At 42.0% G+C, this 288,358-nt stretch overlaps 1 protein-coding gene, 2 long non-coding RNA genes, 1 other non-coding gene and 4 pseudogenes across 7 annotated transcripts, besides 19 other annotated features; 4 read left to right on the top strand and 4 right to left on the bottom strand.

Moving 5' to 3' along the window:
- Positions 7,797-7,973: a silencer, noted in NCBI's record as "fragment chr16:48562077-48562253 (GRCh37/hg19 assembly coordinates)". NCBI's record gives its function as "represses an EF-1alpha promoter that drives an FKBP-Casp9 reporter gene in an ReSE screen in HepG2 liver carcinoma cells {active_cell/tissue: HepG2}" and the evidence as "EXISTENCE:reporter gene assay evidence [ECO:0000049][PMID:32094911]".
- Positions 15,966-16,335: an enhancer, noted in NCBI's record as "active region_10795". NCBI's record gives its function as "activates an Ori minimal core promoter by ATAC-STARR-seq in GM12878 lymphoblastoid cells {active_cell/tissue: GM12878}" and the evidence as "EXISTENCE:reporter gene assay evidence [ECO:0000049][PMID:35858748]".
- Positions 16,366-16,435: an enhancer, noted in NCBI's record as "active region_10796". NCBI's record gives its function as "activates an Ori minimal core promoter by ATAC-STARR-seq in GM12878 lymphoblastoid cells {active_cell/tissue: GM12878}" and the evidence as "EXISTENCE:reporter gene assay evidence [ECO:0000049][PMID:35858748]".
- Positions 17,196-17,265: an enhancer, noted in NCBI's record as "active region_10797". NCBI's record gives its function as "activates an Ori minimal core promoter by ATAC-STARR-seq in GM12878 lymphoblastoid cells {active_cell/tissue: GM12878}" and the evidence as "EXISTENCE:reporter gene assay evidence [ECO:0000049][PMID:35858748]".
- Positions 18,205-18,704: an enhancer, noted in NCBI's record as "H3K4me1 hESC enhancer chr16:48572485-48572984 (GRCh37/hg19 assembly coordinates)". NCBI's record gives its function as "activates a minimal SCP1, AML or CMV promoter by ChIP-STARR-seq in primed H9 embryonic stem cells {active_cell/tissue: H9 hESC(primed)}" and the evidence as "EXISTENCE:reporter gene assay evidence [ECO:0000049][PMID:30033119]".
- N4BP1 (NEDD4 binding protein 1) lies at positions 18,357-89,811 on the bottom strand. 3 transcript variants are annotated; one of them, NM_153029.4, is made up of 7 exons: positions 89,406-89,811; positions 40,385-42,075; positions 33,170-33,300; positions 31,017-31,113; positions 27,638-27,745; positions 25,778-25,885; positions 18,357-22,892 (listed from the first exon to the last, which is right to left on the bottom strand). In NM_153029.4, exons 1-7 carry the CDS (start codon positions 89,601-89,603, stop codon positions 22,535-22,537), a joined length of 2,691 nt encoding a protein of 896 aa, NP_694574.3. In that variant the 5' UTR covers positions 89,604-89,811; the 3' UTR covers positions 18,357-22,534. The 3 variants fall into 3 exon arrangements, 2 of the variants coding, with proteins under 2 accessions (NP_694574.3, XP_011521784.1); XM_011523482.2 differs by lacking the exon at positions 25,778-25,885; XR_007064930.1 differs by lacking the exons at positions 18,357-22,892; positions 31,017-31,113 and having other exon boundaries at positions 25,733-25,885.
- Positions 21,252-21,752: an enhancer, noted in NCBI's record as "H3K4me1 hESC enhancer chr16:48575532-48576032 (GRCh37/hg19 assembly coordinates)". NCBI's record gives its function as "activates a minimal SCP1, AML or CMV promoter by ChIP-STARR-seq in naive H9 embryonic stem cells {active_cell/tissue: H9 hESC(naive)}" and the evidence as "EXISTENCE:reporter gene assay evidence [ECO:0000049][PMID:30033119]".
- Positions 21,753-22,253: an enhancer, noted in NCBI's record as "H3K4me1 hESC enhancer chr16:48576033-48576533 (GRCh37/hg19 assembly coordinates)". NCBI's record gives its function as "activates a minimal SCP1, AML or CMV promoter by ChIP-STARR-seq in naive H9 embryonic stem cells {active_cell/tissue: H9 hESC(naive)}" and the evidence as "EXISTENCE:reporter gene assay evidence [ECO:0000049][PMID:30033119]".
- Positions 36,749-37,043: a silencer, noted in NCBI's record as "tiled region #9701; HepG2 Repressive non-DNase unmatched - State 14:Gen5'". NCBI's record gives its function as "represses a minimal TATA promoter and a strong SV40 promoter by Sharpr-MPRA in HepG2 cells {active_cell/tissue: HepG2}" and the evidence as "EXISTENCE:reporter gene assay evidence [ECO:0000049][PMID:27701403]".
- Positions 57,115-58,023, bottom strand: RPS2P44 (ribosomal protein S2 pseudogene 44; annotated as a pseudogene).
- LOC105371239 (probable ribosome biogenesis protein RLP24) lies at positions 79,794-80,462 on the top strand (annotated as a pseudogene).
- Positions 88,942-88,991: an enhancer, noted in NCBI's record as "active region_10798". NCBI's record gives its function as "activates an Ori minimal core promoter by ATAC-STARR-seq in GM12878 lymphoblastoid cells {active_cell/tissue: GM12878}" and the evidence as "EXISTENCE:reporter gene assay evidence [ECO:0000049][PMID:35858748]".
- Positions 89,302-89,901: a silencer, noted in NCBI's record as "silent region_7457". NCBI's record gives its function as "represses an Ori minimal core promoter by ATAC-STARR-seq in GM12878 lymphoblastoid cells {active_cell/tissue: GM12878}" and the evidence as "EXISTENCE:reporter gene assay evidence [ECO:0000049][PMID:35858748]".
- Positions 89,941-90,844, top strand: LOC124903687 (uncharacterized). The gene is made up of 2 exons (XR_007065063.1): positions 89,941-90,149; positions 90,286-90,844. It is a non-coding gene; the product is annotated as an uncharacterized LOC124903687 (long non-coding RNA).
- Positions 89,942-89,991: an enhancer, noted in NCBI's record as "active region_10799". NCBI's record gives its function as "activates an Ori minimal core promoter by ATAC-STARR-seq in GM12878 lymphoblastoid cells {active_cell/tissue: GM12878}" and the evidence as "EXISTENCE:reporter gene assay evidence [ECO:0000049][PMID:35858748]".
- Positions 90,002-90,081: an enhancer, noted in NCBI's record as "active region_10800". NCBI's record gives its function as "activates an Ori minimal core promoter by ATAC-STARR-seq in GM12878 lymphoblastoid cells {active_cell/tissue: GM12878}" and the evidence as "EXISTENCE:reporter gene assay evidence [ECO:0000049][PMID:35858748]".
- Positions 91,274-91,353: an enhancer, noted in NCBI's record as "active region_10801". NCBI's record gives its function as "activates an Ori minimal core promoter by ATAC-STARR-seq in GM12878 lymphoblastoid cells {active_cell/tissue: GM12878}" and the evidence as "EXISTENCE:reporter gene assay evidence [ECO:0000049][PMID:35858748]".
- Positions 97,329-97,623: a silencer, noted in NCBI's record as "tiled region #15629; HepG2 Repressive non-DNase unmatched - State 22:ReprW". NCBI's record gives its function as "represses a minimal TATA promoter and a strong SV40 promoter by Sharpr-MPRA in HepG2 cells {active_cell/tissue: HepG2}" and the evidence as "EXISTENCE:reporter gene assay evidence [ECO:0000049][PMID:27701403]".
- LOC105371240 (uncharacterized) lies at positions 103,068-227,961 on the top strand. 2 transcript variants are annotated; one of them, NR_188470.1, is made up of 4 exons: positions 103,068-103,234; positions 220,914-221,033; positions 223,878-223,960; positions 224,098-227,961. It is a non-coding gene; the product is annotated as an uncharacterized LOC105371240 (long non-coding RNA). The 2 variants fall into 2 exon arrangements; NR_188477.1 differs by lacking the exons at positions 220,914-221,033; positions 223,878-223,960; positions 224,098-227,961 and adding exons at positions 151,492-151,664; positions 156,025-156,603.
- Positions 108,907-109,408: an enhancer, noted in NCBI's record as "H3K4me1 hESC enhancer chr16:48663187-48663688 (GRCh37/hg19 assembly coordinates)". NCBI's record gives its function as "activates a minimal SCP1, AML or CMV promoter by ChIP-STARR-seq in naive H9 embryonic stem cells {active_cell/tissue: H9 hESC(naive)}" and the evidence as "EXISTENCE:reporter gene assay evidence [ECO:0000049][PMID:30033119]".
- Positions 109,409-109,908: an enhancer, noted in NCBI's record as "H3K4me1 hESC enhancer chr16:48663689-48664188 (GRCh37/hg19 assembly coordinates)". NCBI's record gives its function as "activates a minimal SCP1, AML or CMV promoter by ChIP-STARR-seq in naive H9 embryonic stem cells {active_cell/tissue: H9 hESC(naive)}" and the evidence as "EXISTENCE:reporter gene assay evidence [ECO:0000049][PMID:30033119]".
- LOC124903794 (small nucleolar RNA U13) lies at positions 138,012-138,117 on the bottom strand. The gene has a single exon (XR_007065239.1). It is a non-coding gene; the product is annotated as a small nucleolar RNA U13 (small nucleolar RNA).
- Positions 167,152-167,271: a silencer, noted in NCBI's record as "silent region_7458". NCBI's record gives its function as "represses an Ori minimal core promoter by ATAC-STARR-seq in GM12878 lymphoblastoid cells {active_cell/tissue: GM12878}" and the evidence as "EXISTENCE:reporter gene assay evidence [ECO:0000049][PMID:35858748]".
- Positions 197,444-212,041, top strand: KLF8P1 (Kruppel like factor 8 pseudogene 1; annotated as a pseudogene).
- Positions 199,926-200,126: a silencer, noted in NCBI's record as "peak2581 fragment used in MPRA reporter construct". NCBI's record gives its function as "represses an SCP1 promoter by STARR-seq MPRAs in K562 erythroleukemia cells {active_cell/tissue: K562}" and the evidence as "EXISTENCE:reporter gene assay evidence [ECO:0000049][PMID:32103011]".
- RNU6-257P (RNA, U6 small nuclear 257, pseudogene) lies at positions 211,335-211,432 on the bottom strand (annotated as a pseudogene).
- Positions 253,396-253,984: an enhancer, noted in NCBI's record as "NANOG-H3K27ac-H3K4me1 hESC enhancer chr16:48807676-48808264 (GRCh37/hg19 assembly coordinates)". NCBI's record gives its function as "activates a minimal SCP1, AML or CMV promoter by ChIP-STARR-seq in naive H9 embryonic stem cells {active_cell/tissue: H9 hESC(naive)}" and the evidence as "EXISTENCE:reporter gene assay evidence [ECO:0000049][PMID:30033119]".

Genomic DNA, 288,358 nt, shown 5'->3' on the forward strand with positions numbered 1-288,358 from the left:
CTGGTTGTACCTTACAGTCACAGGAGGAGATTTAAAATTGTCCCTGCCCAGGCCATACTCCAGACAGCTGAATCAGAATCTCTGGGGGTGGTAGCCGGGCACAGTGGCTCATGTCTGTAATCCCAGCACTTTGGGAGGCCGAGGCAGCCAGATCACTTGAGCTCAGGAGTTTGAGACCAGCCTGGCCAACATGGTGAAACCCCGTCTCTACTAAAATTACAAAAATTAGCTGGGCATGGTGGTGCACACTGGTAGTCCCAGCTACTCGAGAGGCTGAGGTGGGAGGATTGCTTGAGCCCAGTGGGCAGCGGTTTCAGTGGGCCAAGATTGCACCACTGCACTCCAACCTGAGCAACAGAGTGAGACTCCATTTAAAAAAAAAAGCTGATTTAAAGTTCCTCCAGTGAGAAAGACTGACTGGGGGAGAAACAGAGCTATGAACAAGCAGATACAACCCACGGAAGAGTTCCTCAGGTGACATCGCTGAGGGCTGGTAACGTGGCCTGGGAGCTACGGAGAAGCTGTTCTGGAGAAAGTGATTTAAAGGAGGAGTCGGAGCATGTCAAGCAAAGCAGGTGGAGTGGAGAGATGTCCCTGCAGAGGGGACAACAGGTACCTAGGCCAGGAGGAACAGGGAGGGCCTATAGTCTACACTAAGGAATTTGGACTCTACCCCAGGTAAACGGGGAGCCATTGGAGGCTTTTATTTATTTATTTTTTTCCTTTGAGATGGAGTTTCACTCTTGTTGCCCAGGCTGCAGTGCAATGGCGCGATCTCTGCTCACTGCAACCTCTGCCTCCCGGGTTCAAGTGATTCTCTGCCTCAGCCTTCCGAGTAGCTGGGATTGCAGGCTTGCACCACCACCATGCCCAGCTAATTTTGTATTTCAAATAGAGACGAGGTTTCACAATGTTGGTCAGGCTGGTCTCAAACTCCTGACCTCGGGTGATCCACCTGCCTTGGCCCCCCCAAAGTGCTGGGATTACAGGCATGAGCCACCATGCCCAGCCCATTGAGGGGCTTTAAGCAGAGGAAGAATGTGGCCCACTAGGGAGCATGTTGGAGACTGGCTTGCAGAGGCCAGGCTGGGAACCTCGAACTTTAGGCTTGGAACCAGCTCTTCGAACTTGGAGCTTGGAACCAGCTCATTCCTCCATTGATTGCTTGTTTCCAAACTTAACTGAAATGTTGCAGGCAGGACCATCGGTGTCCCTTGGCAAATAGTACGTGCTCAGTAACCATTTCATCGTTGATGTTATTTGTCGACCAAGTCAATGCGATGCACAAAAATGTCCTAGTGGAAACAGGAAAGGGAGTACTAGAGAGGATGGGACTCAGTGCCTGATTCTTCCTGTCTTCACGTACCAGTCAGGCCCTGTGGAGCCACCATGGGTGACTCTGAGACCATCTTCCAAAGGTTGGGAGAGGGAATTTGGAGAGGACAGAGTGGTGAGGCAAGGGGGTCCCAGGTGGAAATCTGTACTCCCAGGAGTCAACCCCACCTACTATGGGGCTGGCTTATTCCCAGGAATTGACAGTTTTCTAGGGGCTAAGGTGGGAGACTCACCTAGGGGGGACCCCAATTTCCAGTCCTGCAGAAGGGAAGTGAGGAGCAGAGGTTGCTGGGAGTTTCTCGATCCACAGCGGGTAAAGTGGGGCCCAATTTCCCCACCAACAGCTTTACCCAGGGGCAGATGGGTGGGGTGCAGCGTTCAGAGGGAACCAGGCTGCTCTATGGAAAAGCCACCTGGAAAGCCCCAGCCCAGGCTTTGGGGTTGGGGGCCATCTGGCTGAGACAGCTCTCGAGGGAGGCCTGTCCTGACCCACAGGATGTGCTGTTTTCCCGGAAGAAGGCGCCTACCAACCCAAATAGACCAAGGGGCGGGGTGGGGAGCGAAGCAGTGCAGGCTGGGGTTGGGGGTGGTGGGGCAGGAAAAGATGTGTGGAGAGAAGGTGTATGGGCCTGCGTTGAATCCTGGGCCTGGACTGACTCCTTGGTGAGGTGGGGACTCAGCAGGACTTACGTGGATGTCACCTTGTTCAACAGGCACATGGCAGGTGGTGGAGCCATTGATAAGTGGGAAGCTTTTATTTGGCCCCAAGACAGAGTCTGAGTTTGTTGGCATTGCCCTGGAAACCCAGAGCATGCCCAGGATCCGGTGAGAAGATGCCCTGACTCCAGGCACAGCACTGAGGGGAGAGGATGACTTTCGGCTGAGGGTGGAGTGGCAGACACAGACACGAAAAAGTAAAAGGACAATGGAGAGGTCAGAAGGAGAGAGGAGTCTTGGGCTCCAAATGTAGAGGGCACTCAGGGGCAGGCCAGAGCCCTTCCCACTGGTGAGGCTTGGATGGAAGTCTAGAGCTGAATTCTAGCTCAGGGCCCAGAGTGCTAAAGACAGGCTCACCAGGGACTGGGCTGCCTAGGCTCCCAGCTCTAGGCTGAGCTTCCCCCATCTTGTGCAAGGGAAGAGCGAGGTGGCCCTGCCACCAAACTTCACCCAAGATGGAGCCACCAAAGACCTTAAAATCCACTCCCTGGCTGGGTGTGTTGGCTCACACCTTCAATCCCAAACACTTCGGGAGGTCAAGCCTGGACAATCCCTTGAGGCCAGGAGTTTGAGACCAGCCTGGTCAAGAAAGTAAGACTCCTATCTTTAGAAAAATTTAAAAAGAAAAAAAAAATGATCCAGGCAGAGTGGCCCACGCCTGTAGTCCCTGCTACTCAGGAGGCTGAGGTGGGAGGATTGCTCACCCTCCCCAGCCCAGGATTTTGAGACTCCAGTGAGCTATGACCTTGCCACTGTACTCCAGCCTGGGTGACAGCATGAGACCCTGTCTCTGAAAAAAATAATAATAAAAACAAGCCCCCTGCCTCCATGCTCCAGAGCAGGCCTTGGCTCCTGGATTCAGGTCCGCCAGGATCCCTAAGGGCTCCAGGGAAGGTGTCCTCATCTGGCATCCAGAGGGGCAACTTGCAGGGGCAACCAGACAGCTGGAAAGAGCGTGTTGGGTTTTGTTTTGGAAGGGTATATGGGAAGACAAGAAAAGGCCGCCTTTGTTTAGGAGGCTGGCCCTGGCTGGTGAGGCGTGCTCTCACTGGGCAGTGGCTGTCTGCCTTTTTGGGAGCAGCTGATGGACTGTCTGCAGGTGCTGCCCACCAGGCCTGGGGCGAGCTCTCCCCTCCCTGCTAATGCTTCCTAGGACTCCAATCACTCGGTATTTCAGCACAGTTAGGCCAGTCCTTCTCTTCACTGTTGGGGAAACTGAGGTACCACCACAATGTCACCAAGGGGATGCGACGGGATGAGTTGCTTATACATGTGATCAGGGCCTGATTTCCACTACTACCAACACTGCACAGAGGTCAGTGCGTCCCCACGGAATGCGGAGGTCAGGCCTGTGACCTTCCTTAGGAGCATGGGGTAAAATGAGGGGCTTTGTGTTTTCCAGGCAGAACTCTTCAGAGAGGCTTTGGCTTAAGAGGTGGGGAGAGGATGGACCCCACCCAAGGAGCTGAATTCCAGGAAGGTGGCAATTCTCCCCTTGGTGGAGACCCGGGACCCCTCACACCCAGCACCCGAGAGTGGCTGGGCCAGGGCGGCAGTGGTGTGACATCCCATGTCAACCTCAACACCCCTGTGGCAGCCCTAAGCACAGAGACATTTGTCTTCAAATGAACCATTAGTCTAACCAGGAGTCCCCGGAGGGGGACAGTCCAGAGGGGCCTGGCCCTGGAGAGCCTGCATGGAAAAGTCCTGGAGCCCTTGCAAGCCTTAGCATGGGGAAGGGGGCAAAATGTGGCTGGCACTGGTGTCTCTGCAACTTTGGCAAATGGGGGTTCCAAACAGATTTAATTTGATTTAGAAGATCAAGAAATGTGATTTAGAAATGCCAAGAAAACCACATTTTCACCTGGAGTGCCTCAGGTGGACTTGTGCCTATTGTAGGTATTTGACAAGGTTTCTTCTCTAGGTCAAGTAGTTTATCTCAGCCAGGCCTTGGCTCACATTGGCTCGTGCCCCCGAATGCCTCTCCCTCTGCTCCCAGCTCCACCCTGCCAGTCCTACCCAGCTTCCTCTGGGAGCCTTCCTTGCACCCTCAGATGGGATGGGTCCTCTTCCCAGGCATGTGGGTTCTCAGACGCAGGCAGAGCTGGTGCATCTGTCTTCATTCCTCTAAAGTACCCTTCACACCTCAGGGCTGTCCCACAGGCAATTCCCTCTGCCCTTGTGGAACTTATGAGACATCACTCAAATGCACATGTAAACAGCATGATGTCAATGTGATCACTGCAAAGAGGAAACCTCCACTCTTGCCCCATCCAAAGTACACTCCACACCTCAGAGCTGTCCCACCGGCAATTCCCTCTGCCCGGAATGCACCTTCCCAGAACTGGCTAACGCCAGCTCTGATGGCCCCAGCCAGGCCCCTAGGGAGTGAATGATCTTTCGGGTCATCCCAGCACCCAGCACCCAGCCTTCAAGTCTCTATCTGAGTCCTCAGATATCATGAAGTAGAGACAGGCCAGACTCAGTGTCCTTTTTACATTTCCGACCCACAGTAACGTGGAAGATAATAAACATTGTTGAAGCCACTGCTCTTGGGCGTAATTTGTTACACAGCAGTAGATGTGAGGGCCGACTCCCCACTCCTGCCCCTCCCTCTGTGAGATGCTCACAGCACCCTACTGGTTTCCTCTTTGCACTGACCACATTGTCACCATGCCTGTTTGCATGCATATTTGAGTGACGTCTCATTAGCTCCACGAGGGCAGGAACCTTGGCTGCTGTGCCCACTGTTTTGTCCCTAGCAGTGAGCACAGCATGGTGCCTGGCTCTGTGTTCAAAACATGAACCTTGAATGAATGAATGAATGAAGCTGGTAAGAGGCAGGAGCCTGTCTCAGTGACCTGGAGGTGGAATTTGAATCCTTCCTAGAACGTCCTGTCTCCTCCTTCTGGGAACCGGCAGGTGACAGTGAGTGAGGTGGTATAGGGGGCTGGAGGGGGAGAGAGTAGTAGGTGGCAGCCAAGGGTAGATCCCCACGGCCACCAGTGCAGGGAGGATTTCAGACTCTGATCCACTGGCAGCACTTCCTCCTCTTTGTCTCCTTTGGCCTCTTCTCATTGTTTTGGACACACCAGCTGCTTCCTGTGGCACACCTGGAGGATGGGCAGTGCTGTCCCTTGGCACCCTCCCACAGGCTGTGCTCTCACATCTTTCATGCCCACTCCCACAGGGCCCACATGTTTCTCCTCCAAGGAGACTCCCAGGTTACCCTGAGGCTCAGGCACCTGTTGGTTCCTGTTACTGCCCCAGGGCCCCTCATCAGCACTAGGGAAGCAGGCAGCGTGACGTCTTCAGGTCACTGGAAGTGAATATAAGTTGACTAAGACTCAAAACAACAAAATACGCAAACAACCCCCACCCCAAACTGCTTCCCTCTACCCATACCTTAGCAACCATCATCTGACAAGTAACAGACACGTTAGGTGACCCAGGAGGCACCTTTGCCGCCATCTCTCCTTGGAGGCGGTACCCTCCCAGGAGGCTCCCACCCAATTCCCTTGTCTTCTTGTCTCTGAGGCTTTTTCTGAGGTCAGGGGAGGGGGCGTCCTCCCCTCTACCCAGCATAACTTGGTTGGGTGCTGTGGCATGGACCTTGCTTGGGGTAAGGGAGTGCCCTGTGCCCTCCTGCCATCCCTAGTTCCAGGTTTCCTTTATTCTAATTTTCTAGCTTGATGAAAACGTTGGCATGTTTATAGGACCACGAATAAAATGCAGTGAAATTTACCTTTTGCATTCCCTGAAACAGTCAGCCTGTTTCCTGAAACAAGTTTCCTTGACCTTTGGACATTCCAGGAGTCACATTTCCCACCCCACGCTGCCCCCACCCACTGGCTAGCTGATCCTTCCACTGTGCTGGGCTAAGGCTATGCTTACGTTGACATCACTGAAACCCTACGTGCCAAGCTGTGCATAGAGGAAGGCAAAGTGTTCTAGGAAGCAACGGAATACAGGTGGTCCCTGGCGGCTCGGTCTGCAGGTGAAAAAATGCAGGTGGGGGTTGTTTTTTAGGGCTGTGTAGGGACTGATCTGGGAATCAGCCAAGGGAGCATAAAACCTGACACCACCTCCCATAATCTGGGTGCCCAGCACCCTCCATTTAACTCTGGCTTGGTGGAACCCCCTTGCACTTCCCTCCACAAGTGCCACTTGGGTCACAAGCCGCCATTCTGTTCATTCACCTGACAGTGCGCCCTTCTCCTGGTCCCTGCACCTCTGACACACACAGATGATGGTGAGTTGACTCCACCTGGTGGCTCCTTGGCCCAGGTTATCAGTGATGACTCAAGGCTGAGCTGCCTATTTCCTGGGAGGCGCTTCTTAGAAAGGAATAGGCCCTGTCACTTCCCAGGTAGCTTTCAGCAGCCCCTACCACCTCTCCCACCTACCTTCGACAGAGTTGCTTGCCAGCCTTCTCAGCTGGGGCTTCCTGGCAACTACACCTTGCCAGGGCTTGCAGCCCAGCAGCATGGCAGGGGCTAATGGCCACAGGGTTGTCATGGGAAGCACCAGAGGGCCACAGGATCCCTAGCCTGGGCCTGTCTCTAGGTAACCTCAGAATGCAGGCATGGAAGAGGATCAACCCCTTGTCGGGCAGCAGAGGAGACTGAGGCAAAGAGAAGAAACCTTTCTGATGTGCTCCTCCTCACTGGACCTTTCTTGTCCAGCTTCCCTTCCATGGCCCACACCAGGAGGCAGCAACTGGCTGGCTGTGCACAAGGATGGAAATGGATTACACCAGGGTGTGCACTGACCCAGGGACCATGCGTCCAAATGCTGGTAAGCCACCTATGAAGGATGCCCATGGGGTGGCATCAACTAAGCCAACCAGATTGGGACCAGACTAAAGAATATATGGGGACTAGGGGCTAGAAGCGAGAGGAGACAAGAGGGACCAGAGAGCCTGGAGCCAAGGCTGTTGCTGCCCCCAAACCACCTCAGGCACTGTGGACTGCCAAGTCCTGATGGGCCCCCAAACCACCTCAGGCACTGTAGACCCCAAGCCCTTACGGGCCCCCAAACCACCTCAGGCACTGTGGACCCCAAGTCCTTATGGGCCCCCAAACCACCTCAGGCACTGTAGACCCCAAGTCCTGATGGGCCTCAACCAGGCTCTCCCTGCGTCACTCTCACCCTCATCAGGGCTCCTATGTTGGCTACCCCCTGTCCAAATATATCTACCCACATTCGGTGTTTTCATTTTTTTTTCTGTAAGCTTTATAGTTTTACATTTAGACATGATCCACTTTTTTTTGTTTATTTGACACAGAGCCTTGCTCTGTCACCTAGGCTGGAGTGGATCTTTGCTCACTGCAACCTCCACCTCCTGGGTTCAGGTGATTCTTGTGCCTCAGCCTCCTGAGTAGCTGGGATTACAGACAGCTGGGTGGCTGTACTACCATGCCCAGCTAATTTTTGTATTTTTAGTAGAGATGGGGTTTTGCCATGTTGGCCAGGCTGGTCTTAAACTGCTGGCCTCATGTAATCCGCCACCTTGGCCTCCCAAAGTGCTGGGATTACAGGCGTGAGCCACTGCACCTGGCCATTATCCATTTCTATTTAATTTTTGTATATGATATGAATATAGGTGGAGGTTCATTTTTGGTTTATGGATTATATTAGTTTTCTGTGCTGCATAAGGACCACAAACTTAGCAGCTTAAAGCAATACACATTTATTTTATCACAGCTTCTGTGGGGCCAGGAGTCTCTGCACAGTTTGGCTGCATCCTCTTCTTAGAATCTCCCCAGGCTGCAATCAGGGTGTCCCTGGGCTTTGTTCTCATCTGGAGGCTTGACTGGGGAGAATCTGTTCTAAGCTCATTCAGATTGTTGGTGGGATTCATTTCCTTGCAGCTGGAGTACTGAGGGCTCCAGCTCCCTGCTGGTCACTCACAGCTCCTAGAGGTCTCCTACAAGTCCCTGTCACATGGACTTCCCAAACACAACTGCTTACTTAATCAAGCCAGCAAGGAGAGTCTGGAGTAGTCAGCTAGCAAGATGGAATCTTATATAATGTAACATAATCATGAAAATGACCTCCTGTAGCTTGTCAGGCTCTATTGATTAGAAGCAAATCACAGGTCCCACCCATACTCAAGGGGAGGGGTTCCACTAAGGTGTGAACACCAAAAGGCAAGGGACCCTGGGAGCCATCTAAAAGTGAGCCTGCCCACCATGTGGACACATTATTTGCTAAAAAGAATATCCGTTCTCCATTGAATTGTCATCACAGTGGGATTTCTTTGTTTGTTTTTGTTTTTTGAGACAGAGTCTCGCTCTGTGTCACCCAGGCTGGAGTGCAGTTGCACGATCTCAGGTCACTGCAACTCCCACCTCCCAGGCTCAAGCAATTCTCATGCCTCAGCCTCCCGAGTAGCTGGGATTATAGGTGTGAGCCACCATGCCCAGCTAATTATTTTGTATTTTTTAGTAGAGACAGAGTTTCACCATATTGGCCGGGCTGGTCTGCAACTCTGGCCTGAAGTGATCCGCCCGCCTCGGCCTCCCAAAGTGCTAGGATTACAGTCATGAGCTACTGTGCCCAGCCCACAGTGTTTTAAAAGAACCAGTCAATCATATTTGTGTGAGCCTATTTCTGGACACTGCCATCTATTCCATTGATCTTTGTGTCCATCCTTTTGCCAATAACATTATGTCCTAGGTGGGGTGCAGTGGCTCTTGCCTATAATCCCAGCACTTTGGGAGGCCAAAGCTAGAGGATTGCTTGAGGCCAGGAGCTCAAGACCAGCCTGGGCAACATAATGAGACTCCATCTCTACAAAAACAAACAAGCCCATAACATATTGTAGCTTTATAATAAATCTAGAAATCAGGCAGTGTGAGTTCTCCAACTTGGTTGTTCTTTTTCAAAATTATTTTTGGATATTTTATGTCCTTTGCCCTTCCATATACACTTTACAATCAGTTTGCAAATTTTCATCCAAAGAAGCCTGCTGGAATTTTTATTGGGATTGCTTTGAATCTATAAAAGTAATCAAAAAATTTGAGTCAAGATTTAAAAATTGATATGAGTTGACATGTTAACAACTTCAGATTTCTCATTTTTCTGGAAAATGGGAAGAGGGGGCACCACCAGGCCTGCAATCCTACAGGAAAACAACCAACTCCCCTCCTCCCTCCATGGCCACATGCTCAGTGCACCTGCGCTTCCCCCTCCCCTCCACCATGGGGACTCACACTCTCCTCTTCACACTTTGTTGCTGGCCTGGCCCTCTTAGACACTGGAGTTGGTGGCTCCTGTGTTAGCTTCTCTTGGCTCTGACTTTTGGTGGGGGGCTGGATGCTCTCCCTCCCACTCTTGGCCTGGCTAATGTCTTCTCATCCTTCAGAACTCAGGGCTCCAGGAGACCTTCCCATACCCAAGTGAGGTGAGGACTCCAGGCTTGTGATCTTGGAGCTCCCTGTGCTTATCCTCAGTCCTTGCCCCAGGGGTGAGGTGCTTGTTGGGGTGATCAGTAACTCAATGTCTGTCTCTCCCAGCAAGCTCCCTGAGGCCAGGAACCATGTCTTTCGGTCACTGCTGTATCTCCAGTGCCCACCATAATGTCTGGCTCATAGTACATGCTCAATAAATGTTCACAGGATAAATGAGCCCTTCTCCTAGGCTGTGGCTGATATCCTAGAAGAGTTCCTTCTGTCCTCCTAGCTCCCCACCTCACTCCCTTGGTCCTCTAGTTTGACGATGTTCCTGTGAAAAATGACCAAGTAGGACTCTCACGTTCCTGGCCTGGAAACTGCTAACTTCTAACAAGATAGATAAGCTCTTCAGCACCTAGGGCAGGCCCTGGCTGGACATGCAGGACACAGCCCCATGTGTTGCTCTGAGGGCTCTAGCTTCTTTTCTGGTCGCAATCATTTTAAGAAATTAAAGCATTATTTACATACATTAAAATGCACAGACCCTAATTGTTCGATGTTTTGACAGTTGTATACACCCATATAACCACCATGCAAAACAAGATATAGGACATTTCCACAATCCCAGAAAGTCCCTTCACGTGCTTCCCCTCCCCCCCACTCTCTGGCTGCCGTTCCCATGTAGTTTTGCCTGTTCTTGAAATTTATATAAATGGAGTCATCCAGTGTGTACTCTTTGTGCCTGGCTTCTTAAACACAACATAATGCCTGGGAGATTCATCCACCTTGCTGCATCTGCCTGTGCAGTCTGCATATACTGTATGTACTAGTCTGCGTATCTGTTGCATAGTATTCCATTGTATGGGTGTTCCACAGTTACATGATGCATTCACTTACCTGTTGCACACTTGGGTTGTTTCCAGCTTTGGCTATTAGGAACAAGAAGGCTGCTATTCACATTCTTGTGCAAGTCTTGTGTGTGTGTGTGGACATATGGTTCATGCTCTTAGGTAAATACCTAGGAATGGCACTCCTGGGTCATAGGGTAGATAGGTATGCCATTTTGTTTTCTAAGGCAGCCTTGGCTTATTCTTCCTACTGTTGACCTCCTCTCCTCTGGATGGAAGAGGAGATTCCAAGAATCAGGGCAGGTTGGAACTGTAAGAGCCTTCAGAGGTCAGCCCCCAGCTCTCATCCTGATATGGGGATCTAGGCTTATGAGGGCATGGCTCATCCACGATGCGCAGAGCCAGACCTGATAGGGCCAGAATGGCAACTGGGCCTAGACTCTGGCCCAGCAGAGATGGAGAGGGTGTCTGGATAGCAGTGACGGCAGTGGTGCCAGGCCTGGCTTCTGCAGATGTTGTCGGTGTTCCTGATACATTTGCTTCTGGCGTCAGCCAGGTTGGGAGGGTGTTTGTTCTTGCAAGTAAAAGTTTCTTGATGGAAACATGTAGAAGTTCAAGGTGCAGACCCTGCTCACTGCCCTGTACCCCAACCTAGTGGGAGTAATGGGAGATGCCAGCCAGCTGAGTGATTGAAGCCACAGCTGCACAAGGGCAGAAGCCATGCCGAGTTGCTCACAGCCATGTGCTTCCTGTGCCTGACTGAACACAGAAGCTGCCCAAAAAATGACAGCTGCACGGAGGGACAGTACAAGCTGCCAGAGGCTGATGTACTCAGGTGGGGCTCCACGGGAGACTTCCTGGAAGAGGGGGCCTGGAGCTGATGCTGAAGCACCGCCTCTCCCAAATCTCACAGTGCTCTCCTAGTCCTCCATGGGTTCACAGCCGCCCCATCCAGCAGCCGGGTGGGGACTCTCACGTATGTTCGCGCACTTGGACCCTGACACCCAGAGAAGGGAAGGGGCAAGCCCAAGGGAGTCCACAGCAGAGCTGGAACCAGAACTGGGCTGTGCTTGACTGAGAGGAGATGGCTGTGGGTGACACGGGGAGGGACATCCGCCCTCACTGCCCTATAACGACCCTCCAGAGAGCAGCGGTGCCTGGGCCTGGAAGTGTGAGTTTCCACTCTGAACAGATGGTTGCAATTACCAAGTGCAGGACGGGCAGGCGAGGAGCACACTCCCATAGAGGGAGCGGAGCAGAGGGCTGCAGAGACATCCCGAGCACAGGCCAGCTGGCCGCGATTCCTCCAGCACTCCAACTTCAAACATGAAACTGCCTTCTTTTTGCTACTTCTCTCCACCACCTGGGCATATGATTCTGACAATTTCATACAATTTTTAAAGAAAAGAAAAAAGCTCTATTTTTCTTGGAAAGCTGTGCCCAGTTGGTTTTCTATAGATTTGCTCTCTGGAGGTTCCCCTTGGCAGGAGGTCAAAGCCTTAGGGGAGGCAGGGTCCCCCCAGCTCTCGGGCTTGGCAATTCTGAACATGACAAAGGCTGTGGGCAATGATTTCTCCTCGGCCATGGAAATCAGGTGTTCCAATGCACAGGAGCCCTGGCCCTGCCTTTCCACACTCTCTCTCCACTCCACGCCTCTCACCCCCCACCCCCGTCTCTGTCTCTCTTTCTCTCCCTGCTCTTTAAAAAGGGTCCTTGGCTGGCCCAGTTGCTCATGCCTGTAATCCCAGTGCTTTAGGAGGTTGAAGCAGGAGGATCGCTTGAGGCCAGAGTTAGAGACCAGTGTAGGTAGCTCGATGCCATCTCTAAAGATACATAAATAACTAAAAATAACAAAATACAATGAAAAGGGTCCTGTTCTGTCCTGTACAGGAGGAAGATGAGTGAAGCCGTTTATTTTCCTTTGAGATGGAGTCTCGCTCTGTTGCTCAGGCTGGAGTGCAATGGCACGATCTCGGCTCACTTCAACCTCCGCCTCCCAGGTTCAGGTAATTCTCCTGCCTCAGCCTCCTGAGTAACTGGGATTACAGGCACATGCCACCATGCCCAGCTAATTTTTTTTGTATTTTTAGTAGAGATGGGGTTTCACCATATTGGTCAGTCTGGTCTTGAACTCCTGACCTCAGGTGATCCGCCTGCCTTGGCCTCCCAAAGTGCTGGGATTACAGGCATAAGCCACCATGCCTGGCCAACCTTTTTTTTTTTTTTTTTTCCAAATTTAACTTTTAAGTTCAGGGGTACCTGTACAGGTTTGTTATATAAGGGAACTTGTGTCATGGGGGTTTGTCGTGCATTATTTTTCCTAATCTTCTCCTTCCTCCCATCCTCCACCCTCCAATAGACTCCAGTGTCTGTTGTTCCCCTCTTTGTGTCCATGAGTTTTCTCATTTATTAATAACTCCCACCTATAAATGAGAACATGAGGTATTTGGTATTCTATTCCCATGTTAGTTTGCTAAGGATAATGGCCTCCAGCTACATCTATGTTTCTACAAAATACATGATCTCATTCTTTTCTGTGGCTGCACAGTATTCCAGAGTGAAGCCTTTTAAAAATTCATACAAAGTTGATTGAGGTTGTGGCTTGGTGCGATGGCTCACAGGTGGGCGGGTCACCTGAGGTCAGGAGTTCAAGACCAGACTGGCCAACATGGTGAAACCCTGTCTCTACTAAAAAGTACAAAAATTAGCCGGGCGTGGTGGCAGGCACCTGTAATCCCAGCTACTTGAGAGGCTGACGCAGGAGAATTGCTTGAACCCGGGAGGCAGAGGTTGCAGTGAGCTGAGATTGTGCCACTGCACTCCAGCCTGGATGACACAGCAGAACTTCGCCTCAAAAAATAAATAAATAAATAAAAATAAAAATAAAAAAGTTGACTAAAGGAAAAAGAACTACCCCAACCCTGGTTATGTAGGGCTTGCTGGATGTAAATGGACAATGGTATTCGCTTGCAAACCAGGGTGACCAAGTGTACAGGCAGGGGTCACTGAGACTCCAGGCAGTTAAGGGATCCTCTTGAGTAGAAGTTACATACGTTAAGTCATGATTAGGAATGACTGTGCTCCATTAAAAAAAACAAAACAAAACAAAAAACAAAAAGAAAAACCAACTTGATTTTTTTTCCCCAAAGAGGAACCAGATGCATTTTCCTGCTGCCAGAGAAGGCTGTGAACTGTGCAGTCTTGGGCAGCAGGGCTAACTTTCCCCTGGGTCCTGGCCCTTCAAGGAGGGTGCACATGGAGGCCAGAGGTGCAGACAGACTGTGGGTTCTGCAGAGGAGCTGGCTCATCTCAGTGGTCTTGGGAAGACTGAGCCCCATCATCTGGTACCAGGACCTTTGGGCCATCTCGTGCTACTGACAGGCTGAGCCCTCCAGAACAGACATTGGAAGCAGCTGAACAGTGAGTCCTCCATACATCGAAGGCCCCCATCTCGACCCCGCCATCCCCTTAATACGCCCCAGGAATAGAGCTAGGTTAACTGGTTGCCCTCTTGTTACAAGAGTCAGTGAAGGCTGGAGCCAGAGTTGTCTCCAAGGTGCAGAAACGCAGGCTTGGGTAGGGTTTTCCAGAGGAGAGTGTGCACCCAGCTGGCCTTCCACGCTGGGGAGAGGAGGCAGAATACATCTCTTAGGATATAGCCAGACCCTCTTCCCTGACTTCTCCAGCTCCAAGATACTTACAAGTTCCTCTAAAGCTCCCCCACGGAATCTTCTTTTCCATTTTCTGTTTCCCTGTGCGAGCGCTCTCCCATCCGCAGCACCCCTCCCCAGCCCAGTTAGCTCCCTTCCACCCCATCTATACTTCCAGGCTCTGACTTCCCTGCCCTGTGAGGCTGTCAGCCTCCACAGTGGCCCATCCCAGCAGACATTTAGAATGCAGAAGCTATAAACAGAGGATGGTAGACATCAAGGCATGAATGAATGGCCATCTTCCTTGTGGTCCCTGTGATACCGGGATTCCAAGCCCCAAAGGGGTGGTTTGGGCTGGGGATAGTAATTCTGATAAGCTGGAGTGCTCGAAGGTCTGGGATGGACGCCACCTCCGCAGAGGCCAAATGGTGGACGAGGGCCTCTTCCAGCTATGCCTCGTGCCTTCTTAGAGCCAGAGTTCTCGGAGGGAGGGACCAGGTGACTGGCAGTCCCGCTCCACCGTCCCCACCTCTACGGGTGTGAGATGCTCTGGGTGGTCCTCAAAGCCAGAGTTCCTGGGCTGGGGAGGTGGGGGTTTATTAAAGCTGGGAGTGTCAGACAACTAGAAAAGGCTCACAGGGAAAAGAAACTCATCTTCAGGGGAGGCAGTGGAAAGAACAAATGTGGGAATAAGACCTGGACTCAGTCCTGCCTTACCGAACAGCTGATGGCCATGGGCAACCCAAGCTAGCTGGGCCTCTGTCCACACTGCAACTGTGAAACGAGGGCTCTCCACTGGGTGGCCTCCTCCTTCCCTTCTCAGCGGTGTGGCTGGCCCTGCTGGGCTCTCAGGTCCCTGGTGCCTGTGGGATGGTGACCAGGGTTTGCAGGGAGTGCACAGTGGGGAGGATGAAGGCGCTGCTTTGTGGAAAGAAGCTTGCAAGCTCAATGGGTACCAGCTGCTCTCCTCCCTCTTGTGCAGAAATTGTCCCCACATGTAATTAAGCCAGCTTCTGTCAGGAGGTGAGGACACACAGTGGGGCCAGGTCGGGAGAAACACCTGATGCCAATGCCAGCCCCACTGGTACTCAGGAACCAGGAGGGAGCCGGAGGGGTCCTGGCCTCCCCTGCTCCGTGCCCCACTCTGTGTCCTGCCTCTGTAGGGCCTGGGATTTGAAAACCACCAAAGGTCAGATGAGGCCCTGAGGGACCCTCGCTGGAGCCACATGTATTCTAGGGAACACTCACCGGCCTGGGTGCAAAGGTGCCTTCCTCACCGTGGGACTCAGGATGGGAAGGACTCTCCCAGGAGCCAGGCCCGTTTCTTAGGATTCAGTCCTGGTTGCAACCATTGCAACTACTCTTTAGTAGGGAGGTGTTTCTCAACCATGAGGGCACGCCGGGTCACTTGGGATTACCAGAAAACGTGGATGTCAGATTCTGATCTCTAGGGTCTGGGGTGTGGCCTGGGCAGCGCTGCCCCTGGGGATCCCAGTGCACAGCCAGGGTCACAGACCACCAGCTCTGAGGGCAGCAGCACTAGCCCTTGACAGATGAGGGCCCGAGGCCTTGAGAGGCTGCGTAACTTTCTCAAGGTCACGGAGAATAAGTGCAGGAGCAGGTGATGCCCTCACTCCACGGGCTGGCTGGGCATGAGGCCTTCAGAAGAAGGGCCATTCTGGTTGTTCTCTCCCTTCCCTGGCACTGTCCCCTGCATGAAGTGGCTGCTCAAGACCAGGGATGGAGGAACCCTGGAGGGGCTGGGAAGGTGCAGCATCCGGAGGGGATGAGGGGTTTGGGCCCCACCCCTCACCGGCTGGGCCTCATGTCCCTTAGCCACACAGTGGGAAGAAGTAAGGGTTCCCAGCCCTTCTCAGAGTGGAGGTGTGACATGCCAGGGATCCTGAGGGGCTGGCAAGGGGAGAGGGTCCTGCTGGCATTGAGAGACACCCTGGTTTGGGGGAAGTCCCCTGAGCAAGCCCACGTGCGCAGCTGCTAGGGGCAGGCTGCGGGAGGCCCTCTTCTTCCTGCTGCCTGTTTTGGTGGCTGAAACTTTAGACTGATCCAGGAGCCAGACAGGCGGGCAGACAAGCGCATTCTTTTTGGGGGAGGCCGCCGCCTCCTCTTCTCGCTAGAAGCAGGGAGGAGGGGAGGACAGGGCCTGCCCAGGCCTGACCCCAGACTGGGTTTCAGGCTGTGGGGCCAAGCAGGGCTCCCTGGGGACTCGGGGCTGGGGAAGGAAAGCCCCAAAGGCTGGAGTCTGCGGTTTGGAGTCCTGTGACTCTGGGAGCTGAAGCCACCAGGCAGGAGGGGGTGAAAGGGGGCTGGTTTAAGAAGCCCTAAGCCTCTGGGCTTTTGGCTCCAGCACTGGCTGTGGGTACTTCTGCTCTGTTTCTGGGCAAATCCCTGCCTGCCCAGTCCATTTCCCCAGTGAATGCCCCCAGCCCTGGCATCCTCGGTGTGTAGGGGATTGGAACCTGAGCCGGGAAAAAGGCCACGTACAGTTTCCAATCAACATCAACTCATCTGTGTTTCCCGAAATGAAGTGCAAGGTGGCTCTGATGCATACATGGGCTCACTCCTGACACAGCTTCTGCAGAACTGGTCAACTTCTTTAAAAAAATATGCTCTTGGCATCCTCTCGCAGGAACAGGGCTGGATACGGGCCCACCAAGCAGGAAGTGGGGAGGCAGCTTCCTTCCGCAGCCTCCCTGTGCCCTGAAGACTGACAGCCTTGACCCAGGTCTGTCATGGGCCCTCAATTCTTTTCCTTGAAGGGTGGAGGTATCTTAGGTGCCATACCAGCTGCTGAGTCACCTCTGGTGCAGCTTTGCCTTTCAGGGAGGTGGGATGGCCCATTGGAATTCAAATCCTAAATCCTGGACATCTTAGCTTGAAGAAATGGAAGTTCCTGAGCATCTCTGTACCTCAGTTTCCTCCTCTGCAAAATGGAGATAATAACAGCAGCACTTTAGGAGTGAGGTGAGGATTAAAGGAGACAGAAGCTTGCCGGGCACATGGGTGGTGAGGGCACGACACTGGTTGCCGGCCTCAGCTTTCTCAGCACCCTGCAGGCAGGCAGTGGCTGTGCTCACTTCCTCCGGGTGCTCTCTCTGGTGACGGCACCCGAGGGACTCTCCCAAGTGCCTGCCTTGTTCAAGGAACAATGCCCTCTCTAGAACAGCTGGACTTCCCATGGCCCTGCTGAGGCACTGAAAGAAATGTAGGCCCTAACCTAAGCACCCTCATCATTGGACCACAGGGATAAAGGAGTGCGTTCAGAACCTGGAGGATGACGGCTTAGCACTTGGAGATAAGACCTGGCTGGTGGGGGTGTGGGATGACCTGGAAGGGTGGCGAATAGTTAGGTAGGTGTCCGCAGGGCTGCTGATCAGAGCCCCAGTAGCAGTCACTGAGCGGGGCTCTGGGTTGGGCACAGTTCTAAGCACCACGTTTATTCCTCATGTCACCCTTGAAGTAGAAAGCATTATTATGCCTATTTTACAGGTGAGGAAATCCTCATCTGTAAAATAGGCATAATAAAATAATGCTTAGTTACAGTTCTGAAGTATACAGAAAGTCAAACTCCAAATGAACAGTGCTGGCATTTGCCCAACTAGGGAACTGGGGAAAAGAACTGCCGTCAGGGGACTGAAGAGGCAGTGGGATGGGCACAGAGCCACGGCAGCAGGGAACAGCTCGAGAGCCAGGCCGAGTTCTCTGCTGAGGGGCACCAGGCCTGAGTTTCAAGTTACTCAACTCCGAAATAGTTGGCCCCTTCCAGCATTTTCTGACTGGGGTGGATACTCCTGAAGCCCTGTTTGTGCAGGTCTTTGGACCTTTCTAAACAATCTGCAAATCCTTGCTAAAGACAGTAACACGTGTTACTCAAGACTCGATTTCAAAGGACGTAAATCCAACTGGAATGACCAGCTTAAGCAAAAAGTGTGTTAGAATACTGGGGTGTGGTGACGTCCGAGGAAGGGCTTTCCTGACAACAGGAACCCAAGGCTCATGCTGCCAGGAACCTCTCTCACGTCGCCGCTTCTTTCCTGCCACAGGTCGACTTCCCCCAGGGTGGAAAATGGCTTCTGACAGACCTGGGCCTGGCATCCCACGATTCCCACCACCACAGAGGAACTCCCCAGGAGTGACTTGGACTGGCATAGGTTGGGCCGGCTGTCGGCCCTGGCCAGGAAGCCTGAGTGCATCTAGTATGCAGCCTGCGCCAGGTACCCCTCCCCGGACCTGTGTGCCCAGGATGCCATGTGCTGGAGCCTGGCAGGGGAGGGAGAAGGGAGTGGAGTGACCCCAGCCCCACCCCACTGTCCCACTGCAGGGCAGTGGATTCCCGGCCTCTTACTGGTCCTGCTGCCAGATGCCGCAGTCAAGAAGGCACTGTCCTCCAGTTCAGTTGAGCAGACATTTATTAAGCACCTATCAAGTGCAAGGCACTGTGCTAGGCGCCGTGGGAAATACAGAGAACACAGGCGGTCCCTGCCCACGAGGAGCTCACAGTCTAGAAAGGGCAGCAAGACAGTACACAATCAGTGGCAGCAGCACCAGCCAGAGTGGCAAGTGCTCAAAGCGAGACACAAAGTGCTGTGCGGTCACAACATCATGGGGATGCTTCTGGCAGAAGCACTGGAAAGGAGACGAGGACTCAGGCTGGGCCTTCCAGGAGGGAAGCCATTTGGGAGAAGGGCATCTCTAGCGGAGAGAGGTCCATCTGCAGAGCCCACAGGTCATGGGAAACATGTGGCTGCAGGGAGAGTTTGGGGACAGTCAAGTATGGCTGGGAGGTGGACAGCCACGGACACTAAGCTCAGGAGATGTGAACTTTGTGGTCTGGTCAAACAGCCACTGCAGATCACTTCGCAGGAGGAGGGGTGACTAGAAGTATGTTACTGGAAGGTAAATCTGGCCACACTGCAGCATCTGGACGGCAGAGGGCAGCGCTGGGAGGGGCCAGCCAGTTAGGGCCCACCACCCCTGGGTGTCTGAGAGTGGGAGTAGCGGGCAGGGGCCAGCAAAGCACGAGGGCAGAGCAGGGGACCATACGGAGGGTGGGTGTGGAAGAAGGGAGGGGCCCCATGCAAGCTGCAGGTCTGGGGAGCCTGAGGATGTCATAGGGCTTCCTGGTAGAGTGGAAAGTGCACTCCTGAAGGTCAGGGCCAGTCACTACAGAGAGGGGACAGCGAGGAGAGGGACGGTGTGGCCCTAAGGGTGACTGCAGTTTCTCAACATGTGGTCCGTGGATCACCTGCATGGGAACTGCCTGGGGAATGCGCTCATTTGCAGATTCCCGGGCCTTCCTCCAGAACTACTGGGCAAGCATCTGCCGGGTCATGCCCGGTAACCTACATTCTTAACACCAGCTGCCCTCTCCACCACCACGAGCCCCAAAGGTGGGGAAAAGTCTGCAAGCCACCTGCAGAGGAAGAATAGGGTGTTAAGGACTGGCTTTAGGCAAAAAGAAGAGACAAAAAGAATGAGGGAGGTCTGGGAGTGAGGGAAGTGGTGGGAAGCAGGGAAAGTCCGGTCAAGCCATGTGCACCAAGACAGAGCCCCAGCGCGGCCTTGCAGCCAGGCACCGGGCCGTCCCCAAGGGCTGCTCTCAGTCCGCTTTCACTTGGTGGGCGAAAGCCACATTTGCAAACTGGGAAGTGGAGAGTGGGAGGTGAGGGGAAGCACTAGCAATGAATGAAGAGGATTCTTCCGGGAATCAGGCTGTTTCAATCTAAAACATCCAAGATAAGTGGAAACACTGGGGAGGAAGGTGATGAACAGACGGAGGTGAGCCAGAGACACCTCCTGGGCAAGTCGGCCAGGAGGCGGGAGGCGTGGGTCAGAGACACTGCAGGAACTGGGTGAGGACAAGGAGGTGCGAGGAAAGGGGTTGGGGGATGGTCCCACAGGCAGCCACACCTGAGGCGTGGGAGGCAGGTAGGAGCTGGGGGAGGGCGGGGAGAAGAGGGGTTTCTGTGTGTAGATCTGAGTCCTCCCTCACATCCCAGCCGTGCCACAAGCCGCATCGGCATGAGGCCGGCTCTCCCTTCTTCACTGGTCTCAAAAGCCACCCAGGCCCAAGTCCCGGCCAGACAGCCGAGCCTGCCTAGCAACGCTGACCGGCCGCCCAGGATGGCCCAGACACCTTCTGTCTCCTGAATGCAGCCTACAGGGGTTCAAACAGACTGCTTGCATTAAGGTCAGACAAGGCTCTTTTACTTCCAGAGACAGCGGCCTGGAGCCTCGGGAAGAATGTAGGCCCAGGAATCACCCAGCCCCTCAGGACAACCTCTCTGAGCAACAGACATCCTCCCTGTTGAATGAGAGTGACATCTCTGCCCTGCCACCTACTTTACATGGATGCCACGAAGTGGGAGAGCCTGAGCAGTAGACAGGGAAGAGGCGAGCGGCCCCACTGCAGGAGGTAGACAGGCTACAGATACTTATGCAGCAGCCACACTGAGGCTAGTACTGGAGGAGGCTGAGAACCAGTAATGAGTTCTTAATGGTTTGATAATTTGGGTTTTTAAATATTAAATATTAAATATCAGGGGTTTCGGAAGGAATGATGAATTCCGTCTCATGCTGTAACTGATGAAGGCAACCAATGAGCAATCCTTCCTTCCCATAGCCGAGAAAGGGAAAGGGGACAGGCCAATCCCTCTGAAGCAGTAAGTCAGAACACGAAGACTTACAGAACTCAAACATCAAAGGTCAAGTAGCTTCTAGCCAGGAAAAGTGGTGGCCCCCTCAGCCTAGCCAGCACCAACCAGCATGGGTGGAGACTCAGCCTGGCAGTAAGGGCATTTCCTGGGTTTCCTCTGAAGCAGAGGAGAAATAGTGGGTCAGCCAGGCTGCTGGACTGAACCATGAGCCAGAAGGCCAGAATCACTGCAAGACAGCTCCAGCCCGCACACCTCAGTTGTGCTTTTGAAAACAGGTACAAAGCTGAGGCATGGGAGCTGTGACTGAAGTCGCCCTCCTGGCTGGCCTCGTCTTCTACCTCTGCTTCCACAGCTGGGTGACTTGGCCATAGGCCCAAACAATGGACAACCAGTTCCACATTAGGAGGCATCACGGACGCATCTGAGAGGAAACATGATTGAAGGACAAGCTTGGCCTCATGGAGGGCTCTGGATTCATCCCTTGAAGAACGCAGTGATCAAACAAAACCAAGAAGCAGGCCTGGAGGGAGCACTCTGGGATGCCCCCAAGTCCCCTCACCATTTACAAACCAGCACTGAGTTCTCAGCCTCCGCTCCTCAGGACTAGGAGACAAGATCCGGACAGGCAGGACAGGCAGCAAGCCGACTGTGAGCAGCCTGGGGGCGCAGGTGTAAAATACAAAGCCCTTTGAAGGTCCAGACAATAAGAGTAAAGATGTTAAGATTGCCCAGGAAAAGAACTTCACTGACACTGAATTTGGGCAACACCTAGAACAGACAATATTAAGATATCAATTCTGAGAAAGACTCACAGGAAAGGCTGTTTAGGAGGACACTAGAGACAAACACAGGGAAAATAAATACAGGGGCTCTGGGATCCCCCCACAGAAGCTACTAATGCTATTTATTGGCTTGGGTCACTTTTGAGAATAGAAAACCATTTTTTGGCAAAGCTGTACAAACTCCACATCAGGGCGTCTCCTGCAGTTGGGGACACAAGATGGCCACAGTGACCGGGCTCTTCATTAAACTTCCTCATAACCCGCTACGGTGTTCAGAAGCTAAGACGTGACTTCCAGAGCCAGGCCAGGCATGTGGAGGCCCCTGACTGTGGGCGTGTCAAGCCCTGGCTGGGGAGCCTGCTGCCTGCCCGGCCACTCCTCAGCTGTGGCTGTGGCTGTGGGCATGGCCGGACGGCGTGCACACTGGGCCGTCCCCTTTTGCGCAGGGTGGAAGGGGGAAGGAGGGTGGGACTCCATGGGCTCCACGATGTCTTCTAGCCCTGGTATTCTGTGAGACTAACTTCGCCCTGGTCATTCACCATGGCTAGGCACCAAGTGCCATCTAGTGGCACCGCGGGTCCACTTTCACAACACTCCAACCAAAGACTGCAGAACAAACCAACTCTTACCCACTTTAACTCCGGGGGTGAGGGCAGAGGAGGCTGGAAGGGTGAGCACACTTCATGGTAGTGATGGGACATACTCATCTCAAGAAAATATACTTTAAGACGTCTTGCTTTCCTTAAGAAAGCAACACTTTTTTTTTTATTTATTTATAAAGGCTAACCATATCCATTTGTCAATATTTTCGGCTTTAAGGAAAATAGTTTAAAAAACATAAAAAGGTAAATACACTCAAGAGTAACTGCTATTAAACAGTTCTGAACAGGCAGAAAATGTAGACTTTCCTTTAACAGAAAATGTTAAATCTGTAATAGCAGCATAATTTATATATAGAAAAAAGCTGGTTTTGAAAACCCAGATTTATACCCAAAACATTTTTTTTCTGTACAACTGCGTTTACACTGGGAAATAAGTTTCTTCACATTATGTTCATTCCCATCAGGTACAGGTGTGAGCTTGAGTTTGATCAGCCAGCCCTGAGCGCAAGCTCAGCGCTCAGCACAATCTTCAATCCAACACCATGGCAGAAAGCGCATTTAGATCTTTCATGTATGGGTGGGCCACCAAGATCTGGTCTATTTTCAGTCTTTGCTCTGAGTCAGGGAAGATCTTCAGAAGGGCTTCCCTCAGCTCGTTGGTTTCTGCAGAAGATCTCTGAGCTGGCATGGGCAGGTTCTGCTGGAGACTGGGGAGGGCTGGCAGCAGTGGGAAGTGGGGCTGCTGAGGGAGCCAGTGGCTTGAAGGGGCTCCCTGAATCCGGGTCGGAGGCTGGTGGCTGGTGCTGGCTGCCTGGGTGCCAGGGACTCTGAAGCTGGGGTCAAACATGCCCACATTTGGCAGGGCACTGAGTAGGGGCTGCATATCTCTGTGAATGGAAGTGAGTCCTGGTGAGTTGGGTTATAAGTAAACAAAAAATCATAGAGCTATTTTAGAAGGTACCTGCGGCAGGCCTTGAGGCTCAGGATGCCGCTCCCTGGCTTCCAAAGGCAGGATGCAAGACTGAGGTGGAGATGGTGCCATGAGACACCCACAGAGGAGCCTGCGGGGATTTCACTGACATCACCTCAAGGCGTGCCAGGGAATCAATGCGCTCTATGAGGGAGCACCACCCTCCCAGGTCTTCTGCTGTGAGGACTGACCCCATCCAGCTGTTTGGCTCTAACCAGGGTACCCTTGGGAGCTTTCAAAAGGTTTAACAGTGTCTTACTCTTCTGAAGATTTTGATTTTGTGCAGGACCCTGATTAATAGAAATTAGAAGAGACTCCTTTTGGGGAGAGTGGCAGTCCCCACCGACTCAGTCTAGATGAGGTGTGGGTGGGTGCCCACACTTGTATGCACATGGGTATGTGCGAGTATGTGTGTACAGGGAGGGCATCTGTATCGCTCAAAAGCCTCCCACTGGACTCGGCCTGCAGGCGAGAAATGAGGCTAGCTGAAGTTTCCCCAACTTCAAAAGCTCAACTAACTTCAACAGCCCCTCTGTGATGGAAGTGATTCCCAACTTCTTAACCGATTTCTGAGCCGCTCCACAAAGAGCCACCAAGTGAGAGTGAAAAGGCAGGCAGGACAGACCCCGTGCCAGGTTGCTCAAGGAGCAGGAGCAAGCAGAGGACTCTCCTTCTGGTAACTCTGACCCGCGGACCTGATTGATGCTCTGACACAGGCCTCGGGCCTGAAGCCCAGCAGGGGATTTCCAAGTTCAGATGTGGGGAAGCAAAATGAGATGGACTGATGAGCACAGCAGGTGTGGAAAATGGCTGCCATTCTCTTCATGTGGGTAGAAAAGCATGGCATTTGGGAATTAAGTCCTCGTCTGTGTCATAAAACCCAAAGGCTCAAAAGAGAAATGATTCACAAGACCAGGGAGTTGAAATTGTAGTGGTCTCCTAGGTAGAAGAGACCACCATGTAAAAAAAGAAACCCATCACCACCTACCACTGAATCCAAACCTACAGCTCCCAGTGGTTCCTGTTGCAAATGGAAAAGATCAGCTGGAAAGTGTGACTGCCTAAAAATGCTGAGAGAGCTGTGTGTCTTCCTCTCAGCTTAGACCCCCCATCACACCCCCATGCAAATACCAGCTGGGAATGCACAGAAGTGCAGCCTGGTTTAGTTTTTAAAAAGAGTAAACATCAGTCATGGGGTCATATGATCTCCCTGTTAGGTTCACAGGAATCTTTAGTTAATGTCTGTTACCTAAGAATTATGAAAACAGAAACAACCACTAACAAGGTGTCCTAAAAACAAAACAAACCCCAACTACAACAAAGAAAACCTAAACTACCAAATCATTTTCAGATAAATATTGAATACTGGCTTTTCCATTCAGTGAAGGTAGAAAGTAATGGTCAGTTCCCCCAGGCAGTGATTCCTAAGCAGTAAGGAAATTAATATAAGCATAACATGTTCAAAGCAAATGACTTTAGAAAGTGAATGTAAAAAGACACTCACACATACAAAATGACCCCATCAGGCACTCGTGATTCAGAGGGAGAGCTCTCACACATACATGATGAACCTAAGTAGTATTCGCCAGTAAGTGACCACCAGCTTGGAAAACTAGCTTTGTTTTTTTGTTTGTTTTTGAGACAGAGTCTTGCTCTGTAACCCAGGCTGGAGTGTAGTGGCACGATCTCGGCTCACTGCAACCTCCGCCTCCCAGGTTCAAGTGATTCTCCTGCCTCAGCCTCCCAAGCAGCTGGGATTACAGGCACGCACCACCACACCCAGCTAATTTTTGCATTTTTAGTAGAGCCAGGGTTTCACCATGTTGGCCAGGATGGTCTCGAACTCCTGACCTCAAGTTATCTACCTGCCTCGGCCTCACAAAGTGCTGGGATTACAGGCGTGAGCCACCAAACCCGGCTTTGTCTTTTTAAACCTACAAAAAGGCTGGGCGCAGTGGCTCACGCCTGTAATCCCAGCACTTTAGGAGGCCGAAGCGGGTGGATCACCTGAGGTCAGGAGTTCGAGACCAGCCTGGCTAACATGGCAAAATCCCGTTTCTGCTAAAAAAAAAAAATACAAAAAATTAGCCAGGCATGGTGGCGTGCACCTGTAATCCCAGCTACTTGGGAGGCTGAGGCAGGAGAATTACTTGAACCTGGGAGGCGGAGGTTGCAGTGAGCCAAGATCGCGCCATTGTACTCCAACCTGGGCAACAAGAGTGAAATTCCATCTCAAAAAAAATAAATCAATAAAAATAAACCCACAAAAAAAGTTTGGCTCCTGTCTTTTCCTAGGATGAAAACTGAAAGGACTATAGTTGAAAATCCGGGATGCTTGCTACATTAGCTTCCAAATATATGAAACCAGCACTAAATTTAAGGCTTAAAAAAAAAATTTTGGCCAGGCATGGTGGCTCATGCCTATAATCCCAACACTTTGGGAGGCTGAGGAAGGCGGATTCCTTGAGCTCAGGAGTTTCAGACCAGCCTGGGCAACATGGTAAGACCCTGTCTCTACTAAAAATACAAAAAAAGAGCTGGGCATGGTGGTATGCGCCTGTGGTCCCAGCTCCTCGGGAGGCTAAGGTGGGAGGATCGCTGAAGCCCAGTGGGGCAAAGGTTGCAGTGAGCCGAAATCACGCCACTGCATTCCAGCCTCGGTGACAGAGGAAGACCTTGTCTCAAAAAAAAAAAAAATAATTTTTTTAATGTCATTTTTAGTCTATAAAGACAGCACTTGCACTAAAGCACAAAGAATTGAAATAGAAGTTTTAATACAAGACAATCTGAAAAAGGAAATACCTAAGACAGACTTCCTTCTGAAGAAACTCCTCTAATCGAGGTCCACTTCTTCCCAGAGGATCATCGGGAACCATAAATATGTCCCCCACGAACGTGTACTGCAGCAGCCTACAACACAGAACACCATGAGGCTGAGAGACAGGGTCCTCACTGCCCAGGGCCTGCGTAAGGATCCCAAAGCAGCCACCTGATGCCAAAGCAACGGTCAGGTCAGCCTACAAATCCTAAGACTGCTCAACTGCCTAAAAGCGGGGAAAACACCCAAGTCAAACCCTTTTAATTTCTGTTTTGGACACAAAAACAATAGTCAGAACGTTTTATCAGCTGGCCCTCAAATTTCTCATTAAGACTTGCAGATTTGTACTGGGCTTAGGAAGCCGCTTCTTCTTCTAATATAACTTTCAATATAACTTTGAAAAATAAGATTTAAAGACTGTCAGCTTAGGACACAAATGCTGAACAAATGTTTAATTTTTGAATAAAACTGGTAATAAATGTGTCCATAAGCAAATCCACTGAAAATAATATTTTTAAAAAGGAAAACCATATATGAATAAAGGAAATCTGAGGTCTTTAGACCACTATTTATCATATCAGGGGAAAACAGAAAATAAAATAATTTTTAAAAGTCCAAGTGCCTGTGCTTGTTGTCCAGGTCTCCTTTCTACCTTGTTTTTGTGAATGCTGAAAGCAACAGCTTGGCTGGAGAACACCAGTCTTGACTGCATTTAAACCCTCCATGCATACATGGATGAGTGTCAATAAATACTGACAATGAGCCCAGGCAGAGGTCCAACAGAAACATGCCCTACAAGATTAGTAGCTCATTAACTGTGCCCAGAAGGTCAAAGACCAATTCTTGGTTCAGCTATCAACAACAGCTTTTTAACAGCATAGGTGTCAAAATGCATACAGTAATTAACTCTCACCTGGGCATTCATAACACAGAATCTTTTTCTAAAATCTTCTAATAATTTAGGAAAATATAAATAACAGGCAAGGTGCAACTGTGAAATCCCAACAGGGATAAATATCTAGTTATGCTAACTATATTGCAAGTTTTACTATATATTAGTTATACTTAGTGTGGGGCATGCTTACTTTATGTTTTAAGATTTCTGGTCTATATCACTTGTCCCTGGCACTATCAGACTCTTGCTTTCTATTTTAAATAACTGGTCAGGTGATACTGGTTAACCAAAAGTCCTAGAAGCCAGTGCCCACTGATCTTAGGGCATTTTTCAGCAGTGGACACATTCATAGTATTATTACAAATGAAAAACAGCAGTGAATGCTAAACTCTTGACATAACTTTGTTTTATTTTGGATGATATCTAAAGATGTTTTCAATATAGATTATTAAACTATGACTGTAAAAACCTCCAGAAAAGCATCAGATATTAAAAAGTGGAAATATTCTCTCCAGACCATGAAGAAGTGAAAGCCCAGTCAGCACACATTGCTTTCGGTCCTTTCCTCTTGCTGGAATCCCAGTTGTCATCAAGTTCACCCTTTCACTTCACAGCTGAGTAAAATAGGAGGCCGTTTGTGCTCCATCACACTTAACTGTACCTCCTGCTTCATGCAACAAAACTCTGATGCCCTAGAAGACTGCAGTGACAGCAGAGCATGCCCACACTCATCACTGCCAGCTCTGCTGCTCTGTGCTGGGCCCCCGCTTACCTGGAGGGGCCAGCCACCTATGAAGTGGGAGTGCAGCACAGTCTTATGATACTTTGGTCCCCTATATTGCCTTCTGTGGAGCCAAGGAATATAGAAAACAAAACGAACAAAATGCACACAGAAACAAACAATTAAAAACAAAACTTTTCTGACCAAAGACAAAGAAGAAAATATTACCTTTTTGTAATAATTTCTCTCCAAGAGACTGACTCATTCACAAATTCTCTGAAATTATCATTTGTCACAATTATGCCACCAGTTTTGTCCGCTAAGTGTAGTAGAAACCTATGGTAATATAAGAGAGTTTAAAATCAGCAACAGGCATCCTTGGCTCAGAGAAGCCATGTTATAAGAAGAGAATATTTCCTCTTCATAGGAAAACCATCAAAGAATTTAACCAAGGCTAGGCCACAGAAAAGTTTAGCCCCTATCAACTGAAGATCAATCAGAATGGTGAATATCTCTAAAATTATTAGCGTGATTACAAAATAGATTGTCTTTCATACAATTTCTTTTGTTAAATGATCTCAACTATAATTTATTCAAAAGTTGTATTATCAATAAACAGTGTTAATAAGAATGCATGAAGACCAGAGCAGAGAATGAGAGCTGACAAGCCTGTGAAATCATTATTCAGATTTAAGTTACTGAGCAACAGTATTTTGGTTCTAAGATTAGCTGTTTAGTACAATCAGCCTTACAATTCTTTTTCCTTTTTAAAAATTCATAGGTTCAAGCCGAGTGTGGTGGCTCACGCCTGTAATCCCAACACTTTGGGAGGTTGAGGTGGGCGGATCATTCAAGCCCAGGAGTTTGAGACCAGTCTGGGCAACATGGTGAAACCCCGTCTCTACAAAAAAATACAAAAAATTAGCCGGGTGTTCCCTGTAGTCCCAGCTACTCAGGAGGCTGAGGTGGAGGATCAGCTGAGCCCAGGCAGGTGGAGGGTGCAGTGAGCCAAGATCGTGCCACTACATTCCAGCCTGGACAACAGAACGAGACTGCTTCAAAAAAAAAAAAAAAAAAAAATTCATAGGTTCACACTGCTCTGATTTAAAAAGAGGTATCTAGAATTGCCATTTTGTTTAGACTAAGTTATAGATTCACTCAAATGGAAGATATGACAGGATACATGGTGATAAAAAAGGGAAAGGATGAAGCAGTAAAGAAGACTTCCATTTCACTGCTGATTATTCATGCTTAGACCCTCTTAATAAGAAATCTGTGAGGATGTGAATTTTATCCCTTAAATTAGGGTGACCACATTTGTCTAAGGCAATGTAGACAAAGATAATAAAAAATAAATTAAGGGACTCACTGGAATTAAAGGTAAAGACAACTGCTTTTACTAGCAGTGATGAGTACTTAATGGGGATTTAAAAAACCTCATTAGTTTCAGAGATCTTAGAAAACCTTGGAAAATAAATATGATTTAGTTCTTTGGCTTTATTAAATAACATTTTACAAATGATTTCTAACTGGTGTGAGTTGTAAGTGGTAATGTTTGCCCAGAAGTATTAACAAAAATAGGCAGTAAGGCTTCTGAGTTCATGTACCATGAATGAGAACATATATGCATGTTCTCTAAAAACCCAAAAAGCCGTATCAGCCAAGCAAGAGCTTAGTCTGCATACTTGTACGTGTGTTCCAACGCTGCTGGTGTTAGAATGAAGCTGCTGTGTTAAAGGACCTGAGCCCTGCAGGGTCCCTGCCCGTGTCACAGAGCTGAGCAGAAGTGTCCTTCCATTCCGCCTTCTAGTACTTCTCACCTATCCCCCCCGGCACCCACATATGGTATCCTCTTTCGGCTCTTCCATGCCACCTGAGTCTCACCCATCAGATCTGGTCTTGCATACCAGCCTGGTGCAGGGCAAGGGACTGTCAATGAGAAGGCCCTTTTGGTGAATGAATATATGTCTGCTGTGGTCCCAAGCCCCCCATCCCTCTGCCCAGGCCCTCTTTTCATCTCTTACCCATTTGACTATCATTCACTAGCTTGGGTCACAAGCTAAACACTATCTTCAATGGAGTGGTGTTTTGGTGGAACACAGGCGAAAACACCAGGGTTGTTGTTAGTGCTATAAGCCAGATGAAAATAAACAGGGCAAATGCAGGGGAGAAAAGAATAAACAGCTACCACTAGGCTACCAAATACTAGTAGACTTGCTACTAATTTCATACCATGAGGAGGATTTTAAAAACTGGTCCTATTTCCATTGGTTAAGTTTAGAACCTTCTCTTATTCAACCACAGCAAAACTCCCTTCTGTTACTTATGCACACGTCTTCTCAAAATTCTTTAGGGCAGAAGGTGCATCTGAATCATGCATGTCCCCAGAACCTACCTCGGTGTATCAGATTTGGTTAGTGCTCAATAAAGTTTTTAGAAAAAATTTAAAAAGGGCCAGGTGCAGTGACTCATGCCTGTAATCCCAGCACTTTGGGAGGCCGAGACGGGTGGATCATCTGAGGTCAGGAGTTTGAGACCAGCCTTACCAACATAGTGAAACCCTATCTCTACTAAAAATACAAAAATTAGCCAGGCCTGTGGTGGTACATGCCTGTAATCCCAGCTACTTGGGAAGCTGAGACAGGAGAACGGCTAGAACCTGAGAGGCGGAGGTTGCAATGAGCCAAGATTGTACCATTGCACTCCAGCCTGGGTGACACAGTGAAACTCTATCTCAAAAACAAAACAAAATATTTAAAAGGTACAGACTAAATCTTGGTGACTCAGATGCACTAGTACCTGCTTCCTGAGTTATATGCCAAGCTAAGAAATGCAGGCTTATAGGCCGGGTGTGGTGGCTCACACCTGTAATCTCAGCACTTTGGGAGGCCAAGGTGGGCAGATCACCTGAGGTCAGGAGTTCAAGACCACCCTGGCCAACATGGAAAAACCCCGTCTCACTGCAACCTGCTAAACTAAAAATACAAAAATTAGCCGGGCATGGTGGTGCTTGCCTGTAATCCCAGCTACTTGGGAGGCTGAGGCAGGAGAATCGCTTGAACCCAGGAGGCAGAGGTTGCAGTGAGCTGAGATTGCGCCACTGCACTCCAGTCTGCGTTGACAGAGTAAGACTCCATCTCAAGAAAAAAAAAAAAGAAAGAAAAGAAATGCAGCTTACTCCTATCACAGTAGGGTCAGTTCAGACACTTCTATTATGTAGAAGAAACCCTGAGGACCCAGGCATTACAATAACAGGCTAAGTCACTGACCAAAAGTAGACTGAGAGGAGATAATATTTGAAACCATTTTCAAGCCTGCCACACTAAGACAAGACAAACATTACTTTTAGCACCTACCAACCAGACTACAATATCTGCTTTTACTTATAGATTTTCAGCCATGTTTTACTAAAACACAAAGAGTTTCTTCTGTGGTGTTTCTAAAAACTATGTAGCAAATATCACTGAGCATATCACCTTAATGACCATAAATATTAAACCCACTGCATCAAGCAGGTCCTCTAAAAGTGTGGACCTGTCCAGCAGAGCAGGTGGCTGGCTCCTCACCACCCCACTCCAACCTTAGGAAGGAGAATGGCCTTTCATACCTGTCATCATGAGAAGCAATTCTTTCTCCAAAGACCATCCGGGCAGGAGTTAAAGATAATATTCCGAGCTCCTGGAGCTGGGTTAAGAAGTGCTGTTCTGTTCATGGAATAAGTTGAATATACATTCAGAAAAGGGCTATCTTCCCAAATGTATCAAGAAATGAAAGTACACTCAAATGTTTCACTTGGAGAGCTGTAGAAAACCTTTTTTCTATTGACTCAATTTTACTAACTCACTAGGAATTAAAAAAAAAACAAGCAAGACCCATACTAAGGCAAAAACAACATATGAACTAACTTCAGTTATTTTTTAAACATAAGATTAAACTCATTTGCTTCTCAAGAATAGTAGGCCAGGCACAGTGGCTCACGCCTGTAATCCCAGCACTTTGGGAGGCTGAGGCAGGTGGATTACTTAAGGTCAGGAGTTCAAGACCAGACTGGCCAACATGATGAAACCCTGTCTCTACTAAAAATACAAAATTAGCCAGGTGTGGTGGCGCGTGCCTGTAATCCCAGTTACTCAGGAGGCTGAGGCAGGAGAATCGCTTGAACCCAGGAGGCAGAGGTTGCAGAGAGCTGAGACGGCACTGCTGCACTCCAGCCTGGGTATTTAATGAAGCCTACCATCAAAAACTCTTTCAGAGCTATACTACAAGAAGTAGAGGACAAAGAGAGGGATGATAAGAGACCCTGAGAGAGGGTAGGGGTGAGGCTAGGGCAGATCTAGGGATAGGAGGGGCAAATGGTTCTACCACAAGAAAGATCCCTATGCCAAGAGTCTGTTGAAGCCTCCTCCTACTGGCCTCCTATCTAAATTCTCAAAGGTGTCCATACAAATATTTGCCAGTTTTCATGGGGGTGGGTGATGACAGTGGAGAATGGAGGGTCAAAGCTACATTTTAGAAAACCAGTAATGGGAAAAAGCAGCTAAAAGCTCAGGGCCTGAGATTCCCACACCTGCATTCCCTACAATGGTACTCACCACTGACTTAAGCAATGCAGAGCACATAAGCACTAAGAGACTCCTTCGGCAGGGCGTGGTGGCTCCTGCCTGTAATCCCAGCACTTTGGGAGGGTGAGGTGGGTGGATAACAAGGTCAGGAGTTCGAGACCAGCCTGGTCAATATGATGAAACCCCGTTTCTACTAAAAATACAAAAATTAGCCGGGCGTGGTGGTGCGTGCCTGCAGTCCCAGCTACTCGGGAGGCTGAAGCAGAAGAATCACTTGAACCCAGGAGGCAGAGGTTGCAGTGAGCCGAGATCATGCCGCTGCACTCCAGCCTGAGCGACAGAGCGAGACTCCGTCTCAGAAAAAAAAAAAAAAAAAAAAAAAAAAAAAAAAAAAAAAAGACTCCTTCAGGGATCCAATTGCAAAAATAACAAAATGAGTGTATCTGCTTCATTCCTTATGTACCCTCTGTTAAGATGAATATGCTCTTCAAAATGGGGGAAGTTGGGAATACTTGGGAACTGTGTGGTTTGACCATTTCTGCCCCACTAGTGACTAAACTTCACTTCCTGTTTAATGTGCTGGGCAAGTCCTGTACTGACCCTCCTTCCCCACAATCTACTTTATTTTTCCAGGCCCTCTGATGTGTTAAGTTGCCTGGCACAGCCCCTTCACCTATCTTCCTATCATGACCTATGACACAAACAACCTGAAGTTTCTCTAGAACATTTCATGATTCATAATAAGTTCAAATCTTTCGTGTGTGGCCTGCAAGTCAGCCAGAGTACTTTATGGTTAACGGAAATGATTTATATTAAGCCTTAAATAGACTGTTAAAAAGACGTAACTTGAAGGGGCCAAATTTATGAAGTGACTTCAAAAATACTATCTAAACAGTCAGAAATCCAGCCTAATAAAAAGACATTTTTTAGAAAGTAAAAAGAAAACGTGATATATAATGAACTCTTAATATAACTTCCTGTATAAATAACTATGTTAACTTTCCATCCTACCTCCTAGTATTTGTGATGCTGTGGCACTCTCTTCAATTGATGTTTTGCTAGGTGCAGTAGATTTACAATTTTATTTTTAAAGCCGCTGCCTATGGCACACAGCTCTATTCTAAATAGCATGTGTTGCAATTATAAGCCAACTCATTAAACATTTCACTAGAAATCTGAAAAAATCAGTTTGCCTCACCTGTGACATTAGGATCACGCCTTGTTCTCCACTGAGGGACAAATACAGTGATGTTTCTGTTGCCAAGCTTCCAAAAATATTCAACTGCAATTGCAATTCCACGACAAGAAAAGAACTTTTTCAGACCATGGCTAGAAATTACAAAGTAAAGAAAATAAGTAAAGTTTATTTCTGTTTAAAGCACAGTAAGTTTCACCATGAAAAGTTAACATACACATACAACAAACAGTAAGAACAAAGTTTCCTTTAATATTCTTACATTTTTGGCATTTAGTTGCACAAAGTTAGGATGGAACCCACTGTAGGGGACAGAACTCTTAATAGTGTCTTAGGATTTTTCTCACATTTTGTTAATCTAACTGGGTGTGTTGTTATGATAGAAAGCAGTGAGCTCCATGGTAATACTTGTTCCCTGTGACAGAAGAAAGGGACAAAGATGTGACATGGTCATAACCCCTGCAACCTCCGAAGATGCTGCTGTGTCCTGTCCCAGGAGGGCTCCACTCTTTTTAGGGAATGGCTATATTTACCCAGTTTACAGCTTACGAGAAACACGTTGAGGGCAAGACTCAAATGAAACTAATGGGGGGCCGTGAAAGGCTATTTTAAGAATGCAGAAAGCAGGGAAAAAAGGTAAAAAAAAAAAAAAATTAAAAGAACAGCAACAACAACAACAACAATGAACAGTAGAGAACACAGGTTAGCACACTTTTTCTGTTAAGAGCCACACAGTCTCTGTCATACCACCCAACTCTGAATGTGAAAACAGCCACAGATAACTGTAAGTGAATGTGTGCGGCTATGTTCCACATTTACAAAAACAGGTGGGCGGGCCTGATTTGGCCCATAGTTTACAATCCTTGGTATAGAGGATTAAAAAATGCCCACCCCTCCATCCATAACACATTTCAACGGAAAGGAAGAAAGTACTTAAATTTTACTCTCCAGCAGTTAATTAAACGTGGAGATAAAAAAGTGTTAAAAGTTTAAAATTCTGCAGGTGGTAATTTGTCTACTCATGGGTATTAGAAAGAAAAAAAGACTAAAATCTCAAACTGTGATGCTGTAGTTTATGAGATTAGCATAATCTATGTTCACTGCTTCAATGGTCACTTAGATTCCAGCGACAATACTCCCTGCATCTTCAGTCCTATCTTCTCTCCATGTCTAATGCTGCATGCCAAAACTGCTCTGTAGAAATACTTCACTTGAAAGTCCTGCCATGATGGGCATATGTGTCCCGAGTTAAACCCAGGCTCTCCTAATTCCAACCTACCCTGCAAATTCCAGTGAAACTAACTTTTAAATGCAGCCCAAGGCCTTTGATTCTGCTCAGGGCCTTCAAAGGCACTGTCCTACACTAATCCTGCCTGGCTTCCAGGACCCCTCCTCGTCTGACTCGTCAGAAAGGATCTGGCCAAGTGACCCTCCCACTACCATGAGACAACCCTCTTGGTTTTGGCCAGGTCTTGCTATCTCACCCCTCCCGGTCTCTGAGCCTTTCCTTATGTTGCTTTCTATATGTGTGATGCTCTTGCACCTTTCCTTGCTCCTTCTTCAAATGCCCTCAGGACTGAATGGGCTGAATTCTGGCCCGTCTTCTTCTATGAAGTTATTTCTAGACACAGGGCCTCTCTCAGCCTCCTTCCTCTTCTGAGTTCCAATCCTGTATGGTGCACGAGAATCACAGAGATAGAATGGCATTATGCCTGTTAGAAAAAGGAGTCACTAGGGAAAGAGCAGCCTGCCTGGGTTGCAGAGCCAGGGGGATGAGCTGGATCATACTCCGGCTTCCTCACGCCTGCCCTTTCCACGACCCCACAGTGGGACTGTCACCCCACCTGCATGTGCGTTCCTTGAGAGCAGGAAGAGGCTGGACACTTCACGAACATCTAATGCTCTGTGAGATTCACAAGAGCTACGCACAGACTCCTCTTTTTAAAGGCTATTTCTTTTTCAGTGAACCATAAATAAGATATTTCAGAGGCTCTTACCCCAGAAAATATATGTAAATAAACACACGCAATCTTGATAATTCAGGAGTGCTTTGTTTATCTAAAGGCATTCAAATATGGCAAGAAGGTAACAAAGTGACATTTTTAACTAGAAAAAAGACTGGGGGTGGTTCTTTAAAGGGGGCCTCTTTTAATCTTCCAAAAACAATAAATCATCCATCACTCTAATTGCTTAACAGCAGGGACATGCCCAGAGTTAACATCAACCACAGCCCTAATTTGAAAATCCACAACAGAACAACCTGCTGGTTCTTAGAAAAACCAAGAAATATGTATATTTAGTCCTCAAAAGGATAACCCTTGAGATAACTGCACTGAAAAGGTTTTTAAGGTGGCTCCCTGATTACTTTGACAGATACAAATGTGTGCTACCTACTCTCCCTCTTTTCCTTAAAGCTTCTAGTGATGGCAAGAGGAGGAACTGGATAGAGGAGGAGTACCCAGTTCAATTCCACTGGGTCACTATGTAACAAGGAAGGAAATGCAGACCGATGAATTCTGCTGCCCTGGACTCCTTACAAGTCTAGAGGGGGAACAGATGGAGGTTCTAGAAACATCAGCTCTCAACTAAATTCCAAAGTGTTATTCTCAGTAATAAGATCATATCACTTTTGATACTCTAAAAAAATCTCAGGAATGGAATTAAAATAGAGGTTCAAAATTCTGGTGGAGAACATACAAATTTACCCAAAAAATAAAACTACAATGACAAAAAATTAAGTGAAGCCAAATTATTGTCCTCAAAATAATACAGAGGGTCGATTAAGGACCCTTCTTCCTACTTCAAGTCCTATACCCTGAGCAGGCAGACATGTGCTTACTCATCACTGTCTCCTAGCCTCTCTGCAATCAAACCAGAGTAGCATGTTGACAGGTAAACCCAGACCAAAGGTCTATTTCGACCCAAAGTATATATATAATAACACCTTGCTACTTATGGGAAGGCCAAAGCTCTGGGGCTCCCAGTTCCAAATGCAGAATGAACAGTTATCAAGTCTGGGAGGCCAGGTGTCCAGGCCCTCAAGACATTTAAATGCCTGCTTCCATATAATTGGTTAAAGGTTATATCATCTGGTTGTTTGCCATATTATAGAATGCTGGCAACTAAAAGAAAGTGTCCAAAGTGGAGGAGAGATGGGTGACACACAGCTGATAAAAACTCATGGCAGCCATAGCACCAGACAGGGCAGTGTGGGGACAATGGAAAGTCCTTTCTGAGTTACCCAGGAAAAAGCGATTTCTTTTTATGGAACCCTAATATGGAAAAGACTAGTATGGAAAAAAAAATGGCTAAAATACTTAATTCTGGCAAGGGAAGGGGCAAACCCCATCTACATGGAAAACTATCACCCCATATGTCAGGGGCTCTCATGCTGAAGTTTCAGGCTGACAGAGCCCAAATGTTTCTTGGCCACTACTGTGCTGTCTAGCCATACACCACAAACAATTTCCACTTACTCATCATTTGACTCATTCATGGTGACAAGGGGGCAAGAACAAGGTATACAAAATTGGCAGCATTAAACAGGGTACTGTGGAGGTTTTCATGGTGGTATGGGCTGCAGACCTCATTCTGGATAGGCAAATGAACAAAGGCTTTACAAAAATACATCGAAGGGTGGGCCTAGGCTGCTTTAGGGTGGGGCTCACACCAACAGATCCTATTGCTTAAGGACCAAATAAGTACTTCCCCAACTACTTGGGTCAAATCAGTGAGCTTTAGTCAGCAGTGCTATGCAACCCAAGACTTAAGTATCCAATGATGCGTTGGCCTGAAAATTCCAACCTTAACTTCTGCTGGAGGAGAGAGGGTATACAGCAGCTCTGGGGAAAGACATTATGGGCCCAAATCTCTATCCATGTAACCCTGGAAAACATTTTTAAGCCACTTCATGTTGTATAAATTATAACTTTTGACTCACAATTGGTGTGAAGGTTGCATTTTTAAAAATACAGTGCCTGACACATAATAATGGGTGATTCGGCTTTAAAATCTCAAATATTTGTTGCATTAAATATATGGCCTCAGTTAAAAATCTAAACTGGCCACTGGAATAGTAACCATGAAGTTACAAATAGGTAGTAAAAAGCCACTAAAAAAATCCTAAACTGGGCATGGTAAGGCATGCCTATAGCCTCAGCTACTAGGAAAGATTGCCTGAGCCCAAAAGTTTGAGTCCAGCCTGGGCAAAATAGTGAGACTTTACCTCTTAAAAAAAGAAAAATTCTAATTTGCCTTTAATTCATCAACAAGTTTTTACTGAGCTCCTACTATGTGTCAGGGACTATGGGTATTAGAGGTAGTTCACTGAACAGAAGAAACACAAATCAGTTTCTTCATGGAATCTAGTCAAAGTTTATTCACACTTAACATTGAAGCAACTGATTTAAAATAAGGGCTGATTTTTTTCCAACTTCCAAAAAAAATTGAGGTAAAATTCACACGACTAAAATAATCAATTCAATGGCATTTACTACGTTCGCAATGCCGTGCAACCACCACTTACATCTAGTTCCAAAATGTTTGTCACTCCAAAATAAAACTCTATACCCATTACGCAGTTTCTTCCTAGAATATGGGTAAATCTTAATTACTGATATTTTCAGATCAATTTACATCAAATTAAGTACAAGTCTGTCTTCTTAAAGTAACACATTCTCTTGTAAAAGTATTGCCTTTAAACAGAGACATCTGTGAATCCAAAGAAAATGTAAATCCTCCCAAAACAATCAGTTTTCCAAAAAAAAAAAAAAAAGAAGAAATAAAAAAAGAAAGCTTGCAGCTTTCCCTTAGTGTAATAATTGGTGGTTTTCAAAAGAGATGATACTGTACTCAGGGCATTAGGAAATATGTAGGAGTGTGTTTGAGGTGTCACAACGACTGGGGAAGGATATTATAAGCAAAGTGGGAGGGACTAGATTTGCAAAACATCCTGTCACGGATAGGCAGCACCACTCTAAATTCCAACAGTGACCCTGCTGAGAAATATGCCTGTTAACTACCCCAAAAGGTTTATAAAAAGCATCAGGATCGCTGCTCATTCTACGTTAACCTTGCATTTCTTATTTGGAAAATCCTTCCACATATAGAAAAGTGAAAGAGGATGAGAATTGCTCACAATTGTGACCTAAATTTTGTGTCACGAGTTGGCTCAAGAAATCGTAACAATGAAGAACTTGTTCCGGGCTTGGGGTGTGGGTGACTGAAGTGACATTTTTGCTTAGATATCGCTATGCAGCTGCGGATCATTTGCTGGGTTTCCCCTAACAGGGCTGCCAAAAAAACCAAAGTGAAATGACAATAAACAGTATTATTTGGAAATGAAGATAAGCATATTGCATATTTTTGCTGCCTGTCTTCAAACTTTAACATCTGAAATGATGACATTTTCTTTTTGACAGCAAAACACAGCTTCGATAATTCATTCAAATAATAAAAAGCAGAAGAATCCTTATATTTTAAAAAATACATATTAAAATATTTATGACCATATATCTGAGATTTCCTTCAAAATAATAGGGGTGGAAAGAAGAAGTAAGGGCTAGGATGAAACAAGACTGATCACGAGCTGGTAATTGTTGAAGGTGGGTGATGAACCCCTGGGAATTCATTATCTTATCTTATGTATTTGAAAATCCTAATAAAAAATTTACAAAACAAAAAATTACAAATATACTATAAACATATATTTCAAAAATAACATTTATTTTTCAATCCTAATAGGTATTCTTAAAAACTCAGGGCATTTACTGATCTTTCAGAACTCCTAAAAAAGAAGTTACACAAACATTCAGCAATTCAGAAAAGTATTTTTAAGATTTGGCAACTTCTCTCTCATTCCATGTCCAGGTGTCCTGTTTCTTGAATTGCGGCTACTTAAAATGCCAGACCTTGAATATTTCTTCAAAAATCAATGGTGTTAAATTAAATTAAATTTGGCCTAAAGGTGCCTCCATACATAGTGACCTGCAACCTTAGTATGTGAACAAATGGCAACCTAAGAGTATTCTTGTAAAAAAAAATGGCTGAGTCTCAGCCAATCACAGCAGCCAAGCTTCAGCCAATCACAGGCTGCCAATTGTTCAGACCACTTCTACATAAGGCAAATGCCTCATCACAGGATGCCTGGATAAGGCAAATGCCAACCCGTAGGTAATCAAGCTGTTTCTGCAGGGCAATTCCCTTTTCTGCCTATAAATACTGCCAGCCCTCATTGCTGGGTGAAGCTCTCTGAACCTCTCCTGGTTCAGGGTGCTGCCAGATTCGTAAATCATTGTTCGTGCAGATCAACTCTGCTAAATGTAATTTGCCCTAAGTTTTTCTTTTAACAATGGGGTGACTGGTTTTGAAAACTGAAGGCAGACTTTACATAGTTGTTGAAATGATATGGTAAAGATGTCCTTAAGGACAGGTCAGAAGGCAACAGATTGCAGCAACTGAAACTCCGAACAGTTAAGTGACCTGCCCCAAATCAAACAGCTGGTCCACAGTGCAGGGAGGCTCTTGACCCTCACACTCTCCTTAGCCACGATCTTAAACTGCCCCTTAGAAAAAAAACCCAAGCGTACAGGTTTCAAATCAGAGGATTTTCAACTAAGAGGAGTTCCAAGACAGGCTAACTAGAAACAACAGGTTCATTAAATGATGTCTTTTACTAAAAACAAATATTATAAACTTTTAGTAAGAGCAGAGGCCCACAGTGAAGCTCAAAGTGACTACTTTTGAAAGGAAATTGCCATTGCTCTATCCACAGAAATACATCACACCTGTTACCACTGCACACTCTTGGCTAGAGATCAGGCATACTCCAGCATAATAAGATAAAAAAAAATCCTTTTGCTTTAAGCTGTGTTCTCTTATTTAGATTAGAACATAATGGTACTCACAATATTAAGAATTTAATGACTTAAAAGTCACTATACTACATATCACTGAGCAATGCAACGTGAAAAGATAATTTTCTATCCTCTCTTGCCCTTAGAAATTAAGTTCAGCAGGGTGAAGTAAAGTTCATGAATCCAGAAGATGGACTGACAAAACCTTTCCAACCAGTTGGTTCCCATTCCCCTCCACCATCCGACCCTAAGGCTACAGATCAACTATATACAACATGTATGTATAGTTCCCATATACATGTGATTCTGAGACACCATTTAGAGCCCTATTTAAAATAAAATAATCTGCAGAGAATGGACTTACGTAATTGCAACATTGCTCCCATCTATAACAATGTGTTTCAAATCCGTTCTCCCTGGTTCATTTTTTAATTCCAGCTTGTAGGGTATTTTTAGAGTATCTCGAAACCTTTGAACCCCAGTAACTGAGGAATCAATATGATCAGAAGGTCCTGCCGACCTTGCATCAGTAACCGAAGGTAACAGCTGGGGCAGTGGCATTGGTGGAGAAAGGGTTGAGCAATTTGGCTTAGAATGAGGAGAACTACAACATCCTAAACGTTTTTCACAGGCAGATTTCATATTATTTGGAAGCAAGGGTTCTGGCTGCTGGTGTAAACCATTTTCAGGAAAAAGTGGAACTCTGGGCTGGTGACTTGAAGCTCCCCTTGAAACAAAATTGACTTCTTTGGGACTTGGAGAGGCAACAGAAGGTGAAAGGCCATCAGTTTCAGGGTCTGTGTTACAAATGTAGTTCTGGTTTGAACCCCAGACTTCATGTTTCTGTTCTATTGGCACTGTTCTGAAAGTATTAATTCTACAATTTGAGGTACATGGTTTAGCTTCCACTTTGAATGGTAACTGAGAAAATTTTTCTACCATATTTTGCTGTGTGTGAGCCTGTGTTTTCTTTGGAGTGGAATCAGTTGTAAGCTCATTTGTGCTGCTATAAACACCTTTATTTTTGGTTTTGTTGGTCTCTGGATACACTGTACCAGCTGAAAATTCTCTGTCTTCTTGGAATCTTTTATTTTCTTTTTCAATTTCCTCTAAGAGCAATAATGGTTCAGTAGATGGTCCATACACCTTAATGACCTTTTCAACAATTTCTTGGGAGTAGCCCATGGTTTTAAAAAAGTTTACGAGGATGTTGTATTCCATTTCCTCAGTAGTTTCTTTTATATCTGGACTTAAATTTTCAGAATCAGCAGAAGAATCAGATAGGTCAGCTATTACATTTCCAGCCAATGTCTTAGCATCGTGTAAAATCTCCCCCTCCTGAACATTTTCCAAAGAAAACTGCTTCTTCGTATGCCTTTCTTCAGAATCAGAAAATCTCCTTTTCTGACAAATTCTCTCATTGGAAAGTGCCTCTTCATCTGGGGTTAGACCATTTATTGGATCAAAAAGCACATCTGGTGAGCTAGAAAGGACTGTGTCCATTTGTTTTGTAAGCTCAGAAACAGGAGTCCCAGCTTTATTTCTTGCCTCTTCCTGCAAAACAGTTTCATCTCTAGAAATATTCAGCCCTGTGGCAGCATTCTGTGTAAACTCTGTTTGTTGAGAATCTCTCATTTCAATAACCTCATCATCTCCTGTTTCAAAGAGATTCTCCTCACCTTGTGTGAGTGTCAAAAGTTCTTTTTTCAAGGAAGTGGGCAAAATCAACAAATCCATTGTGTAATTGTCTGCATGGGCTTCAACAAATTGTTTGAATTCCCTTTTCACCTCTGATTCTTTCTGACTACTGGGTAGGTTCTCTTTATTTTCAAAGAGCTTTACAAATTGTTGAATGTGACTCCTAGCCATGACCACAGCCTCAGCACTTCCTCTGATGCCAAGAAGGCCAATGTCCAGAATGCAGAGGTCAGCACAAGTATCCTGAATCAAGCTTTTCAGAAACAGGCTCTCTGCCCCAACAAAAATGCAGTGCATGTCCTTGGGGTAACATTCTCTTTCTTCTAGTTCAGGTTCACAGATTCCTTTAATATATTCCTGTAAAGAGAAAATAAGAAATTAGGTCAATTTACAAAAGTTCCTTATAGCACATAATAAATTACCATGTAACTACAAATGTCAGGCCGATTTTATAAAAATCACAAGCATGTTTGTAATTTTGAACAAAATGTCATGTTTTAAATAAAACATTGAAAATAACAGATATAACTTGCTTAAACCATCTTTAGAGGAACTGAAAACTCTGCATCCAAATCTAAAAGGTGGGTATTTTGTAACATTTTATGCAATGTGATCTTAGGGATTTGCTGAGCTACACAGTGAATAATCCCAAGGCTGGATTTATTTACATCTCTAATGAAAAGACATCTTTGCTTGCTACCAGTAATTTATTACTTCCATGACATAATCAAGAGATAAGATAATCAAATCAAGTGATTGACTACAGAACAAATCTTGACTTTTGCTACTATTACCCTTGGTTTCCAGATTTCTTGAAGGTATAAAAGAATAACATTAATTTTTTTTTTCAAAGCAAAAGCAAGTTTATTAAGAAGCAAGAATAACATTAATAAAAAATTTTTTTCCAGCTGGTTGAAACAATCTATATCCTGTATGATTTTCTGTCTGTTTTCTAAAGAAAACCAGACTGTTAAATTAAATGCAGATCTAACAGAACAAGTGAATGCTGGACAGTATTGGTGTTCTCAGATGTTGGTATTGAAATAAAAAATTTAAAAAAAAAAGTTTTCTTTTAATTTAGCCTGGGCAACATGGTGAAACCCCATTTCTACAAAAAATAAGCTGGGAATGGTGGTGTGTGCCTATAGTTCCAGCTACTTGGGAGGCTGAGATGGGAGGATCGCTTCAGCCCAGGAGACTGAGGCTGCAGTAAGCTGAGATCATGTCACTGCATTCCAGCCTGGGCCAAAGAGCGGGACCCTATCTCTAAAAAAAAATTTTTTAAATTTTTAATTGACAAATAATGATTGTATATATATATATAATTTTTTTTTTTTGAGATGGAGTTTTGTTCTAGTCACCCAGGCTGGAGTGGAATGGCGCGATCTCCCAGGTTCAAGCGACTCTTCTGCCTCAGCCTCCCAAGTAGCTGGGATTACAGGCATGTGCCACGACACCTGGCTAATTTTGTACGCTAGATGGGGTTTCACCATGTTGGCCAAGCTGGTCTTGAACTCCTGACCTCAGGTGATCCCCCTGCCTCCACCTCCCAAATTGCTGGGATTACAATTAGTTGCTACTGATTGAAACAGTCTATATCCTATGATTTTTTTGTCTGTTTTCTAAAGAAAATCAGACTGTTAAATTAAATGCAGATCTAATAGAACAAGTGAATGCTGGCGTGAGCCACTGTGCCTGGCTGATTGTATATATTCATGGGTTACACAGGGAAGTCTCAATACATATAATAATGTATAGTGATCAGAACAGGGTAATTAGCATATCCATTTCAAACATTTAGCATTTCTCTGTGTTGGGAGCACTCTATATCCTCCTTCTAGCTATTTGAAACTATATATTATTGTTAACTGTAGTCATTCTACAGTGATATGGAACACTAGAATTTATTCTCCCCAGGGAGCTGTAATTTTGTATCTATTAACAAATCTCTCCCTATCCTTCCTAGTCTCTAGTAGCCTTCTATTTTCTAATTGTTTTTTTACTGTTGAGTTTTGAGAGCTCTTTATATATCCTAAGAGTCTTTTGTCAAATATGTGGCTTGCAGATATTTTCTCCTGGTCTGTAGTTTGTCTTCCCATCCTCTTAACAGGGTGTTTTGTGACAGCAAGTTTTTACTTTTAAGGAAGTTCGGTTTTTAGATTTTATTCTTCACCAAGCCTGGGGTACTGAAGACCTCTCCAATGTTATCGTCTAAGTTTTACATTTAAACCTATGATCCATTTTTAGTACATTTTAAAAGAAGGTGTGAGGGTTAGCTTGAGCTTCACATTTTTGCCTATAGGTATAATATTGCTCTAGCACCATTTCTTGAAAAGGCTATTCTTTCACTACTGAATTGCACTTTTGTCAAAAAATCACTTTGCCATACTTGTGTGGAACTACTTGTGAGTTCCCTATTCTGTTCCAATCTGTGTAAATCTATCCCTTCATCAAGACCACACCGTTTTGATTACTGTAACTCTATAATTTCTTAAAATTGGGTAATGATTTGCTCCCTCTTTATAATTTTTAAAATTGCTTTAATTATTCCAGTTCCTTTGTCTTCCCATACACATTTTAGAATAATTTTGTCTGTGTCTGCAAAATATCTTGCTGGAATTTTATCAGCAATTGTGCTGACAATTATGTGTCAGCAAGTGACATGAATCTGAGCATAACTGACATCTGCTGAGTCTCCTGATCCATGAACCTGGTATTTCTCTCCATTTATTTAGATTTCATTTGCTTTCTTTCATTAGCCTTTTGAGTTTTGAGAATACAAATCCTGTACATGTTTTGCTAGATTTCACGTTTTAAGAATTTTATTTTTCTGAGTGATTGTACAGTGTTGTACTTTAAATTTTGGTTTCTATGTGTCCACTGTTAGTATATACAAATATAATTGATTTCTGTATGTTAATCATGTATCTTGAAACCTTCCTGAACTCACTTATTCCTATTGAAAGTTCAAGGATCTGTGTGTATGTGTAGTTTCCTGGGGAATTCCTACACAGACAATTGTATCATCTACAAATATTTCTTCTTTTCTGATTTATATGCCGTTTATTTTCTTGCCTTATTGCAGTGGCTAGAAGTACAGCACTATGTTGGCGAGCAGTGGTGAGACTGGGTATGCTTGCCTTGTTAATGATCTACAGGGAAGCACTCAATCTTTCTCACCATTAAGAATGATGTAACAGGGAAAGTTTTTACCAACGTTCTTTATCACATTGAGGAAGTTACCTATTCTCTAGGATCATGAATATGGATGGGTGTTGAAATTTGTCAAATGCTTTACTCCATCAATTGATATAATCCTGTGATTATTTTTCTTCCTAAGCCTGTTAATATGGTTGGTTACATTGACTTCTGAATACTGAACCAGCCTTGCATCCCTGGAATAACCCCTACATGATTATGGTGTATAATTCTTTCACATATTGCTGAATTATATTTGCAAATATTTTGTTAAGAATCTATACGGACTCTGGTCTACAGTTTTCCTTTTTGGTACTGTTTTTGTCTGCGTTTACCATCAGAGTAATACAGGCTATACATGAGTTAGAAAGTGTTCTCTCCTCTTGCAGTTCTTGGAAGAGACTGTGTAGAATTGATGTTCATTCTTTTTTAGACATTTTGTAGAATTCTCCAGTGAAACAACCTGGGCCTGGAGATTTCTTTTATAGGGGTTCAAAAATTATCAATTCGATTTCCTTAATAGACAATTTTGAATAGCCTTATAGCTATTTCATATGAAGTGAGTCATGGCAGTTTGTGCCTTTTGAGGAATTGGTCCATTTCAACTAAGTCATCAAATTTATGTATGTAGAGTTGTTTGTAGTTTTCTTATCTTTTTGATGTCTGCAAAGACACCCTGGTTTCATTCCTGATATTAGTAGTTTGCAGCTTCTCTCATCTTTGTTAGTGTTGCTAAGAGACTTGTTGATTTTATTGATCTTTTCAAAGAACAAGCTTTCATTTCACTGATTTTCTCTATTGTCAGTGTTTTCAACTTCATTAATTTCTGCTCTTTATTATATTTTCCTTCTGCTTGCTTTGGGCTTATTCTGCTCTTCTTTTTCTAGTTCCTTGAACCTTAAATTATCAAGACTTTTCTTTTCTTTCTTTTATTATTATTATAGAGGCAAGATCTTGCTATGTTGTCAAGGTTAGTCTCAAACTCTGGGGCTCCAGCAATCCTCCCACCTTGGCCTCCCAAAGTGTTGGGATTTCAGGCATGAGCCACTGGGCCCAGCCTCTTCTTTTCTAATGTAAGCATTTAAGTGGCAGAAGTTTCCCTTTCAGCACCGCTTTAGTGGCATCCTGAAACTTTGATATGCTGCATTTTCATTTAGTTCAATATATTTTTCAAAATTTCCCTTTGACTCGTAAATTTAGAAGTGTTACTTAGTTTTTAAGTTTTTGAAGATTTCCTGCTATCCTTCTGTTGGTGATTTTTAGTTGGATCTCTTTGTGGTCAAAACACTGTATGATTTCAATTATTTTAAATTTATTGAGCACTGTTTTGTAGCCCAGGATAAGGTCTATCTTGATAGTTCTATGGGTGCTCATAAAGAATGTGTACTCTGATGTTGTTGAGTGGGATGTTTTATAGATGTGTATTAGAACCTGGCTGGTTGATGGTGGTGCTGAGTTCCTCTAGATCCTCATTTATTTTCTGTTTAATGGTTCCATCAACTGTTGAGAGAAGGGTGTTGAAGTCTCCAACTGTAACTGTGGATTTATCAAGTTCTCCTTTCAGTTCTGCCAGTTTTTGGTTCACATATTTTGCAGCTCTACTGATAGGAATATAAAGATTTAGCACTGTTACATAATGTCTTCTTGAATTGACCCTCTTGCCATTATGTAGTGTCTCTCTTAATCTCTGGTAACTTTCTTTGCTCTGAAGGCTACTGATAGTAATATTGACAATCCAGCTTTCTTTTAAATAATGTTTGCATGGCACATGTCTTTCCTCCTCCTTTTACATTTTACTTACCTGTAATATTTGAATTCAGTTTCTTGAAGACACCAGATAATTTCATTATATGTTTTTAATCCACTGACGGTGCCTGTCTTTTAATTGGAGTGTTGATTTACATTTAATGTAATTATTGGCAAATCTGTCTACCATTTTACTTGTTTTCTGCTTGCTTCCTATATTTGATTCCTGTTCTATCTTGCCTTCTTTTGCATTATACAAACACTTAGTATAATAATTTACCTACTGCATTTTTTTCTTTGTGAGACAGAGTCTTGCTCTGTTGCCCAGGCTTGAGTGCAGTGGCACGCAGATCTTGGCTCACTGCAACCTCCATCTCCTAGGTTCAAGCGATTCTTGTACCTCAGCCTCCTGAGTAGCTGGGATTACAGGTGCACACCACCACACCTGGTTAATTTTTTGTATTTTTAGTAGAAACGGGGTTTTGCTATGTTTGCCAGGCTGGTCTCGAACTTCTGGGCTCAACTGATCCACCCACCTCAGCCTCCCAAAGTGCTGGGATTACAGGTGAGAGCCACCATGCTCGGCCCCTACTGCATTTTTATCTATATCTCTTCATATAGTTTTTAAGTGGTGATGCCACTGATTACAACATTCTTTTCACAGCCTACTTATCATCAATATTCTATCATTTCATAAAACTATACCACTTATATTAATCATGTTTCTTATTTTCTATATGATGTTTTGACATCTTGGGGGACCTTTCAGACCATGAGAGAGGCTGCCCCTTCCAGAGCCAGCTAATTCCTAGGGGTGGTCCCCAGCTTGTCTGGAGAATGCCTTTTAGGTGTAGACTGCTTGACCCAATGCTATGCTCCCTCTCATCTCTTAAACTCTCACATACCAAGCCAATATTTCCCCTGCACTAAATCAACCTAAGGCCAGGTACCAGACAACCAGAGACAGTCCCTACAGAGCCTATGAGAATTATTCAAACTATCTAATCCTAAACTGTTTACCTCACCCTGCCTTCCCTTTCCCACAGAAGCCCCAATAAAGTCTCTGGCTTAGGCTTTCCTCTGGCCTGCTTCTGCCTCCTGACCAAACCCTGATGCTTTCCCTGTGGTCCTGCATGGCATGGCATGTCCCCTTCTCTCAGCAAATGTAAGTAGTAAATTCTTTCACTGGCACTGACCCGTGTTGTCACCTCCATAAATTCAAATCCCGTTGGTAAAAATTTTAGGACACCAGCATACTAGTTTCTTTATTCCTGGGTTCCTTTCCTCTCTCCCAATGTTAGGTTACAGTGATCTCATACATTATATTTACATGCATTTGAAACCCCATCAGACAACATTATAATTTTTCTTTCAATGTATGAAACTCATTTTAAAGAAATCAAGAGGAGAAAGTAACCTATTACATTTACCCAGATATTTACCATTTATATCTGAAGAACTTTCCTTAGGAGAATACCTAAGGAATAGACTGTTCAGTGTAGACTATGGGCAATAATTTATCTTTAGTTTTTCTTCAACTGAGAATGCTTTATTTCATTTTCATTCTTGAAGGATAATTTCACTGGATAGAGAATTCTGGGTTAACATTTTTTTCTTCCCCAGCAAACTGAGAATAGAAGAAAATGGGTTAACATTTCTTGTCTTTCATCACTTAAAAAATATTGTGCCACTTTCTTCTGTCCTTCGCAGTTTCTGATAAGTCACAGTCATTTGAATTGTTGTTCCTCCACATGTGGTATGCTTTTCTCTGGATGCTTGCATGATTTTTACGTTCTCAGTTTTCAGCAGTGTGCTTTCGATGTGTCTGGGTGTGCAAATCTTTGGGTTTATTCTGGTTGTGTTCCGTGAGCTTCTTGAATCATCATGTTTATATCTTTTGCCAAACTTGAAATGTCTTCAGCAGTTATTTCTTCAAATACTTTTTCAGCATCACATGCTTTTGCCATTTGGTTCCTCTATCTTCTATTTCTTTGCTGAAACTTACTTTTTCTAATGGTTTTAAGAGTATTTGGGATTGCCTGTGGAGTGTTTTCAGTTGCCGGTTGAATATTTCAGTCTTTTGTCAAATAATTGCAACATCTATGTCATCTCAGCACTGCTGTCTTTTCCTATAAGAGTTGAGATTTTCCTACCCCTTTATATGCCAATTTTGAATTATATCCATTTTGAACAATGCAAAATTACGTTTTGAAACCTTCAATCTTGTTTAAATCTTACAAATACTGAAACTTTTGTTTTAGCAGATAGTTGACGTAATTAGATTCAGGCTGCAAGCTGCAACCTGTCTTCTGAGCTGTGGTTCCAATATCAGTTCAGTTTTCAAAGCCCTGCAATGCTATTATTTAATTTTTATTTTTGAGACAGGGTCTTGCTCTTGTCACCTAGGCTGGAGTGCAGTGGTGCCATCATAGCTCACTGCAGCCTCAACCTACTGGTTCAAGTGATCCACCCTCCTCAGCCTCCCAAGTAGCTGAGAACACAGGCACATGCCACCACGCCTGGCTAATTTTTGTATTTTTTGAAGAGATAGGGTTTCTCCATGTTGCCCAGGCTGGCCTTGAACTCACCGCTGGGCTCAAGCAATCCACCTGCCTTGGCCTCTCAAAGTGCTGGGATTATAGGCATGAGCCACCATGCCTGGCCTGCAATGCTATATATCTATCCCACATGTATGCCACTGTGTAGCCATTCTGGGACTTGGATGGTGGTCTTTTTGTTAATTCAATTCTCAAAAGCCTTTCTTATGCTGATGAGGAACAGATCCATGCACGTGTACCTTGGGGATGAGCCAAGGGGATCATGAACAACTTCGTGGCTCACTTTCCTGAACTCCTCCCTCTCTGCCATCTACCTGGTGCTTTCTGGTTTCCTGGGGCTCTCCCTTTGGTCCTCCACCTAGAAAGATGGGGCTTTTAATTAACCCACTGCCTTGTACCTCTGCAACTGGGCTTGGATCCAGCTAGGACACACAGAGAGAAAAATCAATGGAGACCACAACTCCAATTAGAGAGAAAGGTTCTCCTACGTTGGAATTTTGGTTCCTGCAAGCTTCGATTGCCACCACATGATTACTTGGGGCTGGGTTACATGAGAATAAAGAAGAAAAAAAAGGGGTGGGGGTGGGCTCACTCTCGGTTTTAGATGTTTCCTTTTCTGTCCCTTGGGCTGAAACCAGAAGGCTTTTCCTGGTGTGTCCTGGTGCCCATTTCCACTTCCAGGTGGAGCTGTGTTGTGTTCATGCTGGAGGATTAATGAGGGGAACAAATGGTAAACTCACTGCTGGTTTGGTGATACTTTTTCTTTTCTTTTTTGAGACGGAGTCTCACTCTGTAGCCCAAGCTGGAGTGCAGTGGCATGATCTCGGCTCACTGCAAACTCTGCCTCTGGGACTCAAGAAAATTCTCATGCCACAGCCTCCTGGGTAGCTGGGACTACAGGCACGTGCCACCATGCCCAGCTAATGTTTTGTATTTTAGTAGAGATGGGGTTTCACCATATTGCCCAGGGTGGTCTGGAACTCCTGAGCTCAGGTGATCCACCCATTTCGGCCTCCCAAAGCGCTGGGATTACAGGCATACGCCACTGCGCCCAGCTGGTGGTACTTTAAATTCTGGTCTTTGTTCTAAATCTGCCTGCTATTATTTATTTTTCAGGGCCCTCAAATAGTTGCTGTATGCATTCTGCCCGGGTTTTACTGCTGTATTCAGTAGGACTGACAGGGTGGAGTATGCTTACTCTTTTTTTTAAATTGATATAATATTCAGCAATCTTGCTAAACTTTTTTTGAGATAAGAGTCTCACTCTGTCACCCAGCCTGGAGTGCAGTGGCACTGAGTTCAAGTGATTCTCCTGTCTTGGCCTCCCGAATAGCTGGGATTACAGGTGTGTGCCACCTCACGTGGCTAATTTTTCTATTTTTAGTAGAGACAGCGTTTCACCATGTTGGCCAGGCTGGTCTAGAACTCCTGGTTTCAAGGGATCCTTCTGCCTCGGCCTCCCAAAGTGCCGGTATTAAAGGCGTGAGCCACTGTGCCTGGGCAGCTTACTCTATCTTATCCAGAACTGGAAACTTCTTGCCTGTTAATGTAAGTGATGCTGCCCATCCAACATGAGTAAGTGAATAGATGAATTCACATGGGTCAAATACTATTGAGATTACTGTGCAGACACTTGGATAAGGAAAAGTTGATCATATCTCCTCCGTGGGCCACCAGCAACAACCAGCCAAGCTGAAGAGGAGAGATTTATTCTCCAGATGAAAGACCCTCAAAACAAATGCTCCCTCAAAAGGGGCTATTGCTATATCTGACCCAAGATAGAGCCCACCTAATGACAGATTCTGCCCAGATACAGAGCTTCCATTTCAGATTTAGTGTCAAACATCAAAAGCACCCACGCTGGAACAAAGGCCTGAATACAAAAGATGGAAACCAATTAAGCAGATCACATGGAGAACTGCAGGAAACTAGGTAATGCAGGTCACAAAAGAAAACCTTCACAAAATTTTAGTAAGTGGTTTCAAACAGATATAAGATGAGACTGAACCCACAGAACAGGAATCAGGATGCTAAAAGAAGGGAAAGGAAGGAAGAAAAAGAAGAGGAAAAGGAAAGAAATCAGAATAGAAATGTGGGCAAATTAAGAATATGATGGCAAAAATAAGAATCAATAGAAAAACTGAAAGACAAAGGGGAAGAAACCTTTCTAAAAGTACCATGAAAACAAAGAAACGGGAAAAATAAGGAAAGAGGCCTTAAAGGTCCACCTAGGATATCCCAAATCCAAATAACTAGCATTTCAAAAAGAGAATGGCAATTAATACAGAAGTAACATAAAATCATTTCCCAGAACCAGAATACACAGGAAGCCTGGGTGAGGTCACGAGCCTCTAATCCCATCACTTTTGGAGGCTGAGGTAGGTGGATCACTTGAGGCCAGGAGTTTTGAGACCAGCCTGGGCAACATGGAGAAACCCCATCTCTATAAAAAACACAAAAATTAGCCAGGCATGGTGGCATGTGCCTGTAGTCCCAGCCACCCGGAGACTGAGGTGAGTGGGTCACTTGAGCCCAGGAAGTCGAGGCTGCAGTGAGCCATGTTTGCACCACTGCACCCCAGCCAAGGTGATAGGGTGAGACCCTGTCTCTAAATAAATAAATAAAATACATAAGAACTCAAGCATAATTAGTGGAACAATTACAACTTTCTTGGAACGAAAGGACAGAAACATCTTGAAAGGGAAAACAAAATACCTAGGCATGATTATTTTCAAAAGTCCCACAAGAAAAATCCTGGGAGCAGGGTGGGAACAGGACATACAAAAGAATGACAGTAAGAATGTCACAAATTATCAAAAGCAATTCTGGATGATGGGGGAGGGGGGACAGGCAGGCAGTAATGTATCCAAAATTCTAAGGGAAGATGATTTTCAATCTATAATTCTATACCTATCCACATTACATATCGCATACAATATAGAATAAAGACCCATAAAATTACTCCTATGGATTCTTTTCTTAGCAAACAGGTATCTGACAATGAAATTCACCAAAATAAGGGAGATGAAATAATTAGTTATACAATCCAAGAGTGGCAACTAGAAGTCCAAACATCATAGCTATGCAGCAGACAAGCCGAGGAACCAGTGGATTGGAGGAGGGAAGAGGATTTTAGAGTTGTTCTCCTCAAAAGGATGCTAAATAGAGATATAAATAAATACTTATAAAGTATTAAGGGTAGATATAAAACACATTTCACAAGTGGATGAAAACAGGGCAGATACAAATTTCAGGAAAGGCTTGGGCGTGGTGGCTCACATCTATAATTCCAGCACTTTGGGAGGCTGAGGTGGGAGAATCACTTGAGCTCAGGAGTTTGAGGCCAGCCTGGGCAATACAAAAAGTTAAAAAATTAGCCGAGCATGGTGGTGCATGTCTGTAGTAGCAGCTACTCAGGAAGCTGAGGTGGGAGGACTTGCCTGAGCCTGGGTACAGGCTGCAGTGACCCGAGATGTGCCACTGCACTCTAGCCTGGGCAACAGAGCAAGACCTTGTCTCAAAAAAAAAAAAAAAGAAAAAAGAAAATTCAGGAAAAAATTAAAAGTTGTACCAAAAAACCCCCATAAATGTAGTACAGTACTTGGCGCTGCACTGGGTAACTAAAAAACATAACTATATTGGAAAAACTGGGATAGTTTTTGTCTCATTTATCTTAAAGAAAGTGAATAATGCCTACAATTGATAAGAAATAGCAGTACAGGCTGGGCACAGTGGCTCACACCTATAAAACCAGCACTTTGGGAGGCCAAGGCAGGCGGATTGTTTGAGGTCAGGAGTTCAAGACCAGCCTGGCCAACATGGTGAAACCCCATCTCTACTAAAAAATACAAAAATTAGTCGGGCATTGTGGCACACAACTGTAGTCCCAGCTACTCAGGAGGCTGAGGCAGGAGAATCACTTGAACCTGGGAGGCGGAGGTTGCAGTGAGCTGAGATCATGCAACTGAACTCCAGCCTGGGTAACAGAGTGAGACTTTGTCTCAAAACAAAAAACAAACAAACAAAAAAAACCCCAGCAATATAGTTGACCCCCAAACAATACAGATAAGGGGTACCGACACTCCCCCAACACAATTGAAAATTCATGTATAACTTTTCGACTCCCTCAAAATTAACTACAAATAGCTTACTGTTGATTAGAGGCCTCACCAATAACAGAAACAGTCAATTAATATAATTTTGTATGTTGAATGTATTATATACTGTATTCATAATAAAGTAAGCTAGAGAAAAGAAAATGTCATTAAGAAATTCATAAGGAAGAGAAAATGTGTTTACTATTCATTAAGTGGAAGTGGATCTTCATGAAGGCCTTCATCCTTACCTTCACTTTGAATAAGCTGAGGAGGAGGGGGATTGGTCTTGCTATTTCAGAGGTGGAAAAAAATCTGCATATAAGCAGACCAGTGCAGTTCAAACCCACGTTGTTCAAGGGTCAACTGCTTATGATTTATAATTCTTTAGGTAACCATCAGAACAAACAGCTAAAAACAATAAAAAATAGTTGCCTCTAGGAAGTTAGGGAGGCTTAGAAGCAAGGAACTGCTGCTGTACACATAAATCTTTTAGTACTACTTGATTTTCTGTTTTAAACCATGCGTATATATTATTTTGGTACACTTCCCACCTTCTACTTTTAATAAAAAAATTTTCAAGTGGATGCATAACATGCTATGATGTGTCGCTGATAGTTTTGGCCCTAATTTTAAGTTTTGCTTGTTTCTTATCTGACATTTGAGATAAGGAATGTCAGCAGTTATGAAATATTGAGTAATTCATCCACAAAACAAACATTTTCTATTACCTCCCTGTTACTTTTCTGGATTAGTTTAATTGAATATTATTATGCAAGAATAGCTGCTTGAAAATGTTAAATCTATAACTAATTGTATGACTTCAAATGTTCTCCATACTATACAACCAAAATAAAACGTAAAATTAAACTGGAGGTTGAGACAGATAACTGCAGAAAGACCAGTGAACAACCTTAATTTTTTGTCATTTTTTAAATGACAATCACAAAACTCCCGACATTTTAATCAACTTAAGTCAGTATTATATATTTGAACTTACAGAAATTTCATACTAGAAAATACTCAATCTGAGGTATTATTTACCAACAAATCCATTGATTTCTCATAGCATATACAACAATCTTTTCACAGAAAGTGATATTCAGGGGAATATGTTCAGACATTGTTTGGGTTACAAAATTAAGTAAGAGTCAGATCCTCTGAAAGCATCACAGAGGGCCAGAGGAGAGCTCCTGGGTCTCCTGTGCTGGAAGTGTGGAAGTACTGGCAAGACTGGCAGAGAAAGGCTGACCACAGACAGAGTTGTCTGACAGTATTCCTCATATAACTAAAACTAGTATTACAAGATGAACTGCATAGTTTTGGGAAAGAGCTGTGCAAAATGCTTATGACTGCTTCACATGCACAAACCCATTTTTTTTGGTGTCCCCAAAACAATTATCCCCTAAGATTCAGATTTCAATAACAACTTACTCTTCTGAAGTACTGAGTAGCAACAACGGATTATTATATTCGAGTTCAGAAGTGAACAATAAAGTATACAGCATTATTAAGTTTGAGATGTTTGGCCACTACTTACACTCATAAGAAAGATAATGCAGTCCAAATATCCATCATTTGAATTGGCTGTACTTGGTATCTGGACATTTTTAATGTTAGTTAAAAATATCTCCCCCATCCTACAATGTTCTTATTCTGTTTTACTTTACTCAGGCTTTTAAGAAAAAAGGGGGAGGGGCATGATATACATGATATATAAGTTAACTTTCTTTTATGTGGTACATGGAATTTGTATTATTCTACCTTTTATAAACTCAGTTTTTCTCAACTCTATCATAACATTTCACAAATCCAGAGAGGAGTTCCCGGCAACTTCTACCATTCAAAACACAGCTAAAACCAGAAATGACCAAAGCAGGGGCTCAAGAGTATGCAGGTTTGACCTGGGGAAATGTTTCTTCACACCACTACTCAGCATCTTGTACTTTTTAGTATTGGCATACACTAAAGGGGCTCGGCCAGCTTCACCCAGGCTGCATATTCTCAGAAGCAGCTGACTCTTAAGTGTAGAAGGGGCAGCACTGAGTGCTACCTGAAGAGCACACGAGAGCAAATGGCAATGGACAAACAGAGCGAAAAACAAATTCAAGGCAGACACAACGGTTAAAAACCACAGCAGCCCAAGACCAGCTACCATGGGGGTAGGTATGACATACTTGCCAGCTGCAAGGAGCATCACTCCACCATGGCACAACATAAGATGTTCAAGTCAACCACAAGTCACTGGGAAAAGAGAAACTACACATGCAAGGAAACTCAAAATATTAAGGAGGGATTTCTAAAATGGTTCAGACCAGTAGTTCTCAATGCTGGATGCACACTTTAGTATGCTATTTTTTTTTTTTAGGAGACTCTTTCATAAGAGGTGTTCTGTATTATCTCTAAGAGAAAAGGAGAATATGACTTTCAGACATTAACGTGAGTCCTACAGCATAAACATGAATTAGAAGTACCACAAAAGCCTCAGAAAAAAAACAAATTTTTAATCATTAATCTGTAAGTCTATAACAGGTCTATTTTAGGTCTCTAGCCATCTATATTAGTAAGATTGCTATCAAATTAATAATGCCTTTATTAGCCATTTTCCCCCAATATAATTTCAACATTTGCTGTCTGTTCCATCTTTTTCTTTAACCTCATCTCTAAAATGTCTATGAAGTTCATTCCTGGAAGGGTGCTTATCTGCCCCATAGGAAAGGACTTCCCTGCATGGTCATACTGAGTGTACTCCTAGAGACAGGACCAGCTGCCATACTGTGTCTACTCTAGACGCTATCCCTACTACATCTGTAAATCTCCACAATTTGACAGCTTCAAAAACTTCCAGCTCTCCTGATTTTTTCTTCACTCTTATCCAAAGAACCTCTTCAAGTTCCCAAATCTCATGTCTGTTGTCATTCTTCTCATTCTTAATAAAAAGTATATTTGATCAGAGCCCAGAAGTCAGTATGTGTGAATCCCTTTGACTTCTCCTCCATTTCATCTAAAAATTCTACCTTTCATGACTTCCTTCTCCTTCCTACTTTTTCAAAGTCATGTCTTTGCATTCTGCCTTATCTCAGGCTTCATCACTTCTCTGTTTACCCACTGCTGCCCCTCTGCCTACAAACACGCTTGGATTTCCCACATCCTACAGAAAGCTTCCTTCAAATCCACTGCTGATGCGTGGAACTACCCCATTTCTGTCCTTTCATCTTCACACTTTTATTTTAGAGACAGGGTTTTGCTCTGCTGACCAGGTTAGAGTGCAGAGGTGTGATCACAGCTCACTGCAGCCTCAAACTCCTGGCCTCAAGCAATCCTCCTGCCTCAGCCTCTCAAAGTGCTATGATTAAAGGTGTAAGCCACTAGGCCTGGCTTCACACTTTTTGAAAAAGGTAGCCCAAGCCCCATTTCACTGGCAATCCCTTGCCTTCCTCATCTGCCCCCATTCAAACCAAAACCACTTTGTTGAATGCCAACAATGATGACTAATGCCAAGCCCAAAGTCTCCTCCTTTGTATTCATTCTGCTTGGACTGTATGTAACATGACCAACTTCCCCATGACAAGTTCTTTCCTCTCCACTCTTCTGAGATACTTCCTACCTTTGACTAGTGCCCCCAGTTTTTGTTTTTTTTGTGTTTTTTGCTTTCTTTCTCTATTGCTCCTTAAATTTCCCAAAATTCTTTCCTGGTCCTCTCCCTCAACTATACTTTCATAGACTCTTCAAGCTGCAATCCTAAATTTTACTGTTCTGGTGATAACTCCAAATCTCCACCTTTAACCTCTAACATTTCTTAACAGGCATAATTCACTTTATTTTTCTTGTATAAAACCCCTATGTTGCAGCCACAGCTGCAGCCTGGGTCCTTTGCATGGAGACTCTGGTGTGGGTCTTGACGAGGTGGTCAGTGAATTCCTCATAGGGAGACTTGGTGAACACAGTCTTCTTCCAGAGGTCGGGGGTCAGGCAGCTGTAGGTCTTGGAGATGGCATCAAAGGTGGTCTTGGCAAAGTTGCCCAGGGTGGCAGTGCAGCTCCTGGCTGAGGTGTAGCAATCATCAATACCAGCCACCAGCAGCAGCTTCTTGGGTACCGGGGCCGAGATGACACCAGTGCCCCTGGGCGCAGGGATGAGGCGCACAAGCACAGAGCTGCAGTGGCCTGTCACCTTGCAAGGGATGGTGTGGGGCTTGCTGATCTTGTTCCCCCAGTAACCTCTGTGCACGGGAACAATGAAAAGCTTGGCCAGAATGATGGCCCCTCGGACGGCATCTCCTTGGAACACTTAACACCCACACTAGACGTGACCGTTCTAGTCCCTGAAGGCAACAAATGCCTTGAACCTGATGTGCTGGCTGATGCACGTGTGCTTCTGCATTGGCATAATCTTCAAAACCTCATCCTTGAGAGAGCCCCCAGTTAAAAGTCAATGATCTTAGACTCCTTGATGGGCAGGGAGAAGAGATGGATTTCCTCCAGGGACTTGATCTTCATGTTCTTGACCAGGTGGCCCAGCTTGGTAATGGGCATATATTTCTTGTCCTTGGCTGAGGCCCTAGCCCCAGATGCCAATGCGGAAGCCTCTGCAGTTCCTCATCCCAGGACCCCCAGGGGCTCTGGGTCGCACTCCTGCACCCCTTGCCCCCTCACCAGCCCTAGCTACACTGGCGTCATCCGCCATTTGATGTTTTCTCAAAGAAGAAGCAACTATTAACATTTTTTTAGGCTGCAAGACTACTCCCTGAGCACTTCCGCCTGGTTATCCCACACGTGCCTCAAACTTAACAGTTCTGAATCAGAGCTCACAGCTCTCTTCCACTCCATCCTTGGCCCAAGTTGCCTTTCAGTGATGTGGGCACTGAGTCTTGTGAACATGGCAACTAATTCTAAACTCTTCTTCCTACTGTCAGTTTTACCACACTCCACTCCTCTGTTACAGTACCAAAGTTCTGAAAACGTACCAATTTCACTTCCTTGCTCAAAAACTTTCTAAAGCTCTTCATCGTGTAGGATTAATGTTCAAGATTCTGAGAACAATATTCAAAGTCCCTGCAGTCTAGACTTTAATGTGCTTATTTCTATAACCTAGTTTAAACTTTTCTTCCTTCCACTCTAATCCAAAAGTACCTTCTAAGAAATCCAAAGTGTATTAATCTCTGCTTTCTATACGTAACAGTATCTTATTATTTAAACTATAGCATTTATCACAGCTCTATTAGATTGTAAATGTATTATATTAAGAGTGGGGACTGGCCTTGGTCATTTAACTATGGTTCTCAGCTAGGTGAGATTTTGCCCTTCCTTGGGGCATTTGACAATGCCAAGAGACATTTGACAATGCCAAGAGACATTGCTGGTTGTCACAACCAAGAGGATGCTCTTGGCAACTAGAGGGTAGAGGCCAGAAAAGCTACTAAATATCCTACAATACACAGTACAGCCCCCACAACAATGATCTGTCCAAAATGTCAGATGAGAAACCCTGAACTAATCAATAAATGTCTAACAAGAACATGTCAGAACAGGAATTAGGAGGTTCAGGAACACAGGCTGACATCCAGCCTAGTTATCAATGATGTGGTTAACATTGTTTAAGAGGGAAAGAATGGCCAAAAAGGGGGGAAGGGAGTTTCATTTTAGTAGTTTGAATAAAGTTAAATAAAATTATCAAATACTTCTAAATAAGGGAAAAGAATGGCCTTTCAAATATAAGGGAGTACTCTCTTAGGCCTACTCAAAGATTATTTAATTCTCTAGGAAATACACCTTTGCCTAACACATTATTCATTATTGGTTAGGGTCTAGACTGTGAAGCTATGCATTCAAATGTAGATTTCTGTCCAGTAGAGATGCCAACTATCTCAGTCTGCTAGAAAAATAACCCAAAAGGTTACAATGTTGTTGCTCTGTAAGATATTAGCCAATCTGTATCTAACCAAGCAACTGTATTCCAATAATAACCTTGAATATAAATAGAAAAAGAAAAATGACAAAAAAAAAAAAAGATCCAAGTATATGCTGCCTGCAAGAGACTCACTTCACCAGTAGGGTCACACAGACTGAAGGTGAAGGGATGGAAAAAGGTATTTCATGTGAATGGAAAACCAAAAGAAAGCAGGCGTAGCTATACTTATATCAGATAAAATAAACTGTAAGTCAAAAACTATTAGAAGAAACAAAGTCATTATAAAATATTAAAGGGGTCAATTCAGCATGACAGTATAACAACTATACATACATATATATATATATGTACACACTCAAATACATAAGGCAAATATTAATAGATTTGAAGGGATAGACTATAATACAATAACTGTAAGGAACATCAACACACCACTTTCAGTTCAAGACCAGCCTGGGCAACATGGCAAAATCCAGATGGAAATTAAGATTAGATTAGAAATAAATGAAAGATTAGAGCAGAAATAAATGAAACAGAGACTATAAAAATAGAAAATATTAATAAAATGAGTTGTTTATGAAAAGGTTTTAAAAATTCATAACCCTTTAGCTAGACTAAGAAAAAAGAGGAGACAAAATCAGAAATGAAAAAGTAGATATGACAACTGATACTGCAGATTTACAGAAGATCACAAAAAACTATTATGAACAATTATACACGAACAAATTGGATAACTCAGAAGAAATGGATAAATTCCTTGACACATACAACCTACCAAGATTGAATTAGGAATAGAAAACCTGAAGAGACTAATAATGAGTGAGACTAAATCAGTAATAAGAAGTCTCCTATCAAAGAAAAGCCCAGGAACTGATGGCTTGCTTCACTGCTGAATTCTACCAAACATTTAAAGAAGAACTAATGTCAATTCTTCTCAAACTCTTCCAAAAAACTGAAGAGGAGGAAATACTTCCAAATTCATTTTTGAGGCCAGCATTACCCTGGTACCAAAACCAGATGAGGATAAAACAAAAAAAGAAAACTGCAGGCCAATATCCCTGATGAACACAGATACAAAAACCTTCAACAAAATATAGTTGGCCTTCTCTATCTGTGGTTTCCGCATCCATGGATTCAACCAACCACAGATTGAAAATACTCAGAAAAAAAATTACATTTGTCCTGGACATGTACAGACTTTTTTCCTGTCATTATTCCCTAAAGAATACAATATAACTATTTATATCACATTTACATTGTATAAGGCATTATAAGTAGGTCAAGGAGGTCAAATCATCTCAAGATGATTTAAGTATACAGGAAAATATACATAGATTATACGCAAACACTATACCATTTTATACCAGGGACCTGAGTAGCTGCAGATTTTCATATCCGTGAGAGATCCTGGAACCAATCACCCACAAATGACAAGAGACTACTGTAATAGCAAAGAGAATTCAATAACACATTAAAAAGATCATTCACTATAATCAAGTAGGATTCATCCAAGGAATGCAAGGATGGCTGAACAAATACAAATGCAAATGAAAAAACAGGATACATTACATTAACAGAATGAAAAACAAAAGCCATATGATCAGTTCAATGAATGCCAAAAAAGCATTTGATAAAATCCCATGCCTTTTCATGATAAAAAAAAAAAAATCCCAACACTTCAACACAATAAATGCCACATATGATAAATCTGCAACTCATAACATACTCAGTGAAGAAAAATTTAAGGCTCTTCCTGTAAGATCTGGAACAAGACAAAGAAGCCCGCTCTTTCAATATGGTATTCAAAGTTTTAGAGCAATTAGGCAAGAGAAATATAAGACATCCACACTAGAAAGAAAAAAGTTAAACTGTTCCCAGATGACATGATTTTACTATATAGGAAACCCCTAACAGTCCACCAAAAAAACCCCCAGAATTATTGAATTCCATAAAGTTGCAGAATACAAAATCAACACAAAAATCAGTAGTGTTTCTAAACTAACAGTGAACTACTTAGGAATAAATTTAACCAAGGAGTTCAAAAATCTTTACACAGAAAACGAAAACACTGACAAAAGAAATTGAAGACACAAATAAATGGAATGATATCCCAGGACAATCTCTTCAATAAATATATTGGGAAAAGTATACAACCACATGCAAAAGAATGATATTAGATCCTTATCTCGCATCATATACAATAATCAACTAAAGATGGATTAAAGACTTAAAGGTTAAGACTCCAAACTATGAAACTACTAGATGAAAACATAGAGGAAAAGCTTCACGACATTGGTCTGGACAATGATTTTTTTAAAATACAACCACAAAAGCAGAGGCTACAAAAACAAAAATAGACTAACAGAATTACATCAAATAAAAACCTCTGGACAAGCAAGAAGCCAATCAACAGAGATTACCTACAGAATGAGAGAAAATATTTGCAAACTATACACATAAGAGGTTAATATCCAAAAATATAAAAGGAACTCAAAACAACAAGAGCAAGACAACAATCCAATTAAAAAATGAGCAAAAGATTTGAATAGACACATTTATCAAAAGAAGATATACAAATGGCCAACAGGTACAGTAGTGAGTCCCCCCTTATGTGTGGTTTCAGTTACCCTTGGTCAAGCATGTTATGAAAATATTAAATAGAAAACTCCAGAAATAAGCAATTCATAAAAATTTTTAATTGTGCCCTCTAAGCAGTGCAGTGAAATCTTCCGCTATCCAGTATTGGAATCATTCCTCTGTCTGGTATATCCACGCTGTATATACTACCTGCCCAACAGACAGTAGCTGCCTTGGTTATCAGATCGACTGTAGCAGTATCTAGGTGGCCATCTTCAAGTTGCCCTTATTTTACTTAATAACGATCCCAAAATACAAGAGTAGTAACGTTGGCAATTTGGACACGCCAAAGAGAAGCAATAAATTGCTTCCTTTAAATGCATAGATGAAAGTTCTCCACTTAATAAGAAACTAACTTTTATTAGAGTATACTGTTATAATTTTTCTATTATTAGTAATTGTCGTTAATCCTTTATTGTGCCTAATGTATAATTTAATCTTTATCATGGGTATCTACGTATAGGAAAAAAAACGTTGTATATATAGGACTCGGTACCATCCAAGGTTTTAGGTATCTACTGGGGGTCTTGGAACGTATCCCCAGCAGATAAGGGGGACCACTGTACATGAAAAAAATTACTGGCTGAGGGCAGTGGCTCATGCCTGTAATCCTAGCACTTGGGGAGGCCAGGAGTTTGAGCTCAGGAATTTGAGAACAGGCTGAGCAACATAGGGAGACCTCATCTCTATAACCAATTTAAAAAGTAGGTGGGCATGATGGTAAACTCGCCTGTGGTCCCATCTACTCAGGAAGCTGAGGTGGGGGAACTGCTTGAGCCCAGTAATTTGAGGCTGCAGTTAACTATGACCACATCACTGCACTCTAGCCTGGGCGACAGAGTGAGGCCCTGTCTCAATAAATAAATAAATAAATAAAATAATAAAAGAGAAAATGTTATATATAGTCATCCCTTGGTGTCCGCAGGGGATTGATTCCAGGACCCTTTTGCAAATACCAAAATATGGTAAATATAAACAATGGAATGCTTATCAGCCATAAAAAATAAAAAAAGGAAATCCTGGTATTTGCAACATCATAGATAAACCTGAAAACATGAGGTTAAGTGAAATAAGCCAGGCATGGAAAGACAAATGATGTATGTGGAATCTAAAAAAGTTGGTCTCCTACAAACAGAGAGAAGAATGGTGGTTATCCAAGGCTGGCACAGTTTGGGGAAGGGATTCTGGAGATGTTGGTCAAAGGACACAAGATTACAGTTAGATAGGAGGAATAAATTCAAGAGAACTATTGTACAGCATGGTGACTATAGTTAATGACAATATATTGTGGTCATGAAAAATACTAACAGAATAGATATGTGTCCTCACCACAAAAATCACATCTATGTGAGGCATGTTAATTAGCTAGCTTTAACCATTCCACATTGTTATGTACTTCAAAACATCATGGATACATAATAAATACAATTTTATCTGTCAATTTAAAAAATAAATAAATTTGAAAACTTCAAGTGCTCTCTGAACCATTTCTACATTCCTGCTGGTCCCTCATTTATGAGTTACCTGTCTGAAAGTCATGCTTACATAACTTCAAAAAAATTTTTACACTTTGGCAGTAGAGTAGTACCCACTCAGATGCCCGAAGGGACTCTCATCTGCTTGAGCTACTAAACTGAGTGTCCCCAGAAGGGCACTTCATCAGCTCCTTAAACCCAAGCATGTCTCATTTTGGCTCCCAGAGTACCAAGAGAATACCAAGCAGCCAGAGAATGTTACTTCTGCTGTTTCTCTGTTGTCTCCTTTTCTTCTGATAATGTGTTTTCGTTTGATGATTCTTAGCCACATGTCCCTGTCCACACTGGCCCAGAGACCAGTGGATACAAATCACTAGGCCAGTTTCAACTGCACCCTCTGTATACATGAATCTGGTCTATGCATGGCTGATAACTGATCTTGGCTAGGAATCTGATTTTATGGTCTGACCATATGGTGATCTGTCCGGTAGACAATAGGGATCTATTTTCTGTCAGATGAGACACCTCAAGAAAATCTGGTTTTAGTCTTTTCTGTGTTGTTGTTAGTGCAAGATCACGTTTCGGGACCAATGAAAGAACTGTCTTTTTGAAATCTGGACCAGTTATGTGTTTCTCAATTATTTTTACCTGTGATTCAGACTGTTGAAGCTGAAAGTTCTTGTGCACTTGTGACTATAAGAAAAGCCTCATTTTTCACGGTATGAATGAGAAATATCCCCAGGGCTATTAATACATTAGATTATAAAGTTTCTCAAACAATCTCTACTCTAGTTGGTTGACAGATAATTACAAGAACTTCCTTAACTCTATCTATATTTCTAGAATTCCTCCAACATAATGAAACTAAACATGTAATACTTTAAACATGTTAGCCTTTTAAGGACAAAAAAAAACAAACCCAGGCTGGGTGTAGTGATACATGCCTGTATTCCCAGCGACTTGGGAGGGTGAGGCAGGAGGATCATTTGAGCCCAGGAGTTCTGAGTCCAGCTAATAACACACTGCGAGATTACCATCTCTTAAAAAATAACAACAAATAGAAAAACTCCAAAACTCAAAGAAACCAATAGGTCAAAAACACTGTTAAGAATCCAAATTTGTGTAATCAAAATAATTCTCACGCAAATCAGTATTATTTTATTATTTTAATACTAATTTAAAAATAGATGTCCTTTCCCTGATTTTACCAGTGTAGAATATAATAAATCTATACTTTTTTCTTTGAGATAGAGTCTCGCTTTGTCACTTAGGCTGGAGTGAAGTGGCATGATTTCGGCTCACTGCAACCTCTGCCTCCTGGGTTAAAGTGATTCTCCTGCCTCAGCCTCCCAAGTAGCTGAGATTACAGGCACCTGCCACCATGCCTGGCTAATTTTTTTGTACTTTTAGTAGAGATGGGGTTTCACCATGTTGGTCAGGCTGGTCTTGAACTCCTGACCTCATATGATCCACCCACTCAGCCTCCCAAAGTGCTAGGATTACAGGCGTGAGTCACGTCACTCGGCCTACACATTTTTTTTTTAAATGTTTTTCTCACAGAGATTAAACTTCCTATACTTTACTGGCTTACTGATTAGGTAAGCTAATATTACTCATATATATTTATGATTATGAAAAATATAAAATTTGGCCCAGTGTGGTGGCTCACATCTGTAATCCCAGCAATTTGGGAGGCTAAGGCAGGAGGATTGCTTGAGCCCAGGAGCTCAAGACCAGCCTGGGCAACATGGTGAGACCCTGTCTCTATTTAAAAAAAAAATAAATGATTATATAAAATTATATGTTCAACTAAATAAAATTATAATAGTAACGAACTTTTTTTTTTTTTTTGAGATGGAGTCTCACTCTGTTGCCCAGACTGGAGTGCAGTGGTGTGATCTCGGCTCACTGCAACCTCCACCTCCTGGGTTCAAGTGATTCTCCAGCCCTATCCTCCCAAGTAGCTGGGATTACAGGCATGTGCCATCATGCCTGGCTTTTTTTTTTTGAGACAAAGTCTCACCCTGTTGCCCAAGCTGGCGTGCAGTGGCATGATCTTGGCTCACTGCAACCTCCAACTCCTGGGTTCAAGCAATTATCCTGCCTCAGCCTCCAGAGTAGCTGGGACTACAGGCAGACACCACCATGCCCAGCTAATTTTTGTATTTTTAGTAGAGATGAGGTTTCATCACGTTGGCCAGGCTGGTCTCCAACTCCTGATCTCAAGTGATCCGCCCGCCTCGGCCTCCCAAAGTGCTGGGATTACGGGTGTGAGCCACTGCGCCCGGCCAAACTTTTTGATACCAGAAGTTGGATGTTGCTCAGTTGTCAGTATAAGCATAACTTCCAAGATCATTAATTAACTTCAAGACTTTGGCTAGACTGATATTAATTAATGGTTACTCTTTAGAATATGTGATTAATTTCCAAGTAAGACAGACACAGAATTTTTCACTTTTGTTTAGAGATGGGTCTATGTTGTCCAGGTGGTGTGCATTCATAGGTGTGAACACAGTACACTGCAGCCTCAGAATGCTGGCCTCAAACCATCTTCACACCTCAACCTTCCAAGCAGCTGGCACCACAGGTGCACACCACCATGCTTAACTACCGAGTATATAATTTTACCACATACATACACATGCTCTTTTTAATATAACCACAATGTCATTACTGCACCCAGCAAAACACTTTCTTAATCTAATACCCAGTCTGTGTTTAATGTCTTTTTCCAGTTGTTTTCTCCTAATTACTCTGATTTTTTTTTCACCGTAACTACACGATTAGTTTACCCTTGTCTATAACGTAACAAGAGCAGAATTACAACAGTATATATACTCTTTTAGTAAGGCTCTTAAATGCAGCATAATAGTTTTGAGATTAATCCACATCGTTACATGTATCAGCCAGTAATTTATCCTTTTCCATTGCTAAGTAGTATGCAACTCTGTTTTTTACATCTAAACTATCTCTGGAGGTTCCTAAAGGTCCCTGGGAAATCACAAAGATTTGTTTTTATCACCTTATAACAAGAAGGATGTTAAAACTAATTTCTTTGGAGTATTCTGTGTTTCTTAAATAGCTCAACATGATTAGTTTCTGTCAAATCAAAGAGGAAGCATGGTCTTCTCTGGATACTTTTGTACAGATAAAAACTTTTAACATTTTTTTTTTTAGAGACTACACACTTTACAAGATAGAATGGAAGGCCTTAGCGCCTTGTCAATGCCCACAATATGTTCTTAGCTTTCAAATAAACACTGCTCCAATCTTAAGAAACAGTTATGTACTGTACCTCAATAGATTTTAACTCTCCTCCATCCTGATTTTGTTGGTTACTGTATAAACTGACCATGGTTATCCAGTCTTGTCATTAACAAGTGGTTTCTTCTTTCCTCTCTTCCTTGTGCTATACCTCTGCTACTGACTACAGCATAGAAAGTGGGTCTACAACAAAGGATGACAGTCCGAGAGTCTTGCAGAAGAGACTATGCCAGACACTCTTGACTACTGATACCTCAAGAAACTGACTCATGGACACAAACTTTGGAGTATAAGCGACATCCCTTAAGCAACAGGCTAGACTACACCAAAGGATTCAGTCGAGATTTCTGGGACCCTTTGTGAAGCAGACAACCCAAGATCTAGTGGAACACAATGTAATGACTGAATGAATTAATGAAAGAAATCTAACTCTAGTTATATGAAATATAGTTGATTTTTTACAATGTTCTATTTTCTCTCAGGTATAGGAAGAAGCCCCTTTTCATTAATTTTTAACCTTCTACTTAGCAAGCTATGCTTTTACAAATGGAAAGAAAACACTTTCAAAATGTTATCTTGTTTTCCTTGACACTCAAAATTCAGGAATTAAAAATACTTTCACTGGCTCTCTTCACTTTTCATGATATGCAGCTGCTTGCATAAGATCATTAAGAATTTGGCCCCCTTTTTACCAGAAGAGAATCAGACAAACTGATTGTGCAACCCAGGCCATATCTGGAATTACATAAGAATTTTATTTAATAAGGTATAGAATGGCCACTATTAAAGAACAAGAACTGTAGTTCATGTGTTGAACTCATGCTCAGGAAACTGGCCTGGTGCCTATCCTATGGTGCAGGATCTCAGCCTTCTGTTCTGTATTAAGGTCAATTCCTGGAAAGTCAGAAATTTTAGCAGATTTTGGGAATTCTGAAGAGAGAGGAATTCATCTAGATGTACAGACACTACAGGTGAAATATGTAGAGATAGTTTTCTTGATTTTTTTTTTTTGAGGTTGGTTTCCAAGCTTTAGAAGAGCCAATAAGAACAGATAAAAACAAAAAATAAGCAAAAATCTCACCTGGCTATTTAAAATGCAATATAAGATTTCTTATGAAATTTCCTGAGGATAATTCTCTACCCTCACTAGCTACTAATACATCTTACCATCACCCAAATACAAAGACGCTACTGTGTGGGTGTGATATCAAGAATAATCTCCAGATGTTATATAGAAGGGGACGCAATGAACAAAAATTACAAAAATCCTGAAAATAAGGTAAAAAAAATGGCAGCATGTTCTTTCAATGTCATACTATGTTTTCTTTTTTTTTTTTTTTTGGAGATGAAGTTTCATTCTTGTCGCCCAGGCTGGGGTGCAATGGCAGGATCTTGGCTCATGGCAACCTTCGCCTCTCAGGTTCAAGTGATTCTCCTGCCTCAGCCTCCCAAGTAGTTGGGATTACAGGCACCCGCCACCATGCCTGGCTAATTTTTGTATTTTTAGTAGAGACGGGGTTTCACCATATTGGCCAGGCTGGTCTCGAACTCCTGACCTCAAGTGATCCACCTGCCTCGACCTCCCAATGTGTTGGGATTGCAGGTGTGAGTCACTGTGCCCAGCCTCAATATCACACTATTCTCTAGCAGGCCCAATCAAGGATTACTTAATACTTTAGGGCAGCACTGTCCAAAAGAACTTCTGCAATGATGGAAATGTCCTACAGCTGTACTATCCAAATTGGTGGCCACTAGTTACATGTGACCACTAGCACTTAATTTCACTGAAGCAATTTAGACAGCCACATGGGGTAGTGGCTACCATACTGGTTTGTGCAAATCCAGCCCTTGGACCATTTTGTATATACAACCCCTGAGGTAAAAATAGTTTTTACATTTTTAAAGGGCTGTAAAAACCAAAACAAAAAGGAATATAAAACAAAGACTTTGTGGTCCACAAAGTCTACAATATTTATCATTTGGCTCTTTAGAGAAAAAGTTTGCCAATGTACATCCTAGGAGAATGTATTTTTTTGCTTGACATATTTACATTAAATAACATCCAGAATCTGTGAAATTACATTATAACTTGTAGATTTTTGTCCAGTATAGATACAGATGATTTCTGTCTGGCATAAAAGACAATCCCAAAGATCATGGTTTCATTATCTTGTAAGACTGTAATACTGTGAAATATGTATTTCCTGGCATACAACTTTTAAAATTTTTAGAATTTGAAAGTGATAGTCTTTTCATATCCTAATGAGTTCAACTATGACTGGCATCCATAGGTAGTAGCTTCAGGATGGGGTTGGTCAGCAGAGACCAAAGTAGGATGACAGGGTCTCAACCCTACTTCCAACCTCTCGGGAAGGGAGAGGGGCTGAAGGTTAGTTTGATCATCAGTGCCAATGATTTAATCAATCACGCCTATGTAATGAGGCTTCCATAAAAACCCAAATGGACTGGCTTTGGAGAGTTTCAGGATAGCTAATACCTATCCTGAAGGGTGTTGTTCCTGGAGAGGGTATGGAAGCTCTAAGCCCTTTCCCTCATACCTTGCCCTATGCATCGCTTCATCTATAACCTTTGTAACAGCCTTTACAATTAACCAGTAAGTGTCTTGCCCAGAGTTCTCTGAGCTGCTTAGCTAATTAACAAAACCCATGGAGTGAGTTGTGAGAAAATCGATTTATAGCCCATCAGTCATAATCACAAAACAACCTGGGAAACTTTTCCCTAGATCCCTACAAGGGTATAGAACCTGCCAAAGGAATTCACTTTGTAGACTGGTGAAACCACCTTTGCAAAAATTATAACTGAGGAAATTATGACAGTGAAAGAGATCAGACCTAATTGACTCCATCTTGTATCTAACCTTTGGGCTGTTCTTGTTCATTGCTGGGTGTAGGTCGAAATAACCTTGGGAAGGAATTCAGTTTACGGTTTGACTCTGAAACAAAACTGGTAACAGCCCTTTCTCGGAAAGACCCCCTTCTTGCTTGGGGACCAGTCTGCCTTTGAAGGACTAACAAATTAGCTACAAGATTAGAAATGATGGTTTAGGAGTCATATAGCTTCTGGCTCCAAGAGTCTGAACCTCCCCAAATTGCTCCTGGGGATAACATCACTATTGTAAAACCTAAAATTAGTGGTTGAAATATTTTGCAGACTCTGCACTCAATGAATCAGCTGACACCACCCAGATCCATATTCTGGCTCAACCAATTCTGCCATCCCACCCAGGAACAGAAGACAGCAAGAAAACCTCACTTTGACCCCCATGATTCCATCTCCAACCTGACCAATCAGCACTCCCCACTTCCCAAGCCCCTACCTGCCAAATTATCTTTAAAAACTGATCCCTGAACGCTGGGGGAGAGGGTTTTGAGTAATAATAAAACTCTAGTCTCCCACACAGCCAGCTGTGTGTGAATTACTCTTTCTCCACTGCAGTTCCCCTGTCTTGATAAATTGGCTCTGTCTAGGCAGAGGGCAAGGTGAACCTGTTGGTTGGTTACAAATTTGGAGGCTTGTCCAGGATTGCTCTTGTGGCTACCTGCCTGTGGTTTGGTAGCACCCCTCTGGCAATGGATCCAGAGGCCAGCCCAAGCGGCTGCCTAGTTCTCTTGGATTGGTGGCTGACTCTGACACTGTCTCTACCGACAGGGCACTGCCAACCCAATGTGCATGAATTTAATTGCAATGGAGAAACAATCCTGGGCAGATGTCCAATAACTGTTCCCCTATCACAGGGTGTCTGGCTCAGTGAGTATCCTAGGCGCTGCCACAGCTCCTTCCTTCTCCCAAATGGTTCCATAGCCCCATGGTGTGGTATGTGTCTGCAGCTCCATCACCGAGTGTCTGTCTTGGTTCGGCTCCTTTGGGGTCTCAGTTGGCTCTCCTTAATTAGTAGGAAGAGTCTTAGTTAGGAAGACTTCTCCTCAATCCAGAAGATTTAGGGGAGATTTCTCAGGCAGAGAATAGGAGGATAGTTTGGAAGGGGTACTCTGAAATTATTGGTTAGGGATCTTGATTTGGAAGCTCTTCTGTCTGTCTTGTCTTTGTGTGTTTCTGTATATGGTGGGGATCTCTGAAGGAACTGCTGACAAAAGTCAAAAATTATCTTGAGCAATTAAAAGCCTTTGCAAGCTTGAAATTGGCTCCTCTAAGCACCTTCTGGGAAGAGCAATAGAACCTGCTGAATGTTGTAACTCAGTAGACAAGGCTTTTTGTCTTTTGACAGTGGCAGCCCAGGTTGAATTCTTGGCTTCGGAAATGATTCCTTTCTGGTTTGTTACTTAACTTTCCCACTTTTTGAGGGTCCCACCCCCACCCCAATGGCTAGCTTCCGATTTCCTGTCTTGAATTTTTCTTTCTCCAAACTGCCCTTGGGAAGATTCTAAATCTTGTAAAAAGAAGCTGCTTACCATCTCTTTGAAACACCTTATGGGTCCATGGTTAAGCTGTAACCTTAGCTAAAACTTATTAATTTCACATGGGAAGTTACCTGTGGCAAAGTTCAAAAGCCAGAAATATTGACTGTCCTGGCTAGAGTCTGATAATAAGAGATTTTTAAAAAAAAATTTAAAAAGAGCTCTATGGTTAAAATCAACTTAATTAAAAATGGATATCCAAGCTCTATTATTTTAAAAGGCCTTGGTTTTTTTTTTTTTTTTCTTCTTGGATATTGGTTGTTTTTGTGAAAAAGTTTTTGTTTTTCTTCTCAGTCAACTGAATTATTTCTCTACTTTGCCCTCCTGATGCCCACATGAGAGAACTTAAGATAATTTCTAACAGCTTCCACTTTGGAAAAAAAAAAAACCTGTTTTCCTCATGGAACCCCAGGAGTTGAAAGTGGATAGATCGCTCTCAAAATCTAAGGCTCTGTTCAGCTTTACATTATGTTACCTGACGTTTTTTTTTTTTTCCAAGTTTTGGGGGTATCAGAAATTACTCTGCATTATGGGAGAGCTGTTAGCCTTGGTGTGCAAAAATTAGGTACAAAATGTACTTTAAGGGATGGCTAATAACAGTTACAGAGGGATACTTGGCTCACTGCACGCTTTAATCAAAGAAGCATGCTCTTGGCCACCTGGAAGGTAAGGAGGAAAAATCCCCACACTCTACTGAGAGATGAGATTCCCATGGGGGATGGGCTAATTACAAAATGGGCTGATTGCCAGGAGGTGGAGGTTGCAATGAGCCAAGGTCACACCACTGCAATCTAGCCTGGGTGACAGGGCAAGATTCCATCCCCCCAGAACAGAAACAAAAACAAAATCGGCTGACTGGGTTTGGGTTGCCAGGCAATTAAATGCATGGTAAAAGCATTGCACCGTTTTCTCCAACAGCATTTCCCTTTTGAAAATCCAGGATGCAATATAAAAATGGGACCCTTAATTTTGAGAATGTCTTTGCTTTCCAGCTGTGCCTGCTTTTTAGGCCCTAGTAACTGCATGCTTTCCTAGCCTTGTTTCGTGAAGGGCTCTGCCCTGAAGCCAGTAATCCAACTTAAGAAACTGGCAAATGAAAAATGTTACAACTACTGGATATTCTGTCTGTGTATGTGTTGTGTGTGATGTTTATATAAAAGAGCTCTAATTAACTAGCTTAAAGAAAAATAAGCACTTAAATCAGATATTTTGTCAGAAAAACTAAAACTAATGAGCTAGTTTAGTTCATATAACTTTCGTAATCTTTTGGTAATAAACAGTTTTAAAGATTACTGGTAAATAAAAATATCTTCCAAATTTAGACATTTCATCTAAATTAGGTCAAATATTAGGTTTGCTAAATGCTCTAAGGTCATAAACTGCTTCTTTAACTTTTGAAAATTCTTCAATATACCTCCCTTGGAGCCATTACATTCTAGGTAAGGTCTGGGGACATGTGAAATTAGCCCCCATAAAGAAAATATTTTATACAAAAGAATCTTGTATGGTAAATTCTTGTCCTAAAGTAAAAAGACTGGTTGTTTAAAGAGAGGGGTGGTTAGGACAAGTCAGAAAGTCCAAGCATGTCATAGATGGTCTAAGTCATGAAAGGATTCATGAAAGGAAATTTATGCAAGAAATGTTATACAATTTAAAGATTATTAGGTCCCCTAAATATTTCATAAACTGCCACTATGACTTCACAACCTGCCTGCTTTACAGCTAGGTAAGGCCTGGGGACATGTGGAGTCAGCCAAGTCCCCTGGCTATGCTGGAAAGTCAGACCTTATCTGCACTTCTGACTGGTGTCTGTTCTAGGCTCCACACCTGGTACATAATTACAATTGCTTACTAACCAGGTTTTTCACCGAAAGTAAAAGTTGCTAAGAGTTAACAGTGTAACATGTATTTGAGACTACTGAAGAAACAGTTCTACACACAAAGTGTGTAAGGAAAGCAGAATGTACTTTTGGTAAAAGATTTTAAGAAGGCATGGGAATATGAATTTCTCACCTAAGTTTAGAGGGTTAAAGGATTGTGTTAAGTGAGGAAGGAAAAAATCTAAAGGTTTAAACAAGTTGTGAAAGGTTTATAAAAAATTAATGTGTGCAAACATATTGGCTAAAGTTAAAGAGGTATTATTCTGTTTTTCCATAAATTGAACATTGGAATAAAAGTGCAACAGAGTTTTCCTAAATCATTGTTCTGCTCTTTAACAAAAAAAATATTGTAAAGGGTTATAAAAGGTTTATAAGAATCTTACCTTATGGTCAAACTAACTAAAACTGAATAGATTTGTAAAATGCTATTAAACTAAATTTAGGCTGGACGTGGTGGCTCACACCTGTAATTCCAGCACTTTGGGAAGCCGAGGCAGGCGGATCACCTGAGGTTAGGAGTTTGAGACTAGCCTGACCAATATGGTGAAATAGTGTCTCTACTAAAAATTAGCCGGGTGTGTTGGCGGGTGCCTGTAGTGCCAGCTACTCAGGAGGCTGAGACAAAAGAGTTGCTTGAAACCAGTAGGCGGAGGTTGCAGTGAGCCGAGATCATGCCACTGCACTCCAGCCTGGGTGCCAGAGCAAGACTCCGTCTCAAAAAAAAAAAAAAAAACAAAAAAAAAACCACCTAGCTTTAGCATTTTAAAGATGCACTAATGCAAACATTAAATTTGGTTTTCTCTTTTGAAAAGAATTTTCATGTAATATTAAAAGATAACGAAAGGTTTTCATTTGCCTTTTAAGTAAACTACAAAAAAGGTGGCGGAGGGGGTGGTGTTGAGAGAAAAGACAAATCAGTTGGCATCATGCTATCTTCACTGGATCTTGTTGTTTGGAAAGCTGAGTCTCCTTTCTACCACAGTAAAGGTTTTTCCTGTTTTAAAATTTGTGGGTTATCATTTTGGTTAAATGAATGACTTATGGTGACCTGGGATTCTACTTTGTGAATATCCAGTGTTGCTTTTTTGAGACAAGGTCTTGCTCTGTTGCCCAGGCTGGAGTGCAGTGGCACAATCTTGGCTCACTGCAACCTCTGCCTCATGAGTTCAAGCAAGTCTCATGCCTCAGCTTCCCAAGTGGCTGGGATTATAGGTGTACGCCACTACACCCAGCTAATTTTTGTATTTTTTGGTAGAGACGGGGTTTCACCATGTTGGCCAGCCTGGTCTTGAACTCCTGGCCTCAAGTGATCTGCCCACCTCGACCTCCCAAAGTGCTGGGATTATAGGTGTGAGCCACTGTGCCCGTCTGATATCCAGTGTTTTCAACAAAGGAAACACTGTCAAATATAAAATGGTATTTAATTCTCTTTCGGTTACATTCATATAAATAGGTTATTAGTATGTGTTACAAAATTGTATGAGATTCCTATAATTCTAATATGCCTCACTATATGTTATCAATAATAATTGTTATGTTAAATTATTGTGTGCCACAGAGGTAACAAATTTTCTTGTCAATTGTGTCTTTGACTGTGGCTGCCCTAAAATGTTTTTTCATCCACAGACAACTGTCTTGTTTTGATCCTCTTTAGAAGATGGTTTTATAATTAGCTATAAAACTTTGACAGGTGCTCCTGAATGCAAGTTTCTAATAACACTGGAGATTGTGGCATTAGAATAAAAAAAACTTTCAGGACTCCCAGGGATAGCTAAAATGTTCATGAATATCAAGCAGAACAGGAGTTAACTGAATGGACCGAACAGAAAACTGAAGTAATCTTTTTCTTTACTTTTTTTGCTTAAAATGTTGCTGATCCTTTTCGTTTTTTCAAAGCCAAATGTGGTGGCTCACGCCTGTAATCCCAGCACTTTGGGAGGCTGAGGCGGGTGGATCATTTGAGGCCAGGAGTTCGAGACCAGCCTGGCCAACATGGCAAAAACCCCATCTCTACTAAAGGTTCAAAAATTAGCCAGGCATGGTAGCGCACACCTGTAATTCCAGCTACTAGGGAGGCAGGAGAATTGCTTGAACCCAGGGGGCAGAGGTTGTAGTGAGCCGAGATCACACCACTGCACTCAAGCCTGGGCAATAGAGTGAGACTCTGTCTCAAAAAAAAAAAAAAAAAAAAAAAGAAAGAAAACTTTCTTTTGCACTATTTACAGCTTTTAACAACTCAGTAAAGTACATTCTTGTAAACAAAATTTGAAGCATATTTGTTTCTACCTGGTTTCTCCAGAATTTGGAAACTATTTGTATTTTTAACTTATGGTGATATAGTTATTTACATAAGTGCAATAAGAATGTTTTCTTTTCTAACAGGACACAATTGGAGAAACTGGTTATTTTACCAAGGCTTTGACTGGAATGGCGTGCTTTCCTTTAAGGAATCAAACTTGACTTATAGAGCCAACCAATAAAAGCCCCTTGGGAAAAGTGACCTCACACCTTGTCTATGCAGTACCTGTACAGGGTTCCTGACCTGTGGTAAGTAAAGAATGTCACTTTCTGACAGGCCCAGGAGCCCCAAGTTATCTTGGGACCTCAAGAGGAGAGGAATTTACCCAACTCATAGCTATCTGAGGGTATAAACCCATGGCTGGGCTTGGCTTTAAAAAAGTCTTAACTGAGGTTCCTTATGGAACTGAATTCCATCAAAGCCAATTTACAAAGCCTACGTGAGAAATAATTATTCTTGCTGTGCTCTATGGAAGAAATCAGGCCAAGTATAATAAAGTTTATTTTGCAAACAAATCAGTCCTATCATGATTTGTTTTTAATAAAAATAAGGACTAGGAGAGAAACGTGTTTCAAAAACTATAGTATGCCTGTTATTGTTGTTTTTGAGTTTTTATTTTATTTTTTTTCCTCTGCAATTTAGATTTTGGTGAGCCACAATGCCCCAAATTAATGCTTAACTGGAATTTGCACTCCTTATCCTAGAACTCAGTATTTAAATGTCCACTTAAATGCTGTACTAAAACCATAGATGAGAATACTAACACCTTTGTCATGAAGCCTTGGAACCTCAGCCTGGCTTGCGTGAGTACACTCAGACAGCTGCAAAGCAGTTCCACTCCTCTCACTTTGTGGTCAACACCTTCCCCCACTACGCCCAGTTAGGAGAAAGCAGCCAGAGTGACTGACGGCCCTTTCCCAACTTCATAGCCCACACCTTAAGAATAAGGTGCTGTTAAACCCAAAGGGAAGGACTGAAACCACCTTTGCAAAAACTGTAACTGAGGAAATTATGACAGTGAAAGAGATCAGACTTGACTGACTCCATCTTGCTTCTAACCTTTCAGCTGTCCTTGCTCAGTCCTGGAAGTAGGCTGGAACTAACCTTGGCAAGGAATTCAGTTTATGGTTTGACTCTGAAACAAAACTGATAATAGCCCTTTCCTGAAAAGACTCCCTTCTTGTCTGGGGACCAGTCTGCCTTTACAGGACTAACAAATTAGCTACAAGATTAGAAATGATGGCTTAGGGGTCATGCAGCTTTTGGCTCCAAGAGTTTGAACCTCCCCAAATTGCTCCTGGGGATAACAGTACTAAGATCAGTAGTTGAGATATTTTGCAGACCCTGCAGTCAATGGATCAGCTGACACCACCCAGTCCCATAATCTGACTCAACCAGTTCTGCCATCCCACCCAGGAACAGAAGACAACAAGAACATCTCACTTCAACCCCCAGTGTTTCCATCTCCAACCTGACCAATCAGCACTCCCCACTTCCCAAGCCCCTACCTGCCAAATTATCTTTAAAACTCTGATCCCCGAATATGGGGAAATTGATTTGAGTAATAATAGAACTCCAGTCTCCCACACAGCCAGCTCTGTGTGAATTACTCTTTCTCCATTGCAATTCCCATCTTGATAAATCAGCTTTGTCTAGGCAGAGGACAAGGTGAACCCGTTGGGCGGTTACATTGGTATCAACTTCCTGAAAAACCATTACTAAGACAGATTCTGAATTTAGGGTATATGAAGCTGTCCTCACAGGGTTAACAAGAATTCTGGGCAGAAAGATAGTTATAATTAAGTATTAATGAAGCTGAACTTAGACCTACTTCCTTGTAACCGAAAGTCATGTAGCAGTAGACACCGAAAATTTGCATCCCTATTTTCCTGTAGATAAAATTTCTGACCTTAGAACCATAAGGCTTTTAAGAATTGCTTCGGATGTTTTTCAGATGTCAAATTCCAGCAGAACAGCTGATGCTAACCAGTTTGAAGACCCCCAGAGAGGAACAGAATCAGCATGAGAATACAGCTTCTTCTTCAACCTGTCCCATGACTTCACCCTGCACTCTAACCAATGAATGATATCTACACTTTGGCCCACTTCAAAACCTTTAAACGCCCTAACCCCACAAATCCCTTAGGGAGTCAGATTTGAGGTTTCCTCATGTCTCGTCATCTAGTGGCCCTACAAATAAACCTCTTTCTCTACTGCAACCCAGTGTCTGTGCATATTGACTTGCTGTGGACATGAGGCAATAAACCTATGACGGCTGCATGCATAAGCTTCTGTATAATGCTGCAAAATGAAGAAAAAGTTTTGGTGGATGCAGAATGCATGGCTCACAATGGAACAATCACATGGCTATACATGATCCAGACAAAGGTGGTTATTCCTGAGCAAACAGCCAGGCTGGTGGACTAGATAAAAGGCTCCCCTGAGAAGGGGGACTACCCAACTCCCTCTATAAATGCCAAGTGGAACATCCCAGACAAAGCAACTGATGTGCATGCCATATGAGACTGGCTTTAAAATGACTGGGACACTCGTTCAGCAAATATGCCTGCTTCCCAGGTCTTTTAAGAATTGCTTAAGATGTTTTTCTTAGGAAATTGGTAAGTGCTGTGCTTAAGGGTGTCCTTTAGGGTGGAAGCCCTCACATAACCTTACTGCTGCAAAACCACAAAATTCAGGAAGCCATATCATGTTTCCTTCCTCAGCTTCATTAGGTCTTACAGACACTAATAAAAACATTAATTAACAAAATAATGGCAAAAGGCAGGGAGGAGAGTCAAAGGACTCCTTCCAGGAAAATTTTTAAGGGATCATTAATAAGGTGAGTAAAAAAATCATTGATAGGGGTGATACAAAAAAGGAAAAGAAGGTGGAGAGTCACAGGACTCCTCTCAGCAGGGTGGTTATTAAGATACGGCATGAATAAAATGAAATTAATGAGACTAAAAGATTTTAATACAACACCACTGAAAAATAAGGTATGTCTAAGGGATCCCCTCTTGGTCCCTCAATTTGCCCCACATTGGAGAAATTTAAAGTCAGAAGGCAAAGATTACAATGAGAAATCTGACCTGAAATTGCCTAGGGAGATTAATCAAGGCAAAATTGATAAAGCACAAGTGTCCCTTTGCTTACCCTCTGGCTGGGGACTCAGAGCCTCTGTACACAAGTGGGTAAAACCTTCTGGGGTGGTGAAGATAAATCCCTGAAACTCCTTGATATAGGAGTCCTATGATCCATTGGCAAAGAAAGCCCCGACTAGGGCTACTAGATTGGGAGAATATGAAAAGGTAAGGGTTGACAGGATTATATAAACTGGAATGGTAATAAACACACTTTAAGTTAAAAAGTTGTATCTCCTTTACTTGAATGTTTTATGGAAATGGATGTTATGTCTGGTAGGGAAACACTTCCCCTACCTAGTACTGTAAAACCAAAACCGGTTCATAAAGTCCTAACAGAGGCTAAAGTTAGGAAAGTAAGGTTGATGGAATTAGGGTACAAGCTTGGAGAACTGGTATATCTGAGTCGTATACTGGTATAATAACTATAATTTTTTCTTTCTTTCCAGTAACACCTCGATTCCCACTGCCCCCGCCCCTCATCCCCATCTGATACAGTGGTCACAGGACCAGGGCTGCAACTACAGTTGCACTAAGCAGGGATGATTCCTAAGCAAGTTAACTGCAACTGTTTTTAAACCCTATGTCAGAATTCCTAAGGAGCTAATGGGGGCATGGTTGTTCTTTCACAAATTCTGGCAAAATAGAGGGTAAGAGGAAAACTCCCACACATCTTGTGTTAGAAGCATGTTAGAGTCCACATAAGCAGGAGAAACTGTGTCAGTTATTCCTACATTCTCACAAGGACATTCACCAGTTTTGTACCCAAATCTAGCAATCTTATTCTAACACTGTTTTTTCAGCACCTGTACTCATTTCCTCCAATGCTCCTTGAACCAGTTTTCCAATCCAGCTGGTTCCCTCACAAATGAGTTAAATGAATGCTTGCTATATGCTCACTTTTTAGGAATTATAATTTTTAAAACACATGGAAAATAATGTAATCCATATTTTGTTTAGGGTAGCGATGTGCCTAGGTAAAACTGAACATTTCATAGCTTGCTTTACTACTAGTGGTCACATGATATAGTTCTAGCCAATTAGAGGTAAGCAGAAACCTGCTAGGGTTTTCTGGAAAACTGTTACCTCTTCTTCCATCCTTCCTTCTTAAAGGCCTGATGGCTGGAGCTGCAGTGGTCATTTTGTGACCATAAGGGTACAGTTTGTAATCATTACTCACCCTTGGACTGCTGCTTATCTTTTGACTTTTTAAATGAAAGAAAACCCTTATTTTGTATAGGTTTCTATTATTGCAGGCAAATTCATTACCTAATAGAGATACATCAACCTTCATTAACCTACCTATTATAACAAAGTAACAATTTCATTTTCTTAATTTAAAAAATACCAGGGTCAAGAATGAAACATACTGTGAATTAAATATGCTGATTCTTCTCAAGCTTGGCATTTGGTTGGTGGTGACCCATGCAGGTTTAACATGTGTACTGTGAAGTGTTATTTCTGTTTGGGCCCATCTACCCTGGCCACGGCATGATGTTCATCCGCAACGACTGAAAGGTGTTCAGATTTTGTAAATCTAAATGTCATAAAAACTTTAAAAAGAAGCACAATCCTTGCAAAGTTAGGTGGACCAAAGCATTCCGGAAAGCAGGTGGCAAAGAGCTTACACTGGATAATTCATTTGAATATGAAAAACATAGAAATGAAACCATCAAATACCAGTGAGAGCTATGGAATAAAACTACTGAAGCAATGAAGACAGTTGAAGAGATCAAACAGAAACGCCAAGCTAAATTTATAATGAACAGATTGAAGAAAAATAAGAGCTACAGAAAGTTCAGGATATCAAACAGGTCAAGCAAAACATCCATCTTATCTGAGTTCCTCTTGCAGGCAAAGGGAAGCAGTTGGAAGAGAAAACAGTACAGCAGTTACAAGAGAATGTGGACATGGAAGATGCTTCTTAAAAATCTCTGTAACCATTTCTTTTATGTACATTTGAAAATGCCCTTTGGAGACTTGGAACTGCTAAATTATTTTTTACATAAGGTCACTTAAATGAAAAGTGATTAAAATATATCTTTCCTACACTGCCATCTACAAAACATCAGATATTACAGATGTTAGATTGCATCTCAGTGTTAAATCTTCACTGATAGATATGTAAATCACGAAAATTCTACTTATAACTATAGAAGTGAATTGTGGATGTAAAATGGTTATGCCAATTGGATAATGGCACTAGGTGGCATTTGTATAATAAGTAATGGCAAAAAATCATGGCTAGTGATATATAAAATAAAATATTATTTGCAGCCAAATATTCCCTTTATTAATGTTATGGAAAGGGGGATACAACAAGGAACTAACAATTTGTATGACAATGTCAAATATTGTTTTGATTTTAGTATTTCCTGTTTTGGTTTATTTGCATCTTGGAAGAGCATAATGGCATTGTTTGATGAAGCTTAATTATGCTGGACTGTTTTGACCTGGTTTAATCATTCTGATAGGCAGTCGTGGATGTTGGGAATTAGAACTGAATAATCTTTGCATGGACTGTCGCTACACTCTGGAATTTCCACTTTGGAGAATACTCAGTTCTAACTAGTTATTCCTGGTAGAACAAACTTTATTTTTCTAGTCTGGCAATGATCTAGAAGCAGAGGAATCCCAGTGCCTTTTAAAAGTTATTATGTAGTTTTCCTTTAAAAAGCTCCTGTTTTTGGAAAGTAGAATTTATGGGTACAACATCTGTTCATTATTTGCACATAAAATAAAACCATTTAAAAAGTTAAAAAAAAAAAGTGTTGATTCAAGAATGGATAAAGATCCCAGAAGACTGGTAGGTAGGTAATTTCAATCAAAAGATGCCATAATCACAAATGACTTTCATACTTTCAGACGTGGATTTATTCCTACAGCTCTTATTTATCAAGTAATGTAAATTACTAATTCTATCAGCACTAAGACTGAACAAAACCTTTCTAAGTTAGGAATCTTTCTAAAAAAAGGTTTTTTGTGGTTTTTTTTGGTCTTTAAGAGACAAGATCTTGCTCTGTTACCCAGGCTGGAGTGCAGGGGTACAATCAGGGCGCACTACAGACTTGGAACTACTGGACTCAAGCAATCTTAATGCCTCAGCCTCCTAAGTAGCTAGGACTACGGGGCACATGCCACCACGCCCAGCTAAATTCAGTTTCTTTAAGCCAAAAAAACTCCTTTATGTTGTTTCCATATGAAAAACTGATTTTTGGCCAGGTGCAGTGGCTCATGCCTGTAATCCTACCACTTTGGGAGGCCAAGGCAGGCAGATCACTCGAGGTCAGGAGTTCAAGACCAGCCCGGCCAACATGGTGAAACCCTGTCTCTACCAAAAAATACAAAAATTAGCTGGGCATGGTGGCGCAAGCCTGAACTCCCAACTAACCAGGAGTCTGAGGTGGGAGAATCACTTGAACCCAAAAGGCAGAGGTTGCAGTGAGCCGAGATCATGCCACTGCACTCCAGCCTGGGCGACACAGTGAGACCCTGTCTCAAAAAACAAACAACAACAACAACCAACAAAAAACACAACAACAAAAAACTGATGTTTAAAAAAGTTTTTTAATTAATTACTGTAAGGATTTCCCCCCTACAATTTTGTTCTTGAAACTCAAGACTGCTAATCTTCTATGATTATATCAATTTCATAAAAAGCCAACATAGATCAAAATGTGGTCCTTGATTTAATTACAATCCTACAATACTGGCTGGGAAATGGACAAGAAAGAGGAAACTACAGGCAATCACTTCTGACCCCAGCATAAGCAATACCAGTATCCCTTATTTCAACATTCTGGTATAACCCCAAAATGTCAGCCATAAGAAGAGACTGAACAAACCACTGTTTCTTAAGAAGATGATTTTCACAACCATAGTGAGTAAAAAATATTCTGGGAAGTGCAAAAAAGGCCACCAACCTTCTTCCTGGTAAAATCAAAACAAAAACTCCATGTCACTACCCAGTATTACATCTATGAATTCTTTCCTTCATGAACAAATCAATTGTTCAAGAATTCATGAAACCTACCTGGGCAACATGAGGAAACCCCATCTCTATAAAAAATAAAAATAAATAAATAAATAAATAAATAAATAAATAAATAAAAGCCCAGCATGGTGGCACATGCCTATAGTCCCAGCTACTCAGGAGGCTGAGGTGGGAGGATCACTTGAGCCTGGGAGGGCAAGGCTGCAGTGAGCTGAGATCACACCACTGCACTCCAGCCTGGTGACAGAGCCAAACCCTATCTCACACACACACACGCACGCACACGCATAGAAAAATTCATGAAACCAGGTACCAGGCTCTTCTAACTGAAAAGGTAGTAAAACAGTACCTGGTCAACTTGAACCCTCTGAAGTCAGTACTGTAATAGGCCACTTCTACTTTAATTACATTTTTTTTTCATTCTTACCTTACTCCATAAATACATAAGTAAAAACTGGGAAAAGGTCAATTACTAGCTGTTCTTAAACACCCTTTTTCTCACAAATTAAAAATGGACTGGGTGGTAGCCTGCCTGAGTTTCATGGGTGCACTGTAACGTCAATGTTTTAAGACTGAGTAGTCCTTCCCAGGACTCTGCTTGAAGTCCTCCAGGCTGGTACTGTTTAGGGCACTGGCTAGGCCTCTCGGTGGCTACTCACTGCCATCAAGTAATGCCTGAAGCTAAGCATCAACTGATGGGCAGCTGTGGTCAGTGAACTCCACACCTTAAAGGTTCATGGAGACGCCAAACAAGTAGCTGTGCCATTTACTTCCAATTACTTCTTTTATTTGTTAACCAGCCAGGCTTCACTGACTGTTAGCACCCAGTTTCTTGCTATGGACTTTGGTGACCCCAGCATAGCACTAGCTCCAGATACTTCACATTGCCATCTCCTCTACTTTCTCACTTCTCTAAGATGTATGGAACACTTGTAGCTCACCCACAACTACTGAGGCACCCCTTGGCCCTCAGAGTCATCCTCAGAATTCCTTTACATCCAAGATTCTAAGCTCCGAAATTACTCTGATTACAACCTCCAGAATTCTCCAATACTTAACTTCCCTGTGTACATGACCCCCTGGGTTTCAGAGGGCACAGGGTCAAAGGTCTTGTCCCTCCCTTAATCCTTGCAGCTCACTCCGCCCTTTCTGCTCTCATCTGTTTCCCTGTCCTAGCTTGAACAAGGCTGACCTCTTCAGAAATATTTCCTAAGCCCCACTGTGCCTTGCTCTATTGCACTTCAGACCCCCTTACCTCCAATCCTTGTGTCCTGGCTTCACAAACCTCTTGAGTGGAGGAAAACATTACCTACTTGAGAGTTTCTGGCTCAAGTGACACTGTAAGTTCATACTATCTAACCTTCCTTGGCCCTTACTTCATCCCAGTCCTTTTAAGTTCTTAAGTTTTCAGTCTGCAGCAGTTCCACTGCACCTAACACATCCCACTATTTTGGAGCTCTTGCGCTCCCTCTGGGGATGAACTAGCACTGAGACTGTACTGTACGCCACTGGGGCCTTCAAATGCCCTCTTCAAGTATTAGAAACATATGGGCTAGGCATGGTGGCTCATGCCTGTAATCCTAGCACTTTGGGATGCTGAGGTGGGAGGATCATTTGAGCTCGGGAATTCAAGATTAGCCAGGGCAGCATAGTGAGATGCCATCTCTACCAAAAATACAAAAATACACCATGGGCATGGTGGCACATGCCTGTAGTCCCAGCTACTCAGGAGGCCAAGAGGATCGCTTGAGCCTGGGAGGCAGAGGTTTCAGTAAGCTGAGATCATACCACTGCACTCCAACCTAGGGACCCTGTCTCAAAAAGGCAGTCCAAAGCTCAGGTCAAAAAAACAAAACAAACAAACAAAAAAAAACAAAAAAAGGTAAAAAAAAAAACAAAAACAAAAACTAAATTAAAACAAAACGAAACAAAGCTCAGGTCCACTGACATGTTTTGTTTAGCACATATAACTGTTTTTTTAAAATATGTAGTTTAAAAATATTTTATTCATATAATTCGATGAATTCGATGTGTATGATTTTTAAAATGTAAATTAGTGACCACTTAAATACAATATTTTATATAATTAAATCTGGATTCCTTGCTTCTCTTAGATAATAAGACTGGACATCACTGAGCCCTACCATGTAACTGACTAATGCGATACGCATGGGAAGCTGCCCTCTCCAAAAGGGCCACACGGCTTCATTCACCACAGTCCCTCTTCCCGACCACCCCACTTCCCTACACAGGTTCCCTGCCTGGTCCCAGGAAGCATTCTGAGTTTGTGGTTCTTTGATCTAAAAGAAGGGTTCTTTTTTTTTTTTTCTCAAGACAGAGTTTTGCTCTCGTTGCCCAGGCTGGAGTGCAATAGCGTGATCTTGGTTCACCGCAACCTCCGCTTCCCTGGTTCAAGCAATTCTCCTGCCTCAGCCTCCTGAGTAGCTGGGATTACATGCATGCGCCACCCCACCTGGCTAATTTTGTAATTTTAGTAGAGACAGGGTTTCTCCATGTTGGTGGGCTGGTCTCGAACTCCCGACCTCAGGTGATCAGACCACTCGGCATCCCAAAGTGTTGGGATTACACAGGCGTGAGCCACTGCGCCCGGCCTAAAAGAAGAATTCTAACTCGTCTCACCCCCACGGCTGAGATCCCCTCAACCTCATCCCTTTCCACCACTGCTTCACAGGGAGGGTCCCACCTCTGCTTCTTCACTTTAATCTCTATTTGCGAATGAGGCAACAGCTAGCCAGTACCTCCCTTTTGTCTCTGAAATTCAATCCTCACAATCCTTTGCTCCCAAGATGTCTTCCAGCACTGACTTCTTTCCCCTCTCTCTGGGCCCCCTATGGACAATGCCCTCTTATAAGGACTTCTCACTCTTAGACATTGCCTCTCTAGCCCCTGTATTAATGCCAAATTGCATAAAAGTTACTCAACCCTTATTTTCAATTTCTGTACTCTTACTATTGAAAACCAGCAACAGACCACACTGAGCAGCCCCAGCCCAGAGGTGTAAACACTGAGGCATTTGTGGAAATGTAAATTTCTCATGTCCCCCTAACTCTTCCACGACTCTCCACTGACTACTTGCAGGTAAAATCCATGTTCTTCAGCAGGCCCCAAGCACTTTGTGATCCACTGGAGGAATCTGTGATGCAACTGCCCTCTTCCATGCCCCTGTGATTGCACACAGCTTCTTCCCTCTGCCAGGACCTCCCTGCTACCTAGGAAACCGGCTGGCAGAGCAACCCTTCCATTCCTGTGTTACAGAAACACCTTGCACACATTGCAGTTGTTGTATGTATCACACTTTACTGTATCTTCCCCATGTCTGTCTCCCCTAAGAGGCAACGTGATTCTTGAGGTCAAGGGGCAACCGTCAATACACTCCCTGGCACCAGAGAAGTCTTCCTTAAATGTTGATGAGCTGGTGGCCCCACCAGTCAATAGGTCAAACAACTTAACCATCCCTCCTGCCACCTGGCTTAAAACCGACCCCTAAATCCCTACATCCACCACACAGCTGCCCTGTCCCTGTAAAAACCTTACCACCCCCTACCCCCTCATGCCCAAGGCTAACTTGCAACAATGTTCATTTCACTGTTGGTCTTCTGTTTCAGGAAGATTCCATGCTTCTCAAAATCCTCACTGACTATTAAATAAGGTCCAATGACCTTAGCCTGGCATTTTGGTACCTCAGCCTTCATCTTTCCCAGGAGCACCTGGACACCTTTTACCATGACACTCCATGTTTTCTGGGCCTTTGCTCCACAACCACCTCTGTCTGGAAGGTCAGGTACCTGGGAATATTTGGCTCTTCAAAAGCCAGCTGAAGTACTGCTTTCTACGACAAATCTTCCCTTTAACAAAAGTGGTCACTGGTACAGAGTCAGTGCCTGTTTTTCAACCTGCATGCGCACTATCACTGTCTACTAGTAGTTTCCATTTCGCCCCTCTGCAGTCATTGGAGGCCCACCTAACTAAGCTCCACATTCTTCTCTACTCTAGCATTTGCAAAAGGCAGTGAATTCACATTTTAAAGGCAAAACACAAGCAAACCACTTGGTGGGACACAAGACAGTTCATCTTATCTTATTTTGAGCAGAGACACTATAGTTGAAAAACTCTTCTTTGCTCTAAATCTTCCTTCCTCTAAATCTGCTGCTCTTCCACAGCCTAACTTAAAATATTATAGATGTTGGATCAAATTTGCTTTCCTGTTCTTAGTTTTTAAAATCAAAATAATGGTTTTCTCCTCCTTCAAGAAAGTAAAACAAACTCCAAAACAAATTCAGAACAAAAAAGCCCTGATTGTGGCATTCAACTCTTACCTATGAGTCTCAAGGGGAGAAAAAAAAGAATTTCTTACAAGTGGGAGGGTTGACTTATGAGTAATACATATCACAAAGATCAACAAGCAGGAGCACATACTAGCAAGAAACTGTAAGACACACCTTTCCCAAACAGCTTGGCTAAACTGTGTGGCAAGGACAGCCAAGAAAACAGGCATTGGGCAGGTCTGGCAGGACCAGCAGGGCTCTTCTGCATAGCAAAGGAGTCATTCTCCATGCTTGCGATGAGTCTTGAGCAAAAGCAGAACCCAGAGGAGGCAGAACGCACAGCAAAGGCAGAGACTACTACAGTGGAGATTTAAGCTGAAAGGTGCTAAACCAGAACATTGGAAAAATAAAGTGGGGTTGGATTAATCGTTTTGTAAGTCAGAGGAGGAGTTTAGGCTGAATGAGACAGGTGACAGGAGGCTCTAGTAGGTTCCAGGGCAGGAGAATGACTTTTTGCAGGAGGATTACTCTAACACAAGTTGAACCAGGGAGGGAGGGAGCAATGAATGAGTAAAGGCAATGGAGCAAGGGAGGGGACACACAGGAATGAAAGTCTTAACCGCAGCAAAGGCAATAGAAAGGAAAGGAATGAATGCACGTAAGAGATTTTCAGAAGAAAAAGCAGGACTTAATCATGTCAAGCTTTTAAGCCCTGAGAAGTGCAGAAGATTGGATAGCTGGGGAGAATGGACGAAGGGGAATGCGCCTTAGACCAGCTGTCTGCAATCCAACTGACTAAAAAAGTTAAGCCCAGGAAAGCAAACTTGGTTCTATATCTACAATGCTGGCTTTCTGATTTGTTTTGTTTTGTTTTGTTGAGACGGAGTCTCGTGCTGTCGCCCAGGCTGGAGTGCAGTGGCGCGATCTCAGCTCACTGCAACCTGCCTTCCGGGTTCAAGCGATTATCCTGCCTCAGCCTCCCGAGTAGCTGGGCCTACAGGCGCGTACCACCACGCCGGGCTAATTTTTTGTATTTTTAGTAGAGATGCCACTGCACTCCAGTGTGGGTGACAGAGTGAGACCCTGTCTCAAACAGAAAAAAATAGGTAAATAAACATACATCCTTTCTTTCTGACATTCTCCGAGCGTTTTATTACTATTAATGGTTTTTTTCCGATTCTCAAGAACACGGTTTTCACCGTGTGACACAGGACAGTCTCAATCTCCTGATCTCGTGATCCTTCCACCTCGGCCTCCCAAAGTGCTAGGATTACAGGCGTGAGCCACCGCGCCCGGCCTACAATGTTTTAAGTTAAGCTTTGAAGAACTACACAGCTGAGTGCCCCGTCTCCTTTAAGGATGTGAAATGCAAACACTCACGATTTTTTGTTAAATCTAAGAACATCAGGAGATACGACTACTCAGATTCAAGGACACTGACATTACTTGACAAAGCAGGATGCAAAAAGAGGGCCCTTCCTGCCCACCCCGCAGACAGGGCTCATCATATGAGAGGCAAGTATCAAGAACGAAGGCTCTGGAAACAAACTCCCTAGGTCTGAATCCTGCTGCCCTACTTAGGAGATGGAAAAACCTAGAGAAACTTGGTTACCTAGGAGGAGCAACATACTGTGTTGCTTTTTGGTTTGGAAAGGGGGGGAAGTAGATAGAGGTGCTGAAGAGGTCTGAAATGCTGATTTAGGCAGAAGGTGAGTCACCACTTTGAGTTTCAGTTTCCCCAGCTGTTAATTAAAAAAAAAAAAAAAGGCGGGGTGGTGGTGGGGAGGATAAAATCTACCTTATTAGAAGCCATAAGGGCTGCACATTCCTTCTGAAGCAACCTGTGATGTTCTTAAGCGTTATGTAAATGTTAGTTGTAGGTAATATCAATACAAAGAATAACGCTATTTTTTGTTAACATATTAAATATCCGGCCGGGGTGGCTCCCGCGTGTAGTCCCAGCACTTTGGGTGACCGAGATGGGAGGATGACTTGAGTCCAAGAGTTCGAGACCTGCCCGGGCAACATAGTGAAATCCCCTACCAAAAAAAAAAAAAAAAATGAGCCGGGCGTGGTGGCGCGCTCCTATAGTACTAGCTACTCGGGAGGCTGAGGTGGGAGGATCACTTGAGCCCGGGAAGTCGAGGCTGCAGTGAACTGAGACCGCGCCACACTGCACTCCACTGTGGGTGACAGAGTGAGACCCTGTCTCAAATAGAAAAAAATAGGTAAACATAAATCCTTTCTTTCTGACATTCTCCGAGCGTTTTATTACTATTAATAGTTTTTTTCCGATTCTCAAGAGGAACTGAGATCCCAAAAAGGCTCAGAACTGCAGTAGTGGAGGCCCGGGACTGGGGGATAAAGGCTTAGGTGGTGGACGAGGCTGCGGGCCCAGCAACAGGCCTTGCGTACCATCCTGGGGGCCGGGGAACTGACAACAACAGGCGACATGCGCAGCGCACCCGATCCGTGCCACACGCTGTGCCTGCGCTTCATACACATCCCCCACTTTCATCCTCGCGACAGCCCTCTGAGGTAGGTACTTTCGTCAGCGCCACTTTACAAATGGGGAAACTGAGGCTCCGGGGATCAAGCCGCTATCCAAGGTCACATGGCTCGCGAGCCGAAAAGGCACGTTCGCTGGCTCCCGAGACTGCGTTCCCAACCCAGGCGCATCGCGGCGGACGGCGGGGGCGGGGAGGAGCGGGAGCCCGGAGACCCGGACCGATCGAGGCCGCGGGCGCGCGGGGGCGGCGGCCGGACTCACCTTGGCGCTGTGCACCGCCTCCTGCGCCCCGCAGAGCTGCAGCCAGATGCGCGCGGGCAGCGGCTCCTCAGCCCCTAGCGCGCCGAGCACGGCTAGGCTCACGCCAAACAGGCCCTCGATACGGCCGCGGCTCTGCTCCAGCAGCTCCGCCTTCTCAGCTGGCGCAGTGAACTCGTCCAGCACCGCCCGGGCCGCCATGGCGGGCGCGGCCTCCCGCGGCGGCGCCGGGGGCCGGCGGCGGCGACGCCCCCTCAGCTTGCTGCCGCTGCTCCCAAGCCAGTCAGGCGGCGTCGGCCCTTCCCGGCCGCCTCGCCCCCGCCCGCGCCCCGCCGCCCGCCCTCAGGCCCGGCTATACCATCCCGCCACGACCGCAGCAGCTTGGCAATTGCTGGCAGCGAACCCCTCCGCCCCTTTGCCGCCGCCGCGGGCCGGGCCCCGCCGCCGCGCATGCGCCCCGGCCGCAGCCGTCATTGAGGCTCGCCGCCCCCTAGGGGAAGGGAGTAGGGTGAAGGCGACGGAAGTTGACGTCACCCTCAGTCGCCATGTTGGTTGAGAATAAAGGGATGGTTTTGGAGGCCTGGGCGGACTTCTTTGATGAGGGGAAACCGCTTTCGCGGGATCTGGTGGATGTAGATATATGGGTTTATAGTTGGGGAAACTTAATTGCCAGGAGGCGAGACTGAGAGTGTCACAGGGATTGGACTTGACCTCAGACATCTTGACGCTCAAACCAGGATTCTAGCAGTTGAGTTATTCAGTTTCACGTTAATCCACAGGCAGACGGGACTTTTCTTTCTCTGTTTCTTCCCTTCCTCCCTACCCTTTTACCTTCTTAGCTGCCCTTCTCACTTTTTTCTCTTTCCCTTTTTATTTCTTTCAGTAAAAATGGTAGCAAGAAGAGAAGAAAATGGGCATACTTACGGAGAATTGAAAATCAAAAAAATGATTAAGATAAATTCAAGAAGGCCGGGCGCGGTGGCTCACGCCTGTAATCCCAGCAGTCTGTGGGGGCAGAGGCGGGTGGATCACTCGAGGTCCGGAGTTCGAGACCAGCCTGACCAAAATGGAGAAACCCCCGTCTCTGCTAAAAAAAAAAAAAAAAAAAAAAAAAAAAAAAAAAAAAAAAAAAAAAATTAGCGCGGCGTGGTGGCACATGCCTGTAATCCCAGCTACTAGGGAGGCTGAGGCAGGAGAATCGCTTGAACCCTGGAGGCAGAGGTTGCGTGCGGTGAGCCGAGATTGCGCCATTGCACTCCAGCCTGGGCAAGAAGAGCGAAACTCCGTCTCAAAAAAAAAAAAAAAGATAAATTCAGGAGAGTGATTTCTTCTGTGAGGGAAGAAAGGGGATATGTTATGGGAGAAGCCCGAAAAGTGGGAGTTTGGGGGCTCACTCATGATCTTCCCTGGGACTGGAGCAAATAAACCCTAACCCCTCTCCAGGTCTGTTTTCTGATCTGTAAAATAAAAGAGTACACTCAGTTATCTCTAAGGCCTTTTCCAGGCCTTTATATTCTCTGAGTCCATGAAAACAGATTGTGGAAGATAAAGTGTTGGATTCCTTTCCTTCAGCTAAATATTGTGGCTATAGTAGATAGGGGCTCTGGGAATATTACCTCTCTCTGTTTTAATTTTTCATCTATAAAATGTAGATAATAATAGTACTTCCTATTGTGAATATTAATACAGCACCCAACACTGTAAGTGCTCACTGAACATTATTATTGCTAACTTAAGCAATATATTTAAGGCCTAATTTTCAGGGAAAATCTTTGTGTGGATTATGCAACCACAGTGAACTTGTGGGCCCAGGAGTCTGTGCCATCTGTGTACATCCCTGCTAGAGGAAAAAGAGGAGGAGCTAAAGATGCTGTAGTTGGAAATACCAAGGGGGAATGGTCTCTGTAGGAGGATTTACCCAAGGTAAAACCTATGAGAGATCCAGGCTTCTGGGGGTTTCCATATGTCTCAGAAACTCAGGTGTGGTCTCCCAGTGCCCCACCAAGAAGTGATTCAGCACAGGGAAGAGAACCACTAGGCTCACAGATCAACAGATTCCTGCTCCCCTGGGCTTTTCCCTTGATGTCCACACAACCAGCAGCCTTGCTCCATCAGGTAGATGACGTGGGATTGGCTGAGGCAGGTCAGGTGGCGAGTGTGGCATTGCTGATGCATTGCTTGCAGAACCGCAGTCTATCAGTAAGGCATGTTGTCAACACAGCATGTTATTTCCTGCCTTATTGCACTCACCTTAAACGGAATTGCTATTGTTCAGTGATTAGACAGGGCTTTCCCCAGGGCTGGTTCCTGTTTGCTCCCAGTGACTTCCCTGCTTGCGATTCTTAATTGCTTAATTGTAAGAGGTGAAGAGGGAGGCTGCCTTGAAAAACACACCACAGTGCCTTCCTCTCCCCACTTCCCTCCAAAAAAATCCCACCCAAAACCAACAGAAGCAGTGCATACACACACCCTTAAAAAATGCTGGGCCAAGAAGCTGTGCTAATAAGTCACTGGGTTGGTGTATAATTGAAGATACATAGTTTTGGGAGGTTTTTCCTCCAGTTTTAATTTAAGACTTGCCAGGCTGGGTGTGGTGGCTCACACCCGTAATCCCAGCACTTTGGGAGGCCAAGGAGGGCGGATCACTTGAGCCCAGGAGTTGGAGACCAGCCTGGCCAACGTAGTGAAACCCCGTCTCTATTCAAAATATAAAAAATTAGCTGGGTGTGGTGGCACATGCCTGTAATCCTAGCTACTCGGGAGGCTGAGGCAGGAGAATTGCTTGGACCCCGGAGGCGGAGGTTGCAGTGAGCCAAGATCGCGCCACTGCACTCCAGCCTGGGTAACAAGAGCAAGATTCCATCTCAGAAAAAAAAAAAAAAAAAAGACTTGCCAGTTCATATTTGATCAGCATTTCCCTTTAGGGAACTCTCAAGGTTTCCTGAGTGTAAGGAACAAGGAGAAAGAGAGAGAGAAAAAAAAAATCCCCTTTCAAGAACTTCCTTGCTTCATGCTGTTTCTCACTCAACCACAACTTCCCTCGGTTAACCAGCCTTGCCTATCTGGCTGGCCTGACCAGCCAGGACAGTCGATGCCAGAGATGAAACCTTATGAATTCTGTATTCTAGATACTTTAGCTGTGTTTTTCCTTAATCTCATAACAACCTCAAGAGCCCATAAAATGGTATTGAGAGAATCACTTATTTTTGCTTCTCATATTTTCAAGGACAGGAGGAGATTCCTATTCCATTCCCCAGCGGGGCCAAGTGTGGAGGAACATGTCTATCTAGCTTTCATTCTCCTTTTCCCCAGAGCAGGAGGAGGATTTCTCTGACTGATAACTTTCTGAGAAGGTGGGGTGCTGGGTTGGACCGCCCTGTACCCTGGTAATGGGCTGTCTGCAGTTGCTGTGTTAGTGACTGGGGGTAAAGTATTTTCACTTCAACCACATCCTCCAGTCTAGCTCTTGTCAGCAATGATGATGACATTTTGATCTCTACCTGCTTTTCTTCCTTAGTTCTGAACTCAGAAGGGGCAGAAAGAGTGTTTATTGGTCTCCTAAAACTCCAACAGTGGTTGCTATTGTTTTTCTTCCTGTTTCAAAGATGAGGAAACCAGCCGGGGGTGGTGGCAGGTGCCTGTAGTCTCAGCTACTTGGAAGCCTGGGGTGGGAGGATTGTTTAAGCCCAGGAGTTCAAGGTGTGCCTGGGCAACATAGCGATATCCTGTCTCTTACCTGCCCCCCCACAAAAAATGTAAATTAAGGGGGAAAAAAGAGGAAACAGAAGAATAGAGAAATTCTGGAATGTTCCACAGAGCTAGTCAGTGAAGTGGTAGAAATAGCCATTTGAATCCAGGCAGTCTGACTGTAAGCAGGCAGCTTGGCTTCAAACTGCATTTTAAAACCTTGTTTTCTTTCCTTCTTTCTCCCCAGTCTCAAGATACAACTTTGAGACAAGCTGCATATGTGTTTCCTGTCATCTTGACATACAGCCTTGGAATGGACTGTGAACCTCCACTCCCTATCCTTCCCCATTCCATTCTCCCATGCCATATGCTCATTTATTTACCCAAACACTCGTCAAGCACATACCATGCTCACTTATCTGGTCATGTATTTCCTTAGAAGCCTCAGGGGCTGGATTTTTTTTTTTTTTTTTTTTTTTGCGATGGAGTCTTGCTCTGTCTCCCAGGCTGGAGTGCAGTGGTGCCATCTCAGCTCACTGCAACCTCTGCCTCCCGGGTTCAAGCAATTCTCCTATCTCAGCCTCCCGAGCAGCTGAGATTACAGGCATGCACCACCACATCCAGCTAATTTTTTTTTTTTTTGAGACGGAGTCTCGCTCTGTCGCCCAGGCTGGAGTGCAGTGGCGGGATCTCGGCTCACTGCAAGCTCTGCCTCCCGGGTTCACGCCATTCTCCTGCCTCAGCCTCCCAAGTAGCTGGGACTACAGGCGCCCGCCACTACGCCTGGCTAATTTTTGTATATTTAGTATAGACAGGGTTTTGCCATGTTGGCCGGGCTGGTCTCAAACTCCTGACCTTGGGCGATCTGCCCACTTCGGCCTCTCAAAGTGCTGGGATTACAGGCCTGAGCCATTGCGCCCATCCAGGGGCTGGATCTTGACATGGACCGTATGCCTCCAGAATTCTCTCCCCGGTCAAGGCTGAAATTTACTCCTGGCTACACTCACTCACGTTTACTCATGCTCACGCACTAGAAATTAACTGCAAGATTGGCTGAAGTTCATTTGTAACCTGGTCAGGCCCAGGATGGCACTGGCCCCTTCACCAAAGGGAACAATAATTCAAGATAAGCTGTTGGAGTGGATTGCACCACTGACCCCTCCTAGCCCCCTTCCTCTCCATTCCAAACCCCTCTCTCTTTAAAAACCCCTGCATTCCCCCCACAAATTGAAGGGTGGAAATTTTTGGAAAGAATCTCACCCACTCCTTCCCTTATTAGCATGGATAATAAAATCTCCTTATCACACTTTGCTCTTGTTATTCTGTCATTTTTGTACCAGTGGCGAGCAGACGGACCCTTTGCTGGTTACATGACTCTGCTGACTGGCCTTATGTGCTATGCCATAATGACAGCAGCAGCAAGCTTGGATATGCAGCCAGCCCCTTCTTCTGCCCTTGTGCAAAGGTAAGCAAGAGGAGAGCACATGGTCTCATGACCAACCCCTTAGTCTTGGACCTTCCTTGCCGTAGGATGCTGTCAAAACCAGACAGATGTGCACGTGGAATGTTGCTCGGCACACCCAACCAATCAGATCAGCAGACAAAGATGCTCTCTGGCCAGCAGTGTCCTGGGTTCCGTGTTTTTGGTACAATCACATGTAGGGCCTTCGAGTAAGAAACGGTTATATCATCATTCTTCAACTACACACACAAGGTTTTAATAAATTTGCAAACTGTTGAACGTCTCTCATCCCCTGTCAACAATCCAAGCCACCATCATCTCTCTGACAACCATGAGGTCTCCCCATAGCCTTTTTGGCCTGTCTGTAAGTGTCAAGAGCTACAACCAGTAGGAGATTCGGATAAATTATTTACAAATATCGATGCTGCAGCCAGAGTGATCTTCTCAAATTGCAAATCTCATCTGTCAGACCATTACTTAGGATCCTCCAAGAGCTTTCCCTCAGGGTCAGAATAAAATCCAAAGCCCTTGCCTTGAGTGGCAGCCCTTACCAGACCTGTCTCCTGCCTGCCCCACCTCTGCTCCTCTCTGCACTGGGCCCAGCTCACACCATGGCAGGGCATTTGCACTCACTGTTCCTTCCTCCTGTTTCCTTTTTTAAATTATTATTTTATTTATTTATTTATTGAAGTGGAGTCTCACTCTGTCTCCCAGGCTGAAGCGCAGTGGTGCGATCTTGGCTCACTGCAATCTCTGCCTCCTGGCTTCAAGCAATTCTCCTGCCTCAGCCTCCTGAGTAGCTGGGATCACAGGCGTGTGCTACCACTCCCAGCTAATTTTTTGTATTTTTAGTAGAAATGGGGTTTCACCATGTTGGCTAGGCTGGTCTCAAACTCCTGACCTCAGGTGATCCACCTGCCTTGGCCTCCCAAAGTGCTGGGATTATAGGCATGAGCCACCACACCTGACCACTTCCTCCTATTTTCTTTTTTCTTTCTTTTTTTTTTTTTTTTGAGACGGAGTCTCGCTCTGTCACCCAGGCTGGAGTGCACTGGTGCAATCTCAGCTCACTACAACCTCCGCCTCCTGGATTCAAGCAATTCTCCTGCCTCAGCCTCCCAAGTAAGTAGCTGGGATTACAGGTGTGAGCCACTGTGCCTGGCCAAGCCCTATTTTCATTTAGTTAACTCCTCACCCTCCAAAGCTCCACTGAAGAGTGATTTTGTCAAGAATTCATTCACTGGTCTCTCTGATGAGCCAAGTCTCCTGCTGTAGGCTCTTGGCACTGTGGTCCTGTCACTTGTGGCACCAGGGCCAGTTTTTTGTGTGCTTGAGTGATGGGATTGACTCAGGTCCACCTCCACCATCAGACTGTCAACTCTATGGGGGCAGTGATCTGAGGCCGAACTGAGCTCGACATATTCCAGGAACAGGGGACAGGGCAGGATGCAGCCCTCCAGAAACACCCAGAGACAGGATAAGGCCAGACCCTCCAGAATGCATGTGGTGGGCCTGTTACAGATTTTGTATTTTATTTTAGTATAATGAGGAAAAAAAGTCTTCCCGGGTTTTGTTTTGTTTTGAGACAGGGACTTGCTCTGTTGCCCAGGCTGGAGTGCAGTGATGCCATCGTAGCTCATTGCAGCCTCAAACTCCTGGGCTCAAGTGATCCTCCTGCCTCAGCCTCTCAGTCTGAATACCTAGGACTACAGACGAGCATCACCACACCTGACTAATTTTTAAATTTTTTGTAGAAACGGGGTCCCACTATGTTGCCCAGGCTGGTCTGGACTCCTAGCCTCAAGCAACCCTTCTGCTTTGGCCTCCCACAGTTCTGGGATTGTAGGAGTGAGCTGCTGCCCCTGGTGTTCCCAGGTTAAGCAGTGAATGCATCATCTAATTTATGCTGTAAGATCTGTCTCCCTTCTCTGGGGAAAAAGCGTGGAGGAGGCCAGAGTAGACTGGGAAGAACATAGGTATATATGTGTTTATATAGAATATCTTCCATACCACAGCAATTCCATCCAATCCCCTTTCTCAAACATGAAGGGGGGTGGATCACGAGGTCAGGAGATCAAGATCATCCTGGCTAACACGGTGAAACCCCATCTTTACTGAAAATACAAAAACAAAATTAGCCGGGCGTGGTGGCGGGCGCCTATAGTCCCAGCTACCAGGGAGGCTGAGGCAGGAGAATGGCGTGAACCCAAGAGGCGGAGCTTGCAGTGAGCCAAGATCGCACCAGTGCACTCCAGCCTAGGTGACAGAGCGAGACTCCGTCTCAGAAAAAAAAAAAAAAAACCACGAAGGGGCTGGGCTTCTCTCGGCATGGTAGCCAGGTTCCAAGTAAGAAAGTAAGACTATTTCACCAGCAAGTGTTCTTGCTGGAAGTAGAAGGAAGCCTCCACTTCCTTTTTCATGGAACACTTGCTGGTGAAATAGTCTTACTTGGAACCTGGCTACCATGCCAAGAGGAAACCCAGCCCCTTCATGTTTGAGAAAGGGGATTGGATGGAATATATATATATATAATATATATATATATATTTTTTCTTTTTTCTTCCCAGTGGCAGTATTGGTCTAGGTGCCAGAGGATGGGGGCTTGGACCAGGGAAGTTGCAGTGGGGAGGGAGTGGAGGAATCTGAGAGCTATTTTGGAGGAAGAATCTCTGCATTCAAGCGTGGAGGGCGTGCTTCTCCTTAGCTGCAGGAAAACCTCAATGCGTCTGCTGCTTCTAGTCTCTTATTCTCTCCCTTTATATATTTCCTTTGCATTTTTATTATCCATGTATTGAAACTCCTCTGACATTGATTCAAACTGCTACAACTGCCACAATACCGAGAGGAGCTATTTATAACACGCAGTCCTTAGGTGGGAATGCAGCTCTCTGCCAAGTGCTACTACAGAGATTGTCGGCAGTCTGCCAGCTCCCAAATGTTTCTAATTCAAAGCATTTTCCCATCACCCTCTACAGCTAGGATTTCTCAACAGGGGCACAATTGACATTTTGGGTGAGATAATTCTTTGTTGTAGGGACCTGTCTTGTGAATTGTAGGATGTTTAGCAGAATCCCTATCCTCTACTCACTAGATGCCAATAACAACCACTCCCCTACACCCGGTGTGACAAGAAAACCTCACCAGACATTGTCTAATGTCAAAACTGTCCCCAGTTGAAAATGATTGTTCTACAGAGATAATTCAGAGAAAGCCCTGCCCCTAGGGCTGAGCTAATAATTCAGCATTCAGCCAGGTGCAGTGGCTCATGCCTGTAATCCTAGCACTTTGGGAAGCTGAGGTGGGTGGACTGCTTGAGCCCAGAAGTTCAAGACCAGCATGGGGCACATAGCAAGACCCTCCCCCGCCCATCTCTGCAAAAGATCATAAAAAATTAGGCTGGGGACAGTGGCTCATGGCTGTAATCCCAGCACTTCGGGAGGCTGAGGCGGGCGGATCACCTGAGGTCAGGAGTTCGAGACCAACCCAGCCAACATGGTGAAACCCTGTCTTTTTTTTTTTTTCTTTTTTTTTGAGACAGTGTCTCTCTCTGTCACCCAGGTTGGAGTGCAGTGGCCCAATCTCGGCTCACTGCAAGCTCCGCCTCCCAGGTTCACGCCATTCTCCTGCCTCAGCCTCCTGAGTAGCTGGGACTACAGGCGCCCGCCACCACACCCAGCTAATTTTTTGTATTTTTAGTAGAGACAAGGTTTCACCCTGTTAGCCAGGATGGTCTCGATTTCCTGACCTCATGATCTGCCCGCCTCGGCCTCCCAAAGTGCTGGGATTACAGGCGTGAGCCACCGAGCCCGGCCTAAACCCTGTCTTTACTAAAAATACAAAAATTAGCCAAGTGCAGTGGTGTGCACCTGTAATCCCAGCTACTCAGAAGGCTGAGGCAGGAGAATAACTTGAACCTAGGAGGTGGAGGCAGCAGTGAGCCAAGATTGTACCACTGCACTCCAGCCTGGGTGAGAGTACAAGACTCTGTCTCAAAAAAAAGAAAAAAGAAAAAAAAAAAGCCAGGCAGAGTGGTCTTAGCTACTTGGGAGGCTGTGGTGGGAGGATGGATTGAGCTTGGAAGGTTGAGATTGCAGTGAGCCATGATTGTACCACTGCACTCTAGCCTGGGTAATAGAGTAAAACCCTATCTCAAAAAAAAAAAAAAAAAAATTTGGCATCCTCTTTCTACATACTCCATGGGACACACACATCAAATCTAATGAAGGCTTCTCAGCTCCCTGTATGGGGTGTGAAAGAACAATTAGTTAAGGGTTTGTGGTTGGTTGTGTGTCCACCAAAGTGACTGGGGCATCAGCCCACTATCTCTCACTGCTTCTCATTGGCTCATCAATAGAACACATTCTTGCCAGGCCTACCTGTCTTTAAAGCCCAGCCCAATTCTCACTTCTTCCATGAAACCTTCTTGTCCTACTCAACTTCCTGTGGCTGGTTAGGACAATTGAATAATTGATTACTTAATTGATTGATTCATTCATTCAACAAATATTTACTGAGCACCTACTAAGTGCCAAGCATTCTAAGTGCTGGGAATATAACACTAAACAAAGCAATGTCTGTTCTCATCAGCTTACATATGAGAGGGGAAGGCAGGCAATGAATGAATGAACAAATGAATAAATGTTACAGTGTCAGTGAGCAACTGCTGGCAATTCTTCCCTCTAACAGCCCCAAGTCTCAGGCTGGAGAGGCGCTTGGAGGTGACTCTTCACTATAAGGCCCTGTCTGACCCACCCTCTTTAATTTACAGAAGACGAAACCAGGAGCAAGAGGGGAAGTGCCTTGCCCACAGTTCCATGGTTATCTTTCCCTACAGCATAACCCAATGCAGATACCTCTTCAATCACAGGCTCACTGAGGGTGTGTCTAGGGAAGGGCCACTCTACCTCCTCTATCTTCCTTGCATTCACTTGCCTGGCCAGCTGCCCTGGGTCCTGCCTCCCTGCAGCTGCCTCCACAGCAGCAATGCACTGGGGCAGAGGCAGGAAGACCCCTCAGGAAGGAAGCGGGACAGGTGATCGGTCACCAGATATGGGAGGCCAGCCAGGTGACCTCTTGAGACCACCTGACCCTGTGATGCCATCAGCTTGGCATCAGACGTCAGGTCAGGGGTGGGGCGGGCTCACAGGAAACCAGGCCTTTTCTATTCCTTGTCTGTGTTAGGTAGTTTCCAAAGATGGTCCTCAGAAATTCCTTCCTTCCTGCATGTGCGTACTTCCCTTTAAAAATCTGGACTGGTCTTGTGACTTCATTGACTAATAGAATTCAGTGGAAGTGATGTTCCAGAACTTCCAAGATCAATGCTTAGGAAGATGAAAGCTTCTACTTCCTTTTTCTTGGAACACTTGCTGGTGAAACAGTCTTGCTTGGAACCTGGCTACCATGCCAAGAGGAAGCCCAGCCCCTTCATGTTTGAAAGAGGGGATTGAATGGAATTGCTGTGGTATGGAAGATATTCTATATAAACATATACATATATATATATACACACACACACATATATACACGTATATTCATTGCTTTTCCAAAACTCCCTGCATGCCTAATCCTGTACAAGGAACTAGGCTATGCACCAAGCACTTAGAACAGTAGGTGTTCAGCAAATACTGATTGACCGACTCTACATGAATGATCTCATTTAGCCGCAACAAACAATTCTATGAAGTAGGCGTTATGCCCATTTTACAGATTAAGAAACTGAGGCTTAGAGAGATTAATTAACTTGACTGCAGTCCCCACCACTAGGAAGGGACTGAGCCAGGACTGTCACAGCGGGTGTGCAATATTGAAGACTTCCCGGCAGAACTAGAGGGGCAGAGGCATGCCTTGGCTCCCCTTGAACTCTCCCACTCCCAAACTCATACCAGGCTAGTTTAGGGACTGCCCAGGATCAATAATTGGGATTTCTTGACTTAAAGAGCTCCAGGACAAGGTGGCACAAATGGCCTTTCCATATTCCAGGATTGCAGGACACACACAGTGGGGAGGGTGCTCCTTCTACTTGACCATGGGCTCTTGGTTCTCTGAAATAATAGGAGAGACCATTTGCACACTTTGTTACAAAACTCTTGCATACCAGACTGGGCACCACAGCAAGGCCCTATCTCTGTAAACCATAAAATAACTACCTGGGCATGGTGGTGGGTGCCTGTAGTCCCAGCTACTTGGGAGGCTGAGGTGGGAGGATCACTTGAGCCCAGGATTTCGAGGCTGCAGTGAGCCATGATCAGGCCACTGCATTCCAGCCTGGGCAACAGAGCAAGACCCTGTCTTTAAAAGAAAAAAAAAACCAACTGCATGCACTGAAAGACACGGTTGGCCAGGCAATTCCTCCCTCTAACAGCCCCAAGTCTCAGGCTGGAGAGGTGCTTGGAGACGACTCTTCACTACAAGGTCCTGTTTGACCCACCTTCTTTAATTTACAGAAGAGGAAGCCAAGAGCAAGAGGGGAAGTGCCTTGCCCACAGTCCCATGGTTATCTTTCCCTACAGCGTAACCCAGTGCAGACACCTCTTCAATCACAGGCTCACTGAAGCTGTGTCTGGGGAAGGGCCACTCCACCTCCTCTATCTTCCCTGCACTCACTTGTCTGGCCAGCTGCCCTGGGTCCTGCCTCCCTGCAGCTGCCTCCACAGCAGCAATGCACTGGGGCAGAGGGAGGAAGACCCCTCAAGAAGGTTGTGGGACAGGTGATTGGTCACCAGATATGGGAGGCCAGCCAGGTGACCTCTTGGGACTACCTGACCCTGTGATGCCATCAGCTTGGCATCAGACCTCAGGGGTGGGGTGGGCTCACAGGAAACTGGGCCTCTACCCTTCCCCTCCAGCTTACCAGTCAAAAATAACTTGCAGTTTCCGGAAGAACGTGCATCTTGCAAGAAGCCCTGGAATCTGCTGCCCGGCACAGAATGTCGGTCAGGGTTGAACCCCTCTCTCTCCGGCTTTGCTTGGCTTTCCTTTCACCACCTGTTACCTCATTTCATTCAGAATTCCTGTTGGTTTCTGCGCTGGAATCCCTGATTTTCCTCAAGTGTGGAAAACACAGCACTGATGAGATACCAGTTGCTTTTCAGCGGTAAACTGACAGACTTGTAAGAAATCATGACTGTTGTGTATTTATTTTTATAGTTCTCTTATGTTTTGGTGAGAAATACTGGGCTTCTAGTTAGTATAGCAATAAACTATTTCCCTTATATTTAGCTCTACTTATTTACTTTTTTTTTTTTAATACAGATAACTCTTGTTTGTTTATTTTAGAGACAGAGTCTTGCTCTGTCGCCCAGGCTGGAGTGCAATGGTATGATCTCGGCTCACTGCAGCCTTGAACTAACTCCTAAGCTCAAGCGATTCTCCTACCTCAGCCTCCTGAGTAGCTGGGACTACAGGTGTGCACCACTGCACCTGGCTAATTAAAAAAAAATGGGCATTTGATGTCGGTGCCTGCTTGGGTCTCTTCCAAGCATACTTTCCTTTCCTTTCTTTCCTGTTCTAAAGCCTTTTAAATAAACTTACACTCCTGCTCTGAATTTTTTCTTTTTTTTTTGAGAAATGAGGTCTTGCTATGTTGCCCAGGTTGCTCTCAAATTTCTGACCTCAAGAGATCCTCCAGCCTGGGCTTCCCAAACTGTTGGGATTGCAGGCATGAGCCACTGTACCTGGCCTACATTTAACTTTAAACAGTTGAGTTGAAGAAAAAAATAACTGAGTCATATTTCAGGTGACATGTAGGTACGTCCAAAATCATCAAGGGGATGTAAATGACTCAGAGTGGGAAATTCTCAGTTGGTGCCCCAGGACCGAGGACTCTGTCCCTGGGGTGGGGGTTGCTAGCAGCCGCAGGTCTTTGGGGAAGCCCGTGTAGGGTCTAAGACCACCGAGCTGGCGACCGAGTCCTGGCCCCTCCGCTCCTGGTGCTGCGCGGCCTTCCCTGCTCCCGGGCCAGGCTTCCCCATTTCTGCAAGGCGGAGGGTCCGCCCGCCCTTCCTGCGGAGACACTCGCTTTTTTTTTTTTAATTTTAATTTTAATTTTTATTTGACTTTAAGTTCTGGGATACATGTACAGAACGTGCAGGCTCGTTACATAGGTATACATGTGCCATGGTGGTTTGCTGCACCTATCAACCCGTCATCTAGGTTTTAAACCCCGCATGCATTAGGTACTTGTCCTAATGCTCCCCCTCCGCTTGCCCCCCACCCACCGATAGGACCCGGTGTGTGATGTTCCTCTCCCTGTGTCCAGGTGTGTTCCCATTGTTCAACTCCCACCCCTGGACACTCGCTTTTTCACCCTCCTGCCAGCTTTTCTGCTTAGACCTGGACACAGAGTGCAGCGGGAAACTTTCAGCTCTCACACATACCTATCAAGCATTTATTGAGCTCCTGTGAACACAGACACTCCTGCTCTCTCCAGGAAGCGCTCCCGGCTCAGGGCGCCTTGGGTCCGTGGCGCCACCTGCTGTTCTCGCGGCGCCAGCGCAGTCTGCGAGGCCGTCCCAGCTCTTTCCACCCGAGCGCGAGGTAGACGCCGGGGCCACCCGCAGCACGCAGAGCTTCTGGGAGCCGGTGGCAAGGCCGAATTGGGATGCAAACCAAATGGACGTGGGTGACTGGCAGAAAACGCCTCCCACAAATGGGAGGGATTTCGGAGGGAACCGAAAGAAAGTTGGTAAGCACCCACAGCCCCGAGCTTGGCTTTTGTTTTTTCTCTCTGACAAAAAAGCTTGGAAGGGCACTTCCAGGCAACCAGGGGCGACTGGGTCAGCTGCTACCCGCGCTGCTTCCTCGAATGTGGAGAGAGCAGCTGGGGAGGTGGGGGAGTGCATCAGAAGCTCAGTAAAATGCAACGGGGACTTTGCACCCTCTTTTTGCTGCTTCAAGTGGACAGAAGGTGATCAGATGTCAGAGCGGGGAGGGCGACTTCCTCCATCCCTACCCCCGCCCTCAGGTCACATGAGGGAAATTACTCCCCAAAGCTCTCTTTCTTAACACTGTCTGGTGATGACTCCAGAACTTCTCAGCATCTAGAACGACAACCTTAGCACGTCAGTCTGCCTGGGCCTGCCACCTCCGGAGGCCCAGAAGTGACACCGAAGGACACAGGGCATCTCCATCTAGCTGTTCTCAGCTTTGATGTGCCCGAATTAAAGGGGTAGGGTGGGCTGGGAGCGGTGGCTCACGCCTGTAATCCCCGCACTTTGGGAGGCCTTGGGCGGGGGGGGGGGGGGGCGCGGATCACGAGGTCAGGAGTTCGAGACCAGCCTGGCCAACATAGTGAAACCCCGTCTCTACTAAAAATACAAAAATTAGCAGGGCATGGTGGCGCGTGCCTGTAGTCCCAGCTACCCGGGAGACTGAGGAAAGAGAATCGCTTGAACCCGGGAGGCGGAGGTTGTGGTGAGCAGAGATCCGCCACTGCACTCCAGCCTGGGTGATAGAACGAGACTCGACCTCAAAAAAAAAAAAAAAAAAAAGAGGGGCAGGGTGTTAAAATACAGTAGCAGTAGCTTAGGTTCCATCCACCTCTATTAGATTCTGGCTCAGTGGGTTTGGGGTGGGACTCTTGGCATGGATATTTTTAACAGGAACCCCAGGTGTTCCTGGTGCTCCATAGGTTGAGAACTCCTGCCCTGGCTTCCAAGGCACGCGCTTTGTCCAACATTCTTCCAAGTGCAGTGCAAAATAAAGAGTCACTGTGAACTCGCAGCGCTCTTGGGCTAGATTATGTGCTCCTTGCTTTACAAGAATTCTCATTTAATGCTCCCGGGAATGCTTTGATGGACATCATTTTCATGTGCATTTTGAAGAACGGGGAAGCCTGGGTAACATGGCGAAACCTTGTCTCTACCAAAAGTACAAAAACTAGCCAGACATGGCGCATGCCTGTAGTCCCAGTTACTCGGGAGGCTGAGATGGGAAGATTGCTGGAGCCGGGGAGGTCAAGGCTGCAGTGACCCGAGATTGAGCCACTGCACTATTCAGCCTGGGCGACAGAGCAAGACCCTGTCTTGAAAAAAAAAAAAAAAAAAAAGAATGGGGAGACAAAGACTTAGAGAACTTACTTGACTTTTCCAATGCCAGTAAATGGCAGGGACAGGATTTGAATTCAGTTCAGTATGATTTCAAGGTACATGTTCCCCTTTTTTTCTCTTTCCCAGTATAACAAGTCTCCTTACTCAACTGAAATAGACATCAATGATGTATTTGGGCATAATGATTTTTTTTTTCTTCTTTTTTTTCTAATTTGACTTTAAGTTCTGGGATACATGTGCAGAACGTGAAGGTTTGTTACACAGGTATACATGTGCCATGGTGGTTTGCTGCACCTATCAACCTGTCATCTAGGTTTTAAGCCCCACATGCATTAAGTATTTGTCCTAATACTCTCCCTCCCCTTACCCCCCATCCTCTGACACGCCCCGGTGTGTGATGTTCCCCTCCCTGTGTCCATGTGTTCTCATTGTTCAACTCTCACTTATGAGTGAGAACATGCAGTGTTTGGTTTTCTGTTCCTGTGTTAGTTTGCTGAGAATGATGGTTTCCAACTTTATCCATGTCCCTACAAAGGACATGATCACACTCTTTTTTATGGCTGCATAGTATTACATGCTGTATATATGCCACGTTTTCTTTATCCAGTCTATCATTGATGGGTATTTGGGTTGGTTCCAAGTTTTTGCTATTGTAAATAGTGCTGCAATAAACGTACGTGTGCATGTGTCTTTATGACAGAATGATTTATAATCCTTTGGGTGTATACCCGGTAATGGGATTGCTGGGTCAAATGGTATTTCTGGTTCTAGATCTTTGAGGAATCGCCACACTGTCTTCCACAATGGTTGAGCTAATTTACACCGTCACCAACAGTGTAAAAGCATTCCTATTTCTCCACATCCTCTCCAGCATCTGTTGTTTCCTGACTTTTTAATGATCACCGTTCTAACTGGCGTGAGATGGTATCTCATTGTGGTTTTGATTTGCATTTCTCTAATGACCAGTGATGATGAGCTTTTTTTCATATGTTTGTTGGCCACATAAATGTCTTCTTTTGAGAAGTGTCTGTTCATATCCTTCATCCAATTTTTAATGGGGTTGTTTGTTTTTTTCTCGTAAATTTGTTTCAGTTCCTTGTAGATTATGGATATTAGACCTTTGTCAGATGGATAGATTGCAAAAATTTTCTCCCATGCTGTAGGTTACCTGTTCATTCTGATGATAGTTTCTTTTGCTGTGCAGAAGCTCTTTAGTTTAATTAGCTCCCATTTGTCAATTTTGGCTTTTGTTGCCATTGCTTTTGGTGTTTTAGTCATGAAGTCTTTGCCCATGCCTATGTCCTGAATGGTATTGCCTAGGTTTTCTTCTAGGGTTTTTATGGTTTTAGGTTTTACATGTAAGTCTTTAATCCATCTTGAGTTAATTTTTGTATAAGGTGTAAGGAAGGGGTCCAGTTTCAGTTTTCTGCATATGGCTAGCCAGCTTTCCCAGCACCATTTATTAAATAGGGAATCCTTTCCCCATTGCTTGTTTTTGTTAGGTTTGTTGAAGATTAGATGGCTGTAGATGTGTGGTGTTATTTCTGAGGCCTCTGTTCTGTTCCATTGGTCTATATATCTGTTTTGGTATCAGTAGCCTTGTAGTATAGTTTGAAGTCAGGTAGCATGAGGGCATAATGATTTTTAAATTGATTTCTTAAATAGGCAACACAGGGCTGGGCGTGGTGGCTCACGCCTGTAATCCTAGTACTTTGGGAGGCTGAGGTGGGTGGATCACAAGGTCAGGAGATCGAGACCATCCTGGCCAACATGGTGAAACCCTGTCTCGACTAAAAGTACAAAAAAAATTAGCTTGGTGTGGTGGCCAGGTGCCTATAATCCCAGCTACTCAGGAGGCTGAGGCACAAGAATCGCTTGAACCTGGGAGGTGGAGGTTGCAGTGAGCTGAAATTGTGCCACTGCACTCCGGCCTGGTGACAGAGTAAGACTCCATCTCAAAAAAAAAAAAAATTACATAAGTATTAAAATACATTCATAACAATGTGAATATACTTAACGTTACCAAACTGTACAGTTGAAAGTGGTAAAGATTATATATTTTATGTTGTGTTTTTTTATACCACAATTTTTAAAAAGGCATTCAGTGGAAGGGCGCCCACAGATGGGAGGGATTTTGGAGGGAACCGAAAGACAGTTGGTAAGCACCCACAGCCCCAAGCCTGACCTTTTTTTTCTCTCTAACATGAAAGCTTGCAAGGACACTCACCATGTGCCCTGCTTATTCAATTAATCACTTAATTGATCATGCTGTCATCTTTTTCTGCATTATAACTCCCTGAAGTAGGTGCCATTATTATTCCCTATTTTGAGATGAAGAAAATAATGCACAGAGAGGCTGAGCAACTCATCAGGGTCACACAGCTCCTGAATGGCAGATTGTGAGTCCGGGAGGTTTGGCTCCAGGCGTTGCCCTCCTTTCTACTCTCTGCTGCCTCTGTGGCCTTTTCTCTTTGTCTTGGGAAGTCAGGGAGGGAAAGCTGGGCCACGTTTACTTTAATTCAGCATAAAACAATAACAAGGCAACCAGGGGCAACTGGGTCTGCTCCTACCTGCACTGCTCTCTCTGTCTCTGTCCCCCGTCTTCCTAGTGGACTCCCTTAGGGATAACCACTACTGTTTGTTTTTTGTGGAACTTTCCACCTTTTTTTTTGTATGTGCGTTGGGGTTTCAATCTGTTGCCCAAGGTGGCGTGCAGTGGAACGATCAAGGGTCACTTCAGCCTCAAACTCCTGGGCTCAAGTGATTCTCCTGCCTCAGACTCCTTAGTTGCTGGGACTATCTTTCTACATTTTATTTTATTTATTTTTATTTTTATTTTTGAGATGGAGTCTCAATCTGTCACCCAGGCTGGAGTGAAGTAGTGTGATCTCTGCTCACTGCAACCTCCACCTCCTGGGTTCACACAATTCTCCTGCCTCAGCCTCCTAGTAGCTGGGATTACAGGTGCATGCCACCATGCCCAGCTAATTTTTATATTTTTAGTAGAGATGGGGTTTCGCCATGTTGGCCAAGCTGGTCTCGAACTCCTGACCTCAGGTGATGATCTGCCTGCCTCAGCTTCCCAAAGTGCTGGGATTACAGGTGTGAACCACCATGCCCAGCCGTAGCTTGTTATTTTCATAGGACGAAATCTATCTATATAAGAACATTGAGAGCCCCCACATTCTATTGCTTTTATCTGCTCAAGCAGCTTATTTTACAATTTCTTTCACTAGTTCCCTAATGATGGGCATTTATTTTATTAATTTTTAGAGATGAGGTCTCCCGATGTTGCCCAGGCTGGAGTGCAGTGGCTATTCACAGGTGCAATCATAGTGCACTATAGCCTTGAACTCCTGGGCTCAAGGGATCCTGCTACCCCAGCGTCCAGAGTAGCTGAGACTGTACCTGGTTTCCTGAAGGGCAGTTTGTTTCCAGTCTCTTGAAGACACATTGTTAACTATGACCCAGATGAGCAGGCTCAAATTACCCAGGGTTTAAACTGCAACTACAGAGTAAAGAGTGTCTAGACTCACCCTTGAAAACAGCCAGGCCCCACATTTGAGACCAGCCACCTTATCTCAGTAAATGCGAGGCTGTTTCTCCTCCGGCCTTGGAATGGATCACTGTTGAGGCACCATGTGAAGTCGCAGGTGTGCATTTAGAGGCCTGATGGTACAAATCATGTCTTTACACACTGCAGTCATTCGCGTTGTGGTCAGCTCCTGCTGCAAGAGTCTTTTGGAACAAAGGGCCTAGTGGATTCACAGCCTCCATCTCATGTCCTCTGTGGTCTCGTTGCATCCATAATGAGTGGACTCACTCAAGGTGTTAAACTTGTTTGGGGAGTGTAGGAGCAGATGAACATACAGATGAGCTTTGACAGTTCCTGTGGGGTGCTGGTGGCTGCCTTATGCTGAGCTGCGTGGTGGTGATTGCTCCCCATGGGTGCTCCGATGGGCCTTCTGCGATCACTTTCCCCACTCTCCCTCATCAGACTGTGAGCTCCCTAAAGCCCAAAGTGGAGATCATGGGTCCCTGCAGTTCTCACAGCCTTGGACATAAGCCCTCGGTGCAGACAATGACTGAGCACTCACCATGTGTCCTGCTTATTTAATTTATCACTTAATTGATCATGCTGTCATCTTTTTCTGCATAATAACTCCCCGAAGTAGGTGCCATTATTATTCCCTATTTTGAGATGAAGAAAATAAGGCACAGAGAGGCTGAGCAACTCGTCAGGGTCACACAGCTCCTGACTGGACAGACTGTGAGTCCGATAGATTTGGCTCCAGGCGCTGCCCTCCTTTCCACTCTCTGCTGCCTCCGTGATCTTTTCTCTTTGTCTTGAGAAGTCAGGGAGGGAAAGCTGGGCCACGTTTACTTTAATTCAACATAAAACAATAACATTTGATTTAGCAGAGTGTATTGTGTTTGAGTTCCGGCTCTGCTAATAATTAGCTGTTACAACCTTGGGACAGTTACTTAATGTTTTCATTTATCATCCATAAAACGGCAACAATGACACTGATTTCACAGGGCTGTTGTGCGGCTGGGTGAACCGGCATGCATAAGGAACTCGGCTCACTGCAGCCTTGACTTCCAAGAGGTCGCCAATTCCATTTGCCACAAATGGGCCAGGTCCTCAGAGTATGGGGCCCGGAACCGCAGCACAGACCTCACTCAAGAGCTTGTTAGAAATGCACAGTGCTGGCTGGGCGCGGTGGCTCACACCTGTAATGGGAGGCCGAGGCGGGCGGATCTCCTGAGCTCAGAAGTTCGGAATGACCCTGGGCAACATGGTGAAACCCCGTCTCTACTGACATACAAAAAATTAGCTGGGCGTGGTGATACGCGCCTGCAGTCCCACCTACTTGGGAGGCTGAGGCACGAGAATCGCTTGAGCCCCCGGAGGTGGAGGTTGCGGTAAGCTGAGATTGCACCACTGCACTCCAGCTTGGGCTACAGAGTGAAGAATTCGTCTCAAAGAACAAAAACAAAAACAAACAAACAAAAAAGAAATGCACAGTGCCAGGCCCCATCCCACAGCCCCAAGCCTGACCTTTTTTTTCTCTCTAACATAAAAGCTTGCAAGGACACTCGCCATGTGCCCTGCTTATTCAATTAATCACTTAACTGATCATGCTGTCATCTTTTTCTGCATAATAACTCCCTGAAGTAGGTGCCATTATTATTCCCTATTTTGAGATGAAGGAAATAAGGCACAGAGAGGCTGAGAATCGGAATCTGCATTTTCATAAGGTGCCCAGGTGAGGCGTAAGCGTGCTACAGCCCTAGAAGCCCTTCTCTACAGCAGTGGATTCAATCACCTTCCACTAGGACCCCCCGCCCAGTTATACCCGTGGTGTGGGGTTGGGGCTGGGCAGCCCAATTTTACCAGCTGCTTCAGCCTATTCTGAGGTGTGGGGATCCAGCTACAAGAAAGAGCAGAGATAAAAGACGGAAGCAGTTTCATCATTTTTGATGTGACAAGGAAGTCACGTTTTTGTCTGGAGTTCTCGGACTCTGTCATCTTTTTCTGGGTTCTCCTTCCGTCCTGACTCAACTTGGCATTTTGAGAAATGAAGCTTTAGCGACTCAGGAAGGGTGGCCAGAGACAACAGTGCCACCTTGTGGCAGCAGCCTGGCATTACAGTCCTGGAAGGCGGCTGTTTAAATGGAAAGAACTGTGATAACAGGGTAGTCATAGAGAAATCTCAGCGAGCCTTTATTATATGCCAGACGCCATGCCAAGTCTTCTTCATGGATTTGTTTATTTAAAACTCACAAGAGTAAGAAGTAGATACTATTATTATCCCAGTGTTACAGGCCTGGAGGAATGGAGCTTGAGAGAGAGGGAGCTATGCTCATGATCTCTGGGTAGTGAGGGCTGGAGCTGGGGCCAGCTTGGGCAGTCGGGCTTTAAAGTCCACGATTCCAACCCTTTTTTTCTTTTTTTTTGAGAAGGGGTCTCACTCTGTCACCCAGGCTGGAGTGCAGTGGTGCAATCTCGGCTCACTGCAACCTCTGCTTCCCAAGTTCAAGCGATTCTCTTGCCTCAGCCTACCGAGTAACTGGGATTACAGGCACTTGCCACCATTCCCCGCTAATTTTTGTATTTTTAGTAGAGATGGGGGATTCACCATGTTGGCCAGGCAAGTCTCGAACTCCTGACCTCAAGTGATCAACCTGCCTTGGCCTCCCAAAGTGTTGAGATTACAGGTGTGAGCCACCGCGCCTGGCCTGATTCTAACCTTTGGATATATTTCCTTTTTAAAAAAAGAAGGATCCCTTTCTGGTGGGGACCTCCAGATTTTAGACTCTTTAGACCTGTGCTATTTTATTGACTGGAGCCAAGCAGTGAAGCCCTGGGTGGGGAGCTGGGGACCTGGGCTCTGGTGTTAGCTCCCCTCTCTCCTACCCAGGGAGTCCCGGGCAGTCATTCAGGTTCTTTTTCTTAGTTTGTAGGTGGAGGATAATAATATTTCACCTGGGCCGGGCGCGGTGGCTCACGCCTGTAATCCCAGCACTTTGGGAGGCCGAGGCGGGCGGATCACGAGGTCAGGAGATCGAGACCATCCCGGCTAAAACGGTGAAACCCCGTCTCTACTAAAAATACAAAAAATTAGCCGGGCGTAGTGGCGGGCGCCTGTAGTCCCAGCTACTTGGGAGGCTGAGGCAGGAGAATGGCGTGAACCCGGGAGGCGGAGCTTGCAGTGAGCCGAGATCCCGCCACTGCACTCCAGCCTGGGCGACAGAGCGAGACTCCGTCTCAAAAAAAAAAAAAAATAAATAAATAAATAATATTTCACCTGTTCACCTTATAGCATCTTTGCAAGAATCTATGGAAAACAGACAATTGGAATTGAAATTGTATAGCAGTGGGAAAGGCAAGGTAGTGTCTGATATTCTTAGCAAATAGAAGGGTAAAAAGATGCGATTTTCCCTGATACCTCAAACCAACTGCACTTGAATTAACATAGAAACAGAAAACCAAATACCCCATGTTCTTACTTATAAGTGGGAGCAAAATATTGGGTATTGGGACACAAAGATGGAAACAATAGACACTGGGGACTCCTAGAGGGTAGAGGAAGAGAGCTGCAGGGGTTGGAAAACTACTTATTGGGTCCTATGCTTGTGACAGAATCAATCGTACCTTAAACTTCGGCATCATGCAATATACCCATGTAACAAACCTGCATGTATATCCTCTGCATCTAAAACAAAAGTTGAAATTAAAAAAGAAAAGAAGAGACGTGGCTGGGCAAGGTGGGTCACACCCATAATCCCAGTACTTTGGGTGGGCACCTGTAATCTCAGCTACTCAGGAGGCTGAGGCAGGAGAATCGCTGGAACCTGGGAGGTGGAGGTTGTAGTGATCTGAGATCACGCCACTGCATTCCAGCCTGAGGAACAAGAGTGAAACTCCATCTCAAAAAAAAAAAAAAAAAAGAAGAGACGTGGTTGTGCTAGGTTAATAATAAACCCTAAACTCTCAGCAGTTCAAAAGAACAGAGTGTCTTTCTCACCCCATGCTGTGTGTCCACTGCAGGTCCACCAGGGGCTCTGCTTGTCTTAGTCACTCAGGGGCCTTGTGTGACAGAGACTCCATCTCAACAAGTGCTTCTGTGACCCAGCAGGCAGTAAAAAGAGGATGGAGACCACAGACTGACCTGTCTGCTTCTGCCTAAAAGTGACACATGTCATTTTCACTCATACTTCATGGGCCAAAGCAGATCACATGGCCGTGCACGAGCTCAAGTGGGTGGAGAGGTGCAGCCCCACCATGTGCCCAGAAAGAGAGCTGAGCATTTGAGACCTTTCTTTCTTCTTTTCTGCTTTCCCTCTTCCCTTCTTCCTGCTTTCCTTCCCTTCTTATTTACTAAGTGCCTACTATTTAGATGATGTATCCTCACTGGGATTATCATTTGTTATTTAAAAAATTTAAATAATAAATTTAATTTGTTTTGTTATTTATTATTTACTTTTTTTTTTTTTCTGAGATGGGGTCTTGCTCTGTCACCCAAGCCAGAGTGCAGTGGCACGATCTCAGCTCACTGCAACCTCCGCCTCCCAGGTCCAAGCGATTCTCCAGCCTCAGCCTCCTGAGTAGCTGGGGTTACAGGCATGCGCCACCGTGCCAAGCTAATTTTTGTATTTTCAGTAGAGATGGGGTTTTGCCATGCTGGCCAAGCTGGTCTCAAACTCCTGAGCTCAGGTGATCCACCCACCTTGGCCTCCCAAAGTCCTGGGATTACCGATGTGAACCACTGTGCCTGGCCTGTTTTTATTTTCTAAAGATGGGGTCTTGCTCTGTTGCCCAACCTAGAGTGTAGTGGCTATTCACAGATATTATCATAGCTCACTGCATAGCTCACTGCAGAACCTGGGTTTACTGATGCACACCACTGCACCCAGCCTCACTGGGATTATAAAATAAGACAAAACTCCGTCCTCAAGGCTCACATGATCTCATGGCCGAGTCAGAAAAGCCGACCAAGATCAGCACAAGTTGATATGTGAACACAGATATGAGGCAGCTCACCCAGCCTGGTGTGAAGCTAAGGAAGGCTTCCTGGAGGACGTCCCCAAGGAAGGTAGGAACAAGCCTGATGAGAGGCAGGGGAACCTGAATAGCACAGCTCATGCCTGTAATCTTAGCTACCAAGAAGGCAGAGGCGGGAGGATATCTGGAATCCAGGTGTTCAAGACCAGCCCAGGCAACATAGCAAGACTCTTAAAAAAAAAAGACGCAGGGAGATCATTTTCAGCAGAAAGAGCAGAAGATGAAAATGTCTGCAGGAGAGCTCTGTGGCCAGCAGTAAGATGTTCTGCAGGCCTGAGGAATGTTGTGGGGGATGGTGTGAGGATGAGCAGGCACAGCAGGAAGTGGGTCCAGACCACTTAAGGCTTCAGGACCACTGGAGACTGGATTTCCTGAGAAGGCCATGGGGGCCATAGAGAGGCTGGTTAAATTTATTTTATTTTTTCCAATTTAGCCTTGACTTGAAACTCATAAATTTGTTTTCTCTGAGACAGGGTCTCACTATGTTGCCCAGGCTGAACTCAAACTCCTGGGCTTGAGCCATCCTCCTGCCTCAGTCTCCCGGGGTACTACAGGTGTAAGCCACCATGCCCGCCTGCCATAGAAAGGTTTTAAGCAGGACATTAACACTGTGAGGTCCTCTCTCTGTAGGGTGGGTTGGAGGGGAAAGGATTGAGAACAGAGAGACAGCACTTTGAGAGGCTGAGGCAGGTGGATCGCTTGAGGTCAGAAGTTCAAGAACAGCCTGGCCAACATGGTGAGATCCCGTCTCTACTAAAAATACAAAAATTAGCTGGGCGTGGTGGTGTGTGCCTGTAATCCCAGCTATTCAGGAGGCTGAGGCAGGAGAATTACTTGAACCTGGGAGGCGGAGGTTGCAGTGAGCCGAGATGGCACCACTGCATTCCAGCCTGTGCAACAAGAGTGAAACTCCATCTCAAAAAAAAAAAAAAAAAAAAGAAAGGAAAGATAGGATGCTGATGTCATAGCTAGAGGGAGATGACAGAGCCTCAAATGCAGGCAATGTTTGGGGACATAGAGAGGATAAAATTGATCAGAGAGGTGATATGCAGAGGCAGCCTATAGGACTTGGTTTTTATGGAAAGTGGGAGTAACGCTGAACCTTAAGAATGTCTGGGTTTCAAATGGCATGGAATGGCTGAGGTGTATTATTCATTCAGGATACTTATTAATGTCTATCATGGGTTCTTTCTGGGTGCTTGGAATACATCAGTGTTAAAAGAGACCAAAAAAAAAAAAAAGAAGACAATTCCCTGCCCTCGTGATCGTGAGGTTGATATTCCAGTGGGGGAGCAGGCAATAAATACCAAATCTAAATATGTACATTTTACAATATTAAAAAGTAGACCACATTGGGGGAAAGGCAGGGAAAGGATGGTCGGGAGAGTTGGGAAGGGAGGGGTGTCGATATTTTAAGTAGGGCAGTTAGAAAAGATCTCATTGAGGTTGGGCTGAGTGGCTCACACCTGTAATTCCAGCACTTTGGGTGGTCAAGACAGGAGGATTGCTTGAGCCTAGGAGTTCAAAACCAGCCTGGGCAACATAGTGAGATATCGTCTCTACAAATAAAAAAATTAGCCAGGTGTGGTGGTGCACACCTGTGGTCCCAGATATTCAGGAGGCTGAGGAGGAAGGATCATTTGAGCCCAGGAGTTTGAGGCTGCAGTGAGCTATGATTGTGCCACTGCACTCCATCCTGGGCAACAGAGTTCAGAAAAAGAATAAAAAGAAGAAATCTCATTGAGAGGTGATATTTGACAAGAGTCTTGAAGGAGGCAGGAGTAATGGAGAGGGTGCGTTCTCTGTTCCAGAGGCTAGACTGAGGGAGGAGGCAGGCGGCGTGCACACCAGTTCCCAGGAGAGATGTTTCCCTTAGGTGGCCTTCCATGACATCCACCACACACTTACGCTTCCATCTCATTTTCCAGGACTCACATACACGACCATCTCTGTCTCCAGGGAAGACTAGGCCATGCAGGGAGGGGAGATGGATGCCAAGCCAGGCGTCTGCCACCTCAGAAGGTGACACTTGAGCTGGGTGCTGGTGAATGAATGCACAGGCTTATTTCAGTGAGTAGAGATGATGAGGGGCATTCCAGGCAGAGGAAATGGAACGTAAAGGCAGAAAGGAGTGGAAAAGAATGTTTGGGAAAATACACGCTGGATGGAGTGACTGGAAGAGAGAGAGAGAGTGTGTGTGTGTGTGTGTGTTTGTGTGTGTATGTGTGTGTATGTGCGTGTGTATGTGCGTGTGTGTGGGTAAGGGTGAAGCACACACAGAGGTCACAGACTCAGATGCTCTCAGAGTTGAGGCAGGAAGTGAATGAGGCCAACAGAGATTAAGCAACAGGGAACAGTGGAGTCTGTGGCATCTTGGTGTGCTCAGCTCCCATCTGAAGTGGGTAGCTGTGATTTTGCTTCAAGTCGTATAATATAGGACCAAGGGGGCTGGATAGTCTAATTTCTTCTGAGCAGCCAAGAATCTAGATTTTTATATAAAATCCTCCAGTTTTAACTAATTAAACATTTTAAGCATGCTAAGTGAACATGTCGGTAGCTTGGACATGGCCCATAGACAGCTGGTTTGTGTGGGGTAATATAGAACATAAGGGGGTGGACCCACAGTTCATTGCTGGAATCAAGCTAAATAAAATATCTCAAAGGGCAACAGGGGCAAGTTGAAAAGAAGAAGGACGCTAGTTAGCCAGTTAAGACCGATCACTTTGTCTCAGGGTTTCGTTCTAAGCTTTGCTGGTTTAGAAATTCTGCCAGGCGCAGTGGCTCAGGCTGGGGGTGGTGGCTCACGCCTGTAATCCCAGCACTTTGGAAGGCTGAGGCGGGCCTATCACTTGAGGTCAGGAGTTCAAGACCAGCCTGGCCAACATGGTGAAACCCTGTCTCTACTATAAATACAAAAATTAGCCAAGTGTAGTGGCACGTGCCTGTAGTCCCAGCTACTCGGGAGGCAGAGGTTGGAGAATCGCCTGAACCCAGGAGGTGGAGGTTGCAGTGAGCTGAGATCGCACCATTGCACTCCAGCCTGGGTGACAGAATGAGACTCTGTCTCAAAACAAACAAACAAACAAACAAACAAAATAGAAATTCTGCCTTTCTTTTCTCAATACTGACATGAGCAGACTCAGTAGGACTGGCTCACACTAACTATCAGTCAGGATGGGCTAGGCTCTGCTCCAGTGACAAATAATCTCCAAACCTCAGCGGCTTCACACAACAAAACTGTATTTCTTGCTTATTCTACATGTCTAGCACAGGTCAGCAGAGGGACTCATTTCATCGTTGTGCCCCGGGATCCGGGCTGATAGAGTCTCCATTTCAACCATTACAGAGGAAGGAAAAGAACTATAGCAAATCCCTCACTGTCTCTTCAAGCTTCTCCCCGGAAGAGACCCGTGTTATTCCACTCCCTTTTCATTGAAAAAAGCAAGTCACATGGAAAGCAAGTCACATGGACTCAACTAATTTCAAAGGAGTGGAAATGCAATCCTAGCAGTTTCTTGGGAGGAGAGAAGAACTGGAATATTTGGGGTTAGCTCTAATTACTATGTTGCCAGCCATGCTTCCAGGAGGTGGATGGAGAAACCACGAGACACATAACAGATCCAGCTCAGACTCCTGTGCTCCTTGATAGGCACATTTCCTCCTGGTCAGCAGATCTTTCTGGGAGGTGCAGCCAGGTGGACCATCCTCATGGCCGGTGGCATCCCCTGAGCCTCCAGCTGTACTCTAAGGTAAGTGCCTAGGTAAGGCACTTACACCCTACACCCTCTGCTCCCTGACCCTGGACAGTGTCCAAGACCACATAGACTGCTGTGTTTCTGCCCCATCTTTCGGAGTTGCCCTACACACATTCCCTTCGGATAAAGACTGTTCTGTCAGTTGTCTATGTCTTTCTTTTAAAAAAAATTGAGAAAGGGTCTTGCTCTGTCACTCATGCTGGAGTGCAGTGGCACAAACATGGCTCACTGCAGCCTGGACCCTCCTGGGATTAAATGGTCCTCCTGCCTCAACCTCCCAAGAAGCTGGGAGTACACAGGTGCACAGCACCTGCCCAGATAATTTTTTGATTTTTTTTTTTTTTTATAAATACAGGGTCTCACCTTGTTGCCCAGGCTGGTCTGGAACTCCTGGGCTCAAGCAATCCTCCCAAAGTGCTGGGATTATAGGCATAAGCCACTGTGCCCAGCCTGTTTACATCTTTCTAGATCCATTCACAGCCAGACAACACTGTGGTTGTTTTGATTGGATTTGGGATATTCTAGAGACTCGTCAATTTTTTATATATAAGCACTTTTTTTTTTTTTGAGACAGAGTCTCGCTCTCTCACCCAGGCTGGAGTGCAGTGGCACGATCTCGGCTCACTGCAAGCTCCGCCTCCCTGGTTCATGTCATTCTCCTGCCTCAGCCTCTCGAGTAGCTGGGACTACAGGCGCCTGCCACCATGCCCAGCTAATTTTTTGTATTTTTAGTCGAGACAGGGTTTCACCGTGTTAGCCAGGATGGTCTCGATCTCCTGACCTCGTGATCCACCTGCCTCAGCCTTCCAAAGTGCTGGGATTACAGCCGTGAGCCACCGTACCCGGGCCATAAGCACTTCTTGGTCATGAGTAATATCCTCTTTTTTTCTTTTTTTTCTTTTTTTTTATCCAGTGACTTGTAAATCAGAATGAGTAATGTCTTCAGGTGTTTAAACCTGATTCTTATTTTTTGCCTTTTTTCCTCCTCATTTTACTTTCAAACTTTGACTTTTCCTTTGTAATCCCCTGCAGCCTGATTCTTCCAACCATGGCCCTCATATTGAATTCACCATCCTCTCTCATCCTGCATTTAAGCCCTGCAACGGGCTAGCTTGTGTCTTCCCAAAATCTATATGTGGAAGTCCTAACACCCAGTACCTCAAAATGGGACTGTGTTTGGACACAGGGCCTTTAAGGAGGTGATCAAGGCAAATGAGGTCATATGGGTGAGCCCTAATACGATATGACTGCTGTTCCCATAAGAAGAGATTAGGACGCCGACAAGCACAGAGGAAAGACCACATGAGGACGTGGGGAGAAGACGGCATCTACAAGCCAAGGAGAGAGGCCTCAGAAGAAACTGGTCCTGCTGATTTTGGCCTTCCAGCCCCCAGAACTGGAGGAAAATAAATTTCTGTTGCTTAAGTCACATAAATTTGTAGTAGTAATTTGTAGTAGTACAAATTACTACAGTCTGTAGTAATTTGTTGTGGCTGTCCCAGCAAACCAATATAAGCCTTCCTCCCTACCAAAAAAACGACCTTAATCCAGATTAAGTTTATATAGTGAAGGCTCCTATTGAAAAAATGGGATCTAGGTGGACAAGTGTTACTGCAATGTTGAGGCCTGGGAGGAGCACACGCCTTCCCAATGATCACCTTGGAGTGCAGTGATGAGTTCTAACGGTGTTTTCGCAAAGGGTGGTATATACACCGGTGGTACAGAAAATGAGGTTAACAGTTACACGGATGAGCATGATGTATACAGTAGGCCCTCTCTATATTCATGAATTCCGCATTTGTGGCTTCAACCAACCAGGAATTGCATTGTACAGATTTTATTTAAATTAATTAATTAATTAATTTTTGAGACAGGATCTTGCTCTGTCACCCAGGCTGGAGTGCAGTAGCATGATCTTGGCTCACTGCAACCTCCACCTCTTGGACTCAGGTAGATCTTCTCACCTCAGCTTCCTGAGTAGCTGGGACTACAGGTGGCAGTCAACACGCCTGGCTAATTTTTTGTAACTTCTTCTGGTAGAGATGGGGTTTCACCATGTTGCCCAGGCTGGTCTGTCTTTAACTCCTGGACTCAAGCAATCTGCCCGCCTTGGCCTCCCAAAGTGCTAGGATTACAAGTGTGAGCCACCATGCCCAGCCTGTACAGATTTTATATCTTGTCAGTACTGTAAAAAACACAGTATAATAGTTATTTATATAGCATTTACATTATATTAGGTATTATGAGTAATCTAGAGATGATTTAAACTATGTAGGAGGATGTGCATAGGTCATATGCAGATCCTACACCATTTTATACAGGGACTTGTGCATCTGCAGATTTTAGTGTCTGCAGGGGGTCAGGAGTGCCCTGGAACCAATACCCTCTGTGGAATGACTATGTATATTTTAAATTAGAAAAAATATATTATTAACATATCAAACCCATTCTTTTCATGGTTATTGTTTTTAATGAAGAGCTAAGTTAAAAAACAGGTAACTGATTTAAAGTTGATTTAAAAATTAGTTGGGTGGACCAGGCGTGGTGGCTCACGCCTGTAATCCTAGCACTTTGGGAGGCCGAGGCAGGCAGATCACCTAGGGTCAGGAGTTCGAGACCAGCCTGGCCAACATGGTGAAACCCTGTCTCTGCTAAAAATACAAAAAATTAGCCAAGCATGGTGGCACGTACCTGTAATCCCAGCTACCTGAGAGGCTGAGGCAGGATAATCGCTGGAACCTGGGAGACAGAGGCTGCAGTGAGCTGAGATTGCACCACTGCACTCCAGCCTGGGTGACAGAGCGAGACTCCATCTCAAAAAAAAAAATCAGTTGGGTGATAAGTGAATATAGCAAAATATTCTTACAAATAACGAAGGTATATTCAAATGACTGACATCTGGGAAATGCTGAGCTAGGGCCTGATTGTGTTTCTGGGAGGATGAGTGTGTGTTGGCAGGGGCCCTTCCACGTGTACCCTCTTAACCTGCCACATGCCTGGTTATGGGTCTGAATGAACATTAATTTCAAAATGATTTGATACAGTGTGATTGTACCTGCTCCAAACTTCTAATTCCAATATAGATTGAATTGCACAGTCCTTCACATTACAGAGGGAAAGAGGAAACAGGGCCAGGGGAAAAGGACATGGAATGTAAGAATGAGAATTACTATTTAATAAGGCAGCCCTTTGTGCAGGCACACACATGCAGAGAGAGAAAACTGTCCTGGTAAGATCACTGGGAAATTAGAGAAGAGAAAATACAGGAGAATGGGGCCAGATGCCAAGCCCTTAGGATCCCTTGGCCCTTAACAATCAGCAAAGGGCTTAGATACTTGTCCTCTTGATTACTCTGAACTACATCTTGTAATTACCAACTTCAGTCAAGAAACACTAAACAGTTTATCCTTCAGAAGCTCCCTTCAAAATCCTCTTTGGCCTGGCTCCTGCCCTCATCATGCCATTAAACTGCCCTCTCAAAAGCCACCAGGGCTCTCGGTGATTGTCTCAAGTTTGCAAAAAAGGAGACCAGCGGTAGCCAAAGAGAAGCTATATCCTTAACTACCGCTGCTCAGCTGGCTGGGGGCAAAGCTGAGGGCCTCTTGTTTCCTTAGTCTAGGGATTATTGCTACATAGAATTTATTATTATTACTATTATTATTTTAATCAAAAAATGACATATTGTGTAGATTTTTGGTATACATTGTGAAACTTTGATATATGTATACTTTGTGGAATAATTAAATCAAACTAATTAATGTATCCATCACCCCACACACTTATTTTTATGAGAACATTTAAAATTTACTCTTAGCAATTTTCAAGTATAGAATACATTATTATTTACTATAGTCATCATGCTGCACAATAGATCTCCAGAATTTATTCCTCCTGTCTAAATGAAATTTTAGGTCCTTTAACCAATATCTCTTCATTGTTTCCTCCTCATCTCCAGCCCCTGATAACCACCAATCTACTCTCTGCTTCTAAGAGTTCAATTTTTTTTTTTTATTCCACATCCTAAGTGAGATCATGCAGTATTTGCCTTTCTGTGCCTGGCTTATTTCACCTAGCATAATGTTCTCTAGGTTCATCTACGTTGTCACAAATGACAAGATAGCCTTCTCTTATAAGGATGGATAGTATTCCATTGCATATATATGCCAGATTTTCTTTAACCATTCATTAGCCGATGGATGCTTACATAGATTTTATATTTTGGCTATTGTAATAATGCTGCAATGAACACAGAAGTGCAGATATCTCTTTGATATACTGATTTCATTTTATTTGGATTTATAACTAATAGCAGGATTGCTGGATCATATAGTTGTTCTATTTTTAATTTTTCTAGGAGCCTCCATACTGTTTTCTGCTATACATTTCCACCAACAGTGTGCAGGGGTTCTCATATCTCCACATCCTCACCTATACTTGTTACCTTTTATCTTTTTGATAACAGCCACTCTGACAGGAGATGAAACATCGCTTTGCCAGTACAATCCTGAAGACAAATCACAATCAAAGCAATGGCTACTAAGAGGTGGAAGTGGCCCAGTCAAAACAAAAGCAGCCTGGTCAAGAACAAAGGTCATGGCAACAGTTTTTTGGTTGCTTGACACATTTTCCTTCTTGTCTTTCTAGGGGCAAAGAATGATAACATATGCCTATTATGAGAGTGCTTTGAGGAAGTTAGCTAGCAGAAAGATGCTTGACAAAGCCTCACCAGAGAGTCCTTCACCACGACAATGCCCCTGCTCATTCCTCTCATCCAACAAGGGCAGTTTTGTGACAGTTTCAATTGGAAATCATCAGGCATCCACCTTACAGTCCTGATTTGGTTCCTTTTGATTTTTTTGTTTCCTAATCTTAAAAAAAATCTTTCAAGAGCACACATTGTTTTCAGTTAATAATGTAAAAAAAACTGCATTGACATGGTTCAATTCCTAGGACTCTTAGTTCTTTAGGGATGGACTAAAATTTAGCTGGTATCATTGCATACAAAAGTGTCTTGAACTTGATAGAGCTTATGTTGAGAAATACAGTTTCCAGTTTAATTTTTTAGATTTACATTATTTTACATTTTAATTGACAAATAATAATTGTACATATTCATGGAGTACATAGTGTTGTTTCCATACATGTAATATATAGTGATCAGATCAGGGTAGTTAGCATATCCATCACTCAAATATATATCATTCCTTTGTGTTGGGAATGTTCAATATCTTCCTTCTAGCTGTTTGGGAAAAAAAATCTCTCTCTCTCTCTCTCTCTCTAACTAGTCATTCTACAGTGGTGTAGAACACTATAATTTATTCCTGCTGTCTAGCTGGAATTTTGTGTCCTTTAACAAATCTTTCCTTATCCTCCCTTTCTTCTACCCTTCTCAGACTCTAGTATCCTTTGTTCTACTTTTTACTTTTATGAGATCAACATTTTTGTTTTTTAGCTTCCACATATGAGTGAGAACATGTGGTGTTTAATTAACTTTCTGTTCCTGGCTTATTTCACTTAACGTAAAATCCTCCAGTTCCACCTATTTGCTGCAAATGACAGTATTTTATTCTTTTTTATAGCTGAATAGCATTTCACTGTGTATGTTATATGTACTGCATTACCTTTATCCATTCATCTGTTGTTGGACACCTATGTTGATTCCATATCTTGGCTGTTATGAATGGTGTTGTAATAAACATGAGGGTGCAAATGTCTCTACGATATAATGATTTCCTTTTCTTTGGATAAATTCCCAGTAGTGGGATTGCTGGATTATATAATACCTCTAATTGCAGTTTTTTTGACGAGCCTCCATACTGTTTTCCATAATGACTGTAGTAGTTTACATTCCCACTGGGGTGAGATGATACATCATTGTGGCTTAGATTGGGATTTCCCTGATGGTTAGTGATGTTGAGCATTTTTAAGTATATTTGTTGGCCATTTATACATTTTCCTTTGAGAGACATCTATGCAGATCATTTGTCCATTTTTTTTGTTATTTTGCTTTTGAGATATTTGAGATATTTGAAAATTTGAGATATTTGAGATTTGTATATTCTGGATATTAATATGCTGTCAGATGAGTAGTTTGCTAACATTTTCTCCTATTCTGTTGTCTTTTCACTCTGTTGATTGTTTCCTTTGCTATGCAGAAACTCTTTTAGTTTAATGTAATCTCATTTGTATATTTTGCTTTTGTTGCCTGTGCTTTGAGTCTTATCTGTAAAATATTTTCTTAGACCAATGTCCTAAAGCATTTCCCCTATGTCTTTTTTTTCTAGTAGTTTTATCATTTTGGGTCTTACATTTAGGTCTTTGAACCATTTTAAGTTTTTTTGTTTAATACGGTGAGAAGTGGGGATCTAGTTTCATTTTTCTGCATATGGATATCCAGTTTTCCCAGCAGCATTTATTGAAGAGACTGTCCTTTTCCCAATGAGTATTTAGACACCTTTGTCAAAAATCAGCTGGCTGTAGATACGTGGATTAATTTCTGAGTTCTGCATTCTGTTGCAATGGTCTATGTGTCTGTTTCTATGCCAGTACCGTGCCGTTTTGGTTGCTACAGCCTTGTACTATATTTTGAGGTCTGATAATATATCTCCAGCCTTGTTCTTTTTGTTCAGGATTGTTTTGGCTATTTTGTGTCTTTTGTGGTTCTATATGCATTTTCAGATTAAAAAAAAATTTCTGTGAAGAATGTTCCTGGTATTTTGATAGGGATTGCATTAAATCTGTAGATTGCTTTGGATAGTGTTGTCATTTTAACAATATTAATTTTTCAATCCATGAGCACGGGATGTTTTTTCATTTGTTTGTATCCTCTTCAATTTCATCAGTGTTTTGTGATTTTTCTTGTAAAGGTCTTTTACCTGTTGGTTAAATTGATTCCTAGGTATTCTAAATTTTTTGTAGCTGTTATAAATGAGATTGCCTTATTTCTTTTTCAGCTAGTTTGTTGTTTATGTATATAAATGCTGCTGATTTTTAAATATGAATTTTATATCTGCAACTTTACTGAATTTGTTGATCAGTTCTGGACTTTGGTGGTAGGGTCTAGGTTTTTCATATATAAGATCATGTTATATGCAAACAGTGACAATTTGATATCCTTTTTTCCAGTTTGGACGTCCTTTCTTTCTTTCTCTTGCCTAATTGTTCTGGGTGGGACTTCCAGTGCCAAGTTGAATAAGAATAGTGAGAGCGAGCATCCTTGTCTTGTTCCAGTTCTTAGAAGGAAAGCTTTCAGCCTTTTACCATTCAGTATTGGAATTGTCATAATGAACTTTATTATTTGTGGTACTTTCCTTCTATAACTAATTTATTACGAGTTTATTATTATAAAGAGATATTGGCCGGGTGCGGCAGCTCACGCCTGTAATCTCAGCACTTTGGGAGGCCGAGGTGAGTGGATCACAAGGTCAGGAATTCAAGACCAGCCTGGCCAACATGATAAACCCCATCTCTACTAAAAATACAAAAATTAGCCGGGCATGGTGGCATGCACCTGTAATCCCAGCTACTCAGGAGGCTGAGGCAGGAGAATTTTTTGAACCCAGGAGGAAGAGGTTGCAATGAGCCAAGATTGCATCATTGCACTCCAGCCTGGGTGACAAAGCAAGACTCCATCTACAAAAATAAATAAATAAATAAATAAAAAATAAAAAACAAACAAAAAACAAACTAAAGAGATACTGAATTTTGTCGTGAGCTTTTTCTGCATATATCGAGATGATCATATGGCTTTGCCCTTCATTCTATTGGTGTGATGTATGATGTTTATTGATTTGCATATGTTGAACCATCCTTGCTTTCCTGGGATAAATCCAAGTTGGTCATGGTGTATTATCTTTTGGATGTATTGTTGGATTTGGTTTGATAGTATTTTGTTGAGGATTTTTGTGTCTATATTTATCAGGGATGTTGGTTTGTAGTTTTTTGTTGTTGTTGTTATGTTCTTTTCTAGTTTTGGTATCAGGGTTATATTGTCCTTGTAGAATAAGTTAAGAAAAATTCTTCTACAATTTTTTGGACTAGTTTAAAAATACTTGATATTAATTCTTTTTTAAATACTTGGCAGAATTCAGTAGTGAAATCACTACTTTTTATTCCTGATTCAATATCAATACTTGCTATTGGTCTGTTCAGACTTTCTGTTTCTTCTTGGTTCAATCTTCATAGGTCATATGTGTCCCGGAATTCATCCAATTCCTCTTGGTTTTTGAATTTATTAGTATATCATTCATAGTAGTCTCTTGATACTTTGTATTTCTGTGGTATATGTTATGATGTCTCCCTTTTCATTTCTAATTTTATTTATTTGAGTGTTCTCTCTTTTTTTCTTAGTCTCCTAATGGTTTGTTGCTTTCATCTTTTCAAAAAAACAGTTTTTTGTTTAACTGATCTATTTTTTTTAGTCTCAATTTTGTTTATTTCCTCTCTTATCTTTATTATTTCCTTTCTTCTAATTTTGGTTTGGTTTGTTCTTGCTTTTTTAGCTCCTTGATGTACATGATTAGATTGTTTTTCTTCTTGTTTGTTTGTTTGTTTGTTTTTGAGACAAGGTCTTGCTCTGTTGCCCTATGTTGCCCAGGGTAGTCTCAAGCTCCTGGGCTCAAGCAATCCCTTCATTCAGCCTCCCAAAGAGCTTGGGTTATAGGCATGAGCCACTGCAGCCGGGCATTAAGTTGTTCATTTGAAATCTTTTTGGTTTTTTGATGTAGGCACTTATTGCTATAAACTTGCCTTATAATACTGCTTTTGATGTATTATGAAATTATGAATCCCATAGATTTTGTTGTTATGTTTCTATTTTTGCTTCAGGGAATTTTAAAATTTCATTCTTAATTTCTTTTTTCACCCATTGGTCATTCAGAACCATGTTATTTAATATTCATGTATATCTATAGTTTCAAATGTTCCTTTTATTATTGATGTCTAGTTTTATTCCGTTGTGGTCAGGTAAAATACTTGATATAATTTTGATTTTTTTTTTTGAGATGGAGTCTTGCTCTGTCACCCAGGCTACAGTGCAGTGGCATGATCTTGGCTCACCACACCCTCTCCCTCCTGGGTTCAAGTGATTCTCCTGCCTCAGCCTCCTGAGCAGCTGGGACTGCAGGCACATGCCACAACACCTGGCTAATTTTTTGTATTTTTAGCAGAGACGGGGTTTCACCATGTTAGCCAGGATGGTCTTGATCTCCTGATCTCATGATCTGCCTGCCTTGGCCTCTGAGAGTGCTGGGATTACAGGCATGAGCCACCGTGCCAGGTCTTGATTTTTTTAAAAAAATTTGAGACTGCTTTGTGTCCTAATATATGGTTAATCCCTGAGAATGTTCCATATATTGATAAAAAGAATGTTTATAGCTGTTGGGAGAAATGTTCTTTAAATGTCTGTTATGTCCATTTGGTCTATTGTACAGTTTAAATGTAATGTTTCCTTGTTGTTTTTCTGTGTAGATGATCTGTCTAGTGCTGAGAAAGGGGTGCTAAAGTCTCCAACTATTATTGTATTGGAATTTAATCTCTTCCTTTAGATCTAATAATATTTGCTTTATATGTGTAGGTGCTCTGCTGTTGGGTGCAGATATATCTACAATTTTTATATTCTCTAGCTGAATTGATGCCTTTATTATTATAGAATGTCTTTCCTTGTCTTTTTAAATAGCTTTTAATTTGAAGTCTGTTTTGTCTGATGTAAGCACAGCTACTTCTGCTCACTTTGGTTTCCATTTGCACAGAATATCTTTTTCCATCCCTTCATTTTTAGTCTCTGTGTGTGTCTTTACGAGTTGAGTTTCTTGTAGGCAGCATGTATTTGGGTCTCATTTTAAAATCTACTCAACCAGCCTGTATCTTATAAATGGAGAATTTTATTTGTTTATATTTAGGGTTACTATTGATAGGTGAAGAGTTACTCCTATAATTTTATTGACTGTTTTTTGATAGTCTTGTGTGTACTTTGTTCCTTACTTCCTCTCTTATTGTTTATATTTTTGGTTGGGTAATTTTCTGTAATGATAAAGTTTGATTCTTTTTTCTTTTTCTTTTCTGTATTAGGTCTACCAGTGAATTTTGTATGTTCTCATGTTTTCATGTTGGTGGTTATCATCTTTTCACTTCCAGATTTAATATTCCCTTGAACTTTTATTTCTAAGGCCAGTCTAGTGGTGATGAATTCCCTTAGTTTTTGCTTGTCTCTGAAATATTTTATTTCTCATTTTTTGAAGGAAAGCTTTGCTGGGTATAATATTCTTGAATTGCAGGTATTTTTGTTTTAGTACTTTGAATATATCATCCCATTCTCGCCTGGCTTGTAAGGTTTCAGCTGAGAAATTCACACTGTTAGTCTAATTAGGATTCCCTTATATATGACTTGACTTTTCTCTTGCTGCTTTTAGAATTCTTTCTTCATCTTTGATTTTTGACATTTTGACTATAATGTGCCTCAGAAAGGTCTTGTTTCAGTTGAAGGTATTTAGGATTCTTTTAGCTTCTGGACCTGGATATCCATCTCTCTCCCAAGACCTGGGAAGATTTCTGCTATTATTTCCTTTCTTTCCTTCCTTCCTTCCTTCCCTCACTCCTTCCCTCCTTCCCTCCTTCTTTCTTTCCTTCCTTCCTCTTTCTTTCTTTCCTTCTTTCCCTCTTTATCTCTTCTTTCTTTCTCTCTTTCTTCTTTCTTTTTTTCTTTCTCTTTCCTTCCTTCCCTCCTTCTCTTTCTTCTTTCTTTCTCTCTTTCGTTCCTTTTTTCTTTCTTTCTTCCCTCCCTCCCTTCTTTCTTTCTTTCCTTCTTACCTTCTTTCCTTCTCTCTTTCTCTTTCTTTCTTTCCTTCCTTCCTTCGTTCTTTCTTTCCTTTCTTTTCTTTCTTTTTTCTTTCCTGCTTTCTGATTCTTGCTCCACCACCCACACTGGAGTGCAGGGGGATGATCTTGGCTTACTGAAACCTTTGCCTCCTGGGCTCAAATGATCCTCTCACTTCAGCCCCAAATAGATGGGACTACAGGCATGTGCTGCCACTTCTGGCTAATTTTTGCAATTTGGAGAGACAGAATTTTGCCATGTTTCCCAGGCTGGTTTCAAACTCCGGGCCTCAATCAATCCACCTGCCTTGACCTCCCAAAGTGCTGGGATTACAGGTGTGAGCCACCACACCTGGTCCTACTATTTCATTAAACATGTTTTCCTCACTTTTTCCCTCTTCTCCCGGAATGCCCATAATATTAATACTAATATTTATTCACTTAATGATGTCTCTTAAATATTGTAGGCTTTCTTCGTTCTTTAAAATTTTTTTTTTTGGTCTGCTTATGTTATGTCAAAAGATCTATCTTCAAGTTCATAAATTCCTTCTTCTGCTTGGTCCAGTATGTTGTTTAAGCTCTCAATTGTATTTTTTATTTCATTCATTGAATTCTTCAGCTCAAGGTTTTGTTTGGTTATTTTTTATGATATCTATCTCTGTTGAATTTCTCATTAAAATCATGAATTGTTTTTCTGATTTCATTGAATTGTCTATCTGTATTCTTTTGTATCTCACTGAATTTTCTTAGGATTATTATTTTGAATTCTTTTTCTGGAATTTTATATATTTTCTTATGATTGCATTCTGTTACTGAGTTACTATTTCCCTTTGGAGGTGCCACGTTTCCTTGCTTTTTCACATTTGATGTGTCCCTATGTTGATTTCTATGCATCTGTTAGAAAAGCCACCTGTTCCAATTTTATGGAGCATGTTTTGTAGGGAAATACTTATTTGTATGAATGGGTCTTGAGGTGTCAGTTTGGTGGGGTGCATTGGTCTTTATTCTAGTTGGATGCAGTAGTGTAGTCTTTGTGTAGTTTCCTCAGCTGTAAGTCATACTAGTGGCATTTGGAGTTTCTCAGTGGCCTATACTGAGAGTTTGTGGTGACAGTGGTGTGACTTTGCCAAGGGTGGGCTCACGGGGTTTCTCAGGTTGGGGTTGTGTGCACATGGTGGGCTGGCCAAGTTGGAGCCTGGCTTCCTGGGATTAGGGCCATGGGGCTGTTATTCTGGCCAGGAATATGGGCATACAGTTGTTCAGTCGACCTGGAGGTATGCCTGCCAGGAGGGGCCTGCAGGGCTGTTTCTCAGGTCTGGAATGCAGTTGGATGGCTGCTTAGCTGGCCTGGGTGTGTGTCTGCTGAGGGAGGCCCGTAGGACTATTTCTCAGGTCCAGGACATAGGCACACAGTTGCTCAGCTGGCCTCGGAACATTTCTATGGAGAGTGGCTCATGGGGCTGTTTTGTAGGCCTGGGATATGGGTATGGGGATCCTTATTTGGGCTGAGGGCATGTCTGCCTGGTCATGGTCCACAGGGCTATTTCTCAGGTCTGGGTTGTGGGCTCTTGGAGGTTTGGTAGGCCTGGGGGTGTGCCCACCAGAGGTGGCCTGTGGGACTGTTTCTTAGGCCCTTATTGGGGGCACAGGGTATATCTGTGGGGCTTAATGGTGCTGTAGAGCTGTTTCTCAGGTCCTGGGCATGGATGTATAACCATTCCACTGGCCTGGGGTCATGTAAGCTGCTCAGAGACCCAGCGGCCTCTTCTGCTTGGGGGAGGGTGTGCAGCAGTTTGGCTGGCTCAGAGGCAGGTTCGCCCTGGGCAGGACTGGCAGTCTGTTCCTCTGGCTGGAAGTGTGGTGTTGGGAGTTGCTTTCCCTGCTGTGCAAAACCAGAGTCACAGCCAGTCTTGGGCCAAAGTTCCATGCAACTGAGGTTGTGGTGTTCAGCCATGTGAGTGGGTTTGGCATAATGAAGATGGAGCCCTAGTGCTGGAGAGGTGCAGTCTACCGGCCCCCAAGAGCAGGGTGCATTTCAGAGGAGCTCTGGTCTAGGTGCTGTGCTGCAGAAGCTTGGCTCACAGAGGATCAGTGAAGGGTGGGGAATGCACACTTTGTGCTCCTAATCTGGGGCAATGTGCTATGTGAGCTCCTGGAAGCTCTCCAAACTGGGCTCATTGCTTTCAAAGACTGTGGGATTTTCCTGTAGTAAGAACTGTAGATATTTGTGGTGGCAATGGAAGCTGCTGGGCATATTCTGTTTACTTTTTCCCTGGAACAGGAAGGTTTTCTGACTCTAGGCAGATCTGATCCACGGTGGGGAGATGGGGCTTCAGAGGCCAGGTGCCTCCACACTGCCTTTCTGGACTTCCAGCCACCACAGGTGTATCTCCACTCCCCTGCTGTACTCCAGCACTCTCTTATTGACACTCCATTGAAATCTTAATTGTTTGTTTGTTGCCTTGGGTCTTTCTTGTTGGTAGGACAAATGCCAGGCATCTCTAGTCAGCCATCTTGCTCCATACTCTTGGGACTTTGGATTGGGTTCTATTTTTATCTTTTAATTCCATTTTTTTCCACAAACCTTTTGAAGTCATCACATACATACAATAAAATGCATCTTTTTTGGGGTGTACAGATCTATGAATATTGACAGATATATTCACGTAGATGTGCACTGCCACCTCATTCAATATATAGAACACTTCCATTACTCCAAAAGGCTTCCTTATGCTCTACTCATCTGACACTAAAGATTCCTGACAATTCCTGACACTAAGGATTAGATTTGCTGTTTCTCGAGTTTTCTTTAAGTACAATCATACAGTACGTATTCTTAAGTAATTCCGTGTCTGGCTTCTTTCTCTCAGCGTAATGTTTCTGAGATTCATCTAAATCATGTGTACAATAGTTCCGCATTTTGTGCACTTTGCTTTTCACTGTTTCAATTACCTGTAGTCAACCATGGTTTAAAAATACTAAATAAAAAATTTCAGAAATAAACAATTCATAAGTTATTATTATTATATTATTTATCTATAGAGACAGGATCTCACCATGTCACCCAGGCTGGTCTTGAACTCCTGGGCTCAGGTGATTCTCATGCCCCACCCTCCCAATGTGCTGGAATTACAGGCATGAACCACCAGCCAACAATTCATAAGTTGTAAATTGCTCTCTATTCTGAGTAGCATGATGAAATATTGGACTATCTTGGCCCATTCTGCCCAGGATGTATCAGGCTGATGCAAAAATAATAGTGGTTTTTGCCACTAAAAGTAATGGCAAAAACCACAATTACTTTTGCACCAACTTAATAGATTATGCTTTTGTCTAGTGCAGCAGTCCCCAACCTTTTTGGCACCAGGGACTGGTTTCATGGCAGACAATTTTTCCACGGACAGTGTAGGGGATTGCTTTGGCAATGAAACTGTTCCACCTTAGATCATCAGGCATTAGATTTTCATAAGGTGCACACAACCTGGATCCCTTGCATACTCAGTTTACAACAGGGTTTGCGCTCCTATGAGAATCTAATGCTGCCGCTGATCTGACAGGAGGCGAAGCTCACGTGGTAATGTTCGCTAGCCCTCTGCTCATCTCCTGCTGTAAGGACTTGCTCCTAACAGGCTCCAGATGGGTGCTGGTCTGTGGCTCCGGGGCTGGGGACCCCTGGTCCAGTGTACAGTACATAAGATATTTTGTGATACATATATATATATATGTATATCACATTCACATAACTTTTATTACAGTGTATTGTTAAAGTTGTTCAATTTTATTATTACTGTTGTTAATGTCTTACTGAGGCTAATTTGTGAATTAAACTTTATCATAGGTATGCAAGTATAGAAAAAACCATAGGCTACATAGGGCAGCACTATCTGTGCTTTCAGCCATCCACTGGAGGTCTTGGAACTTATCCTCTAAGGATAAGAGGGGACTACTGTGTATAATTTGTTTTTGCTGATGAGTTTCCATTGTCTAGATATACCACAATTTGTTTATTAATTTATCTGTTGCTGAACATTTGAGTTGTTTTCAGTTTTGGGCTAATATAGGTAAAGATGCCATGAATGTTTCCTGTTCACAATCTTATGTGGACATATACTTTGATTTCTCTTAAGTATACATCTAAGAGTGGAATTGCTAGTACATAGTAGAATAAGTAAAGAAAATGCCAAACTCTTTTACAAAGTGATTTTAAATTTCACAGTCCTATTAGCAATGTATGAGGGCTCTACTTGCTCCATATCCTTACCAATACTTGATATTGTTAGTCTTTTTAGTATTAATCATTCTGCTGCATGTGTTATGGTATCTTCTCATTTGATTTTAACTTGTATTTTCCTGATGACTAATGATGTTGTGTATTTTTCATGTACTTAATGGCAATTTATACAAATCTTTTTTGGTAAAGGGTTTACATTTTTTGTTCATTTTTAATTTTTTTGTCTCTTATTATTGAGTTGTAAGAGTTTTTACTACAGCTAGACACAACCCCTTTTCAAGTATAGGTATTGTGAATGTTTTCCATCACTCTGTGGCTTTCTCTTTCATTTTGTTACTGATATCATTAGAAAAGTGAGAGTTGGCTGGGCATGGTGGCTCACATAGTGGCATGTGCCTGTAGTCTCAACTACTCAAAAGGCTGAGGTGGGAGGATTGCTTGAGCCCAGGAGTTTGAGCTATGATTGTGTCACTGCACTGCACTCTACCCTGGGTGAGAGAGTGAAACTGTGTCCTCTTCAACCACCCCATGCCCCCAAAAAAGCAGGAGTGTTTTTTTTTGAAGTCTTGAAGCCCAATTTATCAAAAATTTTTAAATGGTTTATGTCCTGTCTAAAAGATTTTTGCCTACTTCAAAATCTTCAATATTTTCTTTGATAAACTTTATAGTGCTAACTTTTACATATAGGTCTATAATCAATTTCAAGTTAATTTTTTTGTGAATCGTGTGAGGTAAGGATCAACACTCATTTCTGACCCCTATATGATATGCAGTTGTTCCAGCACCACTTATTGAAAAGAAATTACCTTGGCACCTTTGTTAAAAGTCAGTTGACATGTGTGAGAGTGTACATCTGAACTTTCTGTTTCATCTTTTTAACCTTTATGATTCTCCTGATGCCATTGTGATACCACATTGATTACTGTAGCTCCACAGTAAATCTGAGTCCTGAAACCTTTCAATTGTATCCTTTAAAAATTTGTTTTGGTTATTTTATGTCTTTCCCATTTACATGTAAATTCTAGAATATTACACATAGTTATAGTTCATATTTTTAATTTCCTTAAAAAGTTACTCGTTATAATATGGCCCAGCAATTCCACTCTTACATGAAATTTCTCTATAAAAAGTTGTCTGGACCCTTTTCTTACAAAAATTATACAAAAATTCACTCAAAATGAATCGAAGACCTAAGTGTAAGAACCAAAACTCTAAAAACGCTTGAAAAAAACATAAGATAAAAGCTTCATGATGTTAAATTTGGTAATGATTTCTCAGATATGACCCTAAATGCAGAGGTACCACCACCAACTAATATATAGACAAGTGGCACCACATCAAAACTTCTGTGCATTGAAGGATACAGTCAACAAAGTGAAAAGGCAACCTACAAACAGGAGAACATATTTGCAAATCATATATCTGATATCCAGAATGTAAAAAAAAACTTGTACAGCCCAACAGAAAACCAAATGACCCAATTAAAAAATGGGCAAAATACCTGAATGATATCTCTCCAAAGATGATATACAAATGGCTAATAAGCATATGAAAATATATTCAATATCACTAAACATCAGAGAAATATAAATCTAAATCACGATGTGATATTACCTCACACCCATTAGGATAGCTGTTATTTTAAAAAACAGAAATAACAAGCATTGGAGGGGATGTGGAGAAATGGGAACTTTTGTGCACCATTGGTGGTAGTGTAAAATGGTACAACTGCTATTGAAAACAGTATGATGGTTTCTCAAAAAATTAAAAATAGGACCACCATGACCCACTAAATCCCACTTCTGGGGATATTTCCAAAAGAATTGAAAGCATGTCTTGAATAAATATTTGCATATCCATGGTCACAGCAGTAGTATTCACAATAGCATAGAGGTGGAAGCAAACCAAATATCCATTAATGGATGAATGAATAAAGCAAATGTGGTATATACATACAATGCAATATTATTCAGCCTTAAAAAGGAATAGAGTTCTGACATGTGCTGCAACATGGATAACCCTTGAGGATATTATGCCAAGTGAAATAAGCCAGTCATAAAAAGACAAATAATGTATTGTTCCACTTAAATGAGTAATCTAAAATAGTTATTTTTTTGAGAAATTGCCATACTATTTTTACAGAGTAGCTGTACCATTTTACATTCCCGCCAGTAATACAGAAGCATTCTGATTTTTCACATCCTCACCAACACTTATTATTTTTAATAACAGTCATCCCAATAGATGTGAAGCAGTATGTCATTATGATTTTGATTTGCATTTCCCTAATGATTAGTGATGTTGAACATCTTTTCATGTGCTCATTGGTCATTTGTGTATTTCCTTTGGAGAAATATCTGCTGAAGTTCTTTGCACTACTCCCCCTTTTTTTTGCGGGAGATTGGAATTTTATTAATACTCAAATCAGTCTCCCTGAGCATTTGGGGAGCAGAGTTTTTAGGGATAACTTTGTGGGTGAGGGGAGGCCAGTGAGCCGGGAGTGCCGATTGGTTGGGGATGAAATCATAGGGAGTTGAAGCTGTCTTCTTGTGCTGAGTCAGTTCCTGGGTAGGGGCCACAAGATCAGATGAATGAGTTTATTGATCTGGGTGGTGTCAACTGATCCATTAAGTGCAGGGTCTGCAGAATATCTCAAGCACTGATGTTAGGAGCAGTTTAGGGAGGGTCAGAATCTTATAGCCCCCAGCTGCATGACTCCTAGACCATAATTTCTAATCTTATGGCTAATGTTAGTCCTACAAAGGCAATGAAGGCTCCAGGCAAGAAGGAGGTCTGCTTTGGGAAAGGGCTGTTACCATCTTGTTTAAACCATAAACTATAAACTAAGTTTCTCCCAAAGTTACTTCAGCCCACGCCTAAGAATGAATGAGAACAGCTTGGAGGTTAGAAGCAAGATGGAGTCAGTTAAGTTAGATCTCTTTCACTGTCTCAGTCAAAATTTTGCAAAGGCAGTTTCAATCCCTCCTTTTGGAGGGATTTAATCTTAAGGTGTAGGCTATGAAGATGGGAAAAGGCCGTTGATCTCTCTGGCTTCTTCCTGCTGAGAGGGGACATAGTGGGAATGGGAGTGAACCCCATGGTGAGAAGAGTGGAACCGCTTTGCAATTGTCTGAGCGTACTCATGCAGGCCTGGTTGAGCTTCCAAGGCTTGCATCTTTGCCTGCTTTTTAATCGAGTTCTTTTTTTGGGGGTTGTGGAGTTATAGGTGTTTGTTTTGTGTTCTTTTATGATATAGTCAGTACGGTGGGGCCACAAGAGGAGACAAGAGAGGCTCAGGATAAATCAAAAGTTATTATATTTACAACACCTAGATACAGGAGGATTGGCATAGTACACCATGCAGGGCCACATGGGAAAGACACCAGGGTGATCAGGAGGCAGAAGACAGGCCAAGGGAAAACCATTAGGCCAGAGCCTTTGTTGGGGTTCCCATGGGAAAGACAAAGGTGGGAAGGGTGAACAGTTTAGGATTGGCTAATTTAAACACTTTCAGTGGGCTTTGGGCTCTAGGAGTGGTCCTGGTTGTCTGACATCTGGCCCTGGGATGATTAAGTCAGAGGAATATTGCCTCTTGGGATATACAAGCCTGACAGGGAGGCATGGCTCTAGAATGGTTAGTTTGTGTGTCAAAGGCATCCTGGAACCATTGCTATCTTGAAGAATTGACTAGCTAGAAAATCTTTCTCCAGCTAGAAAGGTGTTTTTTAAAGATGTCAAAACATCATAATATATAGAAAATTAAAAAATATATACATATATATACATATACAATACAGGGTTATTTATATGTTCTAGACATTAACACCAGATAGATATACGATTTGCAAATGTTTTCTCTCATTTTATGGGTTGCTTTTTCACACTGTTGATAATGTCTTTTATGCACAAAAGTTTTTACTTTTGATGAGGTCTAATTTATCTATTTTTTCTTTTGTGGCCTGTGCTTTGGTCTCATATCCAAGAAATTATTGGCAAATCCAGTCAAAAAGCTTTCTCCTTGTGTTTTCTTCTGGTTTTCTAGTTTTAAGGTTTATATTTAGGTCTTCGATCCATTTTAAGTTAATTTTTGCATATGGTTTTAGGTAAGGGTCCAACCTAATTCCTTTTCATGTGGATGTCCAGTTTTTCCAGTACCATTTGTTGAAAAGACTGTCCTTTCTCCATTGTGTGGTGATATGGCTTGGCTGTGTCCCCCCACCCAAATCTCATCTTGTAGTTCCCATAATCCCCACCCGGTGGGAGGTAATTGAATCATGAGGGTGGTTACCCCTATGTTGTTCTGCTGATAGTGAGTCGGTTCTCAGGAGATCTGATGGTTTTATAAGGAGCTTCCCCCGCTTCACTCTGCACTTCTCGCTTCTGCTGCCATGTGAAGAAGGACATGTTTGCTTCCCCTTCCGACCTGATTGTAAGTTTCCTGAGGCCTCCCCAGTCCTGTGGAATTGTAAGCCAGTTAAACCTCTTTCCTTGATAAATTACTCAGTCTCAAGTATTTCTTCATAGCAGTGTGAGAATGGACTAATACTTCTGGTCCTGGAACGCTTGTAGAAAATCATTTAACCATATATGGGAGGGTTTATTTCTGGGATCTCTATTCTATTTCATTGGTCTATATGTCTACCTTTCTGCCAGTAAGATACTTTTTTGGTTATTGTAGCTTTGTAATATGTTTTGAAGCCAGGACGTATGAGGCCTTTTCTTTTTCAAGATTGTTTGGCCATTTGGGGATCCTTTAAGATTTTATGTCAAGTTTTTTTTATATTTATGAAAAAATGTCATTGGGATTTTGATAGGGATTGCATTGAATCTGAGGATAGCTTTGGTCAGTCTAGACATTTTAACAATATTAAATCTTCCAATCATAAATATGGACTTCATTTCTATTTATTTGTATCTTCTTTAGTTTCTTTTAGTAATATTTTGTAGTTTTTGGTGTACAAGTCTTTGGCCTCCTTGGTTAAATTTATTTCTAAGTATTTTATTATTTTTGATGCTGTTGTAAATGGGATTACTTTCTTAATTTCCTTTTCTGATTGTTCATTGTTAATATGTAGAAATGCAACTAATTTTCGTGTGTTGATTTTGTATCCTGCAACATTGCTGAATTAGTTTGTTAGTTTAGTTTATTAGTTTTAACAGTTTAAATTTTTTAAACAATGTATTCTATTTAACCCTCTATATTAAAAATATTTCAATGTGTACTCAAATAAAAATTATTAGTGATTTTTACTTTTGATTTTAGCAATTAGAATCTTCTCTATTTTTTTCTTAGTCAATCTAGATAAAGGTGTGTCAATTTTATTGATTTTTTTTAAGAATCAACTTTTGGTTTTATTGATTTTCTCTATTGTTTTTCTATTCTCTATTTTTACTTATCTCCACTCTAATCTTTATTATTTCCTTCCTTCTGCTAGCTTTGGGTTTAGTTTGTTCTTTTTTTTTTTCTAGTTCCTTAAGGTTTAAAATCAGATTGTTGGTTTTAGATATTTCCTTTTTAACATTAGCATTTATAGCTATAAATTTCACCCTTAGCACTGCTTTTGCTACATTTCATAAGTTTTGGTATATTGTGTTTTCATTTTCTGTTGTATCAAGATATTTTCTCTTTTTTTGTGTCAAGATATTTTAAAATTTCCCTTCTGGTTTTCTCTGTAGCTCATTTATTCTTTAAGAGTGTGTTAATTTCCACATATTTATGAATTTTCCAATTTTCCTTTTGCTATTGATTTGTTTCACTCCATTGTGATCAGAAATGATACTTGGTATGAGTTAAATCTTTTAAAAATTTATTAAGACTTTTTTTTTTGCCTAACATGTGGTTTGCCCTGGACAATGTTCCATGTACACTTGAGAAAAATGTATATTCTGCTATTGTTGATGGAGTGTTCTGTATATGTCTGTTAGGTCCAATTGGTTTGTAGTGTTGCTCATGTCCTTTATTTGCTTATTGATCTGTTGGTTCTATCCATTTTTGATATAGTATCTCATATATATATATATGCACACACACACCCCGCCCCATAACACATCAGATGGGGTAATGTGCCAATGTTGTAACAAAGTTTTAGAGAGGCACATCTCATACATGAGTGTGAAAACCCAATCACCATACTTATGAGCTACAAAATGTATAAACACTCCATCAACGACAGCAGAATATACATTTTAATGATAAGTTTTGATTCTTTTTGGTGTATATTCTGTAACTATTTTCTTCATTGTTATCAGGAGGATTACGTAAAATATTCTAAATATAAAACAATATATTTTGAATCGATACCAACATAATCTTGATTGCATACAAAAACTAATCTTTACAGCTCGGCCCCACATTTTATTGTCATTTATGTTATAAACTACCCCTTTATATATTGTGTGCCCATCAAAATAGATTTATAATTATTTTTATGCATTTGTATCTTCAATACTGTGGCAAATATGAAGTTCCTGATTCTTAGGTAGATTCTTAAATTATTGATTTTAAACTACAACTTTTCTTCTAAGTACTATTTTAGCCGTATTTCCCAAATATTCATATGTTTGGGTTTCATTTTCATTAAGCTTTAAAGTTTTTTATTTTGTTTTATTTTGTTTTTTAGAGATGAGGTCTTGGCTGTGTTGCCCAGGCTGGAGTGCAGTGGCTCTCCACAAGCACAATCATAGTGTACTGCCAGCCTCTAACTCCTGACCTCAAGCAATTCTTCCACATTGGCCTCCCAAGTAACTGGGAATATAGATACATGCCACTGTGCCCAGCTCTCATTTTCATTAAGTTTAAGATATTTACTTGTTAATATTGCAATTTATTTCTTTACTCATTTATTATTTAGAAATATATTTTTAAATTTTTAAATATTTAAATATATAAAATTTTAAATATTTAAAAATATTTCCAGATATTTTATTGTTATTGATTTCTAATTTAATTCCACTGCAGTCAGAGAACATAATCTGCAAAATTTCAGTTTTTAACATTTATTGGAACTTTTTTTATGACCTAGCATATATTCTGTCTTGTTGAAATTTCCATATGCCCTGAAAGGGAATGTGTATTCCAGTTATTCAGTGGAGCAGTCCATAAATGTCAATTATGTTCAGTTGATTGACTGTGTTAAGTGTTTTGTAGCCTCACTGATTTACTGTCTACTTATTCTTTCAGTTATTGAGACAAGAGTGTTGAAATATCCAGCTATAATTATGAATTATTTTATTTGTTTTTTAAATTATATTAGTAAAGTTTGCTTTGTTTTATATTAACATACCAATTCCAGCTTTATTACTTTTTTTTTTTTTGACACAGGGTCTCACTCTGTCACCTAGGCTGGAGTACAGTAGTGCAAACATAGTTCACTGTGCTTTGACCTCCTGGGCTTAAGTAATTTTCCCACCTCAGCCTCCTGAGTAGCTGGGATGACAGGCACACATCAGTGTGCCTGGCTAATTTTTTTTATTTTTTTTATAGCGATGAGGTCTCACCATGTTGCTTAGGCTGGCCTCAACCTCCTAGGTTTAAGCAATCCTCCCCCACTTGGCCTCCCAAAGTGTTAGGATTTCAGGTGTGAGCCACCACACCTGGCCTCCAGCTTTAGTATCTTCAATGTTTGCATCATATATCTTTTTTCTATATTTTTATACTTATTTGTGTTTTAAAATTTAAAGTGAGTTTTTTGAATTCAGTATATAGTTGGGTCATGCTTTAAAAAATCTAGTTTGGTATCTGCCTTTTAATTAAAATATTTAGATCATTTACATTTAATATAATAAATGAAAAAGTTGGATTTAAGTCTGCCATCTTGATTTTTTTATTTAAATTTTTTTTCATTTTTCTTTTTATTTCTTAGATCTACCTAATTGTCTGACATTTGTTTTCTATTTCCTTCATCTGCTCTTTACTCTTTATCCATCTCCGTTTTTTTGGCCTTTGATATGATTTGGATGTTGTCCCCTCTAAATCTCATGTTGAATTTTAATCCCCAGTGTTGGAGGTTGGGCCTGGTGAGAGATGTTTCAGTCATGGGGGTGGACACCTCATGGTTTGGTGCTATCCTTACAATAGTGAGTGAGTTCTTACAAGACATGGTTGCTTAAAAGTGTGTAACACCTCCCTCCACTCCAACTCTTTCTTGTTCCTGCTCTGGCCATGTGATATGCCTGCTCTTGCTTCACCTTTCACCATAAGTAAAAGCTTCCTGAGGCCTCACCAGAAACTGAGCAGATGCCCAGCACCATGCTTCCTGTACAGCCTACAGAACTATGAGCCAATTAAATCTCTTTTCTTTATAAATTACCCAGTCTTAAGTGTTTCTTTATAGTAATGCAAGAATAGCCAAACAGCCTTCTTTTGGAGTGTTTTTCTATTCCATTTTATCTGCTAATGTCTTATAACTAAATACCTTTTAAACGGCTTTCTTGTAGTTACTCTAGGGCTTACAATGTATATCAATAGCAGGGCACAGTGGCTCATATCTGTAATCCCAGCACTTTGAGAGGCTGAGGTGGGTGGATCACTTGAGGCCAGGAGTTTGAGACCAGCCTGGCCAAAATGGTGAAACACTGTTTCTACTAAAAATAAAAAAAATTAGCTCGGCATGGTGGCATGTGCCTCTGGTACCAGCTACTTGGGAGGTTGAGGCAGGAGAATCGCTTGAACCCATAAGGCAGAGGCTACAGTGAGCTGAGATCGCACCGCTATACTCCAGCCTGGGCAACAGAGTGAGACTCTGTCTCAAAATAAATAAATAAATAAAATATACATCAACATCACAGACTACCTTCAAATATTATATCATTTAATGCACAATATAAGAGTCTTACAATAATATACTTCAATCTCTCCCTCTCATACTTTGTGCACATACTTTGTCTTATATGTTACAAATCCCCAAATATATTGTTATAATTTTTGCTTCAGTCAGTTATCTGTAATAAAACTTACAAGTGAAAAGAAAGTCTTTTATATTTACCCAAATATTTACACCATTTCTAGCACTTTTTATTCTTTTTTTAATATGCAAGCTTTTATTTCAATAATTTTCCACTGCTTGAAGCACTTCCTTTAATATATACATTTTTTGACTTTTAAAAATTTTGTTTTAAGTTCCAGGATACATGTGCAGGAGGTGCAGGTTTGTTACACAGGTAAACATGTGCCATGGCAGTTTGCTGCACCTATCAACCCATCACCTAGGTATTAAGCCCCACATGCATTAGCTATTTATCCTGATGCTCTCTCTCGCCTGACTCTCGACAGGCCCCAGTGTGTGTTGTTCCCCTCCCTGTGCCCATGTGTTCTCATTGTTCAGCTGCCACTTATAACTGAGAACATGTGGTGTGTGGTTTTCTGTTCCTGTGTTAGTTTCCTGAGGAGAATGGCTTCCAGTTCCATCCATGTCCCTGCAAAGGACATGATCACATTCCTTTTTATGGCTGCATAGTATTCTATGGTGTATATGTACCACATTTTCTTTATCCAGTCTATCATTGATGGGTGTTTGGGATGATTTCATGTTTTTGCTATTGTGAATAGTGCTGCAAGGAACATACATGTGCATATATCTTTATAATAGAATGATTTATATATATATCTTAAATTATACTTTAACTTCTAGGGTACATGTGCACAACATGCAGGTTTGTTACATAGGTATACATGTGCCATGTTGGTTTGCTGCACCCATCAACTCGTCATTTACCCTAGGCATTTCTCCGAATGCTATCCCGTCCCCAGCTCCCCACCCCCTGACAGGCCCCGGTGTGTGATATTCCCCACCCTGTGTCCATGTTTTCTCATTGTTCAATTCCCACCTATGAATGAGAACATGTGGTGTTTGGTTTTCTGTCCTTGTGATAGTTTGCTGAGAATGGTGGTTTCCAGCTTCATCCATGTCCCTGCAAAAGACATAAACTCATCCTTTTTTATGGATGCATAGTATTCCATGGTGTATATGTGCCACATTTTATTTTTATTTATTTATTTTATTATTTTATTTTTTATTTATTAATTTTTTATTATACTTTAAGTTGTAGGGTACATGTGCACAACGTGCAGGTTTGTTTCAAATGTACACAGGTGCCATGTTGGTGTGCTGCACCTGTTAACTTGTCATTTATATTAGGTATAACTCTTAATGCTATCCCTCCCCCTTCCCCCTACCCCATGACAGGCCCTGGTGTGTGATGATCTCCACCCTGTGTCCAAGTGCTCTCACTGTTCAATTCCCACCTATGAGTGAGAACATGTGGTGTTGGTTTTCTGTCCTTGCAATAGTTTGCTCAGAATGATGGTTTCCAGCTTCATCCATGTCCCTACAAAGGACATGAACTCATCTTTTTTATGGCTGCATAGTATTCCATCGTGTATATGTGCCACATTTTCTTAATCCAGTCTATCATTGTTGGACATTTGGGTTGGTTCCAAGTCTTTGCTACCGTGAATAGTGCTGCAATAAACATATGTGTGCATGTGTTTTTATAGCAGCATGATTTATAATCCTTTGGGTATATACCCAGTAATGGGATGGCTGGGTCAAATGGTATTTTTATTCCTAGATCCTTGAGGAATCGCCACACTGTCTTCCACAATGGTTGAACTAGTTTACACTCCCACCAACAGTGTAAAAGCCTTCCTATTTCTCCACATCCTCTCCAGCACCTGTTGTTTCCTGACTTTTTAATGATTGCCATTCTAACTGGTGTGAGATGGTATCTCATTGTGGTTTTGATTTGCATATCTCTGATGACCAGTGATGATGAGCATTTTTTCAGCTGTCTGTTGGCTGCATAAATGTCTTCTTTTGAGAAGTGTTTGTTCATATCCTTTGCCCACTTTTTGACGGAGTTGTTTTTTTTTTCTTGTAAATGTGTTTAAGTTCTTTGTAGATTCTGGATATTAGCCCTTTGTCAGATGGGTAGATTGCAAATTTTTTCTCCCATTCTGTAGGTTGTCTCTTCACTCTGATGGTAGTTTCTTTTGTTGTGCAGAAGCTCTTTAGTTTAATGAGATCCCATTTGTCAATTTTGGCTTTTGTTGCCATTGCTTTTGATGTTTTAGTTATGAAGTCTTTGCCCATGCCTGTCCTGAATGGTATTGCTTAGGTTTTCTTCTAGGGTTTTTATGGTTTTAGGTCTTACATTTAAGTTTTTAATCCATCTTGAGTTAATTTTTGTATAAGGTGTAAGGAAGGGATCCAGTTTCAGCTTTGTACATGTGGCTAGCCAGTTTTCCCAACACCATTTATTAAATAGGGAATCCTTTCCCCATTTCTTGCTTTTGTCAGGTTTGTCAAAGATCAGATGGTTGTAGATGTGTGGTGTTATTTCTGAGGCCTCTGTTCTGTTCCATTGGTCTATATATCTGTTTTGGTACCAGTACCATGCTGTTTTGGTTACTGTAGCCTTGTAGTATAGTTTGAAGTCAGGTAGCATGATGCCTCCAGCTTTGTTCTTTTGGCTTAGGATTGTATTGGCTATGCAGGCTCTTTTTGGTTCCATATGAACTTTAAAGTAGTTTTTTCCAATTCTGTGAAGAAAGTCATTGGTAGCTTGATGGGGATGTCATTGAATCTATAAATTACCTTGGGCAGTATGGCCATTTTCATGATATTGATTCTTCCTATCCATGAGCATGGAATGTTCTTCCACTTGTTTGTGTCCTCTTTTATTTTGTTGAGCAGTGGCTGTAGCTCTCCTTGAAGAGGTCCTTCACATAAGTTGGATTCCTAGGTGTTTTATTCTCTTTGTAGCAATTGTGAATGGGAGTTCACTCATGATTTGGCTCTCTGTTTGTCTGTTATTGGTGTATAGGAATGCTTGTGACTTTTGCACATTGATTTTGTATCCTGAGGCTTTGCTGAAGTTGCTTATCAGCTTAAGGAGATTTTGGGCTGAGATGATAGGGTTTTCTAAATATACAATCATGTCATCTGCAAACAGCTACAATTTGACACCCTCTTTTCCTAAATGAATACCCTTTATTTCTTTCTCTTGCCTGATTGCCCTGGCCAGAACTTCCAACACTATGTTGAATAGGAGTGGTGACAGAGGGCATCCTTGTCTTGTGCTGGTTTCAAAGGGAATGCTTCCAGTTTTTGCCCATTCTGTGTGATACTGGCTGTGGGTTTGTCATAAATAGCTCTTATTATTTTGAGATATGTTCCATCAATACCTAGTTTATTGAGAGTTTTTAGCATGAAGGGCTGTTGAATTTTGTCGAAGGCCTTTTCTGCGTCTGTTGAGATAATCATGTGGTTTTTGTCTTTGGTTCTGTTTTGTGATGGATTACATTTACTGATTTGAGTGTGTTGAACCAGCCTCGCATCCCAGGGTGAAGCCCACTTGATCATGGTGGATAAGCTTTTTGATGTGCTGCTGGATTTGGTTTGTCAGTATTTTATTGAGGATTTTTGCATCAATGTTCATCAGGGATATTGGTCTAAAATTCTCTTTTTTTGTTGTGTCTCTGCCAGGCTTTGGTATGAGGATGATGCTGGCCTCATAAAATCAGTTAGGGAGGATTCCCTCTTTTTCTATTGATTGGAATAGTTCCTGAAGGAATGGTACCAGCTCCTCTTCGTACCTCTGGTAGAATTTGGCTGTGAATCTGTCTGGTCCTGAACTTTTTTTGGTTGGTAGGCTATTAATTATTGCCTCAATTTCAGAACCTGTTATTGGTCTATTCAGAGATTCAGCTTCTTCCTGGTTTATTCTGGGGAGGGTGCATGTGTCTAGGAATTTATCCACTTCTAGATTTTCTAGTTTATTTGGGTAGAGGTGTTTATAGTATTCTCTGATGGTAGTTTGTATTTCTGTGGGATCGGTGGTGATATCCCCTTTATCATTTTTTATTGTGTCTATTTGATTCTTCTGTCTTTTCTTCTTTATTAGTCTTGCTAGCAGTCTATCAATTTTGTTATCTTTTCAAAGAAACAGCTCCTGGATTCATTGAGTTTTTGAAGAGTTTTTTGTGTCTCTATCTCCTTCAGTTCTGCTCTGATCTTAGTTATTTCTTGCCTTCTGCTAGCTTTTGAATGTGTTTGCTCTTGCTTCTCTAGTTCTTTTAATTGTGATGTTAGGGTGTCAATTTTAGATCTTTCGTGCTTTCTCTTGTGGGCATTTAGTACTATAAATTTCCCTCTACACGCTGCTTTAAATGTGTCCCACAGATTCTGGTACATTGTGTCTTTGTTTTCATTGGTTTCAAAGAACATCTTTATTTCTGCCTTCATTTCATTATTTACCCAGTAGTCATTCAGGAGCAGGTTGTTCAGTTTCCATGTAGTTGTGCAGTTTTGAGTGAGTTTCTTAATCCTGAGTTCTAATTTGATTGCACTGTAGTCTGAGAGACAGTTTGTTGTGATTTCTGTTCTTTTCCATTTGCTAAGGAGTGCTTTACTTCCATTTATGTGGTCAATTTTAGAATAAGTGTGATGTGGTGCTGAGAAGAATGTATATTCTGTTGATTTGGGGTGGAGAGTTCTGTAGATGTCTATTAGGTCCGCTTGGTGCAGAGCTGAATTCAAGTCCTGGATATCCTTGTTAACCTTCTGTCTTATTGATCTAACATTGACAGTGGGGTGTTAAAGTCTCCCATTATTATTGTGTAGGAGTCTAAGTCTCTTTGTAGGTCTCTAAGGACTTGCTTTATGAATCTGGGTGCTCCTGTATTGGGTGCATATATATTTAGGATAGTTAGCTCTTCTTGTTGAATTGATCCCTTTACCATTATGTAATGGCCTTCTTTGTCTCTTTTGATCTTTGTTGGTTTAAAATCTGTTTTATCAGAGACTAGGATTGCATCCCCTGCTTTTTTTCCTTTCCATTTGCTTGGTAGATCTTCCTCCATCCCTTTGTTTTGAGCCTATATGTGTCTTTGCATGTGAGGTGGGTCTCCTGAATGCAGCACACTGATGGGTCTTGGCTCTTTATCCGATTTGCCAGTCTGTGACTTTTTTTTTTTTTTTTTTTTTTTTTTTTTGAGACAGAGTCTCGCTCCGTCGCCCAGGCTGGAGTGCAGTGGTGTGATCTCGGCTCACTGCAAGCTCCACCTCCTGGATTCATGCCATTCTCCTGCCTCAGCCTCCCGAGTAGCTGGGACTACAGGTGGCTGCCATGACACTTGGCTAATTTTTTGTATTTTTAGTAGAGACGAGGTTTCACCATGTTAACCAGGATGGTCTCGATCTCCTGACCTCGTGATCTGCCTGCCTCAGCCTCCCAAAGTGCTGGGATTACAGGTGTGAGCCACTGTGCCCGGCCTGGTCTGTGTGTTTTAATTGAGGCATTTATCCCATTTACATTTAAGGTTAATATTGTTATGTATGAACTTGATCCTGTCATTATGATGTTAGCTGGCTATTTTGCCCATTAATTGATGCAATTTCTTCATAGCACTGATGGCCTTTACAATTTGGCATGTTTTTGCAGTGGCTGGTACTGGCTTTTCCTTTCTATGTTTAGTGCTTCCTTCAGGAGCTCTTGGAAGGCAGGCCTGGTGGTTACAAAATCTCTCAGCATTTGCTTGTTTGTAAAGGATTTCATTTCTCCTTCACTTATGAAGCTTAGATTGGCTGGATATGAAATTCTGGGTTGAAAATTCTTTTCTTTAAGAATGTTGAATATTGGCCCTCACTCTCTTTTGGCTTGTAGGGTTTCTGCTGAGAGATCAGGTGTTAGTCTGATGGGCTTCCCTTTGTGGGTAACCTGACCTTTCTCTCTGGCTGCCCTTAACATTTTTTCCTTCATTTCAACCTTGGTGAATCTGACAATTAGGTGTCTTGGGGTTGCTCTTCTCGAGGAGTATCTTTGTGGTGTTCTCTGTATTTCCTAAATTTGAATGTTGGCCAGCCTTGCTAGGTTGGGGAAGTTCTCCTGAATAATATCCTGAAGAATGTTTTCTAACTTGGTTCATTTCTCCCTGTTGCTTTCGGGTACACAGTCAAACGTAGATTTGGTCTTTTCACATAGTCTTGGAGGCTTTGTTCATTTCTTTTTATTCTTTTCTCTCTAATCTTGCCTTCTTGCTTTATTTCATTAATTTGATCTTCAATCAGTGGTATCCTTTTTTCCTCTTGATTGAATCGGCTATTGAAGCTTGTGCGTATATCACGAAGTTCTCGTGCTATGGTTTTTAGCTCCATCAGGTCATTTAAGGTCTTCTCTACACTGTTTATTCTAGTTAGTCATTCGACAAACCTTTTTTCAGGGTTTCTAGCTTCCTTGTGTTGGGCTAGAACATGCTGCTTTAGCTCGGAGAAGTTTGTTATTATCAACCCTCTGAAGCCTACTTCTGTCAACTCATCAAGTCATTCTCTGTCCAGTTTGTTCCATTGCTGGTGAGGAGCTGTGACCCTTGGGAGGAGAAAAGGCCCCCTGGTTTTTGGAATTTTCATCTTTTCTGCTCTGGTTCCTCCCCATCTTTTTGTTTTTATCTACCTTTGGTCTTTGACGTTGGTTACCTACAAATGGGGTTTTGGTGTGGATGTCCTTTTTGTTGATGTTAGTTTTCCTTCTAACAGTCAGGCCTCTTAGCTACAGGTCTGTTGGAGTTTGCTGGAGTTCCACTCCAGACCCTGTTTGCCTGGGTATCACCACTGGAGGCTGCAGAACAGCAAATATTGCAGAACAGCAAATATTGCTGCCTGATCTTTCCTCTGGAAGCTTCGTCCTAGAAGGGCACCCACCTGTGTGAGATGTCTCTTGGCCCCTACTGGGAGATGTCTCCCAGCCAGGCTACATGGGGCTCATGGACCCACTTGAGGAGGCAGTCTGTCCATTCTCAGAGCTTGAACGCTGTGCTGGGAGAACCACTGTTCTCTTCAGAGCTGTCAGACAGGGACGTTTAAGTCTGCAGAAGTTGTCTGCTGCCTTTTGTTCAGCTATGCCCTGCCCACAGAGGTGGAGTCTACAGAGGCAGTAGGCCTTGCTGAGCTGCAGTGGGCTCCACCCAGTTCAAGCTTTCCCGGCCACTTTGTTTACCTACTCAAGCGTCAGCAATGGCGGATGCCCCTCCCTCCGACAGGCTGCAGCCTAGCAGGTGGATCTCAGACTGCTGCGCTAGCAGTGAATAAGGCTCTGTGGATGTGGGACCTGCTGAACCAGGCATGGGAGGGAATCTCCTGGTCTGCTGGTTGCTAAGACCATGGGGAAAGCACAGTATGTGGGTGGGAGTGTACTGTTTTCCCAGATACATTATGTCACGGCTTCCCTTGGCTAGGAAAGGGAAATCCCCCGACCCCTTGCATGTCTTGGGTGAGGCATCACCTTGCCCTGCTTTAGTTCACTTTTCGTGGGCAGCTCCCACTGTCCAACCAGTCCCAGTGAGATGAACCAGGTACCTCAGTTGGAAATGCAGAAATCACCTATCTTCTGCATAGACCTTGCTGGGAGCTGCAGACCAGAGCTCTTCCTATTCAGCCATCTTGGAAGTGACCCCTTTAATATTTTTTTGTAGTATAGATATGCTAGTGATGAATTATCTTAGCTTTTGCTTTTCTGTAAATATTTTTGTTTGCCTTCTTTTTTTTTTCTTTAGATGGAATCTTGCTCTGTCACCTAGGCTGGAATGCAGTGGCACGATGTTGGTTCAGTACAACCTCTGCCTCCTGAGTTCAAGCGATTCTCCTGCCTCAGACTCCTGAGTAGCTAGGATTACACATGCCTGCCACCACACTCAGCTAATTTTTGTATTTTTTAGTAGAGACGGGGGTTTCACCATGTTGGCCAGGCTGGTCTCGAATGCCTGACCTCAAGTGATCTGTCCGCCTTGGCCTCCAAGGTGCTGGGATTACAGGTGTGAGCCACCACGCTGGGCCTGCCTTCATTTTTGAGATATATTTTTATTGTATATAGAATCCTAAGTTGACAGTTATTTTTTTCTGTTAGTATTTTAAAGATGTTGTCTCCTTTCTGGATTTCTGATGAGAGGTCTGAAATCATTTTCATCTTTGTTCCTCTGTAAACAATGAGTTATTTTTTTCCTCTGGCTTTCAGGAATTTGATTAAGATGTTGCTTGATGTGCTTTGCTTTATATTTATTTTGTTTGAGGTTTGTTGAACTTCTTGGATCTGTCTTTCTGATTTTCATCAAATTTGTAAAAAAAAAAGTTGGCATTATTTCTTTCAAAGTTTTCTTATGCTTCTTTATATACCTCTTTCTCTGGGACTCCAATTATTAAACTGTTTGATTTTGTTCCATAGGATATTGAGACTGTTCATTTTTATAGTTTTTTATTTTGTTTTGTGCCTTATTTTGGCTAGTTGCTACAGTTACTTCTTCAATTACATATTTTCTTTTATAATATCTAATATCTAGTTATTCCTATCCAGTGAAAGTTTCTCTTGAGCTGTTGTGTTTTTCATTTCTGATATTTCTATTTAAAACAATAACTTCCACTTTTCCTTTCGCTTGTGCTTTTCTTTTAACTAGTTAAGCATTTTGAACACATTTATAAAAGCTCTTTTAATGCCTTTGTGTGTTAATTACATAAGTTTTGTCATTTCTAGGTCTGTTTCCATTGATTAATTTTTTTCTTAAATTTTAGTTTTACATTGAAAAATATTATTTATTTATTTTTGAGATAGTGTCCTGCTCTTTCATCCAGGCTGGAGTGCAGTGGCATTATCTTGGCTTACTGCAGCCTCAGCCTCCTGGGCTATCCATTCTATGCTAGCTAGACAATCTTGGTACCTCCTTTCACAGCCATAGCAGTCATTCCAGGAGTAGATAGTGTCAATCATAGTCTTCAATAGCACTAATATACAGACATAGACAGAGATGCATGTTCTCTGGCTTGGCATGTTAAGCTGGGAGAATGTGAATCTGGGTCAATTAAAGATCATTTCCCTCTGCCTTATGGAGAAAGACTGACTGCTGTGGGAGAGAATGAAATCAACCATTGAGTGAAGAAGAGCAAATGGGTAGAGATAGAAGAATAAAATAGAAAAATAAAAATATTGGGAAATCCCTAGATCCATCTGTGCACAAAGCTAGCAAATCCCCACCTTTCTCTGAACACTTTGAACCAATTAATTTCCATTTTGCTTAGTTTAGTTTGAGCTGAGATTTTCTTACTTATATTTGAAAGAATTTGGTTCAAGACAGCCCCCTCTGTTTTTGTAATAAAGTATAGCTCCAGGGAAGCTACTCACTGACCCCAGAAGCCTTCCCTGCTTTTGGTACTTTATGCTGACATTCCTACCAGGCATACCATGCTATGCTTATCAAAATGGAATTCAGAACAAGTCTTGGTGCCATGGAAAGAACTCAAGCTCAGAGTCAGAAATATGTGGATTAAAGATTTTTTGCTGCCTATTAGCTGTGTGAGCTGTAAGGTTACTGCACATATTCTATTTCCTTCCCAATAAAGATGGGAGGAAGAGGGGAGGAAGAAGACAAGCCCATAGTACCAGTGAGAATTAGATTTAATCACACAGAACTGGAAACCTAAGAATTCTTTGATAACATAGAAGTTTGTTTCTTTGTCATGTAAATTAATTGGAGGTAACTGATCCAGACTTCACAAAGCCATCAGGCAGCCACCCCTTCTAACTTTTTTCTCCACCATCCTAACATATGACTTCTATTCTCAAAGTTCTTCCCTGCAGAATCGATGTGTTTCACCCACCCAGGTCCACAGAGAAATGGTTAGGAAAGTGGACAGGTATTTTTCTGTGTTGGAAATTTTCTTCTCAGAAGGGAGTTTTCCTGTGCTCCTATGGTTCATGCCAGTTAGCAGGATCTGCCTAAGCAGGAAGTTGGATGCTTTCTGAATTTCCAACAAATGGGAAGAGATTCAATAAAAGACTATGCGATAGTAGCAACCATGATGAGTTGTAAGTATTTTTATCAGCTGGGAAAGGTAGTGCTTTGCTTAAAATGATTAAGCTTGGATGCATCTGTGGGGATGGCAAGGAAAGGATGAATATAGGGAAGCTAAATGATTTGGGGACTCTAGGAATATGGGCAAAAGTAAAACCTAATTTCACACAGATGCCTGGCATCTCAAAGGTCCCCTTCTCCCCATCTGCCATGATTCTCCCCATCTGCCATGATTCTCCCCATTCCTCTGGCATCCTTTTTTGGCCTCTTTTTTCCCATAACTTCATCCTTCCTAGCCTCTTGTTTTTCACTCCTCTAGTCCCACCTCCCCTAATCTATCTTCGTAACAGAGCAGGAGATGTCTTCCCAAAACACAATTTTGTTACCTGCTTTTCTATTTTGGTGACTTGGAGGGTTTGTTTTGCATCATGGTGCTAGGTTTTCATCACTAGGACCAGTTTCATCAGGATCCTTAGCCCCTAGGATCCTGGAATAATGTAATTTAAGAGGTTAAGACAAAGCCTACTTGACAGTTAGCCTCTTAGGAGATTTTTATTGATACTGAACCAGTATCATGTCTTTGGAGTTAAGCCTGAACCACAGAGTCAGGGTGGTCTAAGCTGTGCTGCACTATCAACTCTGAAATCTCAGTGGGTTGATTCAACAAAAGTGTATTTTTTGCCTATGTTAAGTAGGCAATTTGTGCGAGCAAGGGGCTCTTCTCCACACAGACACTCAGGGACCACAGTCTCCACCATCTTATAGAGGCACTTCCTTGAACATGTGGTCCTCTCAGCGCCTGCAGCAGAAGAGAGCACTGGAGAGTGCCTGTCCTTGGAATTAGTTCTTCTTCCCTAATTAGAGTGTAAGTCTCTTGAGGGCAGGGACTGTGTCTTATATTCATCTATTTATTTATTCTGTCAGAAATCTGGGCAGAAATTGGTATTAAGGTATAGTTTGGCCAAGAACCCGGGAAAACCAAAATTCTACCCATTCTTTCTGAGTGTGGCCAGGCCCGGTGGTGCGTGCCTGTACTCCCAGCACTTTGGGAAGTCTAGGCGGGTGGATCACTTGAGGCCAGGTGTTTGAGACCAGCCTGGCCAGCATGGTGGAACCCCGTCTCTATTAAAAATACAAAAATTAGCTGGGTACGGGCCAGGCGTGGTGGCTTACGTCTTTAATCCCAGCACTTTGGGAAACTGAAGTGGTTGGATAACCTGAGCTCAGGAGTTTGAGACCAGCCTGGGCAACACAGTGAAACCCCAGCTCTAGAAAAAAGTAAAAAAACAAAAATTACCCGGGCGTGCTAGTGCACATCTGTAGTCCCAGCTATTTGGGAGGCGGAGGTGGGAGGATCGCTTGAACTCGGGAGGTGGAGGTTGCAGTGAGCTGAGATCATGCCACTGCACTCCAGCCTGAGTGACAGAGCAAAACCCTGTCTCAAAAAAAAAAAAAAAAAAAAAAAAAAGGAAAGAAAATGTAGTTGAGTGCCAGTTCTGCTCTGCCTATGTGGTCAAGACCTGAAGAGGAAAGACTGAGCCATTCCACCCCTTCCAGAGCTAGAAGGCTGTAATCAGAGAGTGCAATTGTGAGAATGGAAGCACCAATTTCCAGCATCTGGTACCAGGCTGGCTTAGTGCTGTGCCAGGGCTGGTGCCATGTGGGAGAAGAGGCAGGAGGTAAGATAGGCTGCTGAGTCTTCTCCATCAGGGACTCACTCTGTCTCTTTACTCTCTTATGTGCACAGACCTCCTAACATGGTGCCTTCACCCTTCAGCCCAATAAGTGTTCACAAAACTGACCAGACCACGGAAATTCCTTCTCCTTGGGCAACTGAAGAAGAGGATAAAGAGAAAGAAAGGAGGCTTGAATGTTTTCCTTTCAAGGCAATATGTTACTTACTTAATATTAGAATTAACTAATTAAAAAACCTCTTAGCTTCTCCTATGGGCAGACATTCTTCAAAGTTACCATATCAGGACTGGAGGCAAATAATAAATATCTAATGGTACAACAGGCCACAGTTTTTACTATCCTAGTGAAATCTGCATACTTTCAAAATTAAATCTGCTTGATTCCACCCACTAGAGTTTGCAGGTAACAACAATGACATAATGATGATGTCGACAGCAATGGGTCTTGCTGATTCAGTGCTTACTATTACCTGTCACAATACTAACTGCAATGTACTGCTCATTTCTCACAACAAACCAGAGGATGAGATGTTATTCCTCTCCATTTTGTAGATAAGCTGACTGGGGTACAGAGAGGTAAAGCGGCTTACCTAAAGACACACAGCAAGTGACAGGCAAGGCCAGTTCTGCCTGGACTCACAGTCCCAGTTTCTTCTTTTGCCTCCTTGATGAAAGCATCACTTTGAGGAAAGGCAAGGTTTTCCTAAGTTTACCTAGAAGAGGTTTGCATTTGAAACTTCTATAATAATAATTTTAATAATATTCATAAAAAACATATCATCCTAGTACTTAATAATATACATACTTACCATGTATCAGATGCTGTTCTAAGTACTTTACATATTTCCGTTCATTGAATCCTCACAACAGCACTGTGAGACAGGTACTATTATTATTCCCATTCTTCAGATGAAGCCACTGAGGCACAAGGTTAAGTAACTTGAAGTTTTATACCTAATAAATTAAGTCTGGTTTGAATTGTCCGAACTGTCTGACAGTTAGACATACTGACAATTATAACTATTCTATGTATAAGTAAATAAAACTATACAGGCATGCCTCATTTTATTATGCCTCAAGATACTGCATTTTTTTTACAGATTAAAGGTTTGCGGCAACCCTGGGTTGAGCAAGTCTATCAGTGCCATTTTCCCAACGGCATGTACTTGCTTTGTCTTTGTGTTACATTTGGATAATTCTCATAATAATTCAAATGTTTCCATTATTATTATATCTGTTATGGTGATCTGTGATCAGTGATCCTTGATGTTACTATTGTAATGGTTTTAGGGCTCCATAAACTGCACCCAGATGAGAGGAAGAACTTTGATAAGTGAGTGTGTTCCGACTGCTCCACCAATCAGCTATTCCCCTGTCTCTCTTCTCCTTGGGCCTCTCTATTCCCTGAGACACAATATTGAAATTAGGCCAATTAATAACACTACAATAGCCTCTAAGTGTTCTAGTGAAAGGAGTAATTTTGCATCTCTCACTTTCAATTAAAAGCTAGAGACGATTGAGCTCAGTGAGGAAGGCATGTTGAAAGCCGAGATGGGCCAAAAGCTAGGTCTCTTGTGCCAACCGTTAACCAAGTTGTGAATGCAGAAGAAAAGTTCTTGAAGGAAATTAAAAGTGCTGCTCCAGTGAATGCATGAAAAATAAGAAAGTGAAACAGCCTTATTGCTGATATGAAGACAGTTTTAGTAATCTGTATAGAAGATAAAACTAGCCACGACATTCCCTTAAGCCAAAGCCTAATCCAGTGTAAGGCCCTAACTCTCCTCAATTCTGTAAAGGTTGAGAGAGGTGAGGAAGCTGCAGAATAAAAGTTGGAAGCTAGCAGAGCCTGGTTCAGGAGGTTATAAAAGATGCGATCTCCATAATATAAAAGTGCAGGGTGAAGCAGCAAGTGCTGGTGGAGAAGCTGCTGCAAGTTATCTAGAAGATCTAGCTAAGATCAATGATGAAAGTGGCTACACTAAACAACAGATTTTTGATATAGGTGAAATGGCCTTCAGAAAAAGGAAAAAGATCAGATGGAAGAAGGTGCCATCTTTCATAGCTAGAAAGGAGAAGTCAATGCCTGGCTTCAAAGCTTCAAAGGACAGGCTGAATCTCTTATTAGGGGCAAGTGCAGCTGATGACTTTAAGTTGAAGCCAGTGCTCATTTACCATTCCCCAAATCCTAGGGCCCTTAAGAAACATTTTAAATCACTTCTGCTTATGCTCTATAAATGGAACAACATAGCCTGGATGGCAGCACATCTCTTTATAGCATGGTTTACTGAATATTTTAAACCCATTTTTGAGACCTACTGCTTAGAAAAAAGTCTTTTCAAATTTTATTGCTCACTACAAATAATAACAATAAATAAAAAATAAAAAGGCTGGGTGCAGTGGCTCATACCTGTAATCCCAGCACTTTGGGAGGCCAAGGTGGAAGGATGACTTGAGTCCAGGAATTCAAGACCAGCTTGGGCAACGTAGGGAGACCCTGTTTCTACAAAATAATAATAAAAAAATTTACTGCTTATTGACCAATGCACCTGGTCACCCAAGAGCTCTGATGGAGGTGCACAAGGAGATTAACGTAGTTTTCATACCTGATAACACAGTTCTGCAACTGACAAATCAAGGGGTAATTTTGGCTTTAAAGGCTATAGCTGCCATAGACAATGATTCCTCTGTTGGATCTGGGCAAAATGAATTGAAAGTCTTCCGGAAAAGATTCACCATTCTAGATGTCATTAAGAACACTTGTGATTCACAACATTAACAGGAGTTTGGAGGAAGTTGATTTCAACCGACATGGATGACTTTGAAGGGCTTAAGATTTCAGTGAAAGAAGTCACTCCAGATGTGCTATAAATAGCAAGATAATTAGAATTAGAAGTGAAGCCTGAAGATGTAATTGAACTGTTGCAATCTCATAAAACTTGAATGGGTAAGAAGTTGCTTCTTATGGATGAACAAAGAAACTGGTTTCTTGAAATGGAAACTACTTGTAATAATGCTGTGAAAATTGTTGAAATGACAACAGTGTTTAGAATATTACATACATTTAGTTGATAAAGCCATGACAGGATTTGACAGGATTGGATATGATTTTTTTTTTTTTTGAGACAGTGTCTTGCTCTGTCACCAGGCTGAAGTGCAGTGGCGTGATCTCGGCTCACTGCAACCTCTGCCTCCCAGGTTCAAGCGATTCTCCTGCCTCAGCCTCCCGAGTAGCTGGGACTACAGGTGGGTGCCACCACGCCCAGCTAATTTTTGTATTTTTAGTAGAGACGGGGTTTCACCATGTTGGCTAGGATGGTCTTGATCTCTTGACCTCGTGATCTGCCTGCCTCGGCCTCCCAAAATGCTAGGATTACAGGCGTAAGCCACTGCACCTGGCCAACTGAATACAATATTTAAAGAAGTTCTACTGTGGGTAAAATACTACCAAACAACAGCACATGGTACAGAGAAATATTTCAGGAAAGAAAGAGTCAATCAATGAGGCAAACTTCACTGTTGTCTTATTTTTAGGAACTACTACAGCCACCCCAACCTTGAGCAACCATCACTCTGATCAATCAGCAGCCATCAACATTGAGACAAGACTCTCCACCAGCAAAAAGATTATGACTTGTCCGGGTGCGGTGGCTCACACCTGTAATCCCAGCACTTTGGGAGGCTGAGGCAGACAGATCATCTGAGGTCAGGAGTTCGAGACCAGCCTGACCAACATTGTGAAACCTGTCTCTACTAAAAATACAAAAAATTAGCCGGGCATGGTGGTAGGCACCTATAATCTCAGCTATTTGTAAGGCTGAAGCAGGAGAATTGCTTGAACCTGGGAGGTGGAGGTTGCAGTGAGCCGAGATCACATCATTGCACTCCAGCCTGGGCAACAAGAGCAAAACTCCGTCTAAAAAAAATATATATATATATATGACTCACTGAAGGCCCACATGATCATTCGCAATTTTTAGCCATAACGTATTTTTAAAATTAAAGTATATACATTGATGTTTTAGACATAATGGCATTGTACTCTTATTAGACTACAGCATAGGGTAAACATAACTCCTCTATGCACTGGGAAATAAAAAAATCTGTGACTCACTTTATTGCGACATTTGCTTTAGTGCGCCAGTTGGAACCAAGTCTGCAATCTCCCAGAGTATGCCTGTGTATAGTAATAATAATCACATACATGCCCTGAGGTGGTTGCAGGATAATGGGGCAGATTTCATGGTGGGCTTCCAGAATTCATTTTATGTTTGTGGTTTGCTTCACATGACTACACTTATGAATGGAATCTCCATGAGACAAGGGTCTTTGTTTCACTCCCTGCTGTGTCTGAACTCTTAGAATGGTGCTCAGCACACACAAAGGGTGACTTGGTGGCTGAGTGCATCTTCCCTAGTTCATTTGTGTGTATATATATATGATAGTAGTTATATGGTGACATGGGAAAGAACATTGGGCAAGGAAGTAGAACTGGATTTGAGCTCCGCCCTGATTTACCTTACTATTTGGGTGAACTTGGCCAGTTACTTTAATCCTTATGAGCCCCAATTACCTCATCTGTGGAATGGAGCAGTTACTGTGCTCCCTCTCTGGGGTCTTATAAGAATTTAATGCCAATGGGCTGTGAGAGAGCTATGTAAACTCTGAAGCGCATTATTTGATTAAAAGCTCTGGCTCATATGGCTGCCTTAGTTGTAAGAAATAGAAGCTTGCAAAGAAACAGCAGTGAGGTCTTACTATCAGGATGCACATAGCAAAAAAGGAAGCTAAGACTCTGACTTGTCCTGAGAGCCTTCAAAGAGTTGAAGTGAGGCACAGTTCAGGGATGGGAAGGTTCTGAGGCTTTTCTACTGACAGGATCATTTTGGGCCCTCAGTTGGAGTTTGCAGACATACTATTTTAAGGTAATATAACATCTCCTAATATTTGCCTTTACCTTTCCTACTTTGATTGACATCCTTCCTGCCTCCGTTTCCTGCTCCCCTGTGTATTTTTCTCCTCCTCAGGGCTCCTGCTTCTGCATAACTTCAGCTTAGTTATAGCCCTTAGGACTTAGGATCTGTCCAGCATGTATTCCAGATCAAATTCCTAAGAGATAATCTGACAGGCTCCATTGATTCCATTTTCTCTTTTTTAGCTGAGCTTTTTCCACCAGGATGCCTCATGGGTCAGTGTCCACCCTGGTTCAATCACCTGTGGCTAGGGGATAAGTCTGTGGCTTCACTGTACACTGTCTTGGATCACTCACTCTTGGGAAACCAGCCACCATGTTATGAGGACACTCAAGTTCTCTGTGAAGAGATCCATGTGATGAGGAACTGAGATCTCCTGCCAACAGCCGGAACCAACTTTCCAGTCATGAGTGAGATCTTAAAAGTAGATCCTCCAGCCCATAGTGAAGCCTTCAGTTGGTTTATCCCCAGCTGACACCCTGACTGCAACCTCATCAGAAACCCTGATCCAGAATTTCCCAGCTAAGCTGTGCCTGAATTCCAGACTCACAGAAACTGTGAGAGATAATAAAAATTGATTTAGGCCTCTAAGTTTTACAGGAATTAGTTGTGTGGCAATAGATAACTAATACTGGGCGGGTGTTGAGAAAAATAGACATACCTTGCATGGTCCCAGGTGAAATGTTACAAGATCCTCAAGCAAAGGAAGATTAGTTTCCTAGACACAGAAGGAGGTGCTCCTCCTTTCTATGAAAAAGAGACTCAGAAAGACAGGGGCTTAGGGTTTTTAGCATCATCTGAGTCCACCCATATATCCTTATTTTATATCCAGGGTCCCACTCTTTCCTAATCAATGCCTTAACATATGAGACTTGGTGGTCTGACAATTCAACTTAAGTTGTGATTCAGTAACTCACAATTAGGTTTTGCATTCGGTTTTTGTTGAGATAGTATCTGCAGTTATAAGAAATAATAATTAAAGCTCTCTGGTTCTCTGACCATGACTTAAGGTGAGCATTAAAGCCTTGAATTTGTTGATTTTCTTAATCTCTTCAGTTCAGGTAGATATAGCTGTCCCACTATATGGTCCTTGAAGTCGTTGTCATACCTTTAACAGTCAAGTGCAGCAGCCACTTGGTCCCCAAGGCAATTGCTTCAGTAGGCAATCTATCATGATCAATTGTGGGTGATAATTTTATTAATTATGATGCCACTGCCTACTATGGGTTGCTACTACTAACATCCCATTTCTCAAACACTCCACAACTGCATTTAAGGCCAAGATCATGACAAAAGCAATCCCAGAATGCTATCTGAAGACCATTTTCTGGGATCACTCCTGATATTAAATATTGGATCAGTCAGAGTCAAGTCAGGGAAAAAAGGTTGTATTAGTTTTCTCTAAATTAAATTATCTCTTTCAAAGGGACCTAAAGGCAAAAAGGAAACACAAAGGTATCAAAATGCAGTACCCTTAGTGCTTGCTATGGTTTAAATGTATGTGTCCTTCCAAAATTCATATGTTGGAACTTAACTCCCAAATTGATGATACTGAGGTGGGGCCCTTAGGGGATGATTAGGTCATGAGGGTTCCACCCTTAGAGATGGGATTAGTGCCCTTATAAAAGGGCTTCAGGGAGAGAGTTCATCCCTGTTTTGCCTTTCTGTCCCTTCTGCCATGTGAAGGCACAGTGTTTGTTCCCTCCAGAAGACACAGCAACAAGACGCCATCTTGGAAGCAGAGAGTGAGCCCTCACCAGACACCAAATCAGCCAGCACCTTGATCTTGGACTTCTCAGCCTCCAGAGCTGTAATAAATAAATTTGTATTATTTCTTAATTACCCAGTCTAAGATACTTTGTTATAGCAGCCTGATTAGACTAAGACAGGGCTTGAGAAACAAAGTTACAAAGATGGGGTTTTTGGAACCTAGATTCTTGGAGGATGGGCCCTATGGAAGTGGGACTGAGAACTCAGAAGGGTATGCTGCCAGCTGGTGCTGTTACATGTTGCTGCTGCAGTGGAGGGCCATCACCAGAGTGATGCCAACAGGACAGTGCAAAACAGAAAAGAGCAAGTTATTTTTCCCTCCTCCAGCTTTCCAATCTCCCTCAAGTGTCCTCCACATCAGTGGCTCCTAACAGGAAGCTATCTGGCAAAGAAGGAATTCATTTGCAGAGTCTCAGCCCCACATCACAGAAGGAAGTATAGACGAGTAGGCATGTTCCTGAGAAGCAATTGTTTAATAAGCTTACCTGTTGGAGGCATGGCATCTGAAATCCCTAATCAGGATGCTGATGTACTAGGGTAACCCTACCATAAGAGAATTTTACTTAAGACTGGGGTTTCCAAACACCACATGTTCTCACTCATAAGTGGAAGGGGAACAATGAAAACACATGGACACAGGGAGGGGAACATCACACACCCAGGCCTGTCGGGGGTGGGGGGCCAGGGGAGGGATAGCATTAGGAGAAATACCTAATGTAGATGATGGGTTGCTGGGTGCAGCAAGCCACCATGGCATGTGTATACCTATGTAACAAACCTGCACATTCTGCACAATGTACCCTAGAACTTAAAGTATATTAAAAAAGACTGGGTTTCCCCAAAACACCGCTTGGAACCCGAGGACAAGAATATAGGAGAGACTCCAGGCTATTGTGTTTTCTTAATCCGCCCACCGATGGCTTTCTCCACCTTCCTTCTGCTCCCAATGCTGGCTCTGCAGACCATGTAAGCTCAGCTAAGAGGAGGCTAACTCTGCACACACTTACATCAATGCATACCCCAATTAGAGCCCTAAAGAGTATATGACATGGGACCATCTTTGTACTGTTAAGTAGCCTTAGCAGGCTTTCTTTCTTTTGTTAGCACTTAAACTTCCTTATCTCATTAGCACAGTCTTCTGGAGGGAGAAGAACTAATTAGAGAACCTGGGTGACTTTGCCTCATACCTCCAACCTTTCCCAAACATCTGCCTTGCCTGCTAGAGAGAGCCAGAGCCTGCTGCTAGCCAGCTTTCTCTTTTGAGAAACCATCAAAAACATTTGCAAATAAATGTGATTGCCTTAAAATGCAGGAAAGAAGCACATTTTCCAATTACAAGCCTGGGTGATTGCTCTGGCTTGTTTAATTAATGGAGAGTGCATCTGTTTTCGGGGGCCTTTTTGAATGTGTTTTCTGGAGTTCCTTAATTAGTTACAAAAAGCTGCAGGTGTACTGGCAGGGGAGAACAGTAAAGCTGGGATGTATTCCAGAAGAGAGAATCTTTTTTAATGTAAATATTTAGTCATATGATGATGAGGTTCATTTTAAAGTTCTCTTTCCTATTTGGTCTGTGTGAAATGGTGTTGGAAGATATATTCGGGCTTCATTTGGATTGTTGACAGAATAAATTGAAACGGAAGAGACTAATTTTCATTATGACAGACACTTATATGCAGTTAGACCATTACCAGAATGACAAGTTATTCTCGTGTTGTCAGTGTGAGACTACTGCCTGGCTTTTCAGGCAAAAATGCTTGCAAAGATGATGAGTGGTTGCCTACTAATTCTGAGAACTGTTACACGGTGGAACCCAGGGGGCAGTGAGGGAGGTTTTGTCCTCCTGGTAAGTAAAGATTTTCTTGGATGTGTTGGAAAGGTTTACCCTTCTGTAACAATTTATGAAAAACGAGATGTTGCCTCTTATGGCAGTAATTACCACCTCTGGATCTGAGATATGATATTACCAATTGAAAGTTGCTCAAGGCTGAGTTTAGTCTGTGATGATAGAATGTGTGGGTGTTAGAGGATTAGGACTGTGCACTCTGATCAACTATAGAGGGCTGGGCAAACTGTGGCCCACAATCTGTTTTTTTAAATAAAGTTTTATTGGAACACTTTTACTCCTATTTGTTTACATACTGCCACCATGGCAGAGTTGAGTAATTGCAGCTGCCTAAAATATTTATCATCTGTCTCCTTATAGAAAAAGTTTGCTGACCTCTGGATTGTAAGTACACTGTGGTCTATGGAATGAAGCCTGAGGAGAGGGGCTGTGGCTTCTAATGCTTTATTTGTAGATCTATATGTTGGAGCTAAAATTTCCTATTCTTTATGTCTTAAAGTACTGTGTGTGGCATATTGGTTGAACATTTTTTCGAATGAATTTTTTTTTCACTAAAAAACATACCATATAATTGAGAAAGTGGAAAATATGTCTTCATTTTTGCCTTGATGCTCTCTATGTTATGAACAAAGATTAAGTGATTCACTGAAACAAAACAACTTGAATTAGGCACTTCTGTTTTCCATCATGGCTCCACTTCTGCATCATCTGTAGCATTTACAAGATGAAAACTCAGTTTCATTCTAGGAGAGATGGACATGTAAGTCTCTCCTGGTGGCGGTTCACTGCTGCCTCTCACCCATGCATGTCCCGGGTCCAACTTCAGAAGCCTCAGTGCTTCACTCCAGTAACCACAAGAGGAGGCATCTCCATCCTGCAGATCTGAATTTTTTTTTAATGTTTAAATCGCACATCTTTGTTTTTAAGATTTCATAAATCAGGGTTATGTGGCCAGGATTAAAGTTTGAAGGCAAAATTGATTTTAGCAAAGCATCCTGTGAGCATTTAGGCACAGCTTGGTGAGCTGAATTAATGCCTCTCTTTTGTTTAACTCCAGCCGCATCATCATGGTGCCCACATAAATAATGCAATTAAGAAGCTGAGAGAACGGGTCTTATAGAAGCTGCTATTATATAGCTGGGTGACCTTGAACAACTCACCTGCTTCCTCTGGGTTTCATCCACAAATGAAGGGTTTGGGATAGATGGCCTCTAATCCCTGTCTGTTTAAAAAATTTAGTATGCGGAGACTGATTTCTATTATGTGGGTAGTGGAGCGATAGTCTTATTCAACATATTCTTTCTCTTCTAATTCTGCACACCCCGTTAAGTCTGGTCTTTGCCAGGGCCCCTTAGGTGACCAAACAAGGTGGGATTGGCTGGCAAGTAGGGTTGTGCAGTCAGGGCTCTTACAGGTGTGCAAACAACAGAAACTGATTCTTTCAAACTTCAGAAAAGTGACGCGCTGGAAGGATAACAGAGAGCTCACAGAACCGGCAGGAAGGCTGGAGAGCAGCGACTGAGGGAGTGACCCTGGAATAGATGCCGGCTGCAGGTGCTTCTACCTGAACCTCAGCTCAGAACTGCTGCTATTCATTTATGGGAATTAGAAAAAAGTGCCCACTTTGCCACTACAAGCTAGATGTATGAGCTTGGTGAGTCGAGTGTGGGCTGCTAGCCACACCCAGGCACCCTCAAGTAGTGATAATGATAGTCCTGTTCTCCCTCACCACTGCTGGATTGTCATCTCCACTACTGCTGGCTTTGGTAGTCTCCATTGTGCCTGGATTTATGTGTCACCCCCTTTCGATTTAGGGTTCTGCACAAGAGCACTGGTTTGGCTTACTTTGAGCATGGACCAGATGCAAGGAGTGGAGAAGGGGAAATACACATCTCCTTTGGCTGCAATAGTGAGATTTTGGCTGCTGCCTCCCTGTGGTTTGGGTTCCACTCAATTGGAGAAATATTTTCATGCTAGGTAGCCTAACAAAAGACAACAGTATAACTGCAAAGTGTGCAAAGTACAGATGCACAGGTTGTTCACTGCAGAACTGTTTTTTCAGTGAATCACTTACTCTTAGTTCATAGCATAGAAAGCATCAAGGAAAGAATGGAAACATATTTTTCATTTTCTCAATTACACAGTATGTTTCTTAGTGAAAAAATACAAAAATTCATTGAAAAAAATCTTCAACCAATATGTCCCACACAGCACTCTAAGAGATAAGGAGTAGGAAGTTTTAGCTTTAACTTACAGGTCTGGAGACAGAGGCCTGGAAAAAGGACAAGAGAAGCCATAGCCCCTCTCCTCGAGCTTTGCCCTATAGAGCACAGTGTCCTTATAATTCAGAGGTCAGTAAATTCAACCCTACCCTTCCCTCCCCTCCCCTTCTTTTCTTTTCTTTTTTCTCTTTTCTTTTTGAGGCAGAGTCTCCCTCTGTTACCCAGGCTAAGGTGCAGTGGCACAATCATGGATCACTGCAGCCTCAGCCTCCTGGCTCAGGAGATCCTCTCATCTCAGTCTCCTGAGTAGCTGGGACTACAGGTGTGCACCACCATGCCCAGCTAATCTTTAAATTTTTTTGTAGAGATAGAGCCTTGCTATGTTGCCCAGGCTGGTCTTGAATTCCTGGGCTCAAGTGATCCTCCTGCCTTGGCTTCCCAAAGTGCTGGGGTTACAAGCGTAAGCCACCACACCTGGCCTAGCAAACTTTTTCTATAAAAAGACAGATGGTAAATATTTTAGACAGTCACAACTACGCAATTCTGCCACCATGGCACCATACACATTGTACTCTAAATGCATAGTGTCCACTGGGGTTCTGCAGGGCACAGCAGTTGCAACTGTGTAGTAATCAAACTCATTCACCTTCTCTTTCTGGCATTCTGTGAATGCTGACTCAGCAGTCCTCAGTCCCTTTTCTCTTCAGAGAACATCACATCAAATTCAGAATTATACCAACATTATCAATACATTGAGTAGGAACAAAGATTTAATTATTGGCTCCTTAATGTGACTTAGGTTGAAATATGCCAACTGTCATTCAAATGTTTTCACAAATACAAAATGGCAAGTTGATCATTTGCGTGTTTCCAGAGAGTTTGCTTCATTTAGGTGATCTGTCTCTTTTTTCAACCTTTACAAAATTTAGTTTCTTCTGTTCAGAGGAATTTGCTCTGGAAACACCATGGGATGTCATGAAAGAAGTTAATATTTAAACTTGCTGCAGACATGTTTATATTGAATGCTCAATTTTGAATGCCAAAGGAAGGAGAGAGATTTTTAGTGATTTTCATCAACACAAATGCCTTCAACAGTTGTTAAGGGTTTAAAATGAGAGTTTTAAAGGAGACAGTTTTTCCTCCAACTGTCCTACAAAAATCCTGTACTTTGCTCTCCTTGGTTGAGCTGTTTACATTCATTTTCCTGAGTTTAATAACAGAAAATTATTTTCCACTATTTTTTCTAGAAGCCTATGTTTTGACATAAAACCAAGAAGCATTTCCACTTCTTACATTTTAGTTTCCTCACTTCTCAAAGCAAAAGTAGTTCAATTAAATATCATTGGAGGGCTCCTTCGAGGCAGAGACCTTTAGAAATTGCTCTAACCCTTTAACATTTAGAAAAGCATATTTATAGAAGCAGAATGTCTTTGCAGTATGTGCTTGCTGTTCAGAGAGGGAAAAACTCCCTGCACTTTACTTTGAAGAATGAAGTAATTCCATTTCAAAGCTGGCCATTAGGAGTAATGGAGAGGCTGCCCAGATAGAGCCTCAAGTGTCATGGGCCCATCAGACTGGATTCATGTTTAGGTTTTAAATTAACTTCAAGGAGAGGGACCACTTCTGTTTTCACTGGGTTAGGGGAACAAACATCAGGGTAGAGATTTTGGCGGGGGGGTAGATTTTTGAAATCACAAGAGGAAATTTCCTCCATGCTAAGTGGGGGAGTGTGTACCCCATCCATCCTCTCATTCTCCTACTTATCCATCCTCCCTCTTTCATCCAGCTCTTCAGTTGTCCCAGAATTTATTCAATAAAGTTTATTGAGCACTTACTGTGTATCAGCTCATATATGGGAATAGTGCAGAGAAACACGGAATGCCAGAAAAACAGATTCAGGGACAGCAAGGGATAAAAGGGAGGGAGGGGAAGGAAGTATAGCAGGGTGGAGCTAGGGAGGTGGTGACAGCAAGAGGAAGTGGGTCTGATGTATTTTTACATCAGCATTTTAAGCTTTTTCAGATTCACCCTCCAATTACTTGATGCGGTTTCTCTGCTGTGTAGAATTTCCATGACCAACTGCATAGACGCCAGGGCCTGCTTGGGGGTGGAGGTTGGGAGGAGGGTGAGGATTTAAAAAGCACCTATTTGGGCCAGGCGCAGTGGCTCACGCCTGTAATCCCAACACTTTGGAAGGCTGAGGCAGGCAGATCACTTGAGGTCAGGAGTTCGAGGCCAGCCTGGCCAACATGGTGAAACCCCGTCTCTAATAAAAATACAAAAATTAGCCTGGCATGGTGGTGCATGCCTGTAATCTCAGCTACCCGGGAGGCTGAGGCAGGGGAATCGCTTGAACCCAGGACGTGGAGGTTGCAGTGACCGAGATCACCCCACCACACTCCAGCCTGGGTGACAGAGTGAAACTCCGTCTCAAAAAAAAAAAACCCACAAAAAACAAAAAACAAGCCAAACCCGCCCCCCCGCAAAACAACAACAATAAAACCACCTATTTGTTACTAAGCTCATTACCCGGGTGATGAAATAATATGTACACTAAATCCCTATGACATGCAATTTACTCATGTAACAAATCTTCGCATGTACCCCTTGAACCTGAAATAAATGTTGGAAGGAAAATGAAAATATACACATAAAACAACAATCATAACAATAAAAACCCTAAATATACATTGACACCAGGGACTATGCTGGGCCTTGGTATATAGTGGTGGAAAAAGAAAAAGACATGTTCTCTGGCCTTGATGGAGTTTACAGCCTAGTGAGGAACAAATACAAGCAAATCAATATCTATTTATAGTTGTGATACAGGCCACAGAGGAAAAGTGTGAAAGTGCAGTGATGATTTATTGAACATTCATTGCAAGCCAGGTACTGTTCTAGGTGCTTAAATGTGTCATATCTCATTTATTCCTCAAAACAAACCTATTTTATTTCCGTTTTTACAGACGAGGAAACTGAAATACAAAACCGTGAGCATGGGGAGACTTTGTTGTGATCAGAGAAGGCATCCTGAGGAACACACACGTGAATAGGGGTTAGCTAGGCGAAGACAGGGGAGGAATGTTCTGGGCAGAGGTAATGAACAGCTCGTGTGAAAGTCCTGGGGCAGGAAAGAGCCATGGAGAAAGTCAGTCAGCCAGTGAGGGGCCTGGAAAGGAATGGATGATGACATCAGGATAGGGTGGGCAATGGAGGGCGTTGTAGGCTGGGCAGGGAAGAGGTAGGTGGTCATTATAGGAAGAATGGGGTGGCACTGAGGAGGTTCGGCAGGGATAGTGTGAAGCACAGCTCCAAGCAGAAGCCCTGAAATAGAAATATAGTTCTTGGCTGTCTGTCCACTTGTGGCTGACAAGCTCTCTCTGTGGTGTCTAAGCTTGCTGCAGGATGACACCTCCAACAATTCATGTTTTGCAGATTATAGTTTCCTCATTATTTGAAAATACTTAATGTTAAAAGGCTGGGTTGAATTTGAAAAACTTTTGCATTATTACAAGAAATTTCCACATGCCAAAGAGCTATTAGATCCTTTAAGTATAACTTCAACAATTTTGGAATTGTTAAAATATTAAAAATGTTTCATTGTTACCTGTGCATACAAGTTTTCCCATGGATGATGACCACTGGGAATTTGGAGAAATCATCATTAACAAGTCTTTATCAGAAATTGCGTGGTCATTTCAAGCATAAAATATAATGCAAAAAAGTTACATTTACCAAAGCAAGCCCAAGCTTCTTAATTAAAACATTAAAAATATTTTAAACGGAGAGCTTATAAATTTTTTGCTTCCCGCAGAGATCCCTCAAGGGGAAGCCAGGGCCTCCTGTCCAGTGGGGCCTCAACAGGAAAACACACCACTGTGGGAGCCGGTGTCCTTGCGGCTCTCAATAACCACGCCTCCTTCCACACGGCCCTCTCCAGGTTCCCAAAGCAGGCTGTCTGTTCTTGTTCCTAACGGTAGGGGTCATCATTTCCCTTTTGTAATTTTTTGGAGACCAAAGCCAGTGCCTTCACAGGCTTAACTATATTTTTCCTTTTTTTTTGTTTATGGCATTAATCCTGAGGTTAGGGTCGGCCTGTGGTGAGCAATAATACATTTACCCTTTGACTTCGTGCACTAAGATGTAATTGATCATTTGAGGTCTCATTTGCAGGAGCTGGGAGCCTTAGTTCAGTTTAAGATAAATGGAGACAGGAGGACCCTTGTTTTAGTGATGTGTTGAAGAGAGCAAAGCACAGATATGACTGACTTATTTTATGAATTCCACTATCCCTCTCATCTTTATTTAAAAGCAAAAAAAATTTTTCTTTCACTAAGTGATTTGTTATTTAACATTTTATAGCCAGAGTCAGATCCTGGTGAGGGTAATTTCCCTTAGAATGCACATTAGTGTCTAGTTGGTAAATAAACTTGAGGCATTTTTATATTAGGCATAAAATAAAGATGAAAACGTTGACTTCTAAACCAAACCATAGCATAGAATTCTACATGGCACATGCTGTGTTGCTCCTTTGATTATAATTTTGTTGCCGCTTCCATTACAAAACAATTATCCAATGCATTTTAACTCGAACATAAAGAGCCATTTCTGGTGAAATGACAGTAACCGAAACTATTTGTTGAAAGCCTACTCAACCAACAAACAACATCATCTCTTCTGTAATCTTAATCTTCACAATGTTCCTGAAAAGTAGGTATCACTAGATTTGATAGACAACGAGACTGTGCCAAAGAGAAAAAAGGAAAAGATAAAATGACAAAACTAATAAGGGGGTAGAACTAAAATTCAAACCCATGTCTCAGACACTCAAAAGGCCCCTGATCTTGCCATGATACCACTTTGGGTTCTGAATGCTTTTATGAATGCTTTGCCTTTCCCTCTTATTTTTTTTTCTTTCCCTCTTTTTCATTTTCCTTTTTGGTTTGTTTTTCTTGTTTGCCAGTTTGAGGCTCTAGACATAAGATCTTTTCAATTCACACAAATAATGTGTGTCTGGACATTAATTTGGCCTGAGACTTAAGGAACATCCTTAGAGTAGTCTAGTTAGTTTCTTTCTCCTCCTAAGAGGGAAACAGTATGTGCTCAGTATATTTTTAATCTTCTCAGTGGATGCAGCAGCCAATTGAATTCTTCAGGGATTTAGTTTCTTCTGCCCATGGGGCATTCTCCCTTTATCCTTGAGCAACAAAACTGGTTATTGAAAGAGAACCTTGGCCCAGCAGGTCCTGGGGTAAGTAAAGAGCCCCAGATAAAGAAGTTTATCCCCTGAATGACTGGCCTATATCAGGCCCCTGGGGAGTTCCCATTTAATGCCCTTGATTGGACCACCCTGACGCTCAGGAGTCTGTGATGGGGCTCTACAGATGTAATGACTGCATGGGGCTTTCTGCAGGGTTGTCTCATCCAGGTATCCCAGGATGATTCTGGTCTGTGGCCAAGCAGATGCCATCTTCATGAATTCTTGCTTTTTTGCATAGTGGGGAGAGTGGGGCAGAGGACTCCCCATTCTTCCATAGTTAATGCTTTTCCCATCTCAGAGAACAGCCTGCCTAACTGTCCTCCCTCTGAGGCCAATTTCAGGTTCAGACATTGAGGCTCTGCATCCAACTGTGTCCTTGGAGGAACACAAGATGCCAACTCTTCTTTCCTCCTGCCCCTTGCCACTAGAGTCCCAGGAGTGTCTCCATTTGTAATGAAACTCTAGGATATAAGAGTTCACAATCTTATATAGTATTATTTGATTATTTAAATTTGTTAAATATTTGTCTTTCTTTGCAGCTAATTTATATAGTGCATGCTATAAGGTAAACCTGTTTCCCTACTTCCTTGGATAGAGGTCAGAAGAAACTCATTGATGTTCCGTAGGGTATGAACCTGCTGAACACTGTAAAAATAATACAGAATTATAAGGTGCAATACAGAATAGGAAATGTGCAAAGTGCCTTCCGGGACTCCATGAATAGGCATTTAACAAGGAGTAAACTGAGGCTCACAGACATTAGGGGATTTGTCTAGGTCACACAGCTAGGTCCTCAAACGAGAAAATAGGCTGGAACAGCCTGGAGAAGAGAATTTTCAAGAGAAAGAGAATCTGATTAAAGTTCATATAACTACTAAGGAAATGGAGGGAGTGAGCATGATCCTGTTGAATGATGCTTGGAAGATCTTTTCATATATATATATTGAAATGGAGTCTTGCTCTTGTCGCCCAGGCTGGAGTGCAGTGGCACAATCTTGGCTCACTCCGACCTCTATCTCCCGGGTTCAAATGATTCTCCTGCCTCAGCCTCCCAAGTAGCTGGGATTACAGGCATGTGCCACCATGCCTGGCTATTTTTTTTTTTTTTTGTGGAGACCAGATTTCACTATGTTCCCCAGGCTGGTCTTGAACTTCTGACCCCAGGTGATCCGCCCTCCTTGGCCTCCCAATGTGCTGGGATTACAGGTGTGAACCACCACGCCTGACCCTTTTCTCATCTTTTAATATGAACTTGGCCTTCAGGTCCCAGCTCCAGTATCCTAAGCCTTCCTTTACACCCTTCTAGATGGAGCTAATCACTGCTCCTTGGTTTTCCGTGACACTGGATTCTTAAGGATCCTTCTTAGAGCATCCAACTCACTATTGTGTTATTGTCCTCTGTGTTAGTCAGGGTTCTCCAGAGAAACAGAAACAAGATGTGTGTATACAGAAAGGTTTACTTGAAAGAATTGACTCATGTGACTGTGGAAACTTGGTGAGCTTAAAATCTGATGGGTAGGCTGGAGACCCAGGGAAGCAGGGAAGAGTTTCAATTTGAGTCCAAAGGCTGTCTGCTGGCAGAATTCCTTCTTATGTAGCGGAAGTCCGTCTTTGTTCTATTCAGGACTTCAACGGAGTGGATGAAGCCCACCCACATGGCTGTCTGCTTCACTCAGAGTCCACTGATTTAAATGTTAATCTTATCCCAAACACCATCGCAGGAATATCCAGAATAATGCTTCATCAAATATCTGGGTGCTGTGGTCCAGGCAAGTTGCCACATAAAATTAACCATCACATCCCCATTCCTGGGTCTGTCTTCACTGCTAGACTGTGGGGTCCTCTGGGCCAGGGACTGTCTTTTATCTTTCTTTCCAGCACTCAGAAAGAACATACAGCAGGTACTCAATACATTCATTTTGATTTGAAAAAAAACAAACAAAATAAACAAACACCCCAAATTGCTTTCAAAAAAGTATTCCTTTTATTCCTACTGCAATTCTCTGCATTCCCCTACTCTTTAATAAGAGGAAACAGAGGCTTAAGGAAATATACCCACGATCACAAACCAGATAAGTGGCAGAGTTCTAGGCTGTGTGCTTTTTGCACTATATAGCACAATGTCCTTTGATTTGATAAAAATGTCAGAGGAGGTGGTCCGGGGTCTGGGGTATTCTGAATCAATGTCTTACAGAAACTGTTATTCAAAATCTAGCCCAACTGTGCTCAGCAACAATGAGAATTTTATTAAGACCTATCATTTGCCTATTAAAATCAATCAGTTATTTTCTGAACAGCTGCTAAATGCCTGTCCTTGACTGGAGACAGGTGATTGATGTATTTCCCTATCCCTCTATTCCTCCATTTCTCAATTCCTCCATCTTCTCCTCCCTCTCTCTCTCCAGCCAATACTTACTGAACATCTACTATGCACCAGGCCCCGGGGGAGGTGCTGGGGCCACAGCGAAGGCTAAGACCTGGTCCTGTTCTCAAGATGCTCATAGTCAGGGTGGTGGTGGGGGGAAGCAGGTGTGTCATCCACTAGCCACAAGGGCTCAACTGCAGCACCCATCTCTAGAGGCAGGGAAGCCTGTGAGCATCATAATGGCTATGATCCCAGCAGGGACTTGGGATCCAGTAGGAATGCCTGTGGGCAGTGAGAATGACCTCTGGGATTCTCAGGCATGTCACAGGCAGGAGAAAGAGAATGAAGGAGATGTGCTATCCTTTGCCCTTTATTTGAGTCTGAGAAAGGCCACATATCTTTGCCAAGGGCAGCATTGCCCTCTGACAGCCTGATCTTTTTAGCATTTTTATCATCATCACCATCATCAATTATTATATGAATATTTATTATCAGATATTCAGAATCATTTGGTTGTAGCAGGCTATTTGGAGCTTCCCTTTCCTTCCATTTTTCTTCCCTTCTCAGCTCCTAACCCCAAAGCCACATGGAGACAGTTACCTAATTACTCTCAATTGAGTTCTCTTTTCAGTGTTTCTTTTTCATGGACAGCTCCACCTGCAAAGCCTGGTGGGTGGAAGGTAGCTTTCATCCACATCAGCCTTACAAGGACCTCTGAACCTTCTCACACACTCTTCTATGTGCTTGGCACACTCTTCCTTTTACATGGCTCTTCCTCATCCTTTTATGTCCTAACTCAGATGTCACCTCTTTGGAAAGACTATTCCTCTACCCCTCCCAATCGGCAGTAGCTCCTTTCCCATTTGCTTCTCACTGCCTCTTATTGTCTGGTTTATTTAATTGTGTAAGGCCTCCCCCACTAGAATACAAGCTCTGTGAGGGCAGTGACATTGTCTGTCTTCTTCAATGTGCTGAGAACAGTGCCTTGCATGTACAGAGTATTCCATTCAGTATTTATTGAATAACTGCAAGAATGGTCGAAGCCACATATCCTGTCACTGCATGGCTCAGCACCTCTGACCCCCTGTCCCTGCTAGAACAGCCTTATGACAAGTGACTCATTACTTCCCACTCCTCATTCAGGTGGTTCTGATTCAGGACCCTTCATGGACAGCAGAACTTTGAATAGAGGTTTTCCAGCCATGCTGAGCCATCCATCCTGAACTCTTTGGCACCTTCCTATGGGTTGGGTGGTGATGTACCCTTGCTGTCTCCTGCCCACATTCCCAACTAGACTATGAGCTTCTCAAGGCCTTGACATGCTATTTCATATCTCTGACAGCACTAGGTGTTCAGAAAATACCTGTAGGTTATCCAGTTGTGACTGTTTTAAAACCTGTAACTGTCCAGATTTGGATAGAGTCAAGCAGCTCTCTGATCATCCCCCATCTACAAGTGACAAACTCCTAATAGTATAGTGGAGTGAATAGGAATTTGATCTTGGGAGTCAGTCAGTTTGGATATAAGTTCCAGCTCTGCTACTGTGACTTCAGGGCAAGTAACTTAACCTATCTGAGACTCAATTTCCTCATCTGTAAAATGGGCATAATAATAGTGCCCATTTTCAAGAGCTCATGAATGGAGGAAGGTGTCCTGGACATGTCTGGAGAGCCAGAAGGGTGGGGAAGAATTACTTTCAAGCTGTTGCTGTATTACAAACGCTTATTGAATATGGTGGACTCTTAAGAGCAGGAAGAATCTTGCTGCTGGTGGGTGGCAGAGGATGGTGATGGGACAGGAACAATATGAATATGACAAAAATCACAATAAGGACTGTAGAGGGTTGCTCTGCCTCACAGGGTCATGCAGATTTGGGAGTCTCAATCACAGCCTTGGAACTCCAGGCAAAGGGTAGACTGTGCTAAGCTGCCTGCTCTGTTTAAAAGAGGTGACCTCTATAATAATCTTAGAAATGTTTCCACCAAGAATAATTAAAATAAAAACACATATGTAGACTCATACTCACATAAACTGGCATGTAAACTGAAACTTTTAAATCTACCAGATCGTGAAATCTTTGAGGGGCAAGATTGATGAAGGTTAATCATGGGATCCCTGTTGCCTGCAAGGCACCAGACACAGCCTAAGCACTTAGGAGATGTGCTTGGTTGAATAAATGAATCTGGAGGCTGGAGGTGGTGACTCACACCTCTAATACCAACACTTTGGGAGGCCAAGGCAGGAGGATCGCTTGTGGCCAGTCTGGGCAACATAGGGAGACCCCCATCTCTATAAAATAAAAAAATTAGCCGAGCATGGTGGCATATGCCTATAGTCCTAACTACTTCGGAGGCTAAGGCAGACGGATTGCTTGAGTCCAGGAGTTCAAGGCTGCAGTGAGCTATGATTGTGCCACTGTACACCAGCCTGGGAGACACAGTGAAAACTTGTCTCTGAAAAAATTAAAATAAATAGTATAAAACAAACGTGGAACTTGATTTTTGAGAAGTATGTAATTCTTATGCTCCTATCTTCTCATATTTGAGAAGTATGTGCTTCCTATATAATTCCTATAGTAGCAGTTACTCATGGTGGGAGGATTCAACTTGGTAGAAGGATTATCTGAGGCATGGGCCAGGTAGCAGATGGGCTGGGTGTCAGAGCAGGGTGCATAACTAGAAGTGTGCTTTTACTCAAACACAGAGGCTAGGGGGAAGCAAGGTGGTTGGGAGAAGCTGCTTTAGAAATCTGGAATTGGGAAAGACCTGCAGAAATCAGTGGTACCAGCTCTTCCTCCTAGCACATGGAAATCTAACACTGATAAATTATTTATTTATTTATTTATTTTTTGAGACAAAGTCTTGCTCTGTCACCAGGCTGGAGTGCAGTGGTGTGATCTTGGCTCACTTGCAACCTCTGCCTCCCTTGTTTAAGCGATTCTCCTGCCTCAGCCTGCCTAGTAGCTGGGACTAGAGGCACATGTCAGCACACCCAGTTAATTTTTTATTTTTAGTAGAGATGGGGTTTCACCATGTTGGCCAGGATGTTCTCGATCTCTTGACCTCATGATCTGCCTCCCAAAATGCTGGTATTACAGGCTTGAGTCACCACACCCAGCCATTTTTTAAAAAAAAATTTTATTTTTATTTATTATGGATGTATATTAGTAGTATATATTTAAGGGGGTATGTGTGATTCTTGATACAAACATATAATGTATAATAAATCATAACAATTGGGATATTCATCATCTCAAGCATTTTTTTTGTGTTAGGAATATCCCAATTCCGCTCTTTTAGTTATTTTGAAATTTACAGTAAGTTATTGTTTACTATAACCCTCCTATTGTGCTACAGAACACTGTTCTAACTGTATTTTTGTTGAAGAGGACACTATAAAATTGAAAGATATTCCATGTTCATGGATTGAAGAATCAGTATTGTTAAAATGTCCATACTACCTAAGGTGATCTATAGATTTCCCAGTTCTTTTTAAAGATCTCCAAGGATAGGGGGCCACCATTTTTTCACTGGTGACTCTTATGACTGACCACTGTCTCTCTTGACGTATTGGGAGCAAACATCTCATTTTTGGGCCCCTAGGAAAATGTAAAGGAGAGCTCAGCATCCTCGAATGCTTCATTGACCTCATTTACTGCAATATCTTTAAAGTATTTTGACCACAGCTGACTAAGACACCCAATGTAGGCCTTACAAATGAGAAGGTTCAACAGGACAGGCAAATCACAGTATTCTGAAAGCTCCATCACCAACTATTAATATTCTGACCCAGCTGGGGTTGTCAGCTCTAGGTGGCTCGGGTGAAATAACCAAATGTTCCAAGGGTCAGTGGAATGTGGCCACGATGTGCTCAACACAGCCAGCCACACTGAGTTTGGAAGGTGAGCTTTTATTTTGATATTTGGGAGGCCACAAGGTAGCTAGGGATTAGGAAAAGGGCTCTAGCACTGGGTATGCAGTATGAATAGTAAGGTCCTCTGGGAAAACTAGGTGAGTGATTGGATTAAACTCAGAATAGTGATTAAAGGAGGGCTCTAATACAAATAGCAATAATTGCAAATGGTCATTAAGTTTTAATGACAAAAATAGCTTTTTGAAAAAAGCACTTGTAATATGCAAGGTATTCTGCTAAGCCCTTTACACATATTATGTCGGTTAATATTCTCACCAAACTATGAGTTGATTATGCCTGTTTTACAGATAAGGAAACTGAGGTATATAGCAGTTTAATAACTTGCCAGGCCCTGTGTTAAAGACTTACTACTAGTGGTTATTAACTCTCAGTGATTTTGTCTCCCAGGGGAGATATGACATTTTTGTTTCTCACAAAAATGCAGACATTTTTGGTTCTCACATGGCATGTGGAGGGTGTTCTATTGACATCTAATAGGTGGAGGCCCAGAATTCTGCTAAATATTCTACAGTGGATAGGACAGTCTGCTACCTGTGACCCCAACAAAAAATAAGCTCAAAATGTCAATAATGCCCGGTTTGAGAAATCTTGCTTTATACGAGTTGTCAAATTTAATTCATTTTTAAAAATTAATTTTAATTTTAATTTTAAGTTTCTGGGTATATGTGCAGGATGTGCAGGTTTGCTACATAGGTAAATGTGTGCTATGGTGGTTTGCTGCACCTATCTACCCATCACCTAGGTATTAAGCCCAGCATGCATTAGCTATTTTTCCTAATGCTCTCCCTCCCCTCACTTCACCCCCCAACAGGCCCCAGTGTGTGTTATTCCCCTCCCCGTGACCATGTGTTCTCATTGTTCAGCTCCCACTTATAAATGAGAACATGTGGTGTTTGGTTTTTTGTTCCTGTGTTAGTTTGCTGAGGATAATGGCTTCCAGCTTCATCCATGTCCCTGGAAAGGACATGATCTCCTTCCTTTCTATGGCTGCATAGTATTCCATAGTGTATATGTACCACATTTTCTTTATCTAGTCTATAATTGATGGGCATTTGGGTTGATTCCATGTCTTTGCTATTATGAATAGTGCTGCAATGAATATATGTGTGCATGTATCTTTGTAATAGAATGATTTACATTCATTTGGGTATATACCCAGTAATGGGATAGTTAGGTCAAATATATATAATTTAATTCTTACAACAACCTTGATGAGTACATTGAGGTTCACAGAGGTGAAGTCACCTACCCAAGGCCACACAGCTAGTGGCAGGGCTGTGGTTTGAAGCTATGTACATCTAATTCCCAAGCCAGTGCTTATACCTACTCAGATGGATGCCTCCAAATAAATTGGTACCCAATTTCAGGGATGGAGGAGACTTGGGCTTGGGAGATTGGATGCTGAAGCACTGTTATGAAGTTGTGGACGTTACCAGGGGTCAGCCACAATTTCGGGCATATCATGGGAGAACAATGGTGAGCTTGGGGAATTGTGTTTTTGTTTGACATCAATTGGAGGGCATGTCAGCACTAAGCATGTTCTGATGGGAGAAGGACATCACATAATGAACTTGGAATGTATGTTGGCTGCACATTTTTTCAATCATTAATTCAGCATTTTTTGGGCACCAACTCTGTGCTTGGTGCTGTGATATAATGGGCAAAGGAGCCAGGCCAACTTCCTGCCCCTATGGAACATGCATTCAAGTGGAGGAGATGGACAATATGTCAACCAACAAATACAGAATAAATATACATCATGATTATCACCTTGAAGAACATAAGTAGGGTGTTGTAATATGGGTAATGGGTTAGTGGATATTTTATATAGGGAGTCAGGAAGGTCTTCCTGAGGTGGGACCATATAAGCCATGTGAAGGCTGGGAAGAAGCCAGGAAAAACAATGTCAGGCAGCAGGAACAGCAAGGACAGAGATGTCTGGTAGGAATAGACCCAATGTGTTCTAGCAATAGACAGAAGGATAATATACAGGGCTATTCAAAGTACCAGTCTATGAGAAGGTAAGGAGCTTGCACCAGAGTGTACATTAATGCACTGCTTCCTTCATTGAGAAAGTCTAATGTCTTAGTCCATTTGTGTTGCTATAAAGGCATGTTTACTTGCCCCATAGTTCTTCAGGCTGTACAACAAGTATGGCACAAACATCTACTTCTGGTGAGGGCTTCAGGCTGCTTCCAATCATGGCAGAAGGGGAAGCGGAGGAGCTGGTGTGGGCAGGTATCATACGGTGAGGGAGGGGGTAAGGTGGATGGAGGGAGGTGCCAATTTCTTTTAAACAACCAGCTCTTGAGGGAGCTCTCATGGAAACTAGGGCAGCACAAAGTCGTTCATGAGGGATCTGCCCCCATGACCCAAACACCTCCCATTAGGCCCCACCTCCAACACTGGGGATCATATTTCAGCATTAGATTTGGAGGGGTCAAACAAACCATATCCAAACTTACAACACGTGACTATGAAAAAATGTCAGTGGAACTAAGCAGTGTGCTTAGTGATGTAGTTAATTGACATTCTTGCCCAAGTGCCTTGTCTCACCATAAACTGGTTTTTTGTGCATGGTAGGTGGTCCAGGGCCACCCATTGAGTAATACTGAAGGGGCAGGGGCTGTTGGTGTTCTACTCATAACTCCCCAGTCTATATGGGTAGTCAGGGTTTACTGTGTCTTTCTGTCTCAGAGTGTTCTCCAGCCCCAGGTGAGTGCTCTGCCAGAGCTCTGGGAAGCTGTGTCCCCAGAATGACCCTCAACAATGTGGTCTGGGACAAGGTGGATAAACTCCCCAGCTTCCCCACCTTGTGCTGGCACAGCTCTCAGGCATGTCCACATAAAGGCTCCCCAGCAGAACTAAGCCCCAGTTGTCTACAGAGGTAACCCACTCATTAATGCGCCCTGCCTCAGCTTTCCTCTGTTCTCTATTGCACTTTCCCTACTCTCTCATGATGCTTTCTGGGATCACCTCCCAAATTATCTACTTGAAACCCATTCCTTGTCTCCAGGTTTGCTTCTGGGTGAACCACACTAGAGAGTATGGCTGGAATGTAACAGAGGGCACCTGGTGTTGTGGACGTCAGAGACCTGCGCTGGGCCAGGTCATGCAGACCCTACAGACTATGAGAAGAAACTTGGACTTGATTCGAAGCGTGTGGGAGCCACTGAAGGGTTTTAAGCGGGTGGGGGGAGGGGGAAAGGGGGATACTACATAATCCAATTTATAATTTAAAACGCTCTTCTGGTTTCAATTCGTAGAAAAGGTTGAACAGGAGCAAAAGTAGAAGCAGGCAATAAGTTGGAAAGTTTTTTGAAGCAGCCCAGGGCAGGGCTGATGGAAGCTAGGGGTGAAGAAATGGAGGTGCCTGCAAAGATCTTAGATATATTTTGGGGGACAAACCAATAGGACTTGCTGGTAGATGGATGGTTGGGGACAGTGAGAGGGAGGGGTCAAAGATGATGCCTTGATTTCTGGACCTCTGGTGGGGATTAAAGGAGCCAGGAGGTATTCTGGCATGAAAGGCATTCACAAAGTGAATAATTAGGGAGAGTGTCTCTGCTTTGATAGCTCCCCCAAATTTAACTAAGCCACACTGGCTTATTTATGCAGTGAGTAAGTATGAACAGTATGTATCTGAGTAGAGTCTCTGAGATAATCTCTGTAAAATCACCACCACAGGCCACAAAGAGAAGCTGTTCCCTTTACTTCACCAAACATAGGGGCATTAAACTTAACAGGCTAAAAAATGAAGTGTAAGACCAGCCCAGTGACCGTGACAGCTGCTGACAAGCTCACACAAAGGGGATGCCCTCAAAGTGAAATGAGGGACACTGAAGACACAGGATAGAGACCTGGGACCAAGGCCCTGAGCTACAATAGCTAGGAGCTTCTAAACCACCATCCTCAAACCATAGAAGGAAAGTGTGCATTTCCCAAGATCTGGCTGCAAAGGGAGAAAGTGAGTAAGAGACCTTGGGCCATGTTTTATTCAGAGTGTGACTTTTTCCAGACAGGGTATCTGGAACAAAACACAAACCAATAATACTGATGTTTTAACAAACAGACCAAGACCACTTAAACACACCAAATGATGGTTTCTGTAGGAAGCAATCTCCTTGGATAACCTAGAGTTACGGGTTTTCACAGAGAAATGTCCAAAGTTAGCATGGGCTGCCTTAAATTGCAGTGAGCATCTCACCAGTGGATGGGATGGGTACTTGGTAGCATTGCAAGCGGGGATATTGATGGGAATGGTCTGATTCCAGTACTGAAATTCAGCTGTTTTAGCATTTCCAGTTGATGATACAGGGCAAGCAGCTTCCATGCAAGCTATGGCATTTGGGTTTAACCACAATTCTGATATCTGGATTTATTTATTTATTTAGAGAAGGAGTTTTGCTCTTGTTGCCCAGGCTGGAGTGCAGTGGCGTGATCTCTACTCACCGCAACCTCTGCCTCCCGGGTTCAAGCGATTCTCCTGCCTCAGCCTTCCGAGTAGCTGAGACTACAGGTGCCTGCCACCGTGCCCGGCGAATTTTTTTGTATTTTTAGTTGAGACGGGGTTTTTCCATGTTGGCTAGGCTGGTCTCGAACTCCTGACTTCAGGGGATCGACCTGTTTCAGCCTCCCAAAGTGCTGGGATTACAAGCTTGAGCCACTGCGCCCGGCCTGATATCTGACTTTATATTTTGCTTTGTTTACCACTCTCTTTCTCTCTTTGTTTGTTCTCACCAAAAACAAATTCTGTTTTAATCAAAAAGCCTGACCGCCAATGAGCGCTGTCTAAAGCAGTGCATAGAGGGTGAGCATATGCTTTAGACTTAGATCAATAGGGTTCAAATCTCGGCTCTGCCCCTTACTAGCTGTGTGGTCTTGGGCAAATTAGGTAGGTACTGTGTATTTGAGCTTCTAATCGTAAGTGGGGGTAATACCTGATAGCACTGCATGAAGACTAACTGTATCAATGCAGGTAAAGCATCAGGGCAGCACCTGGTTCATTGTCAAGTCTCCGTAAGTGTTGGTGGTAGTGAGGTTTGTGTCTGGGGTCTGAAAGTGCATCTTGAGGAATGTTTCAATACGATCTGAGCCAGGGCAGTGTCTCCACCTGGAAGGGTCTGCATCCTTAGCTGGGGGAGGGGTCTCATCAGATGAACTGTTAGATGGTGCCTTTGATTGCCTGTGGCCCCACAGCTCAGTGACTACACAGTAATTGCCACCAATACCATGCTGACCTTCCTGCCCAGACACTTCAGGAACCTTGGGAAAAGGGTAGGGAGGGCTTTGAAAGGTACTTTGTTTTTAAATTTTAAAAATAATTTTAGCTTTTATTTTAGAATCAGGTGGTACATGTGCAGGTTTCTTACATGGCATATTACATGATGCTGAGGTTTGGGGTATGACTGATCCCATTATCCAGTTACTGAGCATAGTACTCAACAGTTAGATTTTCAACACTTGCTCTCCTCCCTCTTCCCCCATCTGATGGTCCCAATGTGTCTGTTGTTCCCAATTTTATGTCCATGTGTACTCAGTGTTTAGCTACCACTTACAAGTGAGACTATGTGGTATTTGGTTTCTATTCCTGCATTAATTTGCTTAAGATAATGGCCTCCAGCTGCATCCATGTTGCTGCAAAGGACATGATTTTGTTCTTTTTTTAATGGCTACGTAGTATTCCATGGTGTATATGTACTACATTTTCTTTATCCATTCCACTGTTGATGGGCACCTAGGTTGAGTCCATGTCTTTGCTAATGTGAATAGCGCTGTGATGAACATAGGAATACATGTGTCTTTCTCATAGAATGATCTATTTTCCTTTAGGTATATACCCAGTAATGGGTTTGCTGGATTGAATGGTACCTCTGTTTTAAGTTCTTTGAGAAATCTTCAAACTGCTTTCTACAGTGGCTGAACTAATTTACATTCCCACCAACAGTGTATTAGTGTTCCTTTTTCTCTGCAACCTCACCAGCATCTGTTATTTACTGATTTTTTAATGATAGCCATTCTGACTGGTGTCAGATGGTATCTCATTGTGGTTTTAATTTGCATTTCTGTGATGATTAGTGATGATGAGCACTTTTTCATATATTTGTTGGCTACTTGTATGTCTTCATTTGAGCAGTGTCTGTTGATGTCTTTTGCCCACTTTTTAACAGGGTTATTTGTTTTTTACTTGTTGAGTTGTTTAAGTTCCTTATAAATTCTGGATATTAGACCTTTGCTGAATGCACAGTTTGCGAATATTTTCTCCCATCCTGTAGGTTATCTGTTTACTGTATTGATAATTTCTTCCACTGTGCAGAAGCTCGTTAGTTTAATTAGGTCCCACATGTTAATTTCTGTTTTTGTTGCAATTGCTTTTGAGGACTTAGTCATAAATTCTTTTCCAAGGCAGATGTTCAGAATGGTGTTTCCTAGGCTTTCTTCCAGGATTATTACAGTTTGAGGTCTTACACTTAACTATTTAAACCGCCTTGAGTTAATTTTTGTATATGGTGAATGGTAGGGGTCCAGTTTCATTCTTCTGCATATAGCTAGCCAGCTATGTCAGCACTATTTATTGAGTAGAGAGTCCTTTCCCCATTGATAATTTTTGTCAACTTTGTCAAAGATCAAATGGCTGTAGATGTGTGGCTTTATTTCTGAGTTCTCTATTCTGTTCCATTGGTTTATATGTCTGTTTTTGTACCAGTACCATGCTGTTTTGGTTACTGTAGCCTTATAGTATACTTTGAAGTTGAGTTACACGATGTCTCTGGATTTATTTAGGATTTTGCTTTGGCTATTCAGGCTGTTTTTTGGTTCCATATGAGTTTTAGAATAGTTGTTTCCAATTCTCTGAAAAATGACATTGGTAGTTTGATAGGAATAGCATTGAATCTGTAGATTGTTTTGGGCAGTATGGACATTTTCGTGATATTGATTCTTCCAATCCATGAGCATGGAATGTTTTTCCATTTGTTTGTGTCATCTCTGATTTCTTTTAGCAGTGTTTCTTAGTTCTCCTCAGAGAGCTCTTCCGCCTCCTTGTTAGATACAGTCCTAGGTATTTTTTTAGTGCGTGTGTCTATTGTAAATGGTATTATGTTCTTTATTTGACTCCCAGCTTTAATGTTATTGGTGTATAGAAATGCTACTAATGTTTGTACGTTGATTTTGTACCCCAAAACTTTACTGAAGTCTTTTATCAGTTCCAGGATTTTTTTGCAGAGTCTTTAGGGTTTTCTGGATATAGAATCATATAATCAGTGAAGAGAGATAGTTTGACTTCTTTTCTGATTTGAATGCCTTTTGTTTCTTTCTTTTGCCTTATTGGTCTGGCTAGAACTTCCTGAAAGGTACTTTAAATATTGCTCTCTATCACTTTACAAGTAACATTTCTGTTTTTTTCAGATTGTTACAAAAGGAATCTTTCTTCTTTCTTTCTTTCTTTTTCTTTCTCTCTCTCCCTCCCTTCCTCCCTCCCTCCCCCTTCTTTCTCTCTCTCTTTCTTCCCTTCCTTCCTTCCTTCCTTCCTTCCTTCCTTCCTTCCTTCCTTCCTTCCTTCCTTTCTTTCTTTCTTTCTTTCTTTCTTTCTTTCTTTCTTTCTTTCTTTCTTTCTTTCTTTCTTTTTTCTTTCCCTTCTTTCCTCCCTCCACCTTCTTTCCTTGCTTCCTTCCTTCCTTCTTTCCTCCCTCCCTCCCTTCCTTCCTTCCTCCCTTCCTTTTGAGACAAGGTCTCACTCTTTCACCCAGGCTGGATTGCATTGGCATGATCATAGCTCATTGCAGCCTCGAACTCCTGTGCTCAAGTAATCCTCCTGCCTTGGCATCCCAAAGTACTGGGATTACAGGCATGAAGGAATGTGTTTTCTTTATGGCAAAATTGGAAAATCTAGAAAAGCACAAAAAGTAAAATAAAAACCACCTCTATCCTGTCACCTAGAGATAACCACATGTAGCAAGCATGTAATTCCAGCACTGTTTTTATGGGATCATTAATAGCTATATTTATTTAGTGTTAGCTATGTGTTTTATTAACATATGTGTTTCCTATTTTGGTCTCATTTATTCTCATGACTGTGAAGTAGGCATCTTTTTTTTCATTTTACAGATAAACAGGCTCAGAGAAATGTGACTTGCTTAAGGTCACTGTTCATTCTGTTGTATAAAATACTTTTTCCTTTTAATAATATTAGGTTTTCCTCCACAATTCAACATATTTCTACAACATTATTAAGGTTTTTAAAAGTTTAATTTTGTAAGTAGGTTATAATAGGTTCATGAGGTTAAAAATATATGAACAGGTTGGTGGGAATGTAAATTAGTTCAACCATTGTGGAAGACAGTGTGGCGATTCCTCAAAGACCTAGAACCAGAAATACCATTTGACACAGCAATCCCATTACTGGGTATATACCCAAAGGAATATAAATCATTTTATTATAAAGATACATGCACATGTATGTTCACTGCAGTACTATTCACAATAGCAAAGACATGGAATAAACCCAAATGCCCATCAATGATAGACTGGATAAAGAAAATGTGGTACATACACACTGTGGAATACTATGTGGCTGTAGAAAGGAAGAAGATCATGTCCTTTGCAGGGACATGGATGGAGCTTGAAGCCATTATCGTCAGCAAACTAATTCAGGAACAGAAAACCAAACACCACATGTTCTCACTTATAAGTGGGAGCTGAACGACAAGAACACATGGACACAGGGAGGGGAACAACACACCCTGGGGCTTGTTGGAGGGTGTCGGGGGAGGGAGAGCATCAGGATAAATAGCTAATGCATGTGGTGCTTAATACTTAGGTGATGGGTTGGTAGGTGCAGCAAACCACCATGACACACGTTTACCTATGTAACAGACCTGCACGTCCTGCACATGTATCCCAGAACTTAAAATAAAATTATATATATATGGGTTTATAGTAAAGAGTTTCCTTTCACTTTTGTGCCCCATCTAACAAGTTCTCCTACCAATAACTTGTTCTTTTGTTCTTTCTTGAGTCTGTTTTCAGAATCTCATGATTATATAAAGAAATAAACATATGTGTTTTTATTTTTCTGCAAAATATTACATGCTATAAACACTGCTCCTCACCTTGTTTTTTCACTTAACAAAGTATCTGGGAGAATTTTCTATATGAAATATATGGAGAATTTTCTCATTTCTTCGTACCACTCTACAGCAGTCTATTATATGAATATACTGCCATTTATTTAACCAGTTCAGTATTGATGGACATTTGAATATTTTCCTCCATATTTTGCCCTTTGAATAACGCTGTGATGCATAACATTGCAAATGAGCCATTTCATATTTTTAAAAGGCTCCATGATACTCCTGTTGAGTTACGTGCTGCAATTTATTTAACCAATCCACTAAGGGTGGATATTTAGGTTATTTCTGGGCTTCCCTTATGATAAATAGTGCTGCTGTGAACATTCTTGCCCATAAGCCCTTGTGCTCATTTTTTATCTTTCTTTAAGGGAAATGTTATGAGCATCATTAAGACTTTCAATACATACTGCACACCTGCCTCCTGGAAAAGCAGTGACAATTGCTGGTGGCCGGGTCTGAGAAGGCTGATGTCTGGTAAAAGTACCCCAAAAGGACATTCTTGGGAGATGGCAGCTGGGGGTGTGTGAGAGAAATGAGGAAGTGTAGCTCAAGCCACAGGTCAGGAGCAGCCAGAGCTGGAAAGCCCTTCAGACATCTTTACCAAGAAAGTAACTATGCTCAGTTTGAGGAAAAGCCTTGCCTGAGTTCATATGGGCTGGAGCTGGGACTGAGTCTTGGAACTTCTGAGTCACTGCTCAGGCCATAGCTCAGTGATTAGGGGCATGAGCTCTGACCTCAGACTACCTGGTTTTGAATTCTCTTAAATCTTTGCTAGCTTCATGCTTTGGCACAGGGTACCATACCTCTTTCAGGCTCTCTTTGTTAGCTTCGTGCTTTGGCACATGATACCATACTTCTTTCAGGCTCAGGTTCCTCATCTGTAAAACAGGACACACTCCATTTAACTGTTGTAAGGAATTAAAGTAGATAATCTGGTATAGCACAGTGGCCAGCACATATTTATTGTTTTTTATGTTATTAAATGTATCTGCCATCATTATCATTATCAATCTATTCCTGGTGTCTCTGAGTTAATCCAAATAAAAATGAGCAGCATGGGAGATACTTTCTAGGTGCCAAGTAAGACTCAGGCTGCTGATTGATAAATACACTTTGATGGCTGTAGGGATGTCCTAATATCTCCATAGGTCTAAGCACTTATTCTGCTATAGGCCTCTTCTCCAAGCCTTGAAGTTCTGGAGGCAGAGGTCTTGGGGCGAGCAGGCAGAAAGATAGTTTCCATCCATTTCTTTTTTTATTGATACAAATATTTGTACACATTTATGGAATGCATATGATAGTATATTATATTTTGTTACACAGACAATGTAGTGATCAAGTCAGGGTATTTGGGGTGTCCATCACCTCGAGTATTTATCATCTCTATGTGATGGAAACATTTCAAGCCCTTTCTTCTAGTTATATTGAAATATATGATATATTGTTGTTAGCTATAGTCACCTTACTCTGCTATCGAACGTTAGAACTTACTCCTTCCATTTAACATCTAACTGTATGTTTGTATCCATTTGCCAACTTCTCTTTATCCCTCCCCCTAATGCCTTTCCCAATCTCCCCATTTCTTCTTTGCTTATCTCCTAGAAGGTTGGACCACTCTGACTGATTAGAGGTACACTTCACTTTGTGAAACCCCAATGGTCCCCTGATAGTGCAGGGCTTTCTGGCTGCTAGTGTAGCCTGGTCCCCTGATAGTGCAGGGCTTTCTGGCTGCTAGTGTAGCCTGGTCCGCTAATCATTCATTAATTCAGCAAATATGTATTAATATTAAGGGTCCACTATGTATAAGGTAGTAAGGATTCAATGTTGAACAAACATTTGATGCTTGCTTAAACAAAGCTTAGTATATAGTGGGGGTGTATCAGTCAATAACAAAGAACTCCAACATTTTAGTAGCATGCAGCAATAAGCATTGATTTTGCTTATGCCTCTGTGGTTGGCTAGGGTATGACTGATCTAGCTGGGCTCAGTGGGGCATTCTAAGTTGCAGGGTGAGTCTGGGCCTGATCCACACAACTTTTGTCCTCCTTGTGCCAGAGGACTAGCTGGGAATGTACTTCTCATGGTGATGGCAGAAGCACAACAGGCCTCTTAAGTTCTAGATTCAGAAGTGGCACATCATCACTTCCACCTGCATTCCATCAGCTAAAGCAACTCATATGGCGGAGATCAAGGTTACGGGGTGGAGATTGCAAAACCACATGGCAAAAGGTGCAGGCACAGGGAAGGATAAAGAACTGGGGACGGTTTTTCAGTCTGTCACAGAGGAACACAGACATTAATCCAATCATCCCACAAAAATGTAATTATAAACTGCGACTCATTCTGTGAAGAAAAGTTCCTGAGTATGATAGACAGAACTGACCTGGTTAGAGGCACTAGGGACAAGTCTCCTGAAGAAATGATGTTTAGGATGAGAGTTGAGGATGACAGGGAAAGACATCCAGGAAGAGGAAACAGCACATGCAAAGTTCCCAGGTCAGGTGGAAGCCCATGTTCTGAGCAAGGGAGAGGGAGTGACATGAAGTTAGAGAAGTGGGCAGAGATGATATTATCAAAACTCTTGTATTAGTCTGTTTTTGCACTTCTATAAAGAAATACCTGAAACTGGATAATTTATAAAGAAAAGAGGTTTAATTCGCTCACAGTTCTGCAGGCTGTACAGGAAGCATGGCTGGAGAGGCCTCAGAAAACTTACAATCAAGGTGGAAGGCAAAGGGGAAACCAGTATGTCTTACACGGCCAGAGCAGGAGGAAGAGAGAGAAGAGGGGAGGTGCCACACACTTTTAAACAACCAGATCTCATGAGCACTCACTCACTATCATGAGAACAGCACAGAGAAATAAATCTGCTCCCATGACCCGATCACCAGGCCTACCTCCAAATGGGGATTATATTTCAACATGAGGTTTGGGCAGGGACATAAATCCAAACCATATCATCCCTGAAAGCTCTGCCAAGGATTTTGATCTTGGTCCTAAGAGCAGCTCATGTCTTGGAAATGAAGAGCACTGCTTATTGTCTGTTCCTTTGCTATGCCCACCCTTCTCCTTGCACAGTCCTGTTCATCCCTCAGGGTGCATCAGGAATATCACCTTGAGAAGCATTTTAGTTTCTCTGGTGTTATGGACTGAGTGTTTATGTTCTCCCCACCAAATTCACATGTTGAAATCCTAATGCCTAATGCGATGGTATCAGGAGGCAGGGCCTTCAAGACACAATTAGGTTTTGAGGGTGGAGACCTCATGAATGGGAATAATGTCCTTATAAAAAGGGCTCCAAAGAGCTCTCTTATGCCCTCTTTTCACTGTGTGAGGGTAAAACAAGAAGTCATCAGTCATCAGTCATCAGCTAAAGAAAGCCCTCATCCCTATCTGACCTTACTGGCACCTTGATCTTGGACTTCCAACCACCAGAATTGTGATAAATAAATTTCTGTTATTTATAATCCACCTAGTCTGTCACAGCCATACCTCATTTTATTGCATGTCGCTTTATTGCACTTCACAGATTATTGCACTTCCTACAAATTGAAGGTTTGTGGCAACCCTTGTGAGCATCAAGCAAGTCTACCAGCCCCATTTTCCCAATAGCATGTGCTTACTTTTTGTCTCTGTGCAAAATTTTGGTAATTCTTGCAATATTTCAAAAGTTTTCATTATATATATATAATATATAATGTATATATAATGATCTATAATAAGTGATCTTTGATAAAACTATTGTAATTGGTTTTGGGCACTGTGAACCCCACCCATATAGAAGGCAAACTTAATCAATAAAAGTTGTGTGTGTTCTGACTCCCATCAACCAGCCATTCTCTGGTCTCTCTCCTCCTCCTTAGCTCTTCCTATTTCCTGAGACAAAACAATATTGAAATTAGGCCGATTAATAACCTTACAACGGCCTCTAAGTGTTCAAATGAAAAAAAGAGTTGCATATCTGTCACTTTAAAGCAAAAGCTAGCAATGATTAAGCTTAGAAGGCATGTCAAAAGCCAAGACAGGCCAGAAGCTAGGCCTCTTGAGCCAAACAGTTAGCCAAGTTGTGAATGCAAAAGCAAGGTTCTTGAAGGAAATTAAAAGTTCTACTCCACTGAGCACATGAATGATAAGAAAGTGAAACAGACTTATTGCTGATTTGAAGAAAGTTTTAGTGGTCTGGATAGCATATCAAACAGCCACAACATTCCTTTAAGCCAAAGCCTAATCCAGAGCAAGGCTCTAACTCTCTTCAGCTCTTACAAGACTGAGAGAGATGAGGAGGCTACAGAAGAAAAGTTTGAAGCTAGCAGAAGTTAGTTCTTTAGGTTTGAGGAAAGAAGCCATCTCCATAACACAAAAGTGCAAGATGAAGCAGCAAGTGCTGATGGAGAAGCTGCAGCAAGTTACCCAGAAGCTCTAACTAAGATCATTGATGAAGGTTGCCACACTAAACAACAGGTTTTCAATGTAGATGAAACAGCCTTCTATTGGAAGAAGATGCCATATAGCTAAAGAGGAGAAGTCAATGCCTGGCTTCAAAGCTTCAAAGGACAGGCTGACTTTCTTGTTAGGGGCTAATGCAGCTGGTAACTTTAAGTTGAAGCCAAAGCTCATTTATCATTAAAAAAATCCTAGGCCTCTTAAGAATTAATACTAAATCTACTCTGCCTTTGCTGTACACATGGAACAACAAAACCTGGATGACAGCACATCTGTTTACAGCCAGGTTTACTGAATATTTTAAGCCCACTGTTGAGATCTACTGCTAAAAACATTCCTTTCAAATTATTTCTGCTCATTGACAGTGCACTTGGTCACCCAAAAGCTCTGGTAGAGATGCACAAAGAGATTAATGTTGTTTTCATGCCTGCTAACATAGCATCTACTTTGTAGCCCAGGGACCAAAGACTTCCAAGCCTTATTATTTAAGAAATACATTTTATAAGACTATTGTTGTCGTAGATAGTGATTCCTCTGATGTGTCTGGGAAAAGTCAATTGAAAACCTTCTGGAAAAGATTCTTTTTTTTTTAGACAGAGTCTTGCTCTGTCACCCAGGCTAGAGTGCAGTGGTGCCATCCTGGCTTACTGCAGCCTCCGCCTCCCAGGTTCAAGCAATTCTCCAACCTCAGCCTCCTGAGTAGCTGGAATTACAGGTGTGCACAACCACACCTGGCTAATTTTTGTATTTTTAGTAGAGACGGGGTTTCACCATGTTGGCCAGGCTGGTCTCAAACTCCCAACCTCAAGTGATCCACCTTCCTCGGCCTCCCAAAGTGCTGGGATTACAGGCATGAGCCACCACACCCAGCCAGGATTCGTCATTCTAAATGTCATTAAGAACACTTGTGATTCATTGGAGAAAGTCAAATATCAACTTTAGGAGGAGCTTAGAAAAAGTTGTTTTCATCTCACATTGATAATTTTTGAGGGGTTCAAGACTTCAGTGGAGGAAGTCACTACAGATGTGGCGAAAATAAAAAGAGAACTAGAGTTGGAAGTGGAGCCTGAAGATGTGACTGAATTGCTACAGTCTCACAATAAAACTTTAGAGGATAAAATGTTGCTTCTTATGGATGACCAAAGAAAGTGGTTTCTTGAAATGGAATCCACTCCTGGTGAGGATACTGTCAACGTTGTTGAGATGACAACAAAGCATTTAGAATGTTCCATAAACTTAGTAGATAAAGCAGCTGGCAGGATTTGAGAGGACTGACTCAGATTTTGAAAGAAGTTCTGCTGTGGGTAAAATGCTGTCAAGCAGCATCGCATGCTACAGAGAAATCTTTCATGAAAGGAAGAGTCAATTTATGTGACAAACATCATTGTTATCTTATTTAGAAAAATTGCCACAGTCATCTCAACCTGCAGCAACCACCACCCAAATCAATCAGCAGCCATCAACATTGAGGCAAGACCCTCCACCAGCAAAAGGATTACTACTCACTGAAGGCTGACATGATTGTTAGCAATTTTTAGCAATAAAGCATTTTAAAATTAAGGTGTGTACATTTTTTTAGGCATAATGTAATTGCACTCTTAATAGACTATAGTATAGTGTAAACATAACTTTTATATGCACTGGGAATCCAAAGAGTCTCGTGTGACTTGCTCTATTGCAATATTTGCTTTATTGCAGTGGCCTGGAAATGAACCCACAATATCTCTGAGGTATGCCTGTACTTTGTTGTAGCCCAAACTGTCTAAAATACCTGAGCTGCTAGTTGCTGTCTCTCTGCCTCTCCCTGTGCTGGGTAAAAATGTCTTCTGTGACCATGCTGGGCTTTCATTTCAGTGGGCTGTCTTCACTGCAGGGCTGTGTGCTTATGGAAGGCTGAGATTATTCTGTATTATTCTCTGCCCCTCCTGTGCTTGGCAACAGACATTGGCCCAGATCAGTTGCCCAGGAAATGGTTATTATTTTGAAAACTAAATAGGATAATGAATGCAGGAGTGCTTTGTAAAATATGAAGCATCACCACGTTATTACCATCCATGTCATCTAAATGCTGCTGTTGCTATCTTCCCTGGTGGGAGGAGTGCTTTCAGTTATAAGAGGGGATCTGGCATGGTGGGCGACAGAGAGTAGCAAACTCAAACCCTCCCAGGGGCCAGGGAGGTAAAACAAATGAATAAAGCAGGGCTCGTGTAAAACAGTAAGGAGTGGTGGGGATTGGGGCAAACTGTAATAAAGAGCCTATATTCAGCTGCAGCCAATTATGTCTAGGCAGAATTGTGGGCTCTAAGCTAACAGATCTTCTGATTATTTTCAAGAGAAGCTAAAAATCCAGATTGTATTTGGTGCAATAGACATTCTTACATATTGGCATTTAATTAAACTTAAAAAAACAACCACCACCACCCACTATGTAGGTCAAATGACACAGAGCCAGTGGCCCTTTAGGCCTATGGTCTTGAGTTTATGATCTTTGGAGTTAACAGAATGTGTCTTGTAGCCAGATAAAAGCAGGTCTAAATCCCAGCTTATTTTCTTACCTGCTTTGTTACATCAGGAGGATAATCTGAACTCTCTGATCTTCAGTTTCCTGTTTTCCAAGATGAAGACAATAATAGAATATACTGCACAGGGTTGTAGTGTAATGTATTTAGTATAGGACCTGATATACCATAAGCACTCCATAAGGATCCACAGTAATCACTCAATAATGATGTACAGTAAGCACTCAATAAGCACTCAGAATATCACTGTTGCTGCTGATTATTGTAATTATTACCTCCCACCAGGCAGCTTGGAACATGGGTTTGTGGCCAGGAGCAATCCTGTGGAGCTGGGGGAGAGAAGTTGGTGGTTGTGGTTAAGTTGACTTAAAATTCCCTGAAGGTTTTGGTGCTGAGAATGAATGCCATTGGTAATGCCCATCTTTGAGGCTCAGGTAGAATAACATGAGAAGGGATCCCTGGGCAGGTGAATGAATGACCTGCCCTATCTGGAAGATCCAGGCAGCTGCTGAACAAGTATGCAGGCCATTCATTAATTCATTCATTCACTCATTCATTATTTCCCGAGTCCCTGATGGATGCTACGTTGTAAGTAAAGTGCTAGGGTGCCAAAAGGAGCAACAATAGTTCCTTCCCTAAAGAGCTGTCATCTAGGCAAAGAGTTGGGGTAAGAGAATGACAGGAAAGCAGTATGGTCACCATATGCCTGCGCCATTCATCAGCTGTGTGATGTTGGGCAAGCTACTTGACCTTTCTTTAGATCATGTTTTCTTATCTGCAGAATGGGGATCATTGAAGCACCAGCCCATGGGTTTGTCATGAGGAATTCCTAGGTTAAAACAAGTAAAAGTTCTTAGAGGGCCAGGGACAGTGTCCTAGAGGGACCGACAATTGAGCTGATGTCTTGGCTATGTTCCCCAGAAGCAGACTCTGAGATCAGGACTTGAATGCAAGTGATCTATCAAGGAAGTGCTCCTAGAGGAACTGGTAAGGGAAGGGGAGGTAGGTCCAGTGAGGAAAGGCTGCCAAGCAAGAGTGCAATTTTAGACAAAGTGCTGTGGAGGGTGGCTCCTGCTTGATCCTGAAGGGGATGTCTGGAGTGTAAATTACACCTCAAAGTTGTCTTGAAAACAAGGGTGTTAAGTTTAGCCTAAAGCTTCCTCCTTACATGTTCTAAGTTCAGTCCAAAGATTTCCCCATACACAGTGAACTGTAACCTAACTGAATGTGTAAACAGATTGTAACCTATTCTTGTGCCAGTCTCCGAGTTTTGGCCAATCAAAGGGGTCCAACTGTTCAAACTGTGTTCAAATGAGGCAATCACTGGGCTACAACCAATCCAGCTGTTTCTATACCTCACTTCCGTTTTCTGAACCTCACTTCCATTTTCTGAGCACCACTTTCCTTTTTCTCTCCATAAATCTTCTTCTGCCACATGGCTACACTGGGGCCTCTCTGAACCTGTTCTGGTTTGGGGGATGCCTGATTCATGATTCCTTCTTTGTTCAATTAAACTCAATTAAATTTAATTTGCCTAAGTTTTTTTTTGTGGGGGGAAGTAAGCTCCCAGGAGGTCACAGCTCTCTGCCTGAGCACAGAAAACAGCCCCAGTAGCCCAAGGGCAGTCCTTGAAAAAGGAGGTGCAGGCCCAGGCCATTGTAGTCAAAAGAACATCCAATCTGGGGGTACACACATGAAAAAATGGATCTGTGGGAATTTGGATGGCGCTCCAATAGTGTCAGCTTCAGCTGAAAGGAAGCAAGCACGGTTCTGAGCAGTAAAAGGTATTTGCTGGAAGTTGGTGCAGTGATTCCGAAGGTGTGGAAAGACCACTGAAATGTCAGACTTAAGGTATCAGTTTGATTCCAGCACAGCCACGTACTTCTTTGAGCAATGCTAATAATAATCGTAGCAGCCACAGTTTATTGAGTACATACAGCTATGAACTGAATTCCATCCCCCTCAAATTCATATGTTGAAGTCCTAACCCCCAATGTGACTGTATCTGGAGATGGGGTCTTCAGGAGGTAATGAAGTTTAAATGAGGTCATAAGGTTGGGGCTCTGATCTGATAGGATTTGTGTTACTGTAGTAAGAGACACTAGAGAGCTCATTCTCTCTCTCCACCATGTTAGGACACAGTGAGAAGCAGCTATGTGCAAGCTGGAAAGAGAAATATCACAGGAACTGAACCTTGCTGTAACCTTGATCTTGGAGTTTCCAACCTCTGGAACTATGAGAAAATAAATTTCTGTTGTTTAAGCCACCCAGTCTATAGTATTTTGTTATGGCAGCCTGAGCTGACTAAGACACACACTATGCCAGGCACTGTTTAAATCACTACATACATCATCTCACTTAACCCTTACAATCAGCCCAGGAGGCAAATTCTATTAACATCCCCATTTACAGATTGGGGCTATAATAATATTAGCTACTATTTATTGAACATTTGCAATGTGCCAGGCACCATGCTTAACACTTTACATTTCCTTCCTTCCTTCCTTCCTTCCTTCCTTCTTTCCTCCCTCCCTCTTCCTTCCTTCCTTCTTTCCTCCCTGCCTCCCTTCCTCCTGCCTTTCTTTCTTTCCTTCTTTCTTTCTCTTTCTTTCTTTCTTTCTCTCTTTCTTTCTCTCTCTCCCTCCCTTCCTCCCTCCCTCCCCCTTCTTTCTCTGTTCCTTCCTTCCTTTCTTTCCTTCCTTCCTTCCTTCTTTCTTTCTTTCTTTCTTTCTTTCTTTCTTTCTTTCTTTCTTTCTTTCCTTCCTTCCTTCCTTCCTTCCTTCCTTCCTTCCTTCCTTCTTTCTTTCTTTCTTTTTCTTTCTTTCTTTCTTTCCTGACAGATTCTTACTATGTTGCCCAGGCTGGCCTTGAATTCTTAAGCTCAGGACTACAGGTGTGTCCCTCTGCACGTAGCTTACACTTGTTTTCAAACTGAATTCTCTGAACACACCTGGAAGGAGAAGAGGACACTAAAGTTCATAAAATTAGGTAATTTATTCAAGAACACAGGGCTGTAACACAGTGGTAGAGCTAGAATTAAAACCCAGGGTATTCTAAATCTCTGCTCAATAAATTTGCAAGACAGGTTGTACAGCTAGTAAAGGGTGTGGCCACTTGGATTTCAGAGCCATGGAAGTCGTCTGCATCTCAAAGTCTTCTGCTTACCTATAAAGGGGATGGTGCCTCCCTCCATCCTTTCTTCTCAAGGGAATCAGGAGAGTGCCTCATTATTGAGAAAGGCTATGTCTGGTGATTCAGGACTGCCTTTCCAAGCCACACAGCAGATCTCTCTAAAGTATCCGTGGAAGAGCATCATTACATCTGTCCTTCATGCTTGTAGAATCTGAAGGAGAAAACCTGTTTCCTCATACGCTCTTTCTTGCTGTCTGTCACTGTTTCAGAAGAAAATAATTTCCTCCCCAATGTTCAAACTAGATGAGCATGTGAAGCCCTGAATAGAAGATTATTAAAGGAGCCCACAGTCTGCCTTCCAGTCTGCAATCTAATTAGCTGAAAGAGGCCCCTTAGGGTCAGCCCCAGAGAAATCTTCTACGGCCTAGAAAGCCGTCTAATGAGAGAAGACAGCCCATCGAGGAAGAGGGAAAAGCCTATGTTTGTGTGTCTGTGGGAAGGAGGAGAGACTCTGGTGCCTGTGTGTACTTCCATAATCACTTCCATAGGTACCTCCAACCAGAAGACTAAAAAACATAATCACAGAGCTCTCAGTAAACACAGCCTGGGTGGTTGTCACCCTGTAGCCTGGCACAGAGGACACCTCCTAGGGTTTTTCAGAGAGAGGAAGATTGGTTTTATTTAGAGCTACTGCAAGCCTCAGGTAGCCAGCCTCTTCTCACCACTATAATAGACCAGAGAGGAAAAAATAGACTAAAAATAGCCTGCGATTGTGTCAGGGAAGTCTCTCACATTCGGAGAGTCACAAGTGGCTGGTTAGAGGGGATGGAAGGTAACAGGTGATGCCAATCAAGTATCCAGGGAGTCACTGCTTCAAGAACAGTAGGAAACAGGGCCTGCCCTTGGGGACTTAACAACTCTGCCATTCATATTCAGTCACCACCCATTCATGCATTCAGCAAACACGGACTGAGTGCCACTATGAGGCAGGCATTGTACTAGGTGCTGGGATACGGAAGTGAAAATGCCAAATGATTTCCCATTCCCATGAAGCTTCTATTATGGGGCCAGAGACAGACAGCATGCATGAAAAAAACTAACAAGATAATTATAGAAAGTGAGAAGTATGTTATGAAGTGAAATAAAAGAGGAGCAGCTCTACAGGGCCCCTCCAACTCCAAGTTCACAGTGGGATCAGTGGAGGCCTTCACTGTGATGCATCTCAGCTTAACTCCTCCCTCTGCTTGGTTCTGCTTCCTTCACTCCCCCATAGGTGCTAATCCTAAGGGCAGTCCCTAGAGGCTTCCTGCAAACAGCTCTCTAACTCAGAGTATGGGTTCCAGAGAATCCAAACTAAGGCAGTGAGTGATGGAAGGAGAACCACTTCATACAGTGTTGATAGCGAAGGCCTGTCAGAAAGAGTGACGTTGGGGCCTGAATGATGGGGAGGACCAAGCTTTGAGAATATACTTGGAGAAAGTGTCTCAGGAATAGGGGATGACTGTGAGATGGGAACAAGGTTGGTGTATTAAAGGAATAGAAAGATGGCCCGTGCAGTTCAAGCACAGTGATGCTTGAGGAAAGAGGAGTGAAAGGATAGAGGACAGCAGGGCCAGGTCTTGCAGGGACCCACAGGTTGCAGTGAGGAGTTTGCATTTTATTCTAAGGGGGTGAGAAGTCATTGGAGAGGGTCAAGCACAGGAATGATAGGATCCAATTTACATTTTAAAAAGATCACTGTGGCTACTGTGAATTCAATTTCATCAGGAAGACAAGACTAACTGATGTGGAAAATTAGAGAATAACCCCAAAGCTATATAATTCTGTACCTATAAAGGGCACTGAATAAGGCTCATTGGCATGGGTATATCTCATATTCATTGAATATATACTTAGCAAATGTAATAGTTGAACACCTGTTATATGCCAGACACTGTGCTAGGCTCTGGGATACAACAAATAAATGAGATAAATAATAGCCTGAACCCTCATGGAGCTTGCATTTGTAGTGGGAGGACTGTAATAATAAAGTGCTCAATAGGGTTGCATAGACTTAAAGCAGGTCATTGGAAATGAAATACAAGGTAAGGGCTTTCTGAAGAAGATAGGACTTGGAACAGGTGGGGAAATATGTAGGAAGCAGCCATTGTAGATAGAAAGAACTCCAAGAACAATACCAGGGTAGCAGTGGTGAGCATGGTCAAACAGTGTCAATAATTGCCATCTATTGAGTACCTGCTATGTGTCAGATATCGTGCTAAGAATTTTGCATCTTTTATATTGTGTAATCTTCAGAGATATCACATAAGGCAAGCATTATTTTTCTCTCATTTTATAGATGATGAAACCGAGGCTTACAGAAATATCTTATTCAAGATCACATATCTAGAAAGAGGGGGATCTGGATTTCCTCCCATGCCTGTCTGACTCAGAAACTGAATCCTATGCCCTGAATCCCTGCACTACAGTGACGTTCCAATAGGTGGGGTGCACCATAGAGAGCATCTTGATTGGCCAGAAGTGGCCCCTAGCTGTCTAAACAAGTCTCCTACCGTTTCCCAGGACAAGTTCTGTGCCAAGACTTGCACGTCTGCTGTCGTGTGGACACAGCTCTTGGTTCTTCACTTTTCTGCCAATGACTTTCTTCACCATCTCTTTCCTGTGTCTCATTTGGCAGAGATTGCTAAATGGTCACCAATATCAGGTTCTGGTTTTTATGACACATGGTTTAATATATTTCTTAACATCCTTTACAGTTATTTGTGGCAGATGACTGAATTCTGGCCAATGGAGCATGAGTGGAAGCTGGTGTATGGCACTTCCAGGTCTGGTCCTTAAAAATCTCCTACTTATGCTTCTTTCACCTCCTGTCCATCTTGGAAGACATTCATTGAAGATGTCAGAGTCACTCTTAACCTGTGTCTTTGAGTAACTGTGTGGGGAAGGGACCACTCACCAACCTGGACCTACCTTGGGCTATTGTGTGAGAAAGAGATAAAATCTATTGTTTTGAACCATTACATGACTGGGTCTGTTTGTTACTGCAGCCCAGCCTACACTAACTCATACACCTACTTCCTGTCATGACTCCTGAGGACCCAACTCTCCTTTAAAATATCATTTCAGCCTTTGTTTAGGATTTCTGGAAGAGAAAATGGTAATTTGGACCATTCCAAAAAATTTAGTTAAACCAAGGAGTCTATAGACAAAAATCAAAGAGTGAGTGGATGAAAACTTCATGTTTTCTGTAGTTATAGCGATAATATGATAAGTGACAGAATTTTTTAAAAAGGGAGAAATAGAGAGAAAGAATCATTCCACCCACTCTGGAAGGCACTGGGGTGTGTGGCAGCAATGGCGGAGGTGAGGGGATCTTGTGGTAGCTCCTCATGGGTTTCTGTCTTGAAGGTTTCCTTCTCTGCCTTAACTTTGTGTTCAACCAGGAGTAAAAGCAGTTCAACCAGTAAAAGCCTGGTGGGGGCAAGAAAGAGAAGATGAGAGGGCATCGCCCTGTGTGATGTCAGATTGGGGCAGGTGTGAGGGGAACAGCTGTCTTGCAATTAGCTCAGGAGTACGAGCCTCCCTAAGGACTGTATGAGTTCTGGACACTTCAGGAGTCTTCAGCCAGTGACATGGTTGATATGGATCAACTCATAAACAACTTGGAGGTGCAACTTAATTCAGAAGGTGGCTCAATGCAGATATTCAAGCCCATCACTGGCCCTACTCAGAGCACAGATCCCCCTGAGATAGAAGCAGAAATAATGTGACTTCTCCACCACTCCTGGATGCCAACCCCATGGAGAACCCAGCATTGTTTAATGACATCAAGTTTGAGCCCCAGAAGAACTTTTGGCGAGTGATTTCAGCCTGTCCCCAGTGGAACCAGTTGACTTCTCCTCTCACAAGCCCAAGGCTCCTCTCCACCCTGTTAGCATGCTGCAAGCTCCAGGACATCCTCCCAAGCCACAGTCTGCTCCCGAGACCCTTGTGGTGTTCACTTCAACATCAGCAAACATTCCTGCTATTCTGACCACAGGATCTGTCCTGACTCCCTCTCAGGGCACTGGTGGCTAGCAGATCTTACATGTCATTCACAGCATCCCCTCAGTCTGTCTTCCAAGTAAGATGGGTTACCTGAATGCCATCCCAGTCGTGGTGCAGTCTCTGCCCATGGTGTATACTACTTTGCCTGCAAATGAGGGCCCTGCACCCAATACAGTCCCACTCATTGGAGGAGATGGTACAAATGCTGGATCAGTGAAAGTTGACCCCGCTTTCATGTCTCTACTGGAGATTCCAAGTGACAGTGAGGAGAGTGCAATTAAGAGTGGATCCTCAATCTCACAGAGTCTGCAGGGACTAAAGCAAGAACCAGCAGCAATGGCCCAAATGCAGGGAGGAGTCGCTTGACTTGAGAAGAAGACGGATGCACCAATGTGACTTTGCAGGATGCAGCAAAGTGTACTCCAAAAGCTCTCACCCGAAAGCTCACCACAGAATTCATATAGGAGAGAAGACTTATAAATGCACCTGCGATGGCTGCTCCTGGAAATTCGCTCACTCAGATGAGCTCACTAGCTCTTTCCTCGAGCACACAGGCATCAAGCCTTTCCACTGCACAGACTCCAACTGCAGCTTTTCTGGTTCTGACCACCTGTCCCTGCACCACTGTCGCCATGATACTATGTGAGCTGCACAGGTCACACTAGAGAAGCTTCACTGGTATCTTTCCTGTTTGTGTATTGAGGTTAGGACCACTTTTTTCTCTTTGACTTCAAGTTGCATCTGGAATTGACTTGAAGCAGCCCACTGAGCCAAGTTGAGGAGACTGGAGGAAAACATAGCTGGTCTCCCGTGGGGCTCTTCGTATTCCACCTTCACCTCTCCACTGTCCAGACCTGGTTTTTTCAACCTCCACATGGGTTGAATTCCAGTGTGACATACATGGCTGCCCTCCCATTCCCCCTGCCCTGAAATAGGACATTTTTCCTGAAGTAACAAAACAGGAATCAAATTCAAGGCTGTGAACAAACATACGCTGCTTTTTTCTTTCCTATTTTTTTCTTGTTTTCTAGAACGCTTATCCATATGTTTCTAAAATAAGTACCTAAAGGTGGTTTGATAGTGTCCTAAATTACTTTTCTTGAGTTCCTAGATGGAAGGAGTGTAACAATGTAATTGACTGTTAAGATTTACAGGGATTCGATTCCTGAGTATGAGGCACATTTCCAGTGAATAAGCTGAGTCCCACACCAAACTCAAAGGTTTAGATAAATCGAATCCTATTTCTTCTTAAAGTTTGGTTTTCAAAAAAAGAGGGAGAAATAGGGATAGAGAAAGAAGAGATCTGAGAAATAAAAAGAAGAGGAACTAGAAATATGAGAGAAAAGATAGGAAAGAAGAGAAAAGGAAAGAGAGGAAACAAGATAGAAGATACAGAGAAGAAAAAGCATATGTACAAAAGGACTGAAGGAGCAAAATTAAAATTGAATCACTCCACAGTTCTGAGAAGATAAGGCTCTCCTAGCTTGACCTCCCAGGAACCGATCACACCCAGCCTCTGAGGTAAAAAGATGTTTCTTTCATGGTCTAGGACCAGGTGTATTAGGCCTACTGCCCTGCTATCTTGCACACCTGCAAAGCATCTGGATATGGCATTGTGATCAGCGGCCTGGGATTAAGTCCCAATCAAACTCAAGAAAATTGTGCTTCCTCCCAGCAGGTATAAAAGAAGAGGGATAAAGGTTACATCAACAGGGGACAACCTCAGTTTCAGTAACTTTATATTTAGATTGCAGTGACTGGGAGTTAATTAGGCTTGGTCTTTTTTTCACTCTCCACTCCCCATCTTTTTCTCGACTAATTAGTTGGAAAATGGGTTCTAAAGAAAAGCAGAATGATCCTCGGGATTGGTAATGGGGTGGTGGTAATGGAGTAGTTAGGAAGAAAGCCCCCTCAAAGCGCTTTGGCTCTAACAGGCCTTTTAAGAAGTCAGTATGTTTGTCAGGACTACGGACAGCTCCAGGCCTGCCTGTGGGAGGGCCATTGAGGAAGCAGAGAAGGTGGCTTTAATAAAGGAGCCCTGGAAACTCCTGGATAGCGGGCGCCTGCAACCTTATTTAATTACGCAATGATCAGCAACCTTTACATTTTAATTCGGAGTTACCATAATGAAGCCATCGTGCTTCTACTTGGGGCAGGCCTGCTCATTCTTCCGTTGCTCCGGAAAGGTCTTCAGCACTAATTGGCTGTTTAGTAGCTGGATCTTGACAGTATGAAGTAGGTAGCGATCCCCTTGCTTTCCTTCTAATGCATTCTCTGGTCTCTCTGCCCTCCTCCTCTTTGATTTGCCTAATTAGTGCTAATAATTTAAAAGATGCATGGCCCTCTTTTGATCCTGCTGTCGATGGCAGACAGAGCCATTCCATTAGCAGATATTAAATAGTGCTAATATGTGGTGACACACAGTTGGAACTGGCTTGCACACAGTTCCAGCCTGGGACCACAGGGTTGCCTTACACACACACACACACACACACACACACACACACACTTCATTCACTTTATTCCTAGAGAAAAGTCATCGTAGGCAGTAGCAGCTTTAAAGCACTGTGTCTTAATAACTGTTTGAGGCCCCCTTTATCGTGGGCTGGCATTGAAAAACCACATGATTTATTTCAGGGTTTTAATGATTAATTCATGAATGTGTCTGCAAGAATGCCAAGGTCTCCAAAATAATGAAAGCCTTTTTTTCCCCTAAAGTTGTTTGTTTTCATTTCAAATCAAAGCAATCTGTCTTGAGCATTCATTTCTCTCTCCCTTCACTCCCTTCACCCTGAAAAAAAAAAAAGACTGCTCATTTCACTGGGGTCTTGATAACATTTTGACAAGTAATAGAATTCATTTACATTTATCAAAATAAATAGATAAGTCTTCCATCTTCTCTCTGTTTAGCTGACATGGACAGGCCTTTCACCTCCAGCAGGCATCAATAAGCTCGAGGTCATGTGCAATGATCCAGCCTGTGTGTTCCCAAATATTCTGAAACTTTTTTTGAAATGTAAAGAGGTGCTCAGACTGAGAGATTTTGGATGCTCTTTCAGAAGGACCCTTCCCAGGTCCTGGGAAAGCAGACATTGTAGCTGTCAGTGTGGCCTGGGCTCGTAAGTCATAAACCATACCTTACTTATTTAAAGGCAGTAGGATGCCATGGTTAATAATGTTGGTTCTATAATGGGATTAGTTAAGTATTAATCATAGCTTTATCATTTTCCCATCAAGTGTGTGACTTTAGGCAACTCAATCGTAATAGTAACAGCTACATTATAGAGTTGTTATCAGGATTAAAAGAGGTAATACATGTAAAAGGCTCAGCACTGCAACTGATCATAGTAAGTGCTCAAAAAAAGTCAGGGATAATGATGATAATGGTGATTGAATAGCCTTGGTCATTGCACACTGGGCAAGAGCAAACAAACCCCTTGGACCTGGGCCTCTGCACAATGGTCTGGATGAGAGGGTTGGTGACTGTGAGAAATGACATTTAGAACCTGTGGGGTTACCAATAACTTTCTCTTTGGGCTCCTATTTGCTTTATGTTTTTAAAATTTCATTCATTTATTGGTAAACTAACAGCCACACTGCATAAAGTTCAAATGGCACAAAAGGAGATGCAGCCAAAATTAAGTTTCCTCCCCATTTTGTTCTTTCCTGGAGATGGTCCTTATTATACTGATCTTGTGTATCCTCCCAGCAATTTTAAATACAGATACAAGACACAAGGACCATATTCTGCTTACAGTTTTTTCTTTAAAAACTTGTGGTGTGTCCACCAATCCCACAGAAATATAAGCTACCATCAGAGAATGCTATAAACACCTCTATGCAAATAAACTAGAAAATATGGAAGAAACGGATAAATTCCTGGACACATACACCCTTCCAAAACTAAACCAGGAAGAAGTTGAATCTCTTAATAGACGAATAACAGGCTCTGAAATTGAGGCAATAATTAATAGCCTACCAACCAAAAAAAGTCCAGGACCAGACGGATTCACAGCCGAATTCTATCAAAGGTACAAACAGGGGCTGGTACCATTCCTTCTGAAACTATTCCAATCAACAGAAAAAGAGGGAATCCTCCCTAATTCATTTTATGAGGCCAGCATCATCCTGATACCAAAGACTGGCAGAGACACAACAAAAAAAGAGAATTTTAGACCAATATCCCTGATGAACATCGATGCGAAAATCCTCAATAAAATACTGGCAAACCGAATCCAGCAGCACATCAAAAACTTATCCACCACGATCAAGTCAGCTACATCCCTGGGATGCAAGCCTGGTTCAACATATGCACATCAATAAACGTAATCCAGAAACAAAGACAAAAGCCACATGATTATCTCAATAGATGCAGAAAAGGCCTTCGACAAAATTCAACAGCCCTTCATGGTAAAAACTCTCAATAAACTAGGTATTGATGGAATGTATCTTAAAATAATAAGAGCTATTTATGACAAACCCACAGCCAATATCACATTGAGTGGGCAAAAACTGGAAGCATTCCCTTTGAACACAGACACAAGACAGGGATGCCCTCTCTCACCACTCCTATTCAACATAGTGTTGGAAGTTCTGGCCAGGGCAATCAGGCAAGAGAAAGAAATAAAGGGTATTCAATTAGGAAAAGAGGAAGTCAGATTGTCCCTGTTTGCAGATGACATGATTGTATATTTAGAAAACCCCATCATCTCAGCCCAAAATCTCCTTAAGCTGATAAGCAACTTCTGCAAAGTCTAGGATAAAAAATCAATGTGCATGAAATGGAATACTATTTAGCAATGAAGAGAAATGAACTAATAAAAACAACAGCTTCAATAAATCTGAAAAGCATGCTCTGCAAAAAAAGCTTAACACTACATACACCATAGTTCATTTCTCTGAAATTTTAGAAAAAGCAAACTTATCTCTAATGACAGAAGTCGCCTGAGGTCAGGCATGAAGGGATAACTGCAAAAAGGCAGGAGGGAAGTGTTAGGGGTGCTAGAAATATTGTATACCTGTATTAAGGTACCTCATGTACCTCATAAATACTTACACCTACAATGTACCCACAAAAATTAAAAACTGTAAAAATGAAATAAAACTCTATAAACTGTAAAAAAAAATCAATGTGCAAAAATCACAAGCATTCCTCTACACCAATAACAGACAAACAGAGAGCCAAATCATGAGTGAACTCCCATTCACAATTGCTACAAAGAGAATAAAATACCTGGGAATGCAACTTACAAGGGATGAGAAGGACCTCTTCAAGGAGAGCCACTGCTCAACGAAATAAAAGAGGACACAAACAAATGGAAGAATATTCCATGCTCACTGATAGGAAGAATCAATATTATGAAAATGGCCATACTGCCCAAGGTAATTTATAGATTCAATGCCACCCCCATCAAGCTACCAATGACTTTCTTCACAGAATCGGACAAAACTACTTTAAAGTTCATATGGAACCCAAAAAGAGCCCGCATAGCAAAGACAATCCTAAGCCAAAAGAACAAAGCTGGAGGCATCATGCTACCTGACTTCAAACTATACTACAAGGCTACAGTAACCAAAACAGCATGGTACTGGTACCAAAACAGATATATAGACCAATGGAACAGAACAGAGGCTTCAGAAATAACACCACACATCTACAACCATCTGATCTTTGACAAACCTGACAAAAACAAGAAATGGGGAAAGGATTCCCTATTTAATGAAAGGTGCTGGGAAAACTGGCTAGCCATATGTAGCAAGCTGAAACTGGATCCCTTCCTTACACCTTATACAAAAATTAATTCAAGATAGATTAAAGACTTAAATGTTAGACCCCAAACCATAAAAACCCTAGAAGAAAACGTAGGCAATACCTTTCAGGACATAGGCATGGGCAAAGACTTCATGACTAAAATACCAAAAGCAACGGTAACAGCAGCCAAAATAGACAAACCGGATCTAATTAAACTAAAGAGCTTCTGCACGGCAAAAGAAACTATCATCAGAGGGAACAGGCAACCTACAAAATGGGAGAAAATTTTTGCAATCTACCCATCTGACAAAGGGCTAATATCCAGAATCTACAAAGAACTCAAACAAACCCTTTATGAGAAAAAAACAAATAACTCCATCCAAAAGTGGGCAAAGGATATGAATAGATAATTCTCAAAAGAAGACATCTATGCAGCCGATAAACACATGAAAAAATGCTCATCATCACTGGCCCTCAGAGAAATGCAAATCAAAACCGTAATGAGATACAATCTCACACCAGTTAGAACAGCAGTCATTAAAAAGTCAGGAAACAACAGATGCTGGAGAGGATGTGAAGAGATAGGAAGGCTTTTACACTGTTGGTGGGAGTGTAAATTAGTTCAACCATTGTGGAAGACAGTGTGGTGATCCCTAGAACTAGAATTACCATTTGACCCAGCAATCCCATTACTGGGTATATACCCAAAGGATTATAAATCATGCTACTATAAAGACACATGCACACGTATGTTTATTGTGGCACTATTCACAATAGCAAAGACTTGGAACCAACCCAAATGTCCATAAATAATAGACTGGATTAAGAAAATGTGGCACATATACACCATGGAATACTATGAAGTCATAAAAAGGATGAGTTCACGTCCTTTGTAGGGACATGGATGAATTAGGAGAAATACCTAATGTAAATGATGAGTTGACGAGGGCAGCTAACCAACATGGCACAAGTATACCTATGCATCAAACCTGCACGTTGTGCACATGTACCCTAGAACTTAAAGTATAATAAAAAAAATTGTAGTGTGTTCTTTTCTTTGATCCTTGGATGAAACAATAAAGCCTAAGACCATGGCACATCACTCCATTTAGCTTTAGTCATTCCCCATTGATGGATGTTTAGGTTGTTTCTAGTCTTTCTGCAACATAACACAGTCTTGAAATCAGCTAAGGAATAGAGATTTGTTGGTTTCTTTTGCAGGAGAGACAATGAAAGGAATGTGTATCATACCCTTGCTTTTTTCCTCTCTACAACATTCATTCCTTATACTTTTAAAAACAGAATCTTGTTTTTCCTTTGGAGAACTACCCTTCACTCACTTTCTGGCTGACCCTACTTCTGGTTTCAAGGATGAGATGTGACTAAAGCCCAACCAATCAGAAGCACTATTTTTACATTTATCAAAATAAATAGATAAGTCTTCCATCTTCTCTCTGTTTAGCTGACATGGACATGCCTTTCACCTGTCCAGTGATTGGTTCATGGAAGATCATGTGACCAAGCTTAGGGAAAGATAGTCAGACCTGAGACTTCTGCAGAAACTGCTGGGACCAGGGCTCCATCTTCCCAATGAAAATGTGGAGCTAGTGGGCGGGCTGGAAGGGAAGAGGTACTAGAAACAGGAAGACCAGGTATGAAAGGAATGTACTGCAATGGTGGCTGCAGTGTGGCTATACTGCAATGGTGGCTGTACTGCAATGGTGGCTGCAGAACTGTGGAAGAGGAGTTAACAAGAAGTTTATTTTACAGAAAATTCAGAGCAGTTGGCTAAACTGCAGAGAGGGCCAGAAGAAGTAGGAGGAAGAGATTCAGCATGACTCTGAAGGTTTTGGGTTTGGAGAACTGAAGAATGAAGCTACTTGAATGAATGTGGGTATTGAGAGATGAAGCTTGCTGGGTGGGTAAACTGGCTGTTTGCCTGTCCTTTTCCCATCTGATCTTTGTCACAGGGAGCTACATTTCCCAGCGTCCTTTGACATTTAGTTCAGGAAAGCATTTTTGGAAGACTGAAGAGTGAGGGAGAGGAGAAGCTGGAGAATATTCCTCCTCCTCTCTCTGTTTCTAGTAGAATGGCTTGAGGTGTCTACCTCTCATCTCTGATTCCATTTGTAGCCAGACAGCCTCTCTTTACTTGGTTTTATTTCCAACAGGCAGCTCCTGCCATGATTTTAGGGTCTGCTGGACAGCTGCAGCTTTCAGGCTCTGGTAATTCCAACCTTTTTTGCTGTCCCTCCATCCTTAGGGTTGGTGTCATATTCCTTCTGTGGTTGATCTCTGGGTTGCCTCAATGTCTTCTGCTTGACTTCTTGGACCTTCCATCACTGGAGTAGTCAATTGCTTGTATTAAGTTCTCTCCATTTGGAACACCTAGTAGGGTTTCTGTTTTTGCTGGATGAATCCTAATTGATAGATTGAAGAAGCGGAAGGAGGGAGAAGACATGGGCGGAATGTGGGTTGGTGCACAGACAAGAAGGAAAGGTATGAAAAAACACAGGTCTGGGACTTACTTGCAAGATGGGAGGTGCTCAAGGAGAATGAGTTTAGAAGGGGAGGAAGGCAAGGACGGGACCTAGGGATAGTTCCACATAACTCATGAATGATGCTGAGGCATTAGCCAAGGTGGCTTAGAAGTGATAGCTTTCAGAGATGTAAGAGAACCAAATGTAGTCTTACTGTAACTAGGGAAGAATTTTAAGGAAGTTCGTGAGAGAGGAGGGTAAGAGTCACGGTCAGAAAGATCACTTGATTGATATGTGGGGGTCAAAAAGAATGAGGGCATTAAACAGACAGTCTGGTTCTAGTCTAAGTTAACTTGACCATAGTGCTATACCATTTAAAGCAAGAAGTTAGGAAGGGAAAAATGTAGAGAAATGGGAAATTCAAGGTTGATATTGGGGAGATGACTAATACTTTTGTTATGGGGTAGCTACATTATGAAAACTTTTTGCTATAAACTATGTGGAAGAGTGTGACTTGGCTCATGGTGCTGCCAAATTCACTTAGTCATGAACTCTGGCTTTGAAAAAATATGAAGAAGTCTTTATGACCTCTGGTTCATTGTCTGCTATAGAAGCTTAACTGTAGAGATTGACACCTGTCTTAGTCTGTTCAGGCTTCTGTAACAAAATACCTTAGACTTGGTGTTTTATAAAGAATGAACGTTTGTTTGTCACAGTTCTGGAGGCTGGAAAGTTCAAGATTAAGATGCAGTGGATTCAGAGTCTGGTAAGGGGTCACTCTCTGCTTCCAAGATGGTGCCTTGTTGCTGTGCCTTTGCATAGTGGCAGATGAATACTGTGTCCTCACATGCAAGGAGGGCTAAAAGGGGCATACTTGGTCCCTCAAGACATTTAATAAAGGCAATAATCTGGTGGGACCTTCATGACCTAATTACCTCCTAAAGGCCCCACTTCTTAATACTATTGCATTGAGGATTAAGTTTCAACAAGAATTTTGGAGAAACGCAAACACTCAAACAATAGCAATACAAAAAGAAAGCTACCATAAGTCATAGGCCCATGGACTCTTGGAGATGGAAAGGGTCATTTTACAAAGGGTCAAATGGAGGCCCAGAGAGACTCAGGCATTTGAGACCACGTGGGCTGCACTGAAGAAAAGTCATTTTTAACATAATCCAAAGTCATGGAACCAGAAGAGCTGTCTCTCTCTCTTTTGCACATAATCTTGACTTCTTCAGAACTGGGATTCATCTTTCCAATGCAGGACAGTGGGAAGCCCAGTACAAGACTCAATAAATGTTGGGTGATTTAATACACAAATGGTGAGGAAGAGGTGATGAGTCTGACAGCCTGTGGACTTCAGAGTTGGAGGATTCCATGGAAAGACATCTCAGGGAAAAAAGTGACACCATTTCCTGAATTGAAATCTTCCATAGCATTAAACAAGCCTGGGCAGCATAGATAGACCCTGTCTCTAATATATATATATATATATGTATATATATATATAATTTTTTTTAAATAGCTAGGCATGGTTGTGCATGCCTGTAGTCCCAGCTACTTGGGAGGCTGAAGTGGGAGGATCACTTGAGCCTTGGAGGTTGAGGCTGCAGTGAGCTGAGATAGCACCACTGCATTCCAGCCTTGGTGACCAAGCGAGACCCTGTCTCAAAAATAAATAAATAAGCTTTTCTGGGGTAGCCACAGCATGCATAGTGGGAGAAAATGGTGTTGATGGATAGTGAGGCTAGATGATGAATCAGTTGGAAAGATTTTGAGCTCAAGAAACAGAAAACTCAACTTTCTTTGGTTGAAGCAATAAGGATGTTTATTGACTCACAGAACCAGAAATTTAGGTGCAAGGTAAGCTTTATAGTTGACCAAATTTTGTAGCTCTGTGTGCATTTCTCAGTAGTTCTCTTGGCTCTGTTTCCTGTGTGGAGCGGTTTCACACTCAGATGAGTATGGAGAGGCAGTAGTTCTCCTCACATCTCACATCTACTCATAATGACATCAAAGGACAAGAGAGAGGACTTTTGGAAGCTCTCCCAGAAGATAGAGGATGAACTCTTTCAGCTCTTGTCCTTGCTTTCTCTTAGTCTGTTTCCTAAACAGCACCCTAAGGGATCCTGTTGAAACATAAGCCAAATCATGACACTGTTCTGCTCAAAACCCTCTGGCAGCCTCTGTATAAAAGCTGGAGTCCTTTCCAGACCTACAGTGCCCAGCAGGATCGGCCTCAGTGTCACTTCTTTGACTTCCTCTTCTGCTCTTGTCCCTCTTGTCCACTCTACTCCAGCACACTGACCTCCCTGCTGCTTCTCAAACATGCTAAGCCCATCCTGCTCTAGGATCCTTTGCCTGAAATGATCTCCCTACAGACTTCATTATGACAAATCCCTCACCTTCCCCGGATAGTCTTCCCTGAGGACCCTATTTAAAAATGCAGCCCTTGGACTTTCATGCTTTCCATCTCTGCTCTACTTCACCTTGTTTCACTGATCGTCGTCAAATACTATACATATTTTATGATTTATTTTGTTTATTGTCTGTCTCTCTTCACAGAGTCATGACTTCTTTCTTTTCCCTGCCCCTTAATTTCTATATTCCCAGCATTTAATAGCAGTGCCTGGAACATAGTAGGTGCACAATAAATATATGCCAAATAAATAAACAAAGGTCTCGCCCAAGCTTCTCCTTTTCTTTCATTGGCTCAGTTTGGTCACATGACCTTCCTGAGTCAATCATTGCAAGGGTTTTGGGATTACTTCCAAAGCAATCAGTCTCATCCCTGGAGCTGGGGGTGGGGTTAGTTTCCTGTGAAACACATGGCTTCATGCAGACCTGGACAAAATCTGGATTCTTTTAGGAAGAAGAAGGAGGGGGAAATGTGTTGGTTAGGCCACCCACAGTGTCACCCACAGATGGTGCTATCCCTTTCTGAAGGCCTCACTGTGGCCTCCTGTATATGTCCCAACTCCCCCTCAGAGTGCTTTTTACTCTCTGAGTGAAAAGATGAGCATAATGGTGAGGACCTTCCCTCTGGGAAGTACGGCTGTTGGGAGCAGATGGGGGGATGACAAGGGGAAAAGAAGAAAATTTGCAATGAAAAAACACCTTTGAGAAGCGGCAATAAAGTCTGCAAAATGAGAAAATCACATGCAAACCCCAGATTGCAACTTCAGAGGTGCTAATGGCAATCCGAAGGAAGCACTTTTCTTGAATGACAGTCTAATTTTACCATTATTGCAGAGAGACCCACTTAAACATAGGAGCTCCTCTGCATAGGCTTCTGCATGTTGATGTCTGTGAGTGATAAAGATCTGAGATGTCCATTCATAGCATGGTACCCTGTGAGGACCTCTGGTGTGTAGGGCCCTGAGCCTGCCTTAGGAACCACCATCAAACCTGGGGCTCATCCTAACAGTTCAAGCACCATCAGCAGCTAGAGTCTGTGAGGACATTCACTTTTGCTCAGTAATGGCCATAGAAAGAGAGGATCTAAAAGAAGCTAAACTCATATCATGAATGGCTCCATTCAGCAACAGAGAAGTTTCAGCATATTCATTCTTTGATTTCATAGTAGATTATTTAATACCTGCTATGCAGTAGACATGATTCTAGGCACTGAGGATACACTCTTGCCTCTCTACAAAAGCAGCCAGGGTGCTCGTGTAAAAATGAAAACCCAAATCCTGTTCCCTGCTTAGAAGTCTCCTTATAAGGATTCTATGTCTCCTTATCACACTGAGAAGAATCCCCAAATCCCATAGGCGGCTCCTGCCCACCTTGTCTCCTTGTCTCCTGCCCACCTGGCTGGCCTCGGAGGTTCCTGTGCTCCAGTGTTACCCTGGCCGCCCTCTTTCTGCTGCTCTTTTACTTCATGCTAGTTCCTGCCACAGTTCTTTTGCACCTTTTGGTTCTGTTTCTCGGAGCATGCCTGCCCTACATCTACTCATGGCCAACCTCTCCTTATGCAGCTCTTGCACAGTGCTATGCTGTTAAAGATGCCTTGCTTGACTAATGCTGTACCATACACCAGGGGCGGCATTCAACTTTTCTAATAACAGGGTTGGTACCATCACTGGGTAATCCAAACAGATGCTAGCCATTTACAACTGGGACAGCATACGTGTATACCAGCTGAATGCCACCCAATCACACACAACTTCCCAGTCAGTAAATCAGTCAGTTACATTCATTTCTGTCACACTACCTGCCAGTCTCTGACATTATCTTGGTGGGGTTGTTTTACTCTCCCTTTTCCCCTCACTTTCTATTTCTTTTTCTTTCTTTCTTTTTTTTTTTTTCTTGAGATGGAGTCTTGCTCTGTCACCCAGGCTGGAGTGCAGTGGCGCAATCTCGGCTCACTGCAAGCTCTGCCTCCTGAGTTCATACCATTCTCCTACCTTAGCCTCCCACTTTCTATTTCTTAATTGCATACACCCATTAAAGCAAGTTTGTCTGTTTTGTTCTTTGTACATTACAGCACTGGCAGTGGCTAGTTCTGAGTCGGGCATAAAGTAGGCTCTCTGTAAATATTTGCTGAATGAAAGACCAAAACATCCCAGCCCTCAGGCAGCTTACATTCTGTGAGATAGGATTAGTGGTGGCAGTTTCAGAGGTGCACACCTGGACAACTAAATGGCCTTAGAATTCTGAATTCTGAAATCAGAAAGTAACTCTGAATTGGAGTGAATGATTATGACCCTGTGAGTGCCTGGGAGAGGGCAGATCTGCATAGCTTCTGGAATGATAAATCTGGGGCAATGTCTTCAGGATAGATGATCTACAGAAAAGACTATAGTTCTTGAGGACTTTTGCCACATCAGTTTGACCCTGAACTGCAACAGCACTCACTGTCTTCCTGCAATGTCGCTTCTTTTGTAGAGTCTGAAATGAATACGGCTCTTGATAGCTTAAATACCATCTTTAATAATCCTACCTAGAATGTCTTATTTAATTCTTTTTTTAAAAAATATGGAACGTTTCATAAATTTGTGTGTCATCCTTGTACAGGGGCTAGTTTTCTCAGTATTTTACCAATTTTAGTGTATATGCTGCCAAATGATGTCCTTGTGAGACAGGTAGGTGAAATTAGTTTCATTTTGCAGACTAAGAAACTGAGAGCTGAGCACAGTGGTGTGCGCCTGTAGTCCCAGCTATTCAGGAGGCTGAGGAAGGAGCATCACTTGAGCTTACGAGTTCAAGGCCAGCCTGGACAACATAGTGAGACCCCCATCTTTAAAAAAAAAACCAAGGCACTGAAACCCAATGAGATTAGATGACTTGCCCAAGGACACAGAATGAGGAAGAGGCAGAGGCAGAGGCAAAGCCCAAGCATTGTAGCATTATATTTCCACTGCACCCAAATGTGAGCTTTTTTGTTTTGTTTTTGAGATGGAGTTTCGGTCTTGTTGTCCAGGCTGGAGTGCAATGGCGCGATCTTAGCTCACTGCAACCTCTGCCTCCTGGGTTCAAGTGATTCTCCTGCCTCAGCCTCTGGAGTAGCTGGGATTATAGGCATGCGCCACCGTGCTGGGCTAATTTTTGTATTTTTAGTAGAGACGGGATTTCACTATGTTGGTCAGGCAGGTCTCGAACTCCTGACCTCAGGTGATCCACCAACCTCAACCTCCCAAAGTGCTGGGATTGCAGGTGTGAGCCACCGAGCCCAGCCACATTAGGGCTTTTAGGGTGTCCATCACCCAGCTGATCCATTTCTGGTCTTCTCTAGGGAGATGTTTATTTTGTTTTCAAGTGAGGCTCGAGTGAGAGTGGTTTGTGAGCCAACCACAGCACTGTCTTGACTGGATATACCATTTTATGCCATTTTGAAAATCCTCCCGTAGTCTTAAAATTGACATTATATTGAGATAATTGTAGCTCCACATGCATTTGTAAGAAATAATAGAGTGATCTCATATGCCCTTTACCCAGTTTCTCCCAATGATGGCATTTTGTAAAACTATAGTACAATGGGATATCGACTCTCACGTTTTTAAGAGAATTTAAAAAAATGCATTCAGTGAGTTCAGGGGCCAGGGCACACACCTCTGCCCCTGGGCTGTGGCAGCACTGCCCTGTGGGCCCAGAGTCAGGGGCTTGGGAGGCAATCTGACCTGCCTCTGTCAGTGCTCCCTGTGGGGGCTCCCTGGGGCTCAGCTTCTTCACCAGTGTAGCCAATGTGAGCTTCTTGATGGCAGGGGCCGTGTGTCTCTTGCCTTGTCTCTGGTCCCTCATGTGGAGTAGACTCAGGTAGACTTCCTGCTTCCACGGACTCAGTAAGGAAAGTGGACAGAGCCATGGAGCCTCCATATGGTGAGGTATGTCAAGGAAGCAGTGCTGCCAGGCTCTGGGTGACCTTGGGCAGATTTCATCGCTTCACAAGCCTTAGCCTCCTTAGCTGTAAAATGAAGGGCTGGATAATGTCCGTAAGAATCTTTCCAGTTTTGATGTAGGATTCTGTGATGTCAAAAATAAGAGAGATTGTATTATTGCGGATTGAAAAATAATTATCTTTTATGTGCCACATGTAACTTTCTATTTCTCAGGCTACCTGTTATGTAGCATCAACATTGCCTCATATATCAGACACTGCTGTAATAAGTATGCAATTTGTAGCTGCAATTTCCATTTTCTGGCAATATCTGATTTACACGAGGTGTTTTTAAAGCATGTCACTTATAACATACACACCTGCCAAGAGCCTGCTCTTTCATCATGACTTTTCAGCGAGGTCAGAGAAAGCGCCCAAATTCAAGTAAACAAACAGCAGGCAAGCTTTCAACACTAAAGCTTCTTTTCCACCTTGGGGAAGGATGTTGTCTCTCAATAGATGATGGTGACAAACCTCCCATATTCAGACCGGCTTATGTGGATCGGGACTGAACCTCTTTCTAACAGGTGCTTTGAAACTCCAATTGTAGAACAGGAGAGTGATTCACAAGCCTGTGTATGCAACAGGTGAGGGGCTGTTTGTGGAAAATTAGTTAGCTAAGAATCAATTCACTGAATGACCAGTTCATTGAGTGTTCAATTCCATTGATCATTTTGATAGAAATTTGAAGATGAATATTCAAGTGGTGGAGACAGAAGCAGGGTAATATGTAGGGGCATCTAGAAAACAAAGGATGAATTTGGTAAATTTTTCAACTGTTTATTGGACTTTTGGAAAATTGGTTATTTTGCATGTTGGCTGTTGGCAGATTGATTTTTGGCAAATTTTTCTGTTTCTGGAGGGTCAGTTCAGCCTGTTGGAGATCTGAAAAGTTTACCTTTTAGTGTTACTGATGCAGATTTTAGGCCCACTTTGTCCATCCCTCTGCGGCCAAGCAGAACATCCCTGAGCCAGCTTGATCTCAGGAAGAGAAAGAGGCATAGTAACACAGATTGTGCATGATGGACCTAATCTTTGCCTAATCCTGGCACACCTTGAGTGAAAAAGATTTTGAGGAATCTCTCTCCTTAATTCTGGCAGGAATTTAGTGGCCTTTGAAGCAGAGCCAAGCAGACACAAGCTTCATGGAAACTTGATCCTCTTACAAGCCTCTGAAGCCTTTTCAGCCAGCCCTTAAACACCACTGCTCATATAATTATGCTACCAGGATTTTTTTTCCAGCTTCTGACACTGGTGCAATAATGGTGAAAGCACTCAGGGACCAGGAAAAATAAGGGCAGTGAGGATGTCTTCAGATAAAGCATCTGCTGACTCAGCCTCTCTTGGACACCCTGAGGTCCAGTTAAACAACTTGACATGGTTGGCTGCCCACCAGGACAAAGACTGGCTGAGAAGAGGATGGATTTCTGCCCCAGTGATTTGGCCACTAGTTCAAAATCTTCCTAAAGATCAGTCATATGGCTAGGATTTCTTCTTCAGCCTTGGCTGCCTGTGCAGCTTCTATTTGAGGCAGACTGGCCTGTGAAGCTTGTAGCACAAGCCTGCAATGCCCTACTAGTCATCACTATAGCCCCAGGGCCAGTACAGAGCTAGACTTGGTAAATAGACTTAATTAAGATTTGTAGAATAAATACTAGCCTTGAATGGCATGTGGCCCCCAAGGTGCCTGCCTTTCTCCTCCCACTCCTGGCTACTTTATTGTAATGGAGGACTTTCTTGGCCCAGTTATATGGTGTAAGAAATTACAAGGGATTTCTCATTCCTGTGATGTGGCCCATTTCCTGGTGGTGTGGCACTGCCCATCATGCCCTTGAATATGCCACCTTCTTAGCTAGGAATCCCCTCTCCTTGTCTATTAGCTTGTCTGAACTTCTCCATCTTTGATATCCAGCTCATTTGTTACCCTGGATGTAACACCTTTCCAGTTCCTCCAGCTCAGATTACTTTGAATTGTAATTGTTTCTGCATGTCAGTCACCTACTATATTGTAAAACCTTCAGGGACAGACACTTATCTTTATTCTCATTTATTCATTTACTTGTTTAGAAACAGTGTAACAAAATGGTTAAGGGCACAAACTATGGATTTATAGTTTAGGTTGGCTGTGTGACTTATTGATTATGTAATTTACAGTGAGTGACTTAAACTCTTTAAACTATTTTTCTTTCTTTCTTCTTTCTTTATCTCTTTCTTTCTCTTCTTTCTTTCTTTCTTCTTTTTCTTTCTTTCCTCTTTATCTCTTTCTTTCTTTTCTTTTTGTTTTTTTTTTTCTTTTTTTTGAGATGGAATCTTGTGCTGTTGCCTAAGATGGAGTGCAGTGGCAACTTCTTGGCTCACTGCAACCTCCATCTCCCGGGTTCAGGAGATTCTCCTGCCTCAGCCTCCTGAGTAGCTGGGATTACAGGCACACACCACCATGCCTGGCTAATATTTGTATTTTTAGTAGAGATGGGATTTCACCGTGTTGGTCAGGTTGGTCTTGAACTTCTGACCTCAAGTGATCCGTCCGCCTCGGCCTCCCAAAGTGCTGGGATTATAGGCATGAGTCCCCATGCCTGGCCTCTATTTTTCTTATATGTAAGGATGAATATTGTGGTAGTATTATGTTTTAGAGCAATTGGAAGAATCAGACAGATATAGCATTTATTGGACACTTACCATACACCAAGCATTATGCTGATAATAGTAATTAATATGATTATTTATTTATTCAACTTTTTTTTGGCACAAATACTGGGGCCTGATGCTGTTCTAGGTGCTGCCTCTAGGATCTAGCAAGATGTTTGGTATAGAGTTGGGCCTTGGCAAATGTTCACTGAATGAGTAAAGCTAGAACAAGTTGTGGACTTCGTTTGTAAATATTTGTATCTGTCAACTAAGCTGGATTATGCTGTGTAACAAATACCTCACCCCAACATCTCATGGGCTTACTTTAACAAAAATGTATTTATTGCTCCTCTTATATGGTTAGTGTGGGATAGCTGCAATTCTCTTGTCTTCAGAGGTCAGGTGGTTTCATCTCAACAGATGCTTTCATGATCTCTGTGGCAGAGGAAAAGGCATGGTGTGCACTGGGTCTTAAAGTGACACATATCATCTCTGCTTACATCTTTTTGGCTAGAGAAAGTTACATGGCCTTGTCTAACTTAAAAGGGGAGAGAGAATTGCAATTGTAATCCTACTCTGTACCCAGAAGGAGAAAAACCACAATATTTGCAAATATCCTTCATGGTTACCACAGGCTGGAAGCTGATGATATAATCTTCTAACACACAGTCCAGTTTTGGCCTACAAAGACCCCCTTTTTCAAAGTCTCAAAGTCAGTGTCAGCAGCTACCCCCAGGCCTCTGGTTTGGAATTAAGTTTTCAGACTAGGTATTTTATTTTCTTCTCACTTCCCTACTCAATTATATTTTAAGCAGATGGGTGATCCTGTCAACCTTAAGAAAATAGCAGGAAGAAACAAATTTATGTGAAACACCCCACATTCTAATTAAATTTTTCTGCCACCCCAAGGTTTGAGCTTGGATGCTGATTTGCACTTAAAGAAAATCAAAATACAAGCCCAAATTCAAGAAAGCTTGCAAAATGCTTTCATGTTGTTCTCCTCAGTTGACATGTAAATGAAAAGAACCCTTTTATTTTCCCCCACAGCAAACACCTTTTTTTTTTTGTTGCTTGATGGCTTGGAACACGATTCTGTTTAAAGACAATTCAAAGCAGCTTCTAAATGCAGAAATCCAGTGAAGCAGGCCAAGCAGAAGATGTAGATGGAAGGTTAAGTGGGGCAAATCTTAATCAGGCTAGAGAAATGTGGCCAGGACTGCAACTTGAGGCTCAACCCAATACTCCAAAAGATCTACCATCACAACCCTCCACTCTGTCCCATTTCCACCAAATAAAGTGAGGCTATGTTAGTTGTCTGTTTCAGTATAGCAAGTAACTCCAAAGCTCAGCTACTGCAAACAACAAATGGCTATTATTTCCCACAGTTTCTGAGGGTCAGGAATTCAGGAGTGGCTTCGGTCAAGCTTTTGGCAAGGGCTGCAGTTACCTGAAGGCTTGACTGGGGTTGGAGTATCCTTCCAAAGCCCACGGTTGTGATTGTTGGAGGGTGTCAGTCAGTTCCTTGCAGGGTTTCAGCCAGAGGGCCTCAGTTCCATGCCATGTGGTCCTCTCCATAGAGTCATTCACAACATGGCTGCAGGCATCCTCAAGTGATCAAAAGGTAGGTCAAAAGAACAATCAAGACAAAGTCACAGTGTTTTATAACCTGATCTTGGAAATAAAATACTTCACTTCTGCTGTGTTCTGTGGGTCACACAGACTCTAGTACAGGTCGGAAGAGGAATACACAAGGATGTGAACATCAGGGGGTAAGGATTATTGGGGGTCATCTTGGAGAATGGTTACTGTATGCAGGATATGTCTATGTATGCATACACACACACACACACACACACACTTTTTCTTTTTCTTTTTTTTCCCTTAAATCAGGAAATAAGAAAACAAACAACATAGTACCTACTACGGCCAAGAACTGGGCCGGATGATCTGTACAGGTTCTCTCAGTCCTTACAATAACTGCAAAATGGCTGCTGTTATAATACCCATTTCACAGTTGAAGACACTGCATTTAGGAGTGATTAAGTAGCTAAATGCTATCTGGGTGGGAAGTGGTAGAGCCAGGGCACTGCCACTGGGAAATCTGTCTCATGCAATACACTTTCTGGAGCTATTTGATTGCCAGGTAAGGGTAAGGAGAGCATCATGTAATCCTGAGAGTAGCCTTGGAAGTTAGCCCAGTTGGGCCTCAACTCTAGATGCAGCCACTCACCAGCTGTGTGGACTTTGGTAAGTTACCCGATGTCTCCCAGCTTCTCCGTCCTCATCTGTAAGATGGGGATGAAATTAAAAGTGCTCACTGCACAAGGTTGTTGTGAAGATTAAATCGGGTGAAGATGTCGACTGCCTAGCTTAGTGCCTGGCATGGAGTGAGGGTTCAGTAAATGCTGGGTGTTACAGTTTTGAGCCCTAGGCACTGCTACAGGCTAAAACAAATCCCTTCTCCCTGCTGTACCTCAGTTTTCCTATCTGAGAAATGAAGGAGTTACATAATATGCCCAAGGTCACTTCTAATTCATAGTCCATGAAATTTTGTTTTAAACATACTTTTTATCTGAGCCTTGGAGCTGTGCTAAGTAGTGGGAAACCAAAGTATCCTCTAATTATGTCATGCTGACAGGTTGAGGTTTTCTTCACTTTAGCTAGAATTCGAGGGAAGTGGGTTTTAGCTTTCTCCCTAATATTCTATATTTGAAATGTCAAAAGGAGGCTTTGAGGAATAGGGGAAAGCATGCTGGGAAAAGGACTCTGGAGTCTAATCTTGATATGGGCTCTGACTGGCTGTGTGATCTCAGGGAAAGTTCTTGTCCACTCTGTTCTTGTGCTTGCTTATTTTTTCAGATGAGGACAAAAACTTTTGCCCTGGTTCTTTAGAGGGATGCCTTATGGCCAAATGAAATTGAGACACACAATACAAATGGAGCAAATCCTTAGAGATGGAAATATCTAAGGAGGCATTGGGGCTGGGAGGCTCTGGAGGGTGGTTCCTCATGCCTTTCCCTTCATAATGAACATTCTGGGTCTTTTGCACACACAGAGGTGGAAGAGTTGTGGCAATTAACTTCTAGAAAAAAAAATCACCATTCGAAAATGCCAAGGACCTTTTAACACACCTTTTTCTAATGGATCTCTCAGAGGAAGAGGCAGTGAGAAAACAATTTTACATTGTCTTTAACCTCTGAGGGGAAGAAATGCTGGCTGTCTTGGATGAATTTCGTCGACTTGGTGCAGAGCAGAAACCAGGGCTCAGGACATAGTGGAGAATGAGAGGAAAGGAAAGTGAATTGTGAGCGTGTGCATTTTCCTTCTCTGTGTTCATTCCTCTAAGTTGGACAGTTCAGAACCAGCTCTTATATTGGCTGCTTTGAACTCTTGTACTGCCTGGTTATCACATATCCTGTTTTGAACTGATGGCTGTGGGTTGCCCTTGTTTCTCCAGCTACTCTGTCTGCATTTTGTTATCTGTACCAGCCCTTATGAGTGTAGAATTGTGACCCACCATGGATGAGTGGGTCTGATGCAGCCCCTATTTCATGTCGTGAGCTGGTTTGAAACCCTTCTGTTGTTATGTGGTGATTGCATTCCTAGACACCTCTGTCACCTCCCATACCCAGACGCAGAGTACAATAGACCCATGGCTCTAACAACGTCTTCATCCTATCCCTTATAGCTGTGTCTGAAACACTTTTAAAAAAATTTATTCAGTTTTTTTATTTGTACAAATGCATGGCATACATGTGCAATTTTGTTTCATGCATAGGTTGCATAGTGATCATATTAGGGCATTCATTTATTTATTTAGGTAGAGTCTCACTCTGTCACCCAGGCTGGAGTGCAGTGGCGTGATTTGGCTCACAGCAACCTCTGCCTCCTGGGTTCAAACTATTCTCCTGCCTCAGCCTCCTGAGTAATTGGGATTACAGGCACGTGCCACCATGCCCAACTAATTATTTCTTTTTTAAAATTTTTAGTAGGTGTGGGGTTTCACCATGTTGACCAGGCTGGTCTTGAACTCATGACCTTAAGTGATCCACCTGCCTCAGCCTCCCAAAGTGCTGGGATTACAGGTGTGAGCCACCATGCTGGGCCCCATTAGGGTTTTTGAGGTCTCCATCACCCAACCGGTTCACTTCTGGTCTTCTGTAGGGAGATGTTTATTTTGTTTTCAAGTGAGGCTCGAGTGAAGTGGTTTGTGAGCCAATCACAACACTGTCTTGACTGGATATACCATTTTACGTCATTTTGAAATTCCTCTCACAGTTCTTAAATTGACATTATATTGAGATAATTGTGGATCCACATGCATTTGTAAGAAATAATAGAGTGATCTCATATGCCCTTTATCCAGTTTCTCGCAGTGCAGTATTTTGCAGAACTGTAGTACAATAGGATATTGACTCTCATGTTTTTAAGAGAATTTTTAAAAATGCACTCAGGGAATTCAGGGGGCAGGGCACACACCTCTGCCCTCAGGCTGTGCAAGCACTGGCCTGTGGGCCTGGAGTCAGGGGCATGGGTAGCAATCTGACCCGGCTCTGTCACTGCTCCCTGTGGGGGCTCCCTGGGGCTCAGCTTCCCCACCAGTAAGATGAGGGGTGGGATGAGAAGATTACTGAGGTTTCTTTTAGCTCTACCATTTTATGATTTTACACTTCACTCATGAGAGCCCCTGGGGTCAGCCTGCCCTGGTCTTTTTATTAGATAAATTGTATCTTACTTTGAGCCTACAGAACCAGAGTCAGATGAGTCTGAATTGGACATCTGTTTCTGGGATCTTCTCAGCATCCACACTGCATTTCCTTAAGGGACTCATCTCCTGCCCTCCTTGGCTCTTGTGATTTAGCTGGGGCAGACCCTGCTTCCCGGGCTCTAGGATTGGCTCTACGATTGGCTTATTGTTCTAATTAGATATTTTCGTTCTATTTGTGGATAGGTTCATGTTAGGAGGCATGACCTAAGCCAGCCCATGAGAAGCCATCTAAGGAGTTTTATGAAAACAGTCGAGAAGGGAGAAGGGTTTTCCCCTATGAGGATATTTCAGGGGTAGGGGTTAGGATGGAGACCTGGTGCTTCAGGCAGTCATTTACCACCTCAATGAAAGAGCTTGCTCAGAACTAGATCAAAGCAGAGGAATGTGGGGCTGACAGATGAAGAGAGAGACATGGACAAACAGTCCCAGAAATATCAATGCATCTGCTGGAGGTCGCGTAGCTATTCCCAGTGGCCCTTGAAGTAAAGGAAGCCTCACTTTACCCATTAACTCAGGTGAGTAATGGTTATTTCCAGGCGAGAAGAGAGATCTGCTGACTTCATGCATTTGGTTCTGGGGGTGGCTCTGCAAGGAAGGCTAGATGGGAGGGGGAAAGTTTGCATGCACCTGCAGGCTTGGGATTCACAGTGAACTGGTGGGTTTTTCACTTTCTTTGAAGAGCCCAAAGGCATTTACTGACATGATCTCATTCGTTTTCAGCTGCAATTGAGTGAAGTCACCTTGATGCAGAAGTGTTTTCTCTTCTCATTCCTGTTAGGAAACCAAGTTACAGCTGAAGCCAGGGCCTTCTCCTACCCGACTCCCGCGGCCCATTAAAACCTACGTGAGCTTATCTGATACCTTCAAGCCCTGTTTTGTGGCCCCATCTCCTCTTCAGGTATTGTACAGAGTGACTCACAGATAGCATCCCTGAGCCATTTCTCAGGGAGACAGTGATTTATTGAGATAGAGGCAATAATGTGCTAATTCTAGCAGCCAGTCCAGGCCTCATTAGCATCTAAGTTTCCTGGAGTTCAGCTTTAATCACACATGGGAAGAGTTTACCACCAAGGGGTTCTCATACCTCCTGTTCCTTTTGCATGAGTCTTCTGGAAAGCCTTGGCACTTGTTGAGGTGGTGATGGTAAAGTCAGGGCAGAGGGTTTCAACTGGGGGTGTGAATTATGTTCACCTGGAGAAACTTAAATCTGTCTACTTATCCATCCATCCGTCCACCTATACATTCGTTCATCATCTTATTATTTACTTAAATAGATAAGACAAGCGTGAAGTAAAAATGAAAACAAAGCTTTCTAGTCTGTAAAATAAGCATAATGATAACATCTACCACATAGAATTGTTATAATAATGAATTAAATTATTGTATATAAAGTGCCTAGAATAGGGCTTGGTTCATAGTAAGTTGTAATAGACATGGTAGCTATTATTATTAATGTGAATCTTACATCCCATCCCTCAATCACCTAGTACCCTTCCCATTGCAGATTCTAGAGATTATCTGCATACATAAATATGTACACACACACACACACACACACACACACACACACACTCCACCTCTGGACAGACTGACTCTAAAAGCTATAGAAAATTTCAAATGCCATCCAGGGTTGGGAATCTCAGGATTGGAAGCTGAGCAAGACTCTGGGGAATGTCAGGAATTAGAGTGTAGAGCCACTAAGGTAAGAAGGAAGTGACTGTTTTTCTACAAGGGCAAAAGCTAGGAGGACTGCCTGGAAGGGGAGCTCCTTAACTATGTTCGGTATGGCTGTGAAAGAAACAATAACAATCATCACAACAGCTAGAGTTGTGAGACATTATCCTGTTATCTCAGAACTCTAGCTAAAGCCTTACACTCAGGAAAATAGGCACTAAGAACTTCCACAGCCTAAAGACAGCAGCAAGGGAGCCACCAGACTCATTCCCCAGGATAAACTAAGAGGTGACAGAAATGCTTCTGCTGCCGTCACCACCCTGCCCTCCTTCTCCATGCGAAGAAATTTGTAGGAGCCATGAGTCATCAGTCTAGTGGGGGTTATGTGTTGTTTTGATAGTGGGCTTCCCCCCTTGGTACTTGCAAGAGGGCATAAAAAAACTCTGTATAAAGAAAGGGAGGCAGGCATCTCATTCCCCGACATGGCACTTGCTGATTTGATAAAACCTGTGGTCCCTTCTGGAGTTGCCAATGCAAGAATCCTTGGATAGCCCAGCCAGTATCCTCAGGAGCTTGGGAATATACAGCAATGGAGAGACTGGAGCCAGCTTCTGTCTAGAGAACTCTGGAGGTGGGAGGCCAGTGGGAGCAGTTCGCACTAGCAGGGAGGGAGAGAAGGTAGTCATGGTATAGGCACTTTGCTCCATTCGGTGTGGCAAGCATATGCTTCCTATGGGCCCAGAGATGCTGCAGAATGTAGGTGGGCTTGGGTCTTGGCAGCAGGACTTAGCCAAGGAGACCACCTGGCAGGTAAGGGGCCTTGCCAGCCAGAGACTAAAGAGTGGGAGCTCAGGGGTAGGAATCTGAGAGTGGGTTGGGAGAGGTCAGCTGGAGGGCATTGTCCATGTTAGAGACCAGTGCAGTGGCTTCCTGACTCCTCCCCATGAAACCCTAAAGAATGACAATATTCAGATGCCTATGGAGAGGATTGAGGGGGAAAAGAAGACTTACAGCAGCTTCAGTTAGGAGAAAAGACTCTGCATCTCTTTCCCTATTTGTCTACAAGAGAAGCTAGAGCCCAGAAGAGGAATGTGGGGAGAAAGGAGAGTGGCCTATTCTGTCTTTCTGCACTGGTTAGGCCTGAGCAAGAGGACAGGGAGGTTCCTCAGGTTGGGTTCCTGTAGAGGCCCACTCAGGTCAAGGATTCCAATGTAAGGAGTTTATCTGAGGGGCGATCCCAGGAAGTGTGGATAGGGAAGTGGGAATCCAGTCAGTCAGGGAAGGAAGCCAGGGAAAGGTGCCATGTTTAGCAGGTTACTGCCATGGATCATGTAGCTCAATCCACCTGAGAGTTGTCCACTCAAGGGCAACTGGATATTTATCTTCCAACCACCTTCTGTCACTGAGGGTTGCTCCTACAGCTGCCACCCATTCCCACATCTGGTGTACCTAGTATGTGAAAGTAAGTCCTCAGGCCCTTGGGTGCTCATGGCATGTCCTAGAACCATAAATTCTGGGGAGAGGGGACGCTGACAGCCTATTGCAGGGAGCAACCTTACATAGGGTATGGGTTAAAGTTTTGAACTGGACTGAATCGGACTGAGCCAGACTGGATTGACAAGGAAGTGGTGAGATTAGCTGGTGAGGTCAATAAGGGATAGTAAAGGGAGATTCAGCAGAGTGTCTGTGAAGGCAGTCCCAGGAAAAAAGTAAAGCTATTGCAGGTCACCTGCTGAGTCCAGATGGTGAAAGGTACTGAGATCACTGGCATTAAGTACAAGCCTAATGCTGTGTGGGTCACCCTAAGTGCTCATCTCATGTAATCCTTACTGTGACCCCATGAGGCAGCTTTGCTTCTCTTCCTGTCTTACAGATGGGTCAGCTGGGCTCTGGAAGGTTAAGTAACTTGCCCAAAGTCACTCAGCTACTCAGTGGCAGAGTCAGGTCCTGAGCCCAGGTTTGCTTCCAGAGCCCACACTCTTAACCACTGTGGCAGAGACTCCTGACTGCCTGTCAAATATGCATTTCCTCCTTCTTTCTTAGTAACGAAACTTTGGTTTTATTTCAGATGGCAATGTGCCTAGCTACACTACATTTCCTGCCTCCCTTGCAGCTAGAGGTGGCCAATGAGATATAAACAGATGCTGTAAGGTGAGACTTGAAAGAAAACCCCTTGAGAAGTAAATGTATGGATAGCATGTGCCTTTTGTGCCCATTTTCTTATTCTACTCCTGAACTAGATGTACTAGGCTCATTTTCCTTTTGTTTCTTCCCTCACATTGACACAGACATGATGTCTAGATCCCTAGCAGTCATCCCAGACCATGAGATAACTTTGAGAAGGAACACCATGTACAAAGGACTGTGCAGAAGAGGGTTGGCAGGAGCCTGGATCTCTGATGACTTCACCCTTGACTGCCCACCTCACCAGGCTGTACAAGCCACTGTTACTGGCAGATGAATGCAAGTTCTAAAACATACAACTACTGACCTACTGAATTTTCCAAGGAGCACATTTCCACTGGAGACATTTGGTGCCTGCAGAAAATACTTACTGAGGAATTTCTATGGGACCAGCCTGAAGTAGAAGCCACTGAAGAGAGGCCCTGAAGCAGCTTTTCTTCCTTATCCCAGAGACCAACATGGTTACCCCAGCCCAGAGTCACCCTCCTTCCTCTAAGCTGTCAAAACCCTGGCTGCCTTTACAATGATTCTGACAATGAATCCCACCCTGCTGGTGATGTCTATTGCTTTACTGTTAAACTTTTTAAGGGTTAAAATTCCTTTTTATTTTTCTTTTTAAATTGATTAATAATAGTTGTACCAATTTGGATGGTACCTGTAATATTTTGATACCTACATACAATGTGTGATGAACAAATCAGAGTAATTGGGCTAGCCATCACCTCACACATTTATCTAGGGCTGAAATCCCTGAAGGACAGGATTGTGTCTTACAAATTGTGTATTCTAATCTGCATTTACATTTCAGAAATTCTGGACTAAGTAGGCAAACCAACAGAAACTCTTGCTATGAAGATCTGGAGGTTTCCTGGAGGAAGTGGTGAATAGGGCCTTGGGACTGATGTTAAAAGCCCTGGAACACAATAGGGAGACTCCTGAACTAGGAAGAAGTCAAAAGCTCTGGTAGCAGCCCCCACAAATTAAGAAACCTACTCAGAGTAAAAGAAACAGGCCATGGTGGGTGGCCGGGGAGCAAGGAATATTTGTGAGTAACCCCAGATGGTGGCAATCATTTAATGCCCTCCATCCCTCTCAGTGTATATTAGGTTATGTTTTTTTTTTAGAAAATGGAGGAAGGGTTTTACTATGTTGCCTAGGCCAGTCTCAAACTCCTAGGCTCAAGCGATTCACCTGCATTGGCCTCCTAAATTGCTGGGATTACAGGCATGAGCCACTGTGCCTGGCCCAAGAAGTCTGAGCCAGACGTTGCTGCATAGGTCAGAACTCTGTGGGCTATGAATGTAAGATATTCACGAGTCACATCTATTCCATTCATTGGCAAACACTTACCTGAAACCATACAGCAAAAGAGATTCTGGAAAATGTACCTTCCAGCCTTAGAAGAAAGTGATGGTGGTGCCCAGTTGACCCCAGGCAAGCCGGCCCAGGAATGCAGACATTTTGGACTGCTCATCTTTTACTACTTTGTGTAGCCTTTCACAGAAGAATTACACAAGAACTTGACTCTTGATTCCAAGGATTCTGGAAGAATGCCAACCAAACTGAAGTCTACAAGCCTAACCATGTTATGAAAAGGCTGGATGTGACATGGTGAATCCTCCTTAGATGTGTTAACTAGGGTTAGGGTACCAGTGACATGCAAGGGGTTGGCCATTTGATTAAGTAGAGGAGGCATGAGTGAAAGCAGCACACCTCCACCCTGCTCAATGGCCATCATCACCTAGCCAGGCTGTGAGCCTCCATGGAGTGGGTAGCTGAGAACCCACAACCCACAATATATCTTCTTTCTGGCCCTGTTAACATGGACCTGTCTCTATGAGGTGATGGTTGATATCCAGCTAAGTATGGCCCTCTTAATAGTAATGTGGGTGGCTTTATTCATATTGGCTTCATGATAAATGGTATCACTGAGCTGACTTCTCTATGTTTTAGATAAAACAAAAATAAAAGACAAAAAAAAAAAAAAGAAAAAAAGCAAAATGACACAGGCAGTCTTGCTGCCAGACACATCTGCAATCAGAAAGCTTGGAAAATTAGACTTGGAAATGGCTTGAAAAAACCTTTAAACTTTTTCTGAAGAGCAAGTACAGGTTTGTCTCTGGGGTCAGTTCTAATTCTTTGACCAGCTAATTTTAAGTGGCTGTATCTCGAAAAAAGTGACAGTGACATTTTGGTACTCCAGCTGAACTTTTAGATTAGTCACTGATACAACTGCAACTTTTGGCCTATTTGAAGGATTTTAAGGGCAGGATAAATAACAAAACCCAACAGTCTTAGCCTGAGTTTCCCAGAAATCAGAGCCTGAGACAAAGGCTTGCCTTTTAAGATTATCTGAGAATGTGATCTTAGGTAGCAAGAGTACAGGGTAGGGGAGTGATCAGGGAAGGAGGGAAAGCTAATGCAACATGGATTATTACGTTGTCTACTACTATGGACAATTGTTCATGTGGACTATGCTGTGGACTACCATATGGACTACCACTATCACTATGGATACAAGTCCTGCTTGGAATTTTTGGGGAGATTTATGGAAAGTACTAGAGAACTGTTTGTCCAAAGGACCAAAGATGGAAACATTTATCCATTGGCTCCAGGTCCCCATTGGTCAAGGATGACTTGGTTGCATTTCTAAGTAATGTATGCTGAGCACAGAGCAGATTCAAGTGGTTGCCCTGAGCTGCAGATACCTCTGGGCAGGAAATGAGAGATACTCAGTGCAGACCTAGAGTGAGACCCGTGATCTGATTGCACCAGCATAGAGATGGTCAAAACCTAGGTGGAAGCAGTTTCTTCAGTTGTAACTGGAGATAGAGGTGGGATTGAGAGGATTTTAAAAAGGGGCCCAGGAGTTATCTAAAGCACCAAACAGTAAGTATACATTAACTATGTTCTGGGTGTTGGGCACAAGCATGGGAGGTAGAGCAGTGACATGATAAAGCCTTTACTCTTCCCCAAATATCTATACTTTCTCTAATATAAAAAATCTTAAGTATATGAAAAATATCACATTTATTATAAAATGTAAACTGCAATGACATCTGAGAGAGTTATATGTTGAAATTTAAATTCACATTGAGATATAAATGTTAGATACAGGTATTTTACCCCAAGTAAGGCTTTACTAGGGGAAGGAGGAAGTGCACAAGAATTCTGGGAGTCTGATGTAGTTGTGAATCAAAATTTCCAATCCTTATATATATTTTTATTATCAGCCTTGCTTTGCCTAGTGCCTATAATCGTGTGAGAACTTGCCCTGTAGCCCCCCATGAGTGGCCCTTTTCCCTAGTCATCCTTCTTTGGCTTTAGCCATGAGGAGCCTGATGTGAGGAGAGAACTCAGCAAATATTTAAGTAAATATTTATGGAATGACATGAATGAATACAAAGTTATAAATAGAACATTATCTTATTCTACTCCTGGACTAGATGTACGACCAAACAAACTAGAATAGATTTTGCATAGATTAAATTTCACCTTTCTGACCTCCCCAAGCAAGTGCTTCTCTGTTTTTTTCCAGACCACCATGTATATTCAGTAGCTGTAGCCCTTATTTTCTGTTTTAGTTATTCAAAGCTTGCTGGAATATGAGCTCCTGAAGGGCAGGGGCCATTTCTTATTAATCTTTCTGTTGTCAGTACTGAGCAAAGTCTACGGTGCCTAGAAATGTTTAATTAATGAGAATCTGAATCAAGACTATAACCATACAACCTCAATAATGCAATTAAAATGAAGAATCTGTGGAATAAAATGACTGAAAAGCATACCTTGGGAATACATATCCCAGCTGAGAGACTATAGGCAAGTCACTGAATTTCTGTGTCTCAGTTTCTCCAAGTGAAAAATGAGAGACCAATCAGGGTTAGAGGATATGTGATGTGCATACTGTCACTCTGTTTTCTGTGTCTTGGTTGACATTTCTAATAAATCATGACTTTTCTTCACACTGATTTCAGATATAAGCTTAGTAGTCTCAATTCACTTCAGTCAGCTTCTTTGAAATTCATCAGAAATATTTTTAAAAGCATAAATCAAATGATATCTTTCCCCTGCTTAAAACCCTCTAAGAACTTCTAATTCCATCCTGATGGCAAACTAGGGTCATCTAAAAAATCTCCAGCTATATGTCCTTAGAAATGCTACCCAAACTATAGCAACAAGTCAAAATGCATGGTGGATCCTTTAGTAAAGAAAGGAAAATCACCAGGTGCCAGAAAAAGGAATGAAACTGAAAAACATAGGGAAAAGCATATGAGCTTATGCTGTGGCTACCCTGGAAGAAGTGTGGAATGAGTGGTTTGGTGTATTATTACACCGGGTAATTAAGGTTTTGGTCAAATTAGAGGATAAGAGATGCAGTCTTCAGTTTAAATGAATCAGGGAGTTGGAACTGAAAACTCTACATGAGCTAGGATGCTTGAAGGGCTGACCTATAGAGAGGGTGCTAGAGAAAAAAATTACAACTGTTAACATGAAGAAAAAAGGAAGTGTTTCTTTGCTTTGGCTCTGGGCAAATAATGATAATAATAATTATTCTTGAAAAATTTACAACTTTATTCTGTGCTTTATGGAAAATTAGAATTCAAATATGTTCTTTCCCAGTTCTCCATGAAACCAAAACTGCAGAATTAATATACAAATTGTTCTTAAGTGAATGTTACTCCTTGGATTCCTGGCAAAAAAAACACACAATTCTTGTGGAGGAACATTTCCATTACTCCCATGCCACAGGAGCTCCACAGATTAAGCACAACTGAAGATGAAACCACAACCCAAAATTACAAAACTCACAAAAAACAAAACAACATTAGAGAGCCAACAGACACAACAATATTAGATAATTAATATTTCTAAGTACCTGGGACATAGTAAGTTTTATATAACGTTTGACTGATAAATAAATATTAAAAAATGAACATACCAGGAATGTAGGTTAATGGAGAAATTCGTAATAAACTTTAAAGTAGGAGGAATTAAAATGATTAAAGATATAAAAGCAGGAATAATTTACATAAAAAAGACACTATGATAAGATAATAGGCAGGCTTGAAGATCCATATAGAACTTCTAGAAAAAAATGTTATTTGAAATAAAAAGCTCAATAAAGAGTGGTTTGAATAGAGCTGAGAAAATTGAGTGCATCACAGAGAGGTTAAGATATAGTAATATGAAAAAGGTTAAGAGATGTGAACAATAGAATTAGGAAGTGTAATGGGAATTTCAGAAGAAGAGAATAGATAATGAGAAAGAGGCAATATTCAGGAATAATGGTCCAGTTTTTCAGAATTAATCAAAGACAGAATTGAAGAAGTACATACAGTCATGAGTAGGAAAACTATAATAAATACACATTGTAATGAAATTATAGAACTTAAGAACAAAAAATAGTTTGGTAAATTCCCTCTTTTAAAAGATAGAGACCTACTGAATGGATAAAAACAGAAGGACCTCATTATATGCTGCCTACAAGAAGCTCGTCTCACCTGTAAAGACACATGTAGATAAAAGTGAAAGTATAGAAAAAGATATTTTATACAAGCAGAATCCAAAAGTGAGGAGGAGTAGCTATACTTATAATATCAGACAAAACATGTTCTGTAAAACTTCATGTTCTGTATCAGACTTCATGTTCTGTAAAAAAATGAATGACATTATAAAATAATAAAGAGATCAATTTAGCAAGAGAATATAACAATTAGAAAATATATGTACCCAATACTGGAGCACTCAGGTAAATAAAGCAAATATCATTAGATCTAAAGGGAGAGATAGGCCATAATACATGTAATAGTTGGGGATGTCAATATGCCTCTATCAGCATTGGACAGAGCATCTAGACTGAAAATCAACAAAGAAACATCAGATTTAAACTGCACCATAGACCAAATGGACATAACAGACATTATAGAACGTTTCACACAACAGCTGTAGAATATATATGTTTTTCATCAGCATATTGAACATTCTCCAAGATTGACCATATGTTAAGGCATAAAACAAGTCTCAAAAAATTTTAAAAATTAAAATCATATCAAGTATTTTATCTAACTACAATGGAATGAAACAAGACCAGTAATAAGAGGAACATAACAAAACTACACAAATAAATGGAAATTAAACAGCATACTCTGGGATGACCAATGTGAGAAGGAAAAAATTAAGAATAAAATTCAAAAATTTATTGAACCAAATGAAAATAAAAACACAACATAGCAAAACCTATGAGACACAGCAAAAATAGTATTAAGAGGAAAGTTTATAGCAATAATGCCTACATCAAAAAGATTTTAAATAAACAACATAATGATGCACCTCAAAGATCCAGAAAAGCAAGAACAAACCAAACCCGAAATTAGAAGGAGAAAAGAAATAATAATGATCAGAGCAGGGCTGGATTGTGTGGCTCACACCTGTAATCTCAGCACTTTGGGAGGAAAAGGCAGGAGGATTGCTTGAGCCCAAGAATTTGAGACCTGCCTGGGTAACATAATAAGACTCCGTATCTACAGAAAAAATAATGAAAACAATTAGTCAGGGATGGTGCAACACACCTGTAGTGCCAGCTACTAGGGAGACTTAGGTGGGAGGATTTCTTGAGCCCAGGAGGTCAAGGCTGTAGTGAGCTATGATCACACCACTGCACTCCAGCATAGGTGACCGAGTGAGACCCTGTCTCAAAAAAAAAAAAAAAAAAAAAAAAAATTAGAACAGATATAAACAAAATTGAGACAAAAATTGAAAATTGAGAAAAGATCAATAAAACAAAAAGCTGTTTTTCTGAAAAAAGAAACAAAATTAACAAACTATTAGCTAGATTAAGAAAAAAAGAGGCCGGGCGCAGTGGTTCACGCCAGTAATCCCAGCAATTTGGGAGGCCAAGGTGGGCGGATCACGAGGTCAGGAGATCGAGATCATCCTGGCTAATGTGGTGAAACCCCGTCTCTACTAAAAAATACAAAAAACTAGCCAGGTGTCGTGGCAGGTGCCTGTAGTCCCAGCTACTCAGGAGGCTGAGGTAGGAGAATGGCATGAACGTGGGAGGTGGAGTTTGCAGTGAGCCGAGATCACACCACTGCACTTCAGCCTGGGCCACAGGTGAGACTCTGTCTCAAAAAAAAAAAAAAAAAAAAGAAAAGAAAAGAAAAAAAGAGAGAAGACACAAATAAATAAAATCAGAAATAAAAAGATGTTACAATGAAAACCACAGAAATACAAAGGATCATTAGAAACTACTATGAACAACTGTACACCAATACATTAAAACACCTAGAGGAAATGGATATGTTTTTAGATGCATGCAACCTACCAAGATTGAACCAAAAAGGAACAGAAAACTGGAATAGACTGATAACAAGTGTCAATACTGAATTAGTAACAAAAAGCCTTCCAACAAAGAAAAGTCTAAGACCAGATGGCTTCTCTGCTGAAAACCGCTAAATACTTAAAGAAGACTTAATATCAACTATTCTCAAATTATTCTGGAAAATTTAAAGCAGAGACAATTCTTCCTAATTCATCCTATGAGACCAACATAACCTTGATACCAAAAACCAGACCAGGACACAACAACAGCAACATCAACAAAACTACAAGCCAATATCCCTGATGAACAGAAATGCAAAAATTCTCAACAAAGAATTAGCAAACTGAATCAAACAACACATCAAAAAAAAAAAAAAAAACACACAAGAATCAAGTGGAATTTATCCAGGAATACAAGGATGGCTCAGTGTACAGAAATCAAAAACCATCATACATCACATGAATAGAATGAAGAATAAAATCCATGTGATTATCTCAATAGCCACAGAAAAATTTTTTGATAAAACTCAATATCCCTTCATGATAAAAACTCTTAATAAGTTAGGTATAGAAGGAAAATACCTCAACATAATAAAGGCCATATATGACAACCCAAAGCTAACATTTTACTGAATGAGAACAAGACAAGGAGGCCAACTCTTACCACTTTTTTTCAACATAGTACTAGAAGTCTTAGAGCAATTAGGAAAGAGAAAGAAAGAAAGGGAATCCAAATTGAAAAGGAGTAAATGAAAATGTCCCTGCTTGCAGATGACGTGTTCTTATATATAGAAAAACCTAAAGACTCTACCAAGAAACTCTTAGAACTGATAAATAAATTTGGTAAAGTTGAAGAGTACAGAATTAGTACACAAAAATCAGTAGTGTTTCTATATATGAACAACAAACTGACTGAAAAAGAATTCCAGAAGGCAATGTCACTTACAATAACTACAAAAATATACCTATGAACAATCTTAAGGAGATGAAAGCCTCTACAAGGAAAACTACAAAACATGGATAAAGAAATTAAAGAGGATACAAATGAATAGAAAGACATACGATGCTCATGGATCAGAGGAATTAATAAGGTTAAATTGACAACACTACCCAGAGCAGTCTACAGATTCAATGCAATCCCTATCAAAATATTAAAGACATTCTTCCCAGAAATAGAAAAACAGTTCCAAATTTGTATGAAATTACAAAAGACTCACATTAGCCAAAGCAATCCTGAACAAGAAGAACAAAACTAGAGGTATCATATTATCAGAACTGCTACAAAGCTATAGTAACCAAAACAGCATGGTACCAGCATAAAATCAGACAAAATGACCAATGGAACAGAATACAAAACCCAGAAATTAATCTACATATGTATAGCCAACTGATTTTTGACAAAGATGCCAAGAACACTCATTGAAGAAAGGACAGTTTTGTCAATAAATGGTCCTGGGAAAACTGGGTATACATACACAGAAGAATAAACTAGACTTCCACCTCTCACCATCCCCCAAATCAACTAAAAGTGGACCAAAGATGTAAATGTAAGACCCCAAATAATAAAACTGCTAGAAGAAAACATAGGCAAAATGCATCAGGACATTGGTTTGGGAAATGATTTTATAAGACCTCAAAAGTACAGACAAAAAAGCAAAAATAAATAAATGGGATTAAATCCAACCATAAAATTTCTGCACAGTACAGAAAACAATCAAGAGAGTGAAAAGAACACCTACAGAAAGTGAGAATATTTGTAAACTACTCATCTGACAGGGGATTAATATCAAGAATATACAAGGAACTCAAACGTCGCAACAGCAAAAATATAAAATACATCAATAAAATAAGTAAACAAGTTGGTTAAAAATGGGCAAATGATCTGAACAGACATTTCTCAAAAGAAGACATACAATGGTAAAGAAATATATTAAAAATGCTCAACATTATTAATCATCAGGAAAATGCAAATCAACACCACGATGAGGTATCATCTCACCCCAGTTAGGATTGCTATTATAAAAAAGACATAACGTAACAAATGCTGGTGAGGGTATGAAGAAATGGGAACTCTTTTTCTCTCTTGGTGGGAATGTAAACTAGTACAACCACTATGGAGAATAGTATGGCAGTTCCTTGAAAAACTGCAAATAGAACTACCGTATGATCCAGCAATTCCACTATGGGGAATTTATCCAAAGGAAAGGAACTAATTGTATCAAAGAGACACCTGCACCTCCATATTTATTGCAGTACTATTCACAATAACCAAGATATGGAATCAACCTAAGTGTTCAACAACAAACCAATGAATAAAGAAAACATGGCATATATACACAATCGACTATTATTTGGCCCATTAAAAAGGAATGACATCTTGTCATTTATGGCAACAAAGACGGAACTGGAGGACATTTTGTTAAGTGAAAGAAGCCAGAAACAGAACGTTAAATATTGCATGTTCTCACTCATATGTGAAAACCAAAAAAAGTTGATCTTATAGAATTAAAAAGTAAGATAAAGGATACTAGAGGCTGGCAAGTGTTGGGGGAAGGGAGGGATAGAGAAAGATTTGTTAAAGGATACAAAATTACAGCTAGATAGGAGAAATAAGTTCTAGTGTTCTACACCACTGTAGGATGACTATAGTTAATGGTAATATACAGTTTCAAATAGCTAGAAGGAGGATATTGAACATTTCCAACACAAAGAAGTGATACATGTTTGAGATGATAGATATTCTAATTACTCTGATCTGATCACTATACATTACATGTATCAAAATATCATGGTGTACTCATGAATATGTACAATTATTATTTGTTGATTTAAAAAATAAAATAATTAAAGGAAAGCTGGAAAAATCCTTAAAAATAAAAAAATGTTTAAAGCAGTCAAAGAGAAAAGACAAACTCGTTATATACTTACAGCAGGTATTTCAACAGCAAGAATAGAGGCCAGAGAACATTGAAACAATACATTTCAAGTATAAGGAAAAATGTCAACCTAGACTTCTTTTAAAAAATAAAAAAATTAATTGTGATAAAATACACATGACATAAAATTTACCATTTTGGCCACTTTTAAGTGTATAGTTCAGTAGTGTTAAGTATATTTACATTGTTGTAAAACCAGTCTCCAGAACTTTCTCATCTTGCAAAACTGAAATCCTGAGCCCATTAAACAACTTTCCATTTCCCAATCCCTCCAGTCCCTGGAAACCACTATAATACTTTCAGTACCTTTGAATTTGACTACTCTACATACCTCATATAAGTGAAATCATATGATAGTTGCTTTTTTGTGACTGGCTTATTTCATTTAGCGTAATGCCCTCAAGGTTCAGTCATGTTGAGCATGTGTCAGAATTTTATCACTTTTTAAGGCTGAATAATATTCTATTACATGTTTATGTCATATTTTATTTGTCTATTCATTTATTGATGAATTGGTTTTTTTCTAACTCTTGGCTGCTATGTAAATAATGGTGCTATGAACATGGCTGCACAAATATCTTTTTGAGAACCTGCTTTTAATTTTTTTGGATATATACTCAGAAGTAGAATTGCTGAATATATGATAATTCCATTTTTAATTATTTGAAGAACCTCTATTCTGTTTTCCTAAGCAGTTGCACCACTTTACGTTTCTACCAGCAATGAACATGTTTCCAATTTCTAGATATCTTCACTAACACTTGTTATTTTCTGTGTGGTTTTTTAAAATCTTTTAAGAGTAGCCACTTCATGGAACTAGAAAAAGCAATCTTAAAATTCACATGGAACCAAAAAGACCCCATATAACCAAAGCAAGACCAAGCAAAAACAAAAACAAAAACCCCCCAAAACAAAACCAAATCTGGAGGCACCACATTACCAGACTTCAAACTACACTACAAGGCTATGGTTACCCAAACAACATGGTACTGTATCAAAATAGGCACATAGACCAATGGAACAGAATAGAGAACCCAGAAATAAGGCCAAATACATACAGCCAACTGATCTCCGAAAAAGCAAACAAAAACATAAAGTGGGAAAAGACACCCTATTTAACAAATGGTGCTGGGATAACTGGCAAATGAATAATAACATGAATGGGATAACATGTCACATGTAGAAGAATGAAACTGGATCCTCATCTCTCACCTTATACAAAAATCAACTCAAGATGGATCAAAGACTTAAATCTAAGACATGAAACCACAAAAGTCTTAGAAGATAACATCAGTAAAACTCTTCTAGACATTGGCTTAGGCAGAGTTTATGACCAACAACCCAAAAGCAAATCCAACAAAAACAAAAATAAATAAATGGGACCTAATTAAACTAAAACGCTTTTGCACAGGAAAAAAATCAGGAGAATAAACAGACAATCCACAGAATGGCAGAAAATGTTTACAAACTATGCATCCAATAAAGGACTAGTATCCAGAATCTACAAAGAACTCAAACAAATCAGCAAGAAAAAAAAAATCCCATCAAAAGTGGGCAAAGGACATGAATAGACCGTTCACAAAATAAGATATATAAATGGTCAAAAAACATACAAAAAAAATCTCAACATCACTAGTTATCAGGAAAATGCAAATTAAAACCACAATGTGATACAATCTTACTCCTGCAAGAATGGCCATAATCAAAACATAAAAAAAAATAGATGTTGGTGTGGATGTGGTGAAAAGAGAACACTTTTCCACTGTTGGAGGAATGTAAACTAGTACAACCACTATGGAAAACAGTGTGGAGATTTCTTAAAAAACTAAATGTAGAACTACCATTTGACCAAGCAATCCCACTGCTGGATATCTACCCAGAGGAAAATAAGTCATTACATGAAAAAAAAAAGCCACTTGTTTATAGCAGCACAATTTGCACATGCACACACATGTTTATAGCAGCACAATCTGGAATTGTGAAAATATGGAGCCAGCCTAAAATGCCTATCGACCACTGAGTGAATAAAGAAAATGTGGTATATATACACCATGGAATACTACTCAGCCATAAAAAGGAATGAAACAATGGCATTTACAGCAACCTGGATAGGGTTGGAGATCATTATTCTAAGTGAAGTAACTCAGGAACAGAAAACCAAATGTTCTCACTTATAAGTGGGAGCTAAGCTATGAGGATGCAAAGGCATAAGAATGATATAATGGACTTTGGGGACATGGGGGAAGAGGTGGAGAGGGGTGAGGGATAAAAGAGTACCCATTGGGTACAGTATACAATGCTCAGGTGATGGGTACACCAAAAATCTCAGTAATTACCACTAAGTAACTTATTCGTGTAACCAAAAACCACCTGTTCCTGAAAAACAATTGAAAAAAAAAACAAAACCTCAAAAAAAAAAAAAAAGAGTAGCCATCTGAGGGTATATGGTGATATTTCATTGTGATTTTGATTTGCATTTCTCTAATGATTAGTGATATTGAACACCTTTTCATATGCTTGTTGGCCATTCAGGTATCTTGTTTGGAGAAATGTCTGTTTAAGTTGTTTGCCTATTTTTAAATCAGGCTACTTTTTTCTTGTTGTTGTTGAGTTGTAGTTCTTTATATATTCTGATTTTTTAAAATAATTTTTATTTTTACCGTTTTTCTTTTAACAGTCTCAAGAAAACTAAATTCTGAATATTGATCTCACATTACATGTATAATGTGAAAATGTTTTTCACATTCCAGAGGTTGCCTGTTTACTATGTTGACTGTATACTTTGATGCAGAGTCTTTCATTTTGATGTAGTACAATTTATCTATTTTTGTTTTTGTTGTCTTTGTTGCTTGAGCTTTTGGTGTCATACCCAAGAAATTATTGCCAGATCCACTGCCATGGCGCATTTCCCCTGTGTTTTCTTTTAAGATTTTTATAGTTTTATGTCCTATATTCAGGTCTTTGATGCCTCTTTTTTTCCTTTTTTCTTTTTGAGACCGAGTCTTGCTATGTTACCCATGCTAGAGTGCAGTTGATATTCACAGGCGTGATCATGGTGCACTGTAGCCTTGAACTCCTGAGGGCTCAAGCAATCCGCCCACCTAAGCCTCCTGAGTATCTGAGACTACAGGGATGCACCACTGTACCTGGTTTCATTTTTTAACCTCAAATTTTTGTTTTCATTTCACACCAAGAATTTTTTATTCAACAAGTATATGGGTGAACCCTAAGAGTGAAAGTAAAATGGAGATATTTTAAAATAAACTTATTAAGACCATCACTGAAAAGTAACTCTAAAGGGTAACCTCAAGAACAAAAAAATAAAAGCTATGTGGAAGGAGCATAATACAAAAAAAAATTCGCTAACAAAAATGTTGGCAAACAGAGTGGTAAATATAAACAAAAATTAGGTAAAAACAAAGTGTACATAAAATACCAGATGACAATAACATGTAAGAAAGAAGAGGTTGGTGAATGTAGTTAACATGGTCTGAAACCCTAGTATCATTTGGAAGAAGGTAGAGGTACTCATTAATCTTACATTTTGTTAAGTCAGATATGCATGTGTATTAGGCAGGGTTCTATGTAGAAACAGAACCAATAGGATACACATTTTATGAGACTTGACTCACATAATTAGGGAAGGCAAACAGTCCCACAATCTGCCATCTGTAAGCTGGAGAGCTAGGAAACCTAGTGGGATAATTCAGTCTGAGTCTGAAGGGCTGGGAACCAAGGAGCTTATGTCTGAGAAGAAGAAGGGTGTCCTGGCTCAAACTGACAGCAACTTTGCCCTTTCTATCCATACTTTCAATGGCTTGGATGATTGGATTATGAGTGTTCTATCCATGCTCTCAGTGGATTGGATTATGAGTGAAATCTTTAATCGGGGTGATGATTCAAATAATAATCTCTTCCAAAAACAGCCAGAGAGACACATGGAGAAATAATGTTTTACCAGCTTTAAAAGCATTCCTTAGCCCAGAAAGTTGACACATAAAATTAATCATCACAGCATGTTAAAAGTTAAGAGAAAACACAAAAATAATAGAAATAGAATATTAGGGAGCCAGTTCCAAGATGGCCAATTAAGAACAGCTCCAGTCTGCAGCTCCCAGCGTGATCGACGGAGAAGATGGGTGAGTTTTGCATTTCCAACTGAGGTGCCTGGTTCATCTCACTGGGACTGGTTGGACAGTGGATGCAGTCCACAGAGGGCTAGCCAAAGAAGGGCAGGGCATCGCCTCACCCAAGAAGCATAAGGGGTTGGGGGATTTCCCTTTCCTAGCCAAGGGAAGCCATGACAAACTGTAGCTGGAAAATCAGGGGTCAGGGACCAACTTGAGGAGGCGGTCTGTCACTGCCACCCAAATACTGCAATTTTCCAATGGTCTTACAAATGGCACACCAGGAGATTATATCCCGTGCCTGGCTCAGTGGGTTCCACACCCACAAAGCCTTGCTCACTGCTAGTGCAGCAGCCCAAGATCGAGCTGTGAGGTGGCAGCCTTGCTGGGGAGGGGCCTCCAAAATTGCTGAGGCTTGAGTAGGTAAACAAAGTGGCCAGGAAGCTCAAACTGGGTGGGGCCCACCGCAGCTCAACGAGGCCTGCCTGCCTCTGTAGACTCTACCTCTGGGGACAGGGCATAGATGAACAAAAGGCAGCAGAAACCTCTGCAGACTTAAGCGTCCCTGTCTGACAGCTCTGAAGGGAGCAGTGGTTCTCCCAGCATGGTGTTTCAGCTGTGAGAATGGACAGACCTCCTCCTCAAGTTGGTCCCTGACCCGCATGTAGCCTAACTGGGAGACACCTCCCAGTAGGGGCTGAATGACACCTCATACAGCTGGGTGCCCCTCTGAGATGAAGCTTCCAGAGGAAGGATCAGGCAACAATACTTGCTGTTCTGCAATATTTGCTGTTCTACAGCTTCTGCTGTTGATACCCAGGGAAACAGGGTCTGGAGTGGACCTCCAGCAAACTCCAACGGACCTGCAGCTGAGGGATCTAACAGTTAGAAGGAAAACTAACAAACAGAAAGGAATAGCATCTACATCAACAAAAAGGACATCCACACCAAAACCCCATCTGTAGGTCATCAACATCAAAGAAGAAAAGTAGATAAAACCACAAAGATGGGAAGAAACAAGAGCAGAAAAGCTGAAGATTCCAAAAAACAGAGCACCTCTTCTCCTCCAAAGGATTGCAGCTCCTCGCCAACAAGGGAACAAGACTAGACAGAGAATGACTTTGACAAGTTGACAGAATTAGGCTTCAGAAGGTCGGTAATAACAAACTTCTCCAAGTTAAAGGAGGATGTTTGAACCCACTGCAAGGAAGCTAAAAACCTCAAAAAAAGGTTACACAAATGGCTAACTAGAATAAACAGTGTAGAGAAGACCTTAAATGACATGATGGAGCTGAAAATCATGGCATGAGAACTTCATGATGCATGCACAAGCTTCAATAGCCAATTCGATCAAGTGGAAGAAAGGATATCAGCGATTGGAGATCAAATTAATGAAATAAAGCAAGAAGACAAGATTAGAGAAAAAAGAGTGAAAAGAAACTAACAAAGCCTCCAAGAAATATGGGACTATATGAAAGGACCAAATCTATGTTTGATTGGTATACCTGAAAGTGACAGGGAGAATGGAACCAAGTTGGAAAACACTTTTCAGGATATTATCCAGGAGAAGTTCCCCAACCTAGCAAGGCAGGCCAACATTCAAATTCAGGAAATACAGAGGACACCTCAAAGATACTCCTCGAGAAGAGCAACTCCAAGACACATAATTGTCAGATTCACCAAAGTTGAAATGAAGGAAAAAATGTTAAGGGCAGCCAGAGAGAAAGGTCGGGTTACCCACAAGGGAAACCCATCAGACTAACAGTGGATCTCTCAGCAGAAACTCTACAAGCCAGAACAGAGTGGGGGCCAATATTCAACATTCTTAAAGAAAAGAATTTTCAACCCAGAATTTCATATCCAGCCAAACTAAGCTTCATAAGTGAAGGAGAAATAAAATCCTTTACAGACAAGCAAATGCTGAGAGATTTTGTCACCACCAGGCCTGCCCTAAAAGAGCTCCTGAAGGAAGCACTAAACATGGAAAAGAACAACTGGTACCAGCCACTGCAAAAACATGCCAAATTGTAAAGATCATCAAGGCTAGGAAGAAACTGCATCAACTAATGGGCAAAATAACCAGCTAACATCATGACAGGATCCAATTCACACACAACAATATTAACCTTAAATGGGCTAAATGCCTCCAATTAAAAGACACAGACTGACAAATTGGATAAAGAGTCAAGACCCATCAGTGTGTTGTATTCAGGAGACCCATCTCACATGCAGAGACACATATAGGCTCAAAATAAAGGGATGGAGGAAGATCTACCAAGGAAAGGGAAAGCAAAAGAAAGCAGGGATTGCAATCCTAGTCTCCAATAAAACAGATTTTAAACGAATGAAGTTCAAAAGAGACAAAGAAGGCCATTACATAATGGTAAAGGGATCAATTCAACAAGAAGAGCTAACTATCCTAAATATATATGCACCCAATACAGGAGCACCCAGATTCATAAAGCAAGCCCTTAGAGGCCTACAAAGAGACTTAGACTCCCATACATTAATAATGGGAGACTTTTAACAACCCACTGTCAATATTAGACAGATCAATGAGACAGAAGGTTAACAAGGATATCCAGGATTTGAACTAAGCTCTGCACCAAGCTGACCTAATAGACATCTACAGAACTCTCCACCCCAAATCAACAGGATATACATTCTTCTTAGCACCACATCGCACTTATTCCAAAATTGATGACATAGTTGGAAGTAAAGCACTCCTCAGCAAATGTAAAAGAACAGAAATCACAACAAACTGTGTCTCAGACCACAGCTCAATCAAATTAGAAAACAGGACTTAGAACCTCACTCAAAACTGCACAACTACATGGAAACTGAACAACCTGCTCCTGAATGACTACTGGGTAAATAATGAAATGAAGGCAGAAATAAAGATGTTCTTTGAAACAAATGAGAACAAAAACACAATGTACCAGAATCTCTGGGACACATTTAAAGCAGTGTGTAGAGGGAAATTTATAGTTCTAAATGCCCACAAGAGAAAGCAGGAAAGATCTAAAATCAACAGACTAAACTCACAATAAAAAGAACTAGAGAAGCAAGAGCAAACAAATTCAAAAGCTAGCAGAAGGCAAGAAATAACTAAGATCAGAGCAGAACTGAAGGAGATAGAGACAAAAAACCCTTCAATAAAATCAATGAATCCAGGTGCTGGTTTTCTTTTAAAGATCAACAAAAACTGATAGACCGTTAACAAGACTAATAAAGAAGAAAAGAGAGAAGAATCAAACAGATGCAATAAAAAGTGATAAAGGGGATATCACCACCGATCCCGCAGAAATACAAACTATCATCAGAGAATACTATAAACACCTCTACTCAAATAAACTAGAAAATCTAGAGGAAATGGATAAATTCCTGGACACATACACCCTCCCAAGACAAAACCAGGAAGAAGTTTAATCTCTGAATACACCAGTAACAGGTTCTGAAATTGAGGCAATAATTAATAGCCTACCAACCAAAAAAAAAGTCCAGGACCAGATGGATTCATAGCCAAATTCTACCAGAGGTACAAAGAGGCACTGGTGCCATTCCTTCTGAAACTATCCCAATCAATAGGAAAAGAGGGAATCCTCTCTAACTCATTTTATGAGGCCAGTGTCATCCTCATACCAAAGCCTGGCAGAGACACAACAAAAAAAGAGAATTTTAGACCAATATCCCTGATGAACATCGATGCAAAAATTCTCAATAAAATACTGGCAAACTGAATCCAGCAACACATTAAAAAGCTTATCCACCACTACCAAGTTGGCTTCATCCCTGGGATGCAAGGCTGGTTCAACATACGAAAATCATAAACGTAATGTGTCACATAAACAGAACCAAAGACAAAAACCACATGATTATCTCAGTAGATGCAGAAAAGGCCATTGACAAAATTCAACAGCCCTTCAAGCTAAAAACTCTCATAAAAACCCTAAAACTCTCAATAAACTAGATATTGATGGGATATATCTCAAAATAATAAGATCCAATATCATACTGAATGGGCAAAAACTGGAAGCATTCCCTTTGAAAACTGGCACAAGACGGGGATGCCCTCTCTCACCACTCCTATTCAACATAGTGTTGGACGTTCTGGCCAGGGCAATCAGGAAAGAGAAAGAAATAAAGGGTATTCAATTAGGAAATGAGGAAGTCAAATTGTCCCTGTTTGCAGATGACATGATTGTATATTTAGAAAACCCCATCATCTTAGCCCAAAATCTCCTTAAGCTGATAAGCAACTTCAGCAAAGTCTCAGGATACAAAATCAGTGTGCAAAAATCACAAGCATTCCTATACACGAATAACAGACAAACAGAGAGCCAAATCATGAATGAACTCTCATTCACAATTATTACAAAGAGAATAAAATACCTGGGAATCCAACTTACAATGGATGTGAAGGACCTCTTCAAGGAGAATTACAAACCACTGCTCAAGGAAATAAAAGAGGACACAAACAAATGGAAGAACATTCCATGCTCATGGATAGGAAGAATCAATATTGTAAAAATGGCCATACTGCCCAAGGTAATTTATAGATTCAATGCCATCCCCATCAAGCTACCAATGACTTTCTTCACAGAACTGGAAAAAACTACTTTAAAGTTCATATGGAACCAAAAAAGAGCCTGCATTGCCAAAACAATCCTAAGCAAAAAGAACAAAGCTGGAAGATTCACGCTACCTGATTTCAAACTATACTACAAGGCTATAGTAACCAAAACAGCATGGTACTGGTACCAAAACAGAGATATAGACCAATGGAACAGAACAGAGGCCTAAGGAATAATATCACACATCTATAACCATCTGATCTTTGACAAACCTGACAAAAACAAGAAATGGGGAAAGGATTCCCTATTTAATAAATGGTGCTGGGAAAACTGGCCAGCCATATGTAGAAAGCTGAAACTTGATCCCTTCCTTACACCTTATACAAAAATTAATTCAAGATGGATTAAAGACTTAAATGTTAGACCTAAAGCCATAAAGGCCCTAGAAGAAAACCTAGGCAATACCATTCAGGACATAGGCATGGGCAAGGACTTCATGACTAAAACACCAAAAGCAATGGCAACAAAAGCCAAAATAGAGAAATGGGACCTAATTAAACTAAAGAGCTTCTGCACAGCAAAAGAAACTACCATCAGAGTGTACAGGCCACCTACAGAATGGGAGAAAATTTTTGCAATTTACCCATCTGACAAAGGGCTAATATCCAGAATCTACAAAGAACTTAAAAAAATTTACAAGAAAAAATCAAACAAACCCATCAAAAAGTGGGCAAAGAATATGAAGACAGTTCTCAAAAGAAGACATTTTTGCAGCCAACAGACACATGAAAAAATGCTCATCATCACTGGCCATCAGAGAAATTCAGATCAAAACCACAATGAGATACCATCTCACGCCAGTTAGAATGATGATTAAAAAGTCAGGAAACAACAGGTGCTGGAGAAGATGTGGAGAAATAGGAACACTTTTACACTGTTGGTAGGAGTGTAAACTAGTTCAGCCATTGTGGAGGATAGTGTGGTGATTCCTCAGGGATCTAGAACTAGAAATACTGTTAGACCCAGCGATCTCTTTACTGGGTATATACCCAAACGATTATAAATCATGCTACTATAAAGACACATGCACATGTATGTTTATTGTGGCCCTATTCACAATAGCAAAGACTTGGAACCAACCCAAATGTCCATCAATGATAGACTGGATTAAGAAAATGTGGCACATATACCCCATGGAATACTATGCAGCCATAAAAAGGATGAGTTCATGTCCTTTGTAGGGACATGGATGAAGCTGGAAATCATCATTCAAAGCAAACTATCACAAAGGCAGAAAACCAAACACCACATGTTCTCACTCATAGAGGGGATTGAACAATGAGAACACTTGGACATAGGGTGGGGAACATCACACACTGGGGCCTGTTGTGGGGTGGGGGGATGGGGGAGGGAGGGCATTAGGAGAGATACCTAATGTAAATGATGAGTTAATAGGTGCAGCAAAGCAATATGGCACATGTATACATATGTAACAAACCTGCACATTGTGCACATGTACCCTAGAACTTAAAGTACAATAATAAAAAAGAAATAGAATTTTACTGTCCAATAGAATGCTAATAGAGTTCAAATTTTTAAATTAGGCTAGAAAAAGGAAGAAAGAAAACTCAGGTAATTCCATTGAAAATGTGCAGGTAGAAAACAATAAGGAACAATTATAGTAAATAGGAACTAAAGATAAAATAGTATATATAAATGGAAATAAACTGGTAATTATAATAATGGTAAATAAACCTTTACCAGTTAGAAAAAACATATACTCACATGTTGGAGTAGGAAACTCAGAAAATCAGACTAGAATTATCAAAAGCAAAGGAAATGTAAATATTGGTATATTCACATAATAGAGAAATATTATCTAAAAGTAACCAGCATAGTAATATTAATATCAGACCAAATATATAGGTGATAATATAAAAAGCATTGTTAAACAGGCACTTATCAGAAGAAGACACATACGTGGCCAAAAAACATATGAAAAAATTCTCAACATCACTTATTATTAGAGAAATGCAAATCAAAACCACAGTGAGATGTCATCTCATACCCATCAGAATGACTACTATTAAAATGTCAAGAAATAATAGATGCTGGCCAGGTTGTGGAGAAAAGGAAATGCTTATACACTGTTGGTGGAAAGGTAAATTAATTCAGTCACTGTGGAAAGTAGTTTGGCGATTTCTCAAAGAACTCAAAGCAGAACTAGCATTTGACCCAGCAAATGCATTATAGTGTATATATCCAAAGGAATATAGATCGTTCTACCATAAAGACACATATACATGTGTATATTCGTTGCAGCACAATAGCAAAGACATGGAATCGACCTAAATGCCCAATGATGGTAGAACGGATAAAGGAAATGTGGCACATACACACCAAGGAATACTATGCAGCAACATGGTTGGAGATAGAGGTTATTATCCTAAGTAAACTACCATAGGAACAGAAAACCAAATATCACATGTTCTCACTTTAAGTGGGAGCTAAACATTGAGTACATATGAACACAAAAAAAATGGAAAAATAGACATCGGAGCCTACTTGAGGATGGAGGCTGGAAGGAGAGTAAGGATTGAAAAACTACCTATCAGGCTCTATGCTTATTACCCGAGTGATAAAACAATCTGTACACCAAACCCCTGTGACATCCAATTTACCTATATAACAAATCTGCACATGTACTCTTGAACCTAAAATAAAAATTTAAGGATAAAGAGTTTTATGATATAATTGAAGGAGTATTTTCCTTACATATGCCTTATACTTACATAAATCTAATGATATAGCCTTCCAGACAAAGCAAAAACAAAAGAAAAAAGAATTACAGAAAAAAGTTGACAAATCCACAATAAATATAGAATGTTTTAATGCATTACTGTCATTAATTGGTTTTTCGATTAAGCCATGAAAAATTTAAACAACACAATTGCCTTCATTTGCTATTATGATTGTGGATATAATAGGTCTATAAGGAACACTGGACCTTTTGCAACAGTTCTAGAATATTCATTCTTTTCAAATACACCTCAAACAGTTACAAAACTTGACCAAGTACTAGGTTACAAAACAAGTCTCAAAATATACCAAACAACAAATGTTACACAAACGACATTCTCTGACCATATGTAATAAAATGATTAATCATTAACAAAACAATAATCCCATATCACTTGTACATTTATAATTTTTCTAAAAAGCACATTTAAAAATAATTCATGGGTCAAACAACAAGATAGAAACTAGGAAAGATTTAGTACTAAGCAACAATGAAAAAAATTGCACATGAAAATTGATAAGATGTAGCTAAAGCAATACTTAGGAATTTATAGCTTTAAATCTATGTACTGAAGGAAGAAGAAACAAATAGTATTTCAAAAATCATATTGGCAAAAATGTAAAACTTAAAATTTCAAATGCAGTCTAGAATTTGAAATGATAGAAACTTTCATAATGGAGCTGGAAGGAGTGTAAATTGATACTACTATTTTAGAAAACATCTTGGTAATAATTGTAGAGTTGGTTCTTTAGGACCCAACAATTCCACTACAAGGAAATAACATATCCTAAAGTAACTCACACTAGGCACAAAAAATTTACAAGAGTGTTCATAGCTACATTATTTATTATTGCAAAAAATTGAGACTCAACCTATGTGTTTATCAATGAGAAAGTAAACAAATAAATTGTGTATGTGTAAATAATAAATGAATGAATTGATACTATACACCAGTTAAGCAAACCATAACTGAGTTTATTTAGTTTAATCTCAACCACTTAATGTTGAGTAAGGAAAAAAGGCATCTTAGAAGGATATGTACTGTGTGATTCCATTTGTTTTTTAATTTTTACTTTAAAAATATTGGCTTTATTTTCTAGAGCAGTTTTAGGTTTACAGCAGTATTATAGCAATATCTGCTATAAATTTGAATTACATTTATTTTCAAGACATCAAAATAAGAAAGCAAACAAGAATATTTTGCATTAATTGTCAAAATAAGATTAATATTAGAACGTATATTTTATTATATTTTGTCTTGTTTATTTTTTTTAAGAAAGGGTCTCACTGTTGCCTAAGCTGGAGTGCAGTGACATGATTACTACTCACTGCAGCATCAATCTCCTGGGCTCAAGTAATCCTCCCACCTCAGCCACCCAAGAAGCTGGAACCACAGGTGCATACCACAATGCCTGGCTAATTTTTTGTATTTTTTGTAAAGATGGGGTTTTACCATGTTGCCCAGGCTGATCTTGAACTTGTGAGCACAAGCAATCTGCTGGCCTCAGCCTCTCAAAGTGCTGGGATTATAGGTATGAGCCACCATGCTGGGCCTGAAATATTTTATTAAAGACTTAAAGTTACTAAGAGGTGAACAAAATTATTTTTAGGACAGTGTTTAAAAAATACTGTTTTTTTTTTTCTTCTTATAAAACAGATTTTGAGGTTCGATCAATCTTCACTGTGGAAAGGAAGACTACCACTGGGTCTTCCTTTATGGTGAGTTTTATATTTTTATATTGTTAGTTAGCATCATTTTGTGTCAACTTGAAGAACTCCTTTTAGCATTTCTTATAAGGCAGGTCTAACAGTGATGAACTTCCACAGCTTTTGTATTTCTGGGAAAGTCTTTATTTCTCTTCTTTCTGCAGGAGTGCTTTGTTAGGTATAATGTTCTTGGTTGGCAATTTTTTTTCTTTTAGAACTTTGAATATATCATCCTACTCTCCTGGCATGCAAGGTTTCTGTTGAGAAATCTGCTGATATTCATAGGAAGATTCCTTTGTATGTGACAAGTCACTCTTATCTCGCTACTTTCTATTTATTTTTATTACTTTTTATTTAGTTTTTTTTTGAGATGGAGTCTCGCTCTGTCACCCAGGTTGGAGTGCAGTGGCATGATCTTGGCTCACTGCAAGCTCCACCTCCCAGGTTCACACCATTCTCCTGCCTCAGCCTCCTGAGTGGCTGGGACTACAGGCACCCGCCACCATGCCTGGCTAATTTTTTTTGTATTTTTAGTAGAGATGGGGTTTCACGGTGTTAGCCAGGATGGTCTCGATCTCCTGACCTTGTGATCTGGCTGCCTCGGCCTCCCAAAGTGCTGGGATTGCAAGCATGAGCCACCGCGTCTGGCTTATTATTATTATTATTATTATTATGTTTGTTTTTTGTTTTTTAGGGGCAAACTTTGCAACTTACTTTATTGATTTATTTATTTTTATTTTTTAATTTTTTAATTTTTTTTAAATTATACTTTAAGTTTTAGGGTACATGTGCACATTGTGCAGGTTAGTTACATATGTATACATGTGCCATGCTGGTGCACTGCACCCACTAACTCGTCATCTAGCATTAGGTATATCTCCCAATGCTATCCCTCCCCCCTCCCCCCTCCCCACCACAGTCCCCAGAGTGATATTCCCCTTCCTGTGTCCATGTGATCTCATTGTTCAATTCCCACCTATGAGTGAGAATATGCGGTGTTTGGTTTTTTGTTCTTGCGATAGTTTACTGAGAATGATGGTTTCCAATTTCATCCATGTCCCTACAAAGGACATGAACTCATCATTTTTTATGGCTGCATAGTATTCCATGGTGTATATGTGCCACATTTTCTTAATCCAGTCTATCATTGTTGGACATTTGGGTTGGTTCCAAGTCTTTGCTATTGTGAATAATGCCGCAATAAACATACGTGTGCATGTGTCTTTATAGCAGCATGATTTATAGTCATTTGGGTATATACCCAGTAATGAGATGGCTGGGTCAAATGGTATTTCTAGTTCTAGATCCCTGAGGAATCGCCACACTGACTTCCACAATGGTTGAACTAGTTTACCGTCCCACCAACAGTGTAAAAGTGTTCCTATTTCTCCACATCCTCTCCAGCACCTGTTGTTTCCTGACTTTTTAATGATTGCCATTCTAACTGGTGTGAGATGATATCTCATAGTGGTTTTGATTTGCATTTCTCTGATGGCCAGTGATGATGAGCATTTTTTCATGTGTTTTTTGGCTGCATAAATGTCTTCTTTTGAGAAGTGTCTGTTCATGTCCTTTGCCCACTTTTTGATGGGGTTGTTTGTTTTTTTCTTGTAAATTTGTTTGAGTTCATTGTCGATTCTGGATATTAGCCCTTTGTCAGATGAGTAAGTTGCAAAAATTTTCTCCCATGTTGTAGGTTGCCTGTTCACTCTGATGGTAGTTTCTTTTGCTGTGCAGAAGCTCTTTAGTTTAATTAGATCCCATTTGTCACTTTTGGCTTTTGTTGCCATTGCTTTTGGTGTTTTGGACATGAAGTCCTTGCCCACGCCTATGTCCTGAATGGTAATGCCTAGGTTTTCTTCTAGGGTTTTTATGGTTTTAGGTCTAACGTTTAAATCTTTAATCCATCTTGAATTGATTTTTGTATAAGGTGTAAGGAAGGGATCCAGTTTCAGCTGTCTACATATGGCTAGCCAGTTTTCCCAGCACCATTTATTAAATAGGGAATCCTTTCCCCATTGCTTGTTTTTCTCAGGTTTGTCAAAGATCAGATAGTTGTAGGTAAGCGGCGTTATTTCTGAGGGCTCTGTTCTGTTCCATTGATCTATATCTCTGTTTTGGTACCAGTACCATGCTGTTTTGGTTACTGTAGCCTTGTAGTATAGTTTGAAGTCAGGTAGTGTGATGCCTCCAGCTTTGTTCTTTTGGCTTAGGATTGACTTGGCGATGCGGGCTCTTTTTTGGTTCCATATGAACTTTAAAGTAGTTTTTTCCAATTCTGTGAAGAAAGTCATTGGTAGCTTGATGGGGATGGCATTGAATCTGTAAATTACCTTGGGCAGTATGGCCATTTTCACGATATTGATTCTTCCTACCCATGAGCATGGAATGTTCTTCCATTTGTTTGTATACTCTTTTATTTCCTTGAGCAGTGGTTTGTAGTTCTCCTTGAAGAGGTCCTTCACATCCCTTGTAAGTTGGATTCCTAGGTATTTTTTTCTCTTTGAAGCAATTGTGAATGGGAGTTCACTCATGATTTGGCTCTCTGTTTGTCTGTTGTTGGTGTATAGGAATGCTTGTGATTTTTGTACATTGATTTTGTATCCTGAGACTTTGCTGAAGTTGCTTATCAGCTTAAGGAGATTTTGGGCTGAGACCATGGGGTTTTCTAGATAAACAATCATGTCGTCTGCAAACAGGGACAATTTGACTTCCTCATTTCCTAATTGAATACCCTTTATTTCCTTCTCCTGCCTGATTGCCCTGGCCAGAACTTCCAACACTATGTTGAATAGGAGCGGTGAGAGAGGGCATCCCTGTCTTGTGCCAGTTTTCAAAGGGAATGCTTCCAGTTTTTGCCCATTCAGTATGATACTGGCTGTGGGTTTGTCATAGATAGCTCTTATTATTTTGAAATACGTCCCATCAATACCTAATTTGTTGAGAGTTTTTAGCATGAAGGGTTGTTGAATTTTGTCAAAGGCTTTTTCTGCATCTATTGAGATAATCTGTGGTTTTTGTCTTTGGCTCTGTTTATATGCTGGATTACATTTATTGATTTGTGTATATTGAACCAGCCTTGCATCCCAGGGATGAAGCCCACTTGATCATGGTGGATAAGCTTTTTGATGTGCTGCTGGATTCGGTTTGCCAGTATTTTATTGAGGATTTTTGCATCAATGTTCATCAAGGATATTGGTCTAAAATTCTCTTTTTTGGTTGTGTCTCTGCCCGGCTTTGGTATCAGAATGATGCTGGCCTCATAAAATGAGTTAGGGAGGATTCCCTCTTTTTCTATTGATTGGAATAGGTTCAGAAGGAATGGTACCAGTTCCTCCTTGTACCTCTGGTAGAATTCGGCTGTGAATCCATCTGGTCCTGGACTCTTTTTGGTTGGTAAACTATTGATTATTGCCACAATTTCAGCTCCTGTTATTGGTCTATTCAGAGATTCAACTTCTTCCTGGTTTAGTTTTGGGAGAGTGTATGTGTCGAGGAATGTATCCATTTCTTCTAGATTTTCTAGTTTATTTGCATAGAGGTGTTTGTAATATTCTCTGATGGTAGTTTGTATTTCTGTGGGATCGGTGGTGATATCCCCTTTATCATTTTTTATTGTGTCTATTTGATTCTTCTCTCTTTTTTTCTTTATTAGTCTTGCTAGCGGTCTATCAATTTTGTTGATCCTTTCAAAAAACCAGCTCCTGGATTCATTGATTTTTTTAAGGATTTTTTGTGTCTCTATTTCCTTCAGTTCTGCTCTGATTTTAGTTATTTCTTGCCTTCTGCTAGCTTTTGAATGTGTTTGCTCTTTCTTTTCTAGTTCTTTTAATTGTGATATTAGGGTGTCAATTTTGGATCTTTCCTGCTTTCTCTTGTGGGCATTTAGTGCTATAAATTTCCCTCTACACACTGCTTTGAATGTGTCCCAGAGATTCTGGTATGTTGTGTCTTTGTTCTCGTTGGTTTCAAAGAACATCTTTATTTCTGCCTTCATTTCGTTATGTACCCAGTAGTCATTCAGGAGCAGGTTGTTCAGTTTCCATGTAGTTGAGCGGCTTTGAGTGAGATTCTTAATCCTGAGTTCTAGTTTGATTGCACTGTGGTCTGAGAGATAGTTTGTTATAATTTCTGTTCTTTTACATTTGCTGAGGAGAGCTTTACTTCCAACTATGTGGTCAATTTTGGAATAGATGTGGTGTGGTGCTGAAAAAAATGTATATTCTGTTGATTTGGGGTGGAGAGTTCTGTAGATGTCTATCAGGTCCGCTTGGTGCAGAGCTGAGTTCAATTCCTGGGTATCCTTGTTGACTTTCTGTCTCGTTGATCTGTCTAATGTTGACAGTGGGGTGTTAAAGTCTCCCATTATTAATGTGTGGGAGTCTAAGTCTCTTTGTAGGTCACTCAGGACTTGCTTTATGAATCTGGGTGCTCCTGTATTGGGTGCATATATATTTAGGATAGTTAGCTCCTCTTGTTGAATTGATCCCTTTACCATTATGTAATGGCCTTCTTTGTCTCTTTTGATCTTTGTTGGTTTAAAGTCTGTTTTATCAGAGACTAGGATTGCAACCCCTGCCTTTTTTTGTTTTCCATTTGCTTGGTAGATCTTCCTCCATCCTTTTATTTTGAGCCTATGTGTGTCTCTGCACGTGAGATGGGTTTCCTGAATACAGCACACTGATGGGTCTTGACTCTTTATCCAACTTGCCAGTCTGTGTCTTTTAATTGGAGAATTTAGTCCATTTACATTTAAAGTTAATATTGTTATGTGTGAATTTGATCCTGTCATTATGATGTTAGCTGGTGATTTTGCTCATTAGTTGATGCACTTTCTTCCTAGTCTCGATGGTCTTTACATTTTGGCATGATTTTGCAGTGGCTGGTACCGGTTGTTCCTTTCCATGTTTAGCGCTTCCTTCAGGAGCTCTCTTAGGGCAGGCCTGGTGGTGACAAAATCTCTCAGCATTTGCTTGTCTGTAAAGTATTTTATTTCTCCTTCACTTATGAAGCTTAGTTTGGCTGGATATGAAATTCTGGGTTGAAAATTCTTTTCTTTAAGAATGTTGAATATTGGCCCCCACTCTCTTCTGGCTTGTAGGGTTTCTGCTGAGAGATCCGCTGTTAGTCTGATGGGCTTCCCTTTGAGGGTAACCCCACCTTTCTCTCTGGCTGCCCTTAACATTTTTTCCTTCATTTCAACTTTGGTGAATCTGACAATTATGTGTCTTGGAGTTGCTCTTCTCGAGGAGTATCTTTGTGGCGTTCTCTGTATTTCCTGAATCTGAACGTTGGCCTGCCTTGCTAGATTGGGGAAGTTCTCCTGGATAATATCCTGCAGAGTGTTTTCCAACTTGGTTCCATTCTCCCCATCACTTTCAGGTACACCAATGAGATGTAGATTTGGTCTTTTCACATAGTCCCATATTTCTTGGAGGCTTTGCTCATTTCTTTTTATTCTTTTTTCTCTAAACTTCCCTTCTCGCTTCATTTCATTCATTTCATCTTCCATTGCTGATACCCTTTCTTCCAGTTGATCGCATCGGCTCCTGAGGCTTCTGCATTCTTCACGTAGTTCTCGAGCCTTGGTTTTCAGCTCCATCAACTCCTTTAAGCACTTCTCTGTATTGGTTATTCTAGTTGTACATTCTTCTAAATTTTTTTCAAAGTTTTCAACTTCTTTGCCTTTGGTTTGAATGTCCTCCCATAGCTCAGAGTAATTTGATCGTCTGAAGCCTTCTTCTCTCAGCTCGTCAAAATCATTCTCCATCCAGCTTTGTTCCGTTACTGGTGAGGAACTGCGTTCCTTTGGAGGAGGAGAGGCACTCTGCGTTTTAGAGTTTCCAGTTTTTCTGTTCTGTTTTTTCCCCATCTTTGTGGTTTTATCTACTTTTGGTCTTTGATGATGGTGATGTACAGATGGGTTTTTGGTGTGGATGTCCTTTCTGTTTGTTAGTTTTCCTTCTAACAGACAGGACCCTCAGCTGCAGGTCTGTTGGAATACCCTGCCGTGTGAGGTGTCAGTGTGCCCCTGCTGGGGGGTGCCTCCCAGTTAGGCTGCTCGGGGGTCAGGGGTCAGGGACCCACTTGAGGAGGCAGTCTGCCCATTCTCAGATCTCCAGCTGCGTGCTGGGAGAACCACTGCTCTCTTCAAAGCTGTCAGACAGGGACATTTAAGTCTGCAGAGGTTACTGCTGTCTTTTTGTTTGTCTGTGCCCTGCCTCCAGAGGTGGAGCCTACAGAGGCCGGCAGGCCTCCTTGAGCTGTGGTGGGCTCCACCCAGTTCGAGCTTCCCGGCAGCTTTGTTTACCTAAGCAAGCCTGGGCAATGGCGGGCGCCCCTCCCCCAGCCTCGCTGCCGCCTTGCAGTTTGATCTCAGACTGCTGTGCTAGCAATCAGCCAGATTCCGTGGGCGTAGAACCCTCCGAGCCAGGTGTGGGATATAATCTCGTGGTGCGCCGTTTTTTAAGCCGGTCTGAAAAGTGCAATATTCGGGTGGGAGTGACCCGATTTTCCAGGTGCGTCTGTCACCCCTTTCTTTGACTCGGAAAGGGAACTCCCTGACCCCTTGCGCTTCCCAGGTGAGGCAATGCCTCGCCCTGCTTCGGCTCGCACACGGTGCGCACACCCACTGGCCTGCGCCCACTGTCTGGCACTCCCTAGTGAGTTGAACCCGGTACCTCAGATGGAAATGCAGAAATCACCCATCTTCTGCATCGCTCACGCTGGGAGCTGTAGACCGGAGCTGTTCCTATTCGGCCATCTTGGTTCCTCCCCTATTATTTTTTTTTTATTTTTTGAGATGGAGTCTCACTATGTCACCCAGACTGGAGTGCAGTGACATGATCTTGGCTCACTGCAACCTCCACCTCCAAGGCTCAAGCAATTCTCTTGCCTCAGCCTTCCAAATAGCTGGGGTTACACACACTTGCCACCATGCCCAGCTGATTTTTATATTTTTAATAAAGACGGGATCTCACCATGTTGACCAGGCTGGTCTGGAACTCCTGACCTTCAGTGATCCATCTGTCTTGGCCTCCTAAAGTATTGGGATTACAGGCATGAACCACTGCACCTGTCCTATCTAGCTACTTTCAAAGTTCTCGCTTTGTATTTAGCTTTTGAGAATTTGATTATGATATGTCTCAATAAAGATCTTATATTTAATATTTGCAGTTCTTTGGTCTTTATGGATCTGGATATTCATTTCCCTCTCCAAATTTGGGAAATTTTCCATTATTATTTCTTATGTAAGCTTTCTTTTCCTTTCTCTTTTTCTGCTCCTTTTGGGACTCCCATAGTATGAATATTAGCTTGCTTTTTTGGGGTCCTATGAGTTCCACAGGAATTCTTTACTCTTTTTCATTCTTTTTCTGTTTGTTTGTTTCTCTGGTTCTTTTCAAATGATCTGTTTTCAAGTTCACTGATTCTTTATTCTACTTAATTGAGTCCATTGAAACTCTATTGAATTTTGCATTTTAGTCATTGTATTCTCAGCTCTAGGATTTTTGTTTGGTCCTTGTATTAGTCTGTTTTCATGTTGCTGATAAAGACATACCTGAGACTGAGTAATTCATAAAAAAAAGTTTAATGGACTCAAGTTTCCATGTGGCTGGGGAGTCCTCACAATCATGGCAGAAGGGGAGAGGCATGTCTTACATGGTGGCAGACAAGAGAAAAATGAGAACTAAGTGAAAGGGGTTTCCCTTTATAAAACCATCAGATCTCATGAGACTTATTCACTACAACGAGAACTGTATGAAGGAAACTGCCACCATGATTCAGTTATCTTCCACTAGGTCCCTCCCACAACACATGGGAATTATGGGAGCCACAATTTGAGATTTGGGTGGGGACAGAGCCAAACCATATCAATTATTTTTTATGGTTTTGATATAGTTTGAATATGTGTTGCCTCTAAATCTCATGATGAAATGTAATTCCCAGTGTTGGAGGTGGGGACTGGTAGGAGGTGTTTGAATCATGAGAGCAGCTTTCTCATAAATGATTTAGCAACATCTCCTTGGTGCTATCGTCACAATAGTGAATTATGGTGAGATCTGGTTGTTTAAAAGTGTGTGGCATCTACTTCTTCCACCTGCTCCTGTTTTCACCTTTCACTATATGATGTACCTGCTCCTGCTTTGCCTTATGCCATGAGGGAAAGTTTCCTGAGGCCTCCCTCTAGGGAGACACTGAGCAGATGCCAGTGCCATGTTTCCTGTAGAGCCTGCAGAACTGTAAGCCAATTAAACCTTTTCTTTTCTTTCTTTTTCTTTGTGATGGAGTTTCATTTTTGTTGCCCAGGCTGGAGTGCAATGGTGAGATCTCAACTCACTGCAACCTCTGCCTCCTGGGTTCAAGCAATTCTCCAGCCTCAGCCTTCCAGGTAGCTGGGATTACAAGCATGCATCACCAGGACTGGCTAATTTTTGTACTTTTAGTAGAGATGGGGTTTCACCATGTTGGTCAGGCTGGTCTCGAACTCCTGACCTCCAGTGATCCTCCCACCTTGGCCTCCCAAAATGTTGGGATTACAGGCATGAGCCACTGCACCTGGCCAACCTATTTTCTTTATTAATTACCCAGCTTCAGGTACTTCTTTATAGCAAGAATGGTCTAACACAGGTTTCTATCTCTTTGTTGAACTTTTCTTTTTGCTTACATATTGTTTTGATTTCATTTAGTTGTTCTCTTGTAGCTCACTGAACTTCTTTGAGACAATTATTTTGAATTCTGTGTCAGGAAATTCATAGATCTCCATTTCTTTAGTGTCAGTTACTTTTTATTTATTTGATGGTGTCATATTTGCCTGATTATTTGTGATCTTTGTGGCCTTGCATTGGTGTCTGCACATTTGAAGGAATAGGAACCCTTTCTACTATTTACAGACTGGCTTTGGCAGGAGGAGCCCTTTACTAGTCAGCCCATCAAGAGATTCGGAGCAAGCCATCTGGATGGATCCATGGACAGACTTGCTTCTGGAGTTCTTTGGTGGGCTGGATTGGTGCCTGGGTCAACAGGTGAAAGTGCATATTGCCTGGGTACCAAAGGACTGGCCTGGTGCTTGGTTCATGGGAGCCATTCTGGAGCCTGTGTCCATGGAAGCTAAACCTGGAGCTTAGGACTGTGGGGGCAGGCCTAGAGTCCATGTCCACGGGTGTCAGCTTAAAGCCTGGGTTCATGGGGGCCAAGGTGGTGCCAGGATGACCCTTGAGCCTGAGTCTACAGGAGTCAGAGTGGTGCTGGGGTCCACTGGGGCAAATCTTGTTCTGAGATCTGTGGGAGTTGGCCTGGATCCTGTGGCCATGGGGATAGACCTGCAACCTGGGGTTATGGGGGCTGGGTTGGCACCAGAGTTCACTGGGGTAGGCTTAGTGTTGGGGTGTGTGGGAAAGTTGGGTGCCCATTTCACTCTCCGTCTCCTAAGTGGAGGGTATCTGTCCATACTGTACTGTTCAGGCTGGCAGGGAGAGGTGATGTGGGCAATGTGAAACTGTCTTTCCTACCATCTTCAATGTGTCATTTCTTATTTCTGTCCTCCACCCAAGTGCTGCAATCTCTCACCTGGATTCCTTAGCCTTCGTAAAGGTATTTTCATGTGTGGATAGTTGTTCCAATTTGTGTTTCTGCAAAAGCATGAGTACTGGAAATTTGTATTCTAGACTCTTGCTGACATCATCCCATTTATAGTAAGTTTAAAGCTATGCACAATAATACTCTATGCTGGTTAGAGTTGCATACCTATACAGTAAGGTAAAATATACATTTGCTTGATAACCTTTAAACTTTTTTTGTTTTTGAGACAGAGTCTTGCCGTGTTGCCTAGGCTGGAGCACAGTGGTATGATCTCAGTTCACTGCAATCTCTGCCTCCTGGGTTCAAGCACCTCAGCCTCCCAAGAAGCTGGGATTACAGGCAGGGTCCACCAAACCTGGCTAATTTTTGTATTTTTAGTAGAGATGGGGTTTCACCATGTTGGCCAAGGTGGTCTTGAACTACTGGCCTCAAGCAATCCACCTGCTTCAGCCTCCCAAAGTGCTGGGATTACAGGTGTGAGCCAGTTCACCTGGCTAGATAGTGGTTATTTCTGATAGAAAGGAAGAGGAGGGAAATAAAAGTTGTCTCCATTGCATCTTATTTCTTTAGCTAGGTACATCGTGTTTATTAAGCTTTTTTTTATTCATTTCAAAGCATGAAGTAATTAATTATCACTACCCAAATAAAAGATAAATATTGAGTGAATTTTATTTATTCAGATAAGAATCTATAGAACACAGAGCAAGCCCAATAAGTGGAAGGAAATAAGTAGTAGAAACAAGAACAAAAATTAGGAGAATGAAATAAAACGAAAGGCTAGGTTTTTAAGAAGCTTAGTGAAACAGACAACTGGCAAACTTGATCAAGATAAAAATGGAGTAGATATAAATAAAAAGTATTAGACCTGAAAAAGGTAATGACTACTGATCCAGTAGAGATGAAAAAATCGTAAGAGAACACTATGAACAACTTTATGCCAATGCATCTGAAAACACACAAAAAAACTGACTGTTTTTAGAAACGGACTCAAGGTAAAATAGGAAACTTTAATAGACTTATAACCATTAGAGAAGACAGAAGTAAAAAATCTATAATTCAACACTTTTCTAGGTTAGTTGGATTTATAGGTGTGTTTTGTCACATTTTAAGAAACATGTGATCCCTGACTGGGTGCAGTGGCTCACACCTGTAATGCCAACCCTTTGGGAGCTTAGGCAGGCGGCTCACTTGAGGTCAGGAGTTTGAGATCAGCCTGTCCAACACGGTGAAATCCCATTTCTACTAAAAATACAAAAAATTAGCTGGCATGGTGGTGTGTGCCTGTAGTCCCAGCTAGGCTGAGGCAAAAGAATTGCTTGAACCCGGGAGGCAGAGGTTGCAGTGATCCAAGATCACACCACTGCACTCTAGCCTGGGTGACAGCTCTGTCTCAAAACAAACAAACAAACAACAAAAAAACAAACAAACAAACAAACAAAACCACCCAAAAACATCTGAGCCCAATTGTGTATAAATAATCCAATATAATAATAAGGATAAAAACCTGTCTACATTTTTTATATCCTTGATACATTCCTGAAGAGAATTTTAAAAACTATAGGCTTTTAATAGCTAAAAGATAACTGCAAATTATGTTCTTTATGTTTATTTAGACATTCTAAATAACCTGCTAGCAAAGCAATGTGAATCAAGCAATAAATAAATAAAATAATGCATCATGACTAAGTAGACTTTATTTCAGGAATATAAGGAAGATTTGACATATAAAGCCTTTAGTTTAATTTATCACATTGACAGAGAAAAAGAGAAAAGTATAATAATCACCTCAATAGGTAGAGAAAAAGCATTTAGTAAAAATTCAATACACATTGCTATGGACTGAATTGTATCCCTCTAAAATTAGTATTTTTGAGCCCTAACACCCAATATGATGATTATTGGTCAGGAAGTCTTTGGGAGGTAAATATGGTTGATTAGATCATGAGGGTGGGGCCTTTATGATGGGATTAGTGACCCTCCAAAAGGAAGAATGCTCTTTCTCCCTTTCTCTCTTTCCCTGTGAGGATTCATCAAGAAGGCAGCCATATATTAGCCAGGAGGAGAGACCTCACTAGAAACTGCATCAGCTGGCACTTGATCTGGGACTTGTAGCTTTCAAAACTGTGAGAAAATAAATTTCTGTTGTTTAAGCTACCCAGTCTACATTTTTTTTTGTTATGGCAGCCCAAGGTGACTAACACACCCATCGATAATAAAAATTTATATAAAACTAGGAATATGAGAACACATCCTGAAACTGACAGCATCTTATAAAAAGCTACTGCAAATATAATTCATAGTAAAAATTTTAAAAACATTTCTATACAATTCAGGGACAATATTTTAATTGAAGGTGTAGTCATTGTAATAAAAACAAATAAAAATGTAAGGAATCAAAGAAAAGTAACAAAAACCTTACAATTCACAAGTTATATAAAATCCAATAGCAATTCACAAGTTATATAAAATCCAATACATAGAAAATCCAATAGCATCTCGATTAAAATTATTACCAGTAATAGGAAAGTTCAGCAAGTTTACTGGTTCTTAGATAAATATACAAAAAATCAATTATATTTCTAGGTACCAACAACAATGACAAAATGTAGATTTAAAAAATATGCCATTTTGACAAATGCATAGAGTTGTATAACTATCACCATCACTCCCCAAATTTCCCTTGTAATCCTCTGCAGTTAATCCTGTACCCTCCTCCTTAACCTCTCACACCACTGATCTGGTTTTCACAGTTTTTTCTCTCCAGAAACTCAAGTAAATGGAATCATAGAGTTTATTTAGTCTTTGCTGTTTGATGTTTTCATTTTGAATATATGTTTTTCCATGTATTAGCGGCTTGTTACTTTTTATTCCTGAATGGTATCCTATTGTGTAGATACACCACTGTTTTTTTTAAATCAAATTACCAGTTGACAGACATTTGAGTTGTAGTGATTATGATTAAAGCTTCTATGAAGTCTGGTGTAGAGATATTTATATGAATACATGTTTTCATTTCTTTTGGATAAATATCTAAGAGTGAGAATTACAGGGTTATATGGTACTAGGATGTTTAACCTTATTAGATACTGATAATCTGTTTTCCAAAATGACTGTACCATTTTGCATTTCCACCAGAAATACATGAGAGTTCCAGTTGCTTCTCATCTTTGCTAGCATTTTGTTCTGTCAGGTTTTTAAGAATAATTCACTCTTTTTTTTCAGTTTCATTCTTTTGGCTATATTATCCTAAATGCATCTTATAACATTTTCATTAATAAACTGCCATTTTGTTGTTGTTGTTTAATTTATTTTTAATTTCAATAGGTTTTTGGGAAACAGGTGGTGTTTGGTTACATGAATAAGTTCTTTAGTGGTGATTTCTGAGACTTTGGTGCACCCATAGCCCAAGCAATGTACACTGTACCCAATGTGTAGTCTTTTATGCCTCATCCTTTCCCCCGAGTCCCCAAAGTCCACTGTATCATTAGAAGAATTTACTTTTTTAGAGCAGCTTTAGAGTGACAGAAAAATTGAGAGGAAGGCATAAAGATATCCCATTCTTCCTCAACACATGCACAGATTCTCCATTATCAACATCCCCCACCAAAGCGGTACATCTGTTCTACCTGATCAACCTACATAGACGCTTCATTATCATACAAAGTTAATACTTTACATCGAGGTTCACTCTTGGTGGTGTACGTTCTGTGGGTTTGAATAAATTTAAAGTGATGTGTATTTACCTTTATAGTATCATACAGAATATGATAGATAGTATGATAGGATCCTAAAGATCCTCTGGACTCCACCTATTCATTTCTCTATCCCTCCAATCCCTTATCTTAGTCTGTTTTGTGTTGCTATAACAGAATACCTGAAATTGGGTAATTTATTAAAAAAAAAAGGTTTACTTGGCTCATGATTCTTGAGACTGGGAAGTCTAAGAAGCATAGCACTAAAATCTGCTCTGTGTCTGGTGAAGGCCTCATGCTACATTATAACATGGCAGAGAAACAGAATATGTGGATATGACACAAGGGACCAACCATGAGAGGCAATTTCACTTTGTAACAGCCTGGTTCTGTGGGAACCAGTGAAAGCTAATCCACTCTTGCCAGGAAAAGAACTCACCAGAAGAACAGCACCAACCTACTCACAATGGTGGAGCCCCCCTGACCTAAGTGCTTCTCACTGGACCCCATCTCTTAAAGGTTCCACCTCTTAACATTGCCACACTGGGAATTAAAGTTCCAACATGAGTTTTGGTGGGGACAAAAACAATGGCACCCTGAACACCACTGATCTTTGTACTGTCTCCATAGTTTTGCATTTTCTAGAATGCCATATCATTAAAATCATATGGTGTGCAGCATTTTCAGATTGGCTTCTTTCAACTTAGTAATATGCATTTAAGATTTCTCCATTTTTTTTATGGCTTGATAGCTTATTTCTTCTTAATGCTGAATAAATATTTCATTGTCTGAAGATACCAGTTTACCCATTCACCTACTGAAGGACATCTTAGTTGTTTTCAAGTTTTGGTAATTATGAATAAAGTGCTAGAAGCATTCTTGTGCACGTTATTGTGTAGATATTTTCAACTCTTTTGGATAAATAACAAGGAGTGTGACTGCGGGATTATAAGGCAAGAATATGTTTAGCTTTGTAGGTGTTTTAGTTCATTTGGGCTTCTGTTACAAAATACTTTAACTGGGTAGATTCAAAATGGGAGAAATTTATTTCTCACAGTTCTGGAATCTGGGAAGTCCAAGATCGAGGTGCACACAGATTCAGTATCTGGTGAAGACCCACAGCAGAATTGAGTATTCTTGCTGTGTCCTCACATGGTGAAATGGATGAAGGGTTTCTGTTGGGCCTGTTTATAAAGATACTTATCCAATTAATGAGTGTTCCACCTTCATGAACTAATCAGCCCCCAAAGGCCCCATTTCCCAATACCATTACCTTGGGGGTTAGGATTTTAACATTTGAATTTTCAGGAGGACACAATCAGATTATAGTAGTAGAAAACTGCCAAACTGTCTTCCAAAGAGGCTGCATGGTTTTGCATCCCCACCAGCAATAAATGAGAATTCATGTTGTTCCACATCCTCATCAGCATTTGGTGTCTGACTCTTGACCTCTTACAGCTGCTCATCTGTCCTTCATTTCTATAATTTTTTCATGTCAATGGAATATTATTATATGGAATAATGAATAATAAGTGCAATAATACAATATATAATCTTTTGGGATTGACTTTTTTCACTCAGCATAATTCTCTTAAGGTTCATCTGAAAAATAAGAAATGAGACATTATAGATACAGCAAAAGCCTGCTTGTCTTCCTTGTGCCTCCGTTCATCCCCAGAAGGGATTTTGGCTACATTAATAGGTATGCAGTGGTATCTCACTGTTGTTTACTTTTCAATTCTATGATGATACTGATGTGAAGCATGATTTTATAGGCTTATTTGCCATCTCTGTATCTTCTTTGGTAAGCGGTCTTTTAGGGTCTTTGGCCATTTTAAAAATCAGTTTGTGTGTTTTCTTATTGTTGAGTTTTTTTTTTTTTTTTTTTTTTTTTTGAGACGGAGTCTCGCTCTGTCGCCCAGGCTGGAGTGCAGTGGCGGGATCTCGGCTCACTGCAAGCTCCGCCTCCCGGGTTCACGCCATTCTCCTGCCTCAGCCTCCCAAGTAGCTGGGACTACAGGCGCCCGCCACTACGCCCGGCTAATTTTTTTGTATTTTTAGTAGAGACGGGGTTTCACCGTTTTAGCCGGGATGGTCTCGATCTCTTGACCTCGTGATCCGCCCGCCTCGGCCTCCCAAAGTGCTGGGATTACAGGCGTGAGCCACCGCGCCCGGCCTATTGTTGAGTTTTAAGAGTTATTTGTATATTTGTATATGTCTTTTGCAAATATTTTCTCCTAGTCTGTGGCTTGTCTTTTTATTCTCTTGACAGTGTCTTTGGAAGAACAAAAGTTTTTATTTTAATGAAGTTCAGCTTCCCCTCAATTCTTTCTTTCATAAATAATGGTGCTATTATCATATGTAAAATATTATCACCAAATTCAAGGTCATCTGGATTTTATCCTGTGTTATCTTTAGGAGTTTTATAGTTTTGTGTTATAGTCTGTGATCAGTTTTGAGTTAATTTATGTAAAGGGTGTATGGTCTGTTTCTAAGTTCATTTTCTGCTTGTGTATGTTTAGTTTTTCTGGCACTATTTGTTGAAAATACTTTCTCCACTGCATAGCCTTTGCTCCTTTGTCAAAGATCAGTTTACTATATTCATGTGAGTGTATTTCTGGGCTCTCTCTTCTGTTCCATTGATCTATTTGTCTGTTCTTTTGCCAATACCACATGGTCTTGATTAATGTAGTTTTATGGTGAGTCTCAAAGTCAGGTACTGCGAGTTCTCCAACTTTGTTCTTGTCCTTCAATACTGTGTTACATATTCTGACTCTTTTGCTCTTCATATAAACTTTAAAATCAATTTGCAGATGTCTAAATAACTAGCAGGGGTTTGATTGGGATTGCATTAAATATATAAACCAGGGTGAGTAGGATTGATATCTTGACAATATCGAGTCACCCAATCCATGAGTGTGGTCTATCCATATATTTAGTTATTTTTAAATTTCTTTTATCAGAATTTTATAATTTTCCTCATATAGCTTTGTATATATTTTGTTCAATTTATACCTAAGTATTTCTTAGGTATAAATATTATACCTAAGAATATTATAGTATTACCTAAGTATAATATTATAGTATTACCTAAGTGAATGTAAATGCTTTTTAATCTCAAATTCCACTTGTTCATTGCTAGCATATAGGAAAGTGATTGTCCCATTTTATATTATCCTTATATCCTGCAACCTTGTCATAATTACTTATTAGTTCCTGGACTTCATTTTGGTCTATTCTTTCAGATTTTCTGCATGGATGAACATACCATCTGCTGGCAAAGACAGTTTTATTTCTTCTTTCCTAATCAGTATACCTTTAATTTCATTTTCTTGTCTTATTGCATTAACTAGGACATTCATTCAATGTTGACAAAGGGTAGTAAGGGGATATTTTTGCCTTGTTTCTGATCTTCAAGGGAATGCTTTGAGTTTGTCAACATTAAGTATAATGTTAGCTGTAGGCTTTTTTATATATATATTTTTTCCTTTAAAGTTGAGGATGTTCCCTAATAATTTTTTTCATGAATGTGTGTTGGATCTTGTTAATTGCTTTTTCTGCAAATATTGATATGGTAATTTTTCTTCTCTACCCAGTTGCTGTGATACATTATATTGCTGATTTTCCAATGTTGAACCAGCCCTGCATATCTGGGGTAAATCCCACTTGGTCATAGTGTATATATCTTTTTATACATTATTGAATTTGATTTGCTAATATTTTTGTAAGAGTCTTTGCATTTATATTCATGAACAATATTGGTCTATAGTTTTCTTTCCTTATAATATTTTGTCTGGTTTTGGTATCTGGGTGATTCTGGCCTCATATAATTAATTAGAAAGTATTCCGTCTGCATTTATGCAGCCAAAAAACACATGAAAAAATGCTCATCATCACTGGCCATCAGAGAAATGCAAATCAAAACCACAATGAGATACCATCTCACACCAGTTAGAATGGCAATCATGAAAAAGTCAGGAAACAACAGGTGCTGGAGAGGATGTGGAGACATAGGAACACTTTTACACTGTTGGTGGGACTGTAAACTAGTTCAACCATTGTGGAAGACAGTGTGGTGATTCCTCAGGGATCTAGAACTAGAAATACCATTTGACCCAGCCATCCCATTACTGGGTATATACCCAAAGGATTATAAATCATGCTGCTATAAAGACACATGCACCTGTATGCCTATTGCGGCACTATTCACAATAGCAAAGACTTGGAACCAAGCCAAATGTCCAACAACGATAGAGTGGATTAAGAAAATGTGGTACATATACACCATGGAATACTATGCAGCCATAAAAAATGATGAGTTCATGTCCTTTGTAGGGACATGGATGAAGCTGGAAACCATCATTCTCAGCAAACTATCGCAAGGACAAAAAACCAAACACCACATGTTCTCACTCATAGGTGGGAATTGAACAATGAGAACACATGACACAGGAAGGGGAACATCACATACCGGGGACAGTTGTGGGGTGGGGGGAGGGGGGAGGGATAGTGTTAGGAGCTATACCTAATGCTAAATGACGAGTTAATGGGTGCAGCACACCAACATGACACATACATACATATGTAACAAACCTGCACATTGTGCACATGTACCCTAAAACTTAAAGTATAATAATAATAAAATAAAAAAAGAAAATATTCCGTCTGCTTCTGTCTTCTGAAAGATATTGTAGAGAAATGGTATAATTTCTTCCTTAATGTTCGCTAGAATTAATCAGTGAGCCCATCTGGACCTGGTGTTTTCTGTTTAGAAAGTTACGATTTATTGATTCAATTTCTGTAATAGATTTAGTCCTAGTCAGATGTCTATTTCTTCTTCTGTGTGTTTTGGCAGATTGTCTCTTTCAAGAAATTGGTTCATTTAATCTAAGTTACCAAGTTTGTGGGCATAGAGTTGTCCATAATTTTTTGTATTATTATTTTCATACCCATGGGTTCCTTAGTGTTGTCCCCTCTCATTTCTGATATTAGTAATTTCTGTCTCTCTCTTTTTTTCTTAGTTATCTTGGCTAGAGGCTTCCTAATTTTATTTATCTTTCAGAAGAACAAGCTTTCTTTTTCATTGATTTTCTCTATTGATTCCAGTTTTCAATTTTATTGATTTCTGTTTCAATTTTTATTATTTTTTCAGTTTACTTTGGATTTAATTTGTTCTTTTTTTTTCTAGTTTCCTGAGGTTGAAACTTGGATTATTGGCTTTAGAACTTACTTCTTTTCTTATATACACTTTTAATGCTGTAAATTCCTTTCTAAGAATTACTTTCACTGCGTCCCACAACTTTTGGTAAGTTGTATTTTAATCTTCACTGAGTTAAAAATATTTTAAAATTTATCTTGGGATATCTTCTTTGACCTGTGTGTTATTTAGAAGTGTGTTGTTTAATCTCTAATTATTTTGAGGTTTTTCCAGTTATCTTTCTGTTATTGATTTTTAGTTTAGTTCTATTGGGGTCTGACAGCAGATATCATGTAACTTCTGTTTTAAATTTGTGAAGCTGGCCCCTAACAAGGCCCAGAATATGTTCAATTTTGGTGAATAATACCCGTATTCATGTGAGCTTGAGAATAGTATATATTCTGCTGTTGTTAGATGGAGAAGTTTACACGTCTTGGTTTTTTTTTAGCCATACTTCTAATGGGTGTGTAGTGCTACCTCATTTTAATTTGCACCCTCCTGATGACTAATTATGTTATGTATTTTTTCCTGTGCTTATTTGCTATTTATATCTTCTTTTTTGAAGTAGTTCAAATCTTTTTCATTTTTTATGTTTTTTAAAAACTTATATTATTGAATTACAAATGTTCTTTTTATATTCTGAATAGAAGCCCTTAATCTGATATGTGTTTTGCAAATATTTTCTCTTTGTCTGTGGCTTGTCTTTACATTTTTTTCAGTGTTTTCTGAGAAGCAGATATTTTAATTTTGTGAAGTTCAATTTATCACATTGTTTATGGATTACATTTATAAAATTGTTGCCTAACCCAAGATCTTAAAAATTTCTCTCATATTTTTAAAAAAATTTTAGAGTTTTACATTTTATATTTGGATGTATGATCCTTTTCAGACTTTTCTTTTTTTTTTTTCTTTCTCTCTTTTTTTTTTTCTTTTTTTTTTAATTATACTTTAAGTTTTAGGGTACATGTGCACATTGTGCAGGTTAGTTACATATGTATACATGTGCCATGCTGGTGCGCTGCACCCACTAACTCATCATCTAGCCTTAGGTATATCTCCCAATGCTATCTCTCTCCGTTCCCCCTACCCCACCACAGTCCCCAGAGTGTGATATTCCCCTTCATGTGTCCATGTGATCTCATTGTTCAATTCCCACCTATGAGTGAGAATATGCGGTGTTTGGTTTTTTGTTCTTGCGATAGTTTACTGAGAATGAGACTTTTCAAATATGGTGCAGGATATGGATTGAGGTTCTCGTTTTTGTACTGGGATTAGTCTAGCACCACTTATTGAAAAGCCCATCTTTTCCCCACTGAAGTATCTTAGCACATTTTGTCAATTAACTATATAATGAGGACCTATTTCTGAACTCTCTGTTCTGTATCATTGATGCGTAAGTCTATCCTTAAACCAATACCACATTGTCTTGATTATTGCAGCTGTAAAATAAGTCTTTAAATCTGATAGTGAGTCCTCCAACAATATTTTTCCTTTTTGAGGTTGTTTTTGTCACAGATTATTGACTTTTTAATGTAATTTTAGGATGTCTGTCAATTTGTAATGAAATGTCTGCTGGAATTTTGATTGGGATTGCATTGAGTCTATAGATCAATTTGCAGAGAATTAACATCTTAACAATATCAAGTCTTCAAATTCATGAGCACGTATTTCCATTTATCTAGGTCTTATTTATTTTTTCTTTATCAAGCTGGTAAGTTTTGGTGGTTTGTTTTACAGATGTAGATAACTGTAATCATCTGCTTTATTTTTTTTAAATCTTTTTATACCCAGAGATTAGAACCCTGCCTAGAACATTATCTGGTACATGGCTAATGCCCAATAAATATCCTTTGAATAACAAGTTTGTGCACAAAATAAAATTTATTTGCTATCCTGAGAATGTGTTAATATATACCCCACAAAACTGTCAAATAAAATAAATGAGTAAAAAAAGTTAGAAACACGTTTTGAGTACTTGACACAGTTGACACTCAATAAATATTAATCATATTAAAGGAAGAGGAAAGGTAGAACAATGATTTCATGTTGGCTAGGTGATTCTGTATTTCCAAAGGAAGAATAAAAGATTAATAAGCATTTTGAAACAGGATAAATGATAAAGTCTGGGTTAGAAAAATACCTTGATTGAAATTGTATGAACTAGATATTTGTACACATCTCCTTGTTGTGTGTGGGGTGCCGTGTCATTGGGTAGATTTCTGTACTTCAGAGCAAAGCAATTCATCTCTCCTGGTGCAATGATTGCCAGTTCTGTGAGTCTTCTCTAGGGAAAGATCACTGCAGTAGGTCAGGATCTGCCTCAAAGGAGCACTTTTCACAACATTCCTCTTCTGCCTATCTGGGCCCTATGGCAACGATTCAGCAAAACATCCCAGAAAGCACAGTTAGAACAGTGCAGTTGTGAAAGCAGTAAGGTGACAGAAAGAGCACAGGCTCTGAAATGAAGGGAACGTGCATTTGAGTTCTGGCTCCACCATGTACTATAACATGACCTTGGACATGTTGCTTATTATCTCTGAATCTCAACTCTCTCAACTTTAAAGTGGGAAAAATGATAACTGCCTTGAGGATGGCTCTAAGACTTAAATGAAATAATATATGAAAAATACTTGGAACACATAGGCACTCAATAAATAATAATTACTATTTCTTAAAACTCTGGCTGGCGCATTCTGAAATTTATGCTTAAAGCTAGAAGAATGCTCTGTTGAAGTAGTCTTTACATTATTAGAATTTCTTGGGTTGTTGATTAAAAGCCTGGTTAAATTATGATGTCCCCTGAAAACAGGCCTTGATTAAAACAAGACTCCTGAACAAAACAATAATAAGCAACTGCTCAACCCAGAAAATAGTGCATGCCCTCTCCCAATCCTCCAAAAAAGTCCCAAGCAACAATAGCAGCATGGGTCTCTAGACTCAATACTCAGCAACTTTTCTTTAGTGAGGTCTATAAACAAATTTTACTCCCCTCTTAAATTTTAGTGTCTTTGTTTTTCTGCAGTGCTGTATGGCATTCTTTACTTCATTCTTGGAAGCATTGCCATTAAATGCCAGAGATGGATGGATGCCGCGAGTTTGCTACCAGCTTGCTACTTCTGTCCATTTTGGTTGTGAATGCTGAGCTGTAGACACTCCCTTCTTTGGGGTCCGACGGTTGTGAGGGGAGGTGTTAAGGTGGGGCAAGTCTGGTGACAAATTAGTGAGCTCTTTGTGAGTGAATCCTTTCCACTAGAGGGGAAAGATGAATGCTGGCACATTTACGAGTGTTTTCTGAATCACTCTGAGCAGTCCTGGGAGTAGATTTACAAAGAGACATATGTTCTCAGTATTTGACTAAACACAGGCAGGCATTAAAATATGGTGTGCTCATAAGCTGTTTACAGGTACTGAATTTTAAATAACTGGCAGTCTTGGTCATCTATTCAAGGAGGAATCCAAGCTCTCAATTCCATAATCTCCCTGTCGTAACAAAGGCATGAAAGAGATTATCAGCAAGTGCTTGTGGAAGGAGTAGAGGAGGGGTAGGGAGAGGCAAGGGAGAGAAGGAAGAAAGAGATGAAGGAAAGGACTGAGGACAAGGGAAAATAAAGAAAGAAATGAAGGGGAGAAGACAAATTACTAAATAGCACAGTGGAAACTCTCTAGAATATCTGGAGCCTTTGAAAGAAAATGTTAAAACCACACGAGTGTGCCTGGAAACCACACAAAGAGCCATATCTCCTGGTGCCTGCAGTGCCTCTCTGGAACTAATCTAGACCTTCCTTTCAGCAGACCTGTCTTCCTCATCTCCCTCTTACTGTGGCTCAACCACAGGTTTGACTCTGCCCTTCTGCCTTTCATTGCTGTTAGCCTCTCTGACCTCTGATCTTACTGTCTTAGAGGCTTAGATTAGGAAACCCCTCTGAGGCTTGGTGGCTAGTCTTTTCCCTCTAGCCCATACATGCCTGATGTGGGGGCGGGGAGGGAGTCCAGGTCCAGATCCAGGCTGACTTCCTCCCCAATAATGAGTTATGACATTGATTTTCCTACAGTGTCATGGGTGATGTCACACCAAGCACCAGCTTGACTTCACTGAGCTCTGCAGCTGCTAACAGGTCATTTTTTTCATGAGAGAAACCTCCTGAGAGAGGGGCCATCTGGGAGACCAACTGAACAGCCCTCAGTAGGTCTTTCCGTGGAAGAGAGTGATGAAAACATATGAGAAAATGCTTTAAAAAACAGGATCATCCCATAGACCCACCCCAGAGAGTAACACCCACCCTCACCTTGCAGTCTTTACTTTTTCTCTCTTTAAAATACATTTACAGCAATTTCAACTCCAAGCTTAACAGGTTCAAGGGATGACCCTAATTAGTTAATTGATTTCAAGATGATGAATGATGCACTGGCTAAGAAGAAACTCTTTCTCTGCTAGTACAAGTTAAGAACACTTTTAGCTACACTACCCTACTGTGGACAAAGCTTTCCCTGCCCTCTATCCAGGAGGAAACTCTACCCATTGGCTCAGTCCACTGAAGAAATAAGACCATTGACCAATAGCAGTAACTGAGCATCCACTGAGAGTCGAATCTAGCATAGAGTCCTGAGCCACATAGGATAGAAAAGGTCCTTCAAGTAACTTGTGCTTGGAGAAGCAAGTGGTAATCTGCACCCCTCTCTTCTTGTGGTTCTAGCAGCTTGCCTTTTCTGGGCAACTGCTTTACTTCTTTGCCTCCCACTTTTTAAAAAAAATTAAATTAAATTAAATTAAATTTTGAGTTCTGGGATACATGTGCAGGATGTGCAGGTTTGTTACATAGGCAAACATGTGCCATGGTAGTTTGCTGTACCTATCAACCCATCACCTAGGTATTGAGCCCCGCATGCATCAGGTATTTATCCTGATGCTGTCTCTCCCCGTATCCCCTCAACAGGACCCAGTGTGTGTTTTTCCCCTCCCTGTGTCTGTGTGTTCTCATTGTTCAGTTCCCACTTATAAGTGAGAACATGCGGTGTTTGCTTTTCTGTTCCTGTGTTAGTTTGCTGAGGATAATGGCTTCCAGTTCCATCCATGTTCCTGCAAATGGCATGATTTCATTCCTTTTTATGGATGTATAGTATTCCATGGTGTATATATACCACATTTCCTTTATCCAGTCTGTCATTGATGGGCATTTGGGTTGATTCCATGTCTTTTCTGCCTCCCACTTCTAACCAAGTGTTTTTTGGGGGGTTGCCCATCACAAGTGCCCTGCCAAGGCATGTCAATCAGAGCACTTCCACGGGAAATTGTGAATCGAAAGTAAGAGATCACTCCCTTCTTTCTGACAGCAAAGCTGAGGAGACGTGAGCTCTGAGATAACCACAGCCTTTGTTTCAGTCTGGTAGAGATGGCCATGTTGAGTGAGGCAGAGTAATCAGATGCAGAGAAGGAGAGTCCATATTAATTGATTAGAAAATAAGTATAAGATAATGCAAAACGCAGGTTTATTAGTTTCCTATTGCTCTTGTAGCAAATTAAGACACTAGAGTAGCTTAAAACAACACAAAAGTGTTATCTTACAGTTCTGAAGGTCAGATGTCTGAGGCAGGTCTTGCAGGCTAAAATCAAGGTGTGGGCCGGATTGCATCCCTGCTGGAGACTCTGGCAGAGAATCTGTTTATTTCCTGGCCTTTTCCAGCTTTGACAGGCTGCCTGCATTCCTTGGCTCCTAGCTCCCTCCATCTTCAAAGTGCATTGTTCTAACCTCTGCTTTTGTTATCACATCTTTCTCTGAAATTCCTGGCTTCCTCTGATAAGGACCCTTGTGATTACATTAGGCCCACCCAGATAATCTAGGATAATCTCTCCACTCAAGGTCGATTAGCCTTAACTCCATCTACAATCTTAACTCCCCCTTGCTGTGTAACATTCACGTTCACAGGTCCTGTGGATTAGGGCATGGACATTTTTATGGGGGTCATAATTTTGTCTGTCACATCAGTGAATAAAGATGGAGCCTGAGTTAGTATCCTCCAGGTTGCAGAGATTCAGAGAAGGTAATGTGGAGGTTAAGGTGGACTCAACCTAACAGGGCCTCCAAGGCTGAAGTCATATTTATTTTAAAGGTGAATTCACACTTGTTCCAGCAGATCACATTTCTTTTTTCTCCTATATGTGCACATTCTAAAATGTGCAAGCTTTTGTCTTTCAGTTTTCTGGGCTATAGAATCCTTTACATTTATATTCATTTCAAAGATTAGGACACTTTTCCCTGTCTCTTCTTGCCTGGCACCCCAAAACTTCATGATTCCTCTGTCTACTGAATGGTGCTGCAGCCAGGACTGAAGTTCCCTGTGACCCCGAGATGTCTTTGTGCTGGGGGTGGTACTTCCTTATGATCTCATTAGTTCCTTAGGCCTGGTTTCCCTCCAAACGGTGATTGTGCTACCTGTTCTAAGTTGAACAGCCCGTGTTCTGCAAAGCTAAGGTTGAGTTTGCCTGTTTTCCTTCCATTCTATGTTAACACGGCATCCTCAGCCCTCAGTTGTCATTCTGTTCCTTACAGGTTTGTCTTGCTCCCAATGTTTTTCAAAATCTTCTGTTCCCTAACTCATTAGGCACAAGTTTTGTTCATGGGAAGAGCTCCTTCTGACACTGTTTGTTAAGGTTTCTTCATCCTTTTGTATTTGTTCTTGGTTATGTGCTTTTCCTCTTACATTTTGTGTGTGTCCTTTTTTAGGCTTTTCTTTCTTTTCCTTCCTTCCTTCCTTCCTTTCTTTCTCCCTCTCTCTCTCTCTCTCTCTTTTTTTTTGGTGTTCTGAGTAGCTGGACAAGCAGAAGACAGGGGAAGCAGTTTTTTCAGCTCTCTCTAGCCCACCCCCACAGAAAAGTAAGCACTCAGCACAGCATTAAAAAGAAAGCAGAGAGCTACTTGCTGGCCTAATCGACATAACAGCCAGCATTCTTTGAGTGCTTATGGCAGACATCACACTAAGTGCTTTATGTATATTACTTCTTTTAAATTCTCAACCAACAGTAAGCAGTATTAACCTCCATTCTACAGACAAGAAAACTGAGGCACAAAGAACTTAAATAATTTGCCTGTCACAGAATTATAAAATGACACAAATGAGATTCAAATTTAGGCAGTCTCCCATGTGCTTAACTGTGCCTCCCCAACCCCAGAGGGAGGTGAGAGAGGCACTGGCTATTCATGTCATGCATGATGTGCACTCTTAGTAGGATACTCTGAGGTCCAGATGTTCTTTCTTTGGAGGAATTTGAGATGTTGGCAACATTATTGACTCTCCTGGTCTATGGCTTGGTTAAGTTGGATCCTCCCTGGGGGAGCTTGTTTGGGGGAAAGTCAAGACATCTACCAGGTCTCATAGCATTATTGCACAAGCAGAGGGAGGGCATCAAGAAAACTGAAGCTGACGCCTGTGGCTGTTATTCATACAGTATTTTCCCTCATTCATCAGAAACTGGGCCAGTTCTTCAGCCGTCCATCTCTCCCATCAGTGGTGGGAGCTTGATTCTCATGGCTTATTTAGTAATACTTTCAAACACCATTTCTTAGAAATAAATGAGGGCCAGATAATTATGGCTGTTATATTTTTATCTTGATAAGTGGGACAACCTTTGTTGACATCTGCGCTCGTTTTCTAGGGCTGCCATGACAAATAACCACTAACTTGATGGCTTAAAACAACAGAAGTTTATTGTCTCAACGTTCTTGAGGTTAGATGTCCAAAATCAGTGTTGGTGGGTTTGCTTATTTTTGAAGGCTCTGGGATGACCCTTCCATGCCCCTCTCCTATCTTCTGGCACCTGCCAGCAATCCTTGGCTTTCTTTGGCTTGAAGATGCAGCTCTCCAATCTTCGCCTCCCTTGTCACACAGCGTTCTTCTCTCTAAGTCTCTGTGGCTTCACATTGTCTTCTTAAGGACACCAGTCATTAGCTCTAGGGCCCACTCTCATCCCATATGACCACATCTTAACTGATTACATCTATGAAGACCTTATTCCAAATAAGGTTATGTTCTGAGGTTCCAGTTGGATATGAATTTTGGAAGAACTGGACATTATTCATCCCAGTAGAGCATTCTTTAGGTCAGCAATAACTAGTCATAAATGGTTTCTTGTGTTTTTCTACTACCCTCCTTGACCATGCATAAATAAATGTTCTTCTTTCCCTATCTCCTAAGGTGAGATGATTTCAACTAGAATTGTTAAAATAATCCCTAAACATCCCTCTTAAAAGTTGAGTGCATAAGAAGTTTCCCTGGGTGGCTTTGCTGTCTGTCTTCCTCTGGTACCATCCCCTTTTCTTCATTGGGATTTTTTTTTTGGGAGTATTTTAAACTTTATTTTAAGTTCTGGGATACACATACAGAATGTGCAGGTTTATTACATAGGTATACATGTGACATGGTGGCACAGAACAGAACAGAAACAGAACAGAGACCTCAGAAATAACACCAACATCTACAACCATCTGATCTTTGACAAACCTAATAGAAACAAGCAATGGGGAGAGGATTCCCTGTTTCATAAAAGGTGCTGGGAAAACTGGCTAGCCATATGCAGAAAACAGAAACTGGACCCCTTCCTTACACCTTACACAAAAATTAACTCAAGATGGATTAAAGCCTTAAATGTAAAACCAAAAACCATAAAAACCCTAGAAGAAAACATTGGGATTCTTTATAACAATTGTCAGAATTCTTTTTAAAAAAACATTTTATAAAATCTACTCTCTCTTATAATCTCTATCCAAGGGACTGTAAAAGGAGAGACTCCCACTCTCCTTTTCCTGCTGCCTTTCCAAAGTCTAGTGTAGACATCTGACTAGGTGTATGACTCTTCTCCCAAGTTGTCCTTGTTGCTAAGGTAATCTGTCCCATTCTTTCAAGATTCTATACTTTTGCATCACCAACTATTGCTTCCTTATATTGTTCAGGATTAGAACTTGAAAGACAGCTCCTCTGATTGCATTCTTAACCTTTTTAGACAGAAAATTATCTGCAAGGAAAGTCAAGAATTAGCCAAAGAAATTTCCATCAGAAACCTCAAAAGTGTTCATGTCCTTTGATCTGGGAATTCTATTGTTGACATAAAAGCCAAACTTTGTAAAATATTTAAACAGGTTTATCCTGAGCCAATATCAATGACCATGGTCCAGGGAACAGTCTCAAGAAGTCCTGAGAACATGCACTTGAGGTTGGCAAGTTATAGTTTGGTCTTATACATTTTAGGGAGACAGAAGTTACAGACACAAACATAAGTCAATACATGTAAGGTATACATTGGTACAGCTTGGGAAGGTGGGGCATCTCAGGGGGTCAGGGATGAAGATTACAGGTCATGGGTGGATTCAAAGATTTTTCTGGTTGGCAAGTGGTTGAAAGAGTTAAGCTAAAGACTTGAAGTCAGTAGAAAGAAATGCTTGAGTTAAGATAAGGGAGGTTGTGGAAGCCAAGGTCCTTGTTATGTAGATGAAGTCTCCAGATAGCAAGCTTCAAAGAGAATAGAAGGTAAATAACTCTTTTTAGACCTTAAAAGACATCAGACTTTTAGCTAATGTTGCCTAGATCCTTGAAAGTCCTAGCTGCATGAATGGAAATTCTCTACAGATGTAACATTGATGCCACAAAAGATGGCTTTGCAGGGCCATTTGAAAATATATCAAAGAAATATATTTTGGCATGAAATATTTTTATTTCTTACAGGGCCTGTATCTGTCATGTGATGCTATACCAGAGTCATGTTGGAATTTGTTAACTTATTGCCAAAGAGTCTGTTTTGTCAGTCTTGAGATCTCTATTTTGGTTTTAATGCTGATCAGCTGTGTCTAAACTCCAACAGGGAGGGGGTATAATGAGGTGTGTCTGACCTCCCTTCCCATCATGGTAGGGAATTCAATTTTTCAGGTTTCCCTTGGCCCAGAAGGGGTCCATTCAGTTAGCTGGGGGGCTTAAGATTTTATCTTTGGTTTACATCACTTCAGGAATTCACCCTAAGAAAATAATTAAGGCTATATACAGAAAACTGATCATGATAATGCTCATTGAAGCATTGCTTATAAGTTCAAAATATTGGAAACATTACACATAAGTAATAACAGTAGTTTCATTAAATACATTATGGTTCTTTCATGGAATGGGCTGTTATGCAGATATTAAAATGTTGTTGAAGGACAGTATTTATTGACCTGAAGTGATACCCATAAAGCTGCTTAAGTTTAAAAAGTAGATTAAAAACCACGTGACACTATGATCCCACTTTAAAACTTGAGGGAGAATATTCGTGTAGAGAAAGCCTGAATGAATGCATATCAAAAGCTCACAGTGATTACCTCTGAGTAGTGAAATAAAGGACATTTTTTATTTTACCCTTTTGGTCTGCCCATATTTTTTACAGTGAACTGTAATCATTGAGTAATAACTTAAAAAGCACATTAAAAAAGAATGAATAGAAAATTTCTAAAATCCCATTTACATGACCAAAACACTGTTGCATATAAGAAGACTATGACTTTAAGTTAAAACAAAGTGTAGATGATGTGGACAGCCCTGTCATTCTCGGATGCCCTTGCCTTCACCCTGCACCGACTCAAATGCAGAACTCAGTCTGTGCCATCAAAAAGTAATCTGGACTTTACTGAAGCCCTCACAGGGGCAAGGGAGGAGAGGGTTTACATTCAGTCTTGTGGCGAACAAGCTAAAAAAGTCTTAGAAATTTCTCTTCACTACAGTTCTTGGCTGCGTTGCTGCTTCCTTCCTGTCCACTTCCATCCTACCACACCCTTGGAATTTCCCTCTCTTCTGTTATGCAGGGTAATTCAGGGTAATTCAGCCTGGGGTCTTACCCCCAAACTCTAACTACTGAGTGGACTCCCTTTATTTGAATCTTAACCCTGCCTATTAGTCTATTTTGTGCTGTCATAAAGGAATACCTGAGGCTGGGTAATTTACAAAGAAAAGGTTTATTTGGCTTATGGTTCTGCAGGTTGTACAAGAAGCATGGTGGCAGGATCTGATTCTAGTGAGGGCCTCAGAAAGCTTCCACTCATGACAGAAAGCAAAGGGAGAGTTGGTGTGTTACATAATGATAGAGGGAGCAAGAGAGACACCAGGGTCTTTTAAACAACCAGCTCTTGCATAAACTAAGAGTAAGAACACACTCATTACCACTGGGGGAGGGCATCGAGCTTTTCATGAGGGATCTGCCCCTATGACCCAAACACTTCTCACCAGGCCCCACTTCCAACACTGGAAATCATATTTCAACATGAGATTTGGAGGGGACAAATATCCAAACTATATCACCTCGCCATTTACTATGTGACCCTGAGCAAAATACTTAATCTCACTCAGCCTCAATTTTTCTATCTGTAAAGTGGGGTATGTTGGTGCAAGGAGTGAATGAATTAACTCATATGAAGTGCTTAATATAGCGCCTCCCACAGAGCACTCATAAATATCAGCCTTCATAGTGCTTTGTTCTTTTCTCTCAGACTACCAGAGACAGTTCTTCTGGGGCCATTCTTCTTGTCTCTGACTTCCAGGAGAGTATCCAAAGGCTGAGAATTGCACAGTAAGTTCCAGGGGTCCTATAATCTGAACCACTTATTAAAGACCAAATAAGTGATTGTAAAATTGGTTTTGCTAGCATAGCCTTCCACCTCCTCTTGGCCACAGGAGAAGAGGTTTTAATGCAGAAATGTTGGGAGAAGGAAAGTATGGAGAAGTTCCAGGGGTCCTATAATCTGAACCACTTGTTAAAGACCAGATAAGTGATTGTAAAATTGGCTTTGCTAGCATAGCCTTCCACCTCCTCTTGGCCACATAAGAAGAGGTTTTAATGCAGAAATGTTGGGAGAAGGAAAGTATGGAGAAGTTACATCAGGTGAGAGGTCTTGCCTGCTTACTCCTCACTCAGGCCAACTAAGAGGAGCTTCAAAAGGCACCATTAGGTACCATAGCATGTGTCTCCTGGAGCTGGGGAAGAACAGGATCTGACCTCTGACTTGTGCTTGAGGAGTCTAAAGGGGAAATGCTGTGTCCCTGCAGCTGAGGGGAGAGTGGGCTGCACAGGTTGCAAGCTGCACCTTTAGCAGGTGAAGGCCAGGGGGTAGGTTTTCTGGGAACCAGATGTGACTCTTTGAAGGCAGTTAGCCCAATGTCATCTTAAAAGAAGTCTGTCCAGGAGGCTTTCTGAAAGGGTACATGGAACCTAGCAGAAAGGTGATCGATCTATTAGTTTCCAGTGAATTCTCTAACAAATACCATTCACTTAATGACTTAAAACAACACAAATTAGTTTTCTTACATTTCTGCAGATCAGCAGTTTGAACTGGGTCCACACAGCAGCATTCCTTCTGGAAGCTTCAGGGGAGAATTTGTTTCCTTGTCTTTTATAGCTTCCAGAGGCTGCCTGCATTCCTTGGCTCATGGCCCTCTGCTCCACATTCAGAACCAGCAGGGTAGCATCTTTTCTTCTCTTGGGCTTCTACTCTGTCCCCACGTCTCTCTGACTGTGATTCCCCTGCCTCTCTCTTATAAGACCTCTTCTGCTAATTTTGGGCCTACACAGATCATTCAAGATGATCTCACCATCTCAAGATCCTTGACTTAATTACATCTGCTAAGTCCTCTTGCTATGTAAGGCAACATGTTCACTGATTGTGGGGAGATTTAGGATATGACCATATTTTGGGGGCAGCTATCGTTTAGCCTGTCACAGTGAACTGTTGGAAACCAGTCTGAGGCTAAGGATTAATTGGTCACCTGGGGCAAGAGATACTACCTAAACTGGAGGAGAGGAATCCATAAAAGTGCCCCCCAGAAAGAGGACAGGGATGAGGGGAGAACACTTGCTGGTAGCTATACTTTGATTATTTTGGGGGCCCCAAAGCCAGGTGACAACAGTAAGACCCAATAAAGACATGGTAAGACACAAAGGGGTACTCTTTGTCTTAATCTTCTCTCCTTCTGGACATATTTCTAGAAAAGCCAGAAATTTCATCTAGCAAGTAGGAAGAGGTGCACTAGATGGTGGTTTTTAATTATGGAAACAAAACAGATCTTCTCACTAAAAAAGCCCAGAAAACTACAGCACCTGCCTGATATTTTATCCTGAGGTAGAAAAGCACACTTAGCAGTCCACAGAGAGATTCTGAAGCTACAGAGGGAAATGCGATGAAGCTGGTTTTCACTCGCACACTCTCAACTCCAGATGATAGGTTATGGCCGTATGATGGCTTTTTGCACCATCACTGACCTGGAAGCCCCTTACAGGCCAGAAATGGCTTCCTCATCCTCTTGCCTCCAAGCCTGTACCCTGGGCCCACCTGACTTGAGGAATGGGACTTAGGAAATGGTCAGGAACCATATGCTATTGAATGGCATGGACCAAATCTATTTACAGTTCTCTTTCCTGGTGATGACAAGACTGCATGGTTCCATGAGTAATTTATGCTTTGGAAGCCACTAAGCAAAGTGATGTAGACAGACATTTGCCCACAGAAAAAACAGGTGATAGAGAGAAGGGAAGATTTTGATTTGTGCCAGGTTATGTGGGCTTTAGAATCCAGAAGAAACATGACCCTGGTTGCTGACCTCAGCTCCCACTTGGTCTAACTTTACCAGAAATAGTCTGCACTGTGGATGGCTAGTGAGCCACTCTAGCTTGTCACCAGTAGGCAGAGCAATGATGCCTTGAACTGATTTATGTGACAAACCAAGGGGGACATATATTTACAACTCTGCAGGTCATTTGTATTTGTCCCCATTGAGGAAGTTGCTATCCAGAGCCTTGGGAGGCTGGAGAGGTTAATAGTGAATGCAGGGTCTACAGGCAGATCCACCTGGATTTGAATTCTGATTTCCTCACTTAGTTACTGTGAGACCTTGTGCAAGTTCATGCCTGCTGGATTTCCAGTTCCCTCTTCTGTTAAATGGGGATAATAAACAAGATAATCCACATAAAGTACTTAGTACAATGTCTGGCCCAAAGTAAATGCTCAAAATATGTAAGCTGTTATTATTTGTGTCACGGGGGTAGTGAAAAGTATCCTGGACTGGAAATCAGGGGACTTGGGGTTCAGATTCAGTAGACAGTTATGTGAAAATAGTAGTTCACATTCACTGAGAACTTAACATGTGCCAGCCATCTCAGTAAGTGTTGACATCAATCATTTTATTTAAGCTTTATAACCATCCTAAAAGGTGGGGACTCATTAATCCAGATTTTGGCCAGACATGGTGGCTCATGCCCGTAATCCTAGCACTTTGAGAGGCCAAGGTAAAAGAATTGCTTGAGGTCAGGAGTTCAAGACCAGTCTGGGAAACACAGAGAGACCCCATCTTTACAAAGAATTAAAAAAACGTGGCTGGATGTGGTAGTGCATGCCTGTAGTCCCGGCTACTTGAGAGGCTAAGGTGGGAGGATCACTTGAGTCTAGGAGTTTGAGGCTGCTGTGAGCTATGATTGTAGCACTTGCTCTCCAGCCTGGGTACAAAGGGCAACTCATGTTGAAGAAAACAAAAAATCCAGGTAGATGAAGAGGCTGGTGTGCAAAGAAGAAAGTAGCTTGTCCAGGGTCCCACGACTGGCAATGGTTCCAGAGCCTTAGCTCTTAACCAGTGTGTAGAACTGGACCAGTGCCCTCCCCTCAGTGACCACAATGCTTGCTTTTGTTTGTTTCTTTTGGGATATTGTAACATTTTTAAGGCTTTTTAAATGTCTGAAATACTAACATTTTTGTGGACATGACACTTATTTTTATATTAAAAATTACTTTCTGAATAATGTACAACTTGAGCTAAACCTAGAACAGCATACGCTGTACTAATATTTTAAAATGATCCTCCTGTGGCTTCAGAGTAAAGTCTGAAGTCCTCAGAGAGGCCTACATGCTTCTTTGACCTCACCACATACCTTTTTCCCCTTCTCCTGCTTTGTTGGAGCTGTCTGACCTTGCTTGTCCTCAAATGTGCAGAGATGCTCCTGCCTCAGGGCCTCTGTGCTGGATGTTTTGTCTTCCTGGAAGGCTCTTCCCTAGAGACCTGCACAGCAGCCTCCCTATCTTCAAGTCTTTGCTCAAACAACATTTTGTCCATGAGGACTATGCTGGGCACCCTATTTAAAATTGCAACCTGTTCCTCCATTCTTTTACATCCTCACCACACTCAATTAGTACAGTGTTCATCACTTTCTAACATACTATACATTTATTTATTACGGTTTTTTTTATCATATTCCCCCCACCTGCCATTTAAATGTGTGCTCTACAAAAATTTGCCTTTGTTCACTGATATATCCCAGGTGCTTAGGTCAGTGCCTAGCACATAGCAGGCAAATAATGATTAAGTAAATTATTAAGTAAAGATGATTTCCCAACCACACTTTCCCTGCATTTAACATCTTTCCAAAGGAAACTTCTGGTTTTCAGTCCTGTATATAAAAATCTTGGAAGTCACCACTTTGTCCTAACAGCAAGTAAAAAAGGCTGAACAAACTGAAAAATCAACAACTCTTCTTACCTCCATGAGAGAAATGAGGTCAAAGGCAAACTGATATCCACAAAATTAGAGAGACCAACAGGAAAATACTGAGAATCAATACTTTTCGGAGCAGAAACTCATGAGTGGAAACTTCTGTGGGAGCCAGTGCCAGGGTAGGAAAACTGGAACTGTAATTGACAAATTGCTGGAGTTTCCATGTAGACAAGTCTAATAGATGAGGAGGGCCGAGTCACTGGGTTCCCCCACGTTTTTGTGTGACTCTCTTCTCCTGGAGCTCTACCAGTTCTTACAGTGAATATTGGACAAAAATTGCCACCTGCTTCTGGTAGAAGGAGGGAGAAAAAGAACCATTTTGAAATATATCACAGTATTCTGTTCTTAATAAGATCTGCCCTCAGGAGGAACTGTTTTACCAGATCATAACCTGCTTGGGTTTTACCAGAGCCTAACTGACCTGAGGAAAGAAAATACCCAACCCTAGTCCACTTCAGCCATCATATTCCACCGGGCAGGGGGAGAGGGAACTAAGAAACACTTGTGAAGTTCACATTCCAGAGGCACAGGGCTCACTAAGAGACTGAGACCTAGTCCTAGGACTGTAGAATGCCTCCCTCCCCGACACCTTACCCCCACACTACTACAGGATTATTTACAGAAGTTCCTTTTACCAAGTACATCATGCCTGGCTATCAATAAAAAATTATAAGACATACATACAGAACAAGCATCAGAACCAGACTCAGATATGGGAGGCCACGTTGAAATCACCAGACTGAGAATTTAACCCAACTATGATTAATATTCTAAGGACTCTTATGAATAAAGCAGATAGTATGCACGTACAGATAGGCAGTGTAAGCAGAGAGAATAAAAGAATAAAATCCTAAGAAAGAATGAAAAATAAATCCTATAGATCAAAAACACTGTTGACAGAAATAAGGATGTTTTCCATGGGCTTACTGGTAGACTGGAGGTGGCTGAGGAAAGAACCTTTGAACTTGAGAATGCCTCAATAGAAAACTTCAAAACTGAAATATAAATAGAAAAAAGACTAAAATAAAATAAAACAGAATATCTAAGAACTGTGGGACAACTAAAAAAAGTGTAAAAATTCACATAATGGGAATGCAAGAAGGAGAAAAAAGAGAGAAAAGACAAAAGAAATATTTGAAACAATGATGACTGAGAATTTCTCCCAAATTAATGTCCGACACCAAATCACAGATCCAAGATGCATAAAGAAAACGAAGCAGGATAAATGCCCAAAATACTGCACCTAGGCATATCATTTTCAAACTAAATAAAATACAAAGAGAAAAAACTCACAGGTCCTTTGATTCAGATGATGTTAGCAAGATGGCAGATGAGAATATCCTATCCCTTACTCTCAAACAAATACAGCAATAAAGTCAACTATACACAGCACCCCAGAATGAAGTTAGAGGTTTGCAGTGACACAGAGGAGTGCAAAGACTGGGGTTGGCTGCATAGAAAAGGTTTGTGTTGTCCTATGCCCAGGCCAGTGCAGCATCATGATGAATCCACTCAACTGTGAGTTCTGTCTATGGAGGAAGAGGGAAGTGGGGGACCTCAGCAGCCCTTGCCACTGGAGCTCCCAACAGTCCTCACTACCACCATATAGAACTCCCAGATCGTCACTGATGTGGAGTCCGGCCATCAAAAGTGACAGGAGCCAGAACCACCGTGTTCCCTGTAGCTGGAACTACCAATTGTTAGTTCTCCCTCCAAGTCAGAGACACTACTTTTCTACACCCCAGTGAGGTGATGCACATCTGCACTCAGACCAGCACCCTCTGTGAACTGTGGACCTAAAACCTGCCCTGGTGCCTTCTAGTGGCACTGTATATATGCTGTGAGAATGGGCAGTTGTTGCAGCTGTGTGTGTGAGACCACAGGATCAGAGGCCTACCACAGCTGCACATTCAAGCCCACGGGATCAGGCACCCACACCAGCTGCATGTGCCATCCATCAGACTTGGCCCCTATTTTCTTGCCATAAACATACATCCATGTACCTATTGGACCAGGAGCCTTCTGTAGGCAACATGTGCAATCATGTGCCTCCTAGTCCCAACCCCTGTGTATAGCCCTAAGATGGCATTCCAGTGAGCCCCCAGAATAGGCATCCCTGCACATCTTTGCATTAGGATCTGGACCTGGAGCCACCACACACCTCATCCAGCTGGTGCCCTTGCATCCACCCATGGGAGAAGGTCTTTTTCTACCTAGGCCAGTCTGTGAAGTTTGGAAGGGATGACTGCTTTTCCAAATGCAAGACCATGCAAGATTACAAAGAACATGAAAAACCAAGGCAAGATGATACCACCAAAAGAACACAATAACTCTCAATCTATAAATTGGTGAACAAAGACTTTAAATAATTACTTTAAAGAAGCACAATAAGCTACAAGAGAATGCAGATAGACAACAAAATGATATCAAGAAAGCAATACATGGAGAAAACAAGATGTCCAACAAAGAGACAGAAATAATAAACCACCCCCCCCCAAAAAAAATAGAAATTCTGGAGCTGAAAAATACAACAATTGAATAAAAAATGTAACAGAGAGCCACAACAGCAGATTCAATCAAGCAGAAGAAAGAATAAGCTAACATAAAGACAAATCATTTGAAATTATCCAAAAAAGAAAAAAGGAATGAAAGAGAATGAAGAAAATCTGGGGGATTTATGGGAAACCATCAAGTGAAACAATATATGCATTATGGAACTTTAAGAGGAAGAAGGGAGAAAGAGAAATAATGGCTGAAAACTTCCCAAATCATGGGAGGGAAATTGACGTTCAGATTTATGAAGCTCAAAATTCCCAAATAGGATCAACTCAAAAAAGACTACACTGACACCCATTGTAATCAAATTGTCAAAGGTCAATTACAAAGAAAGGATTTTGAAAGCAGCAATGGAACAGTGACATGCCACATATAAGGAAACCTTAATATGTCTATCAGTGGATTTCTCAGCAGAAACCTTGCAGACCAGAAGGGAGTGGCATGACATATTCAAAGTGCTGACAGAAAAATATGCCAACCAAGCATTCTATACCTGGCAAAATTATACTTTAAAAATGAAGGAAACAGAAATTCTTTTCCCCAGACAAATAAAAACTGAAAAAGTTTGTCACCACTAGATCTGCTTTACAACAAATACTTCAAGAGAGTTCTTCAAATTGAAATTAAAACATGGAAAACATCTCTGGTATAAAAAAGGTGAAGAAGAAAAAAACATGCTAAACAGTAGCATGAAAGCATATGAAAACCTAAATCTTATGGGTAAATGTAAATATATAGCCAAATATAAAATAATTGCAATGGTGGTATTACCCCTGTTAGAATGGCTGTTACAAAAAAGACGAAATATAGCAAGTATCAGAATGGATGGGGAGAAAAGAGAATCCTTCTACACGGTCATTGGGAATGTAATTTGGTACAATGATTATGGAATACAGTATGGAGTTTCCACAAAAATTAAAACTAGATCTATATGATCTTTCAATCCCACTTCTGACTATATATCCCCCCAAAATGAAATCAACATCTCAAAGAGATATATGCATTCCCATGTTTATTGCATCACTATTCATACTAGTCAAGGCGTGAAAACAGCCTTCATGTCTGTTGATGGATGAATGAACAAATACAAAAAATTAGCCGGGTGAGGTGGCGGGTGCCTGCAGTCCCAGCTACTCGGGAGGCTGAGGCAAGAGAATGGCGTGAACCCCAGGGGGCGGAGCCTGCAGTGAGCCGAGATCGCGCCACTGCACTCCAGCCTGGGCGACAGCAAGACTCCGTCTCAAAAAAAAAAAAAAAAAAAAAAGAAAAGAAAAAAAATGGTGGTATATGTACAATAGGGTGTTAGTTAACTTTAAAAAAGAAGAAAATTCTGCCATTTTGCAACAACATGGATGAACCTGGAGGACATTATAAAATGAAATAATCCGGTCACAGAAAGACAAATACTACACGATCTCACATGTGGAATATAAAATAGTCGAATTCATACAAGCAGAGAGTAGAATGGTGGTTACCAGTATCAGGGGCTGGAGGAAATAGGAGATGTTCATTGAAGGGTATAAAGTTTCAGTTGTGAAGGATGAATAAGTTCTAGAGATCTAATACACAGCATGGTGATTGCAGTTAATAATACTGTATTGTATATTATATACTTAAAATTTGCAAAAAGAGTAGATTTTCTGTTTTCTCACCATACACACACACACACACACACACACACACACAGCAACTATGTGAGGTGATGACTACGTTAATTAGCTTGACTATAGTAATCACTTCACAATGCATATGTACATCAAAACATTACATTGTATACTTCAAACATACACCATTTTTTATTAAAAAGGAAAAATTCTAATAACAGAATAATTCTGAAAGAAGATAGAGAATAAACCTTACCCAAAGAAGAGGAAAGAAAGAATTATATCCTACTCTTCCTCAGAAACTATGTACACAAGAATAGAGTGGAGAGAAATCTTTAAAGTATGGGTAAAAAAAAAAACCCTCCATCAACACAGAATTCTGTACCTGGCAAAATTATCCTTCAAAACTAAAGGAGAAATCAAGATTCTTTTTCAAACAAGTATTTAAGAAATTTGTGGTCAGTAGACGTGCCTTGCAAGAAATGATAAAATAAGTTCATAAGAGAAAGGGAAAAAGACCTAAGTCAGAAACTCAGATCCACATAAAGAAAGGAAGAGCATCAGAAAAGGATAAGTAAAGGCAAAAGTAAAACTTTTAACTATGCTTGATTTATCTAACAGATAACAGTCTGTTCAAAATAATAATAGCAACTTTGCATTCAGTTATATATGCATCATTTTATACATATATACATATGCATACATATATCTATGTATGCTTATGTTTGAGTAAAACTAATGGCAACAATAATACCTGGGATGAGAGGGAGAAATTAGGATTTTTTTAAACTATAAAGTATTCACACTACCCATAAAGCAGTATTGTGTTATTTGAAAATGACTTAAATTAGTTGTAAGTATATATTGCAAGCTCTAGGGCAACTACTAAACAAGTAAAAAATGGATATAACTGATATGTTAAGAAAGGCAAAAAAAATGGAATCATAAAATGCTCAATGAAAATCAGGCAAAAAAAGAATGGAAGGCAAAAATAGGAACAAAGCACAAGAACAAGTAGAAAAACACAACAAATAGAGTAGATATTAATCCAGCTGTAGCAATAATTACTTTGAATGTCAGTGGTCCAAATGTGCTTACTAAAAGACAGTGATTGTCAGAATGGATAAAAAAAAAAGACACAACCACATGTTGTCTACAAGTAAACCCTGTATGTGTCTTTGTATTTATATTTAAATATATACAAATATATTTAAATGTAGATTTAAAGTAAATGGATGGAAGATACATGTAGATTAAAAGTAAATGGATGGAAACAGACATATCATGCTAGTACTAATCAAAAGAAGGCAGGAGTAAGTATATTAATTTCAGACAGCAGACTTCAGGGCAAAGAAAGTTATCAGAGATAAAGAGGGGCATTATGTAATAATAAAGGACCAATCTTCCAAGACATAACAATTCTAAATATGTGTGCATATAAAAACAGAGCATCAAAATACATGAGACAAAAATTGATAGAACCAGGAGGAGGAAGTAGCTAAATCCAGTATTATAGTTGGGGACTTCAATATCTGTCTATCAGAAATGAACAAACCTGGCAGGCAAAAAAATCAGTAAAGACATACTTGAACTCAACAACAGCATCAGTCGACTGGATATAATTGACATTCATAGAGTAATTCACTCAATAACAGCAGAACACACATTCTTCTCAAGGTCAAATGGAACATTTGCCATGACAAAGAACATTCTGGAAACAACTTGATATATTTAAAAGAATAAAAATCTTACAATGTGTGTACTCAGACCACAATTGCATTAAACTATAAATCAATAACAGAAAGATAGCTCAAAAAAGTCTAAAATACATGAAGATTAAACAACACACTTCTACAAAAAACATGGGTCAAAAAAACTCAGGAGAAATTTAGAAAATATTTTGAACCAAACAAAAATAAAAACACTACTTACAAAAATTTCTGGATGCTGCAAAAGCAGTACTTAGAGGAAAATTGATAATATTCAATGCATATATGAGATAAGAAGAAAGATCTAGAATAAAAAATCTCAGCTTTTACTTTAGGAAACTAGAAAAAATTAGTAAATTAAATCCAAAGTGAGCAGAAGGAAAGAAATAAAAATTAGAGCAGAAATCAATGAAACTGAAAGTTGGATATCAATAGAGAAAATCAACAAAACCAAAAGCTAGGTATTTGAAAAGATAAATAAAATCAATAAGCCTCTAGCCAGGCTAGTTAAGAAAAAAAAAAGACAGTACAGAAATTACTAATTGGAAATGAAAGAGAAGATATCCCTATAGATCCCATGGACATTAAAATAAAAGAAAACTATGAATAATTTTAATAATTTAATAATCTTGATGAAATGGAGAATTCCTTGAAATACACTGTCTGCCAAAACTCAAACAACAAAAAACAGACAATCTGAATAGGCCTATATCTATTATATGAATTGAATCAATAATTAATAACCTCTAAACAGAGGTCACCAGGCCCAAATGAGCTCACTGGTGAATTTTACCAAACTTTATGGAAAAAATTATACTAATTCTCTACAGTCTCTTTTAGAAGATAGAAGCAAAAGGAATACTCCATTACTCATTCTATTAGACCAGCATTATCCTAATATTGAAAGACATTATAAGAAAGAAAGTGGGCAAACCAATATATCTGTAATGAACATACACAAATTTCTTAACACAATATTAGCAAATTAAGTACAACCATGTGTAAAAAGATTTATACA

This window comes from Homo sapiens, chromosome 16, assembly GCF_000001405.40.
Source record: "Homo sapiens chromosome 16, GRCh38.p14 Primary Assembly".
NCBI lineage: Eukaryota > Metazoa > Chordata > Mammalia > Primates > Hominidae > Homo > Homo sapiens.

Coding starts and splice junctions, on each gene's coding strand:
- N4BP1 (NM_153029.4), bottom strand. CDS start 89,603: ATGGCGGCCCGGGCGGTGCTGGACGAGTTCACTGCGCCAGCTGAGAAG. Junction 33,301..40,384: donor GGGAGCAATGTTGCAATTAC/GTAAGTCCATTC, acceptor TGTAATTTCTAG/CCATGGTCTGAAAAAGTTCT. Junction 27,746..31,016: donor ATTGCTTCTCATGATGACAG/GTATGAAAGGCC, acceptor ATATTACCATAG/GTTTCTACTACACTTAGCGG.